Source organism: Syngnathoides biaculeatus, chromosome 7 (genome assembly GCF_019802595.1).
Source record: "Syngnathoides biaculeatus isolate LvHL_M chromosome 7, ASM1980259v1, whole genome shotgun sequence".
NCBI classification, from domain to species: domain Eukaryota; kingdom Metazoa; phylum Chordata; class Actinopteri; order Syngnathiformes; family Syngnathidae; genus Syngnathoides; species Syngnathoides biaculeatus.
Genome location: NC_084646.1, coordinates 23,503,286 through 23,724,465, shown reverse-complemented (window position 1 = coordinate 23,724,465; position 221,180 = coordinate 23,503,286). Strand labels below are relative to the sequence as shown.

The window sequence follows — 221,180 nt, the reverse complement described above, 5'->3', positions numbered from 1 at the left end:
GTCTGGGAAACAGGTGTCATTAGTGAAAGGCTCTGTTGCTCTGTCTGCACGCACTAGGTGTATTTGCCTATCCCAAATGGTTTGTTTGCAGTCGAGAAAGGAAGTTAGTTTTGGTGTGAGTGTGCTGCAAATGAACAAATATATTTCTCAGCCTCAACATCCTGTAAGAGGAAGCCATTCATATGGACCACTCATTAAGTGGCCTGACATGTTGTTCCCTATTTGAAAAACCTGCCCACTGACCTTGGTGTTTTCCCCCAAGAGCTACTGAGATTAAAAAAAAAAAAAGGACCCCACAAAAATGTATTTAAAGATCCAATAATGTAAATTCTGAGATTTTTTTTTTCTAAATACATAATAATTGCTGGAAACTTCTCAAGACTGAGAACTACCTGTATCTACCACTCAATTGTAGGGATATAGCATTAAACAAGTTGTCATCATTACAGTTTTTCATGATTTGGGGGTTGTCCAAAACACGGCCCAGTCATGCACATGGACGCCAGCATGAGTCAACCCTCCTTCACTTTATAAGAACTTGAGTCCATTTGTTCACATCAATGACTATTTGGAACAATTGCTACTTTTCTTTCGGCTTGTCCCGTAAGATGAACGCTCATATTTGTTTGGCACAGTTTTTACGCTGGATGCCCTTCCTGACACAACCCCTCTTGGGGAGTGACTATTTGGTGCAATTACAACATGAAATTAGGGACCTAATTATTCCCACATCCCAAATATATCATTTACGTAGCTTTAGAGCGCCTCGTTGTCAGCAGTGAGTGTGCAAATGTCGCAAAGGTAAGATGGAAGAGTGAAGAAAGGAAAAGAGGAAGGAGGAAAAAAAAAGCCCATGACATGACACTCAGCGTGTGGAACGAGGTTTTGTGCTGGCTTGGCCACTCATGGGCAACTTGTTGCTGCAGCATGGAAAAATCCCAGGGACGACCTGGAGTGATTCTTTTGCAGCTATTGTGGGCTTTCGATGGATACATTTTATGCAGCTCAAACATGAAGACGGTGAAGGCATAAGAACAATGCTAAATGAAGTGATTTACATTTTTCCAGGTTGTAATATATGTATTTGATCAATAGTTGACAATTCAACGGGGTGTGGTTTCAGCGGATTCAGCGAAGACGGACACAGCATTCATTCTTGAATCCCAAACATTTGACATTCTATGTCTTTTTGGCCTGACATGCCGCCACCATCCCACGCACTTTTTTTTAAAAAAAATTAAAAAACAGAATTTGGAATTTTGGAAACATAGTGCCTGGGAAACTTTCAGGCAGAGATTTCGCATCAAACTTTTTTTTTTTGGAGTCGAGTTATCCAAGGTATCTGATTATTTGTCTCTGCCGTACCTGAAAAGTACATCAGTATGACTTTCCATTTCCATATCACGGCATTGTAGTAAGAAAACTACCCATATACTGTTTCTGTAAAAAATCGATAAATGGTAGAAAAAAAACATGTAATATAGTGAGCAAGGAACAATAGAGTAGTAATCAACACTTACAGTATAACAAAGTCACATTCATTAGCAAGCCTAAAATACACTTCAGCAACTGATGTTTTTTTATATGTTGCACACATTCAGAGATTTTGCTTTTCACGTCACAAAGCCTTGGTAAAGGTATGTACTCACTGACTGACTTGTTTATGTGAGTGTTTAAATGCTGTTATTGTGTTATTTTGGGCCTGCGCGGTGTGATTGGACAGAAAGGCACCAGGTGAAGATTTGAGGAGCAAGAAGAGGAGCCGACTAACACTATGCACATTTTTTAATGTTCATTTTGTGTTTACAGCTTTCACATGTGGCTGTCAGGCAATTTTGAGATTTCACGATGTGAGCCAAACATATGTTCAACTGTCACACTTGGCTGGGAGGATGCTTTACGGCTCCAAAGACATATATGTAAACATACACACCCAAACAGACATGCAGTGAGATGACAGTGTTTTGTTTAGTTTTTTGTCTCCTGCGTTGCTTAACTGTGCAAACATTCAGGGTCCTATATTAGATCAGCAAATACTGGTCTTGTACTCTTGTTTAGGGACAAATGTTATTCAGACAGCAACATGTTTTCTAGAGTGAAAACGGTGTTGAGGTTGTTCGCCCACTCCGTCTGTTTTCCATGGGTACTTCAGCTGCCTTCCACTTTCCAAAAACATGAATGCTGGGTTCATCAATGTGCCCTGTGATGGCCTGGTGACTAGCATTTGCTGTCCTTGTGAGGATAATTGTCTCGGAAAATTGATGATTGGATGGCTGGATGGATGGATGGATGGATGGATGGATGGATGGATTGAGGTGACGCCGCGGATAAGCCCATCATTACCATCCACCCATCCATTTTCATCACAGATGTGAAGGCACGATTACTGCTGAAAGGTACATACGGGTTTTGGAGAAACATATGCTGCCATCCAAGCAACACCTTTTTCATGGACACCTCTGCTTATTTCAGCAAGACAAGGCCAAACCACATTCTGCTTGTGTTACAACAGCGTGGCTTTGTAGTAAAAGTGTGGGGGTATTAGACTGACCTGCCTGCAGTGCATACCCGTTTCCCATTGAAAATGCGTGGCACATTATGAAGAATAAAATACAACAATCAATAATCCCCTGACTGTTGAACAGCTGAGGCTGTACATCAAGCAAGAATGGGAAAGAATTTCACCGACGAAGCTTCGTGTCTTCATTTCCCAAACGTTTATTGAATGTTGTCAAAAGAAAAGGTGAAGTAACACAGTGGGAAACATGACCCTGTCCCAGGTTTTTCTTTAAACATTTTGCAGCCATAAAACTGCAAGTTAATGATTCCAATTTAAAAAATTAAGTTTCTCAGTTTAAAACATGAAATATCTTGTCTTTGGATTCAATGAAATATATCTTCAACATGATTTGCAAATCATTGTATTGTGTATTTATTCATGTTTAACACAACATTCCAAATTAATTGAAATTGGGTTTGTAAATTATTAGTTTTAAAATGACATGAAAGGACTCGAAAGTTAGTGTCGGACTTGCGACTTCATTCAGGACTTGCAGGAAAAGACTTGAGACTTGCAAAGCAATGACTTGGTCCCACCTCTGGTTGTTAACACCCATTTTTGTAACGTATCAACTATAAGGCTTATTATTACACCAGTACAGTGCCTGTAAATTTTTCAAAAGACTAGTGCAGTTCACATTGCTAATCAGTGGGTGGGGTCAGTGCACGACAAAACAGTTTTCGAGCCGCCGAAAAAGCAGCAGCGGAAGGAGGAACCCCTCTTGAAATGGACTAACGCGCCTGCATCAGTAGCACACTCTTTCCACAAATATCGGAGGGAAAGATGGCAACAACAAGCAAGTTTTGTCCTCCTCACTTGACGGGCTGTCTTCTCTTCGTGGTGCTTCTCTCACATCATCCGGCTCTGGCGTCGGATGAGCAAACGAAAACGGTGGAGCTTGACGTGAAACCGGGAGGAACATTGTACACTTTTGCAGATTCCATTGTATGTACTGTAAATTCATAGAAAAACGACAAAATGCATACCCTGCATAAATGCATTTACAGTCATGTTGTTTGTTTAGCATGTCTTTGAAAAACTTGTCTTGTGTCATCGCCACACGACAGGAGCTGGCAGTAGTCTTTTCTACAAACATTTATCGGCTTTAAACGTTGTGAATTACCCACACACAAACATATTTGTCATAGTCTTGGCACACGGAAGAGTAATAATGCGTTCTTGAAAGGTGGGACGTCAGTCATAGCGATGTAGTTGGTTTTCATCATAATGCTTTAATGTACCTTCTAATGCTAAAACTCCGATTGAAGTCATTATTTTGTTGACTTTCCACTGGAAAGCTTTCAAGTCCGCGTTTATAAATGCAAAGTGTCAAATTTCCTACTTGGAACACGGTGTCAAAACTATTTTGTCGCGTGTTGATGACGAGACATCCAGTGAAGGGCCGACACGTCGTTGGCCGCCACAAAGATGCCATTCATTGGCTGAGGAATAGGATTTCCAATATACAGTATATTTATTATTTTGATAGCGTTGAAGCCGCCACGTAATTTAGCAATTATATAGTTCATTTTTTATTGTATTTTACTACTTTTTTTTAGGTGTAATTGTTTTCAAGAATTGTAATGATATGGATGGAACTAAAATTCGTATTGTGTACACTTTCAGCGTTTGCTATCGCTCTGATTACCCCATTACCACTATTTTTATTGCACTGATGTTTACATTGACTTTAATTTTAATCATTTCATTTATTGTATTGGATCCCTTAGTAAGATAGTTCAATTATAGACAGCAGTAATTTGCACACTTTGGATAATTGCTCTGCCTTCATATTAGTGTTAATAATCAGTTCCCTTCTTCAGAAACACTCGCTGACTTTTTAAGTTTTAAACTGACTGATGCCTTGGGCAAAGACAAACACGAGTTTAAATGTTTGACGGAAAGTATCTAAAACGTGCGTTAATTTTTTTTTTTCCCCCCAGGGTGGTTATGAATGCTCATTCTCATTTGTGACACACGGAGGAACCAATGAGGTGAGTGTCATAAAACTTTTTTCCACCACAGGAAACGCTCTCCTCATACTTTGCACCAAGACGCACAGTAGCCAAGCACTATTGTAATTGAATCTCAGAACCTAGGACCAGTCAGGTCAATTGGCATAGATGCCTGCATTTTTGGCTGGCTGTCACAATTTCGTATGTTATGTCTGACCACAGGATGGGCTCTTGCACTGCTTCATGTACAATGCAAATGCCGCGTGGTTTATTTTCCAGTCAAGAGATTGTGATTTATTGTGATAGTGATGAGCTGTGTTGTCTTCTCTTTCCAGAAATGGCTCATGAGTTTGGGGCTTAGTGATGACAACAAGCTTTTTTCCTGCTCTGTGTGGAGGTGAGGCCAGTTTACACACGTGCTCACACACATTAGCACAGTACATATATATATGTGTGTGTGTGTATATATATAATATATATATATATATATATATATATCCCCTAGGTGTGGCTGATTGTCTCTCAGGCTCCAGCACTCCCACGACTCTCTGAGGATAACCGGCTAAGAAAATGGATGGATGGATAATGTCCATATATAATAATCTAACAAAATTTCAAATCAACACAAATGTAACGTTGATTATAGTAATTAAAAATCACCCCATAAGAATCTGAAAAGTGTTCATGTCGACATCATTGGCTTTGATCAAATTAAAAGTCCTTGAGTTTTCTCTTCATCGTAGTCGGTCACCAAAGACTTTCACTTCAGATTTGCGCTGAGATAACCGCGACTTCTTCAAGCACGCGTCTTCATTCAATCGACAACAAATAAAGCTTTCAAAATTAGCAGTAACAGTTACTAGTATTTTAAATGAACGAGCAGATGCACAAGTAGCCATGTGACTCCTTTCAAACTGGTACCTTAATGGCTAGCTGTCATATCCCCAACACTGCCTACTGTATTAAAAAAGGAAGTGAATTGTGCTACGTTGGAAGTCTCTGTCATGTAAGCCTGAACAAGATTCATATTTTTCTTTCGAGCCTGCATCAACAATTAGGGCCCTACATTAGGCATCAATTGCGTCAAGAAAGCATTACTCATCAATGAATTCCACATGGAACCAAACGATAATCAATTAATAGATTTACAATGTGTATCTCCACTTTCATTAACTAATTCATGCAAATTAATTCTTGTATATGACAACTAATCCTATTTTCTCTGCAAAGGCCTACGGGGAGATCATACTTGTTTTTCTCGGCGTTCAAAATCGAGTTGAAGGGAACCAAAGTTGAATTTGCAAATGCGTTGGTAAGTACAAACAAACTACAGTACTTTTGTGTCATCGATGTTTCTTGTCAAGTTGACAAACATGAATCCTTCAGTGTCCGTAGATGGTTACAGATGGTTAGATCCAGAAGCATTTGGACAATGACATTAAAGAGCATTTCTTATGGTTTAAAAAATAAGTAAAACCATTCAAATGTAATTGAAGGTATTTCACAATTTCAACCGGCTCACTGTTTTTTTAATACATAATTTGATTTCAGTACACCAAGGATTGGTAATAATGGTACACTTTACACACCCTGTTACTGGTTTTGTTGAAACGTGGCCCTTTTTAGAAATATCCATAAGATATCCATATTGCTGGGCCAATTGGGAGTCCACCTTTCATTACCACGACGACCAGGGGCAGATCTTGAGCCTTGCGACTGGGGTGGTTTCTTTTCTGGAGTAGAAGCCAGATTATGGGGGTTTGGGGGGGTGAGAGCCCATAAAGACAAAACAAGAATTTTCACTTGTCAAGGCAGCATTTCATACCCCACTGTGTATGTAGCACATGAGGCCTGAAAATCTATTTGAGATGTTCTATCATGTGAAGTGCCCAGGTAAATACCATAATTCCTCGTTTCTCGCAGGGGTTAAGTTCCACACCACCCATGCAATAGGTGAATTGTGTATAATAGCGACCACATTTTGGGGGAGATTATTTACAACTATTTTAAATCTATACAAACCTGTTTGAACCCCCCCCCCCACACACACACACACACATGCTCCTATTAAGATCTACCATTCTCCTATAAAGACTTTTTATATTATTAAACAGCTGTAATACGTGTTTCAAGGAGTTGTTTTCAAATTATGCATGCTATATGGAAAAATATCTACATGACAATAGATGAGACACGATATAGTGAGGGAAAACTATGGGTGTTGCCTTCTGAACTTTGCGCTTTCTCAGCATTTCTCCTGACAATGTGTGATCAGTTTGTGCTGTGTGTATTGGACAGCAAAAACCTGACACCAATTCACAGCCATAGCAAAGACACAAGCCCCAGTGATGGTTTGGACTTGCTATTACCTCGGATGTTCTGCGTACTCGCTCCAGCCCGCTGTCATTGTGCTGATCAAAGTGCTTCCTCGTGCTCTCAGGAGGTTTGGAAAGCACTGAGTTGGCACAAATGTCACATAATCAAACAAAGTGGCACAGAAGAAGAACTTTTTCTTTTTTAAATAATTTCTTGGTGTAGCCTGTAAATAAGGGTGCCACCAATTTGGCAGTATAAGGCTCAGGATGTCTGCCCAGCACCTGCCTAAGTTTGCCTTTCTGAAAATGTCCTTCATATAATGATTTTGAATTGTTTTTTTTTACCCACTACTTGTTGTAGGCGTGTGCACTCACTGGCCACATTCTCAAATATAATTAGATGCAATAAAAGATAGTAACTTCATAACGATGATAAGGCTCAGTTTGGATTGACACCATCAGTGAGGAATTTATTTAAAAGGCACATCTTATGGAAAAGTGAGTTTTCTATGACTTGCATCATGCACATTTTGGTCCCGAATGCCTGTCTAGTCATCAACTGTGGAATGACACAGACAAGTAAATGCTTTGTGAGCTGCCCAACTTTGAAATGGGCTCATTTGACACGGAGCATCTCAGTCCATGACAGGATGTACTTGCCAATGTGCAGTGCAAGGCAATGTTTGAACTACACGTCAAAAACAAACACTAAGCAGAGCTTTGCCCGTGAATATTTCATTCGTCCAGGTCATTTCATTCTAAGGGATTGAATCAATCGCAGCTGGACTGTCACGTTTTTTAGATGATGTTTCATGAGAGGAGGCTTCATCAGTTCATGCCAAAAGGCTTAGGCCAGTTACTATTTTGCTCGCTGGTGTTCAGTGAGATCTTTGTAATGTGACCTTTGGTGAATACATTTTGGATATCTCTGCATTAGATTGTGCTGTTCGAGCCGGACTGTCGTCCAAACATATCCTAGCAAAGATGGACATTCTCTGCTGTCTTTTATGAGGCGCAAGAGTCTATTCGTAACCTGAGATGCACGATTTGTAAGCTGCACTTTAATTCGTCACCGCCCCCACTGCTTTGCTTTTCCTTTGATTTAGAGTTTCATTTTTCAACTTATCTTCTACCACTTGTCTCCATGGAAATGCATTTTATCACCCTTGGGTTGCAGCCATCATACATCCTGAACCGCAAATGAAATCCAGCAGAGGAGAGAAGAGACAAAAAGATCGAAACTTTATTTGGGTTTTATGAAAGAGAGGATGTTTTTGGATTGTCTTCCTGAGCAGTTGTTGTGGCCACGCCTCCTTCCACCATTCAGGATGTTCTCTGTGTTCCCTGCACACACACACACACACACACACACACACAAAAAATAACCCTACTAAATGTGCACTAACAACCCCTCAGAGTGTCGCATCATTATATGAGTGTGTGTGTTTCCAGTCACAGGTGGCAGTGGCATCAGGACAGAATGATAAGAATCTTAATTCAGAGGAATACACCATTGGAGAGTCCACAGGTGAGTTTTAATCATGTCCCAGTGCCTATTGTGTCTAGGTCACCCCCACCTCTCATGTGGCCAGACTACATTAGATTTTACTTTAATCAGCTTTTTTTTTTTGTTGGCTAGTTTACTGCCCAGAATGTTAATTAAAACCAATAACCATCCGGACCCTAGAATGATCCAAGTTTTTGTTTGTTTAGAGATGCCAACCTCCTGCACTACAGCAGATAATCAAAAGTGTAATTGTCGCTATTCTCAAGTGGTGGGTCGTAATTGTATAAAATAAACTTACAGGGGTCCTTGGTTTGCTACGACACGGACATCTGACATTTTAATGTTACGAATGGCATGCACCTACTTTGCCCAGCAGTGTACAAATGTGTGGTCCTTTGCCACAACAAGGCACACTCACTTACTGCCACATTCAGTTTTTTATTAAATATGTAACCTCCATCCCAGGTTATGCCAGCATTTTATTTGAAAAATAAAACTATACAGCTGCCAACCAGTTCAGGGTGTACCCCGCTTCCTACCAAAAGACAGCTGGGATAGGCTCCAGCACACCTGCACCCCTCGTGAGGATAAGCAGCTCAGAAAATTGATGGAATATTTTAAGAGGTGTGCATCAAATTTATGACTCTGGGTGCAATGGTTCATTTACTTGTATGTGGTATGCCTCTCTCTATACCATACAATTAGAGTGCACTGGCCAACATGGGCGAATGAATTGCCAACGCCCATATGCTCCACAGCAGGGATGTTGAATGACAAAAAACATACAAGCACATCAAACAACTGTGAAAGATAACTACTACAAGATAGAAAATGCAATTGCAAAAAACTGAAAAAGAAAAATGATGCAAGCAAACAAAACAGACACATCCATCCATCCATCCATCCATCCATTTTCTTAGCCGCTTATCCTCAAAAGGGTTGTGGGGAGTGCTGGAGCCTATCTCAGTTGTCAGCGAGCAGGAGGCAAGATACACCCTGAATCGGTTGCCAGCCAATCACAGGGCACCTCGAGACAAACAGCTGCACTCACAATCACACCTAGGGGAGATTTAGACTGTCCAATTAATGTTGCATTTTTTTGAGATGTGGGAGAAAACCCACACAGGCACGGGAAGAACATGCAAACCCTACACTGGCGTGGCCGGGATTTGAATCCCGGTCCTCAGAAGTGTGAGGCCAATGCTTACAGCTGCCCCACTGTGCTGCCACAAAACAGATATTACAAAACAATTGCAAGAGAGAAATGCTGCAAGCTCACACCACACAACGGCTGTCTGCCTTGCCACTAGGGGGTGTGTATGACCTCCCCCCTGAACAATTAGTTCTGTGAGACCAAAGGCACCAAAGGTGTATATATATATGTGTGTGTGTGTGTGTGTGTTGTGTGTGTGTGTGTGTATATATATGTGTGTGTATATATATATATATATATATATTATATATATATATATATATATATATATATAGGTAGATAAGACGTCCAACATGCTGACTGTGACGCTAAACTATGAGTGCTTTCCATGTGTGGACAGCAAGAATACCTAAAGACCAAGGATGCCGGCACATTGTTCCGCTCTACAATTATATCAAGGGAACTGGTAGTGTGGAAAATCTGAGAAATGAGCTGATTACGACAAATTTGAGTTTCCATGCATTTCCTTCTAAGGGAAGAACGACCTCCCCAACATGGCGCCCACGTAGGCATATTGGTTCGTCGGGCTGCGACTGTGTGATTGTTTATTTAGTATCTAAGAAAGGTGCTCGGCGGTCTCACAGGATGGTCCATCCCAGAAGTTACACTGTCTTGTGGCTTGGGGCACTTTCTGTTGCAGTTGTCTCAGTGTGTGTGTGTGTGTGCGCTTGCAGGATTTTTCTTTTGCAGTTCTGTTCTGTGATTGTTGTATTTTTCTTTTGCAATGGTTTTCTGTGCTTGGTTTTTTGTTTTGCCTCATCATTCCCAGCATATGGCTGTTTGCAGCACATTTGTCCCATGCCAAGTGCCCACGTGTAACATATTACATAAAGGACTTTCCTAAAACGGATAGGTCAGTGCCGAAATGTGTACCGAATGTCTAAAACAAAAATGTTGCAATTGGGCCTTTTTGTGGCATCTTTTAGACAAGGAATTCCATTGAAGTAAGTGTAAAAGCTCCATTTAGTCAGGCCGTAGCCTTTCCTAATACAGTGGTTCCCAACCACCTGAACCATTTGGTACCAGGGCTGTGGTCTCCCCAATTTCCTGAAAAATAAATTAACCACCCAAAACATCAACTCCTTTGGAGTTTTACTGCCACATCCCCCAAAAGATGACAGTGTCGCCGGCTTGATTGGGGTGGGGGCTGTTAAATATAGGAGGAGCAGTGATAACTCGTTCTTGCATGGTGCGGAATAAGAACCGATGATGGAGATGTAGACCATCTCAAGAAATTTTAATATCTCAAAACGTATATTCTTAGAATGAAATTTCTCAACAACTGTTTGTGTGAAAAGTATTTTCCTCCATGTTTAATGAATCTGAGTTTCTGTTTTTTAATAGGAACTACTGAAAATAACTTTCTATAATGCTGACCAGGACGTGCATGTAAAGGATTTTTTAATCTTAATGAAGTTTTCCTAGGTATATAAACAAAGGTAAGAATAAAACAAAATAAAATCTACTGAAAACACTTAAACCCTGAAGAGGCAATGCATGGGTGGCGTGCGACGTCGGCAAAGCTCCTCGTGAGTGTCCCCTCTATTGTTGGGCTGAGCCTTCACGAGTCCGTTGAGTCATATGGCTCACTTTTTTTTGTCAAGATTGGATCTCCAGTTGACCACCGACCACATGGGGTGTAATTGTGTGTCCCTTCTGACTCTAGTGACCCACACCGAAGGCAAGTTCAAGGCGGAGTTGTCCAAGCTGACGGTGATCGGACGCACACGACACGAAGAGCTGTGAGCGCTCGTGACTCAGTCGCCGCTTTGGGCGTCCTTCCCGGGTGAGCTTCTGCGTTTAAGCTCATTCGTCAATAAAGGATCCAATTTGGAGAATGATTGCGTGACTGAGGGTGATGAGGATGAAGGCTGGATAAATTTGAGCATTTGCCCCTCCATGGGAGAAATACAATAAGATGATTTTGATTTCCACCATACGATGTTTTGACACTAAAGAACCCTTCCACTGTCAATTATTCTTAACTTTTTGGGGCATAATGTGTGCTGATCCATCGGAGCTAATCCATATGGAATAATAAATGGAGAAACCTAAATCACAATTTTAGTAAGGGCCTCTTAGGACTTTGAAGTAAAAGCTCCCAGCAGCGCTATAATCCTTGGCTTCATCATATGAAAAATCTCCAAAATGTTTTCTTCAATCTTATTTGCAACATGTTTCACAAATCACCACTATTTGTGATTGTTTATTTTACTTGGGAGGGGGGGGTTAGAGAGAAGATGATTATTTTATTAGAATTGAAGTGGCTACTTCTGTAGTGAGAGGAGTCTATTTACTCTATATCTTTAATGTGAACCCAAGTTTAAAACCTTACAATTTTGGTGCTTTTTTTTTTTTTTTTGTCCTTATAGCAGTGAAGCTCCCAAATCTGTTGCTTCCATCTCCCAGAGGAAATATTTCCATAAATACTGCTCCTTCTCTGGTGAATAAAATAATTTGAAAACAAATCACAGATGTGATGTTTCTACCTGGTTTACTTTGCGGGTCGTCTCTCGCTCCAGCATTGGCCCCATGGAGGTTGAGGAAATGGTTTTAGCAGGTGCCCCCCACTGACCCCCCCCCCCTCCCCACCACCACCACCACCAGTCAGGCATCCCTCAGTGGTCCCAGCAGGATGTAAACCACATCCAGGTGATGGCTGGGGGGAAAAAAACACAAATCAGTAAATGTTACTACATTTTTGTACAAAGTGGCTTTTTTCTACAACTTGTGAGATGAATGATTCAATAAATTTGAGCTGTGACTAAAAAAAGTTGTTTTTGAAGTCAGTGATTCTTGTACACGTTCATTATGACAATTTTCCAAGCCCTTGTTATAATGTCACAAAATGAATGCACGACTGGCTAAATTATTGCCATGAAGGGTGTGGTTGTAGGCTCACACGGCAGTTTTCAGAGAAAACAGACAACGGAAACTTAGTAACGTAAATTAGTTACTTTACTGATTCCATTAGCATAAAAGCCATTTGGAAAGAAAGTAAGATTTTAGTTACTTTCAGCAGCTGCCAAGTTGTAGAGGTATCACTGATCCACGGTAAGAATGTTGAAAAAAAAAAAGCATTAACTGTACTCTTTGCCTGGTAATGTACTCCACAAATTAGAGAAGGAGCTCATCAATATGAACCTGTAACTTAAATATGTAAATGAGCAACTTAGTTCTGACTTGACATCCCAACACAGTACCAGAAGTATCTCAACATACATAAATATACTTTGCAGCTGTCAATGGGCAGGAGGTGGGGTACACCCTGAACTGGTTGCCAGCCAATCGCAAGTACATGAAGATGGCAGTCGCGCTCACAATCACACCTTGGGTAAATTTAGAGTCTCCAATGAATGAATACATGTTTTGATGTGCCTCTATATGGTTGATTTATGACGATGGGCTTCAGTATGAATAATGACACACCAGTAAAACCATTCTTAATGTGTACAAAAAGAAAGTAACAACAAGAGAGACCATCTGCCCCGGAGGAAATTAGCCAATTTCATATAACTGACCAGTAAATTACTTTTTACAGAAAACAATCTTTGTGCACCTATATATGCCACTAATGTATAACAACAGACAGTACAATTCATGAGCTTTATGCACTCTAGAATTAACATGCATATCCACTTGTTGGCTTTCATCCCACAGAATAGTTTGGTGTTCATTCGCATCAAGTACATGTGTGAGTAAATTAAGGTGAGATCATCATTATAACAACATATACTGACATTATGATGGCGTGCTGTGAGATTCTTCAAATGTAAAATGTGCTTGGCTCAATAAAGGCTGGTAAACACTGAATGCCAGGATATCATTGAAATCTTTTTTTTTTTCATGCAAAATGTGCCTGCCAGTGGAGTGCTGTCAAATCTTTTATAGTTCTCATCATACCGATGATAAACTAGTTTTGCACGAAAATATTCCTAATTTAATCCCTGCTCTGAGGCAACAACGTGAGACAGTCGCTCAACAAACACGCCTTCATTAAAATAAATGTTTGTAAATGTATTTGCTCCATTAGCATGTATCGTCCAGGGATACATGTTTTCAATGAGATAAAGGGCTTTCATTGTTGCTTCTTCATTTCAGGGGAAAAGCCTTTGCAGGGATGGACTAAATCCTTCAGTACATATGGGAATGTATATGACGCGGGCTGGTCATTGTAGGCTTATGCACATCCAGTTGGGGGGGGGGTTAATTTGTTTTATATCAAGCCAAGAGAAAGCAGCTCATCTTGATTGGCTTCGACTCCAACTCCCAAAGCTATTTAAATATACAATAAATGTCACATTGACCTGCAACACTTGAACAGTTGATGTTGACTGCAGCCATGACAGCCACGAGGCATGAAAAGTCTTCCTAGTGCTCTCCATCTCTGTATCATTTCAGCCGTGTCCTCTTTAAGAGACTCCAGGCAGCCTTTATGTTGACATCACCACTCTTTTGAATTTCTAACATTTGCTCCACAAACAGAATATCAAAATCGTTTTTTTTTTGTGTGTTCTAAATACACTCGACGCTGGCAAGAAGCCGGGCAGATTGTGATGGCGTGCTATAAAAGTCCACTCATGATGTTGCTTCTAGGCAGACATGACTTTGTTTGCCAGCTGGTCCGCCTCTCTGCAGTTCCCTCCAAAATAACTCGGCGGCCATCTGATAAAGGGTGTCATGAGATGTTGTAAATACTTTCATGTTTCACTTTTGATGAGCACAACTCGAATTTGAAGAGTTGTGTCAAAATTCACAGATAGGCTGCACTAAAAAAGAATAATAATAAATGTGCGCAGAAGGCGCAGGTATAAAGTGCTGGCCTCACAGTTTTGAGAACTGGGGTTCAAATCCCGGCCCCATCTGTGTGGAGTTAGCATGTTCTTCCCGTGACTGTGTGGGTTTTCTCCGGGCACTCTGGTTTCCTCCTACATCCCAAAAACATGCTAAATTAATTGGACACTCTAAATTGCCCCTAGGTGTGATTGTGAGTGCAGCTCTTGTCTGTCTGCATGTGCCCTGCGATTGGCTGGCAACCAATTCAGGGTTTACCCTACCTCCTCCCTGATGACAGCTGGGATAGGCTACAGCACTCCCCGTAACCCTCATGAGGATAAGTGGCAAAAGAAAATGGATGGATGGATGGATTTCAAACAACTAAATGTAGGGCGTCACTATAATTTCATGGACTGGGGGACTTAGCCCACAACAGTGCATTTAGGAGGTACTTAAGAACTATTCTCAGGGTCCTAAGACCCAAAAGATTGGCCTAACCACAAATGACCGAATCGTTTTTTTTCCTTTTCTAGTCCAAAAAATAAATCCCAGCTGGCGTTTTGTCATTGGTAAACCGACTATCTTCTTCAGCATGACCAAACAGGCTTTGGGCTTAAGTGATGCAGTTTTTTTCCTTTTTCTTTTCTTTTCATTTTTTTAAAGAACCTGCTTGAAATAAACTGCATAACCACCTCCGGTGTGAGGAATGAGTGACCTAAATGAATAAAACATGACTTTGCTGTGGTGTAATGAATCAGGACCATATTCAACAGTCTCCTCGCTCTCGCTCTCTCTCTCTCTCTCTCTCCTCTCTCTCTCTCTCCCTCCCTCTCTCACATACGCACACACACACACCTGCCCCATACTTCTCCTCCTCTACAGTATTTTGCATCTCCTGGTATTTAGAAGGGAACAGATGGAGATTCTGGCCCGGGTCAGTTAAACCACAGGCAGCAAAGCCAATAGGATTTTTCAAACACCAGGGGTCCTTGAAGGACTCGGCCAATGGCCAGCTGCCCCCTGTTGAGGGTACAGTGACCCTGTCAGCGCAGAGCCGTGAAACCCTGATCTAGTCTCATCTGACCTGGATAAGTTTATCAGTTCTTCCCACCCCCCACCCTCTCCTCGCTACAAGTACTTTTTTTGCATCACTGAGCCGAAGTAGTATGAGCTGCAATTACTTCCCATTATATCCCAACATCTTGTGGCATTTATGTAACCTGCAACATTGGAATGTGCTCAGGAATTGTTGCTTGTCATTTTTGCAAAAACAATGCTTAATTATTGTCCCTAATTGGTCCCTTTTTCTGTTGTTCTTAAAGTGCCTCATTTACTAAAATGTTTGTGGCTCAGGAAAAACAAAGTGCGGGCAAACTTGATAGGTCACACAAACAGGTGCGGAAGCTGAACAAAACTATGGAATTTATTTTCGCTTTTACTCAAACGCGCAGAAGACTACATGCAATTAAATGAATTTGTCAAAGCGATAATTTTTCTTCCACTGGGTAAAGTTTGTTTGCCTTTTCCAGTAACACCTTCACTTCAATCACCCCAAACTTAACTTTGCAGTTGTGTCGCTTTAAAAGAAATGTCAGAATATACATAGAAGAAAAAGAGGTCTCCCTTTGGTGCAAAACCAGCTTCTAAGTCCACTTCTACAGGGGCTGCCAATTGTAATGCAATCATAGTAGATAAGCGACACAAAACTACCAACGGAGGCCGCAATCTGTTTGAGTGAACATGCAATTTAGCGTCCACAATTTGGGATCATCAGGCTCAAAAAGTGCAATCTGTAAGGTACGAAGCGAGCATCTGCACAGGGGCTCTTCTTACCAGAACATTAACCCGGACAGATGTTGTAATGGCCTGTGTGTGTTCTGCCTAAGTACCAGCAGGATTTGTAGACAGGCTGTTCTTTCCTTACTCACCCCAAGTCTATGTCCCGTCACCTTGGAAACCTGGTCTGTCTCCGCTCCGTGTGGCCCGGCCTTGAAACTCTCCTGTTGGAAAGAAATGATCTCGAAATAATAGCGCTAATTTAAAAACCCTTTGAGTCTTGTTTTCATCCCCTCAAAGTGATGTCATACAAAAAGCTCCAATTTCTTAATAGTGAGAGAGTGAGAACAGTAATATTTTAAAAAGCTAAATACTTGAAATTAATTAAAACTGATTAAAACACCTTTTTAAAGTATGTAAGATGTGTAATACCCATTGCGACCTGGTCTTCAATGTAGCATTTATTCATTTGCTACCATCCATCCATTTTCTTCACCGCTTATCCTCACGAGGGTCGCGGGGGGGGGGGGGGCTGGAGCCTATCCCAGCTGTCAACAGGCAAGAGGCAGGGTACACCCTGAACTGGTTGCCAGCCAATCGCAGGTCACATGGAGAGAAACAGCCGTACTCACAATCTCACCTCATGGCAATTTAGAGTGTCCAACTAATGTTGCATGTTTTTGAAACCGGAATGCCTGGAGAAAACCCATGCAGGGACGGGGAGAACATGCAAACTCCACACAGATTGAACCTGGGACCTCAGAACTGTGAGGCTAACGCTTTACCAGCTGCACCATCATGCCGCCCAAACCACAATAGTACATGGGAATTTTATATTGTGAATTCAATTATCAGTCAAAATAGAAAACATTCAAAATGCTATTCATGTACACCATTAGTTACATCATTGCTTTTTCATAATTAGAATGGACCAGCTCAACATCAGCTAGTTGACATTGAACAAGTACAAATCTAATGAATAATAAAGATGGATTTAAACCCTTCTGTTTTGTTGGGTTGATTATATATATATATATATATATATATATATATATATATATATATTTTTTTTTTTTTTGCTGTTCTGAGTTTGAGTGTAAAGGGTCATGCAATAATGAATAAAATGTAGAGAATGGACAAATGTGTAAGTAATATTGCACATACTGTAAATAGCAACAAGAGGACAATTGTAACAGATTCTTAAGTGTTATACATGGCAGTCAAATGTACAATATGTAATATGTGTGTACTGATCAACAAAGAAATATTATGATATTAGTAAAATGTTATTAAGGGTGCACGTGGATGTATGGATAACGTGAGCGCATGCATTACTGTATACTATATGATATGGATTCATGTGGTACCATTTGTGCTTACTGTATGTGCGTATAGTGATGTTGGAACATTATGTGTGTATTGATTTGTATTGGAGCAAGAACTGTATAGGAGGATGGACAGGAGGTGTACATATTTTATACATGTTGTCCAAGGACATCTTTGTTAAAACTCTACAATAAAAATAAAACATGAAAAAAATGGTTAGTCAAACCATGTTACAAAACATTTAATTGGAAATTTATCAATTACTATTCATAAATATATGTGTTATAATTTGTTGTTGTTGTTGTTTTCCTTTTGGCTTGTCCCTTTCGGGGTCGCCACAGCGTATCATCTCAGATGAACGCATATATATGTTTGGCACAATTTTTACGCCGGATGCCCTTCCTGACGCAACCCTTCTCGGGAAGTGGAGGCCCCAGTGGGATACGAACCCACAACCCCTGGTTTACCAAACCAGTGCTCTAACCACTGAGCTACGGGGCCTCTATATGTGTTATAATAATGAATAATAATAAACAATTGTATATAATATAATATATTGATGTATGAGTTATTTGAACAATGAGCGCGGTCACAGAACAAATGAAGCTCAGAAATCAAAGTACCACTGTATGGTGACTAGGGAGTGATTATGAACAATCTGTGGTAATTGCGACATCATAAAATTGACTTACTTACTGTTGGAGGGGCCGCAGTCTCACACCGTGGTTGAGAGCAGTCTTCTCTTCTCGGGGTACGGAGGAGCTTTGCGGGGATCCTGCGCTGGCTTTGCGGGGTCTGAGAGTTTGGGGTGAGGGTAAGGCGGAGGCTTGCGAGCCCTGTGGCCTTGCCGCGACAGCGGCTTTGCGGCCCCGGTGAGAGGCGGGCCCGCCGAGGATGCTCGCCTCTCTTTGTCGGAGTGGGCCGGCATTTCCGAGTCTGTGGGTGGGCAGCTGGCGGACGGGTGTCGGGATGTCGCAGATGGACAGAAGCGCACCGTCGCCTGGTGGTCGCTTCGCGGCAGCTCAATGATGACAGAAGGCCCCAGCACAGCGGTCGAATGACATTTTGGGGACACCGGGGAGATGGGGCTGATCATGACGGAGGACGAGCCTCCGGGAGAGGATAGAGGAGACTTGGGGCTGCCAGGTGCATGGAGGTTGACAGTCAGTGGGGAGAGTCCCGGGGTGGGTGGCCTAACGGGGAGGCTTCTTGGAGGGGACACTGTGGGGAGCGGCTGAGTGGAGGAATCGGAATTGTTGACCAATGTTAGCAACCCTCCTTGTCGGGGAGAACTTTCAAACCGAAGAGTTCTGGTCAACTCAGCGCTGAGTTGACAGGGTACCTCAATTGGAGGCGTTCTCCTCCCGCTGTGGTGGTCCTTCCTCAGGGTGAAAGTGGCTCCTCTGTGGTCTACGGACACCGAGGGCCTCGGATGGGCGCTGATCACCGTCACCTCGTGGGAGCCCGAAGAGGAGCAGCTCTCGCCTCCTGTTCCCTGATAATCCTCTTCTTCATCCAGGTCTATGCAGGAGGTCAGATAGTCGATCTGATGCACCACCTAGACAACAGCATCCAGGTTGACTGAAGGCAATGAGAAACTTGAAACTTGACATTGATATACACTACCCGTGAAAAAAAGATATTGAGTTCCCGGTTGATATTTCAGGATGAACCTAAAATGGACTGTAACAACTTCAGGTGAAGTGTATTTGACTTAAACTGACAAAATTGACAAAACTGTTTGATGATTCCAGATGGTTTTTTTTTTTTTTTTAACAACTTGCTATTCTCTAACAAGGAGATGGATGTCAAAATGTTCAACTGTGGCACATTCGAGTGCCATGTGGGATCCTGTCATGTATTGCAGGAAATTATCCAATGTCACTTAAGTGATCCAGAAAAGTATTATTTGTTTCCCATAAATAACGCGTGTGGTGGCACAGTGGTGAAACTGATTAGAGCATCTGCCTCCCAGTTCTGAGGGCCAGGGTTCAAATCCCGGCCCCACCTTGTGGAGTTTGTATGTTCTCCCCGTGCCTGCGTGGGTTTTCTCTGGGCACTCTGGTTTCCTCCCAGAACCCAAAAACAGGCATTAATTGGAGACTCTAATTCGTGCTTGTGTAAGTGTGAATGGTTGTTTTTTTTCTACGTTCTCTGCAATTGGGTGGCCCATATTTCATATTGAGCAAGTACATTTGCGAGCAAATTGAAACAAGATTCCGATTATCACCTTTTTGTAACATTTTTGTTTGGTGGTGTCCCATGAGAATTTCGTAAAGCAAAATAAGTCCCTTGGCTCAGTAAAGGTCGGCAAACACTGCAGTACAGCATATATTTCAAATAGATGATATTTCTTTCGGTGCATGTTCGATATCTCACACGTAATTATCAGTTAAGCACAGCTCATCCACGCTTTTAAGTAGATAAAGTGCTTTTAAATGATCAGACCATGGTGTCATCGGATTTATAAGACAGCTGAGTGCAGGATTTGAATTAATCAAGCTTAAATAATAAATACAATATGTGAGGTGACAAATATCAGAGAACAATCAACCCAAGCCCAAAACGTGTCACTATTATTTGGCACGCTTGAAAAACTGAGATGAATATTTGTGTTGTCAGATTCCAAACTGTCATCGATTTCATATTTTACCACGTTTGTCAAACACATATAGTATGGTGAATAAGTGGTTAGTACGCTCGCCTCACAGTTCTGAGGTTCTGCATTTGAATCTTAGCTCAGGCTCACCTGTGTGGGGCATGCATGAGCACCCCATGCTTGGGTGGGGTACTCTGGCTTCCTCCCATGATTCAAAAAATGGGCATATGAGGTTCATTGAAGATTCGAAATTGTCCGAAGCTCTGCGATTGGCCAGCGACCAGTCCAGGGTTTACCCTGTCTCTTGCTTAGTGTCAGGTGGGAAGGGCTAAGCACTATAGAAAATGGATGGCTGGATAGTTCAACAAATCGTTGAACATCATATTACACTATATGGGGCTAATAAATGAATACAGTGGAAGCTCGCAAGCAGTCACTCCTAGCGTTGAGCGCACACCTTCACAAGTGCTTCTCAAGATTGTTTTTTGTTGTTGTTATTTTTCTACTATTTTCATTACCATGGACCCAATGGAAGACAGCGATGCTACCAGCAGCGAAGGAAAAGGAACGTTGAGCGAACCACAGTGGATCTACGTAGGCTAAGTATGGAAATGTATGTTTGCTAGGGCCCTTGCTAGCTAGGATCATATGGCTAAGTCGACTATTTCGACGATCCTAAGAATAAAAAATGTAATAAAAGGTGTGACTAGCATTACTATAGGCCACAGATAAGAGAAGAAATGGAGAAGCTACAGGAGAATTACGCATCTTTCCCTCTTGAGTCCCTCCGATACTATCGCTACCAAAATGTAAATGATGGACTTTTAAATTGCTTTAAATGTATGTATTTTTATTGTTTAAATGCAGGGTTTACATGTTTTTACATAAATAGGAATTAAGATGGGAATTTAATATTTGAAGGATTACATTATTTCCAATACAAAAAAAAAAAAATTCCGATGATGAACACTTCTCAAGAATGAATTGTGTTCAATCTCTGAGGTTCCACGTTACATTTGTGGGGTGTATAAATTATTTTTCATTTAGGGAACAACAATATCTATCACCATGACTTTCCTGTCACATGTAAACCTATTCCATACAATAAGTTATTTTTGTTGGTTGAACACAAAATTATATTTATGTTGGATCTATTTGATATTTCTGCTTACCAAACTGTTCACGTGGAATGGGTTGAAATCAAAATATTATGTATGACATCAGTTTTCTTTCTTTTGAGCCACATTTGAAAGGTCAACATTTAAAAGTGCATTCGTAAACAGACAAAGTGATTGAACATTAATTATTTGAATATTTGATGTTTGGCATGAATGAAGGAGGAATGTGCAATTATGAAAATTGTTAGTCAGTTGATTTAGCTTTTTTCTTCTAGGTCAAAATTTATGCTTGAAGGGCTTCATCTGTAATAACATTGTATTTCTATCTCACTTTGAACAAAGCACGAGATTGTCATGTGTAGTAAATTGTTGTACACTATGCAATGACAAGAAAGATTAACATCTAATTGTAATTTGGGTGAGTTTCTCTTATAAGTACATATGTGTTAATCGGTGATTCCTAACCACTGTGTCACAGCAACTCCGATCATCTCATCAAATGATTATTTACCATAAATGGTGAATGCTGAATGCTCTTTCACTAGAATGTACATTTCACCTGTGTTTCCTATGTTGCCATTCATACATAAGTCATGACCAAGGAAATGTGTCATTAAATTGAGACAAGATTATTTCAGTACATAAACATATGTGAAATTTTTTCAGGGCGGTGTGGAGACTTTCTGGGATGTAAAATACGTGCCTCGGCTCTGTAAAGGTAGGAAAGCGCTCATGTCATTTACAAGAACACACCATGAGTAAAATAACGATTGCAAAAGTGGACTTTTTGTTCATGTTTATTACATAAAGCATGCAGAGACATGCAGTTATTTTTATGGATACACACACGCGCGTAAAATAATGGTGGTTGCAATGATTGCAGAAAATTACTCTGTGGAAAATGTTTGACCTCTCCCTCCACCTGTGCGCAGATAAATCCTGAGCCAGCCCGGAACAAAGGTATTATTGTTTTTGTTTTTTTTTTCGGTTCCACAAAACATCTTTGCTGATGTCAAAGGATGACCCGCTTTTTTTCCCTCTCATCTAGCGTTATGGCGGAGGCATTTGTTTTCGCTTTGAAGTGCAGAATATGTGTGCGCGCCTCTCGGCTAGCATCTTGTTAGAATGTCAGGAACCACCAGAGATAAAAGAGCACAGGACCCTGGTGCTGCTGCTCCCAAGTGTGTTGATCATTGCTGACAGCTACTTCTGTTTGACACAGTTTTGTATCCTCGTTGCTCATATTTGGCTTAGACCGTCCGTCCCCTTTCCTCTCATTGGGTCCTTCCGTGGAGAAGACCCAATTGTGGGAGCACACGTTTGTATTGTTGACATGGCTTGCCCGGGAACGGAGAGGTCGGCAAAGACCTTCACTAGTGAGGTAGATAAGGGAGTAATCCATCCATCCATTCATGCATTTTCTGAGCTACTTATCCTCACAAGGGTGGCAGGAGGGCTGGAGCCTATCCCAACCATCTTCAGGCAGGAGGCGGGGTACACCCTAAACTGGTTCCTAGCCAATCGCAGGGCACATAGAAACAAACAACCATTTGTACTCACATTGTATCAATTTTTTAAATATTTGTATAATATAGCTCCTTTAGCATGCAGACGAGTCACTACATTGACTCACTAGTGCCCCTACAGGTACAGTTGTTATGAAAAAAGGTTAGATGAGCCACAGTAAAAATAATGAGAATAATACCAATGACAATTATTAAAATATATTGTTACTTCATAGTGTACAAGAACATAAAATGTAAGATTCCATCAAAATTTGAAAATCATTACCTTCGCCAAGGAGATGGGTTTTTTTGGTGCTTTTTGGATATTTTGTGAACAACCACCTAATTCTACCAGTTCAGTGGAACACAACATAAAGCGGGGCTAGATGAAGGTTTTTAGAGTTTTACTTTTGCACTGTAGAAGCTCAAAATGTTTAATTATTACAATTACATTTTAAGCAAAGCCTGAGCTTTGTTTTCCGGGTAACTTTATGATTAACAGCGGGCTGATGGTGCTGGCGAACGTGTACAATTCAACCTGCCTTGCTCGGAATCTCGCTGGTGTTCTTGCACTGCGGCACGCTGATTGCAGAAGTAGACCCCAACCAGTGTGGTGGGGGGAGTGAGCACTCCAAAACATCACCTGACTCCTACTTAAAAGTGGCTTTACATCTTCGAACAGTCCAGGTGATTACATCATAGGTGGAGATATTTTGTGTGTGGGCAGTGATGTGAATTTGTTTCTGGAGGTGTGAGTGCAGGAGTGTTCGTTCTCTGACACATTTCCAGAAATAGACAAACTCGAGAGTTACTAGGGTGTTTCACACTTGATGGGTGAACATGTACTCCAGAAACCCAACTTTTTGTTTCCATGCCATTAATAAGTTAAAAGTACGTAATTTCGTATGAGGCAATGAATAATAATTTGTAGTACTTCAGTCAACGTGACCGTTATGCTAATGCACAGAGACTAATCCGGTAAACAGCGTGGCAAAATAATGTCTTTCTAGTATTGCTCTACTGTTGGTAGCTGCTGTCAAGCGGGTTTAACTTTAAAGCAGCTGCAGGATCATTAGAATTCAACCAGTAATTGGTTCCTAAATCAAACTGAAGGCCTGGGTTCATGCAACAGAATGATATAACAGGCCTTTGAAATAAAGAAATGCGACAAACTTTTCTCTGCCTTTTCTGTCTTTGATGTGTCGGCATCTGTGAAAATTGGGAATTTTTCATAAAAGTGTCAGCCTGTTGCCAGCCTCCTGTCAAGGCTGCGTGCGCTTTCATCAGTGATATAGCAACACAAGCACACGCCACCCATACCCCCCCGACCATGGATGACGAGGTTAATACCTGAGCTTTATCACTGACCCGGCGGATGTGGATGAAATGCGGATAATGTGAAACGCGAAGGTGCCCGACCATAAATGGATGGTGAAAAGCGATCCAGCTGAGCCTTGAGCAGCATCTGTCCAGGCAAAAAAATAAAAAGTTTGAAGGAAAGGGATGATGATGACAGCTCAGAAGGAAGAAAAATACGAGAAGCAGGTGGATGCTCGACCTGATGTCACGCCGCATCATCTCGGCAAGCCTGTGCATGCATGAGGCAAATGAGGCATGCCTTTCATCGTATTCACGCCCATATTAAAGAAAGAAAAAACACGCATGACTTGAGAGCAAACACTACACAGCTTTGAAGACGCGAGTGGGAGCAAGAGAGGAGTTGTGGGAATAATTTGCAGACTGTAATGGACGCACCTAATCAAACTGCTGACTCTCTAATGCATATTTAATTCTCTTGAAGACATTCAGTCGTAAAAGTATGAAGACTGGCGTATGTAAGAAGAGGGTAGAGCGTGATGGACATTCTGAGGACCACTGACTGAAGGGGGCCATAGAAAATGCTACAGCAGTTCTTTAACTTACAAGTTTCCTAATCAAGCTCATATCCCAATTTACTCAAACAGAGGTGCCCTGAGATACAAGTGACCCGATATGTGACTTTTTCAATATGAGCTGTCATTTGGACAAATTTTTGCTTTGACTTGCAAGCAAACATTTGATATATGAGCACTGTATGGTGGCAGTTTTGTGGCTTTATAATGTTGCTTGCCATAGGAAGTTACTGCCAAACTAAACAACGAACAATTCATATTATGTCGTGTATTCAAAACAACCACGTAACTTTCTTCCAATCCACTAGCAAACACCATAACAAACACCATAGGTGGGCAAATGAACGGCGTCTTAAGTTGTGTTATCATGCCAAAGAAATGGATATTTGGTCACAAATCACGCAGCAACACAATACAAAAATACTCATGGGCATATATTCCTTATCCTCTGTATGCACCGGTAGGAGCCACAATGGATTGCTTATGATGCACAATCTATATAATTTTTTAATCTTTTTTTCTCTTTTCATTAAATAAAATATTGTGTGGTATGTTCTCAGGTTATTTGTAGAGGCTGGCGTGGACTAGTCCATGCCATTACTATTCATTTCAATTGAGAATAATTATTTGAGATTCAAGGGTTTTTGAGTTACGAGCGTTGTCACAGAATAACTTAAACTTGAATCTCAATTCACCACTAGATCAAATCAATCTTCCACATTGAAATAAATTAAAATGACATTAATCGGTTCTATTCACACCACCCCGGAAGAAAACTAAATGTTTTTGTTGTGTGTTTTAATGAAGAATTTGCACTGTAGTGAATAAAAACACAATAAAGTACAATAAAAGGAAATGTAAAGAAATAAACTGGTTGGTGTGTAGCTGAGTGTGTGCTGAGAGGAGCTGAAGTCGAGTTGTGTAACTTGTGAGTTACAGCAGCTCCTTGTGAGTGTTTTCATTTTGTATTTTTATGTTTAAGTGGTTGTCCCTGAGTCACTGATGGTGTAGTAGTCCACTCACCTGACTTTGGTGGAGGTAGCGTGTGTTCAGTTCCGTCTGAGTGACGCTGTGAATGTGAGTGTGAGTGTGAATAGTTGTGCTTTCCCTGCATCTGACTGACTACCAATTCAGGGTGTAGTCAGCCTTTTGCTCGAAGTCAGCTGGGATAGGTGCAATGCCCGTGACCCTAACTAGATTAGGCGATTTTGAAAATGGCTGGATGGATTGTCCCTGTCCAATACACAGTTGAGAGTGCAACTGCGACTGTGGCTATCCTTGCCCACATCGGAGGGCATTACTTTACCCACTACAAAGCATCTTGGGACAGCTGAGAGACTCGTACGTCAATTTTCAATCTTCATTTTCAATAGGCGGCATTGCTGTGGTGTGACCTTAAAGTGAAGCGTTTTTTTTGCATGCATGTAAATTGTGACATTGCCATCCAACTGTCTTCTTTTTCAAACGCATTGTAACACATTCATGTCTGTTGTGTTTCTAAGCAATCATGTACTGAGCATGTGTGTGCTACGCCAATACAATGTGTATAGATGTGCAAAACAATGGTATAAACTCACTTATAATTGATTTAATGTACTAGATCCCAGAAAGTAGTTCTAGACACAGGATGAAACTAAAACACCCAACCATTCAACTTCTATCACACTTGTTTTCATTCGGGTCTTGGGTGAATAGTCATTACTGTGGTCTGAGGGAAACAACTACAATGTGGGCCTCCATGTTTTCGGAATGTGGAAGGAAGCTGGAGTTCTCGGAAAATAAACATGGAAGCACACGGAGAACAAGGAAACGCCACACAGGAATGCAGAAATTGAGATTAGAACCCCGAACCCCTAAACTGTGAGACAGATGTGCCAACCACCGAGTTTTGCCAAATCAAGAAAGAAAAAATGGTACCTCTTTCATTTCCTGCTGCACATCCCTCAGTGCAGTCAGAACCTGCTCCAGGTTGTCCACCACCCGCTTCAGCTGGTTCCGAACCACTTTTCTCTTGCAATCCGTCCCCTTTCTGTGCGATTCTTCCTCACGCTTTGGTTTGTCCCCGACCCACCTGGCACGGTTCGGGCCCAATGCTGCGATGTGCTTGTCGTGTTTCCCTGGACCTCGCAGAGTGGTAGTAAAGCCCAGACCTCTGTGAGGAACCTCTGTGGAGAAGATGACTCCATTCAGCGGGACACCAGAGCCTTCCACAGCTGGTTCTCTGAGCACATTCAGATCCCTATGGCTCTGGCATTTCCCTCTGATGTGGCTGAAACGCGATCTGAAGCTGCACTGTCCATCTTTAGAGGCTCCCTGAGGGTTTGAACTGAGCCAGACAGATGATTGCAGGTCCCTCTGATGAATAACATGGCTGGTGTAGTCCCAAATGTCCTCCATCCTCTCTTCCATGCAGAGGGCATCCTTAGAGTCTGGACCTTCAATTAGAAGAGCAGGTGCAGGAACCGAGGGACCTCCCACAAGGGGACTATATTTTGTGACCAGGGAGCCAGATGTCGCAGCGTCACTGAGGCTCGCGTGGCTAATGGGATCTAGTTCCACTTCCAAGGAGTGCTTGGACTTGGTGGGACTGCCTTCCTTCTGTTTCCCCAAGATGTGATGCCCCCTCAGCACCACTGGCAGCATTCTAGCCATTCCCACACCATTGCAGCGCAGCTCACTCTTCTTTGCCTTGTTCTTCCCCGAGATGGAGAAGATCCCAATCCCTTTGGCTCTGTCCAGAGGGGCCAGGTTGTCATGGAGCTCGGGATTAGATTTGTACGGCCCGTTGAGCCCCAGGTCACCACTTGGCTGCGGCTTGAGGCTGTTGCGCAGCCAAGGGATGAAGTGAGGGGCATGAGGCTTGAAGGTTCTGTGCTCCCTGGCCGCCGGAGCCCTGCTGTCAGAGAACATGCTGATGGATGAAGTCCACGAGAAGCACGGGGGGAAAGGACTCCTGAGCTAGTGAAAGCTTCCTTCTCTTTTGCCATAAATCACCTCCCACTTTTGCCATCAATTTAGGCTGTTACTCCGCAATCTGTCTTTGCTTCCACCTCCTGCCTTTTTCTGTGCAACTTTCATCCGATTTGCTCCCACTTACAGCACATTCCAAACTACCCGAGCCTTGTTTCCTGTTATCATCCTGCCTCCTTCTTCTGCCTTCTCCCCACGATTGCTGCCTCTGGAGCCCCTCAGCCCCTCTTTTGGACCTGCGTCTCTTCTTGCAGCCCTCCAGCGTCTCACTGGCTCACAGCAGCAGAGGCTTCTCGTCTCTACAGCTCTATCGCTCTCTTTTTTCCCTAACCCCCCCCTCCCCACCACCACTTTGCTATGCACTGCACAGCCTCCAATTCCCACTCTTTCTTCCTCCCACTCCCTCTCACGACTCTAACTCGCTGCCCTCATCTCTCCCTGTTTTTCTCTCGCCACTGTCAGTCCTTTATCTTCTTGTGGCATTGTAACGGTCCCAACTCTTCTCTCTCTTTCCTTGCATTTTCGTCACTCCGCCACCCATTCCTCCCTGCCGCTCCAGGAGGGAGAGCAGCCGAACTCCAATCAAGATACCAGTGTTATTAATCCCTGGTTAGTCAGTATGGGTGCCCACGTGACTCCCACTGCCTGCGTCCTCATCTGATTACTCCTTACCCCGGCTCAGCCCTCCACAATTAAATGATGCTTTGGCTACCAGAAGGGGTTTTAGGGGAGGGATGCGGGAGGTGGAAAAGGGCAAATAATTGCAGCCTGTAAGATCAGGCATCAGCAGTTTGACAGAAACTACAAGATGCCAAGCTGTAAAGACCCATAAATAGTATCATCCCACTTGTCTTTTTTTTTTTTCTGCAAGGAAACTTTCAGTTGTAAGTTGCTATCTTAAGCTTTCCTCGTCACACGAGTAGTAATTGCTGGCATCCTGGATCAAATTTCATGTGTTTTCTAAACCCAGAAATGCCTCCCAGGTACTCTCCTCGCTATTCATGCGGCAGCTCACGTCACTCCCCTTCCCATGAAAAGATGGCAGAACATCCCTGACGGTTTTGCTGTCACTTAGCAATACACAACTCAAAGCGTGTGGCATTCTGCGAGTCAGCACCCCAATGTATCCCTCTGCCAATGCCTTGTTGATATGCTTACTTCCTGTGACATGTGCAGGTACATGGGGGGAGGAGAATAAAGACAGAGGTGGAGGGTGGGGGGTATAATCTGCAAGCTAAGAAGATTCCCGCCTACATGTCGACAGACTGCTCTCAGCCAGTAATGACCGCTAGTCTGGATAAAATAAAATTAAAAAAAACAAAAACAAAGAGTAATAGAGCGGCTTTTCTTAATCCTGTGGAGGTTCCTTGTGGCGCACGGCATGCTGGGTGCATGCAGAGTATGAACAAGGTCTGCCTCTGTGCTATCATGAGGATGCTCCATAGTGAATGAAAAAGTCACAATGAAGGCATGCTCTGTAAAGGATATAATTTTACACATTGAGAGATTAATATACACAACTACTTAGTGAGCAGACACTCAGGCCTCAGTCTCGTGAAAAAGTATCAAGCCACACTGTCCACAACATTATGGATCCCTGCATTATCATGACATCTTAATACAGGAGTTGTATTTTAAATTCTTCCTGGCCAAATACAAGTACAAATACAAATACGTATCACATTGCTCCATTTCCATCAGTAGAAAAAAAAAAAGTTAATTTTTGTGGTAGAGCTGCATGCTTCTTACATTTTGCATGAGAGATAAGATATGATGAGCTAGTATGATACAATGCATCCTTCCATACATCCATTTTGAGCTGCTTATCCTCATAAGGGTCATGGGAGTGCTGGAGCCTATCCCAGCTGTCAACGAGCAGGAGGCGGGGTATACCCTGAACAGGTTGCCAGCCAATCGCAGGGCACATAGAGACAAACAGTCCCACTCACAATCACACCTGGGGGGCAATTTATAGTGTCCAATTAATGTTGCATGTTTTTGGGATGTGAGAGGAAACCCGAGTGCCTGGCAAAAACCAACACGGGTACGGGGAGAAGATCCAAACTCCACACAGGGAGGGTTGGGATTGAACCCTGGTCCTCAGAAGTGTGAGGCCAACGCTCTACAGTTGCACCAGTGTGACACCTGTTACTTGTGCTAAAATACCTAGACATCTCACACTTGTTCTGCTGTGTTCTGACCCCGATTCCTCGTCCACTGTGTCAATCTGTTTGTCCCCATAACTCTTCTCTGTCCACTGCACTTTTACTAAACATCAGAATGATTAAAAAGTAAAAATAAAAATAACCAGAGGGATTATTTCAAATAATGTTGTTCCAGCACAAAAGGCTTCACACCAGAGCCACCATTCTACAAGGCAATGCAGCTGAACAGGACAGGTTTTAAAAAAACAACAACTTTCATCCATCCATTTTCTACAGTATACCACTTGTCCTCATTAGAGCAACATGTGCTGGAGCTTCTCCCAGTTGGCTTTTGGTGCGAGGCATCATACATCCTGGTTTTTGCGTTATATTGTTAATTCCATTAGTTCTACTGTACTATATATCAAAATGACTCAAGACAATTAAAGACTAAAGCTAGTGATGGCCAAACACTTTTGCACAGCACTCTATATTTATTGCTCTTTTTAGGACTTTGATTTTATGCCTCTTGAAAGACTCTATTTTCCTCCAATCAGCCGGCCTCTTCTATGAGGTCCTTAAATAACACCGCGGCGAAAGACACAATCATGGGAATAATAGGTAGCTGTCTCACTTGCAGTCCATTTCAGGTTGGCTGAGTAGCCTCTCTGCTCAGGTTGCCTCCTGTTCTTCCATTATGTTAATGTGTCCAATGTCTGTGACTGAGGGGGCTGTTGACACAACAGAGCTTTCAACTGAAACTGATTTATAAAACTTCCTCATTTTGGTTATGCAAGGTTTTTGTGCATGAAAAGGAAAGTATTTTACAACATGTATCGAAATGCACATATTGACAGCAGGATCTTTCCCTCGAAGCAAAGGAACTCTTGGAGGAACCTTATTGTCTTCTCTTTATTTTGGAGCATTTCCCCTGATTGCATATATTCTAGTGCGTTCTTGTGGATGGATCAGATTTCAGTCTCTATATGCTGAAATCTAAACTTAAAGTATACCAGCAATGGGATTTTGAATTCGTCTCAGAGGTCCTTCAAGCAGGCTCACAATAAGATCAGCATTTTTTCATTCTTTCTTTTCATCTTTCGTTTGGTTGGTCAGAGCAAAACTGTTACAGCCAGGTTCGACTTGCAAAGCACATCTGTAGCAGTCTCCACACATTAGTAAATTTGAATTTCTTTATTAAACATAAAGAAAAAAAGAATACAATGATTTGCAAACAATGTTCACCCTATATTTAATGAAATCCACTTCAAAGACAAGATATTTGATGTTTCAACTGGTAAACTTTGTTTTTAGCAAATAATCATTAATTTAGATTTTTATGGTAGCAACATGTTCCAAAAAAGCTGGGACAGGGTCATGTTTACCACTGTGTTACAACACCTTTTCTTTTGACAACATTCCATAAATGTTTGGGAGCTGAGGACACAAATTGCTGAAGCTTTGTAGGTGGAATTCTTTCCCATTCTTGCTTGATGTACAGCTTCAGCTGTTCAACAGTTCGACGTCTCCATTGTCATATTTTATGCTTCATAATGTGCCGCGGATTTTCAATGGGAGACAACAATGGACTTTAGTCCCTGCAGTCTTTTACTACGAAGCCACGCTGTCGTAACACGTGCAGAATATGCTTTGGTGTTGTCTTGGTGAAATAAGCAGGGGCAAAAATGATAAAGGCATTGGTTGGATGGCAGCACATGCTTCTCCAAAACCTTCATGTACCTTCCAGCATTAATGGTGCCTTCACAGATGGTCAAGTTACCCACGGCAATGACGTCAAAGATGCCCAGCCCCATAACATCACAGATGTTCGCTTTTGAACTTTTCGTACACATCACTACAGAAGTTTTTTTTTCCTCTTTGGCCTGGAGGACACAGGATCCACAATTTCCATAAATAATTTAAAATGTGGACTTGTTGGACCACAGAACAGTTTTCCACTTTGCATCAGTCCATCTTAGATGAGCTCGGGCCCAGAGAAGTGTTTCTGGGTGTTGTTGATAAACAGCTTTTGCTTTGCATAGTAGAGTTTTAAGTTCCACTTACGGATGTAGCGCCACGCTATTTACTGACATTGCTTTTCTGAAGAATTGCGAAGCCCATGTGGTAATATTCTTTGCACAATTTTTTATGCAGTGCTGCCTGAGCAAAAGAAGGTCATGGCCAGTCAATGTTGGTATTTCGGCCTTGCAGCATACATGCAGTGATTTGTCTGTGAACATTTTGAATTGCTTGCAGTTGTATGTTGAGGAACATTGTCCTTAAACTTTTCAACTATTTTCTCACGTACTTATCCACAAAGTGGTGAATCTCCCCTCCATCTTTGCTTGTGAATGCAATTCAGGGAAGCTCTTTTTATACCCAATAATGACACCCACCTGTTCCTAATTAGCCTGTTCACCTATGGGATGTTCCAAACAGGAGCCCTCCTCACTTTCTCAGTCTTTTTTTTGCCACCTGTCCCATCTTTTTTTAGAATGCGTTACAGTCTTAAAACTCAGTTAATAATTATTTGCAAAAAACAAAAAAAGTTTACTGTTTATCTGTTTAGTAAATATCTTGTGTTTGTATTGTGTTCAACTATACATAGGTTTAACATGATTTCCAAATCATATTCTGTTTTCATTTGTTTAACACAACGTCACAACATCATGGGAATTAGGTTTGTAATACAGTATGTATAACGATATAGTGATCATATATCTATAGCTCATGAAGAATCAAGTTCTGTATGGTATGTCACTGAAGAAAGAAAAATGTTCCAACCATTTTTCTCTGGTGCTTGTGCTTAATAGGGACATAGGTGATGCTAGCTTTGGACAAGAGTGCGGCAGGGGCACACCCTGGACATGATGCCAGGCATTTGCAAGGCGCATTTAGAAAAACAACCATTCAGACTCACATTCACACTATGGGCAATTTAGAGTCTTAAATTAACCTAACATCCCTATTATTGGAATATAGGTGGAAGGGTTTTCTTTGCGTACTTCTCTATCAGATCTGTTGCCAGACCTCAGTATTAAGTGTGTGTGTGTGTGTGTGTGTGTGTGTGTGTGTGTGTGTGTGTGTGTGTGTTTGACATAAAAATAACTACTTGGGGAGAGGCACAATTCTTTTTATCTTACAGTCAGCAGCCTACATAGTTTTGATAATCTAAACCTGTACATTATTGCACTGAAATCATTATGTTGAACATAACCAAACTAACTGTGACGGACTACAACACCAGTCTGCATAATTTAAGGCAATGGTATCAAGACCCAGAAAACACTTCAGTGTTCAGCTTATGAGATTTAACACCAGAAGCGTCTCTCAAATTGAAAATCACTACGGTGATTGCAGTTTAAGGGCTCAACAGAAGGACGTGCAACACACATACACACACAAGGGCACACATTATGAGCAGTGCCTCAAAATGTTTGAGGTGGTGTCTCTTCATCAATGCATCCTTCCAATCAGGAAAATGGAAAATTCTGGGTGAGCTCCTTTTCAAAAACAAGCTGATTCATAGGTCTTGCGTCCAGATAGCATAGTGCACTGATTAAAAAGTGTTTTCAAACATTGCCATGGAAGCTCTTAAGGTTAGGTTAAGGTTGCAGGCTGTGACAAATTTAGGCAGCATATTGGTTGAATTGGGCATTTGAATGTGCTCAGTAGCTATTTATCGATTTTCCATTTTGAGAGAAAAAGGGGAGTCAACGATTTTTTTTCAACGCGAATAAATGACAAGCCAAAATATCTTTAAATCACATCAGTAGGTGGAATTCTTTCCCATTCTTGCTTGTTGTACAGATAGAGCTGTTCAAAAGTCCAGGATCTCCATTGTTGGAGTAAATATTTGCATGTAGAAATATTAGCAGATGAACGCGTTGTTGTAACCAACTACATTTCCAAAGTGATTTGTCCAATTCTGTCCATAATTAGTAATTATCAAACATACTCACAGATTCACTTTTATAATGATGCAGGACTGTTGTGAACCATTATGAGTCTCCGCTCCCCACCCCCGTCATAACAGGATGTTGCAGATTACGTTCTTATTAACCAAAAATAATTGTTTTTAATGTCGACTGATAAAGAGATGATCATTGGTATTTTTTAAACACAAACTAATAGTTATAGCAGTTATAATATTTAACTAATAGGGTTTTTATTTTTTTTTTTAAATGCACAAAAGATGTTTCTGGTTCAATGTAAAAAAAAAAAAACACACTGAGATAGGTCAGTCTCTCCTTAGAAACTTCAAAGTCCTGCTGTGCTTTAATACACAACGCCCAATTGTTGTCACTGTGATGTACCTTCCATTTCCCAGCAGGCGCATGAGGAACACTAGAACTTTGTCACCTTGCCCATTTTCTCCTGAAGCAACGGAGCATGTGTGCTTCACTGCTTGCGACTGGACCACGGCTGCAGAGACAGATTCTTCCTTGACTTGACTTGTAATGAGAGAGAGAGAGAGAGAGAGAGAGAGAGAGAGAGAGAGAGAGAGAGAAAGAGGGAGAGAGAGAGAGAGAGAGAGGAGAGAGAGAGAGAGAGAGAGAGAGAGAGAGAGAGAGATGACCCAGCCAAACACTACAAGTTAACAATGCTTTGAAGGGCAAAGATACATGTTTGGTTACATTTGGTGTGCAAAATCCCTTTTATTCACACTGTCAACAGTTTGGAGAACCTGCTGTAAAAAGGTGGAAATAAGTTAAATAAAAAGGATAGTTTTAACACTACTTTGTTGGTGATGTCACAAAGATATCAGTGTCATTTTGTATAAAACAAATGTGCTTTAATGAAGCTATGTAACGGGAAAATTACATTTCTCCTTCAAAGTATTAAACCACCAATGACGCACAATAAAAGTTTTAATACGCTTGCAGCTTCAAAGACATTTGTTTCCCTGCTTTATGAATGTCAGTGCAGCTGCTTGTTATTCAAAGAATTCTTTGGGCAGAATGATTTGAGCCCAAAGTCAAGAAGTTTAGGGAACCACTTCCCACATTGCAAAGTTAGGGCAGGGAGCACTGGCAGGAACAGCAAATCAAACAGACACATTCATCCATTTTCTTCCGCTAATCCTAAATTGGGTCTTGGGGCCAGCAACTTCAGTAGGGAAGCCCATACATCTCTCTCCCCAGCCACCTTGTCCAGCTCTTCTGCGAGTATTGCGAGATGCCAGCTGGAAGAAATTGCCTTTCCAGGGTGTCATAGGTCATGTCCTGGGTTTCTCCCCAGTGGGATGCGTCCAGAACACCTCACCAGGAGGCACGTTAACCAGACACTCGGACCATCTCACCTGCTCGTCTTGATGCGAAGGAGCAGCTGCTCAAATCTGAGAACCTCCTGATTAGTGGAAGTTCTAAACCTGGCTTTAACTCATTTCTGCTGCTTTTACGCCCTTCAAAACCCTCAACTCTTGTGACCGTAGGTGAGGGAGGGAATGTAGCTCGATCTGTAAATCGAGAGCTTTGCCTTGCAGCTGAGCTCCCTCTTTTCACCAACAGACTGATACAGAGTTGGAATCACAGCAGATTTGGCACCAATCTGTTTGTTGATCTTCCGCTCCATTCTACTTCAGTGGTGAACGAGAACCTTAAACACTTGGGGAAGTGTCTCCTTTGTGTGAAAAGGAAGGAGGGCACTCTTCCAACTGAGGATCAAGGCCCAAGATTTAGAGGATCTCAATCCCATCCCAACCACTTCATATTACGCTTAAGAATGCTCCAGTGAGAGTTGAAGAACATTGCTTAATCAAGCTAACAGAACCACATCATTTGCAAAACAATTAGGGCCACCAAACTATATGCCCTCAACACCTCAGCTGCATCTAGAAATTCTGTTCACGAGAAGAAGAACAACAACAAAATGACACAAACGGACAAACGCCAGCCATGATGAGGTCCAACCTTCACCAGAAACAAATCAATGCGGAAAAAAATTGACACGAGGCATACAGGGATAGAACAGCCCATATCATGGGGTCTGGCATCCCGTTATCACAGCACCACAGGATTTCTGGAAGGACAAGGTACAGCAGCTTCTTCGAATCCACAAAACACATGGAGACTAGTTGGGCAAACTCCCATGCACGCTCCATGAACTCTGACAAAGGTTTACCGCTGGTTCACTGTTTCACGGCCAGGACAAAAACCACAGTGTTGCTCTTGAATCTGAGATTTGACTTTCCGACGGAATCCATGAAAAAACCTAACTGGGGAGGTTGAAGAATGTGGTCAACTCTGTAGCTGGAAGACCACATCCAGTCTTCTAACCACTCTAGTCCAGCGGCTCTGTCCTGGACAATCACAAAATAAAGTAATTACTCCTTTACGAAGACTGTAACTGACCGTTTTAACTGTATACATCAATTAATCGCTTTTCATTTCCTCAAATAGTACAGCACAGCGACCTAAGTGGTTACCACATGGGTTCGGATCTCGGCTTCAGCCTCTCTGTGTAGAATGTGTGTGTAGAAAATGGTTCCAAGAGGGTGCATTGGAGGGATCCAAAATCATACTTTTCCTGCACTCCTTTTATCTCACTTCACTCGAGCGGCAAAACCTCTGAATCCAAGTTTGCAGTTTGAAGCAAAACGCAAAAATTAAAAAAAATTAATCGACTAAGCAACCACTCATAATTTGAAAAACACAAGTTAGGGTATTTGTAAGTCAAGATACTAATGTACAAACTTTTTTTTTTTTTTACCATGACACCATCCAGTTTATCTATTGGGATACTCTCCTGCTTCCTTTCAAAAGTGCACAGTCACCACTGAAAGTTGGTAGAAAATGCTGTTTGCTTCATTAAAAATGGAAGTGAACAGATGCTTTCTTTCCCCAAGTGTCCAGTGTGGCATTGTGGATTATCGTCTTCGGCTCTGTGTTCTGTGTGTAAGCACACTGAACCTGCAAAGATGCTACACACCCACACACACGCAGAAGTGTCTTTGCTGTCTCCTTGCATATTTTTGTGTTTTTTTTTTTCCTGGGAATTCCCCCCACCCCCACCCTCCTGAAACAGCTCCCCTTATTCACTGTACTTTTCATCCTTGAACACAGCAGTCAGGTAGTCTCTGAGGATTCACTGGAGAGAGAGGTGGGGGACACCAAAAAGAGAGAAAGGGAGAGAGGGAGAGTGTGGTGGAAGAAAGAGTAAAATAAAACAGTTTTGAAAGACTTTTAAGTAGCAAGCAGATTGCCGTTGGTGTGCTTGCCAGAGGGCAGAGTACCTTTTAAGCATACGGGATGAGAAATGATGTGGAGGGACTACAAAAGCAAAGTAATACATGAATAAGCAACGTACACATTTGCTCTGCAGGGGCAGCTCACCTCATCCAGGTCGCTGTTGAGAAACATTTGGAGTACTGGAGGAGGTCAGCAGCTTACAGGCTGTGAAAAGAATTTTTGGGAAGCGCGGCTGCGCCAATTGAGATGTCAGCCTTGACGCTAGGATTTGCATAGAAATGAGGAATAAATGAGGGGAAAAAAAATAACTGGCTGTAAAGGGATGACATCAAAATGTGACAAAATGTTATCCATATTGAATGAAACCTCATAGTCCTTGCGCTTCATATTTGATGTAGCAAATTTGAATCTGCTTTTGGCCGCTGCTGCATCAATTGAGGTCTCCGTGGTTAAGAATATGCCTTGTGACCAAAAACTCTTAAGGTCGATTCCCTAGACTGGCAAATCTGAACCTCAGTTTAGCATAGGGGATATCTTCCAGACCCACTCACAATGGTGAAAATACACAATCCAGAGAAACATATTCAAAAATATGTACTTTTATCCCTCTACATCTACAAATACCTTAGGGTCCACCTTCCTGACGACTTCACCTGGAGCCAAAACACTGTCTGTTCAAAGAGGCGCACTGATGTCTCTATTTCCTCTGGAAGACGTGATGTGACAAACTAAGGAGCTGGGTCTCAAGGATCTGCTACAGATGTGTGGTGGAGCACGTCCTCAGCCCCAGCATCATGGCTTGGCACAGCAGCTGCAATGAGGAAAGCATTGCAAAACACAGTGAAGACAGCTCAGAAAATATTGGGGGTGGCAGTCTCAGATGCAGAAAGAGGGCTGGCTGGAACCAAAGGATTCAACCCACCGCACACCCTCTTCTATTCTCTCGTCAGGCAGGAAGCCACAGAGCATCTGGTGCCCGACCACCAAGCTGAAGAACAGGCTGTTGGATATTAGACTCGAACAGTACTCTTCATCAGCCACCTCAGGCCTCATCATCCCTGCAAAATGAACAGTTGATTCTCTTTCAAGTCCAAATGACCAAGTAAATATCATGCGCAATTTCTTTTGCATCTACATTCTTACTGCTCTTGCATCTTTGCACACACACACAAATTGGAAAAAGCATTTCTAGTAATTGTATTTTATCTTGAACTTTTTTTTTCCAATTAAATGTTTACTTCACAAGCCTTGGGACTTAGAGGACTTATCTGGGACCTCGAGGATTGAATTTCATGGCATACCATAAATTAAATTCAATTCCTTGAATCCTAAACACATTAAAAGACACTGAAATACATTGTAAATATATTGGAAGATGGAAAAAGTTGCAAGCCTAAAAAAGCCTAGCTGCCACACTTCAAGCAGTACGAAACAGCCTATGATGTTAGCGACGGCAACAGCGACCGCCACCCAACAAAACTTATTAGATCGAATCACATAGATGGCCCATTTTAAGTTTAAAACTGCAAATTTGGCCAAAAGGAAACTGATTTGCATGTAAACAATGTTTGTCATTTTAATGTTTTTATTACGTTAACCTTGAATTAATGGATGCAGTTGCAGCCTGAATCAGGGGCGTCTAAGTCGAGCACTTTTTGCATCGACTGAGCCAATGAATTTTTAGACCTGAGGAAGACCATTTGGAGGATGACTCCAAATGATATTATTATTATTGTTAACATTTTTACATCCATCCATTGCCTTCCACTTATCCGAGGTTAGGGGTTGGGTCGCGAGTGCAGCAGCTTAAGGAGGGAAGCCCAGACTTCCCTCTCCCCAGCCACTCTGTCCGGGCGTTGCTGGCCCGGGAGACAAAGTCTCTCCAGAATGTCCTGGATCATCTACAAGGTCTCCTCCAGTTGGGACCTGCCTGTGTCCAGGGGTTATCCCCTTTCAAGAAGGAGCCCAAACTGTGTTGAGGTGACCCAAATTGTATTCAGTCTAGAATTTTGCACACCAGCTCGGGCTCTTTCCCTGCCAAAGGACTGATGCTCCACAACCATCGAGCCACTTTCTATAACTGGGAATCAAGGCAGCCAATCGGACAGCACCACGTCCAAGCTTGGCTCCAGAGGGGAACCCCGATACCCCACATCCGAGTGAGGGAAAACTAGGTCCACTAGTTTTACTTGTCATAAGGGGTTCTTGCAAGTGTTTTGTCTTGTCCCTTACCTTAGACCAGTTTGCCATGGGTAACCCTACCAGGGTCATGAAGCCTTCATACAATTTAGCTTTAAGGATCCTCAGAACACATCAAGCTTTCAACCATGATAAGGTGACGCCTCCAGGAAAGGGATTTTGATTATTACTGTACTGTATTTTTTTTTTATTCAATACATTATAAAAGTCTGGGTTCTTGTCAGAAAAGGCCCAGATCTTTTGTAACAGTATGATGTACAATATGAGTATTTCATCTCAGAACAAAGTAATATTAAAAACATTCTGGCATTTAATAAATGAAATGAGCTCTTTAAAAAGCCACAATTTGATTTGAGTAATAGACAACGCTGTTGGAAATGTTGTATAATAACTTAAAAAATAAATGAAAACAAACTAATCATGTAATAATTTATTGTTTTTAGTCTTACCTACACCAGGCTAACGTCTTTATAAAAAATAGCACATGTCCATCTATTGAAAAGCAGACGTTTGCAAACAGTGTCGGTCATAAACTAGCATTCAGCTACATTTAGCACACGTAGTTATGGCAATGAAAGCGACCTGGTACTGCCAGCATTTTGTTTAAAACTGAAGATATACACCCACTGGGGAAAAACTCAAAAGCGAGATTCACGTTCTCTTGAGTCTTGCTTGGTGACTGGCATATTTGGATGATGCCGTCTAATATACGGTGGCACAGGGATTCAACTGGAATTTTTTTTACTCATTACTGATGAGAAAGAAAGAATACTGACTGCCTTGACCTCCTTAGATATTCTGCCTGTGTCTTCATCGCTTCCATATCTTTATCAGACAGAAAGCAGTTAATTAACAATTAAAACACTAAGACGCAATTTAAGCCCTATTATGTCCACTGCGAGTGTCAGAGTAGATGTATAATTTGATGTAATGGACCACAGGGCTTCATTTTCTTCAGCACTTCCCAGCAAGTTCAGCAGTTCAAGCATTAAAGTTGACCTTGGGCACCTTCTACACAAAAAGAAACTTTACGACCCTCCATTTCAATTTGGAGCAAATTGCACTTCACCACTGTAGGAGGGTCCCTAGAGAAAAGAGGAAAAATATATTCTTTGCTGTGTCATTTTCAATCACTGTGCTCAAAGGGAATTGCAATTGGTGATAAAAGACAATCTCGCAGGAGAACTGTGGAAGCGCGTGAGAGCAAAATACATCTATCAAACTGTGGTCCCCTCACTCACGGAAGAGCTGTGAGTCGTAACTTTGGGGTCCTCAAAATAATTTGCCATTATTATGTCACATCATTTATACACATGGGGATTGGCATGCCAATAAAACAAACATAATAAACCAATTATTTCTCCCTACCGCTGCCAAATTAAAAGCTCTGATATAAATATGCATGAATAAAGTAGCGTTCTTGTTTCTATTAGAATAAAATGGACGTTGTTACAGGAATCATACTTTTAGAGATGTTTCAATCATTATAAAACATAAGAGAATTAAGTAATTTTAAAATTCACTTATTTTGAAAAAACAACTCATACAAATACACCTTTTTTACTTGATGAAATAATATTTTTGATCTCCAAATGATTCCAGCTGGTTGGATAACTTTTTCAAAATCATTTTGGTGGTATGGATATCTGTCCTTGTCATAGCTTCTGCAATTTGGTGAATTTGACAGATTAGCCAAGAGATGTTTCATGATCTGAACGTGATGAACGTGACGGTGTCACATCTGATTATTAATACATCACATACTGTACGAGCAGCATGGTAGACCAGTGATACCCAAACAGTGTGCCTGGGTACATTAGTGTGTCGTGAGTACTCTTCAGGTGTGCACTCTGGTTTTCTCTCACGTGCCAAAAACAAGAATGGAATATTAATCGAGGACACTAACTTGTCCATAGGTGTGATTGTTAACGGTTGTCTGTCTCCATGTGCCCTGCGATTGCCCGATGACAGCTGGGAATGGCTCCAGCACTCCTTGTGAGAATAAATGGTTCAGAAATTGGATGGATGGACATACTGTATGCATTTACTTCTGTCCTATACAGCATCAATGGCCAATACTCATAATAACACATTGTGGCTTTCAGGTGGAAAGGTTATGAGTTTCCAATGTCCATTTGTTTCAAGCTAAGAGGACACCATCTGCCAGAAAAATAACCTCCGTTATTTAAATGTGTGATAACAGGGGGTTGTGTAATAGGTTTGTTAAATAGTTAGGTGCTGGTACTTTTCAAGGTCAAAATGTAATCAAAAGACTTTACTTTTAAAAGACCGAGGAAGCCCTTCCAGCAAACACGGCGGTGTGCCACACGCCCACCATCTTGAGCAATCCAACTCAACTTTTTATTTGAACATATTTAAGAAGAATATTCAAGCTTCCCCTTGAGAGCTTTGTCTTGTCTGCCAATTTGGGCGTCCAGTGGGCGAGCGGTCCCCTCAATGTTTGTGTGGTCTGAAATGGCCTGCGTATTTTGTCACAATGTAAATTGGATTGAATCCACGACCAGACAGACTAAGGCGGAGGGAGTAGATTTAGAAAGTTTTATTACAGGTTGACACAGGTAAAAGATATCTAAGGCATGGTGGTGCAAAGGCAAGCCAAGGAGTGAGCAGAAAGCAGGTAGAGTGGCCTGGCGGCGTGACTGGAGGAGATAGGAGAGAAAGGCACAAGACGAACACTGGAGATAGAGAAGAACACAATCCAGTATGGTGTCAGGATGTAGGACAGTTACACAAAATACACCAAATTAAAAAAATGGAGGTACAGTACAAGCACTAGCTGGTGAGCCCCAGACAAGTCTCAATAATCTGGTGAACGCTGCAGCACTTGACGGGCTGTAATTGCAGTGATACTAGATGACAGGTGTGCCACACATGTGATGCTGACTGCTAGAGAGATGGGGGTGGAAAAAAAAGAAGAGACAAGCCACAAGGCGCCACCCAAGCTCCAAAGGAGAAACTGCTGGCATGGATCATCACACGTTCAAGTTAATGTCTCATTTTATATCCATCCATTTTCTAAGATGCTTATCCTCACAAGGGTTACAATAGTACTCCCGCCTATCCCAGCTATCATCGGGCAGGAGGTGGGGTACACCCTGAAGTGGTTTCCAGTTTTTTTTTTTTTTGCATGTGGGAGGAAACCTGAGTGCCTGGAGAAAACCCACGCAGGAATGGGGAGAACATGCAAACTCCACACAGGCGGGGCTGAATTTGGACCTTGGTCCTCACAACTGTGAGGCTGACGTTCTGTGACCTGTCACCGCAGATGCCTTTTATGGCCCTTTTACCAATCATGTGCTATTATGTAATGTAAGATTGTTAAGAGATCCCATTGTAAAACTTGTAAATGTATTGGCTTCTATTTTAATATATTTTACTCTGCTGTCTGCAGCCAGGTCGGCATTGCAAATACCTTACCGGGATAATGTTCATTAAATAAATAAATCAATGTCTTCATGGACAGTTTTTAATTACAGTACAGCAATGTAAAGTATGTCTGTACACTAGAAACATTTCTTTGTGAATTAATTTCCTTGGTAAACCCAAGATTTTCTGTATCCTGGAGGAGCTCTTGCCTGGGAAATATCATGATTGTTTTTTGTGTAACATAACTGCTCTTCTCAATTGTACGCAACCTTTGAATTCCTCCTGCATGTTCTACAGATGATTGTTACAATTAATTGGCAGCGGGATAATTAGGAGGTTGAGGGGTAAATTTTCCCTCGTAAGGGGTCCCTCGAAACTAAAAGTGTGGTTTAAAAGAGAATAGTTTGTTTAGTTGGATCACCCAGAACACAAACATCAAGCCGTATTGACAGCCTCTCTGACTTTGCTGCGGTACGCCAAAATCAACTGTATCCTCTCAGGTATGGAGTGTGAAAATCTTGCTCAGTTTGTCCCACACTAGCATTCCTGTTTTTCTGTGTGTACGCAGCCAAACAAGCATCCAGGATGTCATCTTTGATTCCACAGAGGAGCGTGATATTACAATTGTTCTTTTGTTGAGGTAAGGAATTCATAAGCGAATTTGCTGGTCCCACAAGTAGGGATGCTAACGGATCCTCGGCAGGTCTCGTCTTTATCAGCATCCTCTTTCTGGGGATGAATGGTAACTCCTCTGCAGTCACTTCATTATGAAGAACAATAATTAAGCCCCAGTGGATGTATGTTTCAGCTTCACTTCCTTCTCCCGCTTCCTATCGAGTCGGGAATGCCACGTCAAGTTTCCTCTATTTTTAATAATAATAATTGAAAATCATGCGAGATGATGGATTATGTTTGGTAAACATTGGGATTTGGCAAAAACGTCACAATTGTCACTTTGTCTATAGGCCAAGGAAGAACCTATAAAATGTTGAGTACAGGGGATTCGAATTAGGAAAGTCCCAACCAAGGCCCAAACATTAGATTGCTAACTCTCTCTACATGTGCAGACATTCAACAATACCTACTCAGCCTAGAAGTGTTAGCGTAAGCTAGCAACCAATGTTAGCAATCTTACTTTCTAAATTTCAGAGGTACGATGAAATGTAAAGCGTGAAACTGTTTTCAAGGTGAAAGAATTGTGAAACAATTTATTACTATTTTAGTTATTGTTCAAATTGTTTTATCATGCATTTGTTTGTTAGTCTTGCTCTGAATTCTTCTCCCTGTGAGCTGCGTGCGAGACTTAGTGTGACACAGCAACACCTGGGAAGCGATGCCCCCTTGCCAACCTCAAGCAGATACTCCCGTACAATGGGAAGCGATGTCTCCATTGCAACCACAGCACGTTTCCCTGCTGACCTTAGGCAGATACTCCTCAACACAGGGAAGCAATGTTACCCTTCCACCACATGCGGATAATCACAAACCCCAACAACATGTCTTTAAACAATTCCCAGTTTTTTAACGTAGGTTTATCAAGATGGTGTCCAACCTTGGAGAAACATGTACCTTAGTGTTGATGTTGGGGTGGGTGTAGCCATCTTTACTGTGTAACCATGTAACCTGAGAAAGCAATAAAGAAAAGGTACAACACTTTGGCTGACTCAGAACGTGGTTTGGAGGTGCAGCTGGTCAGCCAAACCCGTTTTCCTCATGAGCCGATTAAAGACCTCTTCATTGTCCCTAATTAATTGCATATTCAGTCCAGCGGTTGGGTGTCGAACCTGACAGTTACTCGTTGGAGTGGTGCTACAGCACCGGACAATTCTTCGTACGTCATTCACGGTAACTTTTCATAACTTTTTGGTCTGATATCATATTGTAAATGTTATCACATAATGGTATGCATGTGGTTGTGTATAACCCTTTCAGCAGCATATATTTGAATACAAACGATTGAGTAACACATGTAAAAAGATAATAGAATAATACGCAGGTAGTATACAGTACATTGTTTATGTTCTCCAAAGAATGACTTACATTACTGGTGAGTTGTGACGTTCTCTCTGTTCTTTGTCCATTTATCTCTATTATAACTGCCCAAGGTGCACATCAGTAGCAGCATATTGGTTGTATTTAAGAAAAAAGTTTGAAAAGAACAATTTAATTACTGTATTTAAATTCTAGCAAATCATGACATTACTGTTTGCTTTTACAAAGTGTAATTTTACTGACGGGACCCAAAATGAACGCGTCGAGAAGTTGGCCGGTAGATGAAAAAAATTTGCCAGCCAAACATATTTTTTTACCAGTTAAATTATTGTATCATTTTATACAAGGCTGCCAAAGATATCAAAAATTGTCATCCTAAAAATAACATTTTGAATTACAGTATTATGTTCGATGTAAACTGAGAAAAGTTACAGCAACATTAAACAATAAAGAAAAACTTGTTTTATTTAACATCCATAAAGTCTGGCCTCACAGTCCTCGTGCAACAACTTTTACAACCTCCATAGGGATCATGCTCCCTGGCAAGTGTGCGTCTTAAATTTTTCATCACGGAACACTTTTAAAGGACTTTTAAACAGCCTGACGTTGTTATTTCATTTTGCTTGATTTCAAAGGGCTTGGATTTTGCTTTGTAAACCTGCTTATTATTGTACTATGACATTATCTGAATGTCTTTCGCTTGTAATGTCAGAGCTGTTTTATGCCTCTTTTTTTTTAGGGCTGTCCAATGTGGAAAAAAAAAAAAAAAAAATCATGATTAGCTTTTTCAATTGACCCATTTCAATTATTATCACAATTATTTTATATTGTTTTTAAACAGACAGTTTTAAAGGATCTATATTGAAGACTAAAGAAGCCAATTCTGAGGAATTCATTTTATTCATGCCTTTCTTTAACAATCCTCAGAGTCGATATAACAGTAAACCAAATATATCAGAATACTCACGGTGAAAATAAAATACATCTACAAAAATATAAGACCACTTTTCACTCAAGTTTACAGCGAATGTAGAAAAATATATGTAATTTTGGCGATACAAAGAAACTGCTCCCTTGGGGATACTGAAGACACCTAGAAGTGTAAAGATTGGTATTCTCCAGTTATAATGCTACTTAACTTAACATTGTTGCCAATTCCAAAGGGGCATCATTTATCATAACAGTACAGATTAACTAGTTGTCCCATTTTACAAACCAGTTGAATAATAAAATGATTGATTGTTGTTACATTGGACGGTGGATCAGCTGGTAAAGCGTTGGCCTCACAGTTCTGAGGTCCTGGGTTCAATCCTGGACCCGCCTGTGTGGAGTTTGCATGATCTCTCTGTGCCTGCGTGGGTTTTCTTCGGGCACTCCGGTTTCCTCCCACATCCCAAAAACATGCAACATTAATTGGACACTCTAAATTGCCCCTCAGTGTGACTGAGTGCGACTGTTTGTCTCAATGTGCCCTGCGATTGGCTGGCAACCAATTCATGGTTTACCCAGTCTCCTGCCCGTTGACAGCTGGGATAGGCTTCAGGACTCCCCGCGACCCTTGTGAGGACAAGTGGCAAAGAAAATGGATCAATGGATGGATGGTGTTACATTGGAATGGGGGATCCACTGCTTACTTGTTACTTGCTCTACCATCAGGAAGTGACGAGCTGTACTGGCTGCAAAAGCATTTATAAAATTTTATTTATTATAATTTTAATTATGTGCTTTTGATATAATCACTTTGGCAGCACTTGAATAAACACAATGTCAGTTTTTGGGGGCCCCAACATACCTTGCACTGACCTAGTATGAGTATGCTCATCATAATTTTGTTTGTAATGAAGTCTATTTTTTTCCTATTAAATAAAGGAGCCAAGAAAAACATGATTTAAAAAAAAAAAAGAAGAGCAATTTGTAAACAAGTCCCGAAAGCACGTCGCCTTTTGGCTCAGAAAAAAATGTCGTGAGAGATTTGCGGTTATTGCTGCACTGTTATCTTAAAAAAAATCAAGAGGAAGAAGTTTCAAAAATGGAGAAACAATGAGATGCGAGAGTAGTAAAGCTCCCTTAAATCAGCCGACGGGCAACAGAAGCAGAGGGTGTATTCACAAAAGTCACAAGCAGAGATAATGACCATTAGAGGATAAATGGGCACTGGGACCAGCCAAAAACCTTTCAAGTGTGCCGCTGGGACCATCTTCAGACACGCTACGGGCCACATTATCTCTCCGTAGTCCTAGCTGTGTCAATGACAGATTAAACTTCACACTGAATTCATAAACGCCGTGCAGTGATTAATTTAAATATCCCAGAAACAGAAGCAAGTCTCTCTGGGCGACTAATTTCCGGTGCTTGCAATCGACTGCTGCGTGGGCGCTAGAGGAAGTGGAAAGAAATGACCTAGACTTGAATTGCTTGTGAGTCAGATGGGTTTGTGTTTATTTTCATGGCTTCCTTACAATGCTGGGAGCTGCGGCGAAAGGAAGCAAGGGGAAAAGATATTGTGTGTGTGTGTGTGTGTGTTTGGTGGAGGGGAGGGTGATAGACTAAATCCTGGTCAAACAGTTTGATTAGCACCTAGATTTGGCCGGAAACATTCACAAAACATACCACAGTAAAGAGAAAGAATATTGATTTACAGCTCCAGTCAGGCTTTAGATATTATTTGAAGGTGTACACTAGGTCTAAATAGCAGGTGTCAAACTCAAGGCCCGGGGGCCAGATCCGGCCCGCCACATGATTTTATGTGTGTAGCCAAATCTAGTGTCAATTTCCATGATTCTAGTAAAAATCTGTCCCAAAATTAAAATTAATAAATTTAATTTCAGAAATGATAACGGTGAATAGTTGAAAAACATTACCCTTGATTTCTGATTCCAAAACTAGTACATAAATTGATTATGCAAATATGATATGATTAAATATTTTTTGTTCTACAGTCATAAGGGCCCTCTGAGGGAAACCGGAACAACAATGTGACCCATGAGAAAAATTAGTTTGACACCCTTGGTCTAAATCCTGTGTGTCTACTAGATGGCTACCAGCTCAGATTGCACCACACCTGTTGCTCAAAATCAGATGGAATAAGCTCCAGCTCATTTGCACCCCTAATGAGTTAGATGAATGTACAACTTCAAATAATAGACAAAAAAGTAATCTTTACGTCTATTAATATATTTGCTGCTTCTGGATACAATATAGGAACACAAAAATAATAATCACATTGTACATACGATGAACAACATTTCACAATAGCAGTAAAAATGAGTCAAGAACAGTACAAAGAGCTTCAGTAAAAGAAGTCACTGCAGACAGACTTTCTATCCTGATTTGATAAACATTGAGAACCCTGAGATGGCCTCAGATGAAAACTCAAGCCCCACACGTCTTCATCATTATGAGTGTTATGATAATCAAACGCGTAGTGTTTAGTGAATGCTTCCCCGGGAAGAGGACACGTGCTGAGGAACAGCAGCTCTTCTCCTCTTTGGCAGAGCGGCTGAGTTAGAGGAAGTTAAAGTTTCTGCAATTCTATCTGGGAAACATACAGCCCCTTATTACACGGCTTAGTTTCCAATTCTGTCACAGGTATGCACGCACACACGCACAGTCACTCGCGGAATACGAAATTAGGCTGAGGCGCAAAGCAATCTCATGGACAGACTCGGGTGATGGGAAAAACAAAAAGCCATCACGGAATAGCCAAATCTTCTTTGTGAAAGACAAACAACAAACATCCGTTGACTCCATGAAGTGACGTGCTTCCCAAACAGCACACAGAAGCCAAGGTGGGCCTACGATCTGTCTAAATGGAGTGGTTAGAATTAAGGACAATACAACAACACGAGTGGTGAGCTAGAACAACAAATAATACAATTAGGTAGAGTGTCGATCGTGTGGCCAATGTTCACATGCAGCCTTGACCCCTCCTTCAGAAAAAGCCTTTTCACCACGCAACATTCATTTTAAGTCACACGACGTTGGAACTCCTGGCTAAATGTGAAACGGAGCTCATTTGGCAATTCAATTATGGCTACTGCAGAGCCTGCTTTCAAGCTTTACACTCAATATCATAAAGTGTTTTCCCCTTAATGCAATGTTGATATGACATCAGAGCACTTCACCTCTTTTACCTGTACAGGTACTCCATTCTCTAACCAATTACCCAAACTAATTCAGGGGAGGAGCCAATGTCTCAAAAAATTGTATTGTGCTTATAGTGTAAGCTATATTGTACATCAAACAGGTACACCTTTTCTAGGTTTGTTGTTGTAAATGTGTGTCTTACGTGTTCTTTATCACTCATTTAAGAACATGATGTGTCACGCATATATGGAAAGAGGCTATATGGTGAAGAAACCAAAATGAAAAATTTGGGGATGCAATCAAAAAAGAAACTGCGAGAAGTGCCCTACTGTAATAAGACAATAAGGAAATGTAAAGTGAGATTGCCCTGTGACTGGGGGGCCGACCAATCCATGGTGTCCCCCGCCTCTAGCCCAAAATCAGATCAGATTGGCTCCAGTTTATCTGCAACCTTACTGCGGTCAAGTGCCACAGACAACACATGGAGGGGAAGAGAATTTTTCTTAATTTATGATAGTTCTAAAAGATGTCGGTATGTCACACTGGAGCACTTTCAGGCATTACCACTTCTATTCTCTTGTATGTGATAAATATGCAGTATTCCTTTTATGAGAGTCTCTCTAACAACAGTGACTCAGTAGGAACTAAAAGCAGTGATAGACAGCCCAAGAAAAGCAGAAAAGATTTGCTGAGGGGTGGAGTGTTAACAGAAACAAGCAGAGCGATTTGCTAAGCAGGCTGAGGGCGAGCAACAAAACAACCTCTGCATCATTCCCTCTCCACTCATAGCTATCATGTTGAAATCAAAACATACTACTCTGAAAACACATCCCCGACAGCATTAAAAAAAAAAAAAAGAAAAGAAAAACCTGTACGGACATCCACCCCTTTTATATAGCCCTTATCCTCACTAGCGTTGTGGGGGAACAGGAACCTACCCCAGCTGATTTGGGGCAAAAGGCGGATGTAACTGGGATTGACATTAGTTAACGGCAGAGCACATCCAAACATTCAGACTAAAATCTATGGACAATTTAGAGCCTTCAGCATGTTCACCTCTCTCCCCCAATTTTTATCTATTGAGGAAGGTTCTCTGCTAATAGAGTAACAGCTAGGTCAACCCTTGTCGATGTGTCCAAAGCCCTCTGTGCACTTGAAAACATGGATCTTGGCTGTTTTTTTTTTTTTTTTTTTTTGGAATCAGTGTCATTTTTAATTATGACACTGACACTCCATCGTAGTTCTGCCAGTAGGTCTCTATAGCAACTGACAAACAGAAATAAGCTTTTAGTCTGGTTAGCATACTAGCCTGCTACCACACCTCTCAGCTGGCGTGTTTTCAGCTACAATTGAACCGTTGTTTTTGGATCACTCAGTTGTGAGCTTTTTTTGTTTTTATAAATCACTTTTGGCTTAATCACATGAAACTTACATTGTACCGGGTTTGCTAAGATGTCTTTATAGTTCCCAACGATTCAGAATTACACACACTTAGCCTGGTTAAACGAGTACGCTAACCAGTCTTTTACCTCTCAGCCAGTGTATTTTCTGCCAGATTGTATTATTGTAAGGGTATATTGTGGAACAAAATAAGTCATTATGATCAGAAAAAATATATTAGTCAGATTTTCCTTTCAATGTTACTTTTTAGGTGGTTTCTCATTAGTGAGTATAGGTAGTAGAACTGAAGATAGCTTTGTATTGCAGTCACAATGTTGCCTCGCAAAGAGAGACATCTGAGTCAGTGCAGTGACAACACGCACAGCACTGACTCCTTTATATTCCAGGTCCCCTGTGACCCAAATACTTCATCTTTGTTGTGCTGGTTACGAACCAGATTTGTTAAAAAAAAAAAAAAAAAGGTAGAAGCGGCTTTATTAATGACTTTGGAACAAGAAGTCCAGCCTCACTACGAAGCTAGATTAATCTGCTCTGGTCCCAATAGTTGCAATAATGCAGGAAAAAGTACAGTACAGTGCTTATTCAGGCTTGAGTGCAACAGTATGTAGTTTAAAAAAATATATGTAAAAAAAAAAAAAAAAAAAAAAAAAAAGAGCCTTTATGTCTTCCATATTTGGAAATAGCATAGACATTTCTTTCCTTTTTGAGTAATTGTTTATAGAGATAAAACTGCCTGTTCAGGGATTCACTTCTCATCTCTGAGACAGCAAGCGTTGTGTCCTTGGAATGAGTAGGAAGGCATTTAAGTCACAGCGGCTCCTATACATTTGCATCTTACATTCATTTGCAATGGCTATGCTTGCTTTGACACAAAAGCAAAAAGAAAATAGAAAGACTAGGCAAAAAAAAGCACTTCAGTGTTATGATCATGTTTTGAGAGGAAGGCACAAACCAACCAATACGTGGAGAAAAGTTCCCGATTGTCATCTTAAACTCAAAATATCCTCCAAGATGGGAGGTGAAAGGAAGAGGGAGGCTTTTTAAGATGAAAAGGGGAGCCTCAAGCAGAGGTCAAAGGTTTCCCTCGTCGAGCATCTTGTTGACGCCGTTGCAGATTCTCTGCAGGTGAGCGCGATAAACTTCGGATGGCCCGTACAGAGCAGCCAGGAAGTCGCAATCGGCAAAGTGATTGAAGACGTGGTTGACGCGTGAGTGGCTCTTGGCTGTCAAGTGGCGTTTGATCGCCTGGTGCAGCAGTTCGCGGCAGTCGTTCAACAGGGCGCTCATCACGCGGCGGTCAAAGGTGAAGTCGATTTGGTGGAAACTGACTGCCGTCATGGCCAGCGTGTGGACTTTCTTCCTGCGAGACAGATGGGAGGAGACGCGCTGTCAATCGCCAGCCCTGACACAGTGAGATCACTTGGTTATAAATAGAAACTGCTGACTTGTTCTTTTCTTGATCAAAGTTTAGGCATCAACAGGAAGTGTCAAGGCAAGAAAACTGAGTTTGCCTCCTTCCCAATACAGTTTCTCCTTTAGTGATGTGATTAAGTTTCCGCTTTTTTGTGAAGACGTTCTACTCTATGTTGGAGTGTGCCTGGGATTTTTTTGTCCATTGAAGGAACATTTATAAAATTATGGGTTTATTTCCATGTACACAGAACTCCCATTTATCACAGGGGACAGGGTATGTGCCAGACCCAAGCGCAATGAGGAAGACTATAAGAAACCTTAAAACCACTTTTATTATGTCTTCAAGACATTAAAGCCTGAATGCCATTAAAGTTCTTAATATGTAATGAAAAGTAAATGGAAGTGATGGTGTTTGGTTCTGGTGGACCTTGTAAACCCCTCCCCGTTGTTTACTTCGGCCTTGGGGTACATAATAAAGCCAAGTACATCAAACTTGAACTTGGATAGTGATTTTATACTGGATTGGCAAACTGGTGCAGTTTTTAAGTCCATTTATTTTCACCTCAGACAGCTGGCAAAGGTGAAGCCTTTTCTTACACAACAGTACTTTGAAACTGGAATCCATCCTTTTGGCTCAGGTGGCTTACTGTAATACACTTTACCTTTGAATCTGTCAGTCCTTCCCCCACGAATTGCAAGTTGCTCCAAACGTAGGAGGGGAGCAGATACTGTAACTCTGATTCTGTCCTCCCCCTACTGGCTGCCTGTGCACTTTATAAGGATGGGCGATAATTCATTATCGATATGTATAGCAATAGAGATGTGATCGATATGAATAGAAAATACATTTGGTAAAAAATTTGCCAGAAACAAATCTGGAAGAAATGTATTCCGCCTCACATGGCATTCTGTGAGTCACAACATAGACTTAAGGGTTCATCTAATTTCTCCCTTTACCATGACATTGACGTTGTACAGTGCTGTGAAAAATTATTTGCTCTGTACTCAGATGCTTATATTTTTACATAGTTGGGCCTGGCCCAGTGCAAAGAAGTACTGTATTTAAAGTATTTAGTGTTTAAGTGGACTGAACAGTAGTGCAGCTGCAGAGTGTTGGCCTAACAGTTCTGAAGACTGGGTGATTATGAGCGCAACTGTCGTCCATCCCAGTGTGCCCTGCGATAGGCCGGCAACCAGTTCAGGGTGAACCCTGCCTCCTGCCAGATGACAGTTGGGATAGGTTCTAGCACTCCCATGACCCTTGTGAGGATAAGAAGCTCAGAAAGTGGATGGATGGATAGTACAATATTATTTGTATGTTAAATTGTGAATGAATTGTGGCTAATCACAATTTTTGGTTCATTTTCATTGATCACACTTTGGTCGGCTGTATTGAAATACCCTCTTCAAATGTCTATACAGTACATGCTCGCCTCGTTAACTTCCTTTATTTACAGATAAGACCACTCGGTTATCCCTTCTGGTTTGTTGGGTTAGATATCGTCTGAAAAAGGTTCAAGACTGGGTCAGGTTTGTCTGAAAAAGGTCTGAAAAACACTGTTGTAACCAAACATGCAGTATATACACCATATACATGTAAGTACAGTCCATGTTTTTCTAATTTTGCTTGTGATGCTTTTTTGAGTGCCTAACTATACAGTCCAATGATGTTTTTGTCGATATTTCAATTACAATATTCCTCATTTTCTCTTGTATTATAACACAGAATGTTTTTATCTAACACATTTCAGCGTAGAATCTCCAAAATGTTATATTAACATTAATATTCTGTTTATTATTGTTCTCCATGTTTACATATTTAGGGAATGGGCAGCAGCTGCAGCATGTTCCCTATTGTTTTGAAACAAATATCTATCCATCCATTTACTTAGCCGCTTATCCTCACAAGGGTCACAGGAGTGCTGGAAGCTATCCCAGCGGTCATCTAGCAGGAGGCCGGGTACACCCTGAACTGGTTGCCAGCCAATTGCAGGGCACAAGGCAAACAGCCACACTCACAATAACACTAAGGGGCAGTTTAGAGTGTCCAATTAATGTTGCATGTTTTTGGGATGTGGGAGGAAAGCAGAGTGCCCAGAGAAAACACACACACCCACGGGGTGAAAATGCAAAATCCACTCAGGCGGGCCCGGGATTCGAACCTCATCCTAAGAACTATGAGGCTAACGCTCTACAGGTCCACACCGTACCGTCTGAAATAAATATTACTATAATCATTATTATCTAGTTTCCATCAAAAAACTCATTTTTTGAGGTCCTTAACAAGCACATAAACTCTTGAAACTACTCACACACAGGTCCTTGTGTACATTTTGATATTTTGTACTATTTTGTATGTAAATGTGTGGGGGTTTTTTTTTTTCCAAGAACGAATAAAAAAATTCATAGTTTACTTGAGACTTTTCCCAACTGTGGCTCTTTTGCAGCAATGTGCAATGTCCCCAATCAAAAAAAGCTAATAAAATACTGATAAATACTATTACAGTATTAAGTGCTTAGTCATCTTTTGTGCCCACCTGAAGTTTTCCACAAGGATCAGCTCCTCGCTGCTGAACTGGTTATTCCTATAGAGCACCCCCAACTTTACCACCATCTTGATCAGGTTCTTGATGATCTTCTGGGACTCTTTGCGGTTGCGGGTGTACTCCTTAGTGACCCGATACAGCTCATCCAGCACTTCACTGCTTGTGTCGTCAATGAAAAGGTTAGCCATGCTCTTGGTTGCCATCTTGCTCATCAGCTTCTTCTGTGCCTGCAGGGCTAAGCTTTTTGTGCTAAAGGAGTCCATGGTCAACTCTGACAAAGAAGAAAGAAAGTTCAATGATTACCTACTCTGAATGGGTTCACTATACTCAACCAAATTATCTCCTGGTTCAATCAGAATAAGTATTTAGACAGGCTATCATCATGCTATTTGCAGTTTGACTTCACGAAACCGAGACGACAAACAATTGATCAACAGTAACTCGCCATTCTGAGGCTTCAAACTAAGATATTCTCAGAGAGAGGTGACCACTGAGTTTACAGAGTTGGATGAGCAGGTTGCAATAAGACACCGAAAAACTGGAAATAGCAACACGTGAAACACCTGTTGTGATTTGGATTTGTCCAATCAAAAGTTTAGAGAAGCTCAAATTAAGTTCACCTGTAAAGGTTATACTGGATTTTAGGTCATCCTGAACTTTCACATAAAACACAATACCTAAACCTTTTGTGAGTAGTGTACATACTGTACAAGGGTCAGGGAGAACAAATTATTTGGTTTCCCTGCAAGCCTTTATCATCCTTGGCCCAAACTAATACTGTTAAGCATTAGCACTTATTCCCTAGTTCTGGACTTACAAAAATTTTCTGCAAAAAAAAAATCCCCTGCGCTAAAGTGACCCAGTTGTAATTTTACGCTTGTTTTCTGATTGAATATTTAATTTATAGCAGGATTAAAGCCCGTCCATATTTTGGACAAATTAATTTCCTGTTTAAAATTGGGTTTCGTAAGCTCACTTTTGTATCGATTAGATCACAAATGCCTGAAAGACATTTGAAAAGAGTTCCGATGGATGACAAAGGCATTTCTGTAGGGTGCATGGTAGCAGATTCTCTCTCTCTCACACACACACACACACACACACACACACACACACACACACACACACACACACACACACACACACACACACACACACACACCACACACACACACACACACACACACCTGGCCACCAGGCACTCCCTTCAAGCCTCACCTCCAGGCCTGGCTCCAGAGGGCGGTCTCAGTAACCCGCATACGGGCAAGTGAAACATAAATCCACTTTTATTACTCATCATAGGAGTTTATAGGGCAGTGTTTTTTTTTTTTTTTTTTTTTTTTTTTTAAATCCCAGGACCTGTTTCCCATGGGTGACCCGAACCAGGGACATAAAACCACAGGCAAACCTAGCTCCTAGGATCATTGGCACACACCACGATGAGGTGACGACTCAAGGAGGGGAGTATCATATAGAAGGATGTACAGTAATGTAATTTTTCTGTCATTTTAGGTAGACCGTGGAAGTCCCTGCGGACCCAGGAAAAAGGCACTGCATTGCTTTTGGAATTTGGACCATGGCGCACCGAATGAGATGCCCCCCCACCAGTTCAGAAATAAGTAAGTTTTTTCTAAATAAGAGATTCATTATTGGAGTACAGGCTTATATAAATTAAGGTACAGCAATTTTTCCTCCACCGGGAAATGTTATTGTACCCTACTTCTTTCGAACACAAACACCTCACCTTTGAATAAAAGAAATGGAAAATCCAGTTCTTGATGAACAAACATCTGAACTGGTGGTTATTTAGACTGCACGGTCCCGCCTCGGTGACATCTGGCACAACGTGATGTGTAATCAGTTACACTCGGTCGCTCTCTCCACTCTCAAAGTTATCTTGAAACTGAAATGCTACAAACACTCCAAACTCTTGAAGACTGTACAAATAGAATATGGATGTTTCAGCCTTTTCCTCTCCATAGAAATGAGAAAAAGCTTTAGGATGGTTGTATCATTTAAATCGCTGAGTAATAAATTTACAATTTTTCAACATATTAGTGATTTAAGATAGCTTTTATGTTTATGTCAGAGTCCACAACAATGGTATGTAATTGCTCAGGTTCATTAGGCTTGCAAGGAAGGGTTTGCATCATTTGAATTGATGACACTAAAAAAACATTGCTATTTTTCACCATATTATTTTCGTGAGCAAAAAATAGATACATAAAAATCAACTTGTTACTGAAATATAGACCGTTAAGACGCCATACATCCTTCAACAAATTAAACACGATCGACTTTGGATAATGAATGCAGATATCGTCTGATCTGTGTCCTGTGTCTGAGACGCACAAAAATTAGCAGGGACGCATGAGGCATATACATTCTGTATCTGTATACACATAGTTTAAGTCCCGATAAAACTAACAATATTGTACGTGTATATGTGTGTATTGGTGATGAGATGCCAGATTTAACTAATCAAAACTACAGAGCCGGAGGAAGGCAGGTTATTGTTCCATACAATGGAAATGAGACTTTTTATTGGACTAGATACATTTTGATTGTTGTGGTAACATCCGACGGACCGCTCTTGACGTAGCAAGACGCTGGCAGACCGGTGTTTGCTCTGGAGATGCACACAACTAGGCCTAAGGGAAAGCTAACAGTTTATTACATTCGCTGGCCTGTGAGTTAACGAGCCAAGGGCTGGAGTTAAAAACCTCACTCGACCAGGGCGACATCATTAAAACGTCAGTACTTGGGAGATGTGTATGTGTCCCAAATACACACACGGACGCACGAACACGAGGGAAAGTTAACCATTTGTTAACCAGAACCATAGCAGGACACATTATCAATACTCGGGCCGTAGATGATTTCAGCACTCATTTTCAGCGTAATTTGATAGATACATAAAAGGTCTCACACCACAATCCAGCATCTTGAGGCCATGCCTTATTTTGCATTTTACCCTTTATTTAACAACGAAAAAGCCAATTGAGAGAAAACCTTTTTTCAAAGCCAAGAGGCAGGAGAAATTATACTGTAAATAATAAAATTTATACAAAAAAAGTGACAAAAAGTAAAAATGTATAGCATCTCCTGTTATATTACTGCATACACCCAAACAAGTGTCAAAAAAAGTTGATACACAAGTTAATTATACACTTTCTGCCATCAAAGAGCATTTATTTGTTCTGTCCGTCTTTATATGCTGCTGCCATTAAATCGGTGAACAAAGACACATTTGTTGTAAATAATTCTATGACCATACAATTATCATCTAATTATTCTAAGGGTGTCAGATTGCCAACAAGAGCAGCGGGAAACACCAATAGCACTAGAAAGAGCAATTTAGCTGTCAATAATCAGAAACTACACTACTTTAACTATTGAAAAGCACATCCTTGCCTTATCAGAAAGTCATTTTCACACAAAGCACTAGAGGAGATGACACAATGGTGATAAAGCCATTCAATATGGAAGTAAATATGTGCCACCAGGATTTGAATTTGAAATGCCCCAGAAAACAGGATTTGAATTTGAAATGTAAAGTGATCACATTTTCTATAGTTATATTTCAGGGTAACTTTTAAATGTTAACAACTCAACCGGCTACAATTCGCTGTCTGAAATTCACCGTCTGTGCCACCAAGCAGGGTTACTTCAGGTCAGAACCGAACACCCAGCCAATCCCAGTTCTGCCTTCTTAGTCACGTGACGTCAAATAATAAGAAAGCGTAACCGGACTGGTTGGCTGTTTGCTATTGAAAATGTGATCACTTTGCATTTCAAATTCAAATCCTCTTGGCACTTATTTACTTACATAATTCAGCTCCTCTTCTTCTACTGTATTTCATCCATTTTCTGAGCCGCTTACCCTCACAATGGTCGTGTGAGTGGGGGAGCCTACCCTAGCTAACTTTGGGCAAGAGGTGGGGTACACCCTGAACTAGCTGTCAGGCAATTGCAGGGCACATAAAGACTGACAACAGTCACACTTACAATCACAGCTAGGGGCAATTTAGAGCCCTCGATTAATGCATGTTTTTGGGATGTGGGAGGAAACCGGAGTGCCCAGAGAAAACTCACGCAGACACAGGGAGAACATGCAAACTCCACACAGGAGGGTCTGGGATTTGAACCCCGGTCCCCAGAACTGTGAGGCCAACACTCCAACCAGTTGCTCCACCGTGCCGCCAATGTCCTTCAAAACAGAGCAAATTATGGATTGCCTTTGTCATATTGAAGAGACAGCTCTGTTCTTTTGTTGTGAGGGAGCAGCTTTTTTTTTTGTTGGGGGGCATCTTTCTCTGTCTCACTTTTAACATAACGAAAGGAGTTTTAGTCTGAACTTCAGTAAGGGGTGACAACTCGTAAGACGTACCTTATCCTCTCTTTGGAAAGACTTTTTGTTCTTTCTGTAAAAAAAACTCCACAAAGACAGGATTGCATCCTTACTTATGGGGTCAGAAAAAGGTTTTGCCAAAAAAGCAATTCCCCTGAGTTTGAATCTTTGATACTTTTGGGTGTTTACATTCCTCTTCAAGCTAACACAAATGCAGCAGTGCTAAACCTGGCTGAACAAGTAAACAAAATTGAATAAAGCACCCAGACTCACCCCTCATTATTTTTAGGGACTTTAACCAACCTAAACCACAACCACAAACTCCCTTAATGCAAGCAGTGCGGACTGTCCTACCGGGGAAAACAACATTCTAAACCACTGCTATACTACGCTAAATAACACATATTGTGCTATCCCCGTTGCTGCTCTAGGCTCGTCTGATCACTGCTTAATTCAGTTAAAACCAACAACCAGGCAAAAACTTCAATGTGCAAAGCGTAACATGAAAACAGTGAAGTGGAGCAATCAAGCAAAAACAGAACTTCAAAGATGTTTAAACTGCAGAGACTGGAGGGGTGTTTGAAACAAACTGGCAGCGTGGGTGAATATACGGACACTGTTACATCCCATTAGTTTTTGGGAAGGAGTGTGTGCACCAACAGTGATTTCTCACATCCATTAACAAAAAGCCATAGTTCACTGCCATACTTAAAGATCACATTATGTATAACATTTTATGTATAGTAATTCATGCACATAATTTTCAACATGTTTTCATTCATAGTTTAGCTAAAAAGTTAGATTTTTATGACGTCTATTGAGCCCTCCCCGAACATGCCCGACGCTTATGACACTTGAGTGTGATGTGATTCCTCTTTCCACCGCAAGGGTTACCAGAAGTGAAGCTGTAATTGATAAACACATCACGCTAGACTATACGCAATGGTGAGCAACATGTTGGAATATGAGGAGGATAATTTCAATGTACAGGAGCATCAACTGAACTTGGCATCCTTCCTTCAGGATGTCAGAACAGTGACAAAGACAAGCAGTCAAGCAGTAACTGTACAACAGAAAAAGATCCACTTGTTCACTGGCTCGATGTGATAAAAGCATGTCTTTTTATACAGTATTGGCTTGAAACAATGGCACCCCAGCGGTACCAATATTTTTTAGCGTGACTATATGTATTATATATTCATATACGTTTCAATGACACAGCACAAGGTTTAACATAGGATCCAGTACGCTATATATTGCCCCTCACTCGAGTAGCATAATACACCGCACAAAGTCTGTTGGGTTCTATTAGGGCCAAAAGTAAAGACAGTACTGAAAAGGACTGTGTGGTTCTTTTTTCCCCCTACTCTCCAGTGCATAGTCAACGCTGAAAAATACTGCATGGGGTTTTTTTTCCCCCTACTCTCAATGGCCCTATATGAACTATGACCTTAGTGGTCATAGGTATATACAAGGAAATCCTGACATCGTCTGTGCCACTTCGCTGATGCACCATGGTGAGTGCGAGATTTAACTGTGTTGCTGTCGGTTGAGGTCCCGATGGCCATAGGAAAAATAGTTGACACTGAATCAGGTTTCAGAGGCTATGTCTGTATACAGTGGTTTTTGCCAAATCTTTCTCAAAACATGCCCATTTGAAGTGATCAGCACAGAGTTTGGAATGCTTGCTAGGCACCCATAGCTGACTACGTTTCCTCCGGTCGAATTGCAAATTGTGCAGTCACTCGAGAAATAGTTTTCCACTGATGACTAAAATCACCCTGACATTGATAACAACGGGTAACTAATTACAAGCGAACACCCGCCCTAGCTGAGAACAATAAAGGACTAGCTGACTACTTCAACACATACTGCAGATTTCAAAAGGACACTGTCAAGCCCAACACCACCAACCACAACACCCCTGACTCCCCTTCCTGCGTTGACAATCCACCAAGAGAATGTGAGCCATATCTTATATCGTACAGTGAAGAAAATACGTATTTGAACACCCTGTTATATTGCAATTTCTCCCACTTAGAAATCATGGAGGGGTCTGAAATTTTCATCATAGGTGCATGTCCACTGTGAGAGAGAATTTAAAAAAAAAAAAAAATCCAAAAATCACAATGTATGATTTTTTTTAAAACCATTTATTTGTGTGACACACCTGCAAATAAATATTTGTGTGTCCATCCTGCCTCAAAGTCTGTACGGACCAGGTTGCTCCAGTCTCAACAGATCTCTAGAACAGTGTGAGGCATTACCCAGTTTGAAATGCTCCACCATCATCTCAGTCCCCAAGAAACCTGTAGCCATGAAGTCCTTTGAACACCTCGTCCTTGACAATCTCAAGAGCATTACAGGTCCCCTTTTGGACCCCCTGCAGTTCACCTATGAAGCAAACAGGTCTATGGATGTGAGAGTCAACATGGGAGTGCACTTCATCCTAGAACACCTCTACAGCATGCAGACCAATGCAAGGATACTTTTCGCAGACTTAAGCTCTGCATTCAGCACCATCATCCTGAAACTCCTCTCTTCCAAGCTTATCAAGTGTCTTGTTCGCCATCTAACTGGATTCTTGGCTTCCTGACAGGCAGGACACAGCAGGTAAGGCTGGGGGACATCACATCATCTACACTCATAAGTAGCACCAGGGCGCCCCAAGGATGTGTCCACTCGCCGCTTGTATTCTCTCTCTCTCCAAGAACGACTGCACCTCAAAGCACCCAGCTGTTAAACTTGGTGTGGCAGATACAACCTGGAGGTGAACATGCTCAAGATTGTAGAAAGGATTCTGCACTTCAGGAGGTTTCCTTTCACCACTGCTGCCCTTCATGTTGTCCAACTCCCCTGTGTCAACTATGGAGACCTTCAAGTTCCTGGAAATTAGTCTCCCAGGACCAAAAGTGCCTTCTGGACGCCTCCCTGGTGAGGTGTTCTGGATATGTCCCACCAGAAACCGATCACAGGGACGACCCAGGACATGCTCTACAGACTACGTTCTGTTAATCAAAACAAACTGAACTCTGCATTGTTATGATTGTCATATATTATTGCTTAGTGACTGTGTTTTTATGTCGCAAAATATTGACTCAATAATGGGTGTTGTCATATTAGAGGGGCTCCAACTATTGAACACAAAATCATTGTGTTTTTGAGATACTTAGATAGGTGATTTTGATTCTGATTTAATTACACAATTCATTCAAAGAGAGAGAACATGTCAAGTGTTCCGGGTGAATATGTACATTTCCTTAATAATTTAAACCACCATTTCAAAACAGCATTTTAAGTTCACTTGGGTTATATTCGTCTAACGTTCCCATTTGTTTTGATGATCTGAGAATTTGAAAAGAGGGCCAATAGTTTTTAATGGCACTGTATACAAGATAATTGATTCTTTTTTCTGTAGACATACATTTGGTTTTACAATAAACTCCAAAAGTTGAGTCATTAAACTGGTTAAAACACTCGGGGAGGGCAGAACAACATACGTCACAAGCTTGCTACAAGATACATGGGATGGGTTCTGGCTGCGATATTTTGGTTCCCTTTCCTATTTGTGACAATGGAGAGGGAGACGAATCAATTTGTTGAATGGTGGCAAGAATTCTGTTGTGTGGTTATTGTAGGTACCCATGGCTCCGTTTTTCTACCTTGAGGCAACTGAGGTCCTGAAATGGAAGACACACTCTTGATTAAAAGGTGCAGTACACAGTTTTCAAACTGGTAGCAAGGTTCGAATGTAGCCTCAATCAACTCCCTACTCCCGGCCCCTCACATCAATGCCCCCAAAAAACTGCAAGTAAATTTGGTAGAAAAGATCAAGAAAGAGATAGATGCATGATACTCTCCCTTGGCCACATGACGGGGCAATTTGGTTGGCCTCAAGCATGTTGATGGCCTGCTGGCATTGGCCTGGAGGAAGGGACCGGTGAGTCTTACTCACCTGCCTGCTGCAGACTGACCCTCGGTTAGCCATGAGAGTGTAATGAAATGTTAACAGTTTGATGCTATATTTTTTGAAATGTACAAATAGCAATAATATAACATATTTGAGAACTAGATGAGAATGGTGGTGTGGCATATATGGTGGTTTTTCCATGGTAAGCTATGCAGCCGTATGCATATAGACCACCACCAATATAGTATTTCTTTCCAATTGATTTGTCTTGAGAAAGAGCCGTGCAATCCTTTTTTTTAAAACATTTGTTTAAATGTTAAATAAACAGTTAAATAATCCACCCAAGAAACCCAAATTGTTTCCTTTGAGAGGCTGTGGTGCATCCCCACCTTCATGTGCATGGCGGCAGTGTGATTAACAGACTATTCTACCTTCCCTCCTGTCTCTAGTCTCTGATTAGTTATTCTTGTCTCACCATGCCAGATTTTGAAAGAAAAATTCCATTTTAAATTAGAGGCATAAGGTGTGGCCAGACACAGATGATTTTACAAAAGACTTAAATCATATTCTACTTTCAGGTCATACGGACAAGTTTAACTTTTTTTTTTTTAAACTCTAAATACTACCTTCAGGTCCCCATATGTTTGCAGAATAAAATAACACCAGCTATAGTATTTCTTCCACAGTATGAAAACAAGTGCCATCTAAAAGATGTTGAAAATATTTTTAAAAAAAAAAAATTATTTTCCCAATAGTTGCTCAAAGAAATGTAGTCAAATCATCCTCTCCTGAAAAGTAAGCTCATACCGAAGGAAGCAGGAACTGCACTAAGTGGTACAAATGGGTCTTGAAAATCGCAATGTGTCAGGCTGATGCAAATAACACGCTACATAAAGTACCGGGCTGAGATCTTTCGTCTTTATAAGCTAATGAGCAGTGACAACTTTCAAATGAGACCCCACCACCTTCTGGCTCATTGCCTACAAGCTAGTTAGAGAAGAAGGAATTATAATGCATGAGGACATCTCATCTCATGAACATACTCAGAGGTCTCGATCTGTGAGGGGATGTTAGCAGGAGACAAGCGTCATTCATTCTCCGCTGCTTGATTTATGTGTGATGCTACTTCCGAAATTGTACACGCAATTGCAGCTGAGAACTAGTGAGGGGGTCAGTGTGTCTGCCTGCATCCACAGTCCCCCTCCTCTTCATCACCCTAATTAAATGAGTTTCCAGTCCTCATCAGCCAGACAGCTGTGATTCAAAAGCGTTCTCCGCGTCATCATTTCAGATTTGTACATTATGTTTTCGAGAAATAAAATGAATCTTTTTTCCTGTGAGCTCCCTCTATACTCACACAAGATCTCCAAGGATAATACATAAAAATAAACAAGGAAACAACACTCTTTTTCCCCGAAGGCCCCTTCAATCTCAGCAGAAGGAGAATGAAAAAAAAGATGTTAAGATGGTAGAATTGTACTGTATGTAGAAGTCAGAGGCTTCCGTCGGATAGCCACAGAATAAAGAAAAACTCCCCGACTAAGAAAGAGGTAATGAACAAACCACTTGACATCTGTATGTACACCTCAAGTTCTGCTTCCTGTTGTTTCTTTAGAGCCACCGTCTCTAATCCGTACATCATGGCCGGCCTCACCACTGTTTTATAAACTTTGCCCTTCATCCTGACGGAGACTCTTCTGTCACATAGAACACCAGGCACCTTCCGCCAACTGTTCCACCCCGCTTGAACCCGTTTCTTCACTTCCTTACCACACTCTCCATTGCTCTGTATTGTTGACCCCAAATATTTGACGTTGTCCACCTTCGCCATCACTTCTCCCTGGAGCTTCACTCTTCCTCCTTCTCCCCTCTCATTCACGCACATATATTCTGTTTTACTTCGGCTCATCTTCATTCCTCTCCTTTCCAGTGCGTACCTACATCTTTCTAACCGTTGCCCCACCTGTTCCCCGCTTTCACTGCAGATAACAGTATCATCTGCGAACATCATGGTCCAAGCGGAGTCCAGTCTAACCTCGTCTGTCTGTCTATCCATTACTACCGCAAACAGGAAGGGGCTCAGCGGGGAAACCTGATGTAGTCCCACCTCCACCTTAAATTCTTCTGACACACCAACGGCACATCTCACCGCTGTTCTGCTGCACTCATACATGTTCTGTACTGTTCTAACATATTTCTCCGCCACACCAGACTTGCGCATGCAGTACCACAGTTCCTCTCTAGGTACTCCGTCATAGGCTTTTTTCTCGGTCTACAAAGATACAATGTAGCTCCTTCTGACCTTCTCTGTACTTTTCCATGAGCATCCTCAAGGCAAATAGTGCATCTGTGGTACTCTTTCCAGGCATGAAACGAGGCTACTTACATTTAAAAAGTGATTCTACTTACAAAAAAAAAAAAAAAAAAATCACGAGGAAATAACTTTCGGAACGAATTCATTTTGTAGGTAGAGGCCCTACTGTAATCCGGCATGAGAGAACAGTGAATGTGCGAATAATGTATTATCCCGACAGATGTGCAATACTGGCAGCAAGTTACAATAAAATTGCAAGCAAATGGTTTCAGAAGGTAACCGTCAAGAGGGAAGAACCTGTTGGAAGGACTGCAGGTTTTAGTTTGCATTGCTTGATAACGCCGACCTGAGGGAACGCGCTGGAATAGGCGGTGACCAGGATGTGGATGGTCCAAGAGGATTTTCAATGGCCTTGTCTTAGTTCTGGAAGAGTCTTCAGGACTAGGAATGTGGGTAGCTTTAATTTTTTTTAGCAGCCATGACTGTCTTCTGCAGTCTGATCTTGTTCTTCTTTCTGGCAGCACCAAGCCAGACTGTGGAGGAAGAGCACAGGACCAATTCAATGACCACTGGGTGGAAGTGCCTCAACATCTCCTGTGGCAGGCCATGCTTCCTCAGAAGGTGCAGGAAGTTTATTCTCTGCTGGGCCTTTTTGAGGATGGAGCTGATGTTTTCCTACTTCAGTGATCCGGTTATTAGATACCCTGCTGACAAAATACCCCGGCCACTGGAAGAGATGAAAGCCACTTTAATCAAGACAAGAAAGCTCCTTACAATGCACATAGGGTTCCACCCCTTGTCCAGCATCCTGAGGTTGAACACTAAGCAGAAAGAGGGCAGCCGAGGACTTACGAATGTCTCAAGGACTATCCAAAAGGAAAGAACAGGTCCCCAAGAATACATCAAGAAGATACCCCTCTGGGAAAAACTATTAAATGAATACCTCAGGCAAGAGAACCTGAGTAAGAAGGAGGAGGTGGATGGGCTGTCATGGAAAAACAAGCCCCTGCATGGCATGTACCACCAACATATTGAAGTTGATGACATGTACCAGTGGCTGTAAAAGGCTGGACTGAAAGACAATACGGAGGCACTAATCATAGCAGCACAGGTTCCCTAAACACAAGATCAGTAGTCTTCCACATCAGACATGAGCCTCTTATAAACCGATGCTGCTGTGATTGGTGGCATTTTCTGCATGGTTCTAGTGCTTTGTCCTTCGATTGCTTGTCACATCTCCATTTTATCTTGTGTAACATTGTTTTGCACAGTAAAAAATAATGAAAAAAAAACTGCAGGGGACATAAAAAAGCCCCAATGAAAAAGCGCAGGGGACATGTCCACTGTGCCACAAATCTCCATAAATTACATCTATGGAACAAAGATAACTTTAATTAATAAATAATTGGGTCTATAGTTAGATAATTTCCCAGGATACTCCTGATTATCTCAAGACAATAGGCTGCCACAGAAACCATGTTTGGGAATCACTGTTTTTGTGTCATGGGCAACAAAAGTAATTGCATATATTACACATCCAAGATCAAAAGTGGTACTTTGACAGCTTTTCTGATGGGGTTTCTCTCTCTCTTTTTTTTTTTTAAGCTTTGTGTTCAAGCCAAAATTCAGGGAACGAGGGATCTTTAAAGATGGTGTTGTTAACCACTGTATACATAAATGCGGTAATGGCATTATTGTCTCCAACACCATATGATTGCGACAGGCTATCCTTCGGAGCAAGGCATTAAGCAAAGTGTTAATATGCAGATTTGGATGCAACGACAAGCAGCGAAGGCAAAGAAGGGAAACATCCTCAGCCTCCCCGGGGCCAAAAATGTAGAACACGCTCAGATCTCATTTGCCCGATACATCCCTGACATGCTAAACATTGTTTTGTGGATGGCAGCCACAGTCAAAACAACAACATATGAATGTAATTCAAAAGCCTCAATATTTGTATGAGGTGCAAATCCTCCATCCATGTGCATGTTTCTGACAGGTATTGTAGGTAAAATAAGTAGTCCATTGGGATTTTTTAAATTCCCATGGTTACAACTAGAAGGTGCTACTTCAGTGTGACTTCACCCCCCCCCCCTCCCCAAGAATATCAAATAAGAACCCTTGGAGAGTGTCAGCAGGATGCTTCCCAGGAAAGAAGACACAAAAGGGGGTGGGAGGAGGTAACTAAAGAGAACGGGCTTGAATGGCACTGGTGGAGGTCAGGTGCTACATATCAATTCTGAGCTAGCACAGAGGGGAACCTACAGTAGGCGTTGAATGAGAGGTCGCTTATATACAGTTGCTCGCTGAATCTACTTTAAAATCTCTCCTCTCTTTGCATGTCTGGTCCAAGATCATCTAGTGCCTCAGCATCAGGCTGCACTTGTTACCAGAAATCCTATACTGATGCAATGTGTGTGAAACGGATAAGGAGGAAACTAATGTTTCGACTGAAAAAAAAAATAAAAAAAAAATTGTATTTGCTCTCATTATGTGTGATAAGTTACCAACTCCACTTTTTTTAATCACAAAAGTAAGTCACTTTTTGGCACACGCAGCCGAACTACTAACCTTATCTCTGCAGCCTTCCTGACAGATGTATTACTGCGTCAGAAAGCGAGATAATGCATCACGTTTGCACGACCTCGTCTCTTAAGATTCACAATGCTTTTTAATGCACCGTCGCCAGGGACCGCTGTCATCTAACTTGTCAACTGATCGCAGCTTGTTGATGAACAAAAGGAAAAGGGATGAGGAAAGGAGGCACTTGCATAGCCACAAATACAAACAACTGAGTGCAATATCAAGTTTCATCTTTGTTGATGGAATAAAATCCAAATGGCTCACTTCCCTTCCTCTATCAACCTTTCGTGAGAAGAATGAAGACTTCACAGAGAAAGAAAGGTTACCTACACTATAAGCCCTCAAAATGATGGGAAAGATGGGAATGTTAAAGCTACTGCCCCCGCGACCCAGATAAGTGGTAAAAGATGGATGGATGGAATAAAATGTAAGTTCATATCCACTAAAGTAGGTGGTAGTGGCCATCTCATTGTCATTGTCCCGAGTCTGCCCCCTGACTTTCTTCCCTGGAAACCGGTGCTAACCTCCTGCTGCCCTCTGACAACCCGGACTCCTACTCTGCCAAACATTGGAACATCGCCAACCCTGGACCTAGCTCTCAGAGAACTTTTTGCTTGCTTCAATAAATTTGAAATAAACATTCTTTCAACCTGCTGCACTCTCTCTCATCTCTTCATTTGGGTCCAATTCACAATACGAGCCCAGACAGCACATTCCGACTAATTGTGGACCAAACAGGGACATACCCCCTTTGCCAAATGGTGAACGGACAGATTACGGTGTTGGAACAACACTACCAAGCTCTTACAGTCCTGATCACTCACTCACTCCTCACTCCAACCTTGTGCAAAGTAACCTGTTGCAGCATTCTCTGCTACCGCTGCACCTCACACCCACATAACCCGTGACCCATACATGCCTGTGCCAGCGCTTTATGACCGCGACCTAGGCTCTTGTACTTTTTTGGGTCCTGTGGTCACTTGTATTTGAGCAGCAACCGCAGTCTTATTCTATTGAAAATGCAAAAACTGCATACCTCATTCGGCTGTCTCTTGGGTACAGCACTCTCGTGGGCCACGGCGAAATTGGAGAGAGGAGCTATCTGCGTGTTATAATCCTTGTTTTCCAAAGAGATGGAAGAAAATCTTTGACCACCCAGTCCATGGGAGGGAGGTCACTAAAAGGCTGATGTCACATAAACAGGGCTTTCACAGGGTAGCTTAATTAATCATTTTTCAGACTCTGGCTTCTGAGAGCAACTTCAATGATGCAGTCTTACAGGAGGTTTTCTGGAGGTCCCTAAATGAGTCTCTTATAAAGAAGAGTCAGCCTCCCAGAAAGAGCCAAGCACCCTACACCACCTGATCGATCTTTCTCCTTCGCCGGAGAGAACAAAAGTCAGGGGCATGAACTCTGCGTTCCTCACTTCCTCCTCCACAGCGGTCCACTCTGAAATCCTCCTTTGGGCCACAGACTTCATCACCAGACCCGCTCTATGAGGTTGGTGAACCAAAGCAACTTGGGTGAACCAAACTCTCAGATGAGAAAACACACAGAAGAACTTCCAATCTGTGCCTTTGTGGTGAAGCAGACACTGTAACACCAGCTGACTCATATGTCCACCAAAGAAGAGATGAGGACACCGAGTAAACGGAATGTGTGGCCCCTCTACACTGCTGTTAATCGCTGTTAATAAAGAGGTCATTGATGGTCCTTGAAAAGTTGACAATGATCTCCTTGGCCCACTTGCTGTTCAGAGTCGGGTTGTTTATTGAGCAGAAAGTTGCCAGGTTCAGGACCTCCACCCCCTGCAGGATGTTTCATCTCCTCCTGGAATTAATTTAACCACTGTGGTGTCGTCAGCAAACTTCACCATGAGAATGTTATTGGGCGGACAACAATCATGGGTGTGGAAGCCGTAGAGGAAGGGAGCTCAACACACACCCCTGAGGGGAGCCGGTGCTCAGTGTTCATGTGGAGGAGAGGTAGGGGCCAAGTCTCACAGTCTGGGCCGGTTAGTGAGAAAATTCTTTATCCGGGCACATTTGAGAGGTGAAAGGCCAAAAGGTAATTAATTTGGTGACGAGAAGTATTGTGTTGAAAGCTGAGCGATAGTCAACCAAGAGCTTTCAGACATAGTTGTTCTCCTGTTCCAAGACACCCAGCACAGATATGCAAACTGACAAGGGTCAAAGTTGGCAGGAAGATGGACCATGATGTGTTGAAGAAGCAGTCTCTCAAAGCACTTCATGATTATGTGAGGGCCGCCGTGTGGTAGCCACTCAGACAGGTGGTGGGAAATTTCTTTGGCATCAGGATGATTATGGTAGATTTCAGACAGGACGAGATTACTGCCTGGGCCAGGGAGATCCTGAAAATCCTGGTGACTATGGAGGTGAGCTAGGAGGCATACACTCTGAGTACCTTACCAAGAACACCATCTTGGCTGGCAGCCATCTTTGGGTTCACTGCCAGAAGCACCGGGAGCACTCGAGTGTGGCTCAATACGAAACATCTGCCACTCAAGGTTGAATCCAAGAAACTGCCCTCCCCTGGTTCATTGGCCTCTACGAGATTGAGGCTGTGGTGAATTCATCCACAGTGGGCGTGAAGCTCCCTGACACTCCCCACATTCACCCTACTTTCCATGTTTCCCAGATTAAGTTGGTTTCGTCCAGTCCACCATCCTGCCCTGTGCTGCGCCCTCCTCCTCACCTTGGTGGTTGGAGGTCATCCTACTTGGGCCGTAAACACGCTCCTGGATGTTTGTTGCTGCAGTCACGGGCTCCAGTACCTTGTCAGCTGGGAGGACTATGGTCTGCAGGTGCAGAGTTGGGTCCCTGCATGCTGGATCCTGTTGAAATCTTTGATACGCGACTTCCACCTCACCCACCCTGGTTGCTTTCCTCGAGTGCTGGGTGGCACTTGTGAGTGTGCACGCGTGCGTGTGTGTATATATGTGGGAGGGGTGGGGTACTGTCATGGCTGCAGCTTCAGCACACTGAAGTCCGCCCGTTGTGTGCGAGTGTGTGTGTGTGCGTGTACATCATGAGTGTTTTGTGGGGTTGACGTACTACAGTCCAGCAGGTGAATCTGATCAGCCTAATGACATCCAACTCCTCTTTAGGAACAGTGAGACACCAACACGTCGCCAGACTGTAAACGTTCCATGCCGAGTTCTAGTCAGGCTGCACTGTGTTGATTCCCCAGAGACTTTGTGAGTTCTTTTTTTAAAATAAATTCTTGCTCGTTGTCCCCAGTCTGCCCTTTACCTATGTTCCCTGCAAACAGGTTCTGAACTCCCGCTATCATCTGACAACCCGGACTCCTGCCCTACCTTGGAACTCTGCAGGGACCTAGCTCTGAGTACATGTACATCCACAGAAGCTTACAATGTGTAGAAGAAGACTACTTTTAGTCCACATAGAAGAATAATCTACCTCAATTGTGCATAGAAGACTACCTCTGTTGCATGTAGAAGCAAACCAAAGGAAATGTTTTTATATCGTGCATTTCATACACAAGGGAACGGTAATGTGGTTTGCATGATTAAAAGTATCCATATAAAAAAAAAGTACAATTAAAACAGCTTTTAGTGCAAGAAATATTTCGAAAAAGTGGAACTACTCAAACAGATGAGAAAAAAAAAGTTTGGATTTGAAAACACTCACACTTGGGGCTGACGTCACCTCTATTTTCAATTTAGTCAATTTTTTTTTTGCAGCATAATAGCGATATGCTGCTTCACCATGTTTGCTTTGGACTCTGCACTCCACTATTTGACCAGAGACAGTTGATCTCCTAACCCTACTGGGTTTGCATACCTTTAGATTTTCTTTCATTTATTCAGGACCTAAACCATTCAGAGGTTTATAGATCACTAGCAGAACTTTAACATCTATTCTACAGCTGACTGGAAGCCAGTGTAAAGACATTATAATTTGAGTTATGTGCGCTGACCTCTTTGTTCTGGTCAGAACCTGCATTGCAGCATTCTGAACAAGGTGCAGCTTTTTAATGATCTTTTTGGGCAGCCCAGTCAGAAGACCTTTACAAAAGTTAAATCTACTTGTGATAAAAGCATGGATGAGCTTCTCCTGGTCTGCTTGACCCATCCAAATTGTCACTCTAGATATGTTAAAAGGTAGTTTTAGTAATTGATTTGATATGACTGTTGAAGGTCAGGTCGGAATCTATCAGAACACCAAGGAATCGGACTAGGTCTTTGGTTTATAAATAGTGACTCCAGGTATTTACAAACACCAATCATTATTTCTTTATTGCCAAAAACTATTCTTACTTTTAGTGTGACTTAACTGAAAATTTTTTGGCTCATCCAGTGATTTATCTGCTTTAGACAGTGGCACAACACCTCAATTGAACTATCGTCATCTGGAGACACTGCTACATTTAACTGTGTCATCTGGATAGCTATGATACTAAAAACTAAAGTTCTGGCAATTTTCCTCCAATGGTAGCAAATATAGGCTGAACAGGAGGGGTCCAAGAACTGACCCATAGGCCATTGCCATTTGTTGAGATTGAGCACTTCCAATGGTAACAAAGTAGCTCCTTTCCACCAGGTAGGACCTGAACCATTTAGTCCTACCCACATTTCCAACCTGTTCAGCAGTACATTGTCATCTACAGTATCAAAAGCTGAACTGAGAACCAACAACACCAAAATTGACACCTTTGCTGAGTCGGTATTCATCGTTTTATCCTTTAGCACTTTGATAAGAGCAGATTCTGTAAAGTGATGAGTTCAGAAACCTGATTGAAATTTGTCAAAAAGTCCATTTAATTCAAGAAAATGAGAAACAATCCAGGCTTTGAAAGAGAAATTAGAGATGGGTCTATATCTTGCTAACACGGAAGCGTCCAAGGCTGTTTTTTTTTTTTTTTGTTTGTTTTTTTAAAGAAGAGGCTTAACAGCAGCTACATCAAGTGCTTTAGGAAACTTACCAGACTGAAGTGAGAAATTATTTGTTGCAAATTAGCTACCACTGATCTCACAATAGTTTTGAAAAAGTTAGATCGTCCTGAGTCAAGATGATGGTTTCAGCTGCTGAACAGCTTTCTCAACAGTTTTTCGGCCAACTGTATCAAATTCTGACAAGTTAATGGAGTTTTACCTAGGTGGCTTCAGATGTACTATAATTGTATCATTTTGCTGAGTTGTGGTATTTAACCTGATGGACCGTAGTTTTTCCCAAAAATAACGGGCAAACTCATAGCATTTATCAGCTGTTACGGGTTCTGGAGCTATGTGATTCAGTTGAGCTTGTCAACCCCAGTAAACAGAGTGCGAGTATTGTTGATGATTTCAGTCATTTTCAAGTGTCAATGACTTTTCTGTTATTTTTGAGCCGTTTTACTGCTGTGTTAGTCACTGTTTGGAAACAAGCTATGCAAATAAACATTTACAAAGTCTTTGTGTGAATATCTAATTTCACGAGGTACCTTTAAGTACTGTATATATCAGTGGGGTATGGTCAGGCGCGGCTCGTGGATGGGAAAGAAAAATTATGGTGCGCAGAGTGGGAGCAGATTATCCAGTATGCCGTCATCTGGAAAATAGGGTAGTTCACAGAACTGGCAACCTTTAAAAATTTACCTTTAAGATAATTTGTCCAAATTTGTGTAAATTCCCACTTTTTTTTAATTTTGTGAGGAACATTTTGGTGTGACAGTCAATCATAATTGCTAATAAGTTATGACTGAAACAGTTCTCATTTGAATATTTTTATTCTATCAAACTTGTAATGCCAGACGCAGTTGCACTCTATATCAAAGTATAATACAGTATATGAGCTGTATGCATTCCATCGTAGAAGGAAAATAGCTTGCACTAAGCAGTTGTTCAATGTGGACATGCTGGTAATGTCAGATGCAGGATTTTATTTTTTACAATATCCGTAACAATCGGTGTTACAGTCACCACAAGATTTTCATTACAAAATACAGATATTCCTCAATATTCAGCAACTCTGCATTGATAGACTGAAAGACTAAAATTCCAAAGATATGGACCAACTTTGAGCTAAAGAAATCTGTAAGCGAGTAGTCAATTATCAAAAATAGTTATCAGTTTATTTGATAATAATTTAGATTTATTTCATAGTTATTTAGTCGTCGATTAATCAATGAATCTTTGCACCTCTACTATCATGCAACAATCATCCCAATCCACACTGTTCAAAATGTTCTGGAAACATAAACAGCAGTAGCCCGTAGATGCAGCAATGTAACTAGGTAAAGAAACATGACTAATGGAAGTGATACCTGACCTCCTCCCACAGGGGAATGGATGTCTTGTGACATGACGTCTGCATAAAACCGTGTCACAGGCACAGACTGATGCCCTCTTGCAGTTGCAGACATCATGTACACGGCTGTGAGGAAAGACTGGCTCATAAAGAGAATAAAAAGACACTCTTGGATGCTCATATTTTGCGCTAAATAGATGTGAGCAGGACATGAACCATGACGCAGAACAACCACCTTCTGTCTGAGTCACACTTGTCAATCACAGCCCTGCACAGGTATAAAAGTTGACAAAAAAGAAGAAAGTCTCTCGACGATGCCATGTATGCTCAAAACGATCCAGCATCAGGACAAAACCAAGAATGTTTCAATCTTGTGTTTTCACATTACAAACACTCAGCGTGGGAGGGGGGGGCATTGAAGGACAGACTTCCCTTGATAGTTTGTTACAAGTCATTTGGTCGATGGCAGCAGAAAATGTTACGACTTGCATGCTCTTGGGCAAACTCTCAGGGGAAGTCTAATCACGTGGACCAAGGCACTATGACCCTAAGATACATCAGTCCTTGAAGCATAGAATATTGTGTTTGTGAGGACTTACTGGAACAACTTTCAAGAATCATAAATCATTCGAGAATTATGTACGCCATAAACATATGCCTATAACCAGCTGCTGACAGCAACCGTTTTTTTCTGCTAACGGCTGAATGCAGCATCTTAAGGTCATCTTAAATCTTGTTTTTTAACTCCGGGTGTATCAAAATAAAATCAGTCCTCCTTTGTTCAGCATGTTTTCAAAAACATTAAGAAACATTGCTGCAAACAACCTGGCAAATACAAAATAGCAAAATGTCAAGAGGCTCAACAGACACACAATCGGAATCAGTGGTGAGCAGAGGGAAGCTTTTGTAAAGGCACAAACATTTCCATGTTGATTATTAAATTTAAATATCAAAACCCTTTGGGAAATACGTAAACAAGGCCTAGCTCAGAAAACATAAGGTAATAAATCAAATGGATGGTTGACAGCCCCAATGATTTCTATCCAAGAAACAGCACAACAACAATAATTGATGGTGAGAATTATACTGATGATGTGGGATTGAAGGTTAACTACAGTGTGTTCTTGAGCAATGGAGGAAAAATGGAGTGCCATAGTTGGCTGAAAATAGCACACTGGTGCAGGTAATTCAGTCAACCAAATGGCTGTTTGGAAAAGGCTAATAAACATTATGGGAGACTTGGCCACGTTCATCCATTTTCTGCACCCCTGATCCTCACTAGGGACATGGGGGTGTCGGAGACTATACCAGCTATCTTCGAGAGAGAATCGTGATCCACCATGAACAGCCAATCACAAGGCACATATAAATTTACACTCACAGTCATACCTACAGGCAATTTAGAGTCTTCACTGAACCGGCCATACATGTTTTTCGCATGTTGGAGGAAACGGGAGTGCCCAGAGAAAAAAAACAAACGCAGGCACCAAGACAACATGCAAAATTCACATAGGCGAGAATGGGATTTGAACCCTGGTCCTCTTATCCAGTCACTTAGCTACAGTATAACCAAAATCCATCCATCATACATCGCTTATCTGAGGTCTGGTTGCAGGGGCAGTAGCTTTAACAGGGATGCCCACACGTGTACACATGTACCTATGGACACTCTTACGCTACTGTTTATTATGGACAATCCGTAATGAGCACAGAGGTCCAATAAAAGAATACCGCTCGGGTATTGATCAGGGGTGCCCTTCTTCCCAATCACACCCTTCCAGGTCTCACTCTCATTGCCAACGTGAGCACTGAAGTCAAACAGAGTCCCCAGCGGGAGTGCTCCTGGGCAGCCCTTCTAAAGACGCAAAACTGGGTGGGTACGCGGAACTGCTGTTTGGGGTATAGGCATAAACAACAGTCATGACCTGTCCCCCCTTCCCAAAGGTCATCTTAGGGGTATTTTTGTCATGCTTTGACTGGTCTCTCACCGGTTTGTCTTGGTTGACCCTAGTGGGGTCGTAATGTGACAACTTAGCTCTAGGATCATTGTGAAGCATAAACCCCTCCACCACAATAAGGTGATGGCTTCTAAGAGGGGATAACCAAAATATGGGAGCATTATTCGACTCAATACACACTGGCACTGAAACAGGATAGAGATTGTCCTATACCATTTTAATTATTCATAGGCTTGACACGATCAGGATTTTTGGAGACACACACCAATCAGCAAGTTTAAAAAAATTATAACCGATCATTGAGTCGATGTCAAGATGGAGCAAATTATTTGTACATTTACTCTTTACTTACTATTATTAGTAGTATTATGATTATGATGTTATCATCATCATTATTATTATTATTATTATGATCATCTTTTCAGGTCGTGTATTCTAATCAGCTCAAACCAACATTACAACATGACAGAAATAATGGGTGCTAACTTACAGTAATTAAATTGCGCTAATGTAATTGAATTATTTCACAAACTTTACAGCATTATTTGACAACTCCAGCATGTTTAGGTATAATCATTAAGATAGTGCTAGAAAGAGGCTACATTTTTGTATAACATTTGTTGCTTGCTTACGAGCACTATTGTATTAAAAGTACACAAATATACTGGAAGGAATCCTTGAATTATCGTCCTCTCTCTAGCACCAATGACCACCAGCACACATTTTTCCCCATTTTCTTCTCATTACTCACACACGACGCAAACCATTGTTGTTGTCACCATGGTAAGAAGTATATCTGTTCACGTTGAATTTGACAAGATAAACCCCAATGATCATAAAAGACTGCATGTGGTAGTGGAATACAAGATTTTTATTGCAGTAGTCTGACATAATGCAATCGTGAAAGAACAAATTTGTCTTGTAGTCTAAATACATTGCATGTTGTCTGTCCCGCACTGCCGAAATGTTTTTTTAAATAACTTTATTGGCAGTCAGATATGTACAGTACTACGTCAAAAGACAGGCTAAAAATAAAGTAGCTTTTGAATTCAAATGTACACGATGGCAATACACAGCCAATGAATGATCAGACCCACGAATGATGATAGAGTAGATCAGCATAAAATGCTAGATACCGGCAGATAACAATCAAGTTGATCAGATCGGTGTAAAGTCTAATTATTTGGTTTCTTGGACAATAGATGGATGGATGATTATTCATTTTCCCCCTTATTTGGTCAAGTACATTTAGACCTTGTAAAGTATGTTGGGCAAGTACTGCTTAAAGAAGAATACAATCCCGGGATAAGGGCAGTAAATGATTCTACATTACAGTTGGAGATGCATCAATGTGATTTGTAAAATGAATATTTTGGGCTGTGGGTTGGATCTACTGAATAAAGAACAATTTGATTGAACTTTTAATTTAAAGTGATGGATTATTCTCAGGAATGCATACAATGAAGCGGCACGGTGAGCGACTGCTTAGCATGCTTGCTTCACAGCTCTGAAGACCCAGGTTCAAATCTGACCTGGCCTGTATCGAGTTAGCATTTTTTTCCCCATGTGCTTGCATGGTTTTCTTCGGGTAACCCTGTCTGCTCCCACATCACAAAAGCATCCATGCTAAAGTAATTGAAGACACTGTGAGAGGTTGCTTGTTCATATATGCTGTGAGACTGGCTGACAATCAGTCTACTCCACCTCTCGCCCAGTCAGATGTAATAGGCTCCAGCATGGCAGTGACTCTAGTGAGGATAAGCGTGACTGAAAGAGAATGAATGAATTAACAAATACAATGATTAGGACCACTGCGAGTGACCCAGAATGTTTGATCATGATTAAAGTTTTAGCGAGAAATTCTGAATGAGAACGCACCCATCCACAAACTTCTGCCCCGGCTGAATGACATAATCCCCCCTCCACTCAGAACGAAACAATAGACAATCGTGCTAGTTATATAAAAGGTGCATCCGTGCTTTGTGTTCACAAGTGAGCACTCAAATAAGCGTCACCAATCGCAGGATATGCGGATGAGAGTGAGCTAAAATTTCATCTGTCGTCAACTTTTGTCACAGGCTTGTCCACAGATGTTTTTAACCATTGCATAAGGCAGGATATGTACACATCCATCCACCACTGCAATGTTCATGCAATTACTTCAAAAGTGTTCACATGTGGGCACTGTTCAACATGCGTGATTTGAATGCAGCATGATGATTATGTGCTGTTTTCTCATCTTCCCACACAGTCTGTCAAGTCTTACATGAACTGAATCAGACACCTTTCCCCTTTTTCATGATCTGCCACACTCCAGTGAAAGATTAATAATTAAAACAAAAGCATATAATGGCTCACTGATTAATAATTCAGCCATGTGATTTGGTCCAAAATAGACCCAAGGGCAAGTAAGGGAGGTCTGCTGCAACAAGTTGATGCTAGGATGTGAGCAGCAGCATCCTGTGCATGACAGTGGCTGCAAGCTGATGTTCCTAATGTTAGGGGAAAAAAAAGACTAAATGTCCATTTATACTAATAATAATAATAAACCATAATGGCTTGGGCCCTAAAAAAAAACATTCTGACATTTGTTCTTCCATTTAAATATTCACACTTGCCTGATTTGCTTTGACACACAATGCAATTAGTATATTTTCCATTCGTTGACTGCCAAGTTCACCTTTGAATTCCACATTATTTTAAAAAATAACCAACAATGCGACCCTTACATTAAATAGATCTCACTCTGGTGCTGGAGTAATGATTGATGTCTAAACCAATGACATTTTAATTAAGGACATTGCAAAAGCCCGTCACACAATGAGTAATTTTACCTCACCTCCGGCCCTCACAGCCTAATTTGTTAAATTGGTTAATAGATCGGTAAAGAAAGGTCACATTGCTGTTGTGCTTCAGCAGCAACTGGTAATACTAAATCAATGGTCGTTAACTGACACTAAAAATATTATCGTGTGAATTTTGATAGATGTGAGTGCCAAGAAGGAATCGGGAGAATTCGGATCAAACTTATATGACATCCAAAATGGTTCTTAAACTTTGGTGTGGAACCAGTGAGAATATTTTATGTTGTTGAATGTACGAGATTTTGCCCAAACAAGAATTATTCAGTTGTTTCACATTTTAAGTTGGCGAGTCTAGCTCAGGGCCTAAGACTCCCTGGCTTTTAGAAGTAACTTTTTTTTTTTTTTTTTTTTTAAACAAGGAAGTAAATGTTTATTTGTTCAATTGATTGTTGGAATGTTGTTTCTTTTTGGAAGAAAGATTTCATTGAGTAAAACAAATTTATTTGATAGTCAAAGCCATCAGAATGTAGTACAGTATTACAAAAGATTTACTCATCATTTCTCCTCAGATAATCCATGTAGGAAAATTGTCCAATAGCTCAAATATCAAATCCACCATGACAGCTGGATTTGCCATAATACACGCATGAAATCTCTTGTCAAAGCTTCAAACTGATAACTAGATGAAGATAGCAGTGGCAGCCACGATTGTGTGTGGCAAACAAATGCCTTCAAAGAGGTTACTAAAAATGTTACATGAGCCCAAAAAAATGCACTGCAGGTTGTTCTTGTTGAAGCCGGTGAGACGTGACTTTCAGCGTCCCCCAAAAGCTTGCCAGTTTACTTTTAACAAGTTTATGGTTACGACAAACAGAAATTTTATCCAGTCAAGATTGTTCCACTGATTGGCTGGTGACCAGTCTAAGATTTAAACTGCCTTTCGCCTGAGGTTCGCTGGGATAGGCTCCAGCAAACTCCCAACCCTTATGATAACAAGCAGTATATCAAATTAAAGAATGGATTAAGTTTAATGCATCTTTTTTTGTACTGCTTGAACTTTTCTATTCCGTTTCAAAGCGCTAACTTGACGGGCCTTTGTGTCACTGGATTAAACCAGAAGTGAAATGAGTGTAAACATTTTTTCCCCAATGAGAATAGCCTGGAGTGATGTTCTTTGAGAAAATTGCACTCTGATATCTGAGAATGATCAATTTAACAACTCTTTTCTAAGACTAATTTCCGATGACTTTGAAAAGCTAATGAATTAATATTACTGCTTCTGCTGGCACATTGGAGTCCCACACCTCTACTCTGTAAAATGAGATGACCAGAACCAGTTGGAGCAGCTCATAAAAAAAACAGCTGTGGAGAAAAGTCAGTTAAAAGAGCTTATGTTTGAACATGAGCTGGACCAACATTTTGATACGTTTGTCTAACCAAGTAAGGTGGTGTGACGGAGGACTGACTGGTATCTCCCACTCATTCTTTTCCAAACAATTCAGTGGCCAGTGTATAAGGGAGTGTTTTGGGTTTCCAGGGAAACAGGAGGCCATCTGAACTTTGCAAGCTCGTAAAACTGGGTCAAACACCTCTCCTTGTCTGGTCAATAAGTTACCTTGCACTGTCCTGAGGTACAACAACAATATCTCAAGTGTTACTACCACAGCACTTTCACAGCTTCTCGCTTTTAATGACATTAATAACACCACATGAGGACAGTATGGTGGTGTGACTTTATTGTCAAGTTCATAAAGATGCTCAGAGGGGTGGATCTTCAGTGATTCAGAGGAGACCCACCAACCAGCTTCAGTTTAGACTTAATGGCTTATAATTGCATGTCATTCTTTATGGTCTTCCAGAGTTATGTATTGCCTGGAAAAAAAGGGAAGCTAAAACACAAATCTAGTCTTAATATTGGTAAATGAAAAAGCTCATTAAAAGTGGGCATGGATGAAATCTAAAATAAGAAGATTAACTGCATTTCCGCTGAACTGTATCCTACTTTCACAATTTTAAAATGTCATGGGATAAATGGGAAACAGACACTTACTTCATAATTGTACGGCTGGTTAAATTTGGTAACTTTATCTTGAAAATATAAAATGAAAAAAAATCATCCAGTACAAAAGCTCAAAGTACAGTACAAACATTAGCATTTGCAAACAAATGCCTTAACTATTGATGGCAATTCCCCCCCGAATATGCCGAGTTGACATTCACAATTAATGAGTAAACACTGAATGGGATGGGAGACTTGCAGCCAAGTACTCCATTAAACACATCAATCCATCCATCCATTCATCCATCCATCCATCCATGCATTTTCTTAGCCGCTTATCCTCGTGAGGGTCGCGGGGAGTGCTGGAGCCTATCCCAGCTGTCAACGGGCAGGAGGCGGGGTGCACCCTGAACTGGTTGCCAGCCAATTGCAGGGAACATTGAGAAAAACATTCGCACTCACAATCACACCATGGGGCAATTTAGAATGTCCAATTAATGTTGCATGTTTTTGGGATGTGGGAGGAAACCGGAGTGTCCGTAGAAAACCCACGAGGCCACGGGGAGAACATGCAAACTCCACACAGGCAGGTCTGGGATTGAACCCGGGACCTCAGAACTGTGAGGCCATCGCTTTACCAGCTGATCCACCGTGTCGCCCCCATTAAATACAATTCATTGTTATTATGCCAATCACTATCATAAACAACTACATGAGCCTCTTGAAAAGAAATGTGAACATTTCCTCTCAAATGTGTTCAACTAAGGAACTGGAAGTAGGGCTTTTTGGCATTTGTTCCTCTGTGACCGCTTTAAAATTGTTGGCTCATACTTTTATCATTTTCAGATGTTGAAATCCCTTTCTAACTCTTGTGACTTTTTGTTCGACATTGTGACTTCCTTACTATTAAAACAACCAGTAACCACCAAAATAAAGCCGGAGAAATTGAAAGAGAGATTGTGAAACTCCTCACCGTTGAAACCAATGATGCAAGTGACACAAAAAGTCCAAAGATTCAATCCAAACTCATCATTCATCAGAGTTGTCGGTGGAAGCTTTACAAGATAACGTGGGCTCTAAGTTGCCCAGACCCCTGGCCTGAACACTGAAGCCATTCATTCACACTGGAGCCTTGTTCTGGAGCCAAGCTTTACATTGTAAACACTGCAACGTGTTACAAAACATATCAGTGTTTTCAAAACACGTCTCAGTCTTTTAGTCTTAGTGGATACAGAGTGAATTAGCCTCCCTGTGACTGCAAGGACGCTTATTTGAAACTAGTCTTTTTCTGAATTTCCTCTGCTTCCGGTGAGCACCTTCTAATGCCTAATGTGAAACCCAACACCCGTGTGCAAATCTATATGTACTTTCCTTTTGTACGATCCTGTCTGAAATATTGCAGTCTAAAATTGTACATAATGTGAAATTTGGCAAGCCATTTGACAATGACATGCGGTTTTATTTTGAAAAACAACTCCTATACAAACGTGGGGGCCGATTGTGAGGCAAACCCCTTTTGTAGTCACCACCTAAAATGCAACACAAGTTATTGAGTTTCTTCTTCCCCCACTTCCTTCTTCCTTTCAAACACTTATTAGGTCCTTACAATCAAACTGATCGTTTGGACATGACCTTCTACCCAGCACATGCACTTCCTTTACAAACTGCATGCAAATCCTGAGAATTGAGGTGGCAGCCCATCATGACAATCCCACATATGCGTCACATCCAAGTACTGCAATGATGTTTTCCCATTTGACCACTTTGAATACTTCAAAGGAAAGGTCACACCTAACCCTTTTCTTTGAGGCATTTTAATTCTTATGTGATTCTTGACTCTCAACAGTCCTCCCCCAAAAATGACATGCAACATAAAACAAAGACTGGACACACAACTGTTTTGATCTTAATGCTTGACTATTATCAGTAGCCCTAACCTATTTAAAAACTAAAAGGACAGGTGTGAAAGTACAATTCTTGGCAATTCATATATTGAAAGAGTTTTCACTGCACAATAGCATTTGTACAAATGCTTGCTTGTCAACCTCCATACAGTAGAAGTTATTGACTCACAAAAAAATTAAAGTAAATGCTTGTCTCTGAGCAAAGTGATACAAACTCTTATCAGTGTAAATATGCTTCACTCTTAGTAATCTATGTGAAACAAAGGTGTATGACACACAAAAAAGCAACATGGAGAAAAGATTCGTTTTAAGGTTTCACATACTTAACTCACAGGAGGTTTTGTTTGCCTCTCAGCAGTCAAACAACTATATGACTTTGGCTCCCGTACGGTAATATAGTTACACGGTAGCAATTTCAAGGATCCTCGTCCTGGTCGAAATGCTTACAAAGTACCGTTGACTGTAAAATCTGCCACAAAACACAAAAACCGCCCCCACCCCGTTCAAAGTAATCGACTGTGTCCAAAGTGGGCTTCGTTTGACAGCGGTTGCCGAACAACAAGAAGGCGTTTTCAGCCTATTGATGAACTGTTTCGTTAAAAGCCCCAGGAGTTAAGACTCACCTTGTCTGTATCCACTCAAGAGCGCTCAGACGGCCACAAGACAAACTTATCTCAACTCTTTCTATCTGGTCTTCATCCCTCCCGGCGAGGCAGCGGCGAACGGTGTTTCACAGCATGTTCGCCCGCCCGTTGCTTGTCGTCTCGGGTGCTCCTCTGGCTGTTCTCGCTATAACCCTACGCTGGGCATACATGTGTGAATTATTCAAAGAGTATTTTATTCCCTCGGCCGCCAGTGAGATCGGTTGCCAGAGCTTGTTTAGGTGAAACCCGACTCTAGCTTGTAAAAAAAAAAAAAAAAAGTTTCAAACTTGAGGGGGGACCTGGAAATGACCAGATTGATGTGGTTTTGGGCCAATGGAGGCGCAACAGGGCTGCTGTTACGGCCCAATCAGGTCCAAAGAAAGGAGCATTGACGGTCAAGCGGATTCCCTGCCCCCATGGAGGTTTCCAGTAATTATCCGAGTACAGGTCCCGGTCCCAAGGCTGGATATTTCACAGAGGAAACGGGGCAAAGGGAACTGTGAACAGAAACAGGTTGAAGGGGGTTTTCTTTCTCGTTAGTCATCCTGTTTTCCTGACATAAATCTGCATGGTATGGTATGGTATGGTATGATTTGCTATGGTCGCATTTTATTATCTTTTCCTATCAAGATGATTCGGAATCCCATGAAGCCGTTCCGGCCGCCCCCAAATACTACAGTTTATGTTGTGTTTAATGGACAAATTGCACTGTACCAGATTTAATTTTATAAAGGCATGCGAAAATTTGGGCACGGTGGATCAGTTGGAAAGTATTGGCCTCACAGTTCTGAGATCCCGGGTTTGATATCGGACCTGCCTGTGTGGAGTTTGCATGTTCTCCCCAGTGCCTCCGTGTGTTTTCTCCAGGCACTCCTGTTTCCTCCCACATCCCCTATACATGCAACATTAATGGACCTTTCCCACTGCGGATCTTCAGCTGCGCCGCCCTTAGCTACAGTTGCCATGACCCACAATCTTCCAAAATCGCGACTGACCATAACAGGTTTAAACTGGATTCTCTATCGCGTATTTCAGATAATATTAGGGTATGTTTTTTTGCCAAATGCGTCAGACTTGTCCAAGAGAGATCTACAGAGAGGTCTCAACTATTTCACGCAAGCATATGTACACAGAATTAAGATTTTGGACAGAGCAGGACGCAATGTCGGCGTTACAGTGAAACATTCACGATCGATGCAAAAAAGTTTGACGTCTCACGAACTTCATATTGAAATCCAACAGCATAAAATTGTGGAATCGTACTGTGCATGTAAAGCAGGGTGAGTACTTTATACTTGGAAAGATCATGCATAATATCATTGTAGTCTTTGTAAGTGAGTGGGTGTACTCATTTGACTTGGCTCGTAATTGAACTCAGTTCTCAGTGTTAAAAGCTTAACGTGATACAAATGGGAAAATAGACATTTCTCTTGCATGACATTGTGCGTTTACGTATCACTAACCCACGTAAAACATGAACACTTCATTCAGCAGGTCAGTGATACACTAACAAAGTGATAGTTGTCCTCCTGCAATGATTAAAGCACTGATAATAATTAAATCAAACTCAGAGAAGTTACTTCTCCTTACTTACCTTCGAACATACAGCCTTGTGTTTGTTGATAGGATTCACATTTAGTTGAGGTCTTCCACACGCTTTAATCCATTGGAGACACTTCGTCAACTGTGTTTTAGGCTTTGGAAAATGAATCAACTGGGCCCTTTGTAACCTAGCCGGATATCTTTCATCAGAATTGCGCGTTACCCAAGCGAGTCTGAAGACCATTTTGTTCATAACATTACCTTTTCCAAGTGCACGCTTCTGACAACCAGCATTGCTTGTGGGACAATATGGCGAGAGTGGCGTGTCAAGCCAGGGGTTAAGACAATAGGGCTATCTGAGTGACTATTATAGTACAAGTGATTGACAGGTTGGAAAGGTCCATTGGACACTCTAAATTGCCCCCATGTGTGATTGTGAGTGCAGCTGCTTGTCTCTATGTTCCCTACGATTGGCTGGCAACCAATTAGGGTATACCCCGCCTCCTGCCCGTTGACAGATGGGATAGGCTCCACCACGCCTTATGCGGATAAGCGACTAAGAAAATGGATGTATGGGTGGCTATATATACATATGTATGTGTGTATATAGTTTTTTTCAACAGAGGATAGACATTATTTGTCTGGGAATATTATTATATCTGTTTACATGTGTTGCTACACTACCTGTGTTGAAATATCAGTTCTTTTTAAGGTTATGACACTGCAAAGCCATTGTTATAGGTGAGCCCAACAATTACATTTTGCATCGTTTGTTAGCAGTAAGATACCAGACAAGTGTCTGATAGTTTTATATACTGTACATGTGGTTGATTTGTCTTTTTGTTTAGTTTTTGACAATAAACTCCAACTTGGAGTGCTAATAAATAGCTTGAATCCATTTTTTTTCCACTCACAAATTGTTGCTTGTTGCTGAGTTCACTGTCATTATATACAGTAGTGCTTGTACTCCAAATTTCTACTGGATTAAAAAATAAATGCCAAACGACAGCTAGTTTCTCGAAAAACTAGGAAGTCTGGTCACTAAGATTTCAAGGCACCACTGAACTTGAATATTTGCATTTCTCGTAACCTCCTGAAAAATGCTTCTCAAAATTGTCACGTCCCATCGGAACGAGAGTAGGACCCAAATGCAGGAACTCGGAAGACGCAAGGTAGTTCAAGAAGAGACACGTTTATTATATGCAGAGGTAGGGGATCGAGCAGGCAGTCCGGTGCAGCAGCGGTAGTTGGGACGTCGGGCGAAGAGAGCAGGTGAGCGGGCAGGCAGGAGTCGGTACACAGGAGAACAATGAAAGCAGGCAGAAGTAACGAAGGAGTCGGGCTTACAAGGTTGGTCGGAGAACGGACAAAGGTCGGTACACACAGGTTCGATCAGGGATACCGGAGCACACGAACGGGACATGAAGATCATACGAACTGGCGCCGGCCAGTTGTCATCGCGGTCATATAAATCCACAGCATAATCAGGCTGCATGAGGCGCAGGTGTGCACCTTCCAATCAGCGCACTTGCGCGGACACCCGCACAGCTCGTGCTGGAGCGGCAGAATCATGACAGTACCCCTCCCCCTCAAACGCACGGCTCCCAGACGTGCCTAAACGAAAAAACAGACAATAATTAACACAGGCAGGGGTGGGCGGAAGGGGTGTCCGGAGGAGGGCACCCCCCCCCCCCCCGAACCCCAGTCTGGTGGCCATCCAGGCCACCAAACACAAGGCGTCCGGGTGGACAGGTCAGGAGGACGACCTCTGTGAGGAACCAAACGGCGAAGCAGGAACCAGAACGAGGCAGGCCACTGCTCCGGACGAGAACCTCCCACCCCGTCGTTGCAAGACGACCAGGGATTGGTCCCCACCGAGGCTTGGTCAGTAGGCAGCCGTGGATTGGTCACCAACGAGGCCAGGTCATGAAGCGGCTGGGAGCCATCTGGAGCAAATAGGATGATGGAGAGAAGGACCACAGCCATGACCGCCACCATCCCGAAGTGTCTCCAGCTCCAGGGTGGCTCCACAGAACTCCCCAGCTCCTCCTGGACAGGAACGTGAGAAGGCGGCGACACCATCGCCCCCTCCTGGACAGGAACGTGAGAAGGCGGCGATACCATCGCCCCCTCCTGGACGGCAACGTGAGAAGGCAGCGACACCATCGCCCCCTCCTGGACGGCAACGTGAGAAGGCGGCGACACCATCGCCCCCTCCTGGACGGCAACGTGAGAAGGCGGCGACACCATCGCCCCCTCCTGGACGGCAACGTGAGAAGGCGGCGACACCATCGCCCCCTCCTGGACAGGAACGTGAGAAGGCGGAGGCAGCATCACCAACTCCACCTCCACCTCCTCCTGGGCGGGAACGTGAGGCGACTGGGGAACCGTCGCCGCCTCCTGGACAGGAACGTGAGAAGGCAGCGTCAGTGTCACCGTCGCCACCTCCTGGACGGGAACGTATGGGCGTGCCCGTCACCGACAGAGCAGGAACGGGGAGCGACCGCGGGCCGGTCGCCGACAGAGCACGAGTGTGGAGCGTCCGCGGGCCGGTTGCCACTGGTACTCCAGAGCACGGACGAGAAGCGGTTGTGGAGACGTCGCCACCTCCTGGACAGCAACGTGAGGCGGCATTGGGTCGGTCCCCACTGCCACGTGAGCTTGCAGTGCATCCGTTGAAACAGCAACGTGGGCGTGGCGCGGTGGCGAATCCGTTTCCAGGGCAACGTGAGCGAGAGTCGGCAGAGAGTCAGTCGAAACTGACACGTGGGCGTGTCTCGGGAGTCAGTTCCAACTGCTGCGTGAACTCTGATCGGAACAGCCAAAACCTCGACGTGGGAATGGCGAGGAGGCGGGTCAGTTTCCACAACTACGTGCGCTTGGCGAGGTGGCGATTCCGTACCCACTGCGACGTGCACTTGACGAGGTGGCGGGTCGGTTTCCACGGCAACGTGAACGAGAGTAGGCAGAGAGTCAGTCGAAACTGACACGTGAACCTGCATCAGCAGCAAGTCCGTCGCCGTTGCGACGTCAGCGTAGCTCCGCTGGTTCGCCAATCCTTGCCGGACCTGGGCCGTGAGAGCCGCCAATTCCGCGCTCTGCCGCTCTATCTCCGCCCGCATTTCGCGGCGGAACGCCTCGTGATTTGGTGACTCCTCCTCCCTCTGGGCTGGAAGCTTCGCCACCAGCTGCGGGTCTGCCGGTTTCGCCGTTGCCGGCGAAAAGTGAGAGGACGATGTCTTAGTTGCCGCGCAGCGGGAGGCACCGGGGAGCGCCCGGACGGGGCGTCTCCTCTGGCCGCCACGCGGAGGTCCCGGGTAGATGGCCAAGCGGGTTCCCTCATACGGACTGGTGTACTTAAACCTACCGGGCGAAGACGCTCGGGTGCTGGAAACGCGGGGAGGTGAAACAAACTGACTGGGATGAAAGATCGGACGAGCAGATTCATAATCAGAATAATCGGAGTCGTACTCCGGCAGCCGGTCATACAAATCACGGTCCTCCTCATATTCCGAAAAGTCAGAGTCCAGAAGAATATGAGGAGCCGGACGGGTCGTGTTCGGGACGTATTCATACCTCGCTGGCGGAGCGTAAGACACGGAAGCGGAGGACATCAGGGAGCCTACCCGGATCGGACAGGCTTGGTCCTCCGGCAGACGGTCTACCTTGCGTCGGTCCCGGCGACGCCGGGTCTTTCCTGCTGGGTCCTGTGATGGCCAGTTCGTTCTGTCACGTCCCATCGGAACGAGAGTAGGACCCAAATGCAGGAACTCGGAAGATGCAAGGTAGTTCAAGAAGAGACACGTTTATTATATGCAGAGGTAGGGGATCGAGCAGGCAGTCCGGTGCAGCAGCCGTAGTTGGGACGTCGGGCGAAGAGAGCAGGTGAGCGGGCAGGCAGGAGTCAGTCCACAGGAGAACAATCAAAGCAGGCAGAAGTAACGAAGGAGTCGGGCTTACAAGGTTGGTCGGAGAACGGACGAAGGTCACACAGGTTCGATCAGGGATACCGGAGCACACGAACGGGACATGAAGATCATACGAACTGGCGCCGGACAGTTGTCATCGCGGTCATATAAATCCACAGCATAATCAGGCTGCATGAGGCGCAGGTGTGCACCTTCCAATCAGCGCACCTGCGCGGACACCCGCACAGCTCGTGCTGGAGCGGCAGGATCATGACAAAAATGTGATAATCTGATAATGGTACTTAAAAGAATAGTACAGTTTAGTTGCATGTAACTTAAAGTGCAACCAAACAATTTTTTTGTGTTTTGTTCCTAAATACATTAAAAATATGTTTGAATATCCCAGACACCCTCTGCTGTGGTGTTCCACATACATCCCACCGGGAGGAGACCCGGGGACAACCAAGGACACGCCGGAGAGACTCTGTTTTCCTGCTGGCCCTGAAGCATCTCGGGATCCCCCGGACAAGCTCGATGAAATGGGTGGGTAGAGGGAAGTCTGAGCTTCCCTGCTAAAGCAACTGGCCCGGATAAGTGGAAGAAAATGGCTGGATGGATGGATGTTTCAAGATAACGAGTGCAAAGACTGAGAATAATGTAGTTCTGAATGATTGAGGTAAGGTTTTGGTATGGTTTTAAACAGTTTTACCTTCTACATGGTCCTGATTCTGTGACGTGTCAAACTGTATTGTTGTTCTTGTTGGTTTCACTTTAAGTCCTATATATTTATATACATTTAATCTTTAGGAAGTGTTTTTTTTAAACATTTACTTAGGTACAGTTATTGTTGAACTTTTATCTGCATTCTTAAATTTTAATTGACATTATTTGAGTGCAGTTTTCCCATTCTCCTATACTGTTTTTTTAAGCACAATGTTTGTCTTTTTGTTGATGAAACCTTTAAAGGCCTTTTCAGACTGCATGTAGGTTTCCTTTGTGTTCACCATGGAGCTGTGCACATGGATGACGCTGCTTTGGCGTAAACTTGTCCAAATTTGGAATGGTACATTAGTGGCCTGCTGGGAAGTAGCATTGAGGCTTTTAGTGCTGGTTTGGATGTGAAATAGAGCATATGTCATTTCTCTTCCAAGGCTTGAAATAAGTGGGTTTGCATTGCAATTTGCAAATCAGTTTGAACTTTGTGGCAGCACAGTGACTGACTGTTTAGCACTTCTGCTTCACAGTTCTGAAGACCGGAGTTCAAATCCCGGCCTTGCCTGTATGGATTTTGCATGTCCTCCCCATGCCTGTGTGGGTTTTCTCCGGGTACTCCGGTTTCCTCACACATTCGAAAAACATTCACGGTAGGTTACTTGAGTACTGTACTCTAAATTATCCATTGGTGTGAATGTGCGTGAATGGTTGTTTGTTTATATGTGCCCTGCGATTGACTCGTGACCAGTTCAAGTGTATCCACCTCTCACCTAGAGTCAGCTGGGATGGGCACCAGGACACTCGACCCCAGTGACTCTAAGTGGTTCAAAAAATTAATGAATGAATTTGCATTTTGGACCTCATAAAAATACACTGAAAAGAAAATTTAGAAAGTTGCTCCTCAAATGAAGTCAATGAGTAGGAAAACTGCTTCTCCAAGGAAAAAAGATATTTTAAACTGAAGCTTGGGACACTAATACACTGTCTTATCACTTCCTTCATTTTTTTTTCCAAGCTCTTTACTGCACAAGTCTAGTAAAATCTTTGCTGTTAGCATGCTGAGCTCACTCCACCAAACCCTCACATATTGGAAGCGATGAGATCATGGTGACGCCACTCTCTAATTGAACATTTTTTTACTCTGAGACATGGCAGCGCCACGGTAAACACACACCTTGTGATGAGTCCCCACTCCATTGCAGCACATACAGTACAGAAAATAAGTAATTGAACACCCTGCTTTATTGCAAGTTCTCCCACTTAGAAATGATGAAGGGGTCTGAAATTTTCATCGTAGGTGCATGTCCACTGTGAGAGAGCTAATCCAAAAAGAAGGTGACTGTTGGTAATACACGAAAACGTCATGGTTTGAAATCATGCATGGCACGGAAGGTTCCCCTGCTTAAACCAGCACGTCAAGGCCCGTCTTAAATTTGCCAATGAACATTGGGATGATACAGTCATGGGACAATGTTTTGTGTTGAGATGAGACCAAAATGAAACTTTTAGGTCATATTTCCATGAACCGTGTTTGGAGGAAGACAGATTATGAATTCCATCCCAAGAACACCATCCCTACTGTGAAGCATGGGGGATGGTGGCTTCATGCATTGGGGGTGTTTTTTTTTCACATGGGACAGGATGACTGCACTGCATAAAGGAGAGGATGGCCGCGGCCATGCATTGTAATATTTTGGGGATTAATCTCTTTCCCTCAGTCAGAGCATTGAAGATGGGTCGTGGCTGTGTCTTTCAACATGACAATGACCCGAAGCACACAGCCAGGAAAACCAAGGAGTGGCTCTGTAAGAAGCATATCAAGGTTCTGGCGTCGCCTAGCCAGTCTCCAGACCAAAACCAAAAAGAAAATATTTGGAAGGAGCTGAAACTCCGTGTTTCTCAGCGACAGCCCAGAAGCCTGTCTGATCTAGAGAAGATCTGTGTAGAGGAGTGGGCCAAAATCCCTCCTGCACTATGTGCAAACCAGGTGAACAACTACAGGAAACGTTTGACCTCTGTAATTGCAAACAGAGGCTATTGTACCAAATATTAACATTGGTTTTCTCGGGTGTTGAAATACTTATTTGCAGCTGTATCAAACAAACATATCGTTTAAAAAATCATACATTATTATTTCTGGATTTTTCTTTTTAGATCATCTTTCTCACAGTGGACACACACCTACGATGAAAATTTCAGACCTCTCCATGATTTCTAAGTAGGACAACTTGCAATATAGAACGGTGTTCAAATACTTATTTTCTTCACTGTACATAAAAGAAGAAACAGATTTTTTACATATCATTAGGCACCTAACGATTAACCAAACATGTGCTTTCCATCAAACCATTGCTTTCCTATCAACATTGATAGACTGATAATGATGATAATGAAAAATACTGGGATTGGATGGCAAACACTTCACTGCACCCCACCTCCAGCGCGCAGTTAGCTGGGATCAGCCCCGGCATACTCACAACCCGAGTGAGGATAAGTGGGGTTGGAAATTGATGAGTGCACAAATTAAAAACTGGTGGTTTTTAGGTGGGCTCCAGACAAAATATTTTCCACAAATTATTCTAAAAGCCCCCCAAAAATTAAACAATACTCCTAAAGCCATCCTGCCGATCTTCCTTTTGCTCTCCTTCTGTTTGCTAATGTCATGCCCAATTGTTGGGAAAAAACTGATGGCCATTTTATTTAAGGAGTGGATATTCCAAAATAGTTCCAACAAAGCTCCTGAACCCCATGCTCACAGGCCAATGTGTGGCCTGTGACCAGTTGAGCTTGCACACAGAGGTCCATGGCCAATGTTTGACACCATGTAGGGTACGCCTTCTGTCTCTGATCGTTGTTTCTTCCTCGAGTGTGGTGGTTCCTTCATAAAACAACTCAAAACTCTCCCTTTAAAAAAAACAATGTAACAATAATAAAGCCACGTCTTTACTAATGTCGTTAATCACCGTCCAGAAACTGAACTGTATTAAATTTGATTTGTGGCGCCCTCCACTGGTTGGTCTCATTACTTAAAATTCAGGTGGCGTAAATTAAGAAACATTTTTGTGCATGTAGTTGGTATTTATTTTTAAAAAATATTTCATGTATTTATATCTTTATATATTTCTTTATGACCATTGTAATTGAAATTGAAAACTTGAAACTTTGTCAAAATTTTTCGAAACGATGTTTTTCTTCTTCCAACTCCATCTCCCAGACGCCCTTTGCTCTTCGCGACGGAAGTGACGTCCTTTTTAGACGTGTCAGGAAGCGTTTTTCTGTCCAACATGGCGGCTCAGCAGAATGATGTTGACGAGCTGTTTGATGTGAAAAATGCTTTTTACATCGGCAGTTACCAGCAATGTATCAACGAAGCCCAAAAAGTGAAGGTAGGCCAGTTTTGTGTAAGGTTTAACATCTTAAAATAAGATCTTTTACTCCGTAGGACCCTCTGTGACCAACCCAATTTGTCTGAACGTTACTAACTAAAATACAACGAAATAGTGTCTTATATGTCTATAATCTAATGACAAAAAAGAGAGACTAAACCTAAATGTGATTTTAATTTCTCTTAAGAATTCAACACCAGAAAAGGAGACTGAACGGGACACGTTCCTGTACAGAGCATATATTGCCCAGGTAAACAATGCATTATGTAATGAATTGTGGGAGTATCAGTTGCAATAAATAGAATACAAAAACTGTTATAGAGAAAGTATGCAGTCGTCATGGATGACATCAAGACTAACTCTTCTCCTGAGCTTCAAGCTGTCAGGATGTTTGCAGAGTATCTGTCAAGTGAAAACAAAAGGTAAAACGGTTAGTAATTTTTCAGGGTGTCATTACTCTATCCATTGCCAAGTGAATTCAGTTAGTTCTCCGCAAAAAAGAGTTACATGGATATCTTAATAACATAAGATTAATAAGGTTAAAGGGAGAACAACTGTAGTGAAGATTTCAATGTTTAAAGTACAGAATGTTGACAAATTAATTGCCATTCTCTACTGTTGTTTTCCATTACAGAGACGCTATTGTGGATGATCTCGACAAGAAAATGGCAAAGAGTGTGGATGCTTCCAACACCACATTTCTCCTCATGGCAGCCTCCATCTATTACCATGCGATGAACACTGATGCTGTGCTCAGGACTCTGCATCAAGGGGAAAGTCTGGAGTGGTAAGAAGGGCTTGAAAATTAATTATTCCCTAGAGGCTCCTTACCATGTATTGTTGACCATTAATGAATTAGTTTCAGATAGTGATCGGTAGATCTGTTGCAATGTTTTTTTTTTAATATACTGTCCCAAAAACTAACTTTGTTTTTAATGCCTTGTAAATCATGAATAATAATAGGTAAATAATAATTTGTGGTATGACAAAATAATTATCACACCACAGCAAACAAAATAGCATAACTAGCAAATAACAAAACTAATAAAAGGGACTCACGAAATAATTGACAGAAAACATGCACTATTCATGATGCTTACTTCCTCCCAGCATGCTTCGTGCCACTTAGTGCCAACAGTGACACAAAGCAAGCCACCAAATATTAACTTATTCATCCATCCATTTTAGACTTTATCCTCACAAGGTTTGCAGGCATGGTGGAGCTTATTCCAGCTTCCTTTGGGTGAGAGGCGGGGTACACCCTAAATTGCTCCCTAGCCAATTGCAGAGCACATATAAACAGTCATCCACACTATTATTCACACCTATGGGAAATTTAGAGTCTTCAACCTACCACGCATGATTTTGTGATGTGTGTGCATACTGAGTACCCATAGAAAACCCACACAGGCATGACAAGAACATGCACACTCCACAAAGACAAGGGTTAGATTTGAACCCTGGTCCTTAGAAATGTGAGTCAAAGATGTGCTGAACTTTCGTTCCGCGTGCCGATTTAAATGTTATTCACGACGTAGTCAAATTTTTTGTAATACTTTTGGTCATTTGATAAGTGGGTGGCTTCAAACAAAAGGTGCTCTGTTCTGAATTTTTTTTAACACATCTAGCTGTAAATACCATGTAATAAAAGCTGGAATTCTGAACTTTCGTCTCACCTTTTCATCTGACACCAAAATGTATTCAACAAAAACTAAGGAATTAATCTTCCTGTTGCAATAATTTTGGTGGTTACTGTAAATAAGAAGCATGATATGATCAGGGGTAGGGTTACAATGTTACCGAGTTGGACAAAGTATATGAATAAAAAAAATATGAATTTAAATGACTTAATGGTGACTGAACCTGTGGAAACGGAGATTGTTGCAAAACTCTACCAACAGTGGTGTAAGGGCCACTTCGCCTGGTGTGCAGGTATTAGTTGCTGAGTTGACTGTTTTTGGCAATTGCGTTTGAGTCCCATTGCCGCTGTGCTGTAAGGTTGAAGCTTGCTTCAGTTAGGTATTTTATAAATGTGTTGCTTTTTTGTGTCGTTTAATTTGGTGTGTTTAACACAAGGATATCAAACTGGTCTAATTACAACTTGTTTTTCAGCATGGCCATGACAATTCAGGTGTTGCTGAGTCTGGATCGTGTTGACCTGGCGAGGTAAGCAGTGATTTAACTGGCCGAAAAGCTGTACAAACAAAAGACAATTTGAAATTAATTTAAAGTTGTATTTTTTACTTTTTTTAACATGAATCCAGTTATACAAATTAACTGTCATTAAACTCACATTTTATTTGCTGAGTTTACACAGTGAAATTTCAAATGTGAATTCCACTGAGGCGTCTCACAATATTTTGTGCTATTGAACGTGCTCCAGCCATGTGCAACCAAAAAGTTAAAGAAACAAGATGAAGCAGCGGAGCACACACCCCAAATCAGTCCTTTGATGCTTGGTGTGTCATACTGAATGCGGATTCCTTGCATGATGCATATGACAGTGGTTCAAGAATGTTTTTGTGACGTCTAATCTATCTAATCATCATCATGTTCTTTGCCAGGAAGGAGCTGAAGAAGATGCAGGAGCAAGATGAGGATGCTACATTAACCCAGCTAGCCACTGCTTGGGTTAATTTGGCTGTGGTGAGCAGATCATCTCTAAAATGCTTATTTTAGTAGCCAAGTTCTCACTGATAGTTGCCATTTCATTTGTTGGAGGCATTTACACTTTGCACACTTTTGATCACCCTCTGCTTATTGTCCCAGGGAGGAGAGAAGCTGCAAGATGCCTACTACATTTTCCAGGAGATGTCAGATAAGTACTCCTCGACGCTGCTGCTTCTCAATGGGCAGGCAGCCTGCCACATGGCTCAGAACAAGTGGGAGGAGGCCGAGGGAGTCCTACAGGAGGCACTTGACAAGGTTAGATGGAGTTCGGAGGATGTTAGGTTTGTGAGGATCTCACTAAGACAAATTATGCAGCTATAGCTCACTTTCCACTAATCCCCAATTAATGCGCCATAGGTGCTGTGTGACTACAGAGTTAAACCGAGGCAACAATTTTTTTCCTCTTAACAATAATCCTTTTTTTTTTTTTTATTCATAATTGAAAACTGTTGTCTGATTGACAGGTCTCTCATATTCAAAGGATAAATAATTACTGCACACATTCACTTTTTACCATCTAGTCGGGCTGGGTAGGGGTAAACTTGACCTGGGTACCAATTTTTTAAAAATATACCAGTAACTTAAAAGAACAACCACAAAATAAATGAGTAACAGAAATAATATATTAAAACAAAAGCATAAGAATTTGTTGTGCATTTTAGTTTTACAGGAACAAAAAGCGTGCTCAGAGAAAAAAAAACATGCAAGCAACACACGGAGTCGTCAGGTTGCTTTTACAACGCAGGAACTTGCATACACAAACTCTTTCACGGCACATTATTTGTTTTCAATTAAAACGTTTTTATTGTGAGAAGCCAAAATGGAAATCATTATTTAATTTCTCATTAATCGTCCAGCCCACTGACTGGTTCAAATCACTCTATTTTTGGGGGGCAGCTCTGTCTCTTGTAAAGATAGACAAGAGTACTGCCATGATGACCAGGCGCAGGGATTAGGCATACAGCAGAGTGAGCGGCTACAGAGTTGCTTAACCAAGTAATATTTAGTGACTTTTGTGACTAGCTACTTCTTCCAAAGAATAGCAATGGGCAACAAATGTCGTGTCTTATTGGACTCTTTGAGTCTCCCTTCATAGAAAATGGACTGAAGCCATGACTGCCTAATTATATCGTTGAACTCCCCATCTGTTGTGTAGCAACAGTAGGACAGAAGTCCAAAACAGCTTGCTCATAGAGGCAAACAACAATATAATTACTTTGTTGTTTAATTTTACATTAGTGTGGACAGGCACTCCTAAGACCCAACCATTTGTACACAAGTTTTCCATCTTATGTCCTCTTTTAAATTAAGCAGCAGAGGAACTGTTAAAAGAGATTAAAGTTATTTACCTCACAAAGGCTCATATGAATAAACAATTGCTTGATCAGATTTTTCCATATACTCTACTGTATTAATTTGGCCTTCAGAGGACATCTTAAATTGCCACTCGTTGGGGGAAAAAAAGATTCACCACCACTTTAATGTATTCAAAATGATGATTCAGAACTTTACTTATTGCAATATCTGTCAGATCAGCAGAGAGCGCCATAGGTTTTTTCCTACATTAATTGATGGAAAGGCAAGTTGACTGTTGCATTGATGGACACTTAAAGTGCAGGTGATAGCCCTATAAACATTCTAATATAGATATTGGAACGGAAAAATACATATAACAGTATTCACTTCAATGTCTATACGAAAAAAAAAGTGAGCGGAGAATGCGTCATCCATGCACAAAGTTGCGGAATTGAGTGTCCCTCGACATCCAAGTGGTCGCCATATTATTCGCGTCATCTGTCTTTGACGTCATCCTCACTTCCGCCGTTGAAAACGCGCAGTGCCTGCTACTATGGAAGCCGAACAACAGAGATATTCGGATTTTTCCAACGCCCCTTCTGGCACGGAAGCTCTTTTCCAAAAGGACAACACCACACAACCGAGTGAAGTTACCGGGGCAATATTACACTATTGTTTCGAGCCCTCAGGGCAATATTACACTATTGTTTTGAGCCATATTCAGATGATACGCCATCACGGCCAAACCGCCTCCCGTCCGATCCACTTCCGCTGCGGAGATGAGCCATCGCGGCTCATTGCAGCCGGCCGGTGTGGCTTATGACTGAGCCGAGCGGTGCCACTTTGTGTTCATAGTCGAGCCGGTGCGCTTCATGCTCGCATGCGACTGAGTAATGCATTCTCAGCTGGGTTCTTCAGAGCCGCCCCCGTTGCAAAGCCCGACGCGCAACCTTCGCAGAACATGTGACCGCCGAACGCAGCGCCTCAGCCGGTGTGGCTGAGTTTTGGCCCGCCGTGCTATATAAGGAGGGGGAGGAGCCGAGCTATGTTGCAGGCTGAGTGAGACATTTATGGCTGGGCGACACGCACATCGACACATTTCATACGCGGATCTTTTGTTACGTTATGAGAGCGCCCGTTTACGTGGTCCGCCCCAAACTATTATTTTTTTTTAGTAGCTGTATGCGCACATCAACACATTTCATACGCTGATCTTTTGCTACCTTATGAGAAAGACCGATTACGTGATCCGCCCAAACTATTTTTTTTTAGTAGCTGTATCCACACCTACCTGTTATTTGGAACCCAGGAAGCTCTTGTCCTTTGCACCCGTGCAATCCATTTTTCACAACGAACATGGTCTCTTTCAAACTTATGAAGGGTAATTCCATTCTCACGAGTGTTCAAGCAATGTCCAGCAATGAAATGAGCCGGCATTTTGGCTAGCACGAAGGAACAATGAGCTACCTTCGCGGAGGTAAAACTAATGGAAACAAACGAGTCCACGAGGGGGCGCCACTGTCCTTTATGTCACTTTCTGCTTCTTCTCGACAACAAATTCCCGAGAGGATTTTCATGGTGGGATTTACAAAAAGCTGTATTGGTCAAAATCATGTTTTGTGGTGAAAAAAACACATGGGACCATATTGGCTGTGAGTTTTTCATTAATAATATACCAAAAATCATCCGTTTGACGACACTCTAGCTTTAAGGTTCACATTTCGTGTCAGGTTAACTTTGATTTTAAACCCTTTCATGAGACATTTGTTTATGACCTGATGTAGTAAATACTGTATGATAATAAATACTGCAGGTTTATGATTAAATAACTGGCTGATTCTGGTGGTGACAATTACGCCATTGATTAAGCTTTTGCCTTATGTCAGACTAAAAAGGCCAAATTGCAGTGCATCTTGTGAGTTTTTGCGTGTGTTACAAGTCTGATGCTACTTTCTTTCGTTCTTTCTTTAATTCCCCATTTACAGGACAGCAGCCACCCTGAGACTCTGATCAACCTGGTGGTGCTGACTCAGCACCTTGGAAAAGCCCCTGAGGTTAGACTTTGGACCTTAAGCTGTGAGCCAGACAATACTTTTTATAGCCACACATTTTGTCTTTTCCTACTGACAAAACATAATCTGACCTATTCTTACTTAGATCCCTTAATTTTGGTTACCACATGTTCTCATCCAAAGGCATATAGCGATGCATTTTTATCTTATAATGAAACACATTTTCTTATCATATCTTTGTGTTTACTGCTGCGTGTGTGTGCTTTGCAAACGTTCATAAGATAAAGACTTGATAGGAGTCTAACCGAGTGCTGACCATTGAATCCGAGCCATCACTATTCAGCGATAACAGTTGATAACATCTTTTCAAGGTTAAAACTTTGTGCAACACTTACCAGACAGTTCATTAGGCCCATTTGCACATTAATTTGATGGCCAGTAAAAGAGAGCTACAATATTAAGATTTCTGCCTTTGTTATAATTGGCACTGTTGCAATGTGTACAGTATTTACCTGTACTTTGTTGACTTGTGTTAAATTATGTTTTGGATTATTGTCCTGTTGGAAGACACTGTAAATCTCCTTCCCAGTCTCCGGTCTTTTGCAGACTCCAACAGGTTTTCTTCCAGATTGCTCCTGTATTTGGCTCAATTTATCTTCCCATCAATTTGAACCATCTTCCATGTTGTTGCTGAATAAAAGCAGCCCCAAACCATCAGGCTGCCATCACCATGTTTGGCAGTGGGGATGGTGTGTTCTGGGTGATGAGCTCCGTTGTTTTTACGCCAAACATCGTTTTGCATTGTGGCCAAAAAGTTTGATTTTGGTTTCATCTGACCAGAGTACCTTCTTCCACATGTTTGGTGTGTCTCCCAGGTGGCTTGTGGCAAAGGTTAAACGAGATATTTTATGGATATCTTTGACAAATGGCTTTCTTCTTTCCATGAGGGCCAGATTTGTGCAGTGTATGACTGATTGTTGTCCTATGGACAGACTCTCACACCTCAGCTGTAGATCTCTGCAGTTCATCCAGAGTGATCAGGGGCCTCTTGGCTGCATCTCTGATCTGTCTTCTCCTTGTTCGAGGTGAAAGTTTAGAGGGATGGCCGGGTCTTGTAGATTTACAGTGGTCTGATACTCCTTCCATTTTAATATGATTGTTTGCACAGTGTTCCTTGAGATGATTAAAGCTTGGGAAATATTTTTGTATCCAAATTCGGCTCTAAACTTCTCCACAAGAGTATCTCGGACCTGCCTGGTGTGTTCCCTGGTTTCTTGATGCTCTCTGCACTTTAAACAGAATCCTGAGACTATCACAGAGCAGGTGCATTTATATGGAGACTTACACACAGGTCAATTCTATTTATCATTATCAGTCGACATTGGATCATCAGAGATCCTCATTGAACTTCTGGAGTGAGTTTGGTGGACTGAAAGTAAAGGGGCCGAATAATATTGCACGCCCCACTTTTCATTTTTTTGTTAAAAAAGTATAGAATATCCAAGAAATTTCGTTCCGCTTCACGATTGTGTCCCACTTGTTGTTTGTTGACAAAAAGTTTTAATTTTATCTCTTTATGTTTGAAGCCTGAAATGTGGGGAAAGGTTGAAAAGTTCAAGGAGGCCGAATACTTTCACAAGGCACTGTAGGTTTAACAAGTACGCCACTGGCTAATAAAACGGAAATAAAGTAAGACTACTTACCAATTGAAGACATCCAGCACAATGAAAAGAGAACAGGAGTTAAACAGGTGACATACACTTTATTGTGAATTACAAAATATACTGTTAATTTGTTTTTGCTTCCACCAAAGAGGAGGCTGATGGATGTTGTGAGGGAAGACATGAGGGCAGTTGGTTTTAGAGAGGAGGATGCAGGAGATAGACTTAGATGGAAAAAGATGACACACTGTGGCAACCCCTAACGGAACAAGCCAAAAGGAAAAGAATAAGATCTGCTTTTTGCTCGGTTTTGGTTTTTGTTTGGTTTTGAGGCATCCATCTCCATATCATTTTTGTGACAATCCAGAATGCCACTTTTAGGATGTTTAAACTGCAAGATGTGTCACTTTCTGTTTTCCAGTAGTTACAGTTCAAATGAACAACATTTGGCATCGTTTTTGTCCGCAAGTGACCAATCGGTACCTCTCTCAACTCAAAGATGCACAGTAGGCTTATCCATTCCTCAAAGACTATTTCTGTAATTTGTTCACAGGTGACCAATCGCTACCTCTCTCAACTCAAAGATGCACACCGGGCTCATCCATTCCTCAAAGACTATTTTTCAAAGGTAACCTACCTACCTAGATATTTTTAATTAGTTGCTTGAAATTTTCCATCTCATTACTGCCTTAATTAGCAATACTTTGAGGTTGCTTACACACATACCAGTTTCTAATTTCTAATCTGATTGTGGAAAAACGGCACATGAACAAAAAAATAACTGCCATGTGCTTATTGCTCTTAGTATGCAGTGTACTCGAGTTGATCAACATAGCTTACCACATGCGCGCACACATGCAAAATGCAACATCTATTGTGATACAACACTGACCTATGAGAGGCAAGGATAAAAGAAGCTAAGTTAAATGTTAGCTTATCTAGTAAATGCATGGTGGTTCCCAACTCTTGTCACTTTTATTGTCGTGTATTATTTGTGAGTCAGAGTGGGTAATATGACATAAAATTCATAGCATGGTATAAATTGAATCCCTTAACAGTAAATGGATACAGACCCTTTCCAAAAAGTGTGAATATCATGTAAAAGTTTTATTTCCACAATTTGTTTGAAAACATTAAACTTTCATAGATTATAGATTCAGTTCCCAAAAGTTAATAAATTGCAAGTATTTTTCATTTTTTATTTTTACATTATTTGGTCTTCCAGCTCATGAAACCCATAAAATCAGGAATTCCAAAAATTTTAATGTGAAGAAATAACCTTTTATTTCTCAGTTTTTGTAGAAAAAGAAAGCATAACATCAAATCAATCAAAATGTGGTACTTTCAAAGCAATATGTTAATTTTCAATATCTGGTTGGCAATCCCTTTGCTTTAATCACTGCCTTGATGTGCAGTTAGAATGAGGCAATCAGCCTGTGGCATTTGGCTTGGTGTTAGGGAAGCCCAGATATCCTTGATACTTGTTGTCAGTTCTTTGTTTTGGGCTCTGATGCCCCTGATGCCCCTCATTTTCCTCTTGATTATACCCCATAAGTCTCAAACCGGTGGATCATGGAAGCATTTATGAATGGGTCGTTTTTATTAATACAACAATTATGGTGTTGTGTGATCAGCTGTTCAACCTGATTTGACAGAACTGCTCAAAAGAGGTCACTGATGGTGTAATGGTACACACGCCTGACTATGGTGCGTGCAGGGTGGGATGTTTTCCCGCTCAGTGATTGTCTATTTGCCCTGTGACTTGACGGGTGACCAATTTAGGGTGTAGTCCCCCTTTCGCACGAAGCTAGCAAGGGGAGGCTCAAGCTCTCCTATGACCCTTGTAAGGATAAGAAGATTGGATGATGAATGGATGATCGATCGATCACTCCAAAGCTTTAAATCGCAGCAATTAACCTTAAGTGGAACCTGAGAACGACCGCATTTACTTAATGCATATATCACAAGACAAATAACGTCATGATTTTGTATTGTCATATAATGTCATACAGCCTTTCCTTAATTGATTTTTATATTATCTTTGAGTGGAGGGAGACAAGCAAGTGTCAGTTTTCATTGTGCAAGACATATTGATGACAAAAACAGTCTTTACCACATTGCATCTGTAAATATAATATAGAGCTCGTGCACATACGTCATTAAATCACGTCACTGGCCGGAAGTGCCGGTCAAACAAACAATTCTTCAGTGCTAAGTCGGTTGGAGACGACGCACAAATACGTCTTATAGCAAGGCACCCAGAGTTTTGTCCGATACCATTAAACATTTAGAAGGTGATAATAAACAAAAGTATGTGTAAAAATGAGACGGTTGGCATAGAGGACCCATAATCAATGCCGGAGTCGATGTTTTTGAAAATGTGTTCCGGATTGTGGAGCGTAATATACGACAATTGAGACCCTGAAGTGTTGAACAGCTGAAGGTGTACATCAAGCCAGTATGGGAAAGAATTACACCTACAAGGCTTCAAAAATTACTGTCCTGTTTATTGTTAAAAAAAAAAAAAAGAGAGAGAGAGATTATGTAACAAGGTAAACATTACCTTGTCCTTTTTTGGGGGGTTGAGGGGGGGGTCGTTAGGTTCTAATGTAATTATTTAATTATTTTTTTATTTTGATTTGCTATAAACAAAATTTAAGTTTTCACAAAAATATCTTGTTTTGTATTCAATGAAATACAGGTTGAGAATGATTTACAAATGTATTCTCTTTATTTAACACAAGATCCCAAATTTATTGGAATTGGGTTTGTAGATTAAATTCATGTGTAATTTGTTATTCCGCATGTACAAACCTATTACAGTAAAACCTTACACAGTTTGGATGCTGCTTGGATAAGACTTGGGGATGCATTTGTTCAAAAAGCTTTGCAGCTTGTTTGCTTGAACGTGCATAGTGTGATAAGTTGACATGAAAACTTGGTGAGAATGACTAATGCTATTCTTTGTCACATCACAATCACAGTCACTGGTTAGAGGTTTTCTGAGTTTGGGGGGGGACACAAGGGATGTGAAATGCTCAAATTTGACCAAATTGTTTGTATTTGTGTACCTTGCCCAACCTGGCCATTTGTTATTGTGGAGGTCCTGCAGGCCCTTCCAAACGCTTCTTCTTTATAATGCATGTAGTTGCACAATGGCGCAGATGTACACACACACTTGAAAATGCACACATAACCGAACCAATGCACAGCTGTTGCTTAACTTTCTTCTTTTTTCCTCATTTTTTTTTTTTATCCCCTGCAGGAGAATGACTTTGACAGGCTAGCGATGCAGTATGCTCCCACCGCCACTGTATAATGGCCCTCGAGTTAACCTTCTTCTTCTCCTGTTTTAATTTGCATACCTGGATTAATTTTGATGTTTTATTTGAAGACAATGTGTTGAAATAAAAACTGCAACTGCAAATAATTGACAAGTCCAGAATTTACATTACAAAAATCAAATGATCATACATCACCAAGCAAAAATGCCAAACTATGTTAATTACGGTCTAGTCTGTGAAAGAGCATGTAATTGTTGGAGCTATTAAATGTTGCTAGTGTATAATGGCCCTCGAGTTAACCTTCTTCTTCTCCTGTTTTAATTTGCATACCTGGATTAATTTTGATGTTTTATTTGAAGACAATGTGTTGAAATAAAAACTGCAACTGCAAATAATTGACAAGTCCAGAATTTACATTACAAAAATCAAATGATCATACATCACCAAGCAAAAATGCCAAACTATGTTAATTACGGTCTAGTCTGTGAAAGAGCATGTAATTGTTGGAGCTATTAAATGTTGCTAGTGTAGAGGGTTGTGTGTGTATGCGTGTGTAAATTTAATTAAATAAATTTCTGACAAGTGAAATTGGATATTTTTTACAGCCCACCTAAACTCTCATCAAACTGCTCTCAAAAAGATGCTGTACTGTTCTGCTCTACTGCAAACTACATCCACAGTGGGTATTAAGATGCTGTACACCACACAGAAGTGACTTGGAAAAGGGTGTTTTCGGGTTTCATTAGGTTCAGCTGGTGTACCCAATATAGCCACTTGTGTAAATCCTTAAGCACATTTCTCCTGTAGTTAAACTGCGTATGACGTAACAGTACTTGGAAGTTCTAATAAAAGCTCATGTAGATGGTTGTGTATATATATATACATATATATATATAGTCTTAAATTTTAAGGCGTGTTGCGCCTTGTCTAATCCGCGAATGTTTCAAACTGACGACTCAGCGGGTGAATAGCGGTCCACAGTTACGTCACGAACTTGCCTCCCCGTCATTAATTTTATTCCCTTTTTTTTTTTTTTTTTTTTTGCATTAACGTGCCTATCTCCTTCCTAGCGTCGGGCTTCAGCCGTGGATCCGGTTCACATTTAAACTCGACCATCGGCGGTGACGGCGGCATCTCCCGGTGTTTATTCGTCGCTTCGTATCTCATTCTTTGCTTCTTTTTTTTTTTTTTACAGTGAAAGATGCGTTATATAAACGGAGTAACGGTCAAGGGATGAGACGTGACGTAGCAGCCCCATATTGGCACAATAGTCGCGTGCTCTTAGTCACCCGCAAAGCTTCACTGCTTCACGGACCCTATTTCTAATTTCTTCCACGGTCCCGAGTCTTTGTTATAGTGACTTAGCCGGCTTGGGGGACACCACCAATGCCCGTGGTTTTCCCTCTGGAGTGATTTGAAGTTAGCTCGCCATTTCAGCAGCAACAAGCCAAGCTTCTGGGGGTTCGCAGCGAAATGATGATGATGGTGGTGGTGGTGGTGGTGGCGGTGAGAAAAAACCCGCACTGTGTGGCTCGTGGCTCCCGTTAAATGTCTTTCACATGGTGGCATTTAGGCTATGATTGTGGCTGGTGCCTATGCGGACACCCGATAAGAAATCCTCCCGGTCGAAGAATGAGCGGTCCCGCACCCTGAAAATATGGACAACAAAGAATAAAGACTAAGGCTACCCGACCGAGACGGCGACAGCGGGGTGTCAGATCAAGGTTTTGTTTTTTCGTCAGCTAGCAAGCTTGTTACCGGATTAGCCACACGGGCAGGGTTCGAGAGGGATCTCCGCGTCTTAACCCCCTTTCCGAGCGCTTTTGAAATTGTTTTTGCTGCCGTTGTTTCCCTGTCGAAGCGCCCCGCTACGATGGGCGCTCATCCCGGGGATGTGGAGCCCATGCCGGGATACATAGAGCTCATCAACCGAGCCTCCGGCGTCATGCTGAAATCTTGGCGAGATTGTAGCCAGTGCGGCGTGGAGCTCACCACGCGGACACTCGTGGACCACGCGTACATCACCTGGACTGAGATAGCCCTGTTCTTCTTTTGCGCCTTTTTGTGGACGCAGATCAGGCGGGGCTTGACAGAAAGTCTCTTCAAGGTGGGTGACACGCATACACATGCACAAACTCGAAAACTTCCAATATATATGTTTTTTCAATTTCACCTGAAACTACGTGAGGGTAGTGCGGTGAATAGTTGTTAGCTTCTGTGCCGTATAGTTGGGAGGTTCGAATCTCGACTCATCTTCCAGCGTGTTGTTTGTCTGTTCTACTTGTTCGCACTTCTCAGACACATGCATGACTTAGCTATCTTGAAGACTAAGACATAAATTCTTTATACGGGACTGCGATTGGCTGGCGACCATTCCCGGGTCTATCCCACCTCTCACCCAAAGTCAGCTCCCTCACCCGGCTTAGGGTCCACCTCCCTCGTGACTTGAATGAGGACAAACACTGTTCAGTATTAATTGAATGGAAAGATACTGTTACAGTATATGGCCATAAATTAAAAAGTTACAGTGCCATGTATGTCATATTTTGTTGAGGTCTGGGAAACTGTACAAACACCAGTTCCAATAATGAAAGCTATTCTGTTGCCTGAGCAGCAAAGATAGGCAGCAGTGTCTTGAGATATGAGTGGCCTGACTTAAGTCTTTTGGGATATGAACCAATTGGACAATTTTTTTTTTTTACAATCAAGTCACTGATGGTGTAGTGGTACACGTGCCTGCCTTTGGTGCGGGCAGCGTGGGATCGTTTCCCGCTCAGTGATGGTGTCGATATCTGCCCTGTGACCGACTGGCGACCAGTTCAGGGTGTTGTCCGCCTTTTGCCCAAAGCTATCTGGGATAGGCTCCAGTTTTCCCGCAACCCTTGTGAGGATAAACGGCTTGGATAATGACATGACATTTTCAGTCATTAGACAAAACATGGAGTAAGGTACTTGGCTGTGACTGGCACAGGCAGTGTTGATATAACTCTTGTTTGCAGTCTAACAAAGCATAAAAACACAATGTTAGCAATTCAAGTTCAAGTAGCTATATTGTCAGATGTTATACATACATGACACACAACATACCTGAAATCGCATTCCTCTCAGATAAGAGATCAGATCAGAAATGACACACAACATACCTGAAATCGCATTCCTATCAGATCAGAAATTGAGTAAGTTTTATCCATGGGGGTACTTGGACCTTCAGCGAGAACTTACTTCATTCACACCGCAATGCCACCACTACGACACAATTATAAAAACTCTCGATACGATACAAAAATGCAAGATGAACGCCCGTACAATAACTGTGCCACTGCCACATGCATCTTTAGGAGCAGTTCAAAATCTTTATTTGTTCAATTACATGACAAAATCATAAACGATTAAACTATACTCACCAGAGATACTGATTATGAAATTTATGAATGTGTGTAGAATGAATGTTACATGTGTGTTTTGCGAGGTGCTCTCTCCAATTGGAGGGTGAAAAAAAATAGGTGAATTTGTAAACCTATGGGTTAAAGAAATAATTTGCTTGCTCATGTAGCATTCCTGATTCTGAAGGGCTGGGTGATTGAGATTGTCAAGGAAACACATGGGCGGCACGGTGCAGCAACTGCTTAGACCATTGGCTTCACAGTTCTGAGGACTGGGGTTCAAATCCAGCCCCCATGTGGACATTGTATGTTCTCCCGTGCCTGCATGGGTTTTCTCCGGGCACTCCGGTTTCCTCCCACATCCCAAAAACACACATTCATTGGAAACTCTAAATTGCCCTATGGTGTGCTACTTTGGAATGTTTCTATGTGCCCGGCTGGCAACCAGTTCAGGGTGTACCCCGCTTCGTGCCCGACGACAGCTGGGATAGGCGCCAGCACTCCCACGACCCTTGTGAGGATGAGTGGCTCAGAAAACTCATGAATGGCAACACATAAAGACTGAAATCTGATTGGACAATGAATCCAACTACCACATATATGTACTTAAAGCAGTTCATAAAAGAAAAATGCTCAAAACTTAAGAGAATAGTGATGAGAATAAGTGAATTCAATTTAATGGAAAATATATTACAATTTAGGTTGTACGTTGCATTAATGTTCCATCAGAATCAAGCACGTCCTCAATTTTTCAGATTCTCTCGCTTGTGCTGACTGCTTTTAAGCTATGTAGGTTTAAAATATACTGCATTTGGATACAGATTACACTCGAGTTGCTATAAGAGTAGAAACCCTTGTCATTACACAAGTGTTAAAGGACATAAGACGCATGAACTTAGACAAAAAACTCTAAGGCGCTTCACTCTCCTTAACCTATCCCGTCCTGAGTGCCTCCATCCTGTTGCTTTTATCGAGCAGTACGGGCTTTTTCATTGTGGCCTCTGGCCTATAATTCCGCCGTCCAGACGAGTATGGAGCACAATGTGCTCACGGGTGGAGTGTGCACATGTGTTGGATGCTATGGAGACGATGCTAGATGTGACCAGGGAAGAATTCGAATGAGGCGTGTTTTACATTTTCTGTCTCTATGAAGGATGGAAAACAATGTCAGACAGTATCAGTCATTGTACTTTTAAATAGTAAGTAGTGCATGTATAATATTCAGAATTTGCTCAGTGGTAACCTAATGCAGCCCTAGTATTGCTGCTTCATATTATAAATCTACGTTGGATTGCTAGATGTCGAATATTTCAGTACTCAAGTATCCTACAAATATTTTTTTTATCTAATAATGGAATATTCCGATAAATTACATTTTCACTTGGCTGAAGCGCAATTATGAATACACAATGAACTTCACAAGCTTACAAGCTGCTGTCGGCTGCATCTCATGCCGATAGCATCTTCCCAGACCGACTTATCCTTTTATTTGTCCCACAACTCACCCCAGCCCACCTTCTCTGAGGCAGGTCTGGCATTGAACGACTTAAATAACCAGATCCCTGAGCCAGAGACAACTCTACAAGCATTTATTGTATTCAAACTCTTGGAAACATTTGCGTATTCCTTCAGTCCAAGTTAAAGACGTTGCTTTCTTCCTGTCAGTACAAAATATCAGTGAGCTGTGATTCGTGGAGATGTGGCTGAGCTGTCTTTGGAACGGAATGAATGATGTCAAATGCAGTCTATATGAAAACACACCTAATTGGGGTTATTTTGTATGCATGTCAGTTGACAAAACAGGTTATGAATTTACTGCAATAACAAATAAGCACATTTTTGTAAAGACTCCAGTAATTGTCTCTCAAAGAGTGGCAGCACAATGGAGCACACTAGTGTTTATCAGGAACTGGCTGTAAGCTTGAATTTCTGTAATTTACCAGGTGGAAATAAACAGTCAATTGATTAAATGTTTAAATGTTGGACTGAGTATAGTTACTTGGATGTACTGTTTGCTTCCTATAGTTGACATATTTTGTTCTTCATTAGCCTACAGAGTTGTTTAGAGTGAATCAACAGGCCCTGTGGCTTTGCATCCGAGCAGTGCACTTTTGCATTCGTTGCTTCTGATTATTGATCAGTAAATAAATTGTTATCCCATTCCCTATTCTTAATGTCCATAGAGTTCAACCTTTGTTTATTAGCATCTACCCTTAAACCACTATAAAATTGTCAAGAAGGGCAGTTATGTAACAGAACCGAGCCACTTCCCTACAAAAGTTACATACCTTCAAACTTTGGACAGAAGAACTATGGCCGCCCTACCTATGGCGTGGCCATCTTCTTCAACTAGTTGATTAGATTAGAAACAGAGGTTAGTTGGATAATCAAACAGCCAAAGTAGAAGAGCATTAAGCATGTATTTGTGTTGTCTCGTCATACAGAAAGGTAGAAAAACTACTCACACGGTGTACTAAAGTTTAAATACAAATACCGCTACTTGTGTAAAAATATTAGTTAAAATAGATGCGCTGATTCAATTCCTTAATTTTAAATAAAATTACCGGACAAAATCTCAAATGCACTTCAGTAGAAATGTAACAAAAAAAAAATCACTTAACCTTATACCAGACCAACTTCCTGTTTACATTAGAGCACCCGCTGCTGACCAATACGAGAATAGAGCGATCTCATTTGGTATGCTGTCGTGCATATATGTAGGTTCACTCAGATTTTTTTTTTTTTATACCAGCCAGACCAGAACGAACCAACTCATTCGGACGATAGAAATCAAAGTATTATTAAGTACACGTCATGTTCCAACATGCCGTGGTTGAACAGATAACTTCAGTAAGTTGTATTCAGAAGACAGGAGGCCTGTAGGGTACCAGTAGCACCCTAAAGACAAATCGTCCTTCTCAGGGCTTCTAGTCCACAATCAAATATTAATAGATGTGAATCTATAAATGATTCATTGTTACTGTAAGCACACTCCCTCAGACCTAAACTTGAGCCGCCCCCTAAGTGTCTACTTTTATGGATGGTTTGTTGTTTTTTGTTCTAGATGCTAAACTAAGCATATAGTCAGCCAGTCAGCCCCTTGCAGTCTTGCGTCAGAGGGTTCTAATCACATACTTATAGTTTTCTCTACTGTGCTATGTAACATCCACGTGCCGTATCGATTAAGTGTAATTGCAATTTATTTCTTTGATCTTAACTGATAAGAAATTTTTACCCATGTGCACGCTAGATACAGTAAAAGTTGTCTTTGAGTCTGTTTGTCTGGGTTTTGTGGGACCTGTAATGCCTGCCAGAGGGCACCAGGTTAAACAGGTGGTGACCAGGGTGGGATGAGTTATCGTTTAATCTTTTCCAGAGGAAACGTAAAAGTAACTGAAATTTAATGGCTGCGCAAGTGTGTTCACCCACCTATTAATGGATGTGGCTGTGTTTGGTGTTTGCACTCAAATTCTAATGCGCCCAGTCACACCATGATGTTCTGGTCAGCGTTCTATAGCGTTTGAGGAAACGTTGGTAGTCGCCCATGGTCGCCGGGATAGCGCCAGAAGAGTGTTGGGAATCGGCGGAGAACGCCGGTCCGGAAAAAAAGTTTTGAACATGCACAAAAGTTCTCACCGAGACCAGCGTTCACCAACGTTTAATTTTAAACGCTGCAGAACGTTCAAGAACGTTCGTGGAACGTTTTACTAAGGTTCACTGAGCATTGCAGGCGTTTGGCTATCGTTAGTCAGTTGTAACTCGAGCTTTACTTGGTTGTTACTTAATTGTTTGCTTTGCAGTGAACGACTCACTGGCGACGTGTCAACGACCACTGAACAATCCCCTAGCGCACACAGCGTGTAACTAAATGCAAACGAACGTCCTTTGGCGTCCATCATTCGTGCGTTTCCCGAACGTCCATGCATATGGGTATATAAACCGATGCTTTGCATTCTTACTTGCAGCGCTAGTTGCTGAAGTCCGCACCCCACCTTTTTTTCGTCTAGGCGGCATGATGCTGACTGTTCAAACTCACGAGAACAACTGAAGTGAGTATGAAATTTCCAACGTTTTCGTTCCCGTTCCACTGTAAAAATTACACGCCAGCAAAACGCTATTCTGTCGTTATTCACCCGTTTAGTCACACGGTCAACACGCTCGTCCAACATTGACAAATCGCTCATCGTGCGCCAGTGACACGTTAGTACACGCTAATGGTTTTTAGGGGTATCTTATTTGGTCGCTGTTACACGCTTCTCGTGCGTTAGACACACGTTAATCACATGCCAGATGTGTCATCCTCATTTGAGAACGCTGAAAAATAGAACGATTGAAATGTTCAGAGAATGTTGATCAGAACGTCATGGTGTGACGGGGCCATAACTCATGTTCAGTAGACGATTTGCTTAACACCAAACAAATTTCAAATATTCCTGAAATTTATTTTGCCCTCCAGCACAAGCTTTCAGGTTTTGTGCTAACGTTGACTGTTATTTTGAAATGTTCATAATTCCTTACAAAAGATTAAGGCCTCAGTTCTCGCTGACGCAATCTCAACGCATAATGCTGCCACCACTACACTGTACTGAAGGTGCTCGGGCCAAACATACTTTTTGGAATTATGCTAAGTATGTTCAACCTTGGTTTTATCGGACCTTAACAAAATCTCCCACGGGTTGGAAAATGGGTTTGGGTCTGATGAAACCAATGTTGAACATCTTAGCCATAATTACAAACGGTATTTATGGTAGATAAGGTTTTCAAATTATTTACCTTGGTCGCATCATTTTATTTTTAATCTTAAACAAAAATGAAATTTAAACAGGGTTGTGTAGACTTCTTGTACTGTATCTACTGCTTGTGCTGCCAGAATTTAGCCTACCATTTTTCAAGTCGCTTATCCTCACAAGGGTCACGGAAGTGCTGGAGTCTATCCCAGCTAACTTTGGACAAAAGGCAGACTACCCCCTGAACGGGTCACAAGTTAGTCACAGAGCACATACTGTATTGTCACCATCACTGAGCAGGAATTGAATCCACCCTGCCCACACCAAAGTCAGTCTTGTCACTTGAGAGGGTTTTGTTTATCACATGGAAGTACGGCCAAAGAGAGAAGAGAGAGAACAGAGCGGAAGGAGTAGCGGTTCAGTAGCGGTAACAGTTCTGCTGAGTCAGAATTGCAGCAACCAATCACTAGTACAATAGTGTGCATACCAAGCTTTTATCACGGGCAGCGTATTCTACACACAAGCGCAACAGAATGGCAGTTTAGAACCAATCTCATAAATATCACCCAAGCCCCTCACAGACAAAGAAATTGTTTTACATAGAACTAACTGCAAGTGTAGCACTGTGTTTGACAGTTTTGCAGAGCTCTCTGCACCAAGACCCGAGGAGTTACAAAAACACCTCCGTGACCCGAAAAGCAAAAGCTGCCTCAGATCGCACGTTTACCCAACCACCAGATACACGATCAACTTCCTCCTCTGGCTCATTTTTATTGCATTAGAGCCGCAAAGAGAAACCCGAAACTTGAACTGTAGTCAGGGAAAGTGCTGTTCCATTGGGCCAAAAGTGCTCACTCAGGTGGACGTTTTAGAATTCCGACCCTGGCAGATTAAGTTCCGCTATTGTTAGTTGCATGTAATGGCAACGATACTGTAATCAAATTCCATTACCTAAACAGCACATATTACCTGTATATGTATCCCATTGGGTGTTGTCTTCTGCGCTTCTTGTCTGCTCTCTTTAAAGTTTTCTATAGCACAGGTATCAAATCTGAGGTCTAGGGTTCAGAGCTGGCCCACCATACCACTTTATGAGGTCCACTGAAGCTATTCAAGTGCCTCTGCTTCATGTTTCTTGCACAATTTATTTTCATCAAATTCTTTTTTCAGTTATAGTGAATGATAATTGTACAGCGGACCCTCACACTCTTGGATTCTTTGGGGGGGGATCACTGCTTATTCAAGAATTTTGGTGATATTAAAAAGAAAAAAAAAGAAAATCAATGCATTTGTATGGGCATCAATTATATGCAGATTCATCTAAGCCACTTACATATTTGATGTATAGTGTTGGAACCAATGAAGGGGGGAGGGGCTGATGGCAATTTTTGTCATGTCACAGAAATAAAATGTGACACTTGATTTGGAAGTGGACTAATTGAAATGTTCCAATCAATATGAACGTGGCCATTCAGGCTTTTATTTGTGGGAACAGCAGTTTTGGGTGCTTCCTCATCAGAATTGTTGGTAAACTTGTACCTATTCCAACTGACTGTGGGTGTCATGAGCCAGCGGCACAGGAGCGGACCCAAATGCAGGACTCCGAGCCAAGGGCATGATCTTAAGAATGGTTTTATTTAAGGAAGAGGTCGTACACAGCTAAGCAGTCCAAAAAGGAGGAAGCACAAAAACGCGTGGCAAAAAGTCAAAAGTCAATAATACTGAAACAAGGTCTAAAGTACGAGGCAAAGCTTGGAAGGCAAAGGCACAAAAATGCGAAGCGAGAGTCAAGGTCCAAAAACATGAAATGAGGTCCGATGGGTATGAGGCAAACTAAGAAACATGACAAGACGTGGTCAAACTAAAAGGGCATAGACTGTAGCAGAGTATCCCAGAATGCAGTGAAGCATGCGCATTGAACCGGCAAATGCCGATGACACCTTTACCACTCAAGTACTTGGTTCATTAGTGTCCCAAAATGCAGACAGCTGTGACAGCTGTTAGAGATGGCACCAACAAAGGCAGTGGCCTGGCCACGCCCCTCACAGGAAGCACCACCCACGGCAGTGGCCAGGCCATGCCCATGACAGTAGGAAAGAGGAAAGCTACATTATGGACTGTCAATTGCATTGCATTATTTTTGTTGTTAATACAGTGATATCTTGACTTATGAGTGCTCAGACTTTTTCAAGTTAGCGGCTGTAGTTTAGTTAATTTGTTTGCTTTCTGTTCGAAGCCCAAGTTTATGTTTTGAGCAAACTGCAGATATGTCAGTGCTCAAGTGAAGAGGAAAAAATGGAGCAATTAAGGTACATAAGGTGAGGTAAGGAGAGCCAGAGTCACTGCAGTTTCAGCCATTTGAAGGAGACAAGTCAAAGAACGAGACCATTTGCAATGAGCTGCATTAGGCCACAACTCACGCCCAGAAGCTCACACGCAATCCTCCTGGCTGACAGTTCAAGCAGTAATTACATTTTATAAAATGAACTTGTTTCTTCCACTTTTGTTGTTTTATTATGTCTTGATATGCAATGCTAATCATCTTGATTTAATAAGGCAAAACAACATTGTTGTTTTTCAGGGGACGAGATCAAAATAATGGGAATTAAACTCATTGCAATGGGGAAAATTTATTTGTTATGCAGTAACAAAAATAGAGATTAACGTGAGTTTCCATGTTGGTCACTGAATGAATTTCACTTCTCAGTCAACATATATTAAGAAAACACAAAACCTAGAGGGAACTTGATATAATGTTTCCCAAAACTCTTTCTGTTTTAATTCTCCTATGCTAATTGTACCTCCATTGGACCCCCAGCTTGAAATGGACTTCAACAAACAACAGCTCATGCCATAGAAAAAAAAGCTCTCTGATCCTACTTCCCAAATACCACCTACTCAGCATTTAACAATAAACAGTGAGCAAGTGACTGCTGGTTCAAGTGCCAGATTGTTGCCTCGTTTAGAGAGAACGTGAAGAAATTCTGCACCTTTTAGCAGATGGCTTGAAACACGAACGAACACGAAGTTGTGGTTTTTTGGTTGCTACTTACTGTAGAACACGCAATATGAAATCTGCTACGGATGCAGTCCCATCAGCAGGTATCAAAGATTTTACTAGAAGCAAAGAAACAAGGGAAGTCCGTGGTTGCGTTCCTGTCAAGGCCGTGAATCACAAAGGGCCCATATTTTTCCCCCACAATGCTTTATCATGAATCAGAGCACTGATTTCTGACTGTGATGGTGTAGCCCTCCTCCGGGCAGCTGGAATGTTGAACTCGCCTGCACCCAAGTTCCTGTGGCCGGCCACTAACTGATTTTCCTCTTTCTGGTGGCCTTATTTAACCCTACATCGACTGTGGGTTCAGGCTTTTATGAGGCTTGAACGAACACACTTGTTTCCATTTGGGCCACTCCATTACCGCAAGTTTGGCTGCAGTAGTCTGTGGAAACCCAACCTCATTCTGTTTGTACACTAGTATGCATGCCATTTTTCATGACATAGTTTGTATGCTCCATTTCCACTGAGGTGCACCAGGAATTGCTGGTGAATGTGTTGCTCGTCTGTTTGGAAAGGGGTGAAATCTCACAAGAACTTGGACTTGGATCAGTTTTCATATTACTACCACACCTTCGTCCATCATATGATTTACTTTACAGATCTACAGGTGCTTATAGTTTGGTGGGCTCTTAAGGGATGAACACATTTTACTGAGGTGAAATTAGTTCCTCACGAGAGGTAGCAATTGTTCTCTAATCAGTATTTTATGTCGAATCATACCAAGCAAAGCAAATTTATTTTTATCGCACATTTCATACAGAAGGTAATTCAATATGCTTTCCATGATTAAAAGTGTTTAAAAAATAAACACAGAGAACTAATGGGAAAAAAAGTACAATCAAAATAGGGTGCTAGAAAATACTCACTAATTTATAATCAATACACATAAAACATAATTTCATTGAATGTTGAAAAAACTGCAATTGACTGGTGAGTTGACCAGTGCAAGGTGTACACTTGGATTAAAAAAAAAATGGTACAGCGCATATGAATGAAAGTATAGCAAAGCTTAAATTTACATAAATGTTGCTCTCGCATTCACTTAGAAAAGAATAAAAAGCTTACATTTGAAAGGGGCTGTGGAGTGTTCTTCACTGAGGTCCACTGGAAGAGATGCAAATTAATAGCTAGAAACAGACTGAGCTTATTGTAGCTGGAAATCAAAGAGAATATCCCTGTATGTGCTGTTTATATGTTACTATATGTTAAAGTAGCGGTTGTTTCAAGGGTTCGAATTACAGAAACATCAATGCTAATTTATGTTAGCCCCTCAACAGCATTTAACATTATGTTATATCTGTCACGTCCCATCGGAACGGGGGTAGGACCCAAATGCAGGACTCGGAACGATGCAAAGTAGTTCAAGGAGAAACGTTTATTATATGCCGAGGTCGGGGATCGAGCAGACAGTCCGGTGCAGCAGCGGGAGTTGGGACGTCGGGCGAAGAGAGCAGGTGAGCGGGCAGGCAGGAGTCGGTACACGGAAGAACGATCAAGGCAGGCAGAAGTATCAAAGGAGTCAGGCTCACAAGGTTGGTCGGAGAACAGGTGAAGGTCGGAAGACACAGGTTGTCGATCAGGGATATGAGAGTGCTGGAACGGGACATGAAGCTCAACGAACTGGCGGGGACCAAACGTCATCGGGGTGATATAAATACACAGCCTAATCAGGCTGCTTGAGGTGCAGGTGTGCACCTTCCAATCAGAGAAACCGCGGACACCCGCACAGCCCGGGCTGGAGCGGCAGGATCATGACAATATCTTGTTGTGCATTGGTTTGGCAGCTCATTCAGATCTTTCACACTCTCCTTCGGAGTGCCTCGGTTATAATTCACAAACTGATATGATAAGTCAGGCAGCATGACAGTGGACTGGCAGGGCACTTTTGTACTATCTCTCTGCAAGAGAGGCTTTAGAGTACTGTCTGTGATGTGATGGGGACTGTATTATCAGCCTGTGCAAATCTTCCCCAGATAGCAGAGAAGAGTTAGGACTGTTGGTGACACAAATGACTTGCAGACACACATGCACATAGATGCACACACACTCACGTACACCCCCCCCCCCCACACACACAGCTGTGGCATCATGTGACCTCCCTTCTAAGCAGTGTTAATAGCCTTTGCACTCACCAGGGACCCAACCTGCTCAGGCGCTAACAGTCATCCATTTAGACTCTCCCAACAGTCTCGAGCATTTCATCAATGTTACTCACTATTGAACATGCTATACTGAATGTAATATTTGCATTTTGATTTTTAAAAAAAAAGGTACAATAACAATAGCATCCCTGGAATAAACCCTCCCTTTTCTTTGTCACAGCTTTATCCTCATTTCAGTATTTAAAATGTGGTGCTATTAAAAGTATCCACTGATATGTGTTCCTAATGTTATAATATCTTATTAAGGTCAGGAATCGAAAAGTGATTGGCGTAGCACTATTATTACGGTTCTCCCGTGATCATTAAAATTTTAAAATTTAGGGTCCCAGTTTCAATGCCTATAGTCCGCCGACCCTAAAAAACAACGCGCACGACGACGTGCCTGTGCCCAACGCTGGTGGTGAACACGTGTGTCTTAACTTTGATAAAATAAATGACATTGCCTCAGTGCAAGACTTGGATAAAGATCATACTGTGCAAAGGAGACATTCACCATTTGTAGAAGTCTGACGTGGTCCCTCCCGCCTGAGCCTCAGACTCAACCACACGGAACTTCAGTGAGGTCAACTTGGGCGAGTGAAACAAAAAAAATACATCAACAAACACATAGACCTCAATTAAGTTTTGAAGTAATGATTCCATATATGTGTTTTGCTTTGTACTGTGTATTATTTTTTTTGCACTTGATATTATTTGAGATGAGTCAATATATCACACATCTCAGCGTACAACCAAGAAAGTAACATAGCACAAACTCTCAACACGAGTTTATTTTATTTTTTTTAAATCAACTCAAAAGCAACGCAAAAAGACCCCTATCTGACCATACATATCACTCGTTATCAAGTCATTACATACGTAGTTTTACAATGGCTAACTTCTCATTACACGTGTGACTAATATTGTATTATATTGCCATTATTATGTCTTCTTCTTCTTCTTTTCCTTTCGGCTTGTCCCGTTAGGGGTCGCCACAGCGTGTCATCTTTTGCCATCTTAGCCTATCTCCTGCATCTTCCTCTCTAACCCCAACTGCCCTCATGTCTTCCCTCACCACATCCATAAACCTTCTCTTTGGTCTTCCTCTCGCTCTTTTGCCTGGGAGCTCCATCCTCAGCATCCTTCTACCAATATACTCACTCTCTCGCCTCTGAACATGTCCAAACCATCGAAGTCTGCTCTCTCGAATCTTGTCTCCAAAACATCCAGCTTTGGCTGTCCCTCTAATGAGCTCATTTCTAATCCTATCCAACCTGGTCACTCCGAGCGAGAACCTCAACATCTTCATTTCTGCCACCTCCAGTTCAGATTCCTGTTGTTTCTTCAGTGCCACTGTCTCTAATCCGTACATCATGGCCGGCCTCACCACTGTTTTGTAAACTTTGCCCTTCATCCTAGCAGACACTCTTCCGTCACATAACACACCAGACACCTTTCGCCAGCTGTTCCAACCTGCTTGGACCCGTTTCTTCACTTCCTGACCACACTCTCCATTGCTCTGTATTGTTGACCCCAAGTATTTGAAGTCGTCGACCCTCGCTATCTCTTCTCCCTGTAGCCTCACTCTTCCCCCTCCACTTTTCTCATTCACGCACATATATTCTGTTTTACTTCGGCTAATCTTCATTCCTCTCCTTTCCAGTGCATGTCTCCATCTTTCCAATTGTTCCTCTGCATGCTCCCTGCTTTCACTGCATATGACAATATCATCTGCGAACATCATGGTCCAAGGGGATTCCAGTCTAACCTCATCTGTCAGCCTATCCATTACCACTGCAAACAGGAAGGGGCTCAGAGCTGATCCCTGATGCAGTCCCACCTCCACCTTAAATTCCTCTGTCACACCTAAGGCACACCTCACCATTGTTCTGCTGCCATCATACATGTCCTGTACTATTTTAACATACTTCTCTGCCACACCAGACTTACGCATGCAGTACCACAGTTCCTCTCTTGGTACTCTGTCATAGGCTTTCTCTAGATCCACAAAGCCACACTGTAGCTCCTTCTGACCTTCTCTGTACTTTTCCACGAGCATCCTCAAGGCAAATAATGCATCTGTGGTACTCTTTCTAGGCATGAAACCATACTGTTGCTCGCAGATACTTACTTCTGTCCTGAGTCTAGCCTCCACTACTCTTTCCCATAACTTCATTGTGTGGCTCATCAACTTTATTCCTCTATAGTTCCCACAGCTCTGAACATCCCCTTTGTTCTTAAAAATGGGAACTAGAACACTTTTCCTCCATTCTTCAGGCATCTTTTCGCCCGCTAGTATTCTGTTGAATAAGTTGGTCAAAAACTCCACAGCCATCTCTCCAAATTGCTTCCATACCTCTACCGGTATGTCATCAGGACCAACTGCCTTTCCAGTTTTCATACTTTGTAGTGCCTTTCTGACTTCCCCCTTAGTAATCATTTCCACTTCCTGGTCCTTCACTCTTGCCTCTTCAACTCTTCCTTCTCTCTCATTTTCTTCATTCATCAACTTCTCAAAGTATTCTTTCCATCTATTTAGTACACTACCGGCACCAGTCAACACATTTCCATCTCTATCTTTAATCACCCTGACCTGCTGCACATCCTTCCCATCTCTATCCCTCTGTCTGGCCAACCTGTAGAGATCCTTTTCTCCTTCTTTCGTGTCCAACCTGGTGTACATGTCTTCATATGCCTCTTGTTTAGCCTTTGCCACCTCTACCTTTGCCCTACGTCGCATCTCGATGTACTCCTTTCGCCCCTCCTCAGTCCTCTCAGTATCCCACTTCTTCTTCGCTAATCTCTTTCCTTGTATGACTCCCTGTATTTTGGGGTTCCACCACCAAGTCTCCTTCTCCCCTTTCCTACCAGATGACACACCAAGTACTCTCCTGCCTGTCTCTCTGATCACCTTGGCTGTCGTCGTCCAGTCTTCCGGGAGCTTCGGTTGTCCATCGAGAGCCTGTCTCACCTCTTTCCGGAAGGCTGCACAACATTCTTCCTTTTTCAGCTTCCACCACATGGTTCTCTGCTCTACCTTTGTCTTCTTAATCTTCCTACCCACCACCAGAATCATCCTACATACTACCATCCTATGCTGTCGAGCTACACTCTCCCCTACCACTACTTTACAGTCAGTAACCTCCTTCAGATTACATCGTCTGCACAAAATATAATCTACCTGCGTGGTTCTACCTCCACTCTTGTAGGTCACTATATGTTCCTCCCTCTTCTGGAAATAAGTGTTCACTACAGCCATCTCCATCCTTTTTGCAAAGTCCACCACCATCTGCCCTTCAAAGTTCCTTTCCTGGATGCCGTACTTACCCATCACTTCTTCATCGCCCCTGTTTCCTTTACCAATATGTCCATTACAATCTGCACCAATCACAACTCTCTCGCTGTCTGGGATGCTCAGAACTACTTCATCTAGTTCCTTCCAGAATTTCTCTTTCAACTCTAGGTCACATCCTACCTGTGGTGCATAGCCGCTAACCACATTATACATAACACCCTCAATTTCAAATTTTAGTCTCATCACTCGATCTGATACTCTTTTCACCTCCAAGACATTCTTAGCCAGCTCTTCCTTTAAAATAACCCCTACTCCATTTCTCTTCCCATCTACTCCGTGGTAGAATAATTTAAACCCTGCTCCCAAACTTCTAGCCTTACTACCTTTCCACCTGCTCTCTTGGATGCACAGAATATCCACCTTTCTCCTAATCATCATGTCAACCAACTCCTGTGCTTTTCCTGTCATAGTCCCAACATTCAAAGTCCCTGCACTCAGTTGTAGGCTCTGTGCATTCCTCTTTTTCTTCTGACGCTGGATCCGGTTTCCTCCTCTTCTTTGTCTTCGACCCACAGTAGCTGAATTTCCACCGACGCCCTGCAGGTTAGCAGTGCCGGGAGCGGGCGTTGTTAACCCGGGCCACGACCGATCCGGTATGGGATTCTTTAGATGAACGCTCATATTTGTTTGGCACAGTTTTTACGCCGGATGCCCTTCCTGACGCAACCCTCTGCATTTATCCGGGCTTGGGACCGGCCTACAGATTGCACTGGTTTGTGCCCCCATAGGGCTGCATTATTGCCATTATTATGTATGTTCAAGATATAATACATTTGAAATGATTTGTGTGAGACTTCAGAGGGTCCACATTTATGTGGCTGGATACCTCTAATCAGTCTCTTGTTATGCAGTACCCTTAGTTAATCTAACTGTTCATTCATTTTCTAGAGTTCTTGGCCCTATTAGGGTCACTGGTGAGCTGGAGTCTATCCGACAAGATTTAGGGTGAGAGGCATTCTACACCCTGTAGTGTGTTGTAGTTGCCGTCCAATCACAGGGCACATATGAGCAATCAACCATTCCAAGTCACATTTCACACCTACAGTATGGATAATTGAGTGTTTAATTGGCCTAACGTATGTTTGTGGAATGTGGGAGAAAGGGTTGTTACTGCAATAAACAAAGTAAGCACAGGGAAAGCATGCAAACGCTCCTCAAGAAGGGTATAGACAAGGTCTGAACCTCACAACAACTTGAACTATGAGGCAGACACTATAACTCCTAGACGTGCTGCCATTGTTTGACCCTTAAAAAAGAAAATATCCATATTGTGCGCTACTCATGTCCCAGTTTAAGGTTTGTTCTCGAGAAAGCTTTGTTGTTAAAAATGGCAAGCTTTTGAATGATCTTGTCTATTGAAGACAGACACTCATTGTATCAGCCCTCTTTTCTCTCCATGCTCTCTTTGGCACGACAACTGCATTATGAATGACAGCCATATGCCTCCTAACATGCCAGGGACAGTGAGTTGTTTAACAATTAGCCAAGAATGAATTCTCTTTTTATGTTGCTCTAAATGAGGGTTTCAATTGCATTAGCATAAAAGAGTTTGTCCCTGGTGCGTGTTTAATGCCATTTAAGAGATTCATTTTTAAGTTTCTGGTCAAATAATAATGCACATATGACTGGATAACGTGAGACCCCCCCATCCCACCACCCAACACAATGCATGCTGTGAAACTATCCATCGTTTTTCTGAGCTGGTTATCCTTACAAGACACTCACGAGAATGCTGGAGCCTATCCCAGCCATTTTCTGCAGGAGGCGGCGTATACCCCAAACTTTTTGCCAGGCAATCACAGGGCAGGTGGAAACAAACAACCTTTAACACTCACATTCATGCCAACGGGGAGTTTATTGTCTTCAATTAATGCATATTTTTTTGGGATATGGGAGGAAATTGGAGAGCCTGTTATAAAACCAAGGGAAGCACAGGGAGAACATGCAAACTCCACACAGGCAGGGTCGGGAATTGAACTCTTGTCCTCAGAACTGTGAGGCCAACGCTCTAATGAGATGTGCATCTTGACCACAATATAATCCAAAAAAAATTAATTTATTTTTTTATTGCTGGAGTTACTGCCAGTACAGGTTTATCCTCTGATTTATTTCACAATATGTGTTGTGAAATCCAGATTACGTAATTTGTCATAGTTGTGGCATTACAAAGGATTGAGGAATTTGACAGAAAATTAATTTAAGAGGTGAGTAATTTACAAACTATAAACACTTTTTCTCTCTATACGTTCAGTAAAACCAATAAAAATTATTTTGTTCTTGACCAGGTGTTCCGTAAATTTGCTTAACCTATGACAATTGTGTCGCCAAAAATCAGATGAGTCATTTGTGCCAGAAAGAGTGTTGACACTTTCACAACAATGCTGTTAATTAAGTGAAATGTTCTGCTCTTTTTTTCAATACAGTTCCCAGGTTTCTTAATAACATCTGTAACACACTTTGTTATAGTAACTATAACTAACTAATAGAGGTGGACGGAGCTTCAGTAGATGGAAGGTAGTCCTATAAAAGAAATCAGTATCGAACCTCCACAGACAGAAGTACAAAAAGGAAACAAAAACCTACTCTGACCTGCAATTCCAAAAGCAGAACTGACGGACAGAAAGAAAGGAGGCTGGCAAGAAAAGGTCAGATTAAATAGAAATTGTGGAGACAACGGTGATGAGCAACCAGATGCAATAATCCGGCACCTTCCTTCTGCTGTGACTAGGTTAGGATAAAGAATGGCAATAACAGCAAAGAGGTATGACAAGGCATCTCTGCCCACCAGCACTTCCAAAGGTGACTGTGGAGTATTGTGCAAAAAGGCAACAGAGGACAGGAAAACTGAAACAACTATTTCTCATTTTGTATTTGTATGTCGGACTGTTTTCCGCACTGCAGTCTGGTATTCATCATGAGATTGCACTGTGATAGAAGGTCCTTAGCAAAATAACAAGAACAACATGAAATGTATTGAGAAAAGCTTGTGATTGGAAATCAGTATTCTGTTAGTGCTGGGCTGGCCCCTGTGTTTTCTTGGCAGGCGCACGACTTGGCACCCAGGCAACACGTTTGAACCCGAGTTAGGCCAGCTTCATTCAGATGTCCTCATTACTTGGTGCCTGTGGATGGCTCTTTTCTGTTTGAAGGAAGGCAATGTGTAAGCACTGAATAACTCATTCCATTTAAAGGAGACCACTATTATATCGCCCTTACTTGCAAACAAATGTGCGTTTCTCTGTTTTGACGGACTGAGCTATGCATTTAAATGAAATCACATGGAACCCCGAAACAATTGTTCGCCTCATGTTTCCTCTTATATTATTAATCCCTCTTGTATTTTTCCACCAACATGCTTATCGCTGTGAACTCATTCATGAAGGCCCAATTCTTTTTCATTTAGACTAATAAAAAATTGCAGCTGGCCCATTTTGGGATGCTCTGTGGACCGCTACTACTGGCTCCAACGAGCATACATTATGCGGATGATTAAACTTAAATGACCCAGAGAGTGAAGTGTGTGTCTGAGTGGGTGCGACTGAGGGTAGAGAAGCTAAGGACCACCGTACTGATTTTCCATCATCACACTTTAGACATGCGTCTTTGTTATAATTTTACATTTTGATTATTTCAACAATGAATTTTTTCAATCTAAGATATATTTAGTGTCTTGTCAATCATAGGGCACATGTAGACCCAAAAAATAAAAAAGCATTCCCTCCCCAAGTCCACATACAAAATAAAAAGATACATTCTGCTTGCAGGGCTACACAAAAAAAAGCACTTCCGATTTCCATTAAACTTTGTTGGGTAATGGCCTATGATGAGAAGAAACTTATTTCGTCTGAATGTATGGAGTATTCTGAAATGGACAATGAGAGACTTAACAGGAGCACAAGCTTAGTGCCTTCCACACATGCTATCTCCGCCCAGGATAAGGTGACGAACACCAGCGTACAGACAGAGCCATGGTCCCCAGCATGTACAATTTGCTTAAGCAGAGGTGTCTCTGCTGGCTTGGCCATGTAGTGCGAATGGAGGATGGAAAAATTCCAAAGGAACTACTCGACAGAGAACTAACACTTGCAACCCGTCCTATAGGTAGACCCAATCTCCGCTTTAAGGACGTCTGGAAGAGAAACCTAAAAACCCTTCAAACGAATATGGACACCTGGGAGGCCACTGCCTCTCACCGAGTGATCTGGGGATGTGCAATGAAAGAGGGGTTGTCAAACTTTGAGGGGACCCTTGCTTGACTGTTGGAGGCAAAAAGACACAGAAGAAAGGCTTCAATCAAGGCAGATAGACCAGCAACTATGCACACTCACCTGTCCTGGATGTGCGAGAGACTGCTATCCTGGCATCAGCCTGACCAGCCACACCAGACGATGCCTTCACTCCAGTGTGCACGCCCATAGTCTCCCAAGACCTGGATGCCAAAGAAGTATACTGGGTATCTTCAAATGTATTCTTCTGCATTGCCAATTGCAGGGCACAAAGAGACAGACAACAGTCGTACTCAAATCTTACCAAGGGGCAATTTAGAGTGTCCAATTAATTTTGCATGTGTTGGGGTTGTGGGAGGAAACCCGACTGCCTGGAGAAAACCCATGCAGTCACGGGGAGAACATACAAACTCCACACAGGCGGGGCCAGGATTGGAACCCCAGTCCTCAGAACTTTGAGGCCAACAGACAGTCTGTCACCGTGCCGCCTTGGCTTTTATCTTGTTTTGGAAAACAGCTGTCTCTTATATGTTAATATACTGTATAGTTGATAAAACATATCTAAGGATACGACTATTATTTTAACCCACACATTAACTTTTGAATAGACAAGAGAAACAAGAAGCACTATTGGAATAAAGATAAATACAATTTATGAAAGACTTGCATACAAGTAGACTGCACCTGATGGAGGTGAAGAAGTCAGTGTCTACTTACTTTTGCTTTGGCAAGGTCATACACACGACATGACCAGGCAGTTATCACCTCCCAAATGCAACTGGTGCCCCAATCCACAGACATCTTGCTTCGTCTCAGAGTAAAGTGATAATATATCAGTCCTCACGCTAAAACAAAAGTTGATATGAAGTCATAATTGGCATAGAATACATTCATGCATGGATGCATTTTACGAGCCACTTATCCTCACAAGGGTCGTGGTAGAGCTGGAGCCTACCCCAGCTAACGTCTGGCGAATTTTGTGCAAAAGCATATATTTTTCTAACCTGACCTTGCATTAAACACACTGTGATGGCTGTCAAAATACAGTTTTGTGGTAAAGTGGTTTTGTGGGGCCTTGCTATGAAATACTATGCCATAAAATATTTTATAAAGTATTTGTCCCTAAAAAAAAAACAAAAAAAAAACTAAATGTGACATGCCTGATCAAGCAAAATAAACTCACTTTGGTTTGTACGCGATTTCAATCTCACAATACATTTACTTTCATCACTTTCTTATTTGCTAACCTTTGTTTGGCTTTTGATTTGTGATGACAGCCAAGGGAAAACTCAGGTCAAACCCTTTGATTGCAATCTACAATGAAAACAGTATGGAAACAAACAGAACAGGACACAAAATCCCACAAATCCAATTTTTATGATGACCTCATATTAATAAAATGTAAATAAATCAATATCAGATTAATTGAATACTGACAGAATTTGTGTGCTTGTGTTTAAATATGACCAAAAAAGTGTCTGGGGGGATATCATACAGAATTGGAACAAATCCAGTTGGAAGATTCCAAAGGGATGAAAGTGGACCGTTCTGACCAGAACCGGATGAGCCAGTGTCCTGACTCACCAGCCCAGTTTATGTGCTTACACAACAGGCCAATGAAGTCCATTTACCCTCTGTCGTCTGTCATCACTTACTTCCTGGAAGGAAGGAGAACTTTAGAGAGTTGAGGTTTCAGTAATTAGGGCAGCTGCATGTCAGCGCGGAACTAAAGCAAATGACAAAGAATGAGAAATGAGTTGGAAGAAGGAGCCGAGGGAACCACTTGTCATAAGGTCTTCTTCACACGAGCTTGAGTTTCTTGGATGTTTCCTGTTCTTTTTTTTTAAAAAAAAAACAAGTGTAAAAGCAGAGATGGGAGTAAATCATGTCATCATTCTGTATGTGTAAGTCGTAAATGTCAAGTGTTTGTCTTCTCCATTCAAGCAAGTCCCAAGTTACTGTGGCAAAAATAAAAAATAATTCCAAGCAAGGTGCATAGAGTTGGTTTGAACAAGTCAAGTCATACAACCTTGATCAATCACAACATATAAACTGTATTTGCACATTAGCCAATTTACACTCTCGGGGCCTCTACGTATTAAAACATTCACCATCATATTTTTTAATGGTCCCAAACCAATCTACATTTGTCTATCACAATACTTTGTATTCTCAATTAGACGCACAACCGACGTGAAAAACATAATCCCTGAATACAAATGTGGTGACCGTATTTTTGGTGCTGTCACTGTGATACTTGCTTCACGAGGTAGCCACGATGTATTGAATTTTAAAAGAAAAGTTTGTGGTTTCTCTGGCTACCAGTCACAAATAAATAACTGTTATTTAAAAAAAAAATGGCCAGACTGTCTTGTAAATCAAGATTTTCAAATACTCTTTAAGGAGACAAGATTTACTGTATCTGGTCATATGGATTAAGTCCAAGTCAAAATCCAGTTGAGTCAAGCAAAGCCAATCAAAACGCAAGTCTTGGAGTTGCCCGCTTCAATCTGACCTCTGGTAATAGAGCTTGAGGAAAACATTAGAATGAAATTCAATGAATCGGCTTTCTGAGATTGATTGGGGAAAGAGTTGAACGCTCAAAAGCGAGGTCAAGGCCACTTATCTGACACAGGTCTAGAGGATTATCTCAGTGTCCTTCATCCACTGTTGTAAACGGCACTACAAGATAGGACTTTGGCCAAACTCATGCTCAGTGACGGTGTGGGATTGCTTCAAACTAAAGCTAAGACGCACATGCTCATGTTTTAAGGAGAAGCAACTTTTAGCCATGCATGACTTTCTTTGTAGACACGTCCAGAAATGTGGTTGACCATATCGCAGGCCTCTTGATACCTGAGTGAGACCCATAGAAAGAGCTAAAACTACTGTATGTGACCATTTGGGCTGCTTTTGACTGCACTATCCAATTTCTACAGCACGTAAATTATTGCAATTGATAGTTGTGTGTCCAGTAAATGCAAGGATCAGTTTTCTGTGATATGGTTTGACATGGTATATTGTAAGTGTACACAAAATGTGCAGATTGTATCCAGAAAGGAGCATGTCACAGAGTCTTTATTTTAGCACCTTTCATGAGCATGTCATGATTCGCCGATCCGATCGTCATTGATCGACTCCACAAAAGCCACTTACTCCGCGTCGCCATCCTGCGCAGTATATTAGAATACTAAAGCAAGGTTTTTTTGTTGTTGTTATTAGCATTCTCAGGTGTCTTTTGACGTGACAGCCAATAAACATATTAAAAACTTAACTTAAAATAATTGACGTGTGTTGGTAGTCACTGCTGGTCAGGACAGGAGGGCATGTCCTTTTAAGGCTTGTTTGAGGTGTGTTCACATACTTTTAATACGATACGGCTTGCAAGCAGGCAACAGAATGTTACGCAGCCTAGCAAGCTAATGCTAACGTTCGTGATTGTGTTTAAACATGCTGCTGCTCTGTTGAACACATGATATTGATCAGAGCAGCAAATTGCAAACTTTTTAGAGCTGCACACATACCGTACAGTTGGGAAATTTCACGGCACACGAACAAACAAAAATGTCACAAAAAGTAAATACATTAATTGGTGTATGTACCGTACTTAGTGCCATCTGCTAGACGAACATTGATTTGTTCTGTCTGTCGCTGTGCCTCACTGACATAAATAGATGAAGAAAGATAGTTTATTTATTGTAAATAGGTATTTTTTTTAGCGCAATTAAGCACACATGCATGTACAGTAAATGAATAGGTCATTTACATAGACTGATACAGAGGCCCCGTAGCTCAGTGGTTAGAGCACTGGTTTGGTAAACCAGGGGTTGTGGGTTCGTATCCCACTGGGGGCCTCCACCTCCTGAGAAGGGTTGCGTCAGGAAGGGCATCCGGCGTAAAAATTGTGCCAAACATATGTGCGTTCATCTGAGATGACACGCTGTGGCGACCCCGAAAGGGACAAGCCGAAAGAATACTTACTATTTACATAGACTGATTGCTCCATCTTGTGATCGGATGGGTGATCAGTTAAGTTTTTTAAACTCGCTGATGATGATCAGCCCCAAAAATCCAGATTGTGTGAAGCCTAGTTTAAAGTCCTTGGGAGTGGTAAAACTTTTCACCTTTAGTGCGATTTGGTTTGCTTTAATATGAGCTGCGCAGGCAGGTATAGTGTTTGTTTCTGCTTGTATGTTTCAGTGACCAAAGTGTTTCAGGCGTTGGAGTGCCACCCTGGGCCTGTGTTTTGTGCAAGGTGGGCGATGTGGAACAAGACTCAGGGGGACATGCTGACAGCTGGCTTCTATCAATAAATGTCGCAGGCAGGGGGCAGACTGAAAGAGAGAAGGAAATGCCGAGTTGAGCTGAGAATAAGGGAGGGGGCTGACAGATGTGGCAGAATATGCAACACAATGTGCTGACAGTCTGCTGCCCGCTTCATTCTGAGCAGGCTTGTCAATGAGTCATACGCTCTCGGAACAAATACTGATTCAAGTTCTTACATTTCAGTAGTTCCATTCAAAAAGGGAATCTTACGTGAAATTATACGGATTTGTAAAAGAAAGGCAATATTATCCTGAAGGCCAATTCATACCTAAATTCATTTTCCATACCACTTATCCCCACTAAGGTTGCTAAGAATCTAAATTCTAAATGAAAAATCATTTTCCAGTGTATTATTCTAAATGTGTGAGATTGGGGAAATTGAGTTTTTCGAGTCTGTAACCCAAAATCATAAAACCGAAATTATGGACTCTTATCACTCAACATGTTGTGAACTACTTTCACATTTCACTTTTTAGATGAAAAATAGTGGTAATATTTAAAATATATGTAGTATGTGTACCAGTAAAATATTTGGACATGCAACCTCAGTTACAACATGAGCAAGTGCATCCAAACTTCGGACTGGTACTGTATACTATTACAGTACTACAGTACATATTTCTCTGTATTGTTAAGATAAGAGCATATTGTGAGTATTTCATATAACAGGGTCAGAATAATAATTCTTATTCTTATCATTATTAATATTCCGAACACCACCACCAGTTTTAATGTGACAAAAACTTAAACCACAACAGATATCAGATGTCAAAGTAAAAGTTTTTATGGGAGGTGATGTGTGTATTTAAAGATTGGGGCAGAACAAGCTTGAAGCAAAATGGATTTATTGCTTTGGAAAATAAATCTTGAAATTGACACCACACTCAGCCAATCATCATCACAGCTATATATCTTATTAGAGCAGTAGTAAATACTCTATACAGTATAATATAATTCAATGTCATGATTATTGAGGGGGAATCATTTGATTGTGACCTTCAGGCGACTCCTCGTTTACATTTAGCCGGACCACCACTTCCAGTTTGAAGTTGTGGTGTAATCAGAGACTTGTAAGCAGATTATATCCTGTTGACTGTTTGCAAACAACTGACTCAGATAGACTGGATAGCTGAGGTATGAGGCGGCCATCTTTCTCTGTCCTGCGGCCTCCGCTTGTTCACTTTGAAGTGGCATGTTTGTGTGCACATGTTATTTAGAAGGCTGTCACAAAGCTTGGTTTGACTTGAGACATGATACGAACAAATCTGCACATCCTGTGCGATTTCAATTTATGGGATCTTGCAATTGGAATTTCCAGCATCATGGTATTCTTGAGAAAGCTCCTTTTATGTGCAGAGGCAGCTGCAATGTTGGCGAGGTGGAAGCTGGTCACTGTCCCTGCCAGTAAGGACGTTTCTGCCTCATTATCAGACTCTATCTGGTTGTCAGCAGGCCTCTCCTTCACTTCCTCCGTTTCTCCTTCTATGAAGAAATATCTGTGTGCAACAAGCTACATGTGTATATTGTACAATAACTCAGTAGTTTATTTTGCACATTTTTTTTACTTCACAACACATTTTTAAGTATTTGTATTTGCTGTCACTTTTCATTACCATGCATTTCTTTTCCTAATATTCAAGCACAGTGTTAATGTTCAAATCCAACAACATTAAGTCTATTACCCTATTAAATGTACTTAACTTTAGGACTGCTGCCTCGTTTTTGATGCAAAGTACACTGATGTAATGTTTTAACTTGGTCTTTGTGGTGACACACTTACCAAACTTACTCGCAAATTCCACGATTTCCTGATTTCTATAATAGGTTGTTACTCTTTGTGACATGCTCAAAAGAGACAAAGCAGAATTTTACACCATCTTGTGTTATCTTTGTACCAAGGAACTACATTGAAATGACACCTCACAACTGAGATGAAAATGTTAAGAAGATTGTTGGTTGCTGCATGTGCACCTGCACTACGGGTGCAATTTTATTTTAAATTAAATCATCTGTAGTCCCTTTCTTTATAATGTTGTAAAATGAGTTAAAATGATATTAAAGTGCTTTGTGATCATAGTTTGTAGTAAATGTGTGGTTTGAATGAGGAATATAGGCAATTATTAACTTTTTACGGGGCACATGATTTACTGGTGGTTTTTCACTGTTCACAGCAGGACGAGATCCCTATGCTTTACAAATACTGTACATTGGAATTATTGTACTTAAAAGCAGCGGGCACTTTATCTTTTGTCATATAAACAACATTCCAGCACAATCAGCGTAAGAATGCAGTCGTTGGCTCTTTGACAGTGTGTCCTCAACTAGGAAGTTTAAACAAAGAAATGTGATTATTAACAAATTGTTTTTTGGGGGTTTGAATGAGAACAATTGGGAATTCAACCAGTCTAAAAGAGCAGGTTTACCTTTGGAGGTTCCACCACATGCCGACACCCATTATGTAGTATCACATGAAGTAGAGAGAGGATTGCTCCACTGCAGTTTACCTGTAGTTTCTCTTTTGTTGTGTCTCTGCAGCCTCTGGCACGGTGGTGCAAGTTGCTGCCCAAAGATGCCGCCAAGATGCCAGAGAGTGCGTGGAAGCTGGTCTTCTACACCATGTCGTGGTGCTACAGCACCTACCTGCTCTTCTTTACCTCCTACCCCTTTTTCCACAACCCACGCTCCGTCTTCTACAGTAAGTCGCAAGAGACTGGGCGCATTCATGTAAAGTCACATCATTCGGTTAGATACAAACTCTGGATGATGACACTAAATTCAATCCAAATCATTCACAATAATCAGCAGTTTGGCAAATAGATCTGAATCAAGACCCCTTTTATTTTCCAAATATTGTACGTCAACAATAAGTAATTTCTCTCTGATAGATGGAGCCGCACTAGTAAAACAATAGACAGCCATTTTGACCAAAAAAACCCAAACATTTTTTTAGACATAAAAACATTAAAAATGGATAATCACTTAGCAATAAACGGTTACCTCTCAGTAATGTGGTAAAGCTGATACAGTTACAGTAGTGAAAATGGTAATTTAATGTTATCAATTTAATGGCAAGAGAGAAGAATCTGTTTAAATGTCAGCTAGTTTTAGTTTGCATTATTTGTACAGGATGTGGAGGGTCCAAGAAGATGTTGCATGATCTTGTCATATTTCGACCAGCATGGAAGCCCTTGAAGCTGGGTGGTAGGGTACTGACATGAATAGTGACCACCCATTCATTCATTTTCTCTTCCGCTTATCCTCACTCGGGTTGCAGGTGTGCTGTAGCCTATTCCAGCGATCTTGGGTCAAGAGGTGGGGTAATAATTGAACTGATCGCCATCAATTTGCCAGGCACATATGAACTAAGACCAATTAACACTCCTATTCACACTTAGCAGACTAGCAAAAGCTCATCCATGGTTTTATCTCAAGTAGACTTGACTACTGTAATGGTCTTCTGACTGGACTCCCCCCAAAATTGAGCATTAAACAGCTGCAGCTCATTCAGAATGCTGTAGTTCATGTTCTGACCAAAACAAAGAGGTCAGAGCAGATAACTCCAATCCTAAAATCCTTTCGCTGGCTTCCAGTCAGCTTTAGATCAGATTTTAAAGTTCTGCTCCTGGTTTATAAATCACTAAAGGATTTAGGTCCTGAATACATGAAAGAAATGCTTACGGAATACAAACCCAGTAGAGCTCTGAGATCGACTGACTCAGGTCAAATAGTGGAGCGCATAGTTCAAAGCAAACAAGGTGAAGCAGCATTTAGCTACTACAGTATGCTGCACACAAATGGAATACGTTGCCAACAGAGGTGTGGTCAGTCCCAAGTGTGAATTTGTTTTTAAATCCAGGTTGAAAACTTTTCTTTTTTCTCATGCTTTTTAGAATATGTCCACTTTTTGATCATATTACTTGCATAGTATGCGGTTTTAATTGTAATTGTTTTCAAATGCCTTTAATCATGTAAAGCACATTTTGTTACCTTGTGTATGAAATGCTCTATACAAATAAATTAGTTTTGCTTACAAAAAATTTAGGGTCTTCAATCAACCTGCAAGCTCAACACAGACTGCGCTGGGATTTGAATCCCAGACCTAAGAAATGTGAGGCAGATCTGATGACCTGTCAGATAGATGGGTTGACAAGGGCCTGCTATATTTACCTCACCTCACCCCATAGGATTTCTTTTTTGTGTTTCAAAGATAAAGTTTATTCAAGAAAAAACATGAAAGAAGAAGCATGCAAAGAAATTGATTATGGCCTTTGTGTTAAAGTGTGCTGGAGTGTACGAAGTAGACTACAGTACTATGTAAATATTAAAGCCCAGCAAGGTTACCGTACGAGATTGTACTTTGTAAACAGTAATTTGAATTTTACTTTAAATGTTACAAAAGGGGTGGCACGGCGGCGCAGCTTGTAAAGCATTGGCCTCCCAGTTCTGAGGACCCGGGTTCAATCCCGGCCTGTGTGTAGTTTGCATATTCTCCCTGTGTCTGCATGAGTTTTTTTCTGGGTGCTCCGGTTTCCTCCCATATCCCAAAAACATGTAACATTAATTGGACACTCTAAATTGCACCTCGGTGTGATTATGAGTCCGGCTGTTTGTCTTGATTTGTCCTGAAATTGGCTGGCAAGCAGTTCAGGGTGTACCCTGCCTCCTGCTCGTTGACAGCTGGAACAGGCTCCAGCACTCATACGACCCATGTGAGGATTAGCGGCAAAGAAAATGGATGGATGGATGTGACAAAAGCATATTTTCTCAATAAAAATGGCATATCTACTTTTGTATCCCTGAATACATGTACGCCATTTCCTTTGAAGCCTCTGATGATGTGTTGGTTTGTAGCGGATATGATAATATTGTGGTTGAAGTGTGGCCATAATATTACCTTGCCTCGCATCGACTGTAATTGGCAGATGTTGAGCTGGTGTGACAACTGTTGAGGCAGTGTTCACAGGAGGCAGAGCTACTTGCCAGGATTAATTTTTGTCACATGGATGTGATTGAAATCACTCCCTTGCGACCCAAAGATTGCACAACTGTAATATCTGTCTGTACACAATACACAATATTAAATACACGGTCGTTATCCACCCATCCATCCATCTGTCCATCCATATCTATTATCTATAGCCCTCATCCATTCTGGTCACAGGAGAGCCGGAGAATATCTCAGTTGACTTTAGATGAGAATACACCCTGATCTGCTTACCAGCCAATTGCGGGGCACATACAGACAAATAACCTCTCACACTCACATCTATGGACAATTTGGAGTCTTCGGTACAAGATGTATTTTTTGGGGGAATGTGGGGGGAAGGTGGAATACTCGGTGAAAACTCACATAAGTAATAGCCGAAAATGCAAACTCGGCGCTGGAGCTGCAATTCAAACCCCAGATGTATCGACCGCGACAGAGACGTGTGAACCATTAGGCCACCACGCTGCACCAGTTTTGTATTGCTGCATGAAATTTACTCCCACAAACCACACATAGTTACTGTTTGTTCATTCAACCACTTTATTTTGTGGAAAAAGAGCCCATTTGTGAGAAAACACTACACTACAAAGACTGCCAGTTCACATCTGGTGCTGGCATTGTGAGTGAATCGAGTCCGAAATTCAGTTGTTCTTCCAAGTTAATGTTATTTGTATCTACCGTGTATCCGACACTGACGTTATCATTTTATTGTGTCCCATAGACTGGAAGAGTGGAATGTCAGTGCCTATAGACATCGCAATCGCCTACCTGATCCAAGGCAGCTTCTACGGTCACTCCATATATGCCACTGTTTACATGGACTCCTGGAGGAAGGACTCTGCTGTCATGGTGGTGCATCACATCATCACCCTGGCACTCATCTGTTTTTCTTATGCCTTCAGGTAGGATTTTTTTTCGTTATTGCCATCAAAATTTTTACATGCAGCCACACCTGTGGTCTACAAGCCATAGTAACATCTTGTAGGTACCACAACGTGGGTATCCTGGTGTTATTCCTCCATGACGTCAATGACATCCAGCTGGAGTTCACCAAGCTCAATGTCTACCTGAAGTCAAGAGGAGGAGGCTACTTCCTGCTCAATGATGTGCTCGCCAACATGGGCTCGGTGAGCTTCAGCATCACCTGGTATGTATATGAAAACAGGGGATATATAGATTTACTTCAAACTACACAGAAAACAAGATTGATCATAATAGTGAATCACCTCCATGTAGATCTCTATCGAGTCTGAATCCCATTAAAATTGTGAATTTCAATGCTAAAATTGAGACATTTTCATCTTTGTCAAAAGAACAGAAAATGCCACATGAATTGAAAATTTCAAAAATCAGATGGTAGACAAATTTCCCATCAGGGTAATCTGAAAAGAACAAGGATTATCGTGCGTGGAAAAATGAGAAAACATATTTTGGCGGACCGCTGGTAAACCTATGTGCTAAAAATCCAGCACAGCAAAATCTCAATAACATGGTGGCCATTTTTCTGGAACTACTTATAGCACAAAAATGATTTCAGAAGCAAATGTCCTCAACCAAATTGCTAATTATTTTACACCATGCTACAGTATATGATCAAGTATTTCAAATGAGCTTTGATGAATGTTAATATGCTCACAATGTCTATGCTAACCCTATACTGCAACATTGCGAGGAACAAAAGCACAAATATAGATTAATAAGGATTTTACATCTTGCCCTTTATTTATATACAAAGGCAAATTGAAAAAAATACATGCTAGCAGTTGTTATGCTAACGTACAGAAAATCAAAACTACTGACAAGTGATGGTGCTAAGGAAGATTGCTGATGAGTTTACATCATGTTTTCCGGTCGAGTCATGACTGGTCTGCTTTTTGCAAAATTACATATAATTAAGTTTTTTTTTTTACCTTGTGGAACCTGTCCACAGTAAAGCTTTGTATGTTGGGGAGTTTAGACTAGAATGTTCCTGGGAAGATTTAAGTTAATCTTCACCGAATATGCATGTACACAAACACTTCACGTGTACTTCTTTAATTCATCCAGCTTCCATACCGCTCATCCTCACTAAGGTCATGGGCATGCTGGACGTTATCCCTGCTAACTTTGGGTGAAAGGCGGGGTACACCCTGAACTGCTCACCAGCCAATTGCAGGGCACATTTAAACAAACAACCATTCGAACCAACATTCACACCTTCGGCCAAATTAGAATTCAATTAACCTACTCCCAACTCCAGCAGAACCACGTACTGGGGACAGTGAGGGACATTGAGTCTAAGTGGACCTGTTTCTGTACCTCCATTGTCGGCTGACTGAAGCAGTTACCATAAGGTGGTCTGTGCCTGTTGTTGCAACAATCCCCGATCATGTTGGCGGTCACCACTATTAAGGGATGCCATCAAGCTGAAGGAGTCCTATTGCCCTTTTTTAGCCTGCAGGACTCCTGAGGCCACTGATTGGTACCAGGAAGCCAAGGAAAATACGGCTTTTGTGGTCAGTGAGGCAAAAACTCAGGCATGGGAGGAGTTTGGTGAGGTCACAGTGAAGAACTTCCAGATGGGTTCAAGGAAATTCTGGTCCACCATCCAGCATCTTGGGAGGGCAAAGCAGTGCGCCATTAACGCTCTGTATAGTGGGGATGGGACACTGCTGACCTCAACTTGGGATATTGTGAATCAGTGGGCTGAAACTTTGAAGACCTCCTCAATTATATTGACACCTTTCCTGGAGCAAGCAGAGTCTGGGGCCTCGGAGGTGGGTTCTCCTATCTCTGAGGTTGTTGTCACTGAGGTGTTTAAAAAGTTCCTCAGTGCCAGGACCCCGGAGGTGGATGTGATTCATCAGGTGTTCCTGAAGACTTTGGATGTTGTGGGGCTGTCCTGACTAACAAGGCTCTGCAACATGGGATGAACATCAGGGACAGTGTCTATGGATGGGCAAACTTGGTTGGGGCGTGTTACAGTTAGAGGGGATCACACTCCACAGCCTCCCCGATAAGGTCTATTAGAGGGTTCTGGAGAGGAGGGGTCCGGTTCTGCGGCCTCAGCATTGCATTTACGTTTTTTTTAGATGATGTGGTTCTGATAGCGTCATGAAATTAGGACCTTCAACTGTCGCTGGAGTGGTTGGGAAAGTGAAGTGGCTAGGATGAGAATCAGCACCTCCAACTTTGAGACCATGGTCCTCAGTTGGAAAAGGTTGGATTGCCCTCTCCAGGTTGGGGACGAGATCCTGCCAAAATGGAGGAGTACATGTACATATCTCAGGGTCTTGTTAATGAGTTAGGGAAGAATGGAATGGAAGATTGACAGGTGTATTGGAAAATGAAGAAAGAGCTGAGTCAAAAGGCAAAGCTTTTTTCCCGAAAGAACTGGATGAGGGGGCTGGGGAGAAGAAAGTCTGGGCTTCCCTGTTTCATCTGCTGCCCACAAAACCCGACCTCATATAAGCAGAAAAAAATGGATGGATTGGTTCAGTGATTAATTAACACACCACCAGATAAAGCCCCCACATTACTGGTGGTACTCATACCACACTTGACTCATTGTTTTCGATTAGTAATTATTTTATGAACATCATGCCATGTAGTACTATATTGCCATCACACAATGATCTGATTTTGGAGATGTATGTGTTCTTTTGTGTCATCATTTCTCTGCTCCTCAGGTTCTGGTTCCGTCTCTACTGGTTCCCCCTAAAAGTGCTGTATGCTACCTGTGTGTCAGTCCCCAACATTCCCTTCTACTTCTTCTTCAACATTTTGCTCCTCTGCTTGTTGCTCATGAACATCTACTGGTTCTTGGTAAGAAGACAACAGCAATACTGTGGTATCTTGTTTCGATTGAGGGAATTCTTGCTATTATCACTGGAATCTTCAGTTTATAGCGATTACTTTTCATGGGATTTTATAGTCCACTGAGTAGGCCTGCACAATATTGGAAAAAATGATTTAGATTTTTTCTTAAACCTCCCATGTCATGTAGGATCAGTGTTGGGAAAGTCCATTTTCTGTGCAAACTAGTTCAAAGTTCAGTTCATAATTCCAAACACAAACTAGTTCAGTTCATACTTTGAACGAATAATACTACTAATAATACTCTCAAAATATTGGCATTTAATTTCTCCATTGTAGCCAGACATTGTTTGAACTAAGCAAACCAAAGCAAAGCAAACTTTACACATAGAGCACATTTTATACACAAGGTAAATCAATGTGATTTACATGATTAAAAGCATTTAAAAACTAAGAAAGAAAACAGCTTATCAATTAAAACCAAACAAAGAAGAAAAAATAGTAAAATCAAAACGATATACAGAACAAGAAAGCATTTTTAACCTGGACTTAAAAACATTCACATTTGGGACTGATGTCACGCCTGTTGGCAACTTATTCCAATTGTGCGCAACAAAATAGTTAAATGCTGCTTCACCTTATTTGCTTTGGACTCTGTGCACCACTTTTTGACCTGAGTCTGTCGATCTCGGAGCCCAACTGGCTTTATATCCCATTAGAATTTCTTTCATGTATTCAGGACCTAAACCATTTGGAGATTTATAGACCAGTAACAGAACTTTAAAATCTATTCTAAAGATGACTGGGAGCTAATGTAAAGACTTGAGAATTTGTTCTGGTCAGAACCCGAGCTGCAGCATTCTGAATGACCGGCAGCTGTTTACTGCTCTATTGGGGTAACCCAGTCAGAAAAACATTACAGTAGTCAAGTCTACTTGAGCTAAAAGCATTGATGAGCTTCTCCTGGTCTGCTTGACACATGCACACCTTAACTCTTGTTCTACAGATGGTAAATGGCAGTCTGAGTAATGCATTTCATATAACTGTTGAAAGTCCCAGGTTCTATCATACATGGAACGATATAGAGCAGCATGGCTCCGAGGAATGTGAAAGAAATATTTGGACTCAGCAACACGCTATTTGATACAATAACGTTTTTTTTTTCTGTTGTCTTTTTGTATTTTTATCTAGGAAGCACACTAAATACTTGTGCTTCATGGAAGTATATAAGTAGTGTACGTCAACAATGTCACCTTGTCAAAACACACTCACATGGTCATTTTGGATAAAATGTGAATTTTTCAAATATCCATTCACTATCTGAGGCAGTTAGGATCACGGGAGTGCTGGAGTCTATCTCAGCTATCATCCACCGGGAGGCGGGGTGAACTGGTTGCCAGCCAATCGCAGGGCACATAGAGACAAACAGCCGCACTCACAATCACACCTAGGGGCAATTTGGAGTGTCCAATTGATGCATGTTTTTCAGATGTGGGAGGAAACTGGGGGTACCCGGAGAAAACCCAGGCAGGCACGGGGAGAACATGCAAGCACCACACAGGCGGGGCCGGAATTTGAACCCCACTCTTCAAAACTTTGTGGCCAACATTTTACAGCTGATCTACCGTGACACCCACTTTTGAATATTTTCAAATAATTTTGGGCTATTTATGTACAATAACTTTGTATTGTACTTGGCCTTTTAGGGCAGGAAAAAACCTACAAAACAATAACAATTTTGGACTATACAGTAATATGGGTGTATATGCCATGGAAAAAATTGTTTTAATGTAATAAACAATTGGCTATATTGGACAATCCTACCACCCCTGTTAGGAAGTTCTACAAAGCTTCCACTCCAGGAATCTATTCTTATATCATAAAACAAAGTAAATATGATGCCTTGCTCCCATTTAGTGCCTGTTTTTATGGCGATTAAAATTGCTTTCAGGCCAAATGCGATGGAAAGGAGTGACGTCAGCCCCCTTCTGACACTAACGACACACAAAAATGTCACGACATAAAAATACGTCTTTGGGTTAGGTGATCAAGTTCTAAAAACTGTAAAGAATTATGTTATTGATATTTTAACTGAATCATTCTTAGTCACCAATTCAGGAAGGGCATCTGGCATAAAAAGTGTGCCAAACAAATATGCGTTCATCTAGATGACATTCTGTGGTGAACCCTAACGGGACAAGCCAAAAGGAAAACAAGAAGATGTACAGTATTACATCACATTTCGCCAGTTACGGATCTCACCTTGCGCACTCACACAGCTGCCGTCTGCCTACCGAGCTTCGTTCTCCATACAAAATAGATTAATTCATTCATACATAATAGTTATCATACAAGGAGATATCACACGCTGGGCTGCTACGTGTTGTTTGAAGCATTATAAATTGGGTGCATGTACATGGGTACTAATCTTATCAGCATGTCCAAACCGGTCCCTCTGCTGGTCACTTTTAATATTACCATCTATTCATTTTATAATACACTACACCAGCATCGGCGCAGACTCTGGAATGCATCTATTGCGCACCTGTACATTGTAATGATGATGCTTGAATAAAATATCATCAAGCGCTGCATGTGAGAAAGAAGAAACAATTGTTGATGCACTTTTCAGGAACATATAAGCACAAAGGGGTCACTGATGGTGTAACGGTACATAAGCCTGACTTTGGTGCAGTCTGCGTGGGATCGATTCCCGCTCAATGATGTCAATATATGACTTGTGACTGACTGGCGACGAGTTCGGGATGTAGTCCGCCTTTCACCTCTAGTTAGCTCGGGTAGGCTCCAGCACTCCCGCAACCTTTGTGAGGATAAGTGGCTTGGTAAATAGATAAACACAATGACCACATCCAGAAAGTGACTGCTGACACTCACATGCAGAGTAACCCACCAGGACGAGCCTCTAAAAGGCAAACATCCAAATCACAGACACTACAATATATACAGTGTTTTCTATTGACATCAGGGTTGCAATTTTTAACGTGAGAATTGTTAAAGTATGTTTTAATACGTGTAAATGTGTTTAAAGCTTGAGGAAGAGGTTAAAGTTGTATTTCACCCCAAAAAATGTATATGCTCTTTATTTCAGATTTCCACGTATTGGAGGTGGCTTTGGAACCTCCATGGGTTCACTGTAAATCCAATTGACATTAATAAGGATGAAATCTGTGCATTTCCCCACAACAGTTCATCGTCATATTCGTGGTAAAATTGCTGAAGATGAAGGAGGTGAACGATGTCAGGGAGTATGAGGAGGAGGACGGCTCCAAGGCAGCAGCGGGACTGCTCCGAAAACCTCAGGCGGCAGCCACAAGTCGTGACAGTGAGCAACCCAATGATGATGCTGGACATCACATCTCTGACGATAGGTGAGAAGATACTGACCCTCGATCTTTCTGACGTCCCAGCCACTAAATCCCATCCTACCAATTAACATCAGCCAACTGTGCATTAAATGAAGAGAGTACATTAATAGTCCACACAGGACATTAGTACACAGAAATCCGCAACTGTGCTAACCACCGCACACAGTTTTTTTTTTGTTTTGTTTTTTTTTTTTTTCAGTTCAGGGCAAGAGATGGGCAAAGTATGACATGCAGGCCATCTCTGTTCTTCTTCCCTCTGTCATGAACGGGGCTCGAGGGTGGACCCAAATGCACGACTCAAGAGACAAGCAGACAGTGCAGAAGAAACCTTTATTCGGTCCAAGGTCTGGGATCAGGCAGACAGTCCACACAATCAGAAGTAATAGTACGGCAGGCTTACGAGGGTGGTCAATGGACAGGCGTGGGTCGGTACACGGAGAGCAGAAGGCAGGCAAACAGGAGTGCGGGAACGAGGCATCAAGGACGCCGATCTGGCGGAGGACAAGTCGTCCCCCGGGTCCTATATATACTGGGAGGCATCAGCTGGGACAAGGTGCAGGTGTGCGCTGACTAATTGGCTAGCCACACCCAGCCTGAGCAGGAAGCCAGGAGCATGACGCCCTCAGAGATTTCATTCCTAATTGTTGCATTAATTAAGCTTTCTTCCTAAAATTGGTTCAATAAAATGCATTTACCTCTCCTTGAGGCATTACCTTCTCATGGTGGAGGGTGTTGTGTGTCCCAATAATCCTAAGAGATAAGTCATTCATGACAAACAGATCCTAGGTGAGGGACCAGACAAAGCACAGCTTCAAAAACCCCTACCATGAATAAAACAGATGGATAGAAGTTTCCCTTGCCTGGACGCAGGACACCATGGGCCCCCATTGTAGCCAGGCCTGGATGTCAGCCTCGAAGGTGAGGGCCAGGTGTCAGGGGCCTACACTCATGGGGCCCAGTTGGGCACAGCCTGATAGGGTAACATAGGTCCCGCTTCCCATGGGCTCACTACCTGTGGGAGGGGCCATAGGGGTCAGGTGGAGTGTGAGACGTGCTGTGCCCAAAGGCAGGGACTTGGTGATCTAAACAACGACTACAGAGACTGACTCTTTGGATATGGAATGTCACCTCTCTGGTAGGGAAGGAGCCCCAGCTGGTGTCTGCAGTCAAGGGGCTCTGACTACATTTAATTGGGCTCGCCTCCACCCACAGCTTGGGCTCTGCTGCTGGGAAACTTAAATGCTCACATGGGCAATGATAATTTGACCTGGAAGTGGGTGATTGGGAGGAATGGTCCACCTGACCAGAACCCGAGTGGCGTTCAGTGATTGGACTTCTGTGCTCAATGCAGATTATCCATAACAAACACCATGTGCACTTGGCAGCAGGAGACCCTACGTCACAGTTTGATGATCGACTTTATGTTTGTGTCACTGGACTTGCAGCGGCATGTCCTCAGAACTGTGAGCCAGAGGAGCTAACAACTAAATCAACCAGTGTCACGGAATGAGTTTTCTTCGACTTGGAAGGTTCCACTGTTGTCAGGATGGTCTATGCCACTCTCTTAAGTGTTAATTAGTTGTGGCCTCAAAGATGTATGTGTGTTGTTGTGACACGCAAAGTGTACATGATAACGCACAGAAAATGCCAAGTCGACTTAAATCTACGTACATGTCTGCGTACATACGTTCCGCTATCTGAAGTTGTGGATAGTCATATCTTAACTCCATATTATCTTCTACCTTTGACCTGTGTGCCCTAAAGAAAAAGGATTGCAAGTTGTTATGTTTATGTTATGTTTGTTTGAGTAACTTTAAAAAGATGCTCTTCGTGCATGTTGCCCCAGGCCACTGTGCACCCAAAAAGAACACAGCCAGACAGTGATTCTCAACTGGTGGGTCTGGACCCAAAAATGGGTTGCAAACAGCTTGGTTTACAACAAGGCCAGAGGCGTGCAATGAACTACTTTGTAATGCGGCATACGAATATCTGGCCGGCACAGGCAGCACAAGAAGGCACACTCAGTTACAACTGCATTGACTGTTTCTCATTTGTTTTGTACTTTATCTATGGTGTTAAACTGTTTTCATTCAAATCCTGTACTGTAATTAGGACCTTTATTTGGGTCTCGTCACACATCCCATGTCGGACTTACCTTTTATTTGGAAAATCACATTATTTGACAGGTGTGTGTCAGACATTTTATTTCATGGCAGAGGTGGAGCTCGGAACTTGCCTCAGCTCATAGGCTAAATTTACACTATATTCCTGACGCCCACGGCCCTGAATTAGCATACTTACAGCGGTTTACTTTCATCATAATTTAACCTAATTGATGGCATTTAAGAGTAGGACATACAGGTTAAAAAAAAAAAGGTTGACCTGAAGGTTTACACTTCCATCAATTTGCTTAGGTTCTCGCCACAGGAGTGATGTTACATCCAGAATGGACATTATTGGGCAAACGTTTTTCTTTTGAGGAAAAACTATCACAGACTGACGGGGTGGAATGTTAAATTGGGGACACACCATAGATTATATTCCACAGCGTCTGTATCAAGGATGAAGTGATCTTCATCAAAATAGGGTAAAATCTTTGGGCCCCGTGCCTGAAAGGGGGACAGGGCCACAGCCAGGACCCGAGTGACAGAGATAGTCCAAACGGGAGGAGTCTGAATTGGAATTGTTGACCTTGAACAGAAAAACACAGGAACTTCCAGTTGTGGGTGGGCTATTGATATGTGGAAATCGGCATCGTCCAAATCGATGGTCGTGAACCATTTGCCCTGAAAAAAGAGCCTGCAGTACCTCTCTAGTGCATAGAATAACTTTAAAAAAAATGATCAAGGAAAACACAGCTGATGACACATGATCCAGGCCAAAATTCATGGTGCTGGTAAGCGTCATGAAAATGTCAGTCAGAAACCATCACGGAAAGGTCTCCTTCCCCTCACCAAAAGAAGCCACGTACAACCAGACAGCACCTTGGGTCCAGGCCTTGACCGTCAGAGACTCAAGGAGAGAATGCATTTGCACAAGCGCTGCATTAATGCCATCCACCTTGAAGGACAGGCTGGCAGAGTGTTCCCCCATGCTACGCCTACGCGGAACTCTTACCCTCCAGCAGCTGGGGTGACTGTTAATCAGAACCAGGCTCTTTCAAAGTGGCCAACCGATCGGCACATTAGTAAGGATGGCATACTGCTGGAATTCATGTAAGCATCTTCAGTAAGTCCTTCTTCCTTAAGGTGTTCGATCTCCACACATACGAGACATAAATCATGACCATCATCTAGCTGAAGCGGACTCATACAAGCCCTAAAACACAAAAACTCCATTCTGGCATCAATGAGCCACTCTTCAATTAGTTCGAGCAAGGAAACACCACTCTTGATCCAGGCAGTTCCACAGCCATCGACCATGTGGACCTGAAAGGGCCAGTTGTGATCAGAAGCAGGAGACCACGTTGATGTGAAAATGGCACTGTTGATTGTAATATTAGAGGAATTTACATTATTGGACTGAAAATACCACTTGTGGTCAAACTGTCAGAAACAGAAATCCAAGAGGAACACGATGCACTGAGAAGATATTTAGCTTGGCTGAAGGCACCAACAAGGTTTGCCTCACTTGGACAGTGGTAGCTTTGAAGTATGATGAAAGACAAAGCAAGCAACACTGTGTCGTCATGAAAGTGCACCAAAACACTGCTGAACTAAAACGAACAATAAAGAGACTTACTTTGCCACAAGCTTATAAGGTGAGGAACTGGGAGGTCACATGTGATTTTGTTGTTGTTCAAATCTCGATCTTCACATGCGCAAGAGGGATCATCCAGTGGTTGAAGCACCGCCTTTGGGAATCAGGAGAGATGAAGTAGGGTGACTCTCAATTTGGGACTGGTGGGAGCAGCTCCGTAGACCAGACCAACATGTATGTGATATGGTGCTCATTCACTCATAACTTCCACAGACATGCCGTAGTCTGTAATCGCTTCTGCTGGGACCGCTGATGTATCAATTAACTTAATATTCATCAATGAATGTTTCAATAGAGAAATGTTAAAATAGCTATTTGTGACTGCTTTATTATGTCGAATCGTTTAGATGTGCAGGTTGTAACTTGACTTCCTGTTATTTCGAAGGGTACACACTAGAACTCTGAAATCACAGGGCCGTAAAGGTCAAGTGTCACCCCTATAAACATTCTAAAATAGATATTGAAATGAAAAATACATATAACATTATTCACTTCAATGTCCATACGAAAAGCTAAATATGAGGGGAGAGCACGTCATCCATGCGCAATGTTGCGGAAGTGTCATTCGACGACATCCAAGTGGTCGCCATATTGGCTGCATCTCCTGTCCGTGACGTCACCACGGACATTTTCCCATTGAAAACACGCTGTGGCCCCTACTATGGGACACGCCCCTTCAGACACAGAAGGGAACATCTCACAATCGAGGGACGTGTCCGGGGCAATATTGTTTTGAGCCATATTTCAATGATATGCGGATTACTTCGAACAACAGATTGCCAGACAGTGTGTATGAGCCAGCCTGGCCGGAGCCGTGCTCGTCCGCCAGGCACGACTTGGCGGGCGGCTCGTCCGCCCATCTACTATGAGACACAGAAGCTCTTTTCAAAGTTGAGAAGATCTCACAATTGAGTGAAGTGTGTGGGGCAATATTACCCTAGTGTTTAGAGCCCGATTTAGATGATATGGGCATCACTTCTAACTAACAACAGGCTCCCACACAGCCGTGCTCGTCCGCGAGGCACGACGTGGAAGCCCACGAAGCTCTCGTCCTTTGCACCCGTGCAATCCATTTTTCACGACGAACCGGGTCTCTTGGAAAAGTATGAAGAGTGAATCCATCCTCCCGAGTGTTCGAGCAATATCCAGCAATGCAACAAGCTGGCATTTTGGCTAACACAAAGGAACAACGAGCAGGTAAAACGAATAGAAACAAACGAGTCCACTTGAGCGCGCTACTGCCTCCTACGTCACTTCAAACAAATCCCTCGAGAGGATTTTCATGGCGGGAGTTACAAAAAGCTTTACACGTCAAAATCATGTTTTGTGGTGAAAAAATGGATGGGTCCATAACGGCTACTGTTTTTTCATGAATAACATTCTAAAAATCATCCGTTTCATGACACTTGACCTTTAACGAACACATGATCAGGTGGTGTGCTTACATCCAGATGGCCTTGAACCCCTCAGATATCATCTGCCGCTCACATCCTCCCCCTACTGTCTGCCGGCAGGAAGCACGTCCAGAACGGCGTCACGAAGGAGAAACGTCTATGAATGGCGATGTGGGGTCCACACCAGGCAGGAGGCCGGCAAAGGAGCCCAACACCACCGCTACCCAAACACACCTAACATTTTTCAGTATTTCATGTTGTTATTATTCAAGCACTGTGAATGTCATCTCTTTGAGGCAGTAAGCAACAGATTGTCAGAGTGAGGTGTCACGAGATCATCTTTTTCATTTCCAAATCATCCATTCCCTCACTTATCGAGTTGACTGTCGGTTACCGGTGGCCTCCAGACTTTCTTAGCCACATTAGTGTGTTTGTGTGTGCGTGAGTGAGGATGAGTGGAGAAAGCATGCCGAGCAAGTCGATAGAGCTTGTTCTTTTTACAACACTTCACCTCAATATTACTTGTTAACCCTCCCATTTAATGTTTGTGTGTTGCACTGACATGAAGGCCAACGAGCTGACTGCTGCTTTAATGACAGCAACGAGCTGGAATTGATTGATTGGGGTTTTTAAATGGTTTCATTTATGTGTGTATTAATGCCCAGCAGAAGAAGTATCAACAAGATTTTTCAAGAAGTTAAAAAAAAGAAAAAAATGCACACGCTTTCATGAATGCATGACATCGGAATGATTTGGGAACATGCCGTGGATTTTTATTTGGAAAGTGAACACTCCTACAGATGCATGCGGTTTACCCACAATACAAAGTAACCCCCCCACAACCTGTTCAGGGTCGGTACCACCAACCTGGTCAATCAACTTTGGGCTCTTGTTTTGAAAACTCAGCATGCTTGTGGCGCTGGAGCGGGGGTGCACATTTTTTGTCTCGTTTACCTCGTCATCTTTCATCATTCCCACATCCACGACTCACAAAATATTAGGCAGATTTGGCTTTTTGGGTACAATTCCACAATCAAGCTAAAATGCCTTAACCTTTCCAGGTGACCTTCAGTTAACCTTCCCTACACTTTGTAACGAGTCGATCCATCAGTCGTTTTAGTACATCTCGTCTTCGTTGTTAGTGATGTTGAGATATTGCAAGCATGTTTTTTTTTTTTTTGGGGGGGGGGTCACTACTATTACTTGTTTAAACTATTTCCATTGAAATTCTGTACTAGTAATCCATCAATTTGTTGTGTTGAGTGTTTTTCGTGCACATGAAAAACAGAGGCTGTCACCTCCGTCTCAAGCTCTGGCATCATCAGAACTGCTGCTGTATTGTGAGTTTTAGCTACGATTGTGGCGCATCACAGTATTAAAAACAGCTGGAAGTCACTCAAACTCTGTCGACTGATTTTGTTTCCCACTGCTAATGTGTTGGGCAATTGTGTGTGTGTGTTTTTTTTTTCAAACAGGTATATTTTTGTAACCAATTGTCTAATTTTGCAGGGGAAAAAAAATCTTGAAATAGCATTGTCCTTTTTGTTTTTTGCAATCCAGAGATGTGTCGTGAAAATAAGTGAGTAAATAGTAAGTAAAGAAACCTTTGCGCGTGTGTATGAGGGAATTCATTTCCAGCAAGGGTGTCACAATCATTTTTGTCTCGGGTCATGTTGTACTTGTGATTTTTCTCATCTAAATGTTTAATCACCAAATAATATCACTATTACACAACAAATTGATGGATAACTAGTTTTGAAATCAGATAATAAGGATAAAAAGTTGTCCAAGTATTGTTTCAATTACAGTAGAAAAACAGACAATGAAATATCTTAACACTTTTATTGACTATCTGGTATTTGGGTAGAGATTTGATCAAAAATCATGGAAGTTGACAAACATGATTGCTTTCGCGGAGCACATGAAATGACGTGGCAAGCCGCATCTGACCCATGGGCCTCGAGTTTGACACCTATGATTTACAGTAACATAAGTGTGTAGTGTAGCCTGTGGCAAACATGAGTTTGACAACTCTGCTTCTGGGCTAAGTATCCACTTTGGTGGGAGAACACGATTGTTGGGTGTCATTTTCATCTCGTGATGTCAAAATGACAACGAGGGGCAATCCTAACAGAACCAGGAAATGTATTGTTCTAGGTTTTAGGTTCATCCCTCAATTTCAACAAAAGCCCGATGATCTCTTACAATTTGTGTGTAATGTCTGCCAGTGTTTTAGTTCAGGGTATTGTTTATTTGTATCAGAACTGCTGCTGTTTTATTTCTTTTTTTGTTAGTGTTGTTGTTGTCTCTGAGCACACTGTTGTTATCCTTCTATTTTATTTTATTGTGTGTTATTCTCTTCCTGTCTTGTGTTCGACCGTCTGAAGTACAGTAATGAGATACAAGAGTGAGTTTGTACTACTGGATCGAGCCTCACGTCATCTCTTCCTTTTTAGTCAGGAATGCCAGTTGCCACACTGTCGGTCCACCGTCACGCGATATCGCCCACTGACTCTTTGGTGGTCTGCCGCAAGATGGGAGATTCCAGTTCATAGCCCCACGACACGTGGCGCCATCCAAGCATGTGCAGTTGATCAAAGAATTGTACACCAAAAAAAGGACCCTTTTTTTTTTTTTTGCTGATGTTCAACCCCCCCCCCCTCGCAAAACAATGTGATTTACAACCTGTACGATTCAACTGAAAATGAAACACGTTTGTCATGAGGACATCCTCACTGTAAAACTACCACAGTGCTTAACTCTTTACTTATCTTTAAGCTGTCATTTGAAACCCCAACTAGAAACTTTTGTCTTGTCTCAAAAGCCAATTTTTCAACTCTAATCTTGAACCCAAACACCATTTGAAACTTTTAACGCAGGGATGAAAGCCTTACTTTGACTTCAAACTCGATTTCCAAATTTCATTACACTGTAAGTTCTTCCACTGTCCCTTCCCCTTCTATAATATTTGACCACTCTTCTAGACAAAACCATTTGAAATGTGTCAGATTGCATGAAACTTTTGTGTGCACAGATTTAATATATAGAATTTAGTTCTGGGCTCGTTGAATAAATCTCTCCACCTTGACGAAAGAAAAAAAAAATAGTACAGCTATATTTGAAATATATCTCTGCAAGCAGAGAAATATTCATTTCACTAGTTGAATGATACAGGGTATAATTCACCTTTTTCTCCCCAAGTTAAATCATTCCAAAATTATCATGGTGTAGTTATTTAAAAAAAAATGATGGAAGGAAAAACATTTCAACAGGTGTCGACGTTTTCTATCCCGTGTCCAGATACAAGCACCACGTAACTTCATCCTTGTCATGTTGGTCTTTGTATGGCTGACATGTCGTCAGGCTGCTGTGTTGGATATCTATGAGACATCTTGTGGCAGTGTTATTGCAAGGTTGTTATTGTTTTGTTTTATTCCCTCCATTTTGTGCGTGTAATTGTTCAACTAGTTCAGTAGTATACATTATATTGTTCCTTTTGAAAGTGACAACCACTTGAAATTACAGAAATGAGAGGATGCCAGGATTAGATGGTAGTTTGGATACTATAGTTAAAAGCAAACAAGTTAGGTGAAAGACTGTCAAAATACAAAAGTGGTTCCGCAAGTGATTTTTTTTTTTTGGATGGTGTCGATGAGACTGCAAGCTTGTTCACATTTAGAAATAAAGGGAAAAGTGCTGAAATTGCTAGGATAGTGAGTCAAACAGCTGAATTGGATAGTATGTCAGGAAATGTGACCGCAAATGGATGGCGGGAAAGAAAAGATTTGTGCACACGAACACCAGTGATTTTTCTCTTTTGTTTGACTTCACTGCAACTCCGATTGATTAAAATGGAAGCTTTGATAGTGCCAAACGGTCCTTTTGTAATGTTGGATTGTGAGGGACCAGGAATGTGTGTCATGCCGAAAGCCCGGCAAAGTGTTCTTTTCGTTAAGAAAAAAAAAAAAAAAGTCATAATCACACTGTAATTTATTAGCATTTTTAATATTGATTATTAGAACAATGCTAAAAAAGGGAAGAGTGAATTGGGAATATTTTTTAGACCTTTTTATCGTTCTTGGAACAAAACGTATTTTAATCATACATTTTTGCAAGACCCTGTCAAACTTAATTGCCCACAATGTAATCACTTACTTTTATAGAATATTGAGATTTCTTTTTGGTTTATCCCCTAAAATAAAAAAGGTGTCAAGATGGTACAAAAATTATTTTGTCATTAATTCTTATCTTGTACAGTATATGTATAATATCTTATACAGGCACACCAATAAACTACGATTAAAGTGTGGCAATATTGTCAATCGCAGGCCTAATATGAAACCTCGACCAAGGTTCGAAAAACTAACCATTTGAATCGCTAACACTTGTTTTGAAAAAGCCATTTTATGTCTTAAAAACCTAACATCAAATGAAAATTAAGACACCGTATTTAATCCCACAAAATTTCAAGATAATTTAAAACCTTAAATTTAAACATTCACAACAATGTATGCACTTTTTCCCCCCCAGATGGCATAGTCAGAATTTCTTTTGGTTCATTCAAAATAAAAAGGTGTCAAGTCAGTACCAAAAAAAAGTCATTTATTTTTCATAATCATTTTTTTTTGCAAAGGTCATTATTCAGGTGCACCAGTTTAATAAATTAATTGTCATGAAAGTGTGGCTTTTGAATTGGGGAAGAACAAGTCATGCAAGGGAAAAAAAAAAAAAAAAAAAGTTTACCTGCAAGTGTTTTTAAGATTTCCTTTTTCACTATCGTCACTGGTGTGCTTTTAAAGACTAAGCCCACTTTACCCACTTTGTGATCTTCCACTATCAGCAAAAGGTCATAACACAGTGATAACGACAACAAAACTGCAGATGCACTCTTACACACAAAGCTGTGATGAGACAAGAACATGGACTTGTGACTTTTTACCTTTAAGCTGCATTAAAACACAAAACATTGGAAAACAAAGAAAAATTGTCCAACACAAAGACACATTAGGCAACAAACAAAATTAGTTTTAAGTATTCAATTTTGACCAACATTTCCTGTATGTTTTTTTTTTTCTTTTAAAGGGGAACAAACTGAAGATATGATTTTAACACCTATATACTACTTCACATTAATTTTCTTGATTAAATTAAGAGTTGTCAAGCAATTACTCTGGACACTTTTCAATCATTAACATTTTCCCCGTATTGATTTTCAAGGTGTTGGACTAGGACCCAATCATGTACCCACATTGTTGTTGTCATGTGATAGATGAATTTAAAAACATCCAACAGAGGATGTTTCGCTCAAAAAGTTTAGTTTCCAAACAATCAAGTCCTTGTACAGGAAGACAAATTTGCATCCGTCCAGCCGCGAGTGACAAGAGTGCATTTGGTGAAAACGAGGAAGGAGGTGGGAGGGAGTGTCAAACCACTTCAGACAGCATGCACATTTCAAGTTGACAGGAAGTGACATCATAGGAGGGAAGCAGACGATGATGGGAATGATTGGGGCAGCTTTGAAAAGCACCCTGAGCGTGTCTCCAAAGTAACAAACGAAAAAGTTTGTGGGTTTCGTCTTTAGTGCGCCTTCACTTTGAATTGAGTGACTCTCCGCGCCACGCTGTATAACGCTCCAAAGTTCTGTTGGGGATGAATAAAACACATTTGAACAGAATCTCATCACTCGCTGATTTGACAGATTTCAAAAAAGACGAGGCTTACCTGGATGGCCAGATACATGGCGCCCAGGTAGGCAGCAATGCAGATGGCCAGCAGCAGGTCAAAGATGGCGGGCTTGACTCTAGTCGGGAGGACAGGGAAAAACTGGCATTATTGCACACGTTATACATTATCCAAAACAAAATTTGGGTCCATCGTTTCGAATCATCCCCTTGGGAGTTCAAACATCCCTGGTAGGAAGATAACCACCTGTATGCGTTCATGGTCTGCTTCAGCTGATCGTAGAACACAAATTCTGGATCCCTGAAAGAGACATAAATACAAGGCTAACGGTCACTTTTATAACAAACTAACTGAGATAGGGTTTGGCCCGGGGTCTACTATTTGAGGAAACGGGCAAGTTTTATGGCTGCAGGTGTGGCGGCGTTTACCTCTTGTCTGCTTTGACATAGTGTTTCTTGACATCCTTGAGGTAGCGGCCCAGCTGGTACTCCAGGGTGGATACCACGCTGCTGTCCTTGTCCACCAGCTGGGCAGCCCGCGGCTGTGCTGAGAGCCAGTCCACCATGGCGAACAGGTGCTCCTCTTGTACCTGCTGAACACAATAAACATCATATACAATTCAAGTTTCACCCACCACACTAAAACGGAACCTTTGACTCTTCTGCGCAGATTTAAAAGTCAACTTTGTAAGGCATAAAATGATAACGTGCTCACCATTTGTTCAGTGAAGATGTGCATGTCGCTGGGGGCTTCCTAAGAGAGCATAAGTACAACGGTGACTTGACAAGCTATAAACATGAAAGTGCTGTTTCTCCATTAGTCCGTCTTCACCTTTTCCGTGAGGTTGTACACGACACGAGCCAGGGCCTCTGCCACTACCTTTGTGTTTCTGCTTAATTTCTCAATGTCGACATGTGGCCTGGAACACACAGAGTAAGGTCAGGGCTACAACAATCTGACAGGGGTGGGAGTAACACAGGAGGCGGTGAGTGAATGATAAGGGCCAATTTGTGAGGTTCCCGACACGTTGCAATCCGAGGTTAGAAATGACGCACAATGGACTAGTTGGTGCAGTGAACAAGTTGGCAAAGCGGCACAAGAATACAGTCTAAGGCAGAAGTTTACATACGCTGTACAAAAACATTTCATTTTTTGTCTGAAGTCAAATTAAGACAAAACGTCTCCTTTTTCTGGTCAGTCAGGATGACAGAACAAACTCGCTCCTCGCTAATTTTTGTACATCTCAGACACAAGGCGCACATCGAACAAGATACCAGTGTGGCCATGCAGCTCAAGATGGCACACTTTGTTACACCCATACTTTTATTGATTTGGTTTTTTTTTTCCCTTTTGTTCAAGACGTGTTTTTAGAAAAAACTATACTGTGATGCATTACCGTAGGTTACTGATAAAACTATAGGACGGAATACTGAACATTTTCTACAAGCGTACCTGGAATATGTGAAACATTAAAATTCAAGCCTTCAAACCATGCATAGCACCTGTGAGAAGCCAAATAAGGAATTTTATCATGAAATGGTCTGCGAGGAGGAGGTGGAGGAGGAGGGTGGATAACTACCGGAAAGGTAAGGACAAAATGATTTAATATCATTCATCGTCTGATGGAAGTTCCTTTTAGTCATGGTGTACGTATGTCAACACTCTGCTATCCTGAGGGAACAGAGACAAGTAGCAAAACAGGCCTTGTGTAGTAGTGAACCCACCCAGCAGGGGGCTCTCCCGCTCCATAGCGAGGGAAGGGGGACACTGACCGCACGTCCATGATGCTGGAGCGCTGGGCCAGGCGGTGCGAGGGCAGGTGCGAGAGCGTGAAAGCCGGGAGGCGGCGGATCCCAAAGCGCTCGTGTTCCCACGCCAGCATGTCGTCGGCCAAGTTGATTTTCTTGTGGACCATGGAGAACTTCATCCTTGGGTACTGGCTGGCTGCCACCTGGGAGGGGAGGTGCGTCACCAAATTATTAGGAACACAATTTCAATGAATTGCAGCGCACTTGTACACTACCAACAAAAAAATAATAAGGGGGCAAACGTATGCAAACCCTTTGGAATTTCTTCAATATATTAAATTGATCATAAAGTCCGATCGGCATTAAAACAACACGAACCAAAAGTTTGGTTAAACTAATGCCATACAACATGCTTGTCATACTTTTATTGAAAATTATGTAAACAGACACAGAAGAGAAAGGAAAAAAAAAAAAAGTGAACTTTTGTATTAAATAAGTGGCTGACCCTCTTTTTGGTGCGATGACAAGCAACCTGTAGTTGCAAATCAGATGTGCACAATGATCAGGATGGATTTTGGATCATTCCTCATTTATAAAATTGTTGCACTTCAGCAAGATTTCGTGAATATCAGGTGTGAATAGCTCTCTCGAGGTCATGCCACTGCACCTCAATCAGGTTGAGGTCAAGACAGAACATGCATTTTGTTCTTGTGAAACCATTCTGCTGTTGATTTGCTTCTGTGTTTTGCATCAATGTCCTTTTGCAACACCCATATCCCTTTGAGCTTCAATTGTTGGGCAAATGATCTCATGCACTTCTACAAAATATGGGGGTAAACATAAATTCATTTTTTCTGTTGATGAAATCAAGCTGTCCAGGCCCTGACACAATTCCCCCACCACTATCCTTTATAGTTGGGATGAAATTTTGATGTTGGTGGGTGTGCAAGTTTTCATCTGCATGCACACAGACTCCAAAACATTTCAAGATTTGGTTTCTTCTGCCCACAGAATATTTTGCTTGTAATGCTGTGAAACATGCAATGATTTTTTTTTTTCAAGACAGCAACCGCTTCCTCCATGGAGCTCTCCCATGAGCCCCATTCTTATTTAATGTTTTCCATATACAGTAGTAGATTTGTCAGAAATATTGGCATGTGCCAGTGATTTCTGTCAGTTTTCAACTGACGCCCTAGGGTTTTTGTTTGGTTTTTTTTTTTTTACCTCAGAGGATTTTGTCCAGTGCCCTTATGATCATCTTTACAAGACAGCTAGTCTTTGAAAGAGAAGCCACAATGCTAAGCTTTCCCCATTAATATAAAATCTGTCTATTTTCTTCTACACATAGACTGATGAATGAAAACATTTTTGGAGATACTTTAACTTTTTCCAGCTTTATTCAAGTCAAATATTGTTGTTCTTCTAAAAGTCCTCTGGGCTGGGGATGGTAAACAACAGATAATGCTTTCTGACAAAAGGCAAATGGTGGGTGTTTTCTAGTGGTCAGAGCATCTTTAACCAACACTTCCAAGTTAGCCTGACTGATTGTAGTCCAAGTTGGTTCACAACTGACTGTTCACTTTGGGAGAATGTACAGGGGAACAGTTATTACAGTAATTACTTTCTTCCTCCCTGTCCTGTCAATGTTTTCCATGTTACTTTCAATAAAAACATGAAACTATAAATGCTTGTGTAGTATTAGTTCAAGCATTCTTCTGACGGCTCCTTTATGTAGTGAACCCACCCAGCAGGGGGCTCTCCTGCTCCTTTATGGCCTCTATGCATTCATTTAAGAAATTCCAAAGGGTTCACAACTTCAAATACTTTTCCCTCCCACTCTACACTATACTAATAAGTTATTGTCCACAAGTATTTTTATAAAGGTGAGACAACAAAGTGGGTTAGGGTTACATCTTACCGTCTCCAGCTCCTTGAGGAAAGCATGCTGAGGTGTTCCCTCTTTGGGTGGTTTGGACACATGCAGGTGAAGAGCATCTCCGTTACCTAATGTGTCAAGACACAACACAAAGGCGACATTGTCCTGTAGGAGACTGGAATCTACAGAGAGAAAAAAATGGAATAGAAATTCACAGTTGGGCCAGATGGAGATATAAGGCGGGGATTAGAGAATAAAGCGTTCACAGGGCTGTGTACCCGTGTGGTCCAGATTGTCTTCTAGCCATCGTTTGGTGCCTTGGTAGTTGAACTTTCCTCCACCAGAGACAAAGAACAGCAGGTTGTATCTGAACACACGAGAGTATTCTTGAATAGAATTATGAATGAGGCAGAGCGTGGACAAAATAAATAAATAAATAAATATATAAAATAAAAAAAATCCAAACTGAGGATAAGTGACTCTGTAACACAAAAGGTGCTATCTTCCATTCAGACAAGAAAATAAGTGTCAAGAGTGAATGACTGCATTGGAAATAGTCTATAAATTTAGCATGACATGTAAAACAGGATTTTACTATACAGGCCTAACTGGCCAGTTCCAATAATAAGATTCTTGTCTGCTAAAAGGAGCAATATTTCCAACTAAAATACATCAAATTAAAAAAGAAGTAGATAAAAAGTTTTGTGTGTATTCAAAATACACTATACTTTAGAAATAAGTTTATGAAGTAGTAACGTTCACTTATCAAATGACTGAGGAAAGTGAATTACTAGCCTGTATTCTTTTTGGGTCATGCTAAACAGTTTGCAATACGACAGCGTTTTAACTATGATTTCATTAAATTTTTTGGGTGGAGAATGTCAGTGCAATTGGACTTGTATTTTGATTCTACGACCATGAGGAACGTCGCCCTAACATGAAGTCCTTCTACGAGGAAAGACTCCTGGAGGAGATCTGGAGAGGGACAAGAGGCGGTGCTAAAATGAAGAAAACAAAACCAAGAGAGAAGACTAAATGGAAAAGATGTATACCATTCATTCTGTAGTTGAGTTACTCGCTAAGAGACAACCTACGGATCTTAGACCCCTATCTCACTTGGAATGGAGACTAATTGGTGACCTAAGGGCAACTTTAGCATGGTCCAATGTAAAGCCTTTTTAGCTTCTGTACTCACCTCACTAAAATCATTGCAATTGAACAAATTAAATGTTTAAAAAAACAAATCTATTATAAAATAAATAAAATATTTACTGAGCATTGACATTACAACACAGGGTTCATACTCAGTCTGACCATAAAAATTTAAGGGCTTTTTAGGGGCTGACACGAAAAAATTTAGGGCCGTCGTGGGAAATCAAGAGTAAGGAAAAAAGACTCACCCAATGGTGACATCAACCGTTCTTGGTTCATCAAATGTTCCAGTATCTCAATACCTGTGACAGTGATCCCCTGTCGCCCCTTGTGGGAGTTCTCATTGATATCACCATTGTCAATGTCTTCACATAACTGTCTACAGAAAAACAGATTCCAACTACAATTGCAACGATATACACAAATGTCTTCTACTGATGTCTGTCTCAGCACCCCGACTCTAGAGCTCCTTGAGCCTACCCAGTGCCTTCTCTATTTGTTGCTGCAGAGATGCCAAAGTGGCTGGCTCTCTTGTCCTTTGCTCTGCCACTGAGGGCATTGGCCTCGGTGATAAACCTCAGATTCCTCTTTTCTTCTGCCTCCTCACACAGCCTGTCAGCCTTCTCAATAAGCGTAGATATGTCAGTCTCTATTCTGGCTTTTTTGGCTTTCAGGCAGTAGAGATGAAAAGTGGGCAGTGATGCCAAATGTAGCCAGGTACGAAGTCTTCCTTTCCCCACAGTTGTAGTTTTCAGCAATGTCACTGTCTGGGAACATGACTCCAAACACTTTCGAATTATTTTCACAAGATTTGTGACTGTCATGGCTGCAAATCACTTTTAAAGTCCACACGATCTCTGCCTTTAACGAGTCCGTCTTCGTGTATTGAACTACGTTCATAAAGCCTGACTTCTGGCTGGTTGAAGTCGATGGCTGGACAACTGTAGGTGCGCATGCACTGCTAGTACCACTGCCTGAAGTTTACGCTTCACTATCTTGATATTTTAGAAACAGATTGATACCAACGGAAGATGAGAGTCTTCGCCAAATCAGCATGTCTCCTGTTTTTCCGGTGCGACTCCAGCGCTTTGACGCCTATCTTTTCAAGCTGGTAACTCTGCTTGCACAGATGGCAGTAAAACGTGCTCGACGAACCCAGATCCCCAACTCCTCACTTTCAATCCAAGATTCTTGAAAAATGGACTTCCCCATGATACAAGTTGGATTGATGAAAGAACTACGCTACGTCGTAACGAAGACGAGGTGAAATGCCTACTCACGGAAACAAACAATGAAATATCGACAAGATGGCGACGAGTTGTCAACATGATGACTTCCGTTGACAATTGTTTTGGCTGTTTTGGACGCCAGACGGATCGCTATTTTTTTAAAAATAAAAGATATGTATATTTTTTAGGGAAAATTTTGGCGGTAGAGGTCCTCCCTTTGATTTTTTTTAATTTAAGGCCTTTTTAGGGGCTTGACCGGTTTTCGCAGATTTTCAAGGGCTTTTAGGAGCCCCTAAATGCACCTTCGAAAAATTACGGGTTTTTAGGGACTTTTAGAACTGCATGCGAACCCTGCAACAATGCTTTAGGTTGTGTCTTAATGTTGAGCAGACTACGTATAATCAGGGGTTCTGCGATCTGTGTTGTATGGTGACAATTTACGGTACCAATAATACATGAGTGAGGTTGGCATATCACTGCCAATAGCTATCAATTAGCTGTAAATGTTTTATGGTGAGTGCTATTGGCAACTATGGCTTCCTCCCATATCTCAAAAACATGCACGGTAGGTTGACTGACTTAATTGTCTGGAGGCGTGAATGTGACTGCGAATATTTCTTTGCTTATATGTACCCTAATATTGGCTGGCAATCAGTTCAGGGTATACACTGCCACTCATTCAGAGTCAGCCGAGATGGGCTCCATTACGCCTGGGATGCTAGTAAGCTTAAGGATTATGAAGGCATGTGATTTGACTGAAAAAAGAATAAAAAAATAGCTGCGGGTCTGGGGGCTGCAAGTATAATCAAAAGGATCACCAATTTTAAGGTGCAAGTTTTCTAAATTGTATTATGAATGAAATATATCTAGTACATCTATAAATAAATCCTATTCTGTTTTCAAAATGTAGACAATTCATTGTTTAGGTGCATACTTTTACCTCAAGAAATTACAAATTCAAATACAAATTCAACTAAGTAAACTACTAGAAGTGAAACTAAATTTAATTAAGATTTGCATCATGGCATGCAAGCGTGTTTTCATAGCGTGTATATCGTATCCATTCAAAAAACATTTTAATTCTTGTTTTTGTAAATGATTGAAACGCATGAATTTGACAATTATTAACGTCATGTTTCGTTATTAGTAAATAATGGACATTTTTACAAGTAATTGCTTCTGAACTCTCACGTCGTGTCTGAGCAAACACACTAAGCCCGTGAGCGCCTGCCTCCTTTGACCACTGTGAGCAACAGCAGACGTATGTATTGTGGTCAGATCAGTGTCATCCATTGAAGTTACATGGGTCATGTAAACATTCAGATTACAGCTTTTACATTCCCATCAGAACATTTTTAAGAACAATTTTGTGTTTTTGCAAACTTACAATGAAAATGTCAAACAAAAAAATACATTACTAAACAAACTAAGCTAATTATAAATTTGTAAGGTCGCTTCCAACTTTGTTTCAATTATTTATTTTTTAAGTCACAATGATATCCCTATCTGTTTTTCTTGGTGTAAAACTGAATTATTGCTTGTAGAATATATTCAGCAATGCACGTTGAAAGCTGAATGATGCAAACAGTTTTAAGGTTAATGCTATGTTGCCCCCTTTATTTAAAATACAGAATTAGCTTTTTGTGCAGTGTATTGTCTGTGCTTTCATCCTCGATTAGACTGTGCCAATGTGGAATTTTAACATTATACACCATATCATCCTGCACTTTCTACTTTAGCTTCAGACCAGACCTTTTTTCACTCAAAAAAAGAGAAAATTTCATCCCGTTTCACCGATTTTTCTTCTATTATTCACATACCCCAACATTCATTAAAGCAACAGCACTTCTTTTTTTTTTACTTTTACCATTATTATTACGTTGCCCAAAGTGTGTTGCTAACTAAAGCACTGGTGGTGTTTGTAATTATGAGTGAACCCTTTTAGAGCCTGAGGGGGGTGAAGTCAGGTAAACAAGCAGGAGACCTTGTGCTTCTGCGATTTAAAAAAAAAAAAAAAAATTCAGGCTGTGGTTCACTGCGCTGGATTGGTTTTCATGTGCAACAAGTACGCAGTTGTTGAAAAAAAAACTTGAAAAAAATTCAGTGCCAGATGTCACTCGTTCTTGTTGCTTTGATCTGTATGTCATACCAGGACAGCACCGACTGCCGGAAAAAAATCCGTGTTTTTACACACTTGGCCAATAAAGCTGAATCTGCCAAAGTTGTGCTTTGAAATAGATTATGCATGCTTCCAGGGGGCGCTGTCGAGATGTTTTTTTTTTGTAGTCAAGCCTGAAAATATGAAATTAGCAAATTCTTCATCAGGCCCAGTGTGCATGCCAAATATGTGATTTTTGTAATCATACGGAATAATTTCTACAAATACACTAAGGACATCACAGCTGACCTGCTCTGGCCCTAAACAAATACATTTGTGGCTAAAAATGTAACAATGCTTTTACTCATGACAGTACTGTGTCTTATACCTGTCTTAAAAAAAAGATTTAAAAAAAATCATTCTAGCATTTAGAAAAGAGAAATAATTTTGGTAACCCTAATCTATATAAAACAGGAACAGTGGAGTCTGATTTCATGTCAGGAATTAAGAGTGTCTTTTTGTACAATCTATGACTAACTGCAGTTCCTGTTGCGTACACATAGGCCTCTGAGAACAAACATTTTGAAAAGTGCAAAGTTTAAAAAAAAACACTGCTAGGGAGCACAGGTGTACCTAATAAACCATCCTGTTAGTGTATTTCATGGGCTTTAGTGAGTGCTCACCCAGCATGTGTCCTCTTGTAGGTGTAGAGTTTCGAGAAAAGACGGGCCAGCTCCAGTAACATGGACACTCCGCTTGCATTTGAATCGGCGCCATACGACAGCCACTGCACACACAGTACAAATAGATGTTTGAGAAATAGTTTTACAATATCACGTTTCCAAAATGGTGGACATACTGGAGCTACTCCAAAGGAGTCGTAATGAGCCACCACCACAATTGTGGGTAAATCCTCTCCACCGACACCAGTCAGGCGGCCCTGATGAACGATAACGTATTAATTGGTAACCAGTGAGAAAAAAGGCAGACTTGTGTCAGGTCATTCACTCACCTCCAGACTGGTGATGGCCCAGTCACTCATTGCTTTGCTCTGAGCACCACTAGTGACCATTTGGAAACCATTGGCAGTGGCCGTATGCAGCAATACTACAAAATAACAAAAATAAGTTAAAGGACTTTTTGCATATATTGATTCGAGTACAGTATAGTGTATTGTTTATGATCACAAGCTGAGTTTCGCTGCTGGAATTAGTCTTTACATTCTGTTTATACAAAGTGCTGCAAGGGCAATGCAGAGTGATAACACTCGACTTGGAGTGTTCACCTTCAGCTGCAGACAAAGCTCCCTGGGAGGAGGACGACGTCAGCGTTTGGGTGTAAATAGACAGCAACTCCTCATCCTCCATGGCAAAGTAGACCGGGACAACGGTCTCTGTGGACAACATCTCCGGCTCCAGCTCCATGAATTGCTACAAAAAACAAACATTTTCACAAGACTTAAAGATTGGTTAAACATACAGTGCCTTGTGAAAGTATTTGGCCCCCTGTAACTTTTCAACCTTTCACCACATTTCAGGCTTCTAACATAAATATATAAAATTCTTTTTTTGTCAAGAATCAACAAGTGGGACACAATCGTGAAGTGGAACGAAATTTCTTAGATATTTTAAACTTTTTTAACAAATAAAAACCTGAAAAGTGGGGTGTGCAATATTATTCGGCCCCCTTGCATTAATACTATGTAGCGCCACCTTTTGCTGTAATTACAGCTGCAAGTTGCCTGGGGTATGTCTCTAACAGTTTTGCCCATTCTTCCTTGCAAAACAGCTCGAGCTCAGTGAGGTTGGACGGAGAGCATTTCTGAACAGCAGTCTTCAGCTCTGCCCACAAGTTCTCGATTGGATTCAGGTCTAGACTTGGACTTGGCCATTCTAAAACCTGGATATGTCTATTTGTGAACGATTCCATTGTAGATTTGGCTTTATGTTTTGGAGCAGTGACCTGTTGGAAGATAAATCTCTATCCAAGTATCCCAGGTCTTTTGCAGACTCCAACAGGTTTTCTTCCACAATGGTACTGTATTTAGCTCGATTCATCTTCCCATCAATTTTAACCATCTTCCCTGTCCCTGCTGAAGAAAAACATGCCCAAACCATGAGGCTGCCACCACCATGTTTGCCAGTGGGGATGGTGTGTTCAGGGTTATGAGCTGTGTTGCTTTTACGCCAAACATATCATTTTGCATTGTGGCTAAAAAGTTTGATTTTGGTTTTAACTGACCAGTGCACATTCTTCCACCTTTTGCTGTGTCTCCCAGGTGGCTTGTTGTAAACTTTAAATGAGACTTTTTATGGATCTCTTTGAGAAATGGCTTTCTTCTTGCCACTCTTCCATAAAGGCCAGATTTGTGCAGTGTACGACTGTTGTCCTCTGGACAGACTCTCCCACCTCAGCTGTAGATCTCTGCAGTTCATCCAGAGGGGTCATGGGCCTCTTGGCTCCATCTCTGATCACTCTTCTCCTTGTTCGAAGTGTAAGTTTAGAGGGACGGCCGTGTCTTGGTAGAGTTGCAGTGGTCTGATACTCCTTCCATTTCAATATGATTGCTTGCACAGTGCTCCTTGAGATGTTTAAAGCTTGGGAAATCTTTTTGCATCCAAATCCGGCTTTAAATTTCTCCATGGCATTCTGCGTGTGGCGTCAATGTGTGCCATGTCTGCATCAAGTGTAGCTTTGGCGCTGCATAGGGGCAGCACAGCCCAATTCGTTGGTCACGTGATACAATGTGAGCACCATCTCCTGCACAGGAATATCAAGGAACCTTAATCACAGCCGTATGGGATATTTGTCACTTGAACTGTACATGGAAAAAGTAAAAAAGATAGTAGACATGGGGAATAAATTATAATTGGGCATTTGGAACTGCAGTATTACGACACACCTCAATTAACTAATTGTGGGATAATGTGTCACCTGTATTAAAGTGACAGTTACGGAAATATTCTCCATCGCTAGGTTCCATTTACAGGTAAGCGGCTCATCAGTTCGAGGATTTAAAGGATTTTTTTGTTAAAGAGGCTATTGATTAAAGCTCAGGAGTGAAGTTATAGGAAAAAAAAATACAGAAACATTTGCAAAAATCCTACCAAGTGGGAGGTCAAAAGAAAAAGAAAATTGTTTCACAGATTATAACAGAGAGGGTCTAGTTTGCAATCTGCCTCACATTTATTACAATTTGCTGGATTGTTATTTTAAGAAGGTAAAAATGCCAAAGTCTCATTTTCTTAATGAGACACAATGTGCATAAGTAAATACCTGTACTATGTCCTGCGGCATAGTGGACATGTTTTGAGGCAGGATGATGACCACAGCCCCTGCCGATTGGCGCAAGGCTTTCTGATACTTCTCATAGGAGAAGTCCGCAAGCCGCATGATGACACAACGGCGACTTAGAACCTCTGCCTCCACAGTACGAGCTTCCGTGTTCAGGATGGCATTTCTGGTTCCTGAGGAAAACCACAAACAAGTTTACTTGTAAAGTTCTATCTTAGATGAATAAAGACCCTGTATGAAAGAAAAACAGCAACTTGATGACCCAAATTGTTAACATGTCTACATCACAGTCCTGAGGCTCTGGATTCTAGTTAGATCTTTCCTGCGGGGACTATGCATGTTGTACCTGTCTTTTATGGGTTTCTTACAGGTACTCCGACTACCTTCCACATACATGACAATTTAAAACGTCAATTGAGTGCCAATGGCTGTTTGTCGATACAACCCAGTCGAGGAGGTATCCCACCATGCATCTAAAGGCAGGCAACCCGAAAAATAAAAACGAGTTTCACATCCATCCATGCATTTTCTGACCCCTTATCCTCACAAGGGTCACAGGAGTCAGTTTCTTTCGGCTTATCCCAGTAGGGGTCGCCACAGCGTGTCATCTCAGATGAAACGCTCATATTTTTTGGCACAGTTTTTACGCCGGATACCCTTCCACAACGCCTCAGGGGAACATGGGCCACAGGAGTGCTAGAGCCAAAACCAGTTAGCTCTGGACAAGTATCTATAGCGCTTGTCCTTGGAGTCATGGCTGAGTGAGCTGTAGCCTATCCCAGATGACTTTGGGTGAGAGGTCTGGTAGAGAACTTTGCCATATTTTGCCAAACCAACTTTTTCTAGTATTTTGGACATAGTATTGTGTCTATGGTGTGTCAGTAAACGTGTGACATATTAACTTAAATATCCCATGCATTCCTGAGTTCCAGATGATTTTCTGCCGAGAGCCATGAAGGCAACCACTCATAGAAAAAGAGTGTGGTCTTAGGCATATATAGACAAAGTAGATGTAAAATTGGGTTAAACAGAAGTAGTTGTCAGAGGGGAGAGTTTTGGACACTTGTATGACAAAATCAATTTTTTTTTAATGATATTGCCACTTTTCTACGAAGTGTTTGCTAGATAACTAATCTATGGAGGTTTAAATAGCCGTACTGTGGGACCTGTGAATTTCAAATTTCATTTTTTTTTCCAAGAGTTGGAGTATTTCAGGCAGTTTAATGTGCAATAAAATAACAGATCATTTCCATGCTTTCGTATTCCTGGTTATTATGCACTCTGTTACATGAAATTCAAAGCAGGTGTATAATAAACCGGATGTAGCAAAGCAAATATTGCCCACGCTGGCAAATAAAAACGTCCATACTCCAAACCGCTTATCCTAACAAGGGTCACAGGAGTTCCGGAGCCTATGTGCAAAAGTCTTTGCTGATAAACGTTAGTGAGTATGCTCATACTGCCGTGATTGACTGTTGTGAAAGGTTTAGTTTCCCCAGCCGCTTTGTAAAATGGTTCAATCTGTCATCCAACCACTGCTGGCTCAACAATCAGACTCACAGGCTTTCACATAGGGGAAAGACAAGACCCAATTTTAGATTGCACCCAACTGAAGAACACGCTGTGACGTGCAGTTGAAGTGTCGAGGGTCAATGTGTCCTCTAATTAACATTATTTCTCAGCAGCTAGTCTTCTTCATCAGTGCATGAGTCACTAATTACAGCTTGGGTGTCATGTGGAGCAGCGGCGGCATAGGATCGAACCAGGGTCCGAGCAAGTCATTTCGAAACCTAAGGCTAACAGTTATGGTCGCCCCTGCCTCCCTGTAATGTTTTAACTTTGTCTTCCTTATAACACATGATGTTATGGCCAACTACACTCATTTCCAAAAGTTTTGTTTTGTTGCGTCTGTGTTTTTAGATCTTTTTGAAAGATCTTATTATGACATACCCAAGTATGAAGAACAAGAATTTCATACATGTCAGAGGCTTTTATTTACTAAATTTGTGCAAAGAGTCTATAGTTGCAATGTTGACCCTTTTTCAAGACCTCTGCAATTTACCCCGGCATGAATGAACTTCTGGGTCACATCTTAACTGATGGCCACCCGTTCTTGCATAGTCAATGCATGGAGTTTATCAGAATTTGTCGGTTTTTGTTATCCCGCCTGCCTTTTGAGGATTGACCACAAGTTCTCAATGGGATGAAGGTCTGGGGAGTTTCCAATCCCTGTACCTTTTGAACAACATCAGTCTGTCCCTGATTTTTCTTGGACAGAAGTGGCATCTTGACTGTCCTTCTTAACACCATGCCCTCCCTCCAAAAGCCTCATTGTGGATGCATCTGGACTCACACCTGCTTGCTGCCAAGTTCCACATTGGCGGTGGCACCACCTGATCCCGCAGCTGAATGTCCTGGCGTTGGCTTGACTTTATTGGGCACCCTGAAGCCTTCTTCACAGCAATTGAACATCTCTTCTTGATGATCCAATAAATGGTTGATTTAGGTGTAATCTTTTTAGCAACAACTGCTTTTCCAGTAAATCCCTTTTTATGCATTGCAATGACGATTGCATGTGTTTCCTTGCTAACAGCCATGGTTAACAGAGAAAGAACAATGATTTCAAGCACAAACGTCCTTTAAAGCAGTTATTCTAACTCAGTCAGTATGACAACGTGATCTCATCAACACACTCGCCTGTGTTAACAAGAGAATCACTGACACGATGTCAGATGGCTCCTCTGCGTCAGGACTGAATTGCAGTGGAAATGTGGTGTGGATGAATTTCATTTTAATGGCAATAGAGCTTGTGCACGAGACGTCAGTTTGCACGGCACCATATTATCGGTCAAACCTTGCTGCTCTGCACTGTGGGAGCCGTTGAACCAGAGCAGATTTTTCACATTGCCCGAGACTTGTTATGCTGTTGGTTGTCACAACAGACGAGACAGATATTCAAAGAGATCATTCTATGGCATACCAGATGAAAAGACCAGAAAAGATCGATGGATTTCGGCAATTAAACATGATGGTTGGTGCCCAACCAAAATACACACACGCCTGTGTAGCAATGGCTTCATTTCAGGTAAGAATTATTCTTCTCAATCTCAAATTACCAAGTAGTATTGAAATGCCAAATTGGCCCATTTGAGATCAATGAGTATTTTTTTTTAAAAAAAGAAACTGACGCAGTAGAGAAGTTAACGGAGGTTACGTGTGGCCGCAATCGCTTTCATGTACGTTCCGTGGAGACGACACCGTCCTTTATATTTTTTTCTTTCAATCATAGTTAATGAATGAGAGTTTGGGTAAAACCAGGGGTCATTTATTTAAATGTTGGTATTTGTATTGAATACTAGCTGAAAAGATCGATGGATTCCAGCGAAGGTTAATGTGTCAACCCGTCGTCAAATTTTTTTTTACTCAATCATAGTTAATGAATGTGAGTTTGTGTAATACCAGGGGTCATTTATTTAAATATTGGTATTTGTATTAAATATCAGCGGAAAAGATTGCTGGATTTCGCCAAGGCTACGTTTACGAACAGTCTCCCCGTCACTATGTCGGATTTTTTCCTGATTTAGAAAAATCCAGCAACAAAGTATTCATATGTGATCGGACTTTTATACACTTTCAAACTTTTCTGTGTAAATCTTGACGACTTACTTACCACATCCATATATATATCCAGTTGTCCAAAACAAGCAGAAGCAAATTAACAGTCCAATTTTTATTAGCGAAAACGTAACTTCGGCATTAAATATGGGTCGTCAATGCCAAGTGTCTCTCATTTTTCCACGTACCTTCGTTTATTATCACCTTCTATATGTCTAACGGTATCAGACAAAACTCTGGGCGTCCTGCTATAAGGCATATTTTCGTTTAGTTTCATTGGACTTAGCATTGAACAATTCTCAAAACTTTTTGCCCCTCCTGTACACACAAGCATGGCTAGATTTTTATGTTAGTCACATTGGCTAAGCGGGTTCATGATCCAGTCCCACGCCTGATAAGAATAAATAGGGAAGAAGCTTCATATATTAATCACATTTTTCGGGTATATGGACAAACTAAGACTAATAAATAGATGAGATTCTGTCGAATGAGTCACTGACTGGCATACCAGTATATTTTTAAACGCTGCCAGGCTCTCCATCGCAAGGTTGTCACTCAAGAAGAGCGCATTTCGTATTTTAGCCTAGAAATCACAACAATGCCATACAGGTTACCAACTTCTCCTTCTAGCCTCGCGAGCCACTCCATTAGCCACTAGCTAACTCAGGCTAACGCACGACATGCCATCATTTTAAAGTCAAATTAAGACGACACATACCCTTCGTAAAGGGCTACATTTATCTCTCGTGTAAAAACAAAAACGAGACATTTCAGAGGCTTAAATGACCAGAAAGGCATATTGTAGTATTTACCGTAGGGCTGTCCCTGCAGGTCGTACTGCTGCATGCGATACACGGTGAACTCGTGTGCCGCCTCGGCCGGCAGCGGTGACACCAGGATGAGCACCGCCGGGATAAATACGATGAAGGTGAGGGGAAAGGATGCTTTGAACATATTATCGAACACTTCGCTCGCCTCCTCGAACATTTTGGCGAATGTAATCGGTTGACAGTGGGGAATAAAATATTGTCGTCCCTGGTCCTGCTTCTTGTGTGACAGCACTGACTTTGAAAATTTTCATCAGGCAGAGCTTGCAGTATTGCAGGCCGCTAATTAAAATTAATCAAATAATTTCCTATCTTATACCTATTAAAATTTAAAGTACACAACTCTCAATTTGTACCAGATTTTTTGACACATTTAAATGTTAACAAAAACAATTGGAACAATGGTCCTTCAGGCATGATCCAGGACAACCGCAACCGTCCACGCTATGACCACAAATTCGCCACTTGGAAGCGCTACTGCATAATAAAAGTGACAAGGGGATGCAGTCGTGCAATTGTGCAGTTGTGAAGTTGTGCCTTCTCTTACGAGTTTACAGTAATTGGTCCCTTGGCTATTCTTCCAAGTACAATTATACATTTACATTTCAACAATATCATCCAATTTGCAATATACGTTCATACAATACATATTAACTGTTTTGTTACTAGTTGCGTGCTAAATACATACCGTGTGTTTTCAATCCATTAAAATTTTGTAGTCACTGTCAGTGCAAAACTTTCGTTCTTGTAATTATATGGCTGGTTGGAAAATTTGAATATAGCTTCATTAAATATTACTTGCTAAGGTCCAATAGGCATCACCCTCAATCTCCTTTTCTTCTGGCTTCCATTACATGTTAATATTCACTGGGGACCCTCAAGTATCGCCATTCCATTGTCTTACTTACTCTTACTCTCTTACTTTTTTACTTCAGATGTTTTTTTTTTTCTTGATGACTGTGGAAGTTGTTTTTTTTTTTTTTCCTTTCGGCTTGTTCCGTTAGGGGTCGTCACAGCGTGTCATCTTTTTTCCATCTAAGCCTCACTCTCTCGTCTCTGAACATGTCCAAACCATCTAAGTCTGCTCTCTCTAACCTTGTCCCCAAAACATCCGACTTTGGCTGTCCCTCTAATGAGCTCGTTTCTAATCCTAGCCAACCTGTTCACTCCAAGCAAGAACCTCAGCATCTTCATTTCTGCTACCTCAAGTTCTGCTTCATGTTGTTTCTCCAGTGCCACCGTCTCTAATCCGTACATCATGGCCAGCCTCACCACTGTTTTATAAACTTTGCCCTTCATCCTAGCTGTGACAGTTTAATTTCCCCCACAAGGTGAATTAAGTGTCTAATTTTCCCCTTTGATTTTTCTTAAAATGCTATTCACCCCCCCCCCCAAAAAAAAAATCACCATTGTTTTAAGAAATGTTTTTAAAAATATTGATATGGTACTGTACTGAAAAAAAACAACATAAAAGAGTGCAAGAAATAAACTGGCGTTATTTAGTGCAATGACTGCACTAAAAGATGTTTACCGGTGTGATATGTCATGCAGGCCTTTTAAGAGGAGATCGAGAAGAGTGTATGAGTGCGAGCTTTAACTTTAGTTGCCATGTGGAAGTTCCACAGGTAATAGTCATGCATTGACGGTAAAATGGATATTATCCCTGTAGCTAGGTTGTCCTGACTTTGGCCCTGTAGTTGGAAGAGTCTCCTGCACCCGGTCTGGAGCCTCGTGTAAGAACGGCTATCAACTGTGTTCAAATTGTTGCTTGAATGTTGGTTCTTCCTGTAGCATTTCTGAAACAAGAAATAAAATATTGTACCTGCCCAAATACCCCCCCCTACCCTCACCACACCACACCACACCACACCACACCACACACACACACACATCCATATATCATATCATACATACATAAAAATGCTTTGATAACACAAATTTTTTTCGGACAAATAAATCTATTGTCCTAGAAAATTACATAGGGAAGGTCATCAGTTGTTTTCGACCGACCCGAACAGTACTCTTCCATTTGTTGTTATAGGGACAGGCTGTTTCATACAAGTAAATGTTGCAATGTTATTGTTTCTGGAACTGTGAAATGCTGTAACAAGGAAACTTCCACATCTGTACAGCTATATTCTGTCTTTCATTGGCATTTTGGCCTGAATGTCAGATATAATTCATCTATAGTAAAGAATGTTTTTTTTTTCATTCCCTGCAAAATAAAACGAATTATCTGACTGCCTCCTGGCCTCAAAGGCACAGATGTCGGTTCATCCAATCAAATGCAATCACTTCATGCCAAATGTATGGGCAAGAGTAGAAATGATAATCCCCGACTTGTGGTGCGCAGAGTGCAGACAATCTGGCATGATCTTGATCACAGTTCATGGGAACACCAAAGTGAATTTGCTCATGACCTGACAAGACCTTCCCATGTTTTATAGCCTAGTAAGAAAGCCATAAAAGTCAAAAGCCCGAGTCCGGTTGGGAAGAATTGAAATCACATTTTCTCCTTCTCCATTGCTGTGTCTGTCCTCAGGCTGCTCGGCTAAGTGGGAGATTAATGCTGATATCATGTCCTTCCATCCCACTTAATCGAGCTTGGTGTCACGGTTTCCTGTTGTATGAGTAATCCATGCAGGTTGATGAGAGGAGAGGGGACAAACAAAGCACAAAACCGATTCGCTGAAACGGCACAGTTGAGAAATAGTCTGAGCTGATCAGTCACATTCTAGAATCATTACAAAACAAAACAAAAAACAAAACTCGAGTTCGGAAAATATACTACAACGACTGATGTAGAACTGATTTTAAATTTACGTATGTTTGTGCTTCCATCTGGAAATCTTGACAACTTCGACTGACTCATCTTACCACACCAATAAAACTGAAAGGTTGCAGTCGTCCTGCCTTCTATATGAATACATAAGAATGTAAGTTGTGGCAGGGCATGAAAAAATATGAAAGGGTTCCACGAAACTTGTGTGTTTCTTTCAGCTTGTCCCTTTCAGGTAGCCCTTCCTGACGCAACCCTTTTCAGGGAGTGGAGACCCCGGTGGGATATGAACCCGCAACCCCTGGTTAACCAAATCAGTGCTCTAACCACCGAGCTACGGGGCCTCCAAAGGCTTCCATGAAACTAAACTCTTGAAATTACGATAACATATTTTGCTATTCAGCGTTTTAAAATATGTCTACAGGAGGCTTCGGCATGCTTTTAATCATGTAAAAACCATTGAACGACCTTGTGTATGAAATGCACCATTAAAAAATGACTTTGCTGTAAAATACACTACACTGAAGACAAGCTACAGTATATAATGTTCAAACTGATCAACTTTATTTTTCATTTTCCTGCAAACATTTTCTCATTTCGAATTTAAAGCCAGCAACAAGTTCCCCCCCAAAAAAATAAAAGCTAAGACGGGGGCAAGTTTACCAGTGTGTTACATCACCATTCAAATTACGAACACTCAGCATTTTGAAAGCGAGGACACATTCTTCACGTTTTAAAATTCTTTTCTATTCTTGGTTGCTGTACAACTTCAGATGCTCAACAATGCAGAGTTTCCGTTGTCGTATTTTGGACTCAAGAATGTGGTACACGTTTTAATCAGGAGACAAGTCTGGAGTGCGAGCAGGCCAGTCTCCTACTTTTTTTTAGGATGAACTCAAACTGTGTTAACACATGCAGAATGTGGCCTGGCAGTCTCTTGCTGCAATACAGTAATCTGGGATGTCCTTGGAAAATATATTGCTTGGATGGCGCCAGACTATGTTACGCCAAATCCTATACCTTTCACCATCAGTGGTGCCTTCACCGATGTGTAAATTACTCCTGCCATGGGGACTAACACTCCCCCATCCATCACAGTAGCTGGCCTTTGAACTTTACACTAATATCAATGCAGATGGTCTTTATTCGCTTTGCTCTGGAGGACATGACTGTCATCGTTTTCAAAAACACTATGCAATGTGGAGTCATCAGACCACAGCACACTTTTCCACTTTTTGTCAGTCCATCTCAGATGAGCTTGGGCCCAGAGAAGCAAGCAGCATTTGTGGTTGTTTTCAATAAATAACTTTTGCTTTGCATGGTAGAGCTTTAACTTGCATTTTTAGATGTAGTGACAAACTGATAACTGACGAGGGTTTTCTGTAGTGGTCCAGAGCCCATGTAACAGGACCCTTTAGACAATGATGCTGTTTTTTTAATGCAGTACACACTGAGGGATTGATGGTCATGGGCATTCAATGTTGGTTTTCGGCCTTGTCGCTGATGTGCAGAGATTTCTTGACGATTCTCTGACTCTTTTGATGATATTACGGACCTTAGATGATAAAATCCCTAAATTAATAAAGTTTTATGTTGATAAACATCATTCTCAAACTGCTGGACTATTTATTGAGGCAGTTGTTCACAGGGTAGTGAAACTCACTCATCCTTTGCGAGTTATCATAACACTCACCTGTTTCCAGTTAACATTTTCACCTGTTAAATGTTGCAAACAGGTGTTTATTTTAGCATTCTTCCACTTTTCTAGTATTTTTTGTTGTTGTTGTTGCCCCTATCTCAGCACATCTTCAATTCAAAATAAGAGAACATTTGCAGAAAAAAAACAAAACTGTTCATCAGTTTGAACATTAAATATCTTGTTTTTGTCTTGGATTCATTTCAGTATAGGTTGAAAAGGATTTTGGAAATCATCATGTTGTTTTTATTTGTTTATTTGTACCATGTTTAATCAAGGTGCCACGGTGGTGCAGCTGTAAAGCGTTGGCCTCACAGTTGTGAGAACCCAGGTTCAATCCCCGCCCCGCCTGTGTAGAGTTTGCATGTTCTCTCCGCGCCTGGGTGGGTTTTCTCCGGGCACTCAGGTTTCCCACCATTTCCCCCAAAACATGCAACATTAGTTGGACACTCTAAATTGCCCATAGGTATGATTTTGAGTGTGATTGTTGTCTTTCTCTTCGTGCACTGCGATTGGCTGGCAACCAGTTAAGGGTGTACCCCACCTCCTGGGTGAGGCTGCAGCACTCCCGTGACCCTTCTAAGGATAAGCGGTTAAGAAAATGGATGGATGGATGTTTAATCAAGCCAAGATGTCCTGCCCAAAGATCAAGATGAGTTCAATCCCAGTTCACCTGCCCTTATTAGAAAAAGCACTATACAAAATGGAGGAATGGCTTCTGTGACAGTGGCTTTGTTTGATTTAATTAAAATAAAAACACTTCTAATACATTGAAATTACAAGCAAAAATTAAGTTGTTTTGTTTTAATTCTCCCTGAAATTCTCAATGGCTGTTTTTTTTTTTTTTTTACTCCCGTCATGCCATGTTGCTTGGTAAAAAAAAACCACTTGACGTCACGTAATACTCAAGATGTAATGCAAGAAGCAATACATCCTTTTAATCTCCTTGTTGATGAGCCGATAGACTACATCGAAACCATATTTTTTTCTTTATGAATAAATGGGTGGCATTCCGTAAGTGACATGAGTTAGTTAGCTAATCAGATTTTATTGACACAATTGTAAACAACCGCAATGTACCCACCGGACATCTTCTGTGTTACTCTACCCAGTGAGGAAATTGTTATATTACATAAACAATGTCGCTTTCATCAACCCTTGATCAACCCTCTGAAATGTGTCATAACAGAAGGAAATGGCATTTTTAGGCCATGTTGCAATCTCAAAATCTGTTAATATTTATTGTATAAAACATACACATATCGAGGCACAATGGATGACTGGTTAGCACATCCGCCTCACAGTTTTGAGGACCGGGATTCAAGTCCAGGCCTTCCCTATGTGGAGTATGCATTTTCTCCCCGTTGGCAGGTTGAGTTTTCCCCGAGTACTCCGGTTTCCTCCCATATCCCAAAATATGGGATGGAAGGTTAATGCAAAAACTCTAAACTGCCCAAAGCTGTGAATGTGTGTGTGAATAGTTGTTGGTCTATCTGTGCCCTGCGATTGGCTGGCAATATGTTTAGGGTGTACCCTGCCTTTGGCCCGCAGTTAGCTGGGATAGGATCCAGCATACCAGCAACCCTGATAAGAATAAGCGGTGTATAAAATACATGGACATGTATGTGTTTTGAAAAGAAACCGAAACATTATTCATTGCTGATAGGTGGATTTATGGAAATCTTCCACTCATTAAACTATCAAACTAGATAGATAAAATATATAAATATATATATAAATATAATATATATATTATGTAAATAATGGTAAAATCCTCATAAACCTCTCGGGAAATTTTGCCAGTCAAGAAAAATCTAATTATTTTGGATGGTATTCTATACAGTAACAAAAACATGAAACAAATTACATGCACATAAGCAATGTCATATTTTATATCTCAGATTATTATTATTAATCTATCTATCCATTTTCTAAGCCACTTATCTTCACGGTGGGTCGCAGGAATGCTGGCGACAATCCCAGCTGTCATTGGGCAGTAAGCAGGGTACACCCTGAACTGGTTGCCAGCCATATTATTCTAGGAGCACATTTGTGACGTCGCGCAGTGACGTTGGGTGAGAAGGCCTGGCTCGCTGTCCATTCAAAGTCAACCCAAATGCTTGAATGTAGGATTCTGTGTTTGGCCAGTCAAGTTCATCCATACCAAATTCTCTCATTCATGTCTTTATGGACCTTGCTATGTGCACCAGTGCACAGGCATGTTGGAACAGGAAGAGGTAATCTCTAAATTGTTTGACTAACCAAAATCTCATAGTATTCCTTTCACTGGAGCTCAGGGGGCTAATATTTTGGATATTCCTTCATTGTGTGGATCATCAAGTTTATTTCTCAATAATTAACTCTGCACATCAACTTTGTTCCTAAAAATGGGAACCAGCACACTTTTCCCCGACGCTAGTTTTCTGTTGAATAAATTGGTCAAAAATTCCACAGCCACATCTCCAAATTGCTTCCATACCGCCACTGGTATCTCATCAGGACCAACTGCCTTTCCATTTTTCATCCTCTTTATTGCCTTTCTAACTTCCCTCTTACTAATCATTGCCACTTCCTGTTCCATCAAACTTGCCCCTTCTACTCTTCCTTCTCTCTCATTTTCTTCATTTATCATCTTCTCAAAGTATTTTTTCCATCCATTTAGCACACTACTGGCATGAAATGTGTTGACTACATTTCCATCGCTATCCTTAATCACCCTTACCTTCTGCACATCCTTCCCATCTCTATCCCTCTGTCTGGCCAACCTGTAGAGATCCTTTTCTCCTTCTTTCGTATTCAACCTGGTGTACATGTCGTCATATGCCTCTTGTTTAGCCTTCGCCACCTCTACCTTTGCCCTACGTCGCATCTCGATGTACTCCTTTCGCCTCTCCTCAGTCCTCTCAGTATCCCACTTCTTCTTCGCTAATCTCTTTCCTTGTATGACTCCCTGTATTTTGGGGTTCCACCACCAAGTCTCCTTCTCCCCTTTCCTACCAGAAGACACACCAAGGAGACCTGCCTGTCTCTCTGATCACCTTGGCTGGAGGAGTCCAGTCTTCTGGGAGCTCCTCCTGTCCATCGAGAGCCTGTCTCACCTCTTTCCGAAAGGCTGCACAACATTCTTCCTTTCTTAGCTTCCACCACATGGATCTCTACTCTACCTTTCTCTTTTTGATCTTCCTTCCCACCCCCAGAGTCTTCCTACACACCACCATCCTATGCTGTCGAGCTACACTCTCCCCTACCACTACTTTACAGTCAGTAATCTTCAGATTACATCGTCTGCACAAAATATAATTCACCTGCATGCTTCTACCTCCGGTCTACCTCACTCTATGTTCTTGCTTCTTCTGGAAAAAAGTGTTCACTACTGCCATTTCCATCCTTTTTGCAAAGTCCACCATCATCTGTCCCACAGAGTTCCTTGGTGCCGTACTTACCCACCACTTCCTCATCGCCCCTGTTTCCTTCATTAACATGTCCATTACAATCTGCACCAATAGTAACTCTCTTTCTGTTTGGGAAAGATTTTTTCTTTCAACTCTAGATCACATTCTATCTGTGAAGCATAGCCACTAATCACATTATACATGACACCCTTAACTTCGTATTTCAGCCTCATCACTCGATCAGAAATTCTTTTCAGCTCCAAGACATTCTTAGCCAGCTCTTCCTTTAAAATAACTCCTACTCCATCCATCCATCCATCCATCCATCCATCCATCCATCCATCCATCCATCCATCCATCCATCCATCCATTTTCTTAGCCGCTTATCCTCACAAGGGTCGCGGGGAGTGCTGGACCCTATCCCAGATGTCAACGGGCAGGAGGCAGGGTACACCTGAAGTGGTTGCCAGCCAATCGCACAGCATATCAAGTCAAACAGCTGCAATCACGATCATACCTAGGGGCAATTTAGAGTGTCCAATTAATCTTCTTCTTCTTCTTCTTTTCCTTTCGGCTTGTCCCGTTAGGGGTCGCCACAGCGTGTCATCTTTTGCCATCTTAGCCTCTCTCCTGCATCTTCCTCTCTCACCCCAACTGCCCTCATGTCTTCCCTCACCACATCCATAAACCTTCTCTTTGGTCTTCCTCTCACTCTTTTGCCTGGGAGCTCCATCCTCAGCATCCTTCCACCAATATACTCACTCTCTCGCCTCTGAACATGTCCAAACCATCGAAGTCTGCTGTCTCGAATCTTGTCTCCAAAACATCCAGCTTTGGCTGTCCCTCTAATGAGCTCATTTCTAATCCTATCCAACCTGGTCACTCCGAGCGAGAACCTCAACATCTTCATTTCTGCCACCTCCAGTTCAGATTCCTGTTGTTTCTTCAGTGCCACTGTCTCTAATCCGTACATCATGGCCGGCCTCACCACTGTTTTGTAAACTTTGCCCTTCATCCTAGCAGACACTCTTCTGTCACATAACACACCAGACACCTTTCGCCAGCTGTTCCAACCTGCTTGGACCCGTTTCTTCACTTCCTGACCACACTCTCCATTGCTCTGTATTGTTGACCCCAAGTATTTGAAGTCGTCGACCCTCGCTATCGCTTCTCCCTGTAGCCTCACTCTTCCCCCTCTACTTTTCTCATTCGCGCACATATATTCTGTTTTACTTCAGCTAATCTTCATTCCTCTCCTTTCCAGTGCATGTCTCCATCTTTCCAATTGTTCCTCTGCATGCTCCCTGCTTTCACTGCATATCACAATATCATCTGCGAACATCATGGTCCAAGGGGATTCCAGTCTAACCTCATCTGTCAGCCAATCCATTACTACTGCAAACAGGAAGGGGCTCAGAGCTGATCCCTGATGCAGTCCCACCTCCACCTTAAATTCCTCTGTCACACCTAAGGCACACCTCACCATTGTTCTGCTGCCATCATACATGTCCTGTACTATTTTAACATACTTCTCTGCCACACCAGACTTACGCATGCAGTACCACAGTTCCTCTCTTGGTACTCAGTCATAGGCTTTCTCTAGATCCACAAAGACACAATGTAGCTCCTTCTGACCTTCTCTGTACTTTTCCACGAGCATCCTCAAGGCAAATAATGCATCTGTGGTACTCTTTCTAGGCATGAAACCATACTGTTGCTCGCAGATACTTACTTCTGACCTGAGTCTAGCCTCCACTACTCTTTCCCATAACTTCATTGTGTGGCTCATCAACTTTATTCCTCTATAGTTCCCACAGCTCTGAACATCCCCTTTGTTCTTAAAAATGGGAACTAGAACACTTTTCCTCCATTCTTCAGGCATCTTTTCGCCCGCTAGTATTCTGTTGAATAAGTTGGTCAAAAACTCCACAGCCATCTCTCCAAATTGCTTCCATACCTCTACCGGTATGTCATCAGGACCAACTGCCTTCCATTTTTCATCCTTTGTAATGCCTTTCTGACTTCCCCCTTAGTAATCATTTCCACTTCCTGGTCCTTCACTCTTGCCTCTTCAACTCTTCCTTCTCTCTCATTTTCTTCATTCATCAACTTCTCAAAGTATTCTTTCCATCTATTTAGCACACTACCGGCACCAGTCAACACATTTCCATCTCTATCCTTAATCAGCCTAACCTGCTGCACATCCTCCCATCTCTATCCCTCTGTCTGGCCAACCTGTAGAGATCCTTTTCTCCTTCTTTCGTGTCCAACCCGGTGTACATGTCTTCATATGCCTCTTGTTTAGCCTTTGCCACCTCTACCTTTGCCCTACGTTGCATCTCGATGTACTCCTTTCGCCTCTCCTCAGTCCTCTCAGTATCCCACTTCTTCTTCGCTAATCTCTTTCCTTGTATGACTCCCTGTATTTTGGGGTTCCACCACCAAGTCTCCTTCTCTTCTTTCCTACCAGATGACACACCAAGTACTCTCCTGCCTGTCTCTCTGATCATCTTGGCTGTCGTCGTCCAGTCTTCCAGGAGCTTCGGTTGTCCATCGAGAGCCTGTCTCACCTCTTTCCGGAAGGCCGCACGACATTCTTCCTTTCTCAGCTTCCACCACATGGTTCTCTGCTCTACCTTTGTCTTCTTAATCTTCCTACCCACCACCAGAATCATCCTACATACTACCATCCTATGCTGTCGAGCTACACTCTCCCCTACCACTACTTTACAGTCAGTAACCTCCTTCAGATTACATCGTCTGCACAAAATATAATCTACCTGCGTGGTTCTACCGCCGCTCTTGTAGGTCACTATATGTTCCTCCCTCTTTTGGAAATAAGTGTTCACTACAGCCATCTCCATCCTTTTTGCAAAGTCCACCACCATCTGCCCTTCAAAGTTCCTTTCCTGGATGCCGTACTTACCCATCACTTCTTCATCGCCCCTGTTTCCTTTACCAATATGTCCGTTACAATCTGCACCAATCACAACTCTCTCGCTGTCTGGGATGCTCAGAACTACTTCATCTAGTTCCTTCCAGAATTTCTCTTTCAACTCTAGGTCACATCCTACCTGTGGTGCATAGCCGCTAACCACATTATACATAACACCCTCAATTTCAAATTTTAGTCTCATCACTCGATCTGATACTCTTTTCACCTCCAAGACTTTCTTAGCCAGCTCTTCCTTTAAAATAACCCCTACTCCATTTCTCTTCCCATCTACTCCGTGGTAGAATAATTTAAACCCTGCTCCCAAACTTCTAGCCTTACTACCTTTCCACCTGCTCTCTTGGATGCACAGAATATCAACCTTTCTCCTAATCATCATGTCAACCAACTCCTGAGCTTTTCCTGTCATAGTCCCAACATTCAAAGTCCCTACACTCAGTTGTAGGCTCTGTGCATTCCTTTTTTTCTTCTGACGCTGGATCCGGTTTCCTCCTCTTCTTTGTCTTCGACCCACAGTAGCTGAATTTCCACCGACGCCCTGCAGGTTAGCAGTGCCGGGGGCGGGCGTTGTTAACCCGGGCCACGACCGATCCGGTATGGGATTCTTTAGATGAACGCTCATATTTGTTTGGCACAGTTTTTACGCCGGATGCCCTTCCTGACGCAACCCTCTGCATTTATCCGGGCTTGGGACCGGCCTACAGATTGCACTAGTTTGTGCCCCCATAGGGCTGCATTTGAGTGTCCAATTAATGTTGTATGTTTTTAGGATGGGGGAGGAAACCGGAGTGCCCGGAGAAAACCCATGCAGGCACAGGGAGGACATGGAAACTCCACACAGGCATGTCTGGGATTGAACCAAGGAACTCAGAACTGTGAGGGCAATGCTTTACCAGCTGAACCACATGCGAGGAAACAAGTTTAAATTTTCCCTGAAATAGGACGTCGCAAAGACAATAAATGAACAATGCGTTTAGGATGTATTTTTCCATTGCGAGTCCTGATTTCCAAAAATATATCTAACTGATTGACTTAAAATTTAATGTTTTTATGACAAAAAATGCTTAGTTTTTTGCGATGTTATGATGGTAGTGCTTCACACCATATTTTGGGAAAAGTTAACATGTCATGGAAATCGGGCCCGATGGAATATGCAAGGTTTCTTGGTAGTCATGGTGTTACAGTGAAGAAAATAAGTTTTTGAACACCCTGCTATATTGCAACTTCTCCCACTTAGAAATCAGGAGGGGTCTGAAATGTTCATCATGCGTGCATGTCCACTGTGAGAGATAATTTAAATAGAAAAATCCAGAAATCACAATGAATGATTTTTTTTAACGTTTCATTTGTGTGATACAGCTGAAAATAAGTACACCTGAGAAAACCAATGTTAATATTTGGTACAGTAGCCTTTGTTTGCAATTACAGCGGTCAAACGTTTACTGTAGTTGTTCACCAGGTTTTCACAAACTACAGGAGGGATTTTGGCCCACTCCTCCGCACAGATCTTCTCTAGATCCGACAAGTTTCTGAGCTGTCGCTTAGAAACACGGCGTTTCAGCTCCCTCCAAAGATTTTCTATTGAGTTTAGGTCTGGAGTCTCGCTAAGCCACGCCAGAACTTTGATATGCTTCTTATGGAGCCACTCCTTGGTTTTCCTGGCTGTGTGCTTCGGGTCATTGTCACGTTGAAAGACCCACCCACGACCCATCTTCAATGCTGTGACTGAGGGAAAGAGGTTGTTCCCCAAAATCTCACAATACTTGGTCGCGGTCATCCTCTCCTTAATACACTCCAGTCGTCCTGTCCCATGTGCAGAAAAACACCGCTAAAGCATGATGGTACTACCACTATGCTTCACAGATGGTGATCTTTGGATGGAACTCATCATTCGTCTTCCTCCAAACACAGTTAGTGGAATTATGACCAAAAAAGTTCAATTTTGGTCTCATCTGACCACAAAACTTTCTCCCATGACTCCTCTGTATCATCCAAATGGTCATTGGTAAACTTAAGATGGGTCTTGACGTGCTGGTTTAAGCAGGGGAGCCTTCTGTGCCATGCATGATTTCAAACCATGATGTCTTAGTGTATTACCAGCAGTCATGGAAACAGTGGTCCCAGCTCTTTTCAGGTCGTATCAATTCAAAAACGTTTTAATTCTTGTTTTTGTAAATGACTAAAACGCATGAATTTGACAACAATTATTTATGTCATGTTTTGTTAACGGTAAATAATACGGACATTTTTACAAGTAATTGCTTCTGAACTCTCACCTTGTGTCTGAGTAAACACACTAAGCCCGTGAGCAACATCAGAAGTATGCGCTGTGGTGAGATGAGTGTCATCCATTGGAGTTACATGGCTCATTTAAAATTCTGATTACAGAATTTACATTCCCATCGGAACGTTTTTAAGAACAATTTTGTGTTTTTGCAAAAAAATACATTGCTCACCAAACCAAGCCAACTATGAACTATAAATTTCAACATTGTTCCATTTATTTATTTATTTATTTAACCCACAATGATAGCCCTGTCTGTTTTTCTTGGTGTAAAACTGAATTATTGCTTGCAAAATATCTTTAGCAATGCATGTTGAAAGCTGAATGATGCTCCAAAACAGTTTTAAGGTTAATGTTATGTTTCCTCCTATATTTAAAATACAGAATTAGCTTTTTGTGCAGTGTATTGTCTGTGCTTTCATCCTCGATCAGACTGTGCCAAGGTGGAATTTTAACATTATACACCATCTCATCCTGCACTTTCTACTCCAGCTTCAGACCAGACCTTTTTTTACTCAAAAAAAGAGAAAATTTCATCCAGTTTCACCACTTTTTCTTCTATTATTCACACACCCCGACATTCATTAAAGCAACAGCAATTCTTTTTTTTTTTTTTTTACTTTTAGCATTATTATCGAGAGTAAACACATGGAGCATATCTTACTCTCTTTGCTCTATGTTTCCGAGACTGTGTTGCTCACTCAAGCTCTTGTGGTGGACGACGTTTGTAATTATGAGTGTACCCCTTTAAGAGCCGGAGGGGGGTGGTGTCAGGTAAACAAGGAACCATAAGTAGGCTGAGCAGCAGACCCTGTGCTTCCCACTGATCTTTAAAAAAAAAATAAAAAAATAAAAAAAGGCTGGATAGTGCATAGACATCGAGGGGTATGTCAATTGACCCCTCCGTGGATATTGCGCAACCCGCGTCACTGACCAATCAGAGGCCAGAGATCTGCATAGACCAAAGCCCGTTTTTGCTCCCGCCATTTTCTCTGACAACATTGAATGGTCCAGTATAGGTTTAGTTAGCGTTTTATCGAGTATTTGGGTTATTTAACAAAAAATATGGTTAAGAGGTGTAGTCACGGACTTTGTAATAGTGACGACAGGTATCCTGAAAGGCTAGTTGGTGGAGTTCGATTCGTACCCTTTCCAAAACCGAAGACCCAGTACGAAAAATGCCTTAGATGGATCAAACTTTGTGGAAGACCGCATCATCAACTTAATCCATCTAATATCAACCGGAACACATATGTTTGCACGAAGGTATGCCCTATATTTGATTTTCAATACATGTCTCAAATAAATGAATTCGAAGTTCTTCGCTAGCATAACACCGCTACGTGTGAACGATTGACACACTTATTCTTTGTTGAGCGATATTTAGCGATGATCGGACTGCACAAACGTATTGATTTCTTGCTGGCTCGCGGCCGAAGCTTAACCAGACGGTGTTTGCACGAAGATATGCCGTAAACTTGATTTTTAATACACGTCTCGTATAAATGAATGAGACGTTCTCCGCTGGCATAACACTGCTACGTGTGAACGATTGCCACACTTATTCTTTGTTGAGCGATATTTAGCGATGATCGGACTGCACAAACGTATTGATTTCTTGCTGGCTCGCGGCCGAAGCTTAACCAGACGGTGTTTGCACGAAGATATGCCCTAAATTTGATTTTTAATACACGTCTCGTATAAATGAATGAGACGTTCTCCGCTCGCATAACATTGCTACGTGTGAATGATTGAATGAAATCAGAAGCATGGCGTCTCTCTCAGTTAAAAAAGTATTGTATTTAGAATCTATAATATATCGTTGATTTGAATGAAATCAGAAGCATAGAGTCTGTCTCAGTTCAGAATGTATTGTATTGTATTTGCCATTTTTACTGTTTGTCTTACGTGAGCGCACGTAGCGTGACGTCACTTCAGGAGGCGTGGTTAAGTGCCCTGTACGGAGGGGTCAATTGGTTGAAATCAGTTGGCCGCCATCTTGGTACTCCTAAAATGTGTGGAGGATATGGATTACAGGTTGGATTATGGCAGGGTTTTTCTCAAAGTATGGCATGTAGAATTAAAACTGGTCGTCTGAGCTTGACATTTTTTCAGTTCTGGTAACATGAAGGATTTTTAATTTGACTTGGTAAGCCAAAAAAGGCTCAGTGCAAAGGAAAGACATACAGTGAAGAAAATAAGTATTTGAACACCCTGCTATATTGCAAGTTCTCCCACTTAGAAATCATGGAAGGGTCTGAAATTTTCATCGTAGGTGCATGTCCACTGTGAGAGAGATAATCTAAAAAGAAAAATGTAGAAATCACAATGTCTTCTTTTTTTCCTTACGGCTTGTCCCGTTAGGGGTCACCACAGTGTGTCATCTTTTTCCATCTAAGCCTACCTCGTGCATCTTCCTCTCTAACACCCACTGTCCTCACGTCCTCCCCCACAACATCAATCAACCTTTTCTTTGGTCTTCCTTTCGCTCTTTTGCCTGGCAGCTCTATCCTCTACCAATATACTCACTGTCTCACCTCTGAACATGTCCAAACCATCTAAGTTTGCTCTCTCTAACCTCGTCTTCAAAACATCTAACTTTGGCTGTCCCTCTAATGAGCTCATTTTTAATCCTATCCAATCTGTTTACTCCAACCAACAATCTCAGGATCTTAATTTCTGCTACCTCCAGTTCTGCTTCCTGTTCTTTCTTCAGTGTCACCGTCTCTAAACCGTACATCATGGCCGACCTCACCACTGTTTTATAAACTTTGCTCTTCATCCTAGCAGAGACTCTTCTGTCACATAGAACACCAGACACCTTCTGCCAACTGTTCCACCCCGCTTGGACCCGTTTCTTCACTTCCTTACCACACTCTCCATTGCTCTGTATTGTTGACCCCAAGTATTTGAAGTCGTCCACACTCGCTGTCTCTTCTCCCTGGAGCTTCACTCTTCCTCCTCCGCCTCTGTAAAGTCGTTAGCTGCATAAAGACACCCGTCCACCCATACAATCGGTAAGACTCGAACTTGTAATGTGGCCAAGACCAAAGAGCTGTCCAAAGACAACAGAGAGAAAATTATACAACTCCACACGCCTGGAAAGGTACTACGGAGAAATGGACCTTTCCGACCTGTCAATCACTCGTACAATAATAGCTAATCAGATAGTCACATTGTCTTAACCCCTGGCTTGACACGTCCCCTCGCGCCATATTGTCCCACAATCCGTGCTGGTTGTTAGTAGCGTGCACTTGGAAAAGTTAATGTTACGTACAAAATGGTCGTCAGACACGCTTGGGGAACGTGCAATTTTGATGAAAGATATCTGCCTAGGTTACAAGGGGCTCAGTTGATTCATTTTCCAAAGCCTAAAACAGAGTTGACGAAGTGTCTAGGATGGATTCAGGTTTGTGGAAGACCACACATACAACTAAATATGGAGAATATCAACAAACACAAGGCTGTATGTTTGAAGGTAAGTTAGGGAGAAGTATTTTCTCTGAGTTTGATTTCATTATTATCAGTGCTTCATACATTGCAGGAGAACTACTTTCACTTCGTTAGTGTATCACTGACCTGCTGAATGAAGTGTGTAATGTATTATGGCAAAGAGTCGGGTTCGGGATACGTAAATGCGTGATGTCATGCAAGAGAAATGTCTATTTGCCTATTTGTGTCACATCAGACTTTTAAGACAGGGCACTGGGTGCCATCACGAGCCAAGTCAAATGAATACACCGACTCACTTATAAAGACTTCAATGATATTACTCATGATCTTTCCAAGTAAAAAGTACTCACCCTGCTTTACATTTGCAGTAAGAAATCCACAATTTTATCCTGTTGGATTTCAATATGAGGTTTTTGAGGTGTCAAACTTTTTTGCATCGATCCGCAATGTTTCGCTGTAACTCTGACATTGCATCCTGCTCCATCCAAAATCTTAATTCCTTCTCCATATCCTTGCGTGATATAGTTGAGACCTCTCTGTAGAACTCTCTTAGACAAGTCTGACGCATTTGGCAAAAAACATACCCCCAGTATTTACTGGAATATGTTATAGAGAATCTAGTTCAAATCTGCTTTATTCAGTTGCCATTTTGGAAGATTGTGGGACTGTAGCTAAGGGGGACGGAGCTGAAGATCGTCAGTAGGAAAGGTCCATTGCCAACCAGCTTGGTGAAAAAAGGTCCACTATTGGAGCAATCATTAGAAAATGGAAGAAGCTAAACACGACGGTCAATCTCAATCGGAGTGGAGCCCCTTGCAAGATATCACCTCGTGGGGTCTCAATGATTCTTAGAAAGGTTAGAAATCAGCCCAGGACTACACGACAGGATTTGGTCAATGACCTACGAAAGCACGCTTGCATGCCATGACGCAAATCCGAATTCAATTTAGTTTCACTTCTAGTAGTTTACTTAGTTGAATTTGTAATTTTTGGGGGTAAAGATAAGCACCTAAATAATGAATGATCATGTTGTGTACAACAGAATAGCATTTATTTTTTTGATGTACTAGATATATTAAATTCATAATACAATTTATAAAACTTGCACATTAAAATTGGTGATCATGCTTTGATCATGCTTGCAGCCCCCAGACCCTTGGCTATTTTTCAGTCTTTTTTCATTCAGTCAAATCACATGCCTGATATTACACTTCTATGGTAGTGGTTGATTAAAAAAAAAATTAAAGGCACCTCATACCATGATAAGTTTTGATGGTTAAAATTGAAACCATCCATTTCAGTGATTCCCCTATAGAAGGCTTAAAGCCAATTCCATCCATTCCATCATCTTGTTGACCTCCATTTAATATGAGACAAGGGAGTTGACATTTAACCACACACACACACACACACACGCGCGCACACACACACTCACGCACGCACGCACGCACGCACGCACGCACGCACGCACGCACGCATGCACGCACACTCAATCAAAACGACTGATCCATGGATGAAGACCACCTGTGCCTACCCGTCTCTCTGTATTTAATTGATTTATCGTCTTTAATGGAAAGATCACATTTTTCCTGAATTGATGTGATTTCCGGACATGAGCTAATCATGATAGATGTCGTTTGTCTGGTGAAACGATGACTGCTTTTCACGTGTACAAATCCCTCCTCATCTTTTTACACTGATATGTATCCAAGGGCCTAGTAGGGGGTTCGCTTTACATGAAGCAGTCCTTTGATTTAGTGACTCATTACAGTATTACCAGTGGCGATAAGACAATGAGAAGACGAGAAAATAATTTATGACAGGGCAAAAGGCTATCCGGTTGCACGGGACAACAGTCAGATAATGGGTGGCGAGGCCTCTTGGAGCCAGTCCTTCCATTAGGCCTTGTTAATATGCTCAGAGGAGGTTGGTGTGCCTCATAAGCCTTCATATTTACTTCCAGAGATACTTACTCATTATGGCCAGCGCTTTTTCCACATCTCTTGCTCTCTCCCTCTGCCCAACTTTCTTGTCTTCACTGCTTTTGCATTTCAAATGAGCTCTCCCCTCTGGAAGTATTCATTTCTCAAACCTCTTAATTTCATTGCACAAGTTGGAGTACATAATGTTTCGTCTCTGATAACCACGGCAGGAGGGTTTGTGCAAGGCCAGCCGAGTGGGAACTTGTGAAAGAGGTGCGCATGTAATCGCTGACTGTCAGGCGTGTGTTATGAAGTGTACATTTGGCGGGTAGAACAAAGAGAAAATTCATGAATGGGGACATATAGGCGTGTGTTTACAGTCCATATGAAGCAATGGCATGACAGGAAGACAATGGCGAGGCTGAGGTGAGGCAGTTTCTTGTCAAGTTGATTTACAATGAATGGTAACATATGAGGGCAGTAGAATAACAAGTGCAATATTTGAACAAAGGTAACGGGCAGAGGTAGGGGCTGAAGCTAAAACTTCCAGTCGACGACTTTTACTTTAGAATAATAAGACTCAAGTAAAAGGGAAACGCAGTCTTCCAAGTAACTTGTGTAAGAGAATAAGAGTAGTAGTTCAGTAAATAAATCTACTACTACTACTTCTGATTTATTCATTTTGAAATCAGCGAATATTGAATGGTAATGTGCACATTCACATATTGCCCAGCAGTAACCTTTTAACTAAAACAATCATGTATCAAATTGCATAAATTAATGCAAATTCTGTGACAAGAAATGGTCTTAAAAGAACTTTATTTGTTTAAATGAAATGTTGACATCTTTAGGCGGACAGATGAACACAGCTATACCATAGTTGTGTTCATGAAAAACTTCTAAAGACAACTTAAACGTAATTGAAGCATAAATATGAATTATGTCATATTTGTACATGCAGTTGTGGCTACATACAAAGGAACTTAACACACCTAGCACACATATTACCAGGAGTACAGACAAAATGAAGAAACTCTAAAAACCCGGTTAAAAATCTAGAATGCCTCAGTTTATTTATTATAAGTGAATAATTTTATGCATACAACAGAATAGATAGAATAGAAGCTACTTTGCATAATTCTCTTTTTCAGTATTTCAAATATGTATGAGTAATTCATATTGAATATGTGCACTTGTTCTTAAATATGTTTAACACATTGGATTTGTTAATGATGATTACATATTTATTCATTTATTCATTGTTCATGTCATTCTTAATTGTTCCATTGATGTGAGACTAGCAAATATGCACTACAAAGTTTTCTGCCTTGTTTATGATAAGTATTAAGACATTTGAATGGATGGCAAATTTATATCCAATTGGAATCCATAAATTACTGTGCCTGACTGAGCATCTTAGACCGGTTCCTTGTAGAATACCCCATTTCCGTATGTCTGCATTATACTGCCCCCACGAGACGAAAACACACACTGCAGAAGGAGCAACACAAAATCCATTGAATCAAAATAAAAAGAACCCCAGATTAATTTATTGAATTTCTGCCATGTCAGTATTGTATTATTGTCTTATCCATCCATCCATTTTCTGAGCCGCTTATCCTCATGAGGGTCGTGGGAGCGCTGGAGCCTATCCCAGCTATCTTCAGGCAGGAGGCAGGGTACACCGTCAACTGGTTGCCAGCCAATCGCAGGACACATCGAGACAAACAGCCACACTCACAATCACACCTAGGGGCAATTTAGAGTGTCCAATTAATGTTGCATGTTTTTGGGATGTGGGAAGAACCTGGAGTGCCCGGAGAAAACCCACGCAGGCACGGGGAGAACATGCAAACTTCACACAGGCGGGTCGGGCATTGAACGCTGGACCTCAGAACTGTGAGGCCAACGCTTGTATATTCTTATAAAGTACAATATTGTAGATTACTTTTTTCTTTATTAAAAATACTATACCAATATTTTTTAAGCAGATATTGGGGTGGATGGAACAGATTAATGACATTTCCATTTGTTTTCGTGGCAAATGATGAATTGAGATACTGTATGACTGTGTTATGTCATGAGCATGCACATGGAATAAATTTGAGTATTTTCAGCACTATAGGACGCATCGGAATATAAGGCGCACCTTCAATGAGTGACCTACTTGAAAACCGTTTTCATACATCGGCTACATCACATTATAAGGCGGATAGAATAGAAGCTACTTTGATGGCTGGGGTTTCTACTTGCCGCTCTCTGTTCAACAACCCACTGTTTGAGTTTGTCCTCTAACTGTGGCCATCTCGCGTTATTCCCTCGGTTACTCTGCCTGGCCTTCTTTGCTGGCGGCAGGTCATGTTGTTGATTCCTCCACTTCCGCACCATTGATTCGTTAATGTGGAATTCTCTCGGCGCTGCACGATTCCCATGTTCTATTGCGTGAATGATAGCCTTGAGTTTGAACTCCACTTTGGGGTCTTCACACACACACTCACACAGGGGTGGGATTGGAATTTCTTTTTACTGGTTCTTACCGCTGTTACTTCGGCAACGCCCCCTGACTATGATAGCCATGATTAATCAATATTGATCCATATATAGGTTACGTCAGATTATAAGGTGCACTGCTGGCTTTTGAGAAAAATAGAAGGTTTTTGGGTGTGCCTTATTGTGCAGAAAATATGGTAAACACATACTGTATCTCAAGCCACCAGTGTACACACAAAATAATAATCCATGCACTGATATTCTCTTAAACTTGAGGGTCAGTTCAGTAAATAGCTGAAAAAGAAGCATCATACACTGCAGTGACATGTTGCCCCTGACAGCATAAGCATAATTTATGATTGTTGAAAATTCTTTGTGTTTCACAGTGTTTGTGGTGGCTTGTCGAAGAAGGTTCTGCATTCCTCCCTAAATGATGCTTAAATATTATGACTGTAGGCTCTGAGCTCTGCTTCACCTTTGCGTCATCTAGTCCATGGACGGTGCTTCGGGTTCCGTAATTTTTTTTATTGCCCCTGACAGTGGACATCTATACTCCCTTTGACCTTCTCCCTCAATCTCTCGCTCTCTTTCTCTCTAGCTGAATAAAGACAACACATTGCAGCAGCTTACAAGAATGCAGCGTGGGCTGCAGCGAGTAATGTAATGAAGTTTGCTTCATAGAAATGCAAGGCAATTAAAACTCCTACGATGCTTCCCTCCTGCTTGGGCAGATGGACTGGGGTGGGGGCTCGGAGGGGGGGAGATAAATGGGAGCTGGATAGAGAGAATGGAAGTGTTTGTTGAGGAGTTGGACATAGGAAGTGTGCTGAGTGTGATTGAGCGTATTTGTCATGGGGGTCTCCATATCCCGGGTTGGGGGGGGGGGGAACAGGAGCACACTTCCACCATCGCTCACCCTCTCGCTGTTTGTTTTTGCTTGTTTGGAGCCTTGATTGGCTTGATTGCTCACTGATTGCCTGCCAATCTTTGGTTAGTTCACATGCCTGCAAATTATGAACGGGGCTTAATTTATTTGGGAGCTTAATGTGAGGATGTGTGGCATCACTTGTTTTTGGCATGGGCTATTCTGAGCTTCGTGTGCTTTTTGGGAGTTTTTTGACAACCACTTCCATCTGTTTTCAGTCATTATGCTGAGCAAAGCCAACTAGCTCCAGGCTGTTGCCGCGTTCATGAAGGTGTACAATGTCATCTGTACAAGAACTGTGTCAACAATACCACTTTTTAAAAAGACTGTACTCTTCTTTGACAAGTGAGACAATAATGTAACACGGTACTTGACAGCTTCCATTTATGTTTTGTATTGACTTTTAATGTTCTAGGCACGGTGACCACCTGGTTAGCACATCTGCCTCACAGTTCTGATGACCCCAGTTCATATCCTGTCTCAACTATGTGGAGTTTGGAAGTTATCCCCATGCCTGCATAGATTTTCTTCGGGTGCTTGGTTTTCCTCACACATCTCAAAAACATGCACGGTAGGTTGACTAAAAACTCAAAATTGTCTGTAGTTGTGAATGTGAGTGCTAATAGTTGTTTGTCCTTGGCTGGCGACCAGTTCATGGTGTGCTGTCAGAGGAGATAGGTGCCAGCACATCCGTAATCCCAGTGAGGTTTAGGCGCCTCAGAGAATGAATGGCTGGATCTTTTATTCATCTTGATCATGCATAAATTCCACTTTCAGTTCTGAAATATCAATCCCTCTCATCAAATGCCAGCTATTGTAATGATGTAATGGGATTGCCTTAAATCACTCACAGTGGAACTATTAAAGTTGAATACCCCTGAAATTGTAGAACCTTGAATTCGATCATATTTATGGCAAAAAGAAAACATATCTATGCCTCTAAAGTCGTACAAATATATGCAATGTCACTGTAACAGTGATTAACTTCCAGTGATACTTGTGTGACAATCCCATCTGAAATCTGAATCACCGTCAGACTTACACCTTTATCATTGAATTTGAGGCATTTGAGGATAAGAATGTTAAAATGAAATAACAATGCACAATTAAAGGTTTTATAATGGCAATAGTTTGAATGGAATGGATTATTTTTGTTTCCATTATTTCCTACGGGGGAAAATGAATCACCGTTACATATCCAAACAAGTCAGGTTGGGTCCAAAAATGGTTTGTTCAATCTTAGAAGTTCCACTGAGCTTCAAATCAGAATCCTCCAATATCATAGCTCTCCTCCTCCCTTGCCATTTATTTACATTCTATCTGGGAATAGTTACTGTATAATACGTTATAATGTGTCCTGCACCGTGATAGTCTTCAACTGATTTCTTCCACTTCAGTATCATCCTCACTCAGCATTCATTCCCTAAAAACTCTTAGATGAACAATATTAGGTTAATATTTATGGTTGTAGTTTGCGTTGATGTAGAATTCTTTAACCTTTCTAAAACAACAGGGATCACCATTGACACTGTGGCATGTGTATTTCAAATTATCGCAACTACTTTGTGGAATTTTATTCATTCAAACTGCCTCTGAAACCTGTGAATGTAATAAATATATCTCCTATTAAAGTGCTAAAAAGGCCGAGTGTACTTTTTATTATGTTCCTTAAGACTGTGCAGGCACACCTAATAAAGTGCCATGTGGGCGTACCGGTATGAGTTATCCATCAGTGCAAGAAAACCAAATCTGCTAGGGTACCCAATAATAAAACAATTGGATCACACAACGGTGTTTGAATGACAGCCATTCGTTCGCTCGATGTTCCCCATGAAAAAAAACAGCTAGACAGTACCATAAGAAAAATGCATTCATATTATTTGTTGAGAAAACGAGATAAAATAAGATGGATGGAGAAAAGTTCCACTGTGTAAAGCCTAGCCGATGATGATGCTGATGATGCTGAGCAGAGCGCTGCAGGCTGGTGGAGGTGTCTGCAATCCATCCCGCCTGCTGGAAGTTTATTATGGGAGGCAGCAGCCTTATAGAACTGCCTTGGTTATTTTCTATCATTCGCTCTTGTTATGAATATAAATATTGGCCAGATGCATGAGAAGAAGGAGGGAGAAGAGGTTCAGGAACCTTCAGGAAGTCATCTGGAGGGATACAGTGCATTTGCTGCCATCCAAGCAACCTCTTTTCAAAGTCTTCACTGCTTATTTCTCCAAGACAATGGCAAGAAACATTCTGCATGTGTACACATACAACAGCATAGTTTGGCATTTTTTTAAAAAATGGACTGATAACCAGGCGACATTTGGTAAGTGATTACCAGATCTGCCTCACATCTCTGATGTGTTGGGTTCAGTCAGGCTTTTATATTCTTGGGTGGAGTTTTCCCATACTTGTGACTTTTCTTCCTCTCATAAAAAAAAAAAAATGTAGATTAGGATAATTGAGACCCTAAATTGCCCTTCGGTGTGAATGTGCATGTTGTTTGTCAAAATCCATCCCACAATTGGGATGGGAAAGTTATGACAAAACCAGGCAAATGTACCAACTTATCAACATCAAAGATTTCACTGTGTAAGGAAATAGTCTTCACATTCTCCTCAGCACATACAGCGCTCGTCATTTGCACTCGCTGACACACAGGAAGTGAAGAAATTGTGAGGAAATACAAAGGGGAAGCTCAAATAGTACTGTACCTACAGTAACTGATCTTCGATCCAACATATTTTCCAAAAGTAAAAATTGCAAACGAATTTGAAATTTGTGCATTGTGCAAATGACAAAGGAATTTTGACCGTCAGTTATTGACATACCCATTTTAACAATTTGGCACATTGAAAAGAACTTTCTTTATTATATTTACTTTCATAATGCTTATATTGAGAAGCCGAAAAAAGTTAGCGAGTGTTGATGCACGCTTTTATGGAGTTGATGAAAGCAACATATTTTCTCAACTTTACTAAATGACTAACAGCAGCAACAAAGATCTAAGTTACCAAATGATGAAAGGAAGAAAAAATACACCTTGCCTGTATGTTTTTTGTCAGAGTTAAAAGGAGAATCTTTTAATACTGCTCATTTGGACTGACACAAGAAGCAATACATTTGCTACAATTTGTCAACTTCAAACATTTATCTTAAGGCATTGATGGGGAAATGCTTGCTTCTTGGATTGTGTTGTGTTCCTCCATGTGGAATCAAAATCTCTGACCACTCTTTAGTTCTGTCTATCTACATGTCATGTTGTCATTAGGTGGAGTTTGAAAATTCTTCCTATACAAAAATGAAAACTCTCAGTTTTAGTTTTCTCAAGTATTCTATTTGTAGTCGAGAGTGAGTGATAGGTTATTCAACAACTTCAACTCGCTCGGTGAGCACACTCTACGAGACCCCCTAACATCTGTTTGGTACACCTGCGTGATTAGTTCATTAAGTGTCAACTCCACATGTTGATGTGACATATTGCAACATGCATCAGTGTTGATGAATGTCAGCTCAACAGCAGAATTCGTTTTTATTGGATTTGGTTTGTTGGGTTAATATTCTAATCAAATGAGAAGAGCCTCCGGTGGTTACGCCCACTGTCAGAAGTGACTGTTTATACTCATGTCAAAGATTTTGCTTTAGCTTTCACTCTGCCACTTCTGAAGGAGGAATGTGAGAAGATGTCATGAACATCGACAACAGGCGTCTCGAACTTTATTTCTTCAAGGGGCAAAGCATAGTCAGGAGCGTGCATAGAGATTTTCAGGGGCTGTTGCTCAAGCCATAAAATAGGCACCCAAAGCCAGTAATTGAGATTAGTGTTGGTGCCAGAGCACGTCCATTGGGAAGACATTGGGTAGGGAATATACAAAACAGTTTAACTAGTTTACCTTATCACACGCTGTCAGGTAGTTCAACAAAAAAACCACCTTTCATTTCAAATTAGAAGGCAAATTTGGGTTGTTCAAGATAATGATAATGGCTTGGAGGGTTTAGCTCAGAGATGTCGCCGATCTTTCTCAAGTGTGAGGTCAACACTCTACGGCTGCCCCACCGTCTCGCCCCCTAATAATCCCCTCATCCTATTATGTAATTGGCTGATGATGGTTGGTTGATGGAGTGCAAATTCCTTCAAACACAATAATAAATATATTGTAAAACCACTATAATTCTGTCAATCAAAGCATTATAAAACCGCAAAGCATTGTCATCTTTGTAAAGGCAAACATTTTTGATACAAGTCTTCTTTTCCGTGGTGGCACGGTGGATCAGCTGGAAAGCATTGGTCTCACAGTTCTGAGGTCCTGGGTTTGATCCCGGACCCACCTGTGTGGAGTTTGCATGTTCTCCCCATGCATGCATGGGTTTTCTCCGAGCACTCCGGTTTCCTCCCACATTCCCAAAATATGTAACATTAATTGGAGACTCTAAATTGTCCCTAGGTGTGATTGTGGGTGCGGCTGTTTGTCTCGATGTGCCCTGCGATTGGCTGGCAACCAGTTCAGGGTGTACCCCGCCTCCAGCCCGTTGACAGCTGGAATAGGCTCCAGCAATCCCTGAGAACCCTGTGAGGATAAGTGGCTAAGAAAATGGATGGATGGATGGAAGGATTGATGGTCTTCTTTCCCTACATATACTGAGAAATTACACGTTTTACACCACTGAATGAAAATGACACAAAAATTATCCAGTATGTACTAAAAATATTAAGGGTCTCAATTTTACTCACAAATCCTCTTGCTGTGAAATCAAATGAATTATACCTTTTGTATTTAATTGTTATGCATGTCACTATACATCATTGGCAAAGATGTCTGAAAATGCACAACTTGTCGTAAATAAATCCTCATTTTGGCCCAGATAAATGAAATTGGATACGTGCCACCTGATGATCCCTCGTTTGTGAGGAATCACTGCACACTTCTGAAGTGTCCTGTTAGTCTATAAAAAACCTAAAAGTTGTCATGCCACCTGTCAACTGGCCCTTCCTCTACATTGGGCCGTTTGATGCTCTATGCCGATGTGTGTGATCCAGATGTGGCACAAGAGGGGGGAAGACTTCACACAGCCCCCCAGGATTCTCCCGCACAGCCCCGACTGCCTGTTGAGGCCACGTAACGTACGGGGGCGCGTGCATGGGTGTCCCTTCTACAACCTCAGTCCCATTCCCTCTCATCCTCCCTCACTCAATATACATCTGCTCCCTTCTTCCCCTTCTATTATTTTTAGGCTTCATTTTTATTTGCCCTCTCCAAGCTCCCTCATTGCCAGATGTTCTTATCATTTACAAATCTGCGCTGTATCTCATGAATGGGGTCCATACATTTTTATGTATTTATTTTTCTTTCTAGTGGGGATATGCAATACGGAAAAGGAAGGAATCAATGTATTTAATTTTCTTCATATTGACTGTGTTATTTTTCTTCTGCCCATGGTACTTAAAGTATGGTAACATTTAGTGATTTATTTATTTTTTAAAAGATGCCGGCTCCTGCGGCAAGACTTATATAATGTAATATAATGAAAAGCGCAGGTGTAATGGATAACATTCATAAGGCCTCGGGGGCCGCCTTGGCTCGGTGACACAATGAAATTGAACTGGGCCTTCGATAATGTCATTAGTTTCACCTCTGCTTGTCGCGCTGCAACAGATGAAACCGCGTGATGGAGTTAGACGTATGGACAGTGTTCCCTCAAAGTATCATGTTTTGGATTTTTTTCAATATAATCATTTTATAAAGTGGGTTTTCACAGGATAATTGCCAAAATCTGTTTATGCATTTTGATTAGATGCAGTTTGTCTCGTGTTTTCTTTTAGTTTTCTGGTCACATGCTCATGTGTTGTGTGCTTGTTTGGTGATTGTGTCCACGTGTTCTTGTCAGCCTTGTGTCAAACTATCAGGTCCTTCCAGCCACTTGTGTCCTGTCCAGGTGTCCCTCCTCGTCTAGTCTGTTTGCTTGTATTTAGTTTCCTGGTTTCTTTCAGTCCACTCCTCCTGGCTCTGCCTCTTAAAGGGACATATATGATCACAAACACTAAACTACATACAGTATTTTGAAAAGATTGTTTAAATGATTTTAATTTTTTTTACTAATTTTAACTTTTGTATTTAAAGTACGGGGGCACGGTGGATAAGCTGGAAAGTGTTGGCCTCATAGTTTTGAGGACCCAGGTTCAATCGCAGCCCTCCCTGTGTGAAGTTTGCATGTTCTCCCCATGCCTGTGTGGGTTTTTCCGGACACTCCGGTTTCCTCCCACATCCCAAAAACATGCAACATTGATTTGACACTCAGTTGCCCCTAGGTGTGATTGTGAGTGTGACTGTTGTCAGTCTCCATGTGCCCTGTGATTGGGTGCTGATCAGTTCAGGGAGTACTTTGCCTCCTGCCCGATGACAGCTACAAGAGGCTCTGGTACTCCCAAACCCTTGTGAGGATACGCAGCTAAGGCTTTTTGAGTCGAACTACAGTGAAGAAAATTAGTATTTGAACTCCCTCCTATATTGCAAGTTCTCCCAATTATAAATCATGGATTCAATTCAATTTTCATCGTAGGTGCATGTCCACTGTGAGAGAGATAATCTAAAAAGAAAAATCCAGAAATCACAATGTATGATTTTTTTTAACGTTTTATTTGTGTGATACAGCTGCAAATAAGTACACCTGAGAAAACCAATGTTAATATTTGGTACAGTAGCCTTTGTTTGCAATTACAGCGGTCAAACGTTTACTGTAGTTGTTCACCAGGTTTTCACAAACTACAGGAGGGATTTTGGCCCACTCCTCCGCACAGATCTTCTCTAGATCAGACAGGTTTCTGGGGTGTCGCTGAGAAACACGGAGTTTCAGCTCCCTCCAAAGGTTTTCTATTGGGTTTAAGTCTGGAAACTGGCTAGGCCATGCCAGAACCTTGATATGCTTCTTAAGGAGCCACTCCTTGGTTTTCCTGGCTGTGTGCTTCGGGTCATTGTCATGTTGAAAGACCCAGCCATGACCCATCTTCAATGCTGTGACTGAGGGAAAGAGGTTGTTCCCCAAAATCTAACAATACATGGTCGCGGTCATCCTCTCCTTAATACAGTGCAGTCGTCCTGTCCCATATGCAGAAAACACCCCCCAAAGCATGATGCTACCACCCCCATGCTTCACAGTAATATTTTCTAACGATTGCTCCAACAGTGGACCTTTTTTCACGAAGTTGCTTGGCGATTCCTCCGTAGCCCTTTCCAGCCGTGTGGAGTTGTACAATTTTGTCTCTGGTGTCTTTGGACAGCTCTGTGGTCTTGGCGATGTTATAAGTTTGAGTCTTACTGATTGTATGGGGTGCACAGGTGTCTTTATGCAGCTAATGACCTAACACAGGTGCGTCTGATTCAGGATAATACCTGGATAATAAGATAATAAGATGAGTGGAGGTGGGCTTTGAAAGGCGGACTAACAGGTCTTTGAGGGTCAGAATTTTACCTGATAGACAGGTGTTCAAATACTTATTAGCAGGTGTATCACACAAATAAATTGTTAAAAAAAACATCATACATTGTGATTTCAGGATATTTCTTTTTAGATTCTCTCTCTCACAGTGGACAGCAGCTATGATGAAAATTTCAGAACCCTCCATGATTTCCAAGTGGGAGAACTTGCAATATAGCAGGATGTTCAAAGACTTATTGTCTTCATTGTGTATATATAGTCATACTGTAATCATGTATGCAATGAAAAGAGCAATAAGGCCTACTTGTTCAATTCTCTGATTCTTCAGCCTGTGGTGGACAGCGAATCTACTTAAATTAGGCTGCACACGTTGCATTCCACTTCCCTCATTCTCAAATTGTGGAAAAACAGATTCTACAAGGGTTTCCCCGTATTTCACTGAAATATAATTGTAATTGTCTTGCATCTCTTCTCTACTCTTCCACCTACCTGCCGGCTAGCCTGGAAACGCCTCAGGATCCCCCTGGAAGAGCTGGATGAAGTGGTTGGGGAAGGCGAAATATGGGTGTCCCTACTAAAGCTACTGCCCCTGCGACATGAACTCAGATTAGTGGCAGAAGATGGCTGGATGTAAATGAGTGTTCCTGGTTATTCAAACGTAGATCCTGCTACCAATGAATATCTTGACTTAGGACACAAATAATATTTTGAACCTCTGCATTGTGTTCTGGTTCACAAAACTACAGTGACAATTATTGCGCCGTTGATTACATCGTGTGACCTAAACACAATGATATAAAATTCCCATAGGGCACCACATTGGCCTTCTCAGCGGCCTACAGTCTGTTTGAAGGACTGGGGAGGGTGATTTCTTAACGTACATAGCCACACATCTTAGCTTGCTCCGACTCTACCTTTGTAAGGGGTGATAGTGGATAGATATGCTCAGGACTAGTCATAACTTTCAAATAATTATGTGGATGTTAACAACATGTTTAAAAGAGGATGGTTTGCACAGATGCCGTCATGCCTCTCGTGCAATCAACAATGAGTCTTATCTCCCCAAAGTATGTGCAATCTCTTTTTTTTTTTATTACTTGTCCTGGTGTTTCATTATTTGCTGTGGTGTTTTGCACTTCATGACCACTGTAATTTTCCCACAGAAAGTCATCACAGAGGCTTCTGTGTGTCTTCATGTTAATTCTCAAAAGTCACTGTAACTGACCAAAATCAGGGTCAGCTGCAACGAGAGAGATCGACTCGAAGACTCCATAAAAATGTGTTTACTTTAGACTGCAACTTTCAAGTGTAAACAGCAAAGTTCATCTATGGCATTTTGAAAATTTTACCACACAGATAACTGTAAAAGCTATGATATGCATGGTAGGCTCAGCATCAGCCATGTGCCTTTGTAAAAACAAACAAAACGAAAAAAAAAAAACCATCACCCCCCAAAACAATATTACATGTGCACCAGCTAAAAACGAACAGCAAAGTAATGTTTTCAAAATATGCAAAAGAAAAAAAAATGTCTGCAGAAGTCTCACCTCTCTGTTTTTTCCTTTGGAGTCACGCTGCTGCCCTTTGGGAGGGGGCGAGCTGTGGTTCAGTGTGGAAACAGGATGTGGCCAGGAAAACTGGGCATCTGCCACATGCCATCAAACTTCTGGAACTCATTTGTATTTGCCATGTGTGTACAAGTGTTTGGTTTCAAGCTAGTATCAGATCAAACTAGTGCCAGTTTAGCTGTTGTGCATGACTGCCTTATAGTGCAGAAGGGCAGTGAATTCCACAGCTTTGAAAAGCTGAAAAGTGCATGCCCATTTGTGCACAACTGTGTGAGTGTGTGTCTGTGTCTGTGTGCGTGAGTGCGTCCGTGTGTGAATCTTGATGTGTTTGTGTGTGTTCCCGCTTCCATCTGTGCGTAGGCTTCCTCTTGTCCCGGCACTATCCATGGCATCCCTACAGGCTCCATCTTAGACCCACCCGAGAAGAGGCAACGTTGCAACCAGGCAGTTTGTCTACTTAGATCCAACATGTTGACGCATATATCTGTGTTGTTAAAAATTAAAGCTTTTGTAGTTGGTCCTGACCATCAGAAGGATGCACATCAGAGGGAAACAAGGGCAGTGCAGCTGGTGCACTTTTTTTTGTTACACTGACCAATATTTCATTTGAACACACTCGTTACTCAAAACACTCTGAACTCAAATCATCATTGCCTGTTGAAATGAATGGAAATCCCATTAATTCATCCCAGCTACACCACCCACCAAAAATGTCATAAATTGCAATGAGAAAAATCTATACTATACTATACTATACTATACTATACTATACTATACTATACTATACTATACGTCATGTTCTCAGTTTTGGTTGGGTGGGTTTTATTTTCCTGTGTTCCATGTCTTGTGTGCTGATTTTGTCAGTTGTGTTCACCTGTTTGTGTTTTCCCTCCTCCATTGTATTGTCCAATCAGCTCCCTGAAGCCACTCGTGTCCTGTCCAGGTGTTTCTGATTGTCTCGGTGGTCTGTATATACTGTATTTAACTCCCTGTTTTCTTTCAGTTCTTGTTGGTCCATTATGCTTGTCACAGGTTCCTTGTTGCTCATTGCATTTTGAAAGACATGTCAAGTTTCTAGTTGAGGTTTAAGTCATACTTTTTTACTCTGAGTATTTTTGTTACTTGAAGTTGTTTTTTAGAATTAAAACTTTTTTAGATTCTTCTACTTCTGCCTTGCCTCTCTGCTTCCTGGCATTTGGGTCCTCCACGCTTTGCCATGCCTTGCTCTTCCTTCATAAGCCCTGACCATGACAGAATAGACCAACCAAAATAGGGCCCAGCAGGAAGAACACAACATCGCTGGTCATGCTGCCAGGCTGCCTCCCAGCGTTTTCAGCCTTGCAGCCAAGAGTGAGCTGTTGTCATAGCTAGGCACCATGGTCGACCATTTCACCTACATGTTTTATGAGACTCAGATTTTTCTGATTTTGAGGAGGACCTTGATTTATATGACTGCCTGCCCAATTCCGACTTTGCCACAGATTTTGATTTTCCCCAGTTTTACAAGTCCTAGTCAGTTTTTATCACATTTTCTCGTCTCTATACCCCTTGAGCCTTAGCTCGATTCCTTTCCCTATGATCTTTTCTGGGGCACCCGTCTGGCCATTTATGCAAGGCCCCCGTGTGGTGGTCAGCTGGGCTGCCCAAGTAGAGCTCGGTTTTTGTCGTCCTGTTCCATTCCGCCAAAGTCACGTAAAGCCAAACCAGCTCCTGAATTACCTCGTTCTGTACCGCCTGTGTTTCCTAGTTTGGTTTCTCGATTCCCTGTGTACTCTATCCCTTTCGTATCCATTCCTACTTAGCCTCAGTGGCAGCAGGCTGGGGAGGCTACTGCAGTCCCTGTGCTGGCTCCCCGGCATTTCCCCTTGCCAGCTCCCCGGTAGCTCCACCAGGCCCCTGTGCCGCCCCCCTTGTAGTTGTGTCTAGCCCCCGTGGTTGCTCTTGTTCCGATGGCGTTTGACCAGCAACTACCACTTTCAGCTCCTTTTCCGGCGGCGCTCAACCAGTGGCTGCCTCTTTCAGGTTCTGTTCCGGTGCTCGACCCTCACCAGTGGCTGCTACTTTCAGCTTCTGTTCCGGTGCTCGACCATCAGCCATCTCCGAGCTCTGTTACCTGGCTCCAGCTTTGCCATTGGCTCTGTCACCATAGATGTCTGCCTAATGGGCCCCGTAGAGACTCTGGTGCTTGGCCTCCTGGCCGACTTCCTGAACTGTCCAGCCAAGCAACTCACTTTGTGCGGCCTGGGAGGCAACTGGACTGACCCTGAAAATTAAAAACAAACAGTATCAATTTGAACATATCTCATCTTTGCAGTGTATTCGATTGAATATAGAAAAAAATGTACAAATTATTGCATTCCATTTTCTCTGCAATTTACATAATATCCCAACATCAGTAGAATTGGGGTTTATATTTCAAAGTCTGAATGAGCAAATACAGCCAATAATAGAAAATATTGGTAGTAGAGCACCATAGTGAACTAGTGGTTTTCATGTCAATCTCATGTTTCAGAGGTTTTCATGTACTCCCTGTGTTTTGGTGAGATTATCAGGGTGCGCTGTTATTTGAAGACTAAATTGCCAATTGGTGTGACTGTAAAAGTGAGAGGTTTTGTTTATAAGGGCCCTCAATTGGCTGGTGAACAGTTCAGGGATTTACCCCTCACCCAGTCAGCTGAGATAGGGTCCAGGTCAACCCTAACCCTAATGATGAATGGGTACTTTTTTTTTTTAACTCACTCTAAACGCAGGCCCTATTTCACTCAAAGAAGGAAAAATCTTGGACTTTTCACAGTTAAATGCAGTGCAGTTGACCACCACAGCAATAAATTGTTTAAAGCAATACCTTTCCAAGATTGTCTTTCATAACTCCGCATTCTCTTCCAGAATGCATAGTTGTCGTTTTTTTGTTTTTATACAGCTCTTGTATAGAATCTCCCTGGTGTATTTCATAGTGTGCCTGGTGAAGATTTGATTTCCACAGTTGTGCAATGATATTAACATCTGTTCAAAAAACACGAGTTACTTAGCAACCTGTTATGTTGTGCGTTCCCAATTATTCACCATGTTTTCGTTAAATACATGTGTTGTTATGCTTCTTGACAGCTGTTTTTTGCTGAAAGGCTGAACAAATTAAGTCAATAAGGATCAAGGCAAGAACACTGGCCTACAGATAAGTAAGGGCCACACTGACTTGTGTTCTTTATACCAATCTGAATATCCATCCATCCTACCATCCATCCATCCATCCATGCATCCATTTTCCACCGCTTATCGGAGGTCAAGTCACAGGGGCTGAAACTTTAGAAGGGACACCCAGACTCCCCATTTCCCATCCACTTCATCCAGCTCTTCTGGGGGAATCCCAAGGTGTTCCCTGGCAAACCGAGAGATGTAGTCTCTCCAGTGTGTCCTGAGTCCTCACTGGGGTCTCTTTCCGGTGAGACGGTCCTGGATCACCTCACCAGGGATGTGCTGGGAGGCATCCCCATCAGATGCCCCACCACCTCATCTGGGTCCTCTCAATGCAGCTCAACTCTGAGCCCCTCCCAGATGTCCAAGCTTCTCACCCTATCTCTCAGGCAGAGCCCAGACACCTTGCAGAGGAAACTAATTTTGGCCGCTTGTATCCAGGAGCTTGTTCTTTCGGTTCAAACCTAGCCCCACCTCTAAGTAGTTTGCATGTTCTCCCCGTGCTGTGTGCGTTTTTTCCAGGGAGTCTGGTTTCCTCCAACATCCGAAAAACATGCATTATTTGGAGACTATAAATTGCCCCTACGTGTGATTGCGAGTGTGACTGTTGTCTGTCTCTATGTGCCCTTAAGTGATTAATCATTTTATTGGAGTTGAATTAGCCTTATTTTTTTTTCACAAAGATCTTATTTCGTAAATATTTCATTTATTATCCCTGTGAATATTCTCAACCTCACCTCTGAATCCTGTCAGCAGTCAAACAAAGCGATGGCAGATAAGCGTAATCGCTTTGGCAGAGTGGACAAATGATATGATGGGAGGCATTATTAAGTCCAAATAAATACTGTAAATCTCCCAATCAGCAGCTGACTTTTAAAGGAAAAGCTCTTCATGTCTGGACAGCCCCTTAGAAGTCACTATGACCTCCCATAAGAGTTTTCAGTTCACCTTCATTATATAAGCAACTCTGTGAAGGCAAATTACTCATTTTTTGCCATTAATGCACAAAATAACCAGACTCAAGTCCAGTACTGAAGCAGTTAACCGATACGAGACACGAATGGAACGGCAGTGAGTTATGAAACTGCCCCTAGAACATTGCAGGGGCTGCAGTTCTGCTGCTCCAAACTGCTTTTGTAAGATATCATCTTGATTCAATGAGAGCACAAGAGTTAATTAATGAATGTTATGTCTGGCCGTGTGATAGTCTCTGAAATACGCCCTAATCTTCACTCCTGTCCTCTCATCGTTTTGGATTTACAGCAGGGAACATTTAGAACCACCGGCTGCTGTGCTTCTAGCGCAGCCAAGCACCACCATGAGATTCTGGTACTGGTGAGCACAGTGATGGTTTTTGGTGAAGCAAATAAAAAAGCCTGGTAACCACCACTTAGACAGGCTTGACTAGAAATACAGAAGTATCGTACTGTATGAGCACTGTATGGTGCCACTAAACTCAACTCACTTCAAAACACGCAGTAGTTTGGCAGAAAATGAGCCAGTCTTCAAAAAAGAGGCTTTCAGTCAAAGTTGACTGTCAAATGAAACAAAATAAAGAGAATTACTCTTTATGTATTTAAAACATCCATATAGCCTTGCCTGATGATAGTCTGCTGAATTTAATGTTAACAAAGAATTCAAAACTGCCAAACAAGTATTTTTTGTAAATTTGTGTCGTTGCTTTGCAGCCGTTTCAGCAAGGGCTATTCAAACAAACGCAGAGCAACACGTAGACAGACAGCAGAACTATACTCACGGGAAAATAATTTTTATCCTTTGCGAAAAAAAGAGTATTTGTGCAATTGACTTATTCAGGTGTGAAAGGCTTCTTTGTGTGTCTGCGTTTATATTATACTGCCTTTAGGTGGCCAAGGCACACACACCAGAAGGAGGCACACCATGTTAATTGAATTGAAGCACAAAAAAAGTGGAAAAAAAAGTTTCAGCATTTACCTTCTATTTGAATATGTCATTACTGTATTCATAGGTGTCAAACTCAAGGTCTCTGTTCCAGATCCAGGCCGCCACATGATTTTATGTGGTCCATGAATGGCAAATCATGTGTGCCAATTTACATCATTCTTACTATAATCTTTGTAAAAAAAAATCCCATCATGTGAATTAAATAATTACATTAAGATATTATAAGAATTTGTTCTTTATATAACCTTTTTTTCTGACAGAAGTTTGAAGAATAGTTGGACAAACTATTTATGTATGATTTCAAAAGCAGTTATTCATCAATTTGTGTTTACAGTTCTTGTAATGATTTGATGAAGTGATTAAACACTATAGTACTGTATATTGTTTAACAATCATAGAGGTAGAGCCATCTGAGGGAAACAATAACTATAACATGGCCAGTGACAAAAATGAGCTAGCTAGCTTCAGGCAAAAGGCAGACTATACCCTGAACTGGTTGCCAGACACTCAGAGGGAAGATATCAACACCATCACTGTGCAGGAATTGATCCCAGGGTGCCTGCACCAAAGTCAGGTGTGTGTACCACTACACCATCATTGACTCGTACAGTGCTATTTTCTTATTAAAGCCCATATGTCATCCCTATAAACATTCTAAAATAGATATTGTATTGAAAATTACAAAAAACATTATTCACTTCAATGTCTATACGAAAAAATATATGTGTGCGGAGAGCGCGTCATCCATGTGCAAAGTTGCAGAAGTGTTATTCTACGACATCCAAGTGGTCGCCATATTTGCTCCATCCTCTGTACGTGATGTCACCCAGACATTCGCCAATGGAAACATGCAGTGCACCCTAACTATGGGAGATGAACGCTTCTGACGCGGAAGCTTTTTTCAAAAGGAGAACACCACACAACCGAATGAAGTTACCAGGGCAATATTACACCATTGTTTCGAGCCCTCGGGGCAATATTACACTATTGTTTCGAGCCATATTCAGATGAAATGTGATGACGGCCAAACCGCATCCCCGTCCGATCCACTTCCGCGGTGGAGATGAGCCATCAAGGCTCACCGCAGCCGGGCGGTGTGGCTTATGATGGATCCGAGCCGTGCTGCTTTACGGGGTTGTTCATAGCCGCCACAGTACGCGATGAACAACACCGTTGAGCCAAGGTGCTTTACTGCTTTGTCGTCAGAAGCGGCTGAGTGAGGCAGAGCTGAGCCGTGCTGCTTTACGGGTTTGTTTATAGACGCCGCAGTACGCAATGAACAACACCGTAGAGCCGGGGCGCTTTACTGTGCACACGCGGATGACCGAGGCATTCTCGGCTGGGTTCTTCAGAGCCGCCGCCGTACGCAAAGCCCGACGCGCAGCCTTCGCAGAAGCTGTGACCGGCGAACGCAGCACCTCAGCCGGTGTGGCTCATTTTCGACGCCGTGGTGGCTTATAATGGAGCCGAGCCGTGCTGCTTTAGGGGGTTGTTCATAGCCGCCGGAGTACGCGATGAACAACACCGTCGAGGCAGGGCGCTTTACTGCGCACACGCGGCTGAGTGAGGCATTCTTGGCTGGGTTCTTCAGAGCCGCTGCCATCTGCGAGCCCGAAGCGAAGCCTTCGCTGGCGAAGCGACACAGCAGCCTGACGCTGTCCGACGCGCACATCGCCATATTTCGTACGCAGATCTTTTGTTATGTTATGAGTTATGTTGTCCGCCCCAAACTATTATTTTTTTAGTCGCTGTATACACACCTACCTGTTATTTGGAACCCACGAAGCTCTCGTCCTCTGCACCCGTGCAATCCATTTTTCACGACGAACCGGGTCTCTTGCTAACTTATGAAGGCTAAATCCATTCTCCTGAGTGTTCAAGCAATATCCAGCAATGCAACGAGCCGGCATTTTGGCTAACATGAGGGAACAACGAGCTCCCTTCCCGGAGGTAAAACTAATGGAAACAAACGAGTCCACTTGGGGGTGCCTCTGTCCTTTACGTCACTTCCTGCTTCTTCTTGAAAACAAATCCCTCGAGAGGATTTTCATGCCAGGAGTTACAAAAAGCTTTATACGGCAAAATCATGTTTTGTGGTTAAAAAATGCATAGGCCCATATTGGCTGCCGTTTTTTCATTCATAACATACTAAAAATCATCCATTTCATGAGAGTAGCCCTTTAAAGTTCCAATATTTTACAAAAACAACATTTTCTAGTATTTGGGAGTTATATTGGGACTATTGGGCATCAGTAAACGTGAAAACCGAATTAAAGTCGTCGACATATTCCTGACTTGCACATATTTTTTTCTGCTGAGAGGCCTGAAATCAGGTCATTTGAATTCTTCAAGGTTATCGACGTCACTAGCGAAGATCTCTGCCTACCTCTCCGCTCCTGAGCCAGCGGTGTCATCATAGCAAACGTGCTCTCACAAGTGCGCCTTCCATACAAAGGCAACCAATCAAAGGAAAGAGGTGGTCATAGCCAAATATGGACAAAGCAGATACAAAACTGTGTCTAACAGAAGTAGCTCTCGGAGGGGGCTTTTATGGACACTTGTCACCATGTTTTGTTTCTTTGAAGTAAATTGACGCTTTTATGTTTTTGTAAGTCCTTGTTTATGTAGGTATAACTAGCCAAAATTCAGGACCTATAAATAAATAATACAAACCAAAGATTGTTGACATTCTCTGGAGGGGGGGGACAGATTAACAGCGTTTCCATTCATTTATATGGCTAAAAGATAAGAAGATATGAGTGTGTGTGGATAAGCAGCACAGAAAATGGATGGATGGATGGATGGATGGATAATAAATATATCCTTCATGACAATGTAGTCTCATAGATCGACCGAGAGGAAGTGCTTCGACCTGTTTTGGCGAATGCGGAAGTTCTCACTCTGTGAAGCAAAGACCTCCGTCAAAGCCACCTTTATCCAGATTGCTACAAAAAATAAATCTCACCAAAAAGTGTTTTTTTTTTTTTTTTTGGTTAGGAGAATTTTTTGCTAACCCACTAACTGTATGTGGAGTACTCGTCACTGTTTTACATGTCAAAATGACAAAGTTGATCCACTTACATTCAAACTGTGCAATAGAAAGCCTCGTTTTGAGGAGACTTCACAGTGACTAAAACTGCTGGCCTCATACAAGCAGTTCCCCCCACTGGGCCTCTCTGTCACTCTGCAAGGTTTCAAGAATTAAAGGCCAAGTCCCAAACTACTGGAGAGTCCCGGTTGATGAGACACTGACACTATTCTGCTGTCTTTCTTGACAGCCCAATTTGACTGCAACATGGGAATGGGATATTTCACAAACCACACTTTATTGCACTATTAAAAATTATTGTATTCACATTTGAGTTTACGGTCTACATATTTGGGTGTATATTTGTTGATCTGTCTTTTACATTTGCAGTTTCACAGTGACACATGGCGTTACCCTGCATCTTGTTCTGCAATGTGTTCTCACTGACTTCACCATTTGCATTCTGGAGCAGCGGGTTCTGTTGTTACCCATCCTTCCATTTTCTATACCATTTCTCCTGGTTGTGGGAGGTGGACTTTGGCCAGAATACACCTTGTACTGGTTCCCCATCAATCACAGGAATAGAATAGAGATAGACAACCTGTAAAATGCACAAACATAACCAAAAGATTCAGGAAAGTGAACCATTACACTATCAGTGATGCTCTTGTGACTCAAATGACCAAATAAATTTCTTATATCTATATTTTTATCCTGCACCAATTTCTCCAGTTCCTCCTTTTGTCAATTAGTCTCCTGTGTTGTGATAGTTAAAGGTTGACTGAAGAGGTTCAATTAGGTACTGTTTTTAATAGTTATGATAGTAACAGTATATAGTCATATAGCTTTCGTTGTTTATATCAGTAGTAATATTAAGGTTAGAGTTATATTGATGTGCAACAATTTGGATATGAGGGTCACGTTTTGATTTCTATGACTTTTTCTTGTTTCACTATTCATTGTCGGGTCCATTCAGGGCACTACATTAGGGACAACCTTCTGTGTATTCACAACAGGCCAAATAAGCTCCTTTCGATGTATCCCCAACTTTATCGTCGTCATCATCATCATCAACAACTGATTGTCCATTATAAACATATACAGTATGGTACACAAAAAGAAAAATCAAGGAAAAATGACTCCTTCAATGCCATTGACGTCTTTAGAAATCAAACATCCACGTTAACTGGGAGAGCTAGCAGTGAAAACATCCTTCCCAAAAGGCAAAAATACCAATGTTACCACAAAGGCAATAGGTAATGGAATGCTAATCAACTGGATCTTTCTTTCGATTACTCTTTCCTCTTCTTTGTATTTTCTAGCAGGCCGGATGCCTTGTGGCTGTCTGTCACAGGTCATTCATGGTACTGCAACAGACATGCTTCGATGTGTGGTGATCTTTGTTGGTCATCTCGAGTACACCACAAACTCAGTGCTATTTTTCCTTGTCATGTCTCTCACATTTTAAAAATCGGTTAAGTTGTTAAAAAGCCCTACGCGTGACCCCCAATTTTTGCTGTATCAAACAACACTGGGCCCTAATCAGCCATCAGTGGACTCTCATACTGTTGAAACACTATCATGCATTCCCTCAAGGAGGTTTGGGAAAAGAGCAAAAAATAGCGACCGTGTCCTTTTACGGAAGACTGGTCGCAGAGGGAAAAAAACTAGGTGTGTATGTGGGTGGACATGCACATCACAAAGTGATGGACATTGGGAGAGGGACGAGTACACAGAGAGACAAAGACAGCAAGAGAGAGACTCAACATTCTATTAGGCACTAAGAGCCACTGCTGGCTCAGTGGAGGCTAATGCAATTGCTGCAATAAGGGTGTCTCAGCAGAGGCAGTGAAAAAAAACAACAACAGGAGAGTGGAATGAAAGAGGAGAGGCAGGCAAGGAGGGAGGGATAGGGTGAAAGAAGGAAGGAGGGAGGAAGAAGTTGCGCTTCTAGCCTCTCATATGGCCAGTGGTTCTCTTGGGACGAGTGCTTGAAAGTCTCACTCTGTGTGTGTGTGCGTGTGTGTGTGTGGTGTGTGTGTGTGTGTGTGTGTGTGTGTGTGTGTGTGTGTGTGGTGTGTGTGTGTGTTGTGTGTGTGTGTGTGGTGTGTGTGTGTGTGTGTGATTTATCAAGCTTGAAGGGAGGAGAGAGGGGGATAGGGAGGCAGATGACACCAGTGGCAGTCAGGCAGCGTTCACTTACCAACCAGGCTGCTTCAGAGTCATTGCTTCGTCTCCCAGCGTGGGGTGGGGGGCAGCACCTTAATTTTTGGGGGAGCATTCTGTGGAAATGTTGAGCTTGACTTGAACTCCTGGATGTGAATTGACGCTTCCAGTTGTCTTATGCATCTGTCAGTATAGGGTCTTGGGAAGGTGAGTTAGTCAGACACTTAACCGGCCATTTCCCAAAGGGCCCACTTGGTGTACAACCACAACTGAATTCCAACGTGGACCAACCTGCTTGCACGGTGAGTGGCAAACCCTCATTGTAACTTTTTAACTCTTTTCTTTAGGTGTCCCTTTAATTGACTTCAGATTTGTCTTGTCAAAGTATTTGTGTGGAGTTCATATAGTTTGTCATACAAGACTAACATACTCCAAGGTAACTATTTGGACTGTTTTTAGGTACGTTCCTGAGTTGTAAAAGTGCCTTGACTTGTGACTTGTGATGACATGTAAGGAAAGATTTTTATAACATTGTTTGGACCCAATTATAACGTTTGAAACTATATTCGGTGTTTGTTTGTTTTGGGGGAGTTCAGCATGGCTCCCTCTGTAGCATTAAGTATTTGTTATTTCTCCACAATCATCAAATAAACTCCATGACACCCCCTTTGATGAAGAAATTTTCAATAACAGCAAAACATAATGAAAATGTGCATTCATATGACGTGTGGTTACAGATATTTAATAATTTTCATACCTATTATGATCCCTAAAGAGACTTTGAAAGATAATGAGAAGAATAGAAACACAAATAGATCTTCCAATGAGTGACCAATGAGAGGTTAGCCGAAGGTGACATTCAATATACATCATGATGATGAGAACAATAGACAAAGATAAGGAGTAAAATGGACTTGATTGATTTCACCTTTACAGCCGCATGGCTTAATTTATATTTATCCATTGCCTTGTTTCTTTGACTAACATTTGTCATGTTTATGTGAATAAAATAATAATTTTAATGTTTGGAAAATGAGTTTTAGTTTGACAAACTTGATCCCAAAAAGTCAAGTGCAGTGAACCTTTTTTTTTTCTTCACTTGAACAAATAGTTGAAATATTTGAGCATGCTCCAAGCCTGTATCTGGCTTTGCAGTGAAATCACTGTGTTGTTCCCATGTGAAAGAGTCATGTTGCACAAGGTAGACACATTAGACTGGAAAACAAATGATGATTAGTCTGCATTATGCGACATTTTTATAAATTCAAATCACTCTCAGCAGCTTTGACCCTGAAAATAATACATCTAAATAAGCGTATAATGAGATCATGGTACAGTGGTTTACTTGTGTTTTTGGCACATAGTGCTAAAAAAAAAAAAAAAAACTATAAAAAGTATCAAGTACACTGTGTTACTGTAGCAGATGTGGAAAAGGGCGTTGTCTCAAGAAGAGTGAAGACACGTGTTTCTGATTTGGGTTGCTAATTTTTCCTGTCATCAATCAAGTTTGGTTTCATGTGTTCCCACACCAATGCACCTGCATGATTCCTCACTCCTTTAGTGTTCATGTCCCTAACTGTTCACACGGCCTCTCCCTCTTTCCTCACTTCCTCAGCAGTTTGCTTGCGATTTACGTACAGTATGTCTTGCCTGCTGTCTTTTAGATCAGAGATTCTCAACTGGTGCGTCAGGACCATGAAGTTGGTCGCGGACAAGTAGTAAAAAGTGACAGGGAGATCCTCGTTTATGACTATACCAGAATATAATACAGCTAGTCCTCGATCCACGAACGAGATCCGTTCCTACGCTAGCGACATAACCCGAATTTCCGCGTCAGTCGGATTTCCTCCTCAGCATCTTTGCCTTTCTGCTCTTTCAAAGTTAGGAAAATACGCCGTGCCTTTTCCCTTAATGAACATTAGGCTGATATTAAGCCTACATTGATTCTAATCCTCGATCCATCTTGGCAACGATCGAAGAACCCTGCTTCATTTTTTTTTCTTTACAAAAAAAGTTTCTCCATGATCACTGTATCGTTCAGAGAGGCGAAACCCTTCACGTGCGCTAAAATACAGGCTTTGTCCTTAAAGATCGCTTCGGTCGACCGACTGAAGCCCAAATCTTTACCGATGTTCGTCGGTGTTACTTTCTGATCTTTTTATGATGTTAAGCTTCATTTCAATGGTCGTTGCTTTTCTTTCGGCTGGAACAACATTGCAAAAAAAACCCAGCTTTCTGCTTTTGGATCATAATGTGTAAAAATGTGGGCAAACAAGGTAAATATACTCCCGGTGCATAAACATAGATAAGCAATATCCATTAGCTAAGCAGAAACACAATGGTGCTGGGGACAAAATGGCGGGCACGATGTTGGAAATCCAATTAAACTACAGGTAAAATAGAAACAATCAAAGAGAACCTGAGCTTTTCTACGAGGTGCGATGCTTTTCACATTGTATAGAGATCGTGCACCTAAATCATAAAGTCCCGTGATTTTTGTTTAGGTCGCCATATTGCCGGTACAGAAAAAGCATTGTTGAAAGTTAATTCCATTGAGACGAAACGAAATATGTCTTATGGCACGACACCCAGAGTTTTGTCCGATAAAGTTAAACATTTAGAAGGTGACAATAAACGAAGGTACATGGAAAAATGAGAGACACTTGGCATAGAGAATCGATATTTAATGCCGATGTTGACTTTTTCACTGATGAGAAATTTGACTGTTAATTCGCTTCCGCTTGTCTTGGACAACTGGATCTACACATGTATCTGGTGAGTAAGTGGTCAAGATTTACACGGAAAACTTTGAAAGTGTATAAAAGTCTGTTCTCAAATGAGTCAATTTGGCATTACAAATGCTTGATAATTTGAGATTGACAAGAATAATTCCTACCTGAAATGACTGCTACACAGGTGTGTGTATTTCATTGGGCACCATCCACCCCATTTAATTGCTGAAATCCATCAATCTTTTCTCGTCTTTTCAACTGGTATACTATATAAGGATCTATTTGTAGAACCGTCTTGTCTATTGTGACAACCAACAGCACAATAGGTTTCGGGCATTGTGAAAAATCTGCTCCGATTCAGCGACTTCCGCACTGCCTAGCAGCTTGTTTGACCGGCAATATGGTACCGTGAAAACGGTGACGTCACGTGCACAATCTCTATTTGCTCAGTGTAAAAGGTACTGTGCGACACAGCGGCAACCATGGGATCCTGGTCCAGCATGCTCAAATATGGAAGTGCTGAAGTAGCAGCCCACCAGGAAGTAAACAGGAAAGCTTTCCCAATGGAGAAGTGGACTGCACCTTAGCAAATTCCGCAACCCATTTTCTTTCTTGCAAAGGAAAGGCCTGGTCATCGCTGTGCCTTTTTATATTCGCCACATTATTTATTTTCTCTTATTCCACAGTTCGGGGAGACAAAGACACTGTAATTATCAAAGTTTCCTCCATTTAAGCCAGTATAAGTCCCTGCTAGAAAGTACACGAAAATCACTTCACCAACCCCTGTCACAATGAAGGAGATTTTTGCCATTACTATGACGTCCCTCTCAAGGAGATCATTTTTCGTCTGTCACCCTCTGCTTTGCTACACCTCAATATGGTAAACCATGCTGCCGCCCCCGCAGCACAGAGAATGAATGGTGAAGTCGAACGTGGGATTTGCGTTGCCGTGTGGAGGTGTGAAAAGGCCTTAGTGAGTTGTATTTTTAATAACTTGTTTTAATGTTTTTCCTATGCTGTTCTGTCTATCAAAATCTCTCATAAAATGAAAGACATCCATGTCGCCCAAAGGTTGTGGAACGCGATACTGTTTTTAAACAATATTATTGACGTCATAGATGAATACACTTTGACTCGACTTGCCTTACATTTTTGTCAACGACAAAAAAGTTTACTCGTTCAACTGCTGATCAGAGGGCAACTTCATCATACACTGAGGACACCCTGTACAGTTAAATATTTAACATACATGCAAGCTTTTACTTGGAAAATAACATCTTAAGAGACTTGTGTAAGAAATGTTATGATTGTGTGCTTTTCTTCACCATCCCGCTGCCTAAATAGGAATTGTCTCAAGGACATATGTCAACATCTTAACTTAGAGACAGGCGTATGTGGAGCAGCTGAGTTTAGCCTGGGTTTCTTAGGGGAAGATAGTAGAGTCTCTGCTGCATGTGCATGTACACACACACACCTCAGGTGAATTTTTTCAAATTCAAATAACCAGTAAAGAATGATTTTAGACGTTTTAGACCATATTCAACTGTTTGGGGATCATATTTGCTATTAAGTTATCCTAACAGTATCTTTTCTTGATTGCTCTTTACTTCTTTTTAAAGTGAGTCGTGTTTTATAAGGAGAAAATGCAGCTTGACAAAACTTGAAGTTGGAAGTGTGTAGGACATTCTGGTTTTCGTGATTCTTTCAGGCTGTACACGCATCTTTATCAGAGGCAAAATCATTTAAATCCCTTGTTCAAAATCCTTGGAAGTCAGGATCAAAACAAAGAGGCCTTCGACCCCTACATATAGTGTATATTTACTTTACTTTACTTTACTTTACTTTACTTTACTTTACTTTACTAAAGCAAGTAAGTTGTAAACAGCCTGCCTTGTCGCTGCATGAGTGACACTTTTCCAATAAATTCCTGTTGACGCACAAAAGTACTCATTTGTATTAAGAAAAAAAAAGAAAAAAAGTCCAGATTGTGAACGCCAAAGCATCCGTTAGCTAATGTCATAATCAGGTTTGTCGAGCTACGCCTAGCTGTTTTGTTTTTGTTTTTGTTTTTGTGGGAGCTGCAGACACAGCAGTGGTGGTGGCCAATTGAAAGCATGTGTGTGTGTGTGTGTGTGTGTATGTGTGTGTGAAGGCGGGCAGGCCTCAGTTTGTGGAGAGATGGCATGCTTGGAGTGGGAGGGAGCCTGCACGCCGGTCACCGAGGTCATAACATGACGCGCCCTTGACTTCCTCACATACGCCATGACCAACATTTAGCCTCTCGCTTCTGTTTCACATTTTTACAACTTTAACTTGAAGACTTTCGGCGAATAATGCAAATGTAGCGTCGTTGGAAGAGAAGGCTTGTGAACCCGTTGTCCTCATTCTTCGAGTATTGAACTGGGTGTGCCACTAATACAGCTGGAGCTTCTTCTGAGAGCGACTCTCATAGTTGAATGATTGCTGGGATAGCCAATAAATTGCATTTGTTTAATGACATCAAACACCTGTATTTTACAACTACTGCTAGTATTAATAATGTAATAATACAGTGGTGCCTTGTAGTTCATTGCATGACTAAACCTGTAACTCAAAAAGCTTGTATCTCAAATCATCTTTCCCCACTGAAATGAACAAAAAATCCATCAGTCTGTTCAAATCTCCCCAAAACCCAGCAAAAATGTTTTTAATATGATTTCTGATGTGGAAAACTGCAACATATCTTATTGTTCTTTCTATAAACATACAGACTTGACATTATTAAAGAGAATATAAGGAATTAAACAGTTGTTGCCGAATTTTCTACTTCAGCTCAACAGACATTGTGCAGTTCCTTCTGGTGTGTGCATCTTGGCCACCTGGGGGCAGTATGACAGCTATACTGTACCATTCTCAGCTAATCTGTAAACTGCTGTAATATTAGTCATTCTTCGCAAAAGATGAAAAATATATGCCTGTACACATTGTTTACTATACAAGTAAGTGACACCAATGCTATTTGTTAGCCCATCTATGGCTTTTCCCATGATGTGTTAGCATTAACCTCATGGACTTTAAGGAAGAGTCATGTGGTTGTTTGAGATAAAAATTCTTTGTTTAATGTTTACTAACAGAGTAAACTGCAAGTGATTGTGGCATTACACAGCAAGAATATTCTTGAAGATTATTACTCAATTTTGTCTCACATACTGCAGCTTGTTGTGAACTGAGTTAACTGCCATCGTACAACACCGATTGTTCCGGATATTGGTGGAAATAAAGTCAGCGTCTGACATAACCGGCCAGTGTGGCACTGTGTCTGTCCACCAGGACAAACATTTCTTTAATCAATTAGACTGAATAAACACTATATTGTCTAAAAAAAAAATGAAAAAGAAAAAGAAAAAAGTTGCCTTTATTACAACCCTTGGCTGCCAAAAAGCAAAGTTCTCCTGGTGTCCGGTGTCAACGCATTGTAAATCATAAATCCTTGCCTCCGTGGTAGTGAATAAATTACACTTCTTACTATGCTTCTTACACCTATTATTTACTTTCTCACGAGGGGCAGCCGAGGAGTGAATAACATGATGCTAATTGCCAAAGTATCTGGTCATGACATAACAAAACACCAAAAGAAGTGATTAGGCGATGCAGTACACTTGTCACATACTAGGTCTGTCTGGAAGCATGTTATAGTAGAGAGGAGAGTAACCAAGTTTCTACAACAAAATAATGAGCCGATTACTATGCATCTGGAGGTATTCATGTAAAATAAATCACAGCCTCCCAAGACACACTCACAAGTCCCCATCTGAACTGGAAAAGAACTAATGTGTCACTGGAGAAATCATCTGTGAACAGAATCTGGTTAAAGGTATACATTGTTATTAATCTTAAATATTTATAAGAAGGGCTGCAGGGTGGCGCATCTGGTTGGAGTGTTAGCGTCGCAATTCTGAAGACCCAGCCCTTGCGGAGTTTGCATTTTCTCCCCGTGCCTGCGTGGGTTTTCTCCGTCTACTCCGGTTACCTTCCACATCCCAAAAACATGCATGGTAGGTTAATTGAAGAACGTAAATTGCCCATAGGTGGGAATGTGAGTTTGTTTCCATGTGCCCTGCAATTGGCTGGCGAACAGTTCAGGGTGTACACCACGTCCAGTCCAAAGATAGCTGGGATAAGAGCCAGCACTGGAACCCCTATGAGGATAAGCGGCTCAGCAGATGGATGGATGGATTGAAATTCTGACAAATTTGGAGAAATTGTTCTGGAAGTGAATTTGTATGGTTTGGTAGCTTTGTGAACGGTAGTGTAATTTCATAAAAATAATGTTTCACAAGGGCCATGTTCATTGCGATGGGATGATTGCTAGTATCCCCGACTAGCAATCTTTGTGATTGTTTGGGAAGTACTTTGACACTTATCGCACGATGGCAATTGGGGGCTTTGGTGGTACTTTCAAACCTCTGGGTGTGTCGTGGATGGGTGAGGCTGATACCGCCCATCCTCATTGTGCCCACACAGTAATTCTGGGATACTTGGTGATGACTAACATGTATACTTGTCAACGTTCATTCACTGGCATGTGTCTGAAGATTCGCCCATGGGATTAAAATGTTTGGTTTGGGCTGTGAGGCCACTCCCTCATTGCGATACACCGCCTTGATGACTTGCTAGGTTCCTGGATTCTCCTCTCGCTTGCATTCACTTTCTTCTGGTGTTTATGTACTGCAAAGCCACTCTGCCAACACGCCGGTACTAGTGCTTGACTTACTACCCTTGTCCTGTCCAGTTGTGTTCTGCCTCTTCCTGTCCTATTTGCAACACATTTCGTGCCTTATTTGCAGCACAGGACTACATTTCAGTGGCTCATAATTTACACTAGATAGAACCTGATGATGTAGCGTTGTTGTAGTCATATACATTTTTATATTGCTACGGTTCCACCTTTATTTCTCTCCTCTCTTTTCTTTCTGCCACCTCAAGATTCATACTGTCTGTCTGAATGCATTTGGCAATAGCCATACATCCCAGTATAAATAACCATAACCAGTACATTTAAGAGAGGTATACATACTTGTATCCAACATTCTGCATCAACAGGGACCCAAACTGGACAGGTGGAAAAAAATGAATGAATGAATGAATGCAGAAAAAAACATCATCATTTCCCGCAAGAGGATAAGCGGCTCAGAAAATGGATGGAGGGATATAACATAACAAAAAATAGAAATAGGTTATGTGTTTGTTGTTTTTGAACCCTCAGATGAACTGCGTAATGTGCTCTTTCTTCCGTTATGATTTTAATGTGTGCAAAGTTACCCATAGGTGGGCTCTCCAGGTGTCCTCAAATGAACTCGGTAGCCGATGCTGTTGTTTCTTTCCTGCACTCTTACGTCACCTAAAACTGACTTTCAAACAAACAAACATAATCTCTTCCATTCCTCTTACTCGTTCCTTCTTCCCCAGAGGCCTGCCTTCTTGGCCTTCTCAGGTTCTAGCCATTAGCTAATAGCCAATACAGCCACAGCTATCAGATTTGCAAGGAGATAAGCTTATAGCAGGCTTCAGTGCACCTCTGCTACTTCCTCCCATACATCATCGATATCTAACCAGGCACTAAAGTCAGATCATTTTTTTCATATCTCAATTGTTCTAGGGGGAGGTGAGCCCTCTAAAGATAACTAAGCTTTCAGCTACATTTTCAGCCAAAATCCTCAAATTCAACTCAAATCTGCTTCGGTTCCCAACGACTTATTCTTCGATTTTGCATGAAATAACAAGAATGCGAAATTGCATTAAGTCATGGCAAAGTGGATTTTTGGTTATATAAAAATGTCTGCACCTTTCATCAGTCACATGTAGATGCAGACTGGGAGATCGAATTAGCTAAATAATGAATTCCTGACTGCAAAACAACTGTAATGACTATGTAATATGCAGTCACAAAATTGCCTACAAAACTAGACTTTGTCTTCTTAAATAATGAGGACACATCATCATGTTGTCTATAAAATGCTAAATTATTAATTATTTAGTGTTGTTGCTGTGGACAGACTGAATAATGGAGCCTATGAGAATCCTCATAGTGGACACTTGAAATTCACATCTATCCATCCATTTTCTGAGCTCCTTATCCTCACAAGAGTCGCGCGAGTGTTGGAGCCTGCCCAGCTGTCATCAGGCAGGAGGAAAAGTACACCCTGAACTGACTGCCAGCCATTCGGAGGGCACACGGACACAGACAACAGTTTCACTAACAATCACACCTCGAGCCAATTTAGAGTCTCCAATTAATATTTTTGGGATGTGGAAGGAAACCGTAGTCCCCGGAGAAAACCCACACAGGCACGAGGAGAGCATGCAAACTCCAGACAGGAGTGGCAAGGATTTGAACCCAGTTATGGATACATTTTTAGGAGCGTTGAAGTCCACAAAACTTAACAGGTTGAGTATGTGAAAAAAAGATAACCAGACCAAGTACATATCATTTTCTTTTGTACAGGCGACTGGAGAAAGAGTTGTATGGAAGTAAATATGTGCCACCAGGATTTGAATTTGAAATGCTACACAAAACAGGATTTGAATTTGAAATGTAAAGTGATCACATTTTCAATAGCGGTATTTCAGTGTAACTTTTCAATGTTAACAATTCAACTGGCTACAATTCGCTGTTTGAAATTCACTGTCTGTGCCACCAAGCAGGGTTACTTCAGGTCAGAACCAAACAGCCAGCCAATCCAGCTACGCTTTCTTAGTATGTGACGTCACGTGACTAAGAAAGCATCACTGCGATTGCCTGGGTGTTCAGGAATTGCACCGTGTAGTGTTACACAGAATTGAATAAGCAACTCAAACAAGGATTTGTATCAGGAGAACAGATAAATAAAAGAAGCAAGGAATTAAAGTTAAAAATGAATCCAATATATTTATCTGAAGACGGACTGCTCTATCTTTTTTCATGGCAACCTCATAATAAGTTTCATGAATTGAAAATAGTGCACAAAATAAAAGCATATTTAAAAAAATGGTAAAATGACACAAAAAACTTTATTATTTTAAGACAAAAAGATACAATGTTACAAGGCAGAATATTACAGTGTAAGAATTTTCACCAATTATTATATTTTAATGTTCTGAAATTCTTGTAATAGTAATTAGTGACAATATATAACATGAATTACATTAATTAATATTGTTCCCTTGTTTTACAAGTTTGTTCTCATGATCGAACGTACTTCCTTGCAAAATTCTTTATTCTTCCATCAGTTTGACTTTATAGTCCCATTGTTCTTATTTCAAGTATGCTGTTGCAAAATTATGGTATGATTTTCCTTCTTGTAATATGATGACTTTGTAGTCTTCACTCTTTGCAGCATAGTGACAATAGTGCTTTGTACAATATAATGATATCTCATTATGAAATGTAATTATTGTAAGTTAAAAGCAATTAACAAAAGGCTGTAATGCATTATAATCATGCGCTTTTTTAACCACGCACACGCAGGCACACACGCATACACCAGTTGCTGTGCATGTCAAAATGATTCAAGGACAAACTCTTTGACCTGCACTATCTATATAATCTGGAGCATAGTAGTAGGACCCTAAGAGAAATTACTTTACAAAAAATATATTTTATATACATGAATGTAAATGTATTTTCCATTTTCTGAATCATTTTTCTTTCTTTCTTTCTTTCTTTCTTTCTTTCTTTCTTTCTTTCTTTCTTTCATTCAAGTCTTTGGTAGATTCACACTTTTTGTTATCCAGGCAGGTTTGAACATGGCCTTTTTTTTTTTGTTTTCCCTCCATCTCACCACTTGTTAGAGCAGGGTGACATATCACGGTGAGATTAGCGTGTCATGCACGGTGATGTCACTGGAATCAGATGGCACTTTTCTGTCTGCCAGAGAGTATACCAGAGCACATACACTAGTGTATACCAAAACAAGGCACAGAGGTGGCAAAATTACTCAAACTCTGTACTTAAGTAAATGTACCGATACTTGTGTAAAAGTATTAATAAGCTGCTTGGTACTGATTCAATTAAATGTTAACATGTATAGACTCTGAGTTGAATAAATATGGAAGTAAAAAGTAAAACTAAATTTCTACTGCCAATTGCAGTGCACCTGTTTTGATCATTTGAAACAATAAGAAAACCATCCATCCATTTTCTTACCCGCTAATCCTCACGAGGGTCACGGGAGTACTTGAGGCTAACTCAGCTGTCAATGGGCAGGAGGCACGGTCCACGCTGAACTGGTTGCCAGCCAATTGCAGGGCACATTGAGACAAACAGTCAATGCAGCCCTATGGGGGCACAAACCAGTGCAATCTGTAGGCCGGTCCCAAGCCCGGATAAATGCAGAGGGTTGCGTCAGGAAGGGCATCCGGCGTAAAAACTGTGCCAAACAAATATGAGCGTTCATCTAAAGAATCCCATACCGGATCGGTCGTGGCCCGGGTTAACAACGCCCGCCCCCGGCACTGCTAACCTACAGGGCGTCGGTGGAAATTCAGCTACTGTGGGTCGAAGACAAAGAAGAGGAGGAAACCGGATCCAGCGTCAGAAGAAAAAGAGGAATGCACAGAGCCTACAACTGAGTGTAGGGACTTTGAATGTTGGGACTATGACAGGAAAAGCACAGGAGTTGGTTGACATGATGATTAGGAGAAAGGTTGATATTCTGTGCATCCAAGAGAGCAGGTGGAAAGGTAGTAAGGCTAGAAGTTTGGGAGCAGGGTTTAAATTATTCTACCACGGAGTAGATGGGAAGAGAAATGGAGTAGGGGTTATTTTAAAGGAAGAGCTGGCTAAGAATGTCTTGGAGGTGAAAAGAGTATCAGATCGAGTGATGAGACTAAAATTTGAAATTGAGGGTGTTATGTATAATGTGGTTAGCGGCTATGCACCACAGGTAGGATGTGACCTAGAGTTGAAAGAGAAATTCTGGAAGGAACTAGATGAAGTAGTTCTGAGCATCCCAGACAGCGAGAGAGTTGTGATTGGTGCAGATTGTAATGGACATATTGGTAAAGGAAACAGGGGCGATGAAGAAGTGATGGGTAAGTACGGCATCCAGGAAAGGAACTTTGAAGGGCAGATGGTGGTGGACTTTGCAAAAAGGATGGAGATGGCTGTAGTGAACACTTATTTCCAGAAGAGGGAGGAACATATAGTGACCTACAAGAGTGGAGGTAGAACCACGCAGGTAGATTATATTTTGTGCAGACGATGTAATCTGAAGGAGGTTACTGACTGTAAAGTAGTGGTAGGGGAGAGTGTAGCTCGACAGCATAGGATGGTAGTATGTAGGATGATTCTGGTGGTGGGTAGGAAGATAAGAAGACAAAGGTAGAGCAGAGAACCATGTGGTGGAAGCTGAAAAAGGAAGAATGTTGTGCAGCCTTCCGGAAAGAGGTGAGACAGGCTCTCGATGGACAACCGAAGCTCCCGGAAGACTGGACGACGACAGCCAAGGTGATCAGAGAGACAGGCAGGAGAGTACTTGGTGTGTCATCTGGTAGGAAAGGGGAGAAGGAGACTTGGTGGTGGAACCCCAAAATACAGGGAGTCATACAAGGAAAGAGATTAGCAAAGAAGAAGTGGGATACTGAGAGGACTGAGGAGAGGCGAAAGGAGTACATCGAGATGCGACGTAGGGCAAAGGTAGAGGTGGCAAAGGCTAAACAAGAGGCATATGAAGACATGTACACCAGGTTGGACACGAAAGAAGGAGAAAAGGATCTCTACAGGTTGGCCAGACAGAGGGATAGAGATGGGAAGGATGTGCAGCAGGTCAGGGTGATTAAAGATAGAGATGGAAATGTGTTGACTGGTGCCGGTAGTGTACTAAATAGATGGAAAGAATACTTTGAGAAGTTGATGAATGAAGAAAATGAGAGAGAAGGAAGAGTTGAAGAGGCAAGAGTGAAGGACCAGGAAGTGGAAATGATTACTAAGGGGGAAGTCAGAAAGGCACTACAAAGGATGAAAAATGGAAAGGCAGTTGGTCCTGATGACATACCGGTAGAGGTATGGAAGCAATTTGGAGAGATGGCTGTGGAGTTTTTGACCAACTTATTCAACAGAATACTAGCGGGCGAAAAGATGCCTGAAGAAT

The 221,180-nt window shown here is 41.7% G+C and overlaps 6 protein-coding genes and 1 long non-coding RNA gene across 11 annotated transcripts; 3 read left to right on the top strand and 4 right to left on the bottom strand.

The window, feature by feature from the left end:
• Positions 1-3,219: 3,219 nt before the first annotated feature.
• On the top strand, positions 3,220-12,111 carry mydgf (myeloid-derived growth factor). The gene is made up of 6 exons (XM_061825212.1): positions 3,220-3,505; positions 4,504-4,554; positions 4,851-4,912; positions 5,746-5,827; positions 8,283-8,358; positions 11,217-12,111. Exons 1-6 carry the CDS (start codon positions 3,344-3,346, stop codon positions 11,294-11,296), a joined length of 513 nt encoding a protein of 170 aa, XP_061681196.1. The 5' UTR covers positions 3,220-3,343; the 3' UTR covers positions 11,297-12,111.
• On the bottom strand, positions 11,795-28,062 carry LOC133503511 (uncharacterized). Of its 2 annotated transcripts, none has more exons than XM_061825211.1 (5): positions 26,460-28,062; positions 18,771-18,986; positions 18,121-18,662; positions 16,255-16,326; positions 11,795-12,209 (listed from the first exon to the last, which is right to left on the bottom strand). In XM_061825211.1, the coding sequence occupies exons 1-3, from the start codon at positions 27,450-27,452 to the stop codon at positions 18,144-18,146; spliced, it is 1,728 nt and encodes a 575-aa protein (XP_061681195.1). In that variant the 5' UTR covers positions 27,453-28,062; the 3' UTR covers positions 11,795-12,209; positions 16,255-16,326; positions 18,121-18,143. The 2 variants fall into 2 exon arrangements, with proteins under 2 accessions (XP_061681195.1, XP_061681194.1); XM_061825210.1 differs by having other exon boundaries at positions 18,125-18,662.
• LOC133503513 (uncharacterized) lies at positions 21,909-24,956 on the bottom strand. Its single transcript, XR_009795753.1, has 3 exons — positions 24,209-24,956; positions 24,001-24,115; positions 21,909-22,658 (listed from the first exon to the last, which is right to left on the bottom strand). It is a non-coding gene; the product is annotated as an uncharacterized LOC133503513 (long non-coding RNA).
• Positions 28,063-50,526: 22,464 nt separating the features above from the next.
• Positions 50,527-82,981, bottom strand: tnfaip8l1 (tumor necrosis factor, alpha-induced protein 8-like 1). The gene is made up of 3 exons (XM_061826290.1): positions 82,586-82,981; positions 53,862-54,141; positions 50,527-51,271 (listed from the first exon to the last, which is right to left on the bottom strand). Exons 2-3 carry the CDS (start codon positions 54,131-54,133, stop codon positions 50,983-50,985), a joined length of 561 nt encoding a protein of 186 aa, XP_061682274.1. The 5' UTR covers positions 54,134-54,141; positions 82,586-82,981; the 3' UTR covers positions 50,527-50,982.
• A 6,319-nt stretch (positions 82,982-89,300) lies between these two features.
• Positions 89,301-103,324, top strand: cope (COPI coat complex subunit epsilon). Its single transcript, XM_061826289.1, has 11 exons — positions 89,301-89,420; positions 91,985-92,156; positions 92,344-92,406; positions 92,478-92,578; positions 92,791-92,943; positions 94,269-94,322; positions 94,721-94,802; positions 94,926-95,081; positions 98,108-98,176; positions 100,349-100,423; positions 103,061-103,324. Exons 1-11 carry the CDS (start codon positions 89,338-89,340, stop codon positions 103,112-103,114), a joined length of 1,062 nt encoding a protein of 353 aa, XP_061682273.1. The 5' UTR covers positions 89,301-89,337; the 3' UTR covers positions 103,115-103,324.
• Positions 103,325-104,720: 1,396 nt separating this feature from the next.
• Positions 104,721-150,057, top strand: cers1 (ceramide synthase 1). Its single transcript, XM_061826288.1, has 7 exons — positions 104,721-105,186; positions 130,834-130,993; positions 134,007-134,187; positions 134,271-134,432; positions 136,954-137,089; positions 140,288-140,469; positions 145,740-150,057. The coding sequence occupies exons 1-7, from the start codon at positions 104,953-104,955 to the stop codon at positions 145,780-145,782; spliced, it is 1,098 nt and encodes a 365-aa protein (XP_061682272.1). The 5' UTR covers positions 104,721-104,952; the 3' UTR covers positions 145,783-150,057.
• Positions 150,058-150,200: 143 nt separating this feature from the next.
• ncln (nicalin) lies at positions 150,201-167,552 on the bottom strand. 4 transcript variants are annotated; one of them, XM_061826285.1, is made up of 15 exons: positions 167,126-167,552; positions 162,681-162,871; positions 160,690-160,834; positions 160,417-160,511; positions 160,264-160,344; positions 160,088-160,191; positions 155,204-155,292; positions 154,968-155,107; positions 153,026-153,252; positions 152,133-152,220; positions 152,016-152,054; positions 151,730-151,890; positions 151,548-151,601; positions 151,341-151,419; positions 150,201-151,259 (listed from the first exon to the last, which is right to left on the bottom strand). In XM_061826285.1, exons 1-15 carry the CDS (start codon positions 167,298-167,300, stop codon positions 151,197-151,199), a joined length of 1,731 nt encoding a protein of 576 aa, XP_061682269.1. In that variant the 5' UTR covers positions 167,301-167,552; the 3' UTR covers positions 150,201-151,196. The 4 variants fall into 4 exon arrangements, with proteins under 4 accessions (XP_061682269.1, XP_061682271.1, XP_061682268.1 ...); XM_061826287.1 differs by having other exon boundaries at positions 153,074-153,252; XM_061826284.1 differs by having other exon boundaries at positions 151,730-151,893; positions 167,126-167,549.
• Between the last annotated feature and the right edge of the window lie 53,628 nt (positions 167,553-221,180).

What these genes read in the sequence shown, in the direction of transcription:
- mydgf (XM_061825212.1), top strand. Translation starts at nt 3,344, where the DNA reads ATGGCAACAACAAGCAAGTTTTGTCCTCCTCACTTGACGGGCTGTCTT. An exon ending in TTGAATTTGCAAATGCGTTG is followed by an intron (nt 5,828 to 8,282) that starts GTAAGTACAAAC and finishes GTGTGTTTCCAG; the next exon opens with TCACAGGTGGCAGTGGCATC. An exon ending in CACCATTGGAGAGTCCACAG is followed by an intron (nt 8,359 to 11,216) that starts GTGAGTTTTAAT and finishes TTCTGACTCTAG; the next exon opens with TGACCCACACCGAAGGCAAG.
- LOC133503511 (XM_061825211.1), bottom strand. Translation starts at nt 27,452, where the DNA reads ATGTTCTCTGACAGCAGGGCTCCGGCGGCCAGGGAGCACAGAACCTTC. An exon ending in TGCAGCAGGAAATGAAAGAG is followed by an intron (nt 18,987 to 26,459) that starts GTACCATTTTTT and finishes GCTGTTGTCTAG; the next exon opens with GTGGTGCATCAGATCGACTA. An exon ending in GGAGAACGCCTCCAATTGAG is followed by an intron (nt 18,663 to 18,770) that starts GTACCCTGTCAA and finishes TCCTCCACTCAG; the next exon opens with CCGCTCCCCACAGTGTCCCC.
- tnfaip8l1 (XM_061826290.1), bottom strand. Translation starts at nt 54,133, where the DNA reads ATGGACTCCTTTAGCACAAAAAGCTTAGCCCTGCAGGCACAGAAGAAG. An exon ending in ATCCTTGTGGAAAACTTCAG is followed by an intron (nt 51,272 to 53,861) that starts GTGGGCACAAAA and finishes TCTGTCTCGCAG; the next exon opens with GAAGAAAGTCCACACGCTGG.
- cope (XM_061826289.1), top strand. Translation starts at nt 89,338, where the DNA reads ATGGATTTTGCATGTCCTCCCCATGCCTGTGTGGGTTTTCTCCGGGTA. An exon ending in ACGAAGCCCAAAAAGTGAAG is followed by an intron (nt 92,157 to 92,343) that starts GTAGGCCAGTTT and finishes ATTTCTCTTAAG; the next exon opens with AATTCAACACCAGAAAAGGA. An exon ending in ACCTTGGAAAAGCCCCTGAG is followed by an intron (nt 98,177 to 100,348) that starts GTTAGACTTTGG and finishes ATTTGTTCACAG; the next exon opens with GTGACCAATCGCTACCTCTC.
- cers1 (XM_061826288.1), top strand. Translation starts at nt 104,953, where the DNA reads ATGGGCGCTCATCCCGGGGATGTGGAGCCCATGCCGGGATACATAGAG. An exon ending in TGACAGAAAGTCTCTTCAAG is followed by an intron (nt 105,187 to 130,833) that starts GTGGGTGACACG and finishes GTGTCTCTGCAG; the next exon opens with CCTCTGGCACGGTGGTGCAA. An exon ending in CATCACATCTCTGACGATAG is followed by an intron (nt 140,470 to 145,739) that starts GTGAGAAGATAC and finishes GTCTGCCGGCAG; the next exon opens with GAAGCACGTCCAGAACGGCG.
- ncln (XM_061826284.1), bottom strand. Translation starts at nt 167,300, where the DNA reads ATGTTCGAGGAGGCGAGCGAAGTGTTCGATAATATGTTCAAAGCATCC. An exon ending in TGCCGCAGGACATAGTACAG is followed by an intron (nt 160,835 to 162,680) that starts GTATTTACTTAT and finishes TGTTTTTTGTAG; the next exon opens with CAATTCATGGAGCTGGAGCC. An exon ending in ACATCTTCACTGAACAAATG is followed by an intron (nt 151,894 to 152,015) that starts GTGAGCACGTTA and finishes TATTGTGTTCAG; the next exon opens with CAGGTACAAGAGGAGCACCT.